The following is a 286168-nucleotide window of genomic DNA, read 5'->3' as shown; positions in this document are numbered from 1 at the left end:
AATTACTAGTGTTACTTGTGTATTATTTGCTCCACCAATTAAAATGAGAAACCATATCTATCTTATTCATAACTATAGCTCTGGTGCCTAGAAAAACATGAGGCACACTGTGGAAACTCAATAAATATCTGAATGAAGGAAGGAACCAACATTAAATAGGCTTTTTCAACAGAAGACTTCTCAGGGCCTTTCACGCATGAATCTGTATTGGAGCTCTTCAAGCAGGAGACGTAGTGTTCAGGCTTTTCCAAACCGAAGTGTTCCCTGGAGCACTGAGTGGAAAATTTTTTTATTGCTTATACTTTTGGAGATACTGCTTTAGGTTTTTTTTTTTTTTTTAAGAGATTGCAAGTTCTAGAAGGAGGAAATATTTTTTGGGGGGGCTGCGTTGGGTCTTCGTTGCCACGTGGGCTTTCTTTAGTTGCGGCGAGAGGGGGCTACTCTTCATTGCGTTGTATGGGCTTCTCATTGCGGTGGCTTAGCTTGTTGCAGAGCACGTGCTCTAGGCACGCGGGCTTCAGTAGTTGTGGCTCTCGGGCTCTAGAGCGCAGGCTCAGTAGTTGTGGCGCACGGGCTTAGTTGCTCCGTGGCATGTGGGATTTTCCCGGACCACGGCTTGAACCCGTGTCCCCTGCATTGGCAGGTGGATTCTTAACCACTGCGCCACCAGGGAAGCCCTGCTTTAGGTTTTATGAATGACTTTATACCTAAATGAATTTTAGATTGTCTGAAAGCTAGTTTAGAGGATTGCAGAGTCAAGATGATCCATGAAGGTATAAATAGAGAAAAGATGTATAGATAATGGGAGTGGGGATGAAAAAGGTATCTGAAGTAGTAGATGGAGACCTTTGCCCAAGGTTGACCCCCAACATCTAGATCATTAGATCTCTCTTAGGATATGTCTTTGAATTAAGAACTTGCTCAGCCCAGATGTACCTAGCGCTGGCCTCACTTGCTTCTACTGAAGCTTTATTTATAAACAGAAAGGTTGGGCTTCCCTGGTGGCGCAGTGGTTGAGAGTCCGCCTGCTGATGCAGGGGACACGGGTTCGTGCCCCGGTCCGGGAAGATCCCACATGCCGCGGAGCGGCTGGGCCCGTGAGCCATGGCCACTGAACCTGCGCCTCTGGAGCCTGTGCTCTGCAACGGGAGAGGCCACAACAGTGAGAGGCCCGCGTACTGCAAAAAAAACCCAACAAAACAAAACAGAAAGATTGCCAACCTGAATAAAAACAAAGTTACACACACACACACAAACACAACTTCAATAAATGTTCCAAATTATATCCTATCAGGTAAATTAGAATGTAACTAGCAAGGATGTTATTTTGCAACTAACAAGGATCCTCGTGCCTACGACACTATGGCTGTTAATTATCTGAATGTCCCAGTCATTGCTTTCTTGCTGCGTCCATGAAGGGCTGAGGTCAAGGCAGATGGGAAAGTACCAGGGAGATGGTTTTGTTCACATTCTATCTTCTGGAGAGAAAATATTGAAACGTCCTTGAAAATGTCTTTCTGAACTTCTTGACTACTTTCATCTGAGTAGCAGACAGATGAACTGGGAGATGAGAAGGGCATGGCGGTGGGGAGGAGGAGAGGAAGCTGTTACCTGGGGGATTAAAATAACACGGTTCATCGTCATCTTGGATGAACTGTAAATGGGTTCAATACTTTAATTTGCTTGGAAAATGGTTTTGTTAACCGCTTCTAAATTGGCTTACTAGTTCAGAGAAGAGAAAATGATCTTTATGGAAATCAGGCCCCAGTTAAACTGTGTACTAGCTGCAGAAGTATTATTATTGAGCTTGAAATGCAGGTACCATAAAATTTTTTCTCTGGAAGGAGTTATAAGTAACTGTTAACGGAGACAACATTTGGAGAGAGGTTCCTCTACGAACTTAGGGTCTGAAACTTAGGTTGGGTGAGGGTTGCATAGAGTGAGATTTTTACCTTTTCTCTAATCTTTCTGTTCAGTTTCTGTGTTTACTATATCTGTGCATTACACTTATTAGTTTTTTTTAAGTGTCAATGCATCAGAAGAATGCATTTCCCTAATCGGGTTACCTCTCTCCATCTTGGTACCTGGGGCTGGGGTAGGAAGAACAGGAAACTGGAAACATGTGAGAAGAATCAGAAAAGGCCAACTTAGAAGCCCTGCAGGAGGAGCTTGTGCCCTGACTCTGTCCTTTGTGGCCTGGCCTCTTGACCCCGGCCCTTTGAGAGAGGGAATGACAGCTGGGCTTACAAAATTTAGGACGAATTTCTTGAATTGGTTCTTTTAACGAATAGACTATGCACTTTGCTGGGAAACAAAGGTATCAAACATTAATTCTTGACCCCTTGGTGTAGTAAATGAGTGCTGAGTCTGAAACTTCCAAATCAAGTTTGAGGAAGAAGGAGAAGTAAGAGAAAGGGGAAAAGTAGGAACAGGAACAGGAGGAGGAGGGGGAAACTTGTTTTAAAAAAATGAAGTGGTCCTAGTGTCCTCAATATCTTTATAGAGATGTAATCCTTCAGACTAGGTGACTTTTCAGGTGCTAGACATTATGTCCCTTATAGCCTCTACCTCTGCCTTCCTGCCTTCCTTCCTTCCTCCCTCCCTCTCTCTCTCCCTCTCTCCCTCTCTCCCTCTCTTCCTTCCTTCCTACCTGTCTTTTAATAAGTGTTTATTGAGCACCTACTAAGTGGGAGGCATTGGTGCAACAGAAGATACAAAGATGAGTAAGACATGGTTCCTATTCTCAAACTGCTCATTAATATTGAATACAATGAGATAAGAGGTTGAATGGAGGGCCAGTGATGTGCTAGGAGAGCAGTTAATTCTGAGTGAATTAACCAGGAAGACTTTACAGTGGTGGTAGCATTTGAACTAAGGACAGAAAGTGTGGCGAGCAGAATTTTAAGATGGATGGTATTACTCCTATGATTATATGGCAAAAGGGAAATTGTCCATATGGGCCTAATCTAATCACACGAGCCTTTAAAGCAAAGGATTTTATCTAGCTGGTGTCAGAAGAGTAATGCAGAGAGATCTGAAGCATGAGGAGGGCTCAACATGCCATTGCTGCTTCGCAGATGGAGAAACCACAGGGGAAGGGATGAGGATGGATTAAAGAAGCTAAAAGAGACTCCTGGCTGACAGACAGCCAGGACCCCAGGACCTCAGTCCTTCAACCATGAGGTAATGAATTCTCCCAAAAGCCTGAATGAACCTGGAAGCAGATTCTTCCCCAGAACCTCCAGATCTGAGCCCACCCTGGCCAACACTTTGATTTTGGCCTTGTGAGACTTTCAGTAGAGACCTCAGTGGAGCCTGCCTGGACTCCTGACCTATAGAACAGTGAGATCATAAATGGATGTTGTTTTAAGCCATTACCTATGTGATACTCATTACACAGCAATAAAAATCTCAAAGAGAAGCATTTTCTATTCAGAGGGAAAAACTCAGAGACTTAGGGGGAGAGCAAGTAGCTTGGAAATGTGGGGTGCCTGAGTGCACAGGCAGTAGCCTGGAAGTCTACAAAGCTGAGTTTGAGTCAGACCAGGAAAGTCATTGAATGTCACGCATGTCGAGGAGTTCGGGCTTTATCTTGAGCACCACATTCTACCTTCCCTTCCCTCCTACCAGCTCCATCATCTCCTGACCAACACGGAAATACTTCTCTTATTTGACTAGTGTCTGGGATGTCCATACAATTTTTTAATGCATCTGTCTTTCTTTTCTCTTCTTTCCTTTCCTGTTTAATATCCACCTGTATCATCCCTGCTCTTCACTCTGGCACTGTTTCCCTTCAGGTAGGAAGACGCCCAGGAGTCCTGCCTGATGATGGCCAGAAGAGGACACAGTTTTACGGCCATAGCCTTGACAATGTCCACCAGCGTCCACCACCAGGCCCTTTTGAAAGGACTGGCTGATGGTGAGAGGGAGTAGAATCTTCTCCAAATGGAAGGAACAGAGTGGATCAGAGCCTGGGTGTCTCATATAGGAAGTAATGGAAGAATTATGGGCAGGGAGGCTCTGCGACTGACCCAAGGATCCTATTAGCCAGAGAAGTGCTGTCTGTTTAGGAAATGGAAGAGGTGAGGTGTGTCCATCAGAGTCCAAGCCGGAAATATAATTTTCCCAGAAGAGACTTTGAAGAAAGGTCATTGACAGATGTGTGGGCAAGGTTAAGGGAACAAAAATGGAGTATAGGAGTGACAGGAAATCATTACCACCTCAACCTCAATGGTCCTAAGGATAAGAAAAAAGTAACCAGTGCCCAATGAGAGCTGGAGCCATGGAGAATGGGCCGCCTGGATGAAACAGTAGTCATGGAGGCATGGAACTATTACCAAAGAATTAGTTTTGAAGCAAGGAAGAGCAGGGAGAAGTATCTAATCTCTCTCTCCTCCCTCTGACCCCCTGAAAGTGCCTCCCCTAGCTGGATCCTATCAGAAACCAGTCAGCAAGGGAGCCCAGGAAGATGTGGTCCAGAGCTGTCATCCTCCTGGGGCACAGAACGGGGCAGAGAAAGGTGGGCAATGGATCTGGGAGAGGGGTGGAAATGAAGAACAGAAAATCATCAACACGTCAGGGAAGCAAGAGGCTCATTGGCCTTGCCACGATGCTGACTTTGCCATGACCCGGGTCACGTATGGCCTCAACATGACTGCTTTTAACCCTGGGACGCTCGCTATGGCTGTACTCCTGCTGGTGGGATCCAGAGGAGGGATGATCTGAAAGGGGAAAGACCCCGTGACAGCCAAGCCCACATGTCGGCCCTCCAGTTCAGGGACCCTCTGAGTGCAGTCACCTCCCATATGAGGAGACAGTTTGGGGGAGTGAACACAGGGGTATCACATGTCATTGTGGGAGCTTCTAGCCCAAGGACATTAGGGGTTTCCCAGAGATTGCAGCCTGAACCATTTAGGGTCTACATACTCAGAGTGGTGGGAAACCATGCTTAGAGCTGTGGGCTGGACTGACCATTTGTGCCAGGGCTATAAAGCTGTGTTTTGGAGGGAGAGGGGCAGCAAAGAGATGGCACAGGGGAAGGATGTGGTTAAGTCTTTCTTTAAGAGCACAGCTTGTTATCTTTTGGGTCAAGAAAATTATAGGGGATTGATACATTTACTAGAACAGCAAGAATCACACTGTTTTAATGTTTTCAGCTTTAAATAAGGACATTCTTCTCCTAAAATATCCTCCTTGGGCTCAGAATGATCCTAGGAAGGTTTCTGACCATCCAGAGACTTTAAAATTAATTCTGATGAAGAGCCACAGTCAGTACTATTAGGACAGATGGAGTCCTTAAGTGACCCAAATCCCACTACACACACTCCGGGCTGCCTTGTCCAGTTTGGACAACCCCCTGCTCCCTCTCAGCATTTGGCTCAGAAAGGTTAAGCATTATCTCAGCATTATCTCAGCAAAGGTTAAGCATTATCTCAGAAAGGTTAAGCATTCCAGCCTGATCCCACAGCTGAGCCAGCCCCCAACAAGCTTCAGGGGAAGCTTCTCCAGCCCTGTGGGACTTTAAGGACCAGGTCCGCGATGGAAGCACCATATGAATGGCCAGGGGAGGCGTGAGGCCCGAGAGAGGACTCACCTTTTAGCTGAGTCCAGTCTCCCCTTCCTCCAGATGATTCTGTGTGACCTGGCCCCCTGGCTCTGGGTCTGGACACCGGGCCCTCTCCCTCAACCTCAAGCAGCTGGTCAGGGCAGTTCTTCCCAGGAACATGGCCTATTTACTCTACCCCGTGGCCCAAATTCCCTCTTGAGCCCAGAGAAAGTCCCCACAGCAGAGGTCTGGACCCAAACTTGCACAATCAGGCCCTCTTCCCTGGGTCCCCAGACAAAGAGGACAGGCCAAGATGGGGTTGGGAGGCCTGGGTCAGCGTGACCAGTGGGGAGGGTGGAAACTGAGCCCGAGACCAAGCTGCCCCATGGTATTTGCCGCCTGCCTGAGGCCACAAGCGAGACACATTTGGAGGCGTCACAGCCTCTGCCGTCCAGACCCCCATGGCTCCCCAGGGACTCCCGGAGCCCATGAGCTTGGCATGAAGCCTTCAGCCAGACTTTGGACCCATTAAGCGCAGGCTGGAAAGATGGGTGGGGGGACTGGGGCTGGGCGGAGTCGGCAGCCACCATCAGATCCTCCCTGGTTTGATGTCCAAAGGTGAACTAAGGGCCAGATGTGACTTCGAGTTTATTAGCTTACAGTGAAGCAAGAGAAAACCACTGTAAGCAAGCGATCCAAAGTTGGGGATCTCTGGGTACCATCAGTACCTCCAGCCTCACTCTGACCTCTGACTCCAGGCCCCAAGACCCCCAGGGCTGAGCACCAGGTGCAGGGGTGCTTTCCCTGTTAACAAGCCAGCTCTCAATTTCCTAGACGTGCTTTGTTAGGTTCCGGTCCCCACCACACACACACACACACACACACACACACACACACACACACACACACACAACACCACACACACCTCACACACACATACACATACCCACATACACACACATACACACACACAACACCACACACACACACCACCGCACACACACACACACACAACACCACACACACCACACACACATACACACACACACATACACATACCCACATACACACACATACACACACACAACACCACACACACACAACACCGCACACACACACACACATCACCACACACACACATACACACACATATATACACACACACACAACACCACACACACACACAACACCGCACACACACACATACACACACACATACACAGACACACAACACCACACATACACAGACACACACACAACACCACACACACACAGCACCGCACACACACACATACACACACACATACACAGACACACAACACCACACATACACAGACACACACACAACACCACACACACACACACACACAACACCACACACACCACACACACACATACACACACATACACACACACACCACCGCACACACCACACACACACATACACACACACATACACACACATACACACATATACACATACACACACAACACCACACACACACATACACACACACAACACCACACACACACAACACCACACACACCACACACACACATACACACACACACAAAACACACACACACACCACCACGCACACACACATACACACACACAACACCACACACACATACACACACATATACACACACACAACACCACACACACATACACATACACACAGACACACACACAACACCACACACAACACCACACACACACAGACACACAACACCACACACACACACAACACCACACACACACACACACACACACACACACACACACACACACACACACACCCTAGCCCAATTACACACCTCACGTGCCATGGCGGTAATCAGTAATGTGACCAATTACTCTCACTGCATGTGCCGGAGGGACCCACCCGTACACCCGCCGCTGAGATACTTTCTTCCAGAGCTGTTTTCCTCCTCTGAGTGGGACTGACATCTGGGTGCTCTCCAGGAATTCCGTGTCCCCTCCGCTCCCGACGACTCCTCTCTCCATCCGCACCACAGGAATCAGGGCCCAAGGCAAGTTAAGGAGGGCAGAGAGCACTTCCAAGATCCTCCAGACAAACCTTGAGTCTGTCTCAGCCGAGCAAGTAGGCGACACAGGGGCCTGCACAGGGTCCGTGGAAAGATTTGGGTTTGTGCTGAGCTGCCTGAGACACATACCCTATGCCGTGGGCTGTGTTCTTGCTACCCTGCTTCTGGGCCCAGAGTGCCATCCTTATCTAGATCTGTCCATCCAAGTCAGTCTTGACCAGCTGATGCCAGGTGGCTTGGTGATATCTGGGTATGCTTGGGGACGACCCAAGTGAGAAAATGTCCCCATTCCTGGGGTAGATGAGAGGGCCAAGGAGCTTGCTGGGGTTCAGCACAGGTGGAAGCTTTGATCTCTCAGCTTAATCAGAAGAATATGTCATAGAGATGTGTCCACCCACAAGGTTGCTCCCTTTTATCCCATCCTTGAGTACTGAAAACTCGGATGATTGACCATAGCACATTGTTTAGGACTTGTATCATTTTGGGTCATTGATTGGCGTGAACATACATTTTTAATGGGGTTGCTTGGTCCCTAACACAGGTTATAGTTTCTGAGAACCCTCTTGTTACCAAGAAAACCTGGCCCCTTCCATTGTTTCCTTCCAGCAGGAAGGCTTTCAAACAATGGAATTCACCGCCTGCCCCCACCCCCTGTAGGGTCTCTGATGAGCTGGTCTTCAGATCCTGCCAGTTCAGCGAAGGTTAGATGGTAGCCGTGACCCTGATGATACTTATATAAAGTCCCCTTCAATACACCCACCCCCAGGATCTGCCACCCCTGTCTCCCTGTGTCCCTGCGAATCACCTGGCAACTGATCAGGCCCTAAGACAGCCCGCCTTCTGGGCAGAAGGTCCTGTGGGTTGTGAAAGTTTAGGTGACCTTTTGCTCACAGGTCTCTTGGGGCCTCCTCTGACTTGCCCACATCACGTCCCACAGATTCCTGATGTGCTGCACGCACTTCAGGGCCCTTGCCACCTACCTTGCAGGGCTTCCCCAGACCACAACTCTCATGCAGCCTCCAGTCTCCAGCCCCTAAGCCTCTAGGGTGGGACTTTCAGGAACAACGTCAACCCCCCAACTCAAGCTCAGCTTGAGGTCTGACCTCAGGTTGGGTGGGGAGAGAGCCTGGACACTCCAAGCCCAGCCCTACTGTGGGACCCACAACTGAGTAAACATTAGTGCTTCTTACGTCTCCCCCACCAACACCGTTTGGTCAGTAGATCACTGTCCCTACCTGTACTTCCCCTCCCCAAACAAAAATATCTGTTTTGCTGACTTCAAAGAAATGCAGAGACATCCCTGACACTGACACTCATCAGAGAAAAATTCTCCTTAGCCAGTCTACACTGGAGTCAGCAGAGGAATCTGAGGGTGTGTGTTTGTGTGTGTGTGTGTGTGTGTGTGTGTGTGTGTGTGTGTGTGTACACGCACGTGCGCCCCTGTGCACGCAAGGAGGGAGGTTTATGAAGGGACCTGTGAGATAGGAGAAACCACAGTGACACTGTGGGAGGGGAGGACAGAGGAAGATCCAGGTGGACAGAGCCTGGGAAAGCAGAGGGTTTGTCTCAGACTTGCAGATGCCAGTGAGGCTCACTGTGCAGAACTGCGTCAACCCATTCGTGCATCCCTCATATGTGCTGAAGGAAATGGACCACCAAAGTAAAACGCCCCCCTGTGGGTTGTGGGAGCCAAGCAGTGGGGACAGAGGTACACAGACAGATCCAGGGCTTACAGATGCAGGCGGCAGTGAAAGGGACTGCACCTTAAATGGATGATAAAGAGAAAATAGGTACAGGATAAGGTAACTCCCAGGACCAGGGCTCAGGAGAATTGTGAGAGAATAATTCACATTCATTTTCCTGGGAATAGCCATGTCATCCTCAGTTCGTCTGGATACCTCCTGTTTAAAACCCAGGGATACAAAAAAGTAAATGTGTGTAATGCTAATAGATATAACGTACCTGCTAAAGGACAGAGACTCTCAGATTGGATTTTTGAGTCAATCTATATTTTGTTCGTAATTCATAATAACACAAAAATGTTGAATGTGAAATGATAGAAAAAGTTGATAGAGCAATATTAGTAACAGCCATAATAATATTAATAATTGTTATCAAAGAGACTTTAAAGCAAGAAAAATATACAAGCATTGTAGGGATAAAGAGAATCATTGCTCAAAGATATTATACCAGGAAGATATAGTAATAACTGAACCTGCATGCATTTAGCCTGCAATATAGTCTTGAAATACTTGAAGCAAAAACGGACAGAATTACAAGGAGAAATGAACACATCCACAATTAGAGTGGGAGATTTCCATTTAGCTTTTGCAGAAACTCAAGTCTTAAGAAGTAAAAGAGTTGAATAAGAACATAAACCGTGAATTGTTACAATAGAACTTATTATCGTCTGGATCCGAAGGCCACGTGTAAAACCTTGCACCCCGAAACTGGAGAACACACATTCTTTTCAAGAACACTTGCAGAATATTCACAAAAGTAGGCCATAAACCGAGTCTCAAAAAAAGACCAAAAACATTTTTTTTACATATTCTGTGACCACAAGGAAGTAAAACAAAAATTCGATTTCAAAAATACAAACAAAATTTTTATTTGGCAAACTTCAAATGCTCTCAGAAATCATTTATAGGCCAAAGAAAAATAATTACAGCTATGAAAAGTATAACTAAATAATAAAAACAGTACGCCTCAAAATTTGTGGGTGCAGTGAAAACACTCTATCGGAAAATGTATAGTTTAAAATATATTGATAATAAAAAAAGACTGAATGTTAATCAGTTACATATTCAATTTAACAAATCAAGAGAATATTCAAAGAAAGTAGAAACATAAAAATAAAAGCAAAATTAAGAAATCCAGAGACAGACAATAATGGACAAACTCAAAAGCTGGTTTCTGAGAAGATTACTGAACTTGACACACTTAAAGAAAAGAAAATAGCAAGATTCATTTAGGAAGAAAAAAGAAAAAAAGAGGTGGCAGAAACAGCCTAATGGCAACTAGAGGCGGTGTAGATACGACAAAAGCCTGAAAGAATAGCACGTCCTTAGGGGAGACAGCTCTCCCTCCCCTCTCCAGCTGGCTACGCAGTGCCCATGTCTTATTTATCTTTGTATCTTCAAAGGCTGGCAGCCTGGCACAAAATAGATATTCAGTGAGTTTGTTACATAAAATCAAATCCTCTTCTTGAGCAGGCAGTCCGTGGCCCCAATATTGGAGCAAACAGAGTCCATGGACAGCTATCCGAGGTCACTATTTGTTCTTGCTGTTAAATAAAGCACCAAAGTTTAGAAACCCCATACTTAAAAAATAATAATAATCAGAGTAAATTAAAGTTACCTTATAATAATATTCTTCTTCCTTACTTGCATGAGACGGGTCTGAATAAGAGTGAAAAGGGTAGAGTTATACCTGGGGTGGGGATGCGGGGGGTTCGTATTCATCACCCAGGGCACCTGGAGGAGATTTTGTCCCACACGTGACCACCGACTAACAAGGCTGTCGAGGGGGGAAGCAGGTTGGAAACCCCTGGTTCATCATGACATCTGTGTCAAAGCTTCTATGTGGTGAAGAAGCCTGGACCTGCCAGGTTTTCACATCAGTCTATGAAATCAAAGGAGGTGGTCTCAGCTTTCACAAACACCCATGCGGGTCAGGAGTAAGATCAAGAATACCACAAGGTTGGAATGTTTCTGGCTGAAAATGGAACACTGCAAGGCTGACAGATGCAGGACACCGAAGTCTAGGATTTCAGAGGTAGTAGAGAGGCCTCCTGACCCCTTCCAAAGACACCCTTTCCAGGCACTGAGGCCTGAACTGTTCCCTTGTGGTTCTAACCGCATCCTGGCTTTGTCCTCTAAGGAGAGGTCACCCTAAGTGTTATCAGCCATTGCTAACCCTGAATTCGAGAATCAGGTGCTTTCCCAACGTGAGGATTTGATGGGGTGGGTTGGGTGGAGTGAGCTGAAGGCATGAGGACATGAGGGCACTGGCTGCCTGAGGGAGAAACAGGGAGTTAAAACCGCATAGTGCAGAGTTCTGCCTGGGCCAGCCCTGAGCACATAGCGAGCTAAAGGGAGAGTTCACGAGAGGGGGCGCGGGGAGGACGGGTAGAAGGGTGGAGGGGAGGAGGAATGTGTTCCGGATGCCCCAGCACAGCTGGAAGCCATGTGGCCTCTCTGGGTCACGGGCCAGGAGAACAAGCAGACCGGCAATCGGGGGAAAGAGGGAGACACACAGAACATCTGGCTCTGCAAATAACAGCTTCCAGGGAAGAGGCTTCACGTGAGCGCGCTGTGGAACCGATGCGAGGATGCAGGGATGCTGGCTGCTATCACTCCATCGGTCCACCCGCCATGACAGCAGCACTCGGGAGTCTTTGAAGGTGAAGCTCTGCCACCTCAAAACAATAATAACAAACATTTGTAAGACACTCTATCAAAAATATGTTCTCTCCTATGAGCCTCACGACAGACTCTGGGAGTATGTATTTAAGACTGTTTTTACTTTGCAAAAGAGGAAACTGAGGCTCAGCAAAGATAAGAAACGGGGGACAGACCTGGGACTTCTCACGTCAGACCCAAGAGGTTTAGTGCCTTTGCTTCTCAAAGTGTGGTCCTTGAACCAACAGCATAGGCCTACCCCGGGAGCTTATTAGAAATAAGAAATTTCAAACCCAGACTTAGTGAATCAGAATCAGCATTTTAACAAGATCCTTACGTGATTCACATTTTAATACTCACGTTAACATTTGAGGCCTACTATGTCCACCATATCAGACCATTCTCACAAACACCTGATGACCCACATGAGTTAGATGTTCTTGGGGAGTCTTGGTATTGTAGAGCTGGAAGGGACTTCTCAAAAGCACCTACACCTACTCCATCATGGTACAGATGGTGACACTGACAAGTTTTCAAAACAAGTCCCTAGCAAAACTAAGGTGAAAATGCAAATCTCTCTTTTGACTCAAAAGGCTTCCGTTATACCTGTCCTCTTCCTATTTCTTTAAGAACTTTCCTATTTGGTGCTTTGATTTGGGGTTCTGTTACAAAAGCAGGCTTTCTTTGCCAATTATGTGCAATTTAGGCTAACAGTAAATGTCATTTCATTTTCTGACACACATTAATAGAGAATGAAAACAATAACAAGAACAGAAGCAATCAATCATGGCCTTTTCTTTGTTTAGCGTGTCCTACTTTTTCAGTGTTTTATACCCATGGTTCAGTCACATGCTAGGCAGCTGTAGAAATCCAGCCCTCTACGAAAGATTGGTTCTGGACCAATCTGGGACAATCATCGAGTTGGCTGCAAATATAAATTAGATGTAGTAACGTGGAGAGATCTACTTAATAATCGTGTGTGGAGAGATATCTATGTATCTATAAGGATACAGGCCACGCTAAAATTGTGTCTGTCCAGCACAAGTGCAGGGCTTTGGCAATTTTCTGGTTAATTTGCTAAGTCAAGAAGGCCAAACCAGATCATTCAGGCCAGTAGTAGCTTTTTGAACCTAAATATTCTGGTTTGGCTGTCTTCATTTATAAAGTTAACCTGGTACTTGCCAAATCACTGCCTCATTCACGCTCTATCAAGGGGAAAGAAACTCTTATGTGAGTGTGAACACACACGTTTTAATATGTGCGTTTCCATGGGACTCAACTTGGGTCATTTGTTCTTTGAGATGAGATATCAACTCAAACCTTCATCCCACAGATGGTGGGAAGTCCAGGGTCCCTCCCAATATCTCTAGGAATGTTTGGGATGGGAAGGGGGCTGGCCCAATGTCCCCCCACCCCACCCTGGCCACCCCAGTCACTTCTGGCTCTAAGTTCATGCTTCTGTGGGATTTTCTCTTTTATATCTTGCCTCCTATGGACATTTCCACTCTCCACCTGCATGGATTCAAGCGTCTAATTCAGTCCGTTTTCCTTGATTTCTCCCAAATATCACTCACCAAAGTCAGTGGATGCAGCCAACTTTCCCTGTGGATGTGGAAGGAACAGAGGGGCTGTTCTCTGCCACATAACAGAATATCTCCTAATGTTGACTACTAGAACTTTGTCCTTAAAAGTCTTCCAGCTGTTCCTTTTCCCCACATTCCTGTCATGGGGAATTGTCTTCTACTTGGGCTCGAGCTTCCTACCATGTTGTGGCTCCTTCCTCATCCGAGTGCCTTCTAAGCTAAACAGCCCTCACCCACAAATTCCTGTTGATTCTCTCTTTGTCTCAGTCCAAGCCTATCCCATTCGAGGAGGACTGCCGTCCAGGACTCAAATGGCCCATCATGATGTTTGTTCAACAAAGGGCCCAAGGATGAATTCTCCCACAGGTGTCAGTGACAGTGGGCCCCTTCCTGACACACCAACGTCTCCTGTTATAGGATAGATAGATGGATGGCAACCATGTGCTAGCGTATGTGTGTGAATGTACGTGCAAGCATGGCTGAGAGAATGTGTATGCGTAAGTGTGCGTATGTGTGACTATGTGTGTGTTTGCACGTGTGGGAAGCAGCCCTAGGAATCAGACCACATGTAAATAGGAAAATGTGTAAAGTGTGTCTCTGGACTCATTCATTAGGTGTTGGACCCGATGCTGGAAAATCCTACGTGTCAGTCCCGTGAGGACACAAGGAGGGGATTCCCCACACCCAAGCTACATCTCCTTGAAAATTATTAATTAACTGGGAAGCAACACAGAGACACAAAGGAAAATAGATAGAGCCATGGGGAATTGGAAAGACAGAAAAAGAATTAGCTGAAACAAGGTCATCTTAGTTCTCAGAGACCTGGACTCCATGTAACTTGCCACAAATGCCAGTGGGAGGGACAAAAATGGGAAGGAGTTTCTACTCCTTAGGCATGGAAGACCCTGGGAAGGGTGAACAAGATAGGCTGTGCAGCCTTTCCTTCCCATGTATCTCTGATGTCACAGGAGCCTGGCCTTCCTGGAGGGAAGAGGAGGGCAAGGATGCCCTCTTGGAGCCCAACCTGATCTGAAAGGCTATGAGATCTGGGGTTTCCAAGCAAAGGGATGTGAGCTTGCCTGCAGCCCCAGAGTTGGAAGGATCGGAGACCCTTGGGATGGGAGGGGGTCAGGGTGGCACAAGCATTTCGCCAGCCCCTTCTCCACTCTGCTTGTATTCCCCAGGCCTTGGAAGCCTCTGGGGGATTGAGGTCACTACACAATATGTTTAATGTCACTGGGAGAGGCTGGTGAGACCAGGACACCCCTGAACACGTGCTGACGCCCTGTTCCATCCTGCGTCTAGGCAGATCCCCTGGGCCTGGGTGTAAAGAGGCCGCTGGAAGTTTGTGCTCTGTTCCTTCTTGCAGGGAGCATTGTCCCGGAGAGACTTCCCCTCCCCTCCCCTCCTCCAGCCCCACAGACTGACCTGGCTCTGACAGCTGAGACCTGGGAGGGCTAGTGTGGACAGGACAGTGCAGAAAGCCTTTCTGAGGACATGACACTCAGGCCAACCTGAAGGATGAGGATGGGGCCAGCTGCTGGGGGAGTGGGGAGCAGGTGGCGGGGGAGTGGAAGTTCTCGGTCCTGAGGCAGGAAAAGAACTTTGACCATTAGGAACTGAAAGAGCCGAGTGCCCGGCCAGTAAGGAGGGCAGAAGATGAAGCTAGGGATATGGGAAAAGTCCAGAATCACTCAGGGCCTGCCTGAGAGGCCGCAGTAACGTTCTGAACACACGTACACACACACAAACACGGGCAGGCTGAAAGGAAAGGCTGTGGGGAAAGTCTGCTATGGTCTGAATGATGATTCTTATGCTTCACGGAGGTTGAAATGGAGGAACCTCAAGCTGGGAGCAGGGAGACCAGTCATGAGGCCACCATAGATTCCAGGTAAGGAGAGGAGGGTAATTTAGAAAAAGCTGGGGAGGTTGTGACAATTGAGAGAAGTGGTGGGATTAGAGGTACGCTTTAGAGGCAGAGTTTGCTGGACCTGATGATGTAATGGGTGTGGAATGTGAGGAGGAATTAAGGACCACAGTCCTTAGCAACTAGGAAGGTGGAGGTGATATAGGCAAGCCTGGTGGGGTAGGTAGCAGTGAGAATCAAGAGTTCTTGTCGGGACAGGCGAATTTCAAAACGTCCGGAGACCTCAAGTAGAAATGCCATGTGGCACCTACCTCTGAAAATCAGACCTCAAAGAGAAGAAAGGGGCCAGTTAGAAATGTGGACTTGCCACCATGTGTGTGGTGTCTACAGCCGTGGAGGCATGGAGAGAAGAGCCCAAGACCAAGTCCAAGGGCACTGGCACTAGAATCTCTTTGAAGCCACCAGCGAGGCAGGAAGAAAACCAGGACAGCACCATGTGGGGAAGCCTGGAGAAGGGAGGGCTTCAGGGTGAGTTAAAGCCGCTGAGAGAGGGGACACCTGAGGCAAGAGTTTGGTGAATTTAATATGAATGGTGGTGGGGCAGAAGCCAGGCTGGGGTGGAGTGAAGCGGGGACGGCCGGGGAGGAAGTAGAAGCAGCGAGTGTCATGCAACCCCCCCCCTTGCCCCTGGTGTGGGTGTGGTAGAGGGATTTTTAGAAGACCCATCCCTGTACGGATGGAAACATTCCAGGAGGAAGCCGGAGAGAGAAGGTGTGAAGGGGAAGGGGGTTGGTCCTCCCTCAGATGCCCCTTCCTCTTCCATTGGAGATGAGGAATCCCCTGCCCTTGGACCCCTCCCGGGGCTGGATGCAGAGGAAATGCCAGGGCCTGGGTGAAGGAAGCCAGGAGGGGAGGGCCTGCCTTGCTCTGGAAATAGAAAACCGATGCTGGTAACTGAGTAACTCCTGGAGATGGGGCAAAGGCCCTGGCAGAGTCTGAAGGAACAAAAATAATCTGTGCCGCTTGGGCGGTGAGGCAGATCGGATGTGGGGGGCGGAGAGGCCTGGTCTGCGGTCCCTCGGCCCCTGGCACCCCTCCCCGGCCTGCAGGGGCGAGCGCCGCTCTTCTTTCTTGCTCTGGCCCGGCCAGGAGCGATGGTTCCCGCAGGCAGAGCATCCTCAGGTGACGCCCACGCACCAGTGCCGAGGCCGGCGGGCTCGGTCCCCTCTTGCCCCACGCACAGCACCGCCTGCTCTGGCCCCCAGATGAGGACACCACCCGGACAGACAGACAAGCAGGGCAGAGCCCCACCGAGCCTCAGCCAGGCAGATGTGGCCTGAGCAGCCCCAACTGCCTGTGGTCAGGGAGGGGTGGAGTCCCACCCCACTTCAGGAAGCGCTTCGAGCCTCCCTCAGCCTCCCTCAGATCTCCCCCCACCCCTACCACACAGCACATCATAGGCTCCTCAGAGGGGATGCCGATCTAACAGCATCTATGAATTGATGGAGTGGTGGGCTGGTTTGGGGTCCTTCTCCCTTTTTGTTTCAGCACCGCTGTCCTCTCTCACTTTGGGGCAAAGGCGCCCCAGTCTCTCTCTGCTTCACCTCCTGCTTCCCAGGCTCACCTCTAAGATCACAGGAAGCAAGAGACACATCTTCTCATCCAGCAGATGGTGCCGGAAGATGCGGGTGAGGCCATGGGGTTGAGGCTCTGCCCTGGGTCCAGCCCCACGCCTGCCCCTCCTCCCCATGGCATGCCATCGCCGAGGAAAGCAGGACTTTGAGGGAAGGAAGGTACCAGGCTCCAGAGTTGGGGGGGGGGGTTGGGCCCCTCTCTCCCGAGGAGGAAAGGAAGGTGAGAATCACTGACCTGAGAAGTTTCCATGAACTCTGGCCATGTGGGAAAAGCGGGGGGAGAGGCCCAAAGGAGCTGGGCAAGGCGCAGGGGAGGGAAGTAACTCCCCTAGTGGTTTCCTTACCGTAAATTCCTCACTGGATCCCGCGGTATAAACAGACACGCTGGGCCTGCCCGAGGAATGAGCACGGCTGGGGACCACGTACCACCAGGACATTAGAGAAGTAGAGGTGTTGGCAGCAAGGGATCCAGTACTTGGACCCCTGGGGGACCGGCCCTGGGAGAGGGGAGACAGTTTGCCCAGGAAGATACCCAGAGGCCGTGCCCATTCTCACTCCTCCTGCCTCCTGGCACAGAAGTGCCCTCTGTTTATAGGCAAACTATGAGTGTGGGTAAGAGCGAAGGGGCCGTGCCTGGTCCTTGGACGCACCAGGCTCTGAACCCACAGCTGCTGACTCAGCCACTTCCCGCTCCCCTCCCAACACCTCCCTCCCAAGCTGATGGGAACAAAGAGGCTGCAAGTTTCCAGTTGTAAAAGTCCGGAGGAGCGATCAAGAACGAAGATCAAGGCTTCGGATTTTCCATGACACTTGTGCAGGGGCGGGGGCACCGAGCCTGCCTGGCGCAGCGCCCATCACCCGTGCCCTGTGGGAAGCAGGAAGCTGCCATCCGGGCCTGGGGCAGTGCCAGCCTCCACATCAGCATGGCGCCCTCTCCTGGGGCTGCCTCGGCAGGAGGCGAGCTCACTGCCCTTGCAGTGTCCGTGCAGTGTCCTGAACTCTGGGGTCCCCCGAGCCCAGCTCTCTGAGATCAGACGGTCTTGGAGGCCAAGAGCTCACCCAGCAGCCCCCCAAACCTGCAGCACTGGGCAGAGAGAGAAGGGGGAGGGGACAAAGGACAGAGGACAGGAGGCGTGGGCTTCAGGCGGGGGAGGGCGTTGAGGGGAATCCGTCTGCAGGAAGTCAAAGGGCAGCTGGGCCTGGCCTCCCCCCACAGTGAGGCCAGTCTCGGTGTCCTCCACCCCCCGTCGTACCCGACTATCTCAGCTTCTGGGGGATCTGCGACACGGAGGGGTCCACCCAGTTAAAACACATGATGGTACATCTATTGAATGGAGTACCCTTCAACTTTTTTAAAAAGTCAGGTACATCCATGCATCCTGACGGGAAGGATGACCAAAGTATAGTAAGTGGAAAAACGATAAGAAGATTCTGATACAATTTTCTTAAAAATACTTAAACCTCAAACCACTGCATTTGGATATGCGTATCTAGATAACTACATATTTTAATGTGCTTAGAAAGAAGGATGTGCTAACGTATGCCTGGGGTCATTTGGATTAGAATTAGAGTAAAAGGAGAGACTTTTGTATTAGAAGTTTTTATACTACGCATGTATAATTTTGAAATGCAAAGGAAAATGATGAGGGTGGGGGAGATGATTCAGAGCAGCCCAAGTGTGTAGACAGAGCTGGGCACACACACAGACATGCCAGGTGCACGCACGCACACACACACCCCACACACACGCACATACACACGTGCTCACACCAAGCACATCTGGCCCACCAAGGAGGGCACACCTGGTCAATCTGGCAGAAACGTGGGCGCACACCTGGCTCAGGCACAACCCCACAGTGCAGGGTTCCCCTGGCATGTGCCTGGCAGGGCCCGAAGCTCCCTCTGGGCATCGATCCCATCCCAGATCAGGCCCCAGCTACTCTTGCTTCCCCAACCTCCAAATGCTCTCCCCTGGGCCTCCGTCATTTCCTGCCAGGTACTCACACAGCAGGACCCTGGGCAGTCAGGAGAGTCAACAAATGCGGGAGGGGAGTCTGTGGCCTGGCCGTGAATGTGGCCTCCCCCTTCTCTGGGGCACTGGGGCACTGGGGCACCCATCTCCCAAACCGGGGTTGTTCCAGGGTTTCTTTTGGATTCTGGTTTGACTAAGAAACCACCTGGGCATCAGCCAGTCCAAATATGACCCTGGTTCTGCCGCTTACTTGTTGGGTGACCCTGGGCTAGTTGTTAAAACCTTCTGAGCCTCAGTTTTCTCATCTGTAAAATGGGAATAATAAGGTTATTGTGAAACTCAAAGAAGATAATATCTAAGAGACTAAACGCTTTGGAAGACAAACAAGGAAATGGCGATCACAGATGTCAGGATCCTGGTTCCCTCCAGGGCAGAGGGATAGGGCTGTGATCAGGGAAGGACACAGGGACCTCTGAGGTGCTGGCAGTACTCTAATTTTTGACCTGGGCTATGGAAACATGGATGTTTAATTTATAATTATTTATTAAACTGTATATATATTTAACATACGTATGTTATGTTTCATAATAAGAAAAAATGCTTTGGAAAGTTTCATGTTCAGCATAAATGTAAAATAATATTAACAAGCATAAATTCCCATTCTCATACCCTCTGAGCAGCGTCCGGGACTCTGAATTTCGCCATGGTCAGGGTTAGCTGGGTGGCAAGGATCAGCTAATAAGCAGGGATTTCAGTTATAAATCTAGACCGGTGTTGTCTTCCTTGCTAGGGGAGGCCTCGAGGGCAGAGGTGCCTAAGGGGTGTGGATCCTATGGGGGAGGCCTTGAAGAAAGTGGTCAATTCTGCCCTCCCTCATGGCTCCTCCCTGCCGCAGAGTGCTGAGAACCACAGGCACGTCTGCCCACCCAGACTTCCTGGCTGGCATAATCCTTGCCCTTGCAAAGCTCCCTGAACCCCAGGCAGCCTCCTTTCTGCACTGGCCACCACCCCATATTCCTCAACAGCACGGTCCCTTCCTTGGTCCTCAGGCCCAGCACTTTCCTGCTCCACTGGCGTCCTACCTTGTGCCCAGAAGCTCTGCCCCCAACTTCCCGGCTTTTCCCGGCCCCACTGCTGGCTCCCCTAGATGGGGAGAACTCTCTACCACCCAAAGCATCCCGGGGCTCCAGAGCCCAGTCCGCACGATGGCATCCCCCCCATACTGGCTCTGACTCCAGTGGAGGGAGCCCTCAGGAGACTTGGCATGGAAGGCAGGCGTCCCCCCACCAACCCGCCCTCCCAGGCCAGAGACCCCATGCTGGGCCCCAGCACCCAACAGCCTTCAGGGCTGAGCCCACCCTGCCATCAGAGGCCACAGGAATTTCCATGGCAGGGAAATTCACTCTCTACCCCCACATCTGATTTGCTCCCTGTCTCTTTCTGACTCGGCTTCTGTTCGACTCTGTGATTTAGTCTGTCTCCCATCCCTGCTTTTCTATGGGCCTCTGTCTCCACAATCCTCCCCAGCCAGCAAAGGGGCAGCAGGAACCTTCCGTCTGCGTGTGGGGCAGCCCGTGGGCTCCTGGTCCTGGCCATCAGCCCGAGCTGCTGCCTGCTCCTCTCCCACCTGGGAAGTAACAGAGGTGAAGACTTCAGAAAAGAGCCTGAGGGCCTCAGTGGCAGAGCCGAGCTGAAAGGGAAGAGGAAGTTGACGAAACTGGGGTGCAGGAAGATGGAACTTCTGTTGTTACAGGGGAACGAAGAGCAACAGGGGCGGTGGGGGCGGGGGCCAGGCTGCCTGAGGTCTTGCGCAATAAGAGCTAAGAAGGGAGTTGAGTTCTGGAGTAACACAGAGTCTTGAGTGACGTAATCTGGGATAGGTTCTGATATTAAGTTTTTTTCACGGTCTAACCTCAAGCCTACCTGCTGCAGAACTAGCTCTTTCTCATCTGTTTTTTCTTGCCTCCACAGAATCCGTGCCGGGCGTACAGTGAAGGCAAGTATGAGAGGTGCTTGTGAGGGGAAGGGAGTCCTTCTCCTCGGCCTGTGAAGCCACCAGGGTGTCCCCTCCCCATCTCCAACCACCTGATAGCTCCCCAGTCCTGGGCACAACCCAGAGACCAAGCTGGAGGAAGCGGCCACTCCAAGCCATTTAGACAATCTTCCTTTCACGAGCTTATTTATTATTCTTTTCCCACCTCTCCACCCCTTCCCCACCAGCTGCTTAAAATATTTTTCAAACAGAAAAATCCAACCACAGCTGGAAACCAACCCTAAAGTTAGTCCAGAACGTGGGAGCTGCCAGGGAAAATTGCCGCAGCTCAGGCGGGGCAGTGAGAGGGAAGGCCTCAGCCACGGAGGCAGTCCCGCTCTGCAGGGGCCTGGGTGGGACAGCAGCAGGAGAGAGGGCCCTCGGGTCCCATCACCATTCCACACATGGTCAGTGAGGACCCACAGTGGCCAGGCCCTCTGCTGGGATCCTGGGGGGACACAAATTAGCTTAAGTAATGAGACCTCTCCCCAAGGAGGTGCAGGCTTCATGAGGAGGTAAGGAGCAGATGCAAACACTTCACTGACAACAAGAGCATACACTTAGAGAATGTTTCCTACATTCGAGGTCCTGGCCTCGACACTTCACATGTATGACTCAATTAAAGTCCTATCAGCCCTGTACGGAAGGTACTTCTGTTCTCTCCATCTAGAACAAAGGAGGAAACTGAGGCACACAGAAATTAAGAAACTCTCATATTAAAAAAAAAGGGAGGACTTCCCTGGTGGTCCAGTGGTTAAGACTCTGCACTCCCAATGCAGGGGGTCTAGGTTCGATCCCTGGTCAGGGAACTAGATCCCTCAGGTCGCAACTAAAGGTCGTGCATGCCGCAACTAAAGTTCCCACGTGCCACAACTAAAGTTCCCACATGCCACAGCTAAAGATTCGGTATACTGCAGTGAAGATCCCGTGTGCTGCAACTAAGATCCGGCCCAGCCAAATAAATAAATAAATATTAAAAAAAAGAAAAAGAAACCATTACCCCACCATACAACCGGTAAAGGCTAGAATCAGAATCTAGGCCCAGGGAGTCCAGAATCCATGCACTCAGCTCTGTAATCTGCTGCCTCTGTACCATAGTGCAAGAGGCAAAGCAAAAACCCCATGAGAGCGTATAAACAAGTTAACATGAAAATTCAGAGATGGCCCCTGGCAGAGGGTCAGAATCAAGGAGGGCTTCATGGAGGAGGTGACGCAAGCACTACTTCTGGAAGGATAGTGAGGATTTTGAGCCTATGCTCAGTGGCAGGGACAGAAGGTATAGAGCCGAGAAAGCTGAGGCAGGAGCAGAGACAAAAACAAGACCCAAGAGGCCCAGCTCCCAACATATGGCCCCCACCACTCAAGAGGCTGGCTTCACCCCTGCCCAGTGCCCAGAGGGAAGAACGCACAGCTGAGCCCAGGCCTGGCCATTGTGGACCATGATCCAGATTCACCCTCCATCTCTGCAGCATCCTGGGTTGCTTCTCACCTCCCTCTGACACCTCCCATGCAACCCTCTCACTCTTCCTGTTTGTACGGGTCCCCCGGCACACCCGTTCACAGGAGCGGGCGAGAGACAAAAGCCACAACACTCTAAAAACTCTTTATAATACAAATGTTTGGCGGCATCTAATTTAGATCAAAATCACCAAGCTGTCTTGGTTGGGATGAATGGCCCAGGAGGTGGCCACACAGCCATGTGGCCCCAAGAACCCAAGAGGTAGGGTGGCAGGTCAGTGGACTGGGCCCTGCTTCCACTTGTCTCTGTGACCTCTTCCAGTCACTGGGCCTCTCTGAGCCTCAGTTCTCCCTCTGGACCTGTTTGGTGTGTTCCCTTTCAGGTATGAAGTTCCCATGAGCACAGAGTACTCAGCCCTCTTCTCCATACCTAAGGACTTGCCAGCTGGGAAGCTGGGAAGCCCAGCTGGGTGGGTTCTCAAGGCTCATCCAAAGATGGTGGCATTGGGCGGTCTCCTGTGGGCCTTCCATGCAAGCTTCTAAGGGCTTGTTGCTAGAGACTCATCATCACGATAATAGCTGATAATAGCTGCCCTTTATTGAATGTTGATAGCCTGACAGGCATTATTCTAAGAGACTCTCATGGATTACCTCGTTTCATCATTTTAACAATATGAGGAAGCTGAGGCCCAGAAAGGGTTAAGGTCGGTACCCAAGGTCACACTCGGGTGTAGAGTTTCCATGGGGAGGGAGGGGGCACCTGGAGGGCAGGGACTATGTCCTGCTCGGCACTGTCTCCCAACCCCGATTCCCCGGAAGGTTGGCCTTGAATGGCATGGGGTTGGGTAGGAAGACAAAGTTGTGAGTTCTAAAGAGCTGCTTACTGTCCAGGAATTTGTGCAAACTACCTCCCCCAGGTCCATGATGTGAAGCCCTTTCCTGGCTCTGGACCAACTCAGCTCCAGCCATAGCCTCCAGCTGCAAGCACCCACCTGCCCCAAGGTGGTCCTTGCCTGGGTACATCCGGATCCCAGGATGGGGAGCTGGCTCCTTCCGGTGCCACCAGGCAGGGCAGGCCAGTGCCGGGTCCGCTGCTGCAGTAAACCAGCTTTGGGTGGGCTCCTTCCCTCGGATCCGGGCTGCCTCCAGAATCCTTCTGCGGAGGAGAACAACCCCAAACCTCTGCGGGTGTTATGGCTGAGCCTCAAGAAGAGAACCAACAGTCTGAGGGCCCCGGCTCCTGGGCCTCTCGCGCCCCCTGGCGGAAGGAATTGAGCAGTGCCAGGCCTGCACTGCGTTCTGAGTCCAACTTTCCCTCCTCTTTGTCGCCTCCATTCATTCACCCTTGACTGCACGTCCGCTGGATGCCAGGCACCTGCCACGAGATGGGGACACAGACCGTGTCCTGTGACTGTGACACTGTCCCTGCCCCGAGGTGCTTGCCATCCATTCACTCAACTCACCCACTCATTCGACAAATATTCATGGAGCTCCTGCTCTCCACCAGGCTCTCCTCTAGGCTCCAGAGACACCAACCCTGCCCACACGGAGTTTACAGTCTAACAGGACGTTCAGCCTGGGTACCAGAGAATTATAATATAGTGGAGAAATCACAGGTGCTAGAGAGGAGTCCAGCAGAGACAGACAGATGTGAGGACAGTGGTGCTGACACCAAGCAGCGCGTGTGTAGGCGCAGCAGGGGATGGGGGTGCAGAGAAGATTTCAGGGTGACCGCTGGGCCGTGTTTGGATGGTTGCGTAGGATCTCTCTGGGAAGAGGAAATGGGGTGTGGAGTGAGGTGGGGCAGGGAGGAAAGAATATCCTGCACAAAGAGGACAGAACGAGCAGACACATGAAGTCCCAGCGTGTTTAGGGAGCTACAAATAGTCTTCTGTGGTCGGAGTGTGTGGTTAGTGGGAAGAGGGCGGCAGGAGAGTGGAAAGGGCCTCGCAGGCTGTGGAAGGGGTTTGGGTCTTTTCCTGCAGCCTCTGAGGAGCCACAGAAGGTTTTAAGAGACAGGATGATACCACCACGTTGGCATTTCAGCAAAGGACCCCTAGACCCATGGACTGTGGAGGAAGGGCTAGAAGAGCAAGCCGTCGAGGCTGGTGTGGTGCTTGTACCCCAGCTGGCGCAGCAGGTCGCTTCACTTCTCTGAGCTGCAGACCCCTCGTCTGTCAAAGGGGCTGATGACGCCCAGCCTGCAGAGCTGTTGAGAGGGCCAGATGAGATACTGTGTAGGACGTGCCTACTCCAGTGCTTGGCACATAATAGACACTCAGTAAATTATCATTTTTGGAAGTCAGAGAGCCTACTATGCAGCCTATGACAATTGCCTAGGCAAAGGATGTAGAGGGCCTGAATCCGATCGCAGACTATGGATGGGGAGGGAGGGAAGACACCAGGAGCTATTTCAGAGGGTTGCCTTTCAGGATGGGGTTGGGTATGGATTTTGCTTCTCTAAACACCTCTTGGAGGTTACCTCTGCCTCCTGGCCTCAGGCTCTCCCTGGAGCTCCACTATTCCTATCACCCCCTGCGTCCTCACTGCCTGCTTTGCGCAGGATGCTTTCTTGTTCAGGGCCGGTCCCTCCTCTGGGCAGAGGCTCCGCTGGCTGAGGCCCTACGCAAGTGCCCAGCGTGGCAGCAGATACGGACAGGAGTTGAACGGCAGTTTCTGATGATAATCAGATGTGCAGCAGCTCAGCCACCAGGTTTGTCCCTGAAGCTGGCACAGGGGTGAGAAACGCAGTGCTGGGGGAGGTCAACCAGGAAGACTGGCTCACTGCTGCCAGTGATGATGATACAATGATGATGACTGGTCTCATCACTATAGAGTTACAATCCAGCAATCCGGGCTTCCCTGGTGGCGCAGTGGTTGAGAGTCCGCCTGCCGATGCTGGGGACACGGGTTCGTGCCCCGGTCCGGGAAGATCCCACATGCCGCGGAGCGGCTGGGCCTGTGAGCCATGGCCGCTGAGCCTGCGCGTCTGGAGCCTGTGCTCTGCAACGGGAGAGGCCACAACAGTGAGAGGCCCGCGTACGGGGAAAAAAAAAAAAATCCAGCAATCCAGCAAGCCCACCTCTGGCCTCCTTGCTCAGGCAGGCTTCCCAAATTCTCCAGCCCAGGCAGCCTTCCTCCCACACCTGCCCCGAGGGTGCCAGCTCCTAACATAATTCCCATTCAGGAGGCGGTCCAGAAGCTCTTGCGTGGAGGGAGATGCTTAGGGGTGCCAGTTCCTGGAGGGGAGGGAGGGCCACTCAGTTTACATTACGTGTGTATAGCACATATGCCGATGTGACTTAGAGTGTGTTCATCTCAGGTCACTGTCAGGGGAGGGACTTTTGGCAGTTATAAGGGTCAAGGCCCCCGCAGCCATCACACAGACCCTGGGGAGAGTTGTTATCAGTGTTCAGGGGTGAGGAATTAGTCTCTTCCATCTGCCAAGTCCCCCTACAAGAGAATCTGGTTCAGGTGTTCCTTTTAAGATGTCATTTTGTTTTGTTTTGTTTTCCCTGTATTCCTGTCCCCCTGTTCCAAGGAGATAACAGCCCTTTGGGTCTCTTTGATTTATGTGGGGTAGAAATTTTCTTACGAGGTTGCTTTAAGTCTACCTCTTAAACTGTCTTCTATCAATGGCTCAGCTCATTAGAGAGATGCTACTGAGGTGCCGTTGAGGAGAGAAAGGAAGATATGGGGATGGCAGGGAGAGATGGAGGCTGCCCCAGGCAGGGAAGGGGCTTCCCTCGGGGGAGCCCACTGGGGGGGCCAGGAGGCTCTGAGACCCCTGCCCTGGCTGGGTCTGGCCCGTGCACTGGGCATGCAGGACCCTGGGCACCAGCTCTGCCAGCCTGAGCAAAGATTCCCAGGCCCCAAGAAAGCAGTACCATCACCCAGATCAGAGGCCCATGGGGTGTTGAACGAGGAGAGAGCGCGACACGGTGGGCTGAGTGCGAGAGGCCCTTCCACCCCTGCTTCCTGGGTTCCTGAGACATCCTGGGGAAGGGAAGGCAGCCTCAGGGACCAAGACCAAATCCCCTGCCAGCCAGTCAGGATGGGGCTCTGAGTGGGATTTAGGTTGGTTTCCATTATTTTTCTACTAGGACATCTTTTGTCCACCTGGGTTTGTGGAAGAAGGTTCATGCCTTCCCTGCAGCCAGCACTCAGAACACTTTATTGGCTCTTCCAGGGTGCACCCCTGAGCCGGGTGAGCATGAGCCCCACAATCACCCTCTTCTACGCCCCTTGGGAAAGGAGCTGAGGAAGACCTTGGCCCGGAGGACCACCATGGTTCATTGCAGCTTCGGTAAAGGGCTAAGACCTTCAGTGGCTTGAGATGGATCGTCAGTTCCTTCCACACACAAGCCCCTGCATCCCAAGGGGTCTCTCCTTCAAGGTGACCTCTCTGGGCAGAGCTCCTGCCTTCCGCTGCTATGAGCCCAGGACACAGTGCAAACCCCCAACCTAGACCGCTACTGTGTATAAGCACCCTCTGTGCCACTTCTCTTCCTAGAACAGGCCTGTAAACTTTCTTTCTGTAGCCAATCTTCCTAGGAAATGGCACAGTAAAGTAAAAAGAGACAGCACTTGGGAGCAGAAAATCCACGATCCAGTTCTGACCTTACCACTATAGCTGGGACAATCAGCTTCCCCGATTGTGTCTCAGTGTAAAATGGAAATAACAGCTGCTTCACACAGATGGAAGCACAAGTGGCAAAATGCTCCATTGCTGGAAGACGTTCTTAAACGCAAGGGACCATCTTCTTCCCCTTCTCCCTCTAGACCTTCCTTTAGAGAACTGGACCTGGAACTTCGGAGGGTGGGATCGATTTCTCTCTTTATCTGAGCAACACATGCACCAGAGCTTTGAACGCTGAGATCTCTGATGTGAGTTCGGATAAACACAGAATCCCTTAAATAAAAAGGGTCGTGTGGCCCTGAAATCTGCCCGTGGCCACGGTGGCTGCAGCAGTGGGCTACGACCTGGCTCTGCCCCTCACTGCCCACACTCTAACTGGTCCCCTGATCTCTTTGGAAAGTATACTGAACAAGGAAATAGAGGATTTGGTTCTGGTCTGGATTTTTTCACTAACTGGGTGTCATTTAACCTCAAGCAAGTTTTCTCCACTGTGGACTTAGTAAAGGGGGCAGAATGAAGACCATGCAGAACACCTCCAACTCTAAGCCCTCGGTTTTCCCACGTGCAGGGCCTTTCAGGACCACAGGCCTCTCAATACCTTGACTGCCCTCAGCCTGTGGGGCCGGGAGTACATAACACACCTGGAGAAATCGAGGAGGCTGGGAGGGCAGGGATCCCCAGTTTGTCCCACTCCACCCTGCCCCCCCCCCACAGAGAGCCCCCCGTGAGCTCACGTCTGCAGTAACCTCACTGCTCATAACTGGGGTGCTGAGACAACCTTGGAAGCCAGGCACAAGAGAGAAGTGATGTGTGTCTCCTTGGAATGTGCTGTCCAATTAAAACGGCCTCCTGGACGGCCATGACAGATGCTGGGACCACTCCCCCCGGCAGTGCGGGCCAGCTTCCAGGTGGAGTCGATCTGCAAGTGTTTATTGAGGGCCTGCTATGCCTCAGGCTTCAAGCTGGGTGCTGGGGGAACAAGGAAGAGCCACACTGGAGGGTACAGTCTATTTGTCCCAGACAGTGGACAGAAAGCCTCAGGGTTCTGCTGGTTACGCCCCCAGACCCCCTTTACAGTCCCCAGCAACATGGGCCCCGCTTTTCCTCACCACAGGCCCAAGCCCTTAGCCTGTTTCTCTTCCTTTATGAAGCATCCACAGCCCTCAATCTTCCCCTGGCCTTCTCTTCCTCTTAAGCTGGTATGAAGCAGGCTGCTGCCTCCTCACCTTCCCTGTGCCTGGGACAGCCTGGACCACCCTCTGCAGTGTCCATCCACAGTGTGGACATTAGGCTCACTGCCTCTTGCCCTTGGCAGGGTTCCAGCAGAGGCCACAAAGTGAGGCAATCCCCATGTGACTAAAGGATGGGCTCATTCCCCAGATTCCCCAGGTGAATTCCCTGTGAGAAGTGGGTCTTCAGACAAGAAAGCTGAACTTGGAAGACAGGCCTCAGACAGGCAAGAGGCCTCCCTCTCTCTAAAGGCATGTGCCCTAAAGGCGGATGTTAGAAGAGGATAGAAACCTAAGTGTGGCCTACATGGTGTTTGGGTAAAGCAGTCAGACTGCCTGTGTTAAAATCCAGGCTTCCCCCTTAACTAGCTCTGCGTCTGTATCTTTTAGGATTGCATCCCACTATGAGAAAGGCACACACACACACACAAAACACAATTTGTCGGGGTGGGGTTGGTTATTTTTCTCATGTGATGAGAAGTCAGAAGAAAGGTAGTACAGAGCCTGAGTGTGGCTCCAAAGGTCATCAGGCACCCAGGCTCTTTTAATCCCTCTACCCAGCCTTCCTTAACATGCACTTCTTGCCTCATGGGCACAAGACAGCTGCCCCATCTCCAACATCAAGTCTAAATTCCAAACAGGAAGAGGAAGATCAAATCACAGGTTGAGTCTCCATCATGTTTAAGAGCTTTCCTGGAAGTCCCACACACCTCATTGGCTCAAACTGTGTCATATGGTAAGTAGGCAGGGAAATGTATTTTTCATTGAGCAAATCGTTGCCTCCAACAAAATCAGATTTGTGTAAACGAGGAATATAAACTGGTATAGAGCTTGCAAGGAGAGAGGTGAAGGTCGATTTCAGGAAGGGGAAGGTACGGGCCGTAGATGGAAAAAGAGGAGCAGTGGTTTCTTGTTGCTTCTGCCAAATATTCTTTTCTTGACCAAACTTTAGTCAGGTTCCTGAACCTTCTCCTAGGCCCATCTGCGCACTTATTGTATAATCCAGTTTTTGCACAAACCCTGCTAAGTCAGCTTAGCAAGAACCCCTCTCAAAATCTGATCACCTTCCATATCTGATTGGATTCCTCATCCTCCATCATCCCCCAGGTAATGTCTGACCACCATGGTGTGTCTTCAGCAATAATCCCGTTAGGTCAGTTTAGCCAGAATTCCCCTCACCGCTGATGTTTTCTCTTAGTAATTTTCCACCCACTGACCGGCACCCTGTTCCTTGACTCTAAATTCCCAGTTACCCTGCTGATTCAGACTTGAACCCAATCTCTCTCCCCCACTGGAAGACCCCATTGGTGCAGCTGTCCCTCCACACCTATCACCATTGCCCACCTTGAACAAAGTCTGCCTTACCGTCTCCAACCAGTGTCATTCAATAATTTTGTCTTTACCATTTCTTACTCTAAAGACTCAGCGGGCTGACTGGGACCAGCAGTTGCACAGGTGCCTAGACAGCAGCAGTGGCATCAGCCTTCTTCACAGGAGAAGGAGGAGAGAGAAGTGGAGATGGCAGAGACCTCGAAGGTCGCCAGCCTCCCACCACGTTGCAGGGCATGCCCCCCATTCACCCAGTTCAGAATCTCTCCTCTCCCCAGCATCGTCTTTATAACTTCACCTGCTTAAAGTCTGCCCTCGCTTGCTTCCTTCTGCTGCAGGCGAAGCGCAACCAGGCAGTCCCTACAAAGAAACCCGTCCTTGAAAAAGTGTCCTCTAACTCCTTATGTGCATGCCTTGTGTGTGTGTGTGTGTGTGTCTAGGGCTGGGGAAGGGGACGCCCTAAAGCAGGATGAGGGCAGGTTCTGTGTCTGATGCACTTTTTACCCTCGGCGTCTCCACACAACCCCTATGCTCAGAGAATAGCTGAGAATGGCTTTGGCTGCCGGCTCTTTCCGTCTTCCTCTTCCTCTGGAAACTTGAGCCTTTCCCAGCATTTCTGGGGGACTCAATCATCTCCACTGCACCAGCCTCAAGCCCCGAGAAGCGCTGCTCCAACCCGAACCCCACCCCCCCCCCAGCTCTCTGCCGCCCTCTCCCGGCGCCGTCAGCAGGGCCGCGAAGAGCGCACGCGCGCGCTCACGCCGGCGTCCCCGGGCCGGCTTGCCATTCTGCGCGTGCGCATCGAGTGCGGGCAGTTCCGAAGACCCAAGAGGAAGGTAAACCTGCTGAAGCGGGCAGGTGGCTGGCGGTCCGGCCCGTGAAGGAGCTGCCGGGAGCTCGTGCCCTGCAGGTCTGGAGCCTTCGGCATTTGCTCCCTCCTGGGCGACTCCGGTGGGCTCGGAGCGCGCTTTTTGCCAAGGGGCGTGACCTGAGCCCGCCTCCTGGGTTTGGGAGTGGAGGGGGGTGGGGAATCTTTGAGGCCTGTTATTAATTTGGTGCCTGTTGATTGCTGGGGAGGTTTTCTCGAGGAGGGCACAGAGTTTGCAAATAGCGGACAGGAAGGGGTGAAGCTGGACCACGTGGGAGCTGGGGTGACCTGAGCCGTGGGGCTGTGAGGAGCTGGCGCCCCGTTTCTCCGGCTGTGTGTGTCAGGAGTCGGAGGGAGGTTAGGGAGCACTGCTACAAAAAGAGCCTGCTAGAAATTGTGCAGGTGTTTGGGATCACATTCAGGACGGCAATTCGGTCATTTTTGTGTTCTCACTTTTCTCACAGAAAGATGCACGGCCACCAACACGCGCTCACTTGCCTCTTTGCATCCTAGGACATGACACAAGTGGCACATCCTGGCCATGGGGTCCCAGCAGTCCGCTTATGCTCACCCCCCTTCTTGCAAGCGGAAGAAGGCAGATGACAGGGAGGATTTGCTGGCTGAACGGGAGCAGGAAGAAGCCATTGCTCAGTTCCCATATGTGGAGTTCACAGGGCGAGATAGCATCACCTGTCTCACGTGCCAGGGGACAGGCTACATTCCAACAGGTGAGAGTCTTTGGTGATCATGGGAAGGATGATTCCCCAAGGAGAATTCCAGGATGCCCAGAGGGCTTCTCCGGTCTCCCAGCCAGAACTTTTCTCCTGGGCGGCAGTACCACGGTCATAGGCCATGCCCTGTGGAGCCAGCTGAGCTGCCTTGATAAACTTGCGCAGGTTCCACAACTTCTCTAGGTTTCCCAGTATTTGAAAGCCTTGCTTTTCTTCACTTGCACTCTTTTGTTCGTTGTTTCCTTGGTTTGGAACGTTTGGCTTGCTCTAGATTGTGGTGACAGGCACATTTCTTTATTGCTGTCGCTCATAAGGCCTGGCGTGCCTTTGTGGGGGAGGAGCAGACACCATCTTGGAAGCTTCTGTTCAAGGAAGCAGGTAGTGAATCATGAACCACCTAAGATCTGAAAAATAAGTCAAGGGGAGGGAGAAAAACACGCACAGGCGTGGAGCCTGGATTGGGTACAGAATCATCTATCACTAAGTTGGCTCTCAAGAAGTCTTAACAGGGTAGATGGAGGGTCACAGAGGTTTAGAGCTGGTAAGAACCTTAGAAACCGTTTATTCCAAAGCCTTCATATTACAGATGAGGACACAGTGGCCTAGAGAGGTAATGACTTCCCCAAGGCTATGCCGTAGCTGAAAGCCATGCAGCAGCTCAAGGCCCTGCAGTAAAGCCAGAACAAGATCCTACATTTCTCAACTTCCACGTCACTGCCGTGGGAGCACTGATAGATATTTTGTAATTTGTAGCACTGTCTACATATTGTTTCTTGTTCATCAGACCCCAAATATAAAACTGGTATCTTAGAAACGTCTAATTCCAGACAATATATTTGTGACAGGCTACTGTGTGTGTGATAGAAAGTACTACAACACGTGGGGTTTATTGTACCGAAATTGTTGTTTGTTTCTTTTCTAGAGCAAGTAAATGAGTTGGTGGCTTTGATCCCACACAGTGATCAGAGATTGCGTCCTCAGAGAACGTGAGTCACCTGCGTCTCTCCTGTTAATGCCTACGGTGGTCCCTAGTCCCTTTTTCTGTGTATGAATGCCAGTTAACTTCTTGAAAATGTTATCTGTTCCTGTAAATTCCCCACTTGCTTTAATACTGTTTGCTCAAGTAAGATGTCTCTGCCCCCATCACAGTCTGGGGAAGGGAACTTGAAGCTAGAAATGTTTTGAGAACAGAGGGCCAAATGAAGGAACTTGAATCAGTAGGAATTGGAGAAGAGGGTGTCCTGGCAGGTGAAGAGATGTTTCTGTCCACACAGTTCCTCTCTTCAGCTTCTCTTCCCAGACGGCAGACAGCATTCAGATGGGTTTGTGAACCCGCTCCACGTACTCTTTCCTGGTTTGTGATTCCTTGCTCTTTTCACTTTCTTGTCCCTCCCCGCCTCATTCCTGCTTTTGCATTTAATCTTGACTGATTGGACCTTGATCTCTGACTGCCTGGGTTGGTCATGTGCTTTGTCGTTTGCAGGAAGCAGTATGTCCTCCTGTCTGTTCTGCTCTGTCTCCTGGCATCTGGTTTGGTGGTTTTCTTCCTGTTTCCACATTCGGTCCTCGTGGATGATGACGGCATCAAAGTGGTGAAAGTCACGTTTAATGAGCAGGACTCCCTTGTAATCCTCGCCATCACGGTAAGATTAAGGCCTCCCTTCCTGGGTGTGCACCTGTGAGTCTTGTAGCCAGGACACTTACACGTGTTTCCTTTCTTGCTCTGATGCAGGCCACCCTGAAAATCAGGAACTCCAACTTCTACTCTGTGGCGGTGACCAGCCTGTCCAGCCAGGTTCAGTACATGAACACCGTGGTTGGGTCATATGTGACAACTAACATCTCCCTCATTCCACCTCGGAGCGAGCATCTGGTATGCCATCCTTTTAGGATCCTGGCCCCGTGGGCCTGAGAAAAGAGTAGGCACTGTGGAATGCTATCACCTCATTACTTTCCTCTTCCTCTCCTCATTTCCACTTGTAGCAACTGGTTGATGAGGAAGACGTGATGAGCTCTGTAATTATGAAAAATTAGGGGAAAAAATCAGCTAGCATTTAAGTGTTACAGGAACAAAAGAATTTGTCGGAGAAAGCGATTTGCCAGCAATCGAGGAGAGGCCGTGTGGTCCATTGGCCTCTCAACAGAGAAGAGGTTGGAAGATCTGTTAGAGGCTCATCGTCTGGATCAGGGACAGTCTTGGGGAAATATTTTGTATGTGATAGAAGAATGCTCTCAGGTCCTTGTGTTGCAGATTGTAGTACTGTTCTTTGTCAAGCCTCCTTAGCCACAGACTGACTCTGGTGTCTTATTTTCAGGTGAATTTTACCGTGAAGGCTGAGATGGGAGGACCATTTTCCTATGTGTAGTAAGGACAGTGTTCTCTACATGTGTGCTTTTTACTGGATGAAAGGGATTCAGAGTTGAGCTCAATTGTTGGGGGCCGGTCCTGCCTTAAGTTCCAGCCTTGGGCCTGTGGGTTCCCTAGTTTTGGGCATCTTGAAGTTTATTTGGAGGATGTGGTATTTTTTTTTTTTTTTTTTTTTTTTTTGCGGTACGCGGGCCTCTCACTGTTGTGGCCTCTCCTGTTGCGGAGCGCAAGCTCCGGACGCGCAGGCTCAGCGGCCATGGCTCACGGGCCGAGCCGCTCCGCGGCATGTGGAATCTTCCCGGACCGGGGCACGAACCCGTGTCCCCTGCATCGGCAGGCAGACTCTCAACCACTGTGCCACCAGGGAAGCCCAGGATGTGGTATTTGATATGTGACTGAAGTGCTCAAATTTCTTAAAGAGAACATTAGGCCACTAGAAACATTTCCAAGCTGCAGCATTTTGTGATGGGTATGAACAAACAAAAAGATGGTGTTGTGGGAGGATGGAAGGACACTTGTGGGGACTCGGAACTAGTGAGCCAGGACAGCACTTAAACCAGAAGGGCGGGTGTGGGGCAGGGGAGGTGCCCAAACGGGGCTGACTGCTCCTCAGTTTGACAGTGTAACTCAGCACTCCTGCTGATTCGCCTTTTTTTAAAAAAACAAAACCAAAAACAACCATTTCTCCGTTTGCTGTTTTGCAGCTTCTTCTGCAGGTTACCCGATATCCTGGTGCACAGCACAGTGGTCTTCATGCGGTACGTTGCTCATTTCCCCGTGTCCAGGGCCTTTGTGTTTGAGCCTGGACCGTCAGGCCACGTGAGCTGGCCACCTTTGCTCAGGAGAGCCCATGGGACCCACAGACCAAAGGGGGGATGCCCAGTACCTTACAGGCACAGACACGGCAGAGCCTTGCTGTCGTTTAGATACAGTGTCCAAATCCCTGTCACAAATCACGAGGGTCACAGTGAACGGTTAGTTGTAGAATTTTCTCCATGAAATGGGGTCGAGTTGTGTGATCCCTTTAGAATCCTGATGGAACTAGTAAAGAAAAGAAAAGCTTTCTCAAGGCGTAAGCCCTGGGCATCTGGCCAGACTTACTCTGTAGCCACACAAATTACCACATTGTCATGGACCGTAATCTCTAGAACCGTGACTGTTAAATTCGCAAGTGACAAGGTTCTGCTGCAGACATTTGAAATAGCAGGGTTAGAGCAGGGTTTCTTAGCCTTGGCACTATTGACATTTTGGGCCAGACAGTTGTTTGTTGCGAGGGGCTGTTCTGTGCCTTGTAGGACGTTTTACAGCCTGGCCTCTACCCACTAGATGCCAGTAACACCACCTCCTCCCCCACTCAGTTGTAACAACCCCAAATGTTCAGACGTTGCCAGAAGTCCCCTGTGGGTTAAAATCGTCCCCGGTTCAGAACCACATATTTAGAGGGTCAGCTCAGGGCACAGTGTCTCTGGGGATGTGGAAAGATCCTCTGACCTCCTGGTTGTGTAACCATGAAGATACGTATCTAGGACCTGTGGATATTACTGCCTGAGCTTGCAAGAAATTACTCGGGCGATGTTTCTTACTTATTTCGTCTCAGAAACAATTAATTCTCGTTGGTTTTCCTTTCCCTAGAACTTCAGTGAAGATTTCCTACATTGGCCACATGACCCAGAGCTCCCTGGAGACACACCACTATGTGGATTGTGGAGCAAATTCCACAGCTGTTTAGAAACTGCTCGTGGTCCTTCCATGGCAGCGCCTGTCAGAAGAGACACAGCATCTGTTTCCGGGGCCTGAGCCCTGTACCTACCCCAGGGGGTAGAACCAGAGGAGAAATTGGTTCTCTCAGTCCCCAGCAGACGTCCTCCTGCCACTAGGGAGGAAAACTCCTCTCTGTAGCGCCATTTACTTTTCTCAGAACCAGCAGGATCACTGCCTCGTGCCTAGCCTATGCCCAGCAAATAGCAGGCACTCAAAGAAGGTCTGAAGAGTTTAACTGAGATCTTTTCAACTGCTCTTGGGCCATCATCAGTTAAAATCGTACCATGGTTCTAGGGTATCAGACGATAGAGTGATCCGGAAATAAGACGGTCGGTGCAGTTGCAGAACTATTTTCGGGGCCTCATCACGGAAGAGGCAGCAGGGAGGGAGCATTTGGATACATTAAAGAAGAAAGCACAGACCATTCAATATGTGAAATTTATTCATCTGCTTCCAAATGCCTAGGAACTTTATTAAAGAAAAAAAAACAACTCTTTTTTTCCTGTAGAAAGTTAAAACTTTTTACCAAGAGTCTGTGGGGTCTGATTTACCCTTCATCCATTGGCTGGAACATGGATTAGAGAATTTGGTAGAAAAGTAAACCCTGCTTTTGATTCATCTGTGTCTCCTCTGATTGTGTGGATGTCTCAGTAGGCACCTCTGGGGGACCGTAGAATAGTTGCTTGTGAAGTGTTATCAGCACACGATGGGAAGGGAAGAGAAGAAGCCCTGCTTGTACTGTCCCCGTGAGCTCCTATCGCAGTCCGTCTACCTCTGATGGTGACAGGTTGGCCTATCGCTGTTGTAGAACAGAGCACTTAATGCCCCCTGGAGGTTGGCCGAGGTAGAGCAGTGATGCCTGAGGATTGAGAAGCTGCTTCCCTGAGGAGGAATAACTTGCTAATTAAGAGGATCTGGTTTGAAGTTGAAAGTTTCTTGAACTGTCTCCACCCTCTCCACCACCCAAAGCGCAGGCTCCAGCCCCACGGAGGCAGGGCATCTAGGGGGAAGCTTGAGTAGTCAGTTTCAGAACTCCGCTGAGGTGGGCTCCAGCTCCTTCTCCAGCACTCGTGCCTCGGGAAACCCTAACAGCAACAGGTGGTGGCACAGGGTCTATTTTCTTTTTTGTCCTCATTCACGTAGCTTGATTTTCAACATCAATGATCTTTGCACTCTGAATCTTCAGGCTAAGGCTAAATTTCATGGTGTTTGGTCGATGCTGACCATGCTTGAGTAACCCAAGAGCTGAGGGTTGAAAGCCGAGTTTCCCTGTTAACCTGGATCCTTTAACGGCCTGTAGTACACGATGGTGATGACTGTTCTGTGTGTAAATGATGGAACACGACTTGTATGGAAGCAGATGTGCACCATTTTTGAGGACATGCCCTGAACACATGAAGATGTACACATTGCTACATTTTTTTGTTTTCCAATTTTCCAAACATCCTCTAGCGTATTTTTCATGTGATTTTGACAAGGTTACTCCTATTGGTACTTCAGTTTTGAATAATTTTTTGTGACCATGTGCCTCAGTAGCATTTCTTGCTTCTCAACGTTATCTTTATTTTTTTATTTTAGAACTTTCAAGTTGATTACTCATTTTTTTTTTAATTGGGGTATAGTTGTTTTACAGTGTTGTATTAGTTTCTGCTGTACAGCGAAGTGGAGTTCCCTGTGCTATACAGCAGGTTCTTATTATCTATTTTATACATATTAGTGTATATATGTCAATCCCAATCTCCCAGTTCATCCCCCCACCCCACCCCCCTGCTTTTCCCCCCTGGTATCCATACATTTGTTCTCTACATCTGTGTTTCTGTTTCTGCCTTGCAAACTGGTTCATCTGTACCATTTTTCTAGATTCCACATATATGCGTTAGTATATGGTATTTGTTTTTCTCTTTCTGACTTACTTCAGTCTCTATGACAGTCTCTAGGTCCATCCACATCTCTTCAAATGACCCAATTTCGTTCCTTTTTATGGCTGAGTAATATTCCATTGTATATATGTACCACATCTTTATCCATTCATCTGCCGATGGTAATTTAGGTTGCTTCCATGACTTGACTATTCTAAATAGTGCTGCAGTGAACTTAGGGTGCATGTGGCATGTGTCCTTTTGAATTATGGTTTTCTCTGGGTATATGCCCAGTACTGGGATTGCTGAGTTGTATGGTAGTTATATTTTTAGTTTTCTAAGGAACCTCCATACTGTTCTCCATAGTGGCTGTATCAATTTACCTTCCCACCAACAGTGCAAGAGGGTTCCCTTTTCTCCACACCCTCTCCAGCATTTATTGTTTGTAGATTTTCTGATGATGCCCATTCTAACCGGTGTGAGGTGACACCTCGTTGTAGTTTTGATGTGCGTTTCTCTAATAATTAGTGATGTTGAGCAGCTTTTCATGTGCCTTTTCTTTGGAGAAACGTCTATTTAGGTCTTCTGCCCATTTTTTGATTGGGTGGTTTTTTTGATATTGAGCTGCATGAGCTGTTTATATATTTTGGAGATTAATCCTTTGTTGATTTGTTTGAAAATATTTTCTCCCATTCTGAGGGTTGTCTTTTTGTTTATAGTTTCCTTTGCTGTGCAAAAGCTTTTAAGTTTCATTAGGTCCCATTTGTTTATTTTTGTTTTTATTTCCATTACTCTAGGAGGTGTGTCAAAAAAGATCTTGCTGTGATTTATGTCAAAGAGTGTTCTTCCTATGTTTTCCTCTAAGAGTTTTGTAGTGTCTGGTCTTACATTTAGGTCTTTAATCCATTTTGAGTTTATTTTTGTGTCTGCTGTTAGGGGGTGTTCTAATTTCATTCTTTTACATGTAGCTGTCCAGTTTTTCCAGTACCACTTATTGAAGAGGCTGTCTTTTCTCCATTGTATATCCTTGCCTCCTTTGTCATACATTAGTTGACCATAGGTGTGTGGGTTTATCTCTGGGCTTTCTATTCTGTTCCATTGATCTATATTTCAGTTTTTGTGCCCATACCATACTGTCTTGATTACTGTAGCTTTGTAGTATAGTCTGAAGTCAGGGAGTCTGATTCCTCCAGCTCCGTTTTTTTTCCTCAAGATTGCTTTGGCTATTCGGGGTCTTTTATGTCTCCAGACATATTTTAAGATTTTTTTGTTCTAGTTCTGTAAAAGAAAAATGCCATTGGTAATTTGATAGGGATTGCATTGAATCTGTAGATTGCTTTGGGTAGTATAGTCATTTTCACAATATTGATTCTTCCAATCCAAGAACATGGTATATCTCTCCATCTATTTGTATCATCTTTAATTTCTTTCATCAGTGTCTTATAGTTTTCTGTATACAGGTCTTTTGTCTCCCTAGGTAGGTTTATTCCTAGGTATTTTATTCTTTTTGTTGCAGTGGTAAATGGGAGTGTTTCCTTAATTTCTCTCTCAGATTTTTCATCATTAGTATATAGGAATGCAAGAGATTTCTGTGCATTTTGTATCCTGCAACTTTAACCAATTCATTGATTAGCTCTAGTAGTTTTCTGGTGGCATCTTTAGGATTCTCTATGTATACTATCATGTCATCTGCAAACAGTGGCAGTTTTACTTCTTTTCCAATTTGTATTCCTTTTATTTCTTTTTCTTCTCTGATTGCTGTGGCTAGGGCTAGGACTTTGAAAACTACGTTGAATAATAGTTGCAAGAGTGGACATCCTTGTCTTGTTCCTGATCTTAGAAGAAATGCTTTCAGTTTTTCACCACTGAGAATGATGTTTGCTGTGGTTTGTCATATATGGCCTTTATTATGTTGAGGTAGGTTCCCTCTATGCCCACTTTCTGGAGAGTTCTTATCATAAATGGTGTTGAATTTAGTCAAAAGCTTTTTCTGCATCTATTGAGATGATCATATGGTTTTTATTCTTCAATTTGTTAATGTGGTGTATCACATTGATTTGTGTATATTGAAGAATCGTTGCATCCCTGGGATAAATCCCACTTGATCGTGGTGTATGATACTGTTAAAGTGTTGTTGGATTCTGTTTGCTAGTATTTTGTTGAGGATTTTTGCATCCATATTCATCAGTGATAGTGGTCTGTAATTTTCTTTTTTTTTGTAGTATCTTTGTCTGGTTTTGGTCAGGGTGATGGTGCCCCCATAGAAGGAGTTTGGGAGTGTTCCTTCCTCTGCAATTTTTTGGAAGAGTTTGAGAAGGATGGGTATTAGCTCTTCTCTAAATGTTTGATAGAATTCACCTATGAAGCCATCTGGTCCTGGACTTTTGTTTGTTGGGAGATTTTTTATCACACTTTAAATTTCATTACTTGTGATTGGTATGTTCATATTTTCTGTTTCTTCCTGGTTCAGTCTTGGAAGGTTATACCTTTTGAAGGATTTGTCCATTTCTTCTAGGTTGTCCATTTTATTGGCATAGGGTTGCTTGTAGTAGTTCCCTTATGATTCTTTGTGTTTCTGCAGTGTCCGTTCTAACTTCCCCTTTTTCATTTCTAATTTTACTGATTTGAGTCCTCTCCCTCTTTTTCTTGATGAGTCTGGCTAATGGTTTCTCAATTTTTAAATTTAATTTTATTTACTTATTTTTTTGAATTTTATTTTATTTTTTATACAGCAGGTTCTTTTTAAATAAATTTATTTATTTATTTTTGTCTGCGTTGGGTCTTCGTTGTTGCACATGGGCTTTCTCTAGTTGCAGTGAATGGGGGCTGCTCTTCATTGCGGTGTGCGGGCGTCTCACTGCGGTGGCTTCTCTTGTTGCGGAACATGGGCTCTAGGCACGTGGGCTTCAGTAGTTGTGGCACACAGGCTCAGTAGTTGTGGTGCACGGGCTTAGTTGCTCCGTGGCATGTGGGATCTTCCCAGACCAGGGCTCGAACCCGTGTCCCCTGCATTGGCAGGCGGATTCTTAACCACTGCACCATCAGGGAAGTCCTATACATCAGGTTCTTATTAGTTTTCTATTTTATACATATTAGTGTAGATATGTCGATCCCAGTCTACTCAAAGAACCAGCTTTTAGTTTTATTGATCTTTGCTAATGTTTTCTATGTTTCTGTTTCATTTATTTCTCCTCTGATCTTTATGATTTCTTTCTTTCTGCTAATTTTGGGTTATGTTTTTTGTTCCTCCTCTAATTCCTTTAGGTGTAAGGTTAGATTGTTTATTTGAGATTTTTCTTGTTTCTTGAGGTAGGATTGTGTTGCTATAAATTTCCCTCTTAGAACTGCTTTTGCTGCATCCCATAGGTTTTGGATCATTGTGTTTTCATTGTCATTTGTCTCTAGGTATCTTTTGATTTCCTCTTTGATTTCTTCAGTGATCTCTTGGTTATTTAGTAACGTATTGTGTAGCCTTTGTGTGTTTTTTACAAATTGATTGTAATTGATTTCTAATCTTAAAGCATTGTGGTCGGAAAAGACGCTTGATATGATTTCAATTTTCTTAAATTTACCAAGACTTGATTTGTGACCCAAGATGTGATCTATCCTGGAGAACGTTCCGTGCGCACTTGAGAAGAAAGTGTAATCTGCTTTTTTGGATGGAATGTCTTATAAATATCAATTAAATCTATCTGGTCTATTGTGTTGTTTAAAGCTTATGTTTCCTTATTAATTTTCTGTCCAGATGATCTGTCCATTGGTATAAGTGAGGTGTTAAAGTCCCCCACTATTATCGTGTTACTGTTGATTTCCTCTTTTATAGCTGTTAGCATTTGCCTTACATATTGAGGTGCTTCTATGTTGGGTGCATATATATTTATAATTGTTATATCTTCTTGGATTGATCCCTTGATCATTATGTAGTGTCCTTCCTTGTCTCTTGTAACATTCTTTATTTTAAAGTCTACTTTATCTGATATGAGTATAGTTATTCCAGCTTTCTTTTGATTTCCATTTGCATGGAATATTTCTTTCCATCCCCTCACTTTCAGTCTGAATGTGTCCCTAGGTCTGAAGTGGGTCTCTTGTAGACAGCATATATGCGGGTCTTGTTTTTGTATCCATTCAGTGAGTCTGTCTTTTGGTTAGAGTGTTTAATCCATTCACATTTAAAGTACTTATTGATATGTATGTTCCTATTACCATTTTCTTAATTGTTTTGGGTTTGTTTTTGTAGGTGCTTTGCTTCTCTTGTGTTTCCCACTTAGAGAATTTCCTTTAGCATTTGTCGTAGAGCTGGTTTGGTGGTGTTGTCTCTTAGCTTTTGCTTGTCTGTAAAGCTTTTGATTTCTCCATCGAATCTGAATGTGATCCTTGCTGGGTAGAGTAATCTTGGTTGTAGGTTCTTCCCTTTCATCACTTTAAATATAATGTGCCACTCCCTTCTGCCTTGCAGAGTTTCTGCTGAGAAATCAGCTTTTAACCTTATGGGAGTTCCCTTATATGTTATTTGTCGTTTTTCCCTTGTTGCTTTTAATAATTTTTCTTTGTCTTTAATTTTTGTCCATTTGATTACTATGTGTCTCGGCAAGTTTCTCCTTGGGTTTATCCTGTATGGGACTCTGTGCTTCCTGGACTTGGGTGGCTATTTCCTTTCCCATGTTAGGGAAATTTTCAACTATAATCTCTTCAAATATTTTCTCAGGTCCTTTCTTTCTCTCTCTCCTTCTGGGACCCCTATAATGTGAATGTTAGTGTGTTTAATGTTGTCCCTGAGATCTCTTAGGCTGTCTTCATTTCTTTTCATTCTTTTTTCTTTATTCTGTTCCGTGACAGTGATTTCCACCATTCTGTCTTCCAGGTCCCTTATCCGTTCTTCTGCCTCAATGATTCTGCTATTGATTTCTTCTAGTGTATTTTTCATTTCAGTTATTGTATTGTTCATCTCTGTTTGTTTGTTCTTTAATTCTTCTAGGTCTTTGTTAAACATTTCTTGCATCTTCTTGATCTTTGCCTCCATTCTTTTTCCGAGGTCCTGGATCATCTTCACTATCATTATTCTGAATTCTTTTTCTGGAAGGTTACCTATCTCCACTTCATTTAGTCGTTTTTCTGGGGTTTTATCTTGTTCCTTCATCTGGGATATAGTCCTCTGCCTTTTCATTTTGCTATCTTTCTGTGATTGTGGTTTTTGTTCTGCAGGCTGCAGGTTTGTAGTTCTTCTTGCTTCTGCTGTCTGCCGTCTGGTGGATGATGCTATCTAAGAGATTTGTGCAAGGTTTCTGATGGGAGCGACTGGTGGTGGGTAGAGCTGGGTGTCGCTCTGGTGGGCAGAGCTCAGTAAAACTTTAATCCACTTGTCTGCTGATGTGTGGGGCTGAGTTCTCTCCCTGTTGGTTGTTTGGCCTGAGGCGACCCAGCACTGGAGCCTACAGGCTCTTCGGTGGAGCTAATGGTGGACTCCAGGAGGGCTCACACCAGTGAGTACTTCCCAGAACTTCTGCCAGTGTCCTTGTCTCCGTGGTGAGCTACAGCCATCCCCCGCCTCGGCAGGAGACCCTCCAACACTAGCAGGTAGGTCTGGTTCAGTCTCCTCTGGGGTCACTGCTCCTTCCCCCCTGGGTCCTGGTGTGCACACTACTTTGTGTGTGCCCTCCTGGAGTGGAGTCTCTTTCCCCCAGTCCTGTCGAAGTCCTGCAGTCAAATCCTGCTGGCCTTCAAGGTCTGAGTCTCTGGGGGTTCCTCCTCCTGTTGCCGGACCCCCAGGTTGGGAAGGCTGACATTGGGCTCAGAACCTTCACTCCATTGGGTGGACTTCTGTGGTATAATTGTTCTCCAGTTTGTGAGTCGCCCACCCAGCAGTTATGGGATTTGGTTTTATCATGATTGCATCCCTCCTGCCATTTCACTGAGACTTCTCCTTTGTCTTTGGATATGGGGTATCTTTTTTGGTGAGTTCCAGTGTCTTCCTGTTGATGATTGTTCAGCAGTTAGTTGTGATTCTGGTGTTCTCACAAGAGGGAGTCAATGTTATCTTTAAATGCAGCTATGGTATTCAAATGAGAGCAGTTAACTTTTGTAAACATACAGCAGTAAGTCTTATCTAATAATGCTACGAACTCTCATACCTGTTTATATTCTCAGCATCCCATACTGCACTGCGGGATGCTCTGCGTAGTTGTATCATGCTCTCTGTTAATTCTTGGACAAATACATAGAATTTGCTCTCGGCAACACCAAAATAGAAAGGGGAAGTGGTTGGCTCTGGTGTCATTGCTATCACCATTGTATCTGTACTGGATTGAGGTTTGGAAGGAGTGTGTTTCTTTTTTAAATTTTATTAAAGTATAGTTGATTTACAATTTGTATTAATTCCTGCTGTGCAGCAGAGTGATTCAGTTATACATATATTGCGTGGGCCAAAAGGTTCATTTGGTTTTTTTCTGTAAGATGGCTCTAGTGGCACTTAGTTGTCTTTAACTTCATCTGAAACAATTTTGTTAGATTGTATGTGACAGCTGTCATGTCAGCATGCATTTAAAAAAAGACATCAAAATTGGTGAATTTTTGTGTAGCCATCTTAACACTGAAGATGGGGGGGAAACCCCAACATTTTAGGCATATTATGCTTTGTTATTTCAAGAAAGGTAAAAACGAAACTAAAACCCCAAAAAAAGATTTGTGCAGTGTATGGAGAAGGTGCTGTGACTGATTGAACACGTCTGAAGTGGTTTGTGAAGTTCCTTCTCGCTGGATGATGCTCCACGGTTGGGTAGATCAGTTGAAGTTGATACGGATCAAATTGAAACAATAATTGAGAACAATCAACTTTATACCATACGGGAGATAGCTGACATACTCAAAATATCCAAATCAAGCGTTGAAAATCATTTGCACCAGCTTGGTTATGCCAATCGCTTTGATGTTTGGGTTCCACATAAGTTAAGCAAAAGAAAAAAAACCTTGTTGACCATACTTCTGCGTGTGATTCTCTATTGAAACCTAATGAAAATGTTCCATTTTTAAAACAAATTGTGGCAGGCGATGAAGAGTGGATACTGTACAGCAATGTGGAACAGAAGAGATCATGGGGCAAGCGAAATGAACCACCACCAACCACACCAAAGGCCGGTCTTCATCCAAAGAAGGTGATGTTGTGTATATGGTGGGATTGGAAGGGAGTCCTCTATTATGAGCTCCTTCCAGAAAACCAAACAATTAATTCCAACAAGTACTGCTCCCAACCGGACCAACTGAAAATGGCATTCGACTAAAAGCATCCAGAATTAGTCAACAGAAAATGCATAATCTTCCATCAGGATAATTCAAGACTGCATGTTTCTTTGATGACCAGGCAAAAACTGTTACAGCTTCGCTGGGAAGTTCTGATTCATCCGCCATATTTACTAGACATTGCACCTTCAGATTTCCATTTATTTCAGTCTTTATAAAATTCTCTTAATGGAAAAAATTTCAATTCCCTGGAAGACTGTAAAAGGCACCTGGAACAGTTCTTTGCTTAAAAAGATAAAAAGTTTTGGGAAGATGGAATTACGAAGTTGCCTGAAAAATGGCAGAAGATAGTGGAACAAAAGGGTGAATACGTTGTTCAATAAAGTTCTTGGTGGAAATGAAAAATGTGTCTTTTATTTTTACTTAAAACACCAAAGGCACTTTTTAGCCCACCCAATATATATTCTTTTTCATATTCTTTTCCATTATGGTTTATTACAGGATGTTGAATATAGTTCCCTGTGCTATACAGTAGGACCTTGTTGTTTATCCATCCTGTATATAACAGTTTGCATCTGCTAACCCCAAACTCCTGATCCTTCCCTCCCCCACCTCCCCTCCCCCTTGGCAACCACAAGTCCGTTCTCTATTTCTGTGAGTCTTTTTTTCTGTTTTGTAGATATGTTCATTTGCATCATATTTTAGACTCCACATATAAATGATATCATATGGTATTTTTCTTTGTCTGACTTACTTAAACTCTAGGTCCATCCATGTTGCTGCAAATAGCATTAGTTTTTCTTTTTTATGGGTGAGTAATATTCCCATATATTCCATGTGAGATATACACACACACACACACACACACATATCACATCTTCTTTATCCATTCATCTGTTGATGGACATTTAGGTTGTTTCCACACCTTGGCTATTGTAAATAGTGCTGCTTTGAACATAGGGGTGCATGTATCTTTTGGAATTATAGTTTTGTCTGGGTGTATGCCCAGGAGTGGGATTGCTGGATCATATGGCAACTCTATTTCTAGGTTTTTGAGAAACCTCCATACTGTTCTCCATAGTGGCTGCACCAATTTACATTCCCACCAACAGCGTAAGAGGGTTCCTTATTCTCCACACCCTCTCCGGGTTTATTATTTGCAGACTTTTTAAAGATGGCCATTCTGACCAGTGTGAGGTGGTACTTCATTGTAGTTCTGATTTGCGTTTCTCTAATAATTAGTGGTGATGATGAGCATATTTTCATGTGTCTACTGGCCATCTGTATGTCTTTTTTGGAGAAATGTATATTTAGGTCTTCTGCCTAATTTTCGATTGGGTTGTTTGTTTTTTTGTTGTTATTTAATTGTATGAGCTGTTTGTATATTTTGGAAATTAAGCCCTTGTCAGGTACATCATTTGCAAATATTTTCTCACAGTCCATAGGCTGTCTTTTCATTTTGTTTCTGGTTTCCTTTGCTGTGCAAAAGCTTATAGGTTTAATTAGGTCCCATTTGTTTATTTTTGCTTTTATTTCTAGTGCCTTGGGAGACTGATCTAAAAACATTGGTACAGTTTATGTCAGAGAATGTTTTGCCTGTGTTCTCTTCCGGAAGTTTTATGGTGTCATGTCTTATGTTTAAGTCTTTAAGTCATTTTGAGTTTATTTTTGTATGTGGTGTGAGGGTGTGTTCTAACTTCATTGATTTGCATATGGCTGTCCAACTTTCCCAACACCACTTGCTGAAGAGACTATCTTTTCACCATTGTATATTCTTGCCTTGTATATTCTTTGTTGAAGATTTACTGACCATAGGTATGTGGTTTATCTCTGGGCTCTCTATTCTGTTCCATTGATCCATATGTCTGTTTTTGTGCTAATAGCACAGTTTTGATTACTGCAGCTTTGCAGTATTGTCTTAAATCCGGGAGGGTTAAGCCTCCTGCTTTGTTCTTTTTCCTCAGGATTGCTTTGGCGATTCTGGACCTTTTATGGTTCCCTATAAAATTTAGGATTATTTGTTCTTGTTTTGTGAAAAATGTCATGGGTCATTTGATAAGGGATCACATTAAATCTATAGATTGCTTTGGGTAGTGTGGCCATTTTAACAATATTAGTTTTTCCAGTCCAAGAGCATGGGATATCTTTCCATTTCTTTGAATCATCTTCAGTTTCCTTTATTAATGTTTTATAGTTTTCAGCATATAAGTCTTTCACCTCCTTGGTGAGGTTTATTCCTAAGTATTTTAATTTTTTTGATGTGATTTTAAGAGAGATTGTTTACATTCCCTTTCTGATATTTCACCGTTAGCGTAAAGAAATGCAACCAATTTCTGTATCTTAATCTTGTAGGCTGCTACCTTGCTGAATTCATTTATCAGTTCTAGTAGTTTTGGTGTGGAGTCTTTAGGGTTTTCTATATATAGTATCATGCCATCTGCATATAATGGCAGTCTTACCTCTTCCCTGCCAATCTGAGTACCTTTTATCTCTTGTCTGATTGCTGTGGCTACGACTTCCAATACTATGTTGAATGAAAGTGGTGAGAGTAGGCATTCTTGTCTTGTGCCAGATTTTAGCAGGAAGGCTTTCGGCTTTTCACCATTGAGTATTATATTGGCTGTGGGTTTGTCATAAATAACTTTTATTATGTTGAGATATGTTCCATCTATACCCACTTTCGTAAGGGTTTTTATCATGAATGGATGTTGAATTTTATTGGATGCTTTTTCTGCATCTTTTGAGATCATCATATGGTTTTTGTCTTTTCTTTTGTTGATGTGGTGTATCATATTCATTTCTGTATTTTGACCCTGTGATGATCCTTGTGACCCTGGGATGAATCTAACTTGGTCATGGTGTATGACCTTTTTTATGTGTTGTTGGATTTGGTTTGCTAATATTTTGCTGAGAATTTTTGCATCTATATTCATCAAAGATATTGGCCTGTAATTTTCGTTTTTGGTAGTGTCTTTGTCTTTGGTATCAGGGTGATGGTGGCTTCATAGAATGTCTTTGGGAGTGTTCCTTTTTCTTCAATCTTTTGGAAGAGTTTGAGAAGGATCAGTATAAACTCTTCTTTGGATATTTGGTAGAATTCACCTGTGAAGCCATATGGTCCTGGACTTTAGTTTGTAGGGAGTTTTTTAAATTACACATTCTAGGGGGCTTCCCTGGTGGCGCAGTGGTTGAGAGTCCGCCTGCCGATGCAGGGGACACGGGTTCGTGTCCCGGTCCGGGAAGATCCCAGATGCCACGGAGCAACTGGGCCCGTGAGCCATGGCCACTGAGCCTGCGCGTCCGGAGCTGGTGCTCTGCAACGGGAGAGGCCACAACAGTGAGAGGCCCGCATACTGAAAAAAAAAAAAAATTACACATTATATTTCACTTCTAGTGATCATTCTGTTCAAGTTATCTATTTCTTCTTTTTTTAAATTTATTAATGTATTTATTTTTGACCGCGTTGGGTCTTCGTTGCTGCGTACAAGCTTTCTCTAGTTTCAGTGAGCAGGGGCTACTCTTCATTGTGGTGCACGGGCTTCTCATTGTGGTGGATTCTCTTGTTGCAAAGCACAGGCTCTAGGCATGTGGGCTTCAGTAGCTGTGGCACATGGGCTCACGGGCTTAGTTGCTCCACGGTATGTGGGGTCTTCCCAGACCAGGGATTGAACCCGTGTCCCCTGCTTTGGCAGGCAGATTCTTAACCACTGAGCCACCAGGGAAGTCCCTCTATTTCTTCTTGCTCCAGTTTTGGTGGGCTGTATTTTTGTAGAAACTTGTCCATTTCTTCCAGGTTATCAAATTTGTTGGCATATAATTGTGCATAGTATTCTCGTGGTTTGTGATATTTCTCTGGTATCAGCTGTGATTTCTCCTCTTTCATTTATTATTTTTTTATTTGGATCTTCTCTCTTTTCTTCTTGGTGAGCCTGGCCAGAGGTTTGTCAATTTTGTTTACCCTTTCAAAGAACTGGCTCTTGGTTTTATTGAATTTTTTTTAATTGTTTTTTTTAAATCTCTATTTTATTTATTTCCTCTCTGATCTTTATTATCTCCTTCCTCCTGCTAATTTTAGGGTTTTTTGTTCTTCTTTTTCTAATTATTTTAGGTGGTGGGTTCGGTTGTTTATTTGAGATTTTTCTTGTTTCTTAAAGAAGACCTGTATCACTATGAACTTCTCTCTAAGAACTGCTTTTGCTGCATTCCATAGATTTCATATGGTTGTGCTTTCATTGTCATTTACCTCAAGGTTTGTTTTTTTTTTTTGCGGTACACGGGCCTCTCACTGTTATGGCCTCTCCCGTTGTGGAGCAACAGGCACCGGACACGCAGGCTCAGCGGCCATGGCTCACGGGCGCAGCCGCTCCGCGGCATGTGGGATCTTCCCGGGCCAGGGCATGAACCCGTGTCACCTGCAGCGGCAGGTGGACTTTCAACCACTGCGCCACCAGGGAAGCCCCCTCAAGGTACTTTTAAATTTCTTCTTTGATTTCATCATTGACCTATTGGTTTTTTAGTAGCATGTTGTTTAGTCCATGTATTGTTTTTTTTTTCTCGTTTCTTTTTCTTTGGTTGATTTCTAGTTTCATGCCATCATTGTCAGAAAAGATGCTTGAAATAATTTCTATCCTCTTAAATTTGTTGAGGCTTGTTGAGACTTGTGCCCTAGTACGTGGCCAATCCTAGAGAGTGTTCCATGTGCACTTGAAAAGAAGAAAGAAGGTGTATTCTGCTTTTTTGGCTGTAATATCTTGAAAATATCAATTAAGTATAACAGTTCTATTGTATCATTTAGGATCTGTGTTGCCTTATTGATCTTCTGTCTCGAAGATCTGTCCATTGATGTGAGTGGGGTGTTAAAATCTCCTACTATTATTGTATTCCATCAATTTCTCCCTTTATGTCTGTTAGTATTTCTTTTATGTATTTGGGTGCTCCTATATTGGGTGCATATATATGGACAAGTGTAATATCCTTTTCTTGTGTTGACCCTTTTATCATTATATAGTATCCTTCTTTATCTTTCTTTATAGCCTTTGTTTTAAAGTCTATTTTGTCTGATGTGAGTATTGCCACCCCCGCTTTCTTGTCATTTCCGTTTGCATGAAATGTCTTTTTCCATCCTCTCACTTTCTTTTTTTTTTAAATAAAGTGGGTTTTTAAAAATTTTTATTTATTTTATTTTTGGCTGTGTTGGGTCTTCGTTGCTGCACGCAGGCTTTTCTCTGCTTGTGGCGAGCAGGGCCTACTCTTCTTTGTGGTGCACGGGCTTCTCATTGCAGTGGCTTCTCTTATTGTGGAACACGGGCTCTAGGCACAAAGGCTTCAGTAGTTGTGGCACACAGGCTTAGTAGCTGTGGCTCGTGGGTTCTAGAGCACAGGCTCAGTAGTTGTGGTGCATGGGCTTAGTTGCTCCACGGCATATGGGATCTTCCCGGACCAGGGCTCGAACCTGTGTCCCCTGCATTGGCAGGTGGATTCTTAACCACTGTGCCACCAGGGAAGCCCCATACCCTCACTTTCAATCTATGTGTGTCCTTTGCCCTAAAGTGGGTCTCTTGTAGGCAGCGTATTGTAGGCTCTTGTCCTTTTTATCCAGTCTGCCACTCTGTGTCTTTTGATTGGAGCATTTAGTCCATTGACATTTAAGGTAATTACTGATAGATATGTTATTTATTGCCATTTTAAACCTTGTTTTCCCGTTGATTTTATATTTCTTCTTTGTCCCTTTCTTTTCTTGTTTTTCCTTTTGTGGTTTGATGATTTTTTTTGTAGTATGCTTGTGTTCTCTTCTTTTTGGTTTTTGTGAATCTATTGTATGTTTTTGATTTTTGGGTACCCTGTTTTTGAAGTATATTAACCCCTTCCTATATCTACTTGCTTTAGACTGGTAGTCATACAGGCTTAAACACACTCTAGGAAAAAAAATCTACATTTTCTTACTGTCCTCCCCCACATTTTACGATTTTGATGTCCTCTTTTACATCTTCACGTTCATCCTTTTGCTGTTCATTGTCGTTACCATCACTTTCACAGAAATTTTTTGTTTTGTCTTTCTTTAAATCTGTGTACTGGCTTATTTACGTGATTTACTTTCCAATTGTGATTTTCTCTTCCCTGTAGATTCTTCTTTTCTATTTAGAGAAGGCCTTTCAATATTTCCTTTAGGATAGGTTTAGTATTGCTGTATTCTTTAAGTTTTTGCCTGTGTGAGAAGTTCTTTATCTCTTCTTCTATTCTAAATGATAATCTTGCTGGGTAGAGTATCCTAGGTTGCAGACTTTTCCCTTTCAGGACTTTGAATATATCTTGCCACTCCTTTCTGGCCTGCAACGTTTCAGTAGAGAAATCAGCTGATAGGCTTAGGGGGGTTACCTTGTAGTTAACTCTTTGTTTTTCTCTTGCTGCCTTTAGAATCCTCTCTTTCACTTTTGCCATTTTAATTATAGTATGTCTTGGTGTAGGTCTGTTTGGGTTCATCTTGTTTGGGATCCTCTGTGCTTCCCGTAACTGGATATCTGTTTCCTTCTCTAGGTTTGGGAAGTTTTCAGCCATAGTTTCTTCAAATACGTTTTCAATTCCCTTTTCTCTTTCTTCTCCTTCTGGGATCCCTATTATGCATAGATTGGCATGCTTTATATTATCCCATAAGTCTCTTATATTGCTTTCATTTTTTAAAATTTGGCTTTCTGTCTGCCGCTCTGATTGGGTGCTTTCCATTATTCTGTCTTCCAGGTCACTTATTTGCTCCTCTGCGTTATTCATTCTGCTCTTCATTGCCTTCAGCTCAGCTTTCCTCTTGGCAAATGAGTTCTCTAATTTTTCTTGGTTCCTTTTTTATAGTTTCTAGTTCCTTTTTACAGTAATCTGCATTTCTGTCAATAGCCCTTCTTAATTCCGTCAGTATTTTCATTATCTCCTTTTTGAACTCTGTGTCTGTTAGACTGACGAGATCTGTTTCACTTGTTCTTTCAGGGGAATTCTCCTCTGATTTTTTAACTGGGAGCAGTTCCTCTGCTTCTTCATTTTACTTATATTTCTGTTGCTTTATGAGTTTAGGAGAAACAATTATCTACCGTGGTCTTGGAGGGCTCTTTATATGGGGGAGCATCCCTGTGTAGCCTGCTTGGGTTTAATATTTTTGGTGCGAGGGCTGTTTTTAGCATGGATGCCTGTCACGTCTGTCCTTAGTGTATGCTGGCCGTTATCCCCTTGATAGGAGGTGTGACTGGCGTTGTGGTGATCAGAGCCTGCACTAGATGTTGAGCGAGGCAGCCGCGCAGGGAGAGATTTCAGCCCTGCTTCCTAAGTTGTGTGGCCCCTGGACTCAGCTGTGATTTCAGCCCCTCCTCTGCACGTGGGCAACCCGCTGGTGGCTGGGGCGTGGGAGCCCACCCAGGCGGCGGCCCACTGAGGTGGTGGCTTGGGTGCGTGCTCCCAGAGCCTGTAGAGGCTGCTATGGTGGCTCCACCCCTCCCTTTGTACACCACTTAATGGTGCTTCACTTCTATGGCGGGCTCGAGCTTCTGCAAACACCCCCAGTTGCGGCTGTACCGCACTCCAGCCCCTTCCGGCTGTCTCCGTGCAGCCAACAGCAGTCCTCTCCCCAGGTCTGTTCTCTAAACCCCGCGTTCCAGCACCCAGCCCCCACCCATACCAGCAGCTGCGCATAGACCGCCTGTGTACGTCTCTCTCTGTTCTGCCCGCCACAAACCAGGTGTGCTCTCCTCCGAGCCTCTGGAGCTCCCTTTCTGTCCTGGCTGATCTCCCCACCAGTGAGGCGGCTTCCCAGGGTGCAGGAACCTCGCCACTCCTTCAGTTCCTTCCCAGGGGAGCAGGTCCTATCCCACTTGCTCTTTTTTTTTTTTTTTCTTTCTTTCATCCTGCCCAGTTACGTGGAGATCCTTCTTGTCCTTTCAGGTGTTTGAGGTCTCCTGCCAGTGATGGGTAGGTATTCTGTGAGCATTTTTCCATTTGTATTTTTTTATGTATTTGTGGGAGGAGGTGAGTTCCACATCCTTCTACTCCACCATCTTGACTGGAGTGCAGGAATGTGTTTCTTGGAGATGAAGCTTCACCAGACATCTTTCTCTGTAGCTTCTGGGTTGGCCTCTGCCGTGACCTCTTTCTTAACTCTCAAAGTACTTACACCATGTCCCCTGGTTGAAATCTCCATTTATTCATTTACTCGTTCCAAAAAAGTATTTATTGAGCACCTGCTATATGCTAAGGATTGCATTTTCTATACGTTTTTGTCCAGAGTCATAGGTAGATGTTTCATATGCCATGATAAGCCTCTGATACTCACTGGATCCCATATATGCCACAATGTACTTCCACCGTCTGTTCTGCAACACTAGTTACCCCAAAGCAGGATCCCTGAGACCTCTGGGTCACCTGTCCTTCTAGGGATTCTAGCCCCAGATGTGAAACTATTAAAAGAATCAGGCTGGGGACTTCCCTGGTGGTCCAGTGGTTGAGACTTCGCCTTCCAATGCAAGGGGTACGGGTTCGATCCCTGGTCAGGGAGCTAAGATCCCACATGCCTCAGGGCCAAAAAACCAAAACGAAACAGAAGCAATTTTGTAACAAATTCAATAAAGACTTTAAAAATGGTCCACATTAAAAAAAAAAAAAAGAATCAGCCTGTTTGTAAAAGTTCTACATGAGTCTAAGGGGTCCTAAGTATTTCTCTGGGCAAAATAATCCTTATTCTTTGCCTTTATAAGTAAGCTTCTTCATCACCTCGAGATTCATTCTGTGCATTCTGTGTTTCTTCTCTTGTTTAGAAGGGGAAACTATTTCGGAAGTTGGTCTGTGATTTACCCAGGATCCAGGGTCCTGAGCAAGTCTTCACTGGAGTCAGACTCCTGGGTTCCACTCAGTCAAAAAGCAAAAGCCCTTGGAGGCAGGACACTTTCGTAGAGACGAGGAAGCTCAAGAAAGGAACAGTAGCCTGACTGAGGCCTATAGCTAGTAAGCCAGGTCTGTCCACTCAGTCCCGCCGGGGTCAGAATGTTATCTGAGAGGTTATTGTGCCTCGAGAGAGACCTTCCGCCTTTCCTGGGGCATCAGGGATCATGGGAATTAGTGGTGAGCCTCTGGCCCAGGTCGGGACAAAGGGGCTACTGTAGTGCAGTACTGTCACCCAGGGTGGTGCGTTTTGATCTGACCACAGATGCAGGGCTTTCTGTCCCGCTGCTTCTCTTCCCTTCTGGTTCATTCATCAGTTACCAGTGCAGCAGTTGCTATTATTTCTAGGTTTGACTGGGTACCCGGGAAATGGGTGGGCTACGAGGGATCAGCTTTATATGCTGATGCAGATGGGACTCCTCTTACCAGGGACTGAGCTGATGCTCACGATCTGTTGAGCTGCTTTGGAATAAGTCGCTCTGACACCACTGTGGGCAGTGAAGTGAGCTAGGGAGCAGGATAGGCGCTGAGTGTGGCTGACAGGTTGGAACGAGACTCCACTATTCAGCTCCGTATGTGGTCTGAGAGGCTTCCATAAGCGTCCGCAGACCTCTCCCCCTTGCCCCCACTAGCTCTCTTGGTATATGGAAGGGTTGTTTATTTAAAATTATGAGATAGCTCTTCTAATTGTGTGTTCTTATGTTTGCGATTCACTCTTTTAGTTTGTCAGGAACTAGCCCCCTCTAGTGGAAAAGGTGAGCACCTCCTCATTTTTGCCCCACATAACACGAGTCTTTGGAAGGCAAGAAGGGACCGGCTGTCCCTCCGTGTGTTGAGAAGACACCCATGGAAGCTTTAGGTGCCAGCCCAGCAAGTGAGGAACGGGGGCCGGGAAAAAGGAATAAGGGGTGGGGCGAGCGTTCAGCACTAACACTTCTGCTTGAACTGAAGTCTGAGGGAAAGATACAGATAAATAGATTGACTGGTGCACTGGGCCTCTGTGGATTCCCTCCCCTGCCCTCCCCCCCGGCACCGTGCACCCCCCCCCCCCCTCGGGGCGTCTCTGGTCTCTCCCGAGTGGCACGACACAGGCCCCACCTCCCCGTCGGAGTTCAGAGAGCATCTTTTCTCTTGCACTAATACGCCTGGAGGTGTGTCTGGGCTTATGCTCAGGAACAAGGCCGCCCCCTCTCGTGTGCCTCCCTTCCCAAACCTCAGTCTCTGTTCCTAGTTCACCCCTGGGTTCCACTTGGTGCCAAAGTTTACGAAAGAGGATTCTGTCCTGCCCACAGACTCCAGGACTAATGACAAATAAATCACAAAGCACAAGCCAATATGTACTTTCCAATAATTTTTTTGTTTTTAATATCAATTGACATTTTAAAAAATACAGAGGTGTTTGACACAGAATAGCACCATTGTGTGGGACACACACAGTTCCTGCGCCCGGCACCCGAAGGGGGGGTTCTCTTGCCTGGGCTGGGGGGCAGTCACTCAGGGGGCGTTTAACTCACACCAGTTAGTTTCCTGCCTCTGCCTTGACCCAAAGGTCTTACAGGAAGACAATAAATAAATAGAACACCGAGATTTTATTTTGCAGTCTGCCCAGTTCAGGTCTCTTAGAGAAGGGAGAAAAGTCCAAACTGTGAGAGGGTGGGATGAATGGACGTCAGGTCAGGTCAGCCATTCAGTGCAGAGTCCTAGAGTGACTGGGATTGGAAAGTACTTGGGTCCTTTGGGTTTGCAATGGATTGTGTTGTTTCTGGGTTCGGGTTTTTACAAGAAGCAGACAGGCCCTATGTCCACACCGAATTCCTGCTCGGGCCCGCCTATGTCCATGGGTGCAATGTCAATGATGGGGAGACGTGAGGTCTTCTGCGACCGGTACTCAATCATAGTCTTGCCCCACTTACCGGTGTGTTTCTAGGGGAGAAAGAGAGGAGAGTCGGCGGATGCCTTACGATCCGGTGCCAGCTGCCCTGGACCCCAAAACCGAACACACGCGGGGGGCCTAGACCTCTCTTGGACTGGCCTCCGCCTCGACGCCAGTCCTCAGCAGCAGGGCCTCCTCCCCCTGCCCTTCTCCTCCCCACTGTCCACAGTGACCCAGCCTGCGAGGGCAGAGGCCCACACACGTCGCATGAGTGTTCCTCCAAGTCACCGGACACGCTGAGCCAAGGGAGGGGAGGGGACAGAACAACACGCCCCTCTCCCTCACCTGTCGCTCTGCGTGGCATCCCCACGTAGCCCGTCAGCGCTCGTGCCCCTTTAGGGCCACGATGCCTGCTGTGGACCAGCCCTCTGCCTGCTGTCGCCCGGGGCCCCAGGCGGCTCATCTCTCTGGCGGCCCAGCCGGCCTGACTCACCGTGCAGCCATCCTTCAGAACCGTATACGTGAACCTGCTGTTGCCCTCGGCCCGGATCTCCACGTCGTTGGAGCCCTGGATGAGCAGGGCCTTCTTGAGGTTGCCAGCGGCCTCGTCCAGGTAGGCAATGCTGTTCTTGCAGTGGTAGGTGATGTTCTGGGAGCCCTCGGTGGACAGCAGGCGCAGGAAGGTCATCTGGACGTTGGCGGTGTTGGCAGCCAGGTTGTCATCTCCATAGCTGAACTGGGAGGGGCAGACAGCAGTGGCGTGAGGCCCGGGCGGGACAGGGCCCTCCGAGCGGGGTTTGCAGGAGCTGAAGGGGGCTGGGGAGGGGTCACTGGGAAGACACGTTTGCTTCCGGGGAGTGGAGCAAGCCTCCGAGGACTCTTCCTCCACCTCGAAGTGGGAAAACATCCCCCTCCTCCTCTTTCCTTCTTCCCCTGAACTCTCCCCCAGCCCCCATCCAGTGAGAATGTGAGCAAGGCGCTAAAGACTGCCGGGGAGAAAGCAGAGGGGGATTCTGATGCGCCGTCCCTGGCCTAGAGCACGCGGGGACTCACGTGGAAGCCACCGTTGATGGTTTCTCCAAACCAGATGTGTTTCTTGTCCTTGCTCTTGCTGTTCCACCAGTTCTTCTTGGGAACGCTGGCCGGGCTGGGGTAGACGCAGGTCTCGCCAGTGTCCATGTTGCAGAAAACCTTCATGGCGTCCAGGGTGCAGCCCTGGTTCGGGTCGATCCAGTAATCTCCTGCAGCGGAGAGGCAACACCCCATCGGGGCTCAGACAGGCACAGACACACGCTCCCGAGAGGGCCAGGCCTGCCTGGGGTGACAGAAAGGCCTATGGGGACACCAGGGGCAGAAGAGCAGGGTGTGAGGGCCACGTGCGGCCAAAGGGAGGGGAGAGGGAGGGATCCGGGTGAGGAGACCCGGATGGGAAGGTCCAGGGCTAAACAGGGGGGCAGGCAAAGGCACAGGAGCAGGGCCTGCCCGGTGGATGGAACTCTACCCTGAAGTCACTTCCACCATGTGGCCATGACCGGACGGGACCAGGGCTGCAGTTTCTCTGCTGTGAAATGGGGGAGCCACCACCAGTGCCAGAACCTTCCAGGCCCAACTCTGCCCCTCCTTCTGAAGGGGGCCGTGCCCAGCGGGGGCGGGGATCCTGCCCTCCGGGCTCACCGCTCTTCCACTCGGGGTGGCAGAGTTTCAGGTCCCGGCAGGTGCGGGCGGGGTTCTTGCGGGATCCCTCGGGGCTGCGGATGCTCTCGATCTGGTTGTTGAGGGACTTGAGCGTGGCATCCACCTCGGCGTCGTGCTGTCTCAGGTTGCCGGCTGCCTCATCGGCCCGCATGTACTGCATGGGGTCGGGGCCCTTCTCTCTCTGGCCTAGGCCAGCAAAGGCTGACATGTCAATGCCAGGGCCAGGGGGACCTGGAGGGCCAGGGGGTCCAGGATTTCCAGGAGGACCCTGCAGCAGGAAACAGAGAAATCAGCCAGGAATTACAGGGAGACGCCCCTCCTGTGTCCATCCCCGCCTGCTAGAATGTACTAGGATGTCTTCTTCCCAGTCCCATGAGGTTGTGTGTGTGTGTGTGTGTGTGTGTGTGTGTGTGTGTGTATGTGTGTGTGTGTCTGTGTGTCTGTGTGCGTGCGCGCGCGCGGAGCAGGCCAAGACCAAGAAAACCATAGAATGCTCCCTGTTTTTTCATTGGCCCCTCTCTTCTATGTCTCATGGACTCTGAACTTCCAGGGAGCTCCCAGGATAAAGGATGCTGTCACATTAGCTGCAGGCTGATGCCCCGAAAGAAGCCCTTCGCATCCGAGAGCTCAAGCCTCCCGGTGCCGGGAGCACCCCAGACGGCAGGAAGGACACTCACAGCAGGGCCGGTTTCGCCTGAACGTCCACGGGGTCCAGGAGGGCCAATGGGGCCGGGGATTCCATTAGCGCCATCTTTGCCAGAGGGACCGACGGGGCCAGGAGGACCCTGCAGGCCGGGAGGGAGAAAGACAGTGAGAAGAGAGCCATCGACAAAGGGAAGGTCCAGGAGAAGCCGGGGCTGGTGAGGCTCATAGCTGCTCTCTTCCCAAGTCTTCCCATTTCTCAGTCATGGAACCCCACGCTGCTCTCCGTGTGGCCAAGAACCGGCAGGACGGCTTCACGGCTCTCTCACTCCCTACAATCCCCTTTGTAAAATCCTATTCCCAGGGAGTCTGTCTGACAGCCGAGAGCTGCGCTCGTGGTCGTCCTATGGCCTCAGGTACTTCTCTGGCCACAGTGTCACCAAGCCAGTCCCACCTCTGCTGCTGAGTGAGGCGCCTGAGCCCGAGGCTTCCCCAGAAGCAGCCACATCTCCCTCCTCACCAGACACCTGACCAGCACCCTGGTCCCACCCCGGAGGAAGGGTTCACTCCGTCTCACTTACTCTGGGGCCAGAAGGGCCGGCAGGACCAGAAGTCCCTTGGTCTCCAGCGGGACCCTGTGCAGCAGGAAGAGGCAAAGGTCAGAGGTCAGCACGGACAGGGCCCCATCTTCCACGTCAGGAGGCCTTCTTGAATACGTATATATACTGGGAGTTGGGGGAGCGCATACACGTCCCGCCCTGTGCCCCTTCCATGTGCTTCTCCCTGCAACCCTGAGGAGGCCCTGCACATTTCTCAGGACGATCCCCAGCCGCCTTAGCAGCATGGGAAACGCCAGTGGGCTCCGTGAAGGGGGACGCCTTGGGGAACCGAGCACAGCCTGCGGCACTCACAGGGGGGCCGGGCAGACCCTGCAGACCAGTGAAGCCACGGTGTCCTTTCAGTCCCCTCTCGCCAGCCTCTCCCGTTTCTCCTTTGTCACCTCGGGGGCCTTGAGGGCCCTGGGAACAAGACACAAAGACACAGGTTTGGTCAGCTCAGGCCAGCCTCACCCGCGCCAAGGGGCCCCAGGTCCCTGCTGCCCCCTGAACCTGCCTGTCGGGGACCCAGCACAGGACGCTCAGATACTCACTGGCATTCCCCGGGCTCCAGCTGGTCCTGAGGGTCCCATGGGGCCTTGTGCACCCTGTGGGGAGAGTGGGGGCAGCGTCAGAGCACAGTCAGGACAGGGACGCGCCCAGGGCCTGCGGTGGGGGAGGGCGGGTGGTGGAACGCTCCCTACCCATGCAGCCACCCTCCTCCACCGTGGCTTTTACTGACTCGAAGATACTCACAGCTTCTCCTCGGTCTCCCTGCTTGCCGACTGGGCCGGCGGGGCCAGGAGAGCCAGGGGGCCCTGGGGCTCCGGGGGCACCCAAGGGACCGGTCTCACCACGATCACCCTGTCAGGAGAGAGGTCTCCGGCTCAGAGAGGAACGTTCCAGAAGAGGCAAGGAGAGACGTGATTCTGACCCCAGCCCTGCCAGGCCAATGGGATGTCCTCCCCGCCCCACCGTACTCACCTTGAGTGAGACCCCGATACCCACCTTGACTCCAGCTGCACCGTCTCTGCCAGGGGGGCCGTCAGCACCAGGGCTTCCCTGCGCAAAGGGAAACACGCCATCAGAGCTGCCCACCGTCCCCGCCTCTGCTTCCCGTCCTCCCTCAGGAGCCCAGGTTTGTGCCCTCCCTCCAGCCAAAGCTTCCTCAGCCAGCTTCCTCCTGCCTCCCCGCCGTGGGCCCAGCTCTTAGTCTCCGTGCCCTCTCTCTCCCATCACCACCCTCCCATCACATCTGGGCGCTTGGGCTCGGCCCATCTGTCACCCCCTTCTCCAGGGCTCCCCTCTCCCTAGAACGGGCTACCCCACAGCGGATCCCACTGCACACCTCGCGTCCAGGTTCACCCGCAGGTCCAGTCAGGCCAGGAGGACCCACGGGGCCAGGGGGACCTCGGTCTCCAGATGCTCCAGGAGCTCCCTGCTTGCCAGGCTCACCCTGGGGGACAGCGACAAGGAGGATGAGTGCGCGCTCCGAGGCCCCTCGGAGCCCTTCTGGGGAGGGCGCTGACCGCGGGTCAGTTCAGACGGTGCGGAGCGGTGGCAGCCTCGGGGTGGCCAGGCCACCGAGAGCACCAGGTGAAGAGCGTCCACCTGAGCCAGGCGGGGCCCAGCTCGCCCGGAGGAAGGGGCGTCCCCACTCACCGATGGGCCGGGCAGGCCGGGGAATCCTCGCTCACCACGCTGCCCCGGCAGACCGACGATGCCCCTCTGACCGGCCAGACCCTGGGGACCTGGAGGACCGTCGGGACCCTAAGGGAGGAGAGGAGGGAGGTGAGAACTTGAGAAGTGACACGGAGCCGCCCCCCGCCCCTCCGTGAGGTGGCAGCTGCCCACTGCAGGGGTCAGGACACTTCTCTCTGCAGCGCCCGCCCCACCCCCGGCAGTCCCACAGTCGTGCTCCCCCCACTCTGGGCTCTGTGAGCCCACGTGCCCTTCACACTTCTGCTCCAGGGACCTTGGCCCTGGGCTCCCCAGCCTGGGGTGGGACTTACAGAAGGACCGTCATCTCCAGGCTCTCCCTTCTCGCCAGGGGGTCCAGAAGGACCTTGGAGGCCAGGGTCACCAGCTCGGCCAGGGGGGCCGCTGTCTCCTCGAGCACCTTTGGGACCATCTTTTCCAGAAGGACCAGGTGGGCCAGGGGGTCCAGGGTTGCCCTAGAAGGAGCAAATGCGGGACGTGAGAACTCATCTCACCCTTCACCATCCTTCCAGGCTGCCAAAGCCACGGTGACCCTCTGGGGGCTTCCTCCACCGTAAGGGCAGCTTGACCCCCACCCCGGGCTACCTCTTCCATCTTCTCTCCCCCGTGAGCTCTGGCTTCAAGCCAGCCTGGCTTCTCCAGCCTCTGCACACTTTCCTTTTTCTGATCGACCTGGACTCCCTCCTGCCTCCTTCCCTGTGGCCTCAGTCCCACCACCGGTCCTCAAGGAACAGCTCCAGCCTCACCCCTGGCCGCTAAGCCTCTGCGCCCGCTCCCTCTGCGCTTGGCAGTGTTGGTGAGCTGGGGGACTTTCCCCAGGAGCAAGATGCAGACATCCTTACAAAGCACAGTGTGCTCAAGAAGTGTGCGTCCACGACGAAAGCAACTGTACCAGCCCTGTCCTGCCCACGGAGCCAGAAGCCCATGGCCAGCAAGAGGGCCCCCCGCCCTGCTCCCAGCTGTCTGCAAGGAGAGCAGGTCCCTGTGGTCAGTTAACTACTGTTCCCAGGAGTGGGGATGGGCACAAAGACGTGTGGGGGACTGGGCCAGACTCTTCGACCCCTGCCTGTGCCTCCCATGCCTGGAGTTAGGGAGGAAACAGCCGGGGGCAGCACTTACATTGGAACCTGGGGGTCCGACGCGGCCTGCAGCTCCGGGGAATCCGGTGGCTCCCTATGTGATGAGAGGAGGACCCTGAGGACCTCAGACCCTCAGGAGGCCCAAGAATCAAATTTGGGGGGCGGGGGTCTCATAGGCTGGTTTGGAAAGGAGCCAGGGGCGCACGGCAGCAAGGGGAGAGCTAGAGAGGGAGAAAGGGCCCCCAGGTCTGGCCACCGCCTCGGGCAGCTGCAGCTTCTCAGCCTCCAGCCCCTGCAGGGGGAGGATGCAGTGGGGCAGTCAGCGCTGTAGGGGCGCCCTCTCTCGGGGGGGGGGGGGGGTGGGTGCGAGAGAAGCCGCTGCCCCTGCAGTGCCCTCCACTTGGCCCAGTGACGGTGGGAATGGGGGCCTCACTCACCGGGGGGCCTTGAGCGCCTCGGGCTCCTTTAGGACCAGTCACACCAGTAGGACCCTGGGGAGGAAGGAGGGAGACGGTGAGGCCCGGTCGCCCCGGGGGAGGGCTGTGGGCTTCTGGGCGCGGGTCCCTTCTGAGCCCCGTGGACTCCTGAGAGCTCGGTTCTCGGAGATGCAGCTTTGTCAGCACTAAAATCCCAGCCTGGAGAGGCTGTCACAGGTGGGCCTGCCACCCCGACCCACGGGAGACTCGTATTCTAGGAGATCTCGGGGAGGGCAGGCCCATCAGGTGTCCTCAGAGCCAGTCCAAGGTCTCCCAGGAGACTGGCCGCTCTGCCCCAGGCCTTCTGTTGCTCAGGGAGACCCAGCGGCTGGTACCCTGTGTCGGCCCCCAGCCACACACCCACACCCACACCCGCGGCTCTGAAGGCCAGCTTAGCTCCTTGAACCTTTACCCCTGAGCACAAATTCCTCCTCCCTGCAGCCTCCCCTCCTGTGGCTGCAGCAGCAGGCTCCAGGGTCTGCTGGGTGGAGGGCCCTAAACACAGGCGGGCAGCCCCAGGCCTCCTAGCCACCTCTGCCTGCCCAGGCCCCTCTCCCGGCACCCAGCACCGCCTACCGTGTGGGATCGGTTTCGGGGGGGAGCTCAGCGTTACCCACCTGAGGCCCGGGAGCTCCAGAGGGGCCCTGAGGACCCGGGGCACCGGCGTCACCTTTCTGGCCAGCCTCTCCTTGCTCGCCTTTGGCACCAGGCTGGCCGTCAGCACCCTGTTCCGGGAAGGAGGAGGCCAGTGAGTGCGGGCAAAACACTCGAGCTTCCTCCAAAGGGGCCAGGGACTGTGTGAGTGTGTGCGTCCACCCTGGGCCTGGACACCGAGTCTCGGGTAGGACTGTCACATCGCTGTGGAGATGTGGACGCAGAGGGGCCACTTCCCTCTTCTTTAAATCCTGTCCTTCCCTCCCCCGCAGGCGGGAAGGTGTCCTTTGGGAATGACTCGAGCTGGCCAGAGTGGAGGGCATGGGAGGGAGGGAGGGAGGGTGGACAGAGATACTCACAGGAGGACCAGCAAATCCAGCGGGCCCGGGGGGTCCAGTCTCTCCACGTTCACCCTGTGAGAGAAGAGGGCCGGGAGGGGTGAGGCTCAGCTGCCGGCCTGCTCTGTTCCCTCCTGTGAGCCCAGAGCCCGCTCTGGCCCAGCCTAGCCTACTGCACAGTAACCCTCAGAGAGAAGGGGGTCGGGAGGCTCTCCGTCCTAAATAAAGGGACCCAGGTCAGGAAGCCTCTCACGGTCGGAGGATCTGGGGACCCGAAGGCCCTCCACCCTGATCACATCATGGGGGGGGAACGTGCCTTCTCCCTTCCTTTCTCATCTCTCCTCCCACCCCCAGGCCCAGAGGGCAGGGTGGGAGCCGTGCCCGGGGGGCCTGCAGGGCCAGGCTCAGGGGCAGATACTCACCGGGGCGCCGCGAGCACCAGCAGTTCCTGAAGGACCAGGAGGTCCAACTTCTCCCTAAAGTGGGTCAGCGGGTGGGGGGGGTGGACAAAAGCCAAGGATGAGGGACGTAGGGTGAGAGGGGGCCCTTCCAGGGCAAAGTGCATCCAGAGAGCCCTGACGGGGGGACGGGGGCTCTGGTCTCCCCTCCGACCCGTGGCATGTTCTCCCCTTGTTGCTTTGGCCATACCTGCACCTACTCGGGGACTTTGCTGAAGACACCCATACCCCCATCCAACTGCTTCCCTCGGTGGTGCACACGGCCATGACTTTGCCTCTAAGAACAAGCCCCCACCCTCCACTCCTTGCAGCCGCTGCAAGGCAGGAGGCCGACAGGTATGGAGCGAGGGGAAGAGACAGCAGTCTTTGGCAGGAGATGAGAAAGAGATTCGATGGGGGAGGTGAGGCAGAGCGAGGAAAGGGATCCACGACTCACCTTCTCACCGTTGGCACCAGCCGGGCCAGGGGGGCCAATGGGGCCAGTCAGACCCTGGGGGAGAGAAGGCGGAGTGAGGGGCAGGGAGAGGCAGCCAGGGACGCGGAGTCTAACAGGGAGCCTGGAGACGCTGCACCCAACGGACCTTGGTGTACCCTCGCGTGGCCCCCAGAGCTCCCTCTCACCCTGGGGCCCCCACTTTTGACAGGGAAGTCCTTGTAGTTGCCCAGCCCACAAAACTGAGATAGGAGCAGAGACCACGCTCACACGCTGCCCCTCTGTCCCCTGAGTGCATGAGGTCCCCTGCATCTGTCCCCATCCCAACCCCAGGGAGCCTGCAACCAGCATCCACTTACCCGTCCACCGTCCTTCCCGGGGGCTCCCTCGGGGCCTTTCTCACCAACATCACCCTGTGGGATAGAGAAAAACGGGCCACCTTAGGGAGCTACTCCAAGATCCCCTTTGCCGGCTCAGTGCCCCCCCTGAATGGGGCTCCAGGCAGAGCTCAGAGCCTGGCCAAGAGGGATTTGCTGCAGTCTCAGGGTGGGTGACGGGGAGTAACAGAAGTGAGACAGAGGGAAGTGTCAGGCAGGATGTCACTCAAGGTCAAACGGAGAGCCTGGGAGGGGTCTCCAAGTTCCTCAAGAGGGTAATGGGGACCCTCACCGCCTGGTGCCGTGGGGAGCGGGAGGGAGTGCGGGGAAGCCCAGCTGTGGCGGAAGCGCGCTCAGCCTGGTACTCACCCTGTCTCCCTTGGGCCCAGCGATGCCAGCTGCTCCTCTCTCACCGGGCATCCCCTGCAGACCTGGAGGGCCCTGAGCCCCAGGGGGGCCACCTGGGCCAGCTGCACCCTGCGGTGGGAGAGGAGTCTGTGGAAGGCAGCACTTCCCCTGGGCCCCCCAGGCCCCAAGCCCCCTTTCCTTCCCTTCCTCCTCTGCCCAGACCCCTTTCTGTCTCATCCTCCATCCCTCCCTCCTTCCATCTTCATCCCCCCTGAGCCCCCTCCCCTTCCAGCCCAGAGGACCCCCGCCAGCAGGACCCGCCTCACTCACTTTGGGACCATCAGTGCCAGGAGTGCCAGGGAGGCCGCGGGGCCCCTGGAGGCCCTGGGACCCTGGAGAGCCACGTTCCCCTGGGAAACCTCGTTCACCCTGTGACAGAGACACCAAGGAGGAGTCAGGCAAGAGAGATGGGGCGGAGGCCCAAAGAGAGAGGAGACCCAGGACGGCTGTGCTGGGATGCGCGGCAGAACCACACGGGAGGGAGCAGGCCCAAGGAGGCCGCGCGGAAACAGTGGACGGGACACTCACCCTGGGACCCACGAGGCCGGGAGCTCCAGCTTCACCAGGAACGCCCTGAAGAACGAAGAAGGATGTGTGAGAGAGCAGAGGCTTTTCTGTCCCAGATCCTCGGCGGAGCTGCCCTCCTGCTGGGGGCTGAGCTCAGACCTGGGCAGCAGGTCCTGGACATTCCCTGGCCTCCTGGGGCTCCTTGTGCCCACTCCTGCCCTTGCCTCCTGGGCATGAGAATAGATCTTCCCACCTAAACAGGCTACAGGTTCAAAGAGCCCCAAACTCACCTGGTCACCTGGTTTTCCACCTTCACCTGGGGGACCAGGCGGGCCAGGAAGTCCCTAGAAGCCAAAGTGACTTGGTTAGGAAAGGAGTGTGTTTGCTGCCACGCCCTGCAGGGAGGCCAGCACAGTGCGAGAGCAGGTGTAGGGGAGGGGGTTCAGGGAAGACTCATCCCTGGGTCCCCCTCAAGGGGGCACTGCTGCTGCCCCAGAGCCCTGCGTGTGGACGGGATCCAGCCGCCTACCTGGAACCCAGATGGCCCAGGAGCACCCTGCTCGCCTCGTTCACCGGCAGGTCCCTGCAGAGGAAGACAAAGGCGAGCTGAGCCAGCCTCCAGAGAATCTGGGAGCCTCATCTAGGCCTACAGGGGCCTGGGGCCGGCCCGCAGGAGGGCAGGCGACACCTTGCCTCACTGCCCAAGCAAGGTGTGCATGCCTCGCTGTCCTCCCACCAGTGACCCGCACCCCTGACAACCCCGATGGGGTCCAGGCTGCCTCCTGGGACGCCCTGCCTCCGCTCAGGCTGGGTCAGGTGTCCTGGATCAGCCCAGATCCACACCTGTCAGCTCCCTTACTCCCCACCTCTACCCACAAAGCTCCTGCCCACGGGCCACCTGGAGAGGCTGGGCAGGTACTTACAGCAGGTCCAGGGGGGCCTGCAGCTCCTGTCTCACCATCTTTGCCAGGGAGACCCTAGAGGGGAGAGAAAGGGGTGAGGTAATGATACACTCTTCTTCAGTTCTACAGATCCCAGGACCAGGCAGGTGTACTCTGTGGCCCAGAGTTTCTAGATGATCCCCTGCCTGAACTCCATTTCCACACCTTCCCTTCCTGTCCTTTCCCGGCCCCCTTCGTTCCCTCGGTCCTTCTCAGCATGGGAGCCTCCTCCATCTCTCTGGGCTGCTGTCAGCGATCAGAAGTCTCCCCGTGCGGACTCCCAGAGCAGCATGGGCTCAGCCGCGGGAATCCACGCGGCCAGCTAGGGGCCCCAGAAGCGTGCCATAGGGCTGCTCTCTCCTTGCAGGGGTCCAGCAAACGCTAACATGGGCAGTGGGGAGGGTACTTACTCTCAGACCAGGAGCACCAGGCAGTCCTTTCTCACCAGCTTTGCCAGGCTCACCCTGGAAGAAAGAGTGCAGGGCCATAAGGTGGAGGGCTGTGGTGGGAGCGGGGGTACGGCCAGCTTGGGAGATTGGGGCTTGAGGTCACTGCCTCGCGGACAGCAAAGGCCAGAGCCAAGTGTCAGCACCTCTCTTGCGCTCAGAGGTGTGAACTGATAGCGCTGCCCCGTGGATCAGCGTCATGGCTGAGATGCCCCAAGGGCTCTAAAGAGCCCTGGGTTTCCCCCGATCACGTTCCCTGCTACGGGGCGTGGAGGTCCAAGCTGCCCAGGGTACCATGGATTCGCTCATCATGGCCCTTGGGATAACTATTTAGGGCCAGCCCCTTCCCCAGGGGCAGGGAGGTAGTAGCACCATATGGAAGGGCAGGTGATTACTTACATTGGCACCTTTGGGGCCAGGGAAACCCATGACACCAGGCTGCCCACGAGTCCCCTGAGGACCTGGAGGTCCAGGGCGACCATCTTCACCAGCGGCTCCCTGAAAGAGAGGACACCATTCTCAGAACACGGACGCTCGACCACATTTGTCCATCCGGTATCTACTAAGTGCTACTACGTAGCAGGCTCAGGGCTGGGCACTGGCCGGACAGACAGCACGTGGGATTGACCGAGTTCGCAAACAGCAGCCCACACAGGCCCCATCGGCAACAAGGCGCTCCTTCGCTTGTAAGTTTTGTCGCTGAAAGTGCACATCATGCTTTGTCTTCCTCCAACAGAAGGCCCACATGCACGAGGGGGTGGCATCTTCAGAACTCACAGCCACCGCACAGGCCACACCTGGCCCTAGTACCTACCATCTGTCCCCCACCCCAATCCTCAAAATTCACGGGCTGCCCCTACCCAACTCCTGTCTCTTTTCCCATCTGCCTCCCGAAGGATTTCCCCAACCCTTCCCAACGACCCCAGATGATGGACTTACAGAAGGACCAACTTTGCCTTGAGGACCAGCATCACCAGGACGACCAGTGAGACCCTTTGTGTAGGAGAGAGAAGAGGATGGGTGTCAGGGCAGCCTCAGGACCGCCCAAACCTGGCAGCACAGGGGCGGAGGGACCAGGTGGGGCAGGGCATGAGGGGTCTGCTCAAAGTCAGAAGCCGAGGACAAAAGCAGCTCTGCTACTTACCCGGGCTCCAGGGAGGCCAGGCTCTCCAGGACGGCCAGGGTCACCATTGGCTCCCTTGGGACCAGCAAGACCACTGGGCCCTCGCTCTCCAGGGGCTCCCTACACAAGAGGAGGCAGGGGCTCAGCAGAAAGCCATGTGACCAGTGATGTGGGGACCCCAGCCCCTGTGCCCCGACTCACCTTGGGACCTGCCAGACCATCCTGACCTGGGAACCCACGGTTGCCAGGAGCACCCTAGGGAGAAGTGGAGAGGAGAGACTGAGTCAGGGTGGCCCCTGACCCAGCCGCGGCTGCAGAGAGCCTCGCCAGACCCCAGGGGGTCCATCCTACGAACCCGCCAACCATAATTTCTGGGGTGCGGTAGCTACGGCCTGCAAGATTCTGAGCGATTAACTTCTTGGGCCTGTCCCCACCTTTCTGGGAAGGAGCTGCAACTATTTCATGCCATCCCCGGGAGGGGGGGTGGAGGGACACAAAGAAGGAGAAGGTTTCCTATCCCCATGGTGGTGGGTGGAGAAAAGAGAAGTAGGACGTCTAGGAGGCCACAGACTCGGCAAAGATCCAGAGCCACAGGGACCGGGCTTGCATCTCCAGGTCACACCCCAATGAGCGTGGGGACTCCTGGCCCACTTACTCTTTCTCCAGGGGGACCAGCGGGCCCAGCACCACCAGGCTCTCCACGGGCCCCTCTTTTGCCTTCTTCACCAGCAGGACCGGGGGCTCCTTGGGGACCAGTAGGGCCCTGAGAACCAGCACAAAAGAGAAACAGGGTGAGTCTTCGCCAGGCCCTGGGGCGAGCACCAGCCTGGTGTGTGGAGGAAGTGGCTGTGACTATTGTTTCAGGGCTGGGGGACCTGGGGAAGTGAGGCCACAAAGGATCAGCGTGGGGGGGTGGGGGAGAGCAGAAGTGCCCCAGGGGGAAGAGAGAGAGTATAAAGTTCAAACTGGTCAAGCTGGTCAGGCCAATGATGGGAGCTGAAGCTGTAACAGCTTCTCAACCTTGTCATATCTCGTCTCCGACACGGCCTGAGACGACCCGGATTAGGGGACAGAGCTCCTGCAGAGGTGGGCAGTGGGCCAGGCGTGGTGGCCAGATACTCACCGGTTCTCCCTTGGGGCCCTGTTCGCCTTTGAAGCCAGCAATACCAGGCTCACCCTTAACAAAGGAGAAAGGCAGGTTCTCACACTCGGTTCTCTCCACGGCCCTGTCCCTACCTCCCGAAACCCTTAAAGGCGCCCCACCAAAGGACATGGTGTGAGCGCAGGAAGGAGGGATGGCGGTTTTGACGCTGGGGCGCTTGGCCTCATCCTGGATCTTACCGTTTGACCTTTCGGGCCCAGAGGACCAGTTGCACCTTGAGGGCCGGGTGGACCACGGGGCCCAGGGAAGCCGGGAGCACCAGCAATGCCAGGGGCACCCTATCAGCATGAGCAGAGAGAGAGGCATCAGGAGAGGGGGCAAGGAGGGACTGACCCCACCGGGAGGAGCCAAGTCCAAGGGCAGCACTCACAGCAGATCCTTTAGCTCCAGGAATTCCATCAGATCCAGGGTTACCCTGAAAAAGGAGACTGTCATTATAAAATAAGCAGCAAAGAGTAAACCCCAGCCATCTCCTAGCCCTCCAGGCCCCAGGTCCAGGGGCTGCAGCAGCAGCTGTCCATTCCAGGCATGGCCCTGCTGGACATTTCAGGGGAAGGATGGGCGATGGAGGGAGACATGTCTGTCGAGATGGGCAGGGGGTGGCAGGCATTCAGCCAGAATGAAGGTTTCATGATTGAGACGCCACTTCCCTCATAGCTAAGCACGGAGTCAAGTGTGCCAAGGCCTCAGGCCCCAGACCCTTCAGGCGGAAGAGAAACTACACTTACAGAGGCACCAGCCGGCCCGGGGGACCCAGGAGTACCAGCTTCACCGCGAGGACCCTGGGCGCCTTCAGGACCTCGAGCACCGGTGGGGCCAGCTTCACCCTGGGAAGAGATAGGGAGGGGTGGAGTGAGGGCAAGTCAGGGGGACAGAGACCTCGTGGGCCAGCAACAGCTCAGGGCAAGCTGTACACACGCACCAAAAAGCTGAGCCCTGCTCCGGAGCACCTGGGTTCCCACGTGGGCCGCCTGGCTGAGCTCGCCGCCCTGATGACTTCCGACCCCACCCATTCTACTCTCCGTCTGCCCCCTATCCGGTGACCACCGACGGCAAGCACACAGTGTCGTGCCACAGCCTGGGCATCGTGCTCGTCCCGTCAGCACCGTTCAGAAAAGCCCAAGCTGGGGGACCCTGCAGCCCAGTGTCGTGGGGATGATGGACAGGTGGCTGAGGCGGCCAGGCACCTCCACCTCCCCTTCCCTTCCTATTTTCTCTTTCACGGAGGCTCTCAAACAGCTCAGCTCGGGGCATCACTGGGCTTGTATCTGGCTGATGTGTGACCCGGGCTCTGGGCCAAGCCTGTCTGCAGGGAGCCAGAAGCGAGCGGGGTCCAGCACCCCAACACTGCTTTTCCCAAAACGGCCTCCGCTTTTACTTTCATTTTTTCCTGAAAGTTACAACTGGCTGCGATCTAGTCTCTCTGGACAGCGGAGTCCCTGGGGAGGACGGATGACCTGGAGGGAGGGCAGAGCCTCCTCAGGTTTCTTCTCAGAACATTCTTGCTTTACTGCTGTAATTATTATTTTCTGAAGGTCAGGCCCCCTCACCTTCCGCTGTCCCTCTTCACAATGGGTCTCCTTCACCCGGCTCCTGGGGCCTCAGACACTGTCTGGTTGCCATGGAAACCCCAGGAGGGAAAAAGCAACCCGATGCCAGTGACCGCATGGAGGTTCCTTATTCATCTCCTGGCGGGCACCAGGAGAGAACTCCCAGGGACACACGCACATTGGAATCCCTCCTGGGCCACAGGGGCCTTTCCCTGAACTGGCTGGCCTCCTACTGGCCTCTGTTAATCCTTGGAAGAACTCTATGAACACGGCTTGGGAGAGCCGAGGCCCCCAAATGAGGCAGCGGCGAGAGGGAAGCGTGGAACCGTCTCTGAGCCCATTTCCCTCCGACTCTCTTCCGGGTCTAAGTCGGCTGAGCTCTGCCTTCTTCCCTTTGGTTCCTGGTCTTCTGCTCCCTCCCAGGTCTCAGGTGTCTCCCCACCTTCTGCTGCCTGGCCCCACTCTGCAGCTGTAACTGTATCTCCAGCTTTTTATCATCCCATCTTACTCTCCCTTCCAGCTGGTGACTCTGCCAAGTGCCTGGCTTTTTCCTCGTTTTCCGTGGAGAGTGGAGGTGGGGAGGGGGTGGGGGACACGCCTCCGCAGGGAAGGGGGCGGGGAAGGGGGTCATCCAGGGGGCAGTCAGCAAGGGCTACGGGGAGAGCGGGCTTCCTGACACAACAGGCAGGACACGCACCTTGGCACCAGGAGCACCGGGGAAGCCAGGACCGCCAGCAGGACCCACGGGACCCTGGAGGAAGCAAGTGGATGGAGAGGTGAATGCTGATTCCGGGCAGACTCTCTCCAGCCTCCAGAGTGAGACCCCCCCCCGCCACACCTCACGTGCCGTCCCACCTTTGTACCAATATTGCCCTACACCCCTGTGGCCGAAAGTCCCTGGGTGAAAACTGTCCCCACTGCCAGTGTCCCCAAGCCTGGCTTCACAAGGCAAAGCAGGTTTCTGACTAAATACATGGTGAGAAGCAGGCGATTTTCACCTCCCTCTCTATCCCTCCTCAAGAAAACTACCGAAAGGGTGGCTGAGAAAAATGACCCGCTGCTTCAAAACTTGTTCAACGTGCTCTTGCAGTAATGAAAAGTTATTTCTCCTCCTTTCCAGTAGAAGCCAGAGCATGGCTTGCGTACCGAGTAAACACTGCAGCTTCACTGGGCTGCTGACTGGGACGCAGGCAGACCTGCCTGGGCTGAAGCGAACTTACCGGAGGCCCTGCGGGGCCGGGTTGGCCATCGTTGCCCCGAGCACCCTGCGAGCGAGAAGGAAGCAGCCACCGTCAGAGGCGCGCACACGTCCAGTCCCTCCCTGCCTCAGCCCAACCCCCATGGTACCCCAGGGCTGGGCACGAGGCTGGCAGGTCATCCAGGGCGGCTGGGAGAACCGGGAGGGCAGCGGGCTTGTTCTCAGCTTAACAAAGCCTGGGTGATTTTCCAGCTATTTCATCATTTCTTTTTTTTTTTTTTTTTTTTTTTTTTTTTGTGGTACGCGGGCCTCTCACTGTTGTGGCCTCTCCCGCTGCGGAGCACAGGCTCCGGACGTGCAGGCTCAGCGGCCATGGCTCACGGGCCCAGCCGCATCGCGGCATGTGGGATCTTCCCGGACCGGGGCACGAACCCGTGTTCCCTGCATTGGCAGGCGGACTCTCAACCACTGCGCCACCAGGGAATCCCTGTTTCATCATTTCTTAAACTTCCGTTTAGACCCCAAGTATCCCTAACTTCAAGGCTGAGTTATCATTTAAAGGTTCGGTGAACTGGGCCAAAGGAGAGCGAAACAGCCAGGCATAGACCCTGACTGAGTGCCTCCTGCCTGTCACAGCAAGAAGCACTCTCCGGACTCGGGTAACCTCCCTGGTTACGGCTCGGTTAACCCCAGGATCTGCGCCCCACCATCCTCCAACCCATAAAACCACCTGCTTCTATGGAAAACAGAGAAGCTGCAGGACATCTGCCAGCAGCCCAGGAAGCAGCTCTGTGATGGGGACGGGACACCGGGCAGAGCCCGAGGACCACATCTGCCCCAGGACTTCCTTCACAGGAAGGCAAGGCTGCCGGCATTTCCTCCGCAGGCCTTGCCCTTTGAGGGTGTTCTCCTGGGTTTATGGTGAGCACCCCTCGTGCCTCTCTCAGGGCCCCTCAAGGCCCAGGGCACCGTCAGGCTAGGTGGAGCTGGGCCTGGCACCTGGTCCTTGGAGGACCTCGGCTGAGCCCCGTCTGCCTGCCTCTGCCTCTCCTTGGAAGCTGAAGAAGGATGGTTTAGGGGGAGCTCCTGTTTTAAAGAAGACTCAACTCTTCCTCCTGGCTATGGTCCATTTCTCCTGAGACTCTCCCCGCTGGCATTAAACAGGGAAGAGAAGACTTAACCGAAGAAAGTGTCACGGGGAACATAAAGCCTCAGCACTGGCCAGAGCCCCTTCTGGACTAGCCTGGCCGCTTCGAGAAGCACCCACCCTCCAGGGGTCAGCCAGAGGAGAGGCCTGGGCTGGCCGTGAGTGAGGGGGAGCTGCAGTGCCGCCCGGGAGGCCAGAGCTGGGCGGGCATCCAGGGCTCCTCCTGCAGCAAGGCTGGGGAGTGGGCACCGTCTGGCCCAAGGTGGGGGGCACGTGACCACAGCAGGCAGAGGCCAACCCAGCCCAGTCCCTGGCCAGGCCTTGAACCCTGACCTGCGCTTGGAACTACGTGACATTGTCAATCTTCTATGCCTAATCCTGTGCACACCCTGCCAGCCTGACTACCGTGGGGACAGGAATCAGTGAGAAGGAGCGAGAAGCAGGGTCTACGGTGCCTGGGAAGGAGGGAAAACAGGGGTGCAGCTCATCTGTGCCCCTCACGGAGTCTGGCCACCATGGCCCCCACAAGCCACGTCTTGACAACCTGCCAAAATCGCAGTGTTTCTCGGCAGGTCCAGCGCTCTCTAATCCCCTCACACAAAGCGACCCGGGGACAAGCCACTTCAACAGCTCTGGCTGACAAATGGGGGTCGAGGCTGCTTGGTATTTCACTGACCTGCTTTTGAGGGAAATTTCTGCCAAAACAGATACATTATCTGGAAAGCAGTAAAACCCAGTGAAGCTGATTTACTTTGGCCGGTCCTGCAAGGACCCGTGAGGAGGGGCCTCAGGGCTCGGGTGGCTGGGTGTGAAATCAACAAGAGAGCATAATCTTTCTTAAACACAGCTTTCATCGCATCACTCGCCTGACCAGGCGCCCACAAGGGCTCTCGATTGCTAAGGGATCAGAGCGAAACACCTGCACCCTCCACCATGGCAAATCCCCGTGCTCTTAACTTCCCCCATTAAGAAGAGGCCACCAGAGTCTGAGGCTGCAAAGTATAGTTTGTCTTAAGCTATTTAACCGTTCGGTGCCTCAGTTTCTTCTCCTCTAAAATGGGGAGGACAATAGAATCTACCTCACAGGATATGAGGGAAGATTGGATGAGACTAAGCATCTCAGGTATTAAACAGAGGGAGTGTGCGTGAAGTGGTGGCCACTGGCATGTCATAGTGTCATCAGCGGTGCACCAATGTCAAGGATGTGAGCTGACCCTGGACTGTTAAGACTTTTCTAGGGCAGCATCTGAGCAACCAGAAAGAACAAAAAGGAGCACAGTACTCTAGCCAACTAAAGTCTGTCCATAAATTGGAACGGGGTTGATGGGGAGCAGGTGGGGCTGTTGAGGGGATTACCTGAATAATCGAGGCAGGTTAAGGATACTCCTGCCCTTACCACCCAGCCCTCCCATGGCCCACGCCCAGTCCCCCGACTGCAGACCCAGCCTGGGAATTTGTGACGGGCACACTGGAGTGAATCCTCATGGGAGGACGATACCCTCTGCACCTCGCAGGCTTGTTTTGAGGGTCAGGCAGAATAACCCTAATGCAAATGCCTTGTAAACTTGAAAGTGCTGGACAAATGGTGGCTCTTGGTCTTGTCAATTGCTCACCGCAGCGCCAGCAGGGCCAGTCCGTCCTCTCTCACCAGGCAGGCCACGGGGACCCTGGAACACACACCAGGACAGCACAAGCATGAGTTGACTCAAGGACACTCTGCACCATCACTTAACCTGCAGGCCCTTCCTGGACACCTGAGGGGAGGGAGCGTGCAGTGCCCAGGAGGCAAAGGTGTGGATGCCCCTGACCTCACCTTCCTGATTCAGGACGCTCCTATCACACCAAAGGTTCTTCTGCCACGGCAGAGCACACAGGTGCGCCTGTGGTTACCTACTGGGAGCCCTGTTCGAGGCACGTCTTGCTTCTTGCAATAGATGTGCTCCCCCAAATGTTGAAAATAAACGAAATTTGTAAAAATTGAAGCACGCCTCAAGTGTGCTAACAGGGCTATTTCAAGGAAATGTTGGTGAAACCTTGACCAAATCATCTACTTGATACATTTTGCCTTTTGCTCATAATCAGATCAATCTAAAAAACTGAGTATCTACTTTGCATAAAGGGAGCCATGGCATTTACGGTGAAGCCACCTGCCAGGCTTTAGAAGGTATCTGAAGAGTGTCTAGAGAGGCCCTCCCGGGGGGAATGCTCATATACTCACCATTGGGCCTGGAGAACCGTTCTCTCCTGGGGAACCACTCTCACCCTGGAAAACAGAGGCAGAGGGTCAGTGACTGGGACCCCAGTGCTAGCCCCCAGACAACTCCCCTGGAAGAAGCTGAAAGCTCTGGTCATCTCAGCTAGCACTGACACCCCCAAACTTTAGTTCTGTGAGGGACAATTCCCAGAGCTTTCCAGAACTGCCGTTCGTACATTAGGACGTAGGACTGGCTGTCCTAACCCAAGCTGTTCAGGTGTCCTAACTCCACTGAGCTCAGTACCATCTCCCCATTGTCCGTCCCCTATCCCCGTGTGCTTCTTGGTCCTTACCTTCACACCTGGAGCACCAGCTTCTCCCTTAGCACCATCTAGACCTGGGTAACCCTACGGGACAAGAGAAGACATTCAATCGCACTTCTGGGGAAGCCAAATAGGAAGATTCATGTCCTCAAAAGCCTTTTTCTCCCTTGGTCAATCCCTTCCTTCCAACACCCTCAACCCATGATACTTACTCTGTGACCTTTGACACCAGGAAGGCCTGGGGTTCCTGGGAAGCCGCGAGCACCCTGCAATCCAAAGAAGAGATTCTCAGGGCACCGAGCAGAACCGGGTCAAGACTGCCCTGGGCTGCTACAGAGCCCTCAGAGCCAGGGAGCAGTGGAAGCCCAGTACTGGGACCATCTTTCAGTCAATCCCAGAATCCCCTTCACTGTGCCTCACCCCTTCTTATGCAAAGTGGGTCTGAACAACTCCCATGTAGGCTCAGAGACATGGTCATCAGCATGAAGGTGTGATGTACGTGGAGACTGCTGGACCTTTAGGAGTGAGCTAACGGAACCGGGTGAGCTGGGCGGGAGGCCACTGCCTTGGCCGCAAGGAGGGAGACTCTGGGAATGATGCTGGAAGCTGGGGAAGGTGGGGCTTTACCTGAGGACCCGGAAGGCCTCTCTCGCCAGGTTTTCCAGCCTTTCCAGCTTCACCCTGAAGGGAGAGAGATGAACCTCAGCTTCCTCAGAAGACACGTTAGCACAGCTGGCATACTCTGGAGCACCGTCTCTCCTCCCAGCCCGCCATGCCTTTGCCCACCTGCTTCCTCATCTCCACCCCGCTCCTTCAGGTCCCAGACTTCCCCGAATGCCTTCCCTGGCTCACCGTGTCTTCTCTCACACAGCTGCCTGTGCCCTGGGCAAGCTCCTCTGTCCCCAACCCCACGGCCTCCAGGCTCCCCTGGTGGGCTCCCTGTCTCCTCTCATAGGCACTGCTGACTGGCCTAGGGCCCCCTAACCTCAGAGACTTTCACTGTCTAATGGGATTCACGAGTGCCAACTCTTGTCTCTTCCCTTCGTTTGCATCCCTTGCAGACATCCTGACTCAGGCTGAGCTTTTCCTAACTCATTTACAATTAAGATAATGTCGGGCTGTTGAGTGTTTCTTTCTTTGTTTTTCCTTCTCTACATCTTTCCCCTTGTGTTTTCCCTCTCCCTTCTCTCACTTCTCTATTTCCCTTCCAGGAGTTAATGATGTTTTAATTAGTTCCCTTCCCAGTGGGTCCAAAGCAGTCCCCAAGGCAATTGCAAGCTAAGTTGCCAGTGGAAATGTGGACAGTAGGCGGAGTCCGAGTCTCCAACAGACCAGCTCTGCCCCTCAGGTTGCCTCTCCCTTGGGTCAAGCCGAGGGTGCCTCTGTATCGCTGCCCAGCACCCCCTCTCTGGGCCCTTTCAAGTGAGGCGGCCACTTGTTTGACTCCTCAGGTGTACTCACATCGTCACCAGGTTTTCCAGGGGGGCCAGAAGGGCCGCGGGGACCCATGGGACCCTACGAACGAAATAGGAGAGTTTAAGAGATGGTTGGAGGGGGAAGACACCCAATCAGTGGACAAAATTTGGGGATTGTAGCTTTTGGAAGCTAGTTCCTCTATAAGGAAAAAATGATGGAAGAACCCTGGGACTTCCCTGGCAGTCCAGTGGTTCAGACTCCATGCTTCCAATGCAGGGGTTGCAGCTTTGCTCCCTGGTCAGGGAACTAAGATCCTGCATGTGGGCAGGCCGCGCAGCTTGGCCAAAATATTCAACCACACTCCAATTAAAAAAAAGATGGAAGAACCCACTTTGTGCTGAGAGAGAGCAGATCATAGTGGGAGGCAGTGGACAGCACAGGCCAGGGGTGACCCAGAAAAAGGACTGAGATGACAGAGTCCTGGGTGGTTCTTGCCACATCTGGCTCTCTGTTCCCCCAGAGCTAAGAGGGGACCTCTGGGTTTCCTTTGAGCCCTCCACCGTGGAAAGTGCTGGGCAGAGCCCGGGAGGCGACAGGATCGGGGTCGGAGCGGTACATCATTGGAAGCTCCCCCCAAGGAGGGCAGGGCCCACGGAGGTACTCACAGCAACGCCGGGTTCCCCAGGTTCACCAGGGTTGCCTTGAAATCCTTGAGGTCCCTAAAAAGTAAGGTGAGGACACCAGGTTGGCCCCCCGCAAACTGACATCAGAGAGCTTGAAAGCATCTGTGTCTCCACCTTCCAAAAGGAAAGGCCCAGTACTTACGGGAGCACCAGCAGGGCCTGGAGGTCCCCGAGGTCCCATGGGGCCCTGCATTGGAACAGAAAATGAGGAGCTTTACTGGAAATGCTTCACCCACAGCCTCCAGGGTGCCACCTCCTCCCAGCCAACAGCCCAGACAAAGGACAAGGAGTTACTCTGTGAGCAGGGGGCCTGCAGTGGCGGCCCCCTCTCATTTCCCACTCCCCTCGCAACAATCTATTTTTATTTATAGGTACCATTTGGACAGAGAAGCTGGCCTTGCTTTCCCCTGGACGGCAGCCATGTTTACTAAAGTCTGAGTTTCATTTAGCCTGTGCCAAGTGGGAGCTGCAGGGCTGAGAGTTCCTGCTGGAAGTCTTGTGGATGCCGGAGAACAGTGGCTGCTGTCTGCATTCTTCAGTTCTCATTCCAAGAGCAATAGCAACTGGCCTTCTGACAGATCAGCCTATATGCCTCTCTCCATCCTCATTCTTCTTAGTCACTCCAGCGCATCATTAAAACTGGCATCCATCGCCGTTAAAACCCAAATGCTTTGGGCTAGCTAAATGGGAGGTTACGTAACTGTTGGGGAAGAGCTGCTCTAAGCAATTACCTGTAAAGTGAGGTTGTCAGAGTCCCTGGCTCTAATAAGGGCCACCTCCTGCCATTTTGGCTGCAAAGAACTGGTGTTTTTTTCTTACCATTGGTCCCTGCATTACTCCCAACTGGGCGCCACCAGCCTTGTCATCAAATCCTCCAGCCATCTGAGCAGCAAAGTTCTGCAAATAAACCCAACAACATGAAAAGCTTGGGAGGCCCTGTGCTTTTCCTACTTGGCTAGGTAAGCTATATCTGGATAGAAAATACTCTATTTAGAGAAATTCTAATTGTTGGAGACTAACCTAGCCTTGATCTGAATTACTAATGATTCCTGAAAAATTGTTTTGGAAATGGGTTATTAGATGACAGTGGCATAGTCATTTTCCTGGGAGATGAAGTGTTATTTGGAAGAGTATCCATTACTTGCATTTCATTTTATAAGTTTTTAAAAAAAATTCTAAAATATTAAATACGTTATTTAACATAAATTGAGAAATATAACTAAAAATATCACTTTTAAAGTTTCTTTTTTTCTTTTCCAAGACTTTAATGCCCAGCAAAAGACTAAAATGAACAGTCTTGAAATATTTTAACAGGGGATGTAGTAGGCATCTATGAGCCATTCAAGTTTAAAAATTTAAATCATAGCAAACATCAAAATGGCAAACCTGCAAAAACTGGGCAATAATATAATTTGTTGATTGGTTTGATTCCAAAAATGACTTTAGCCACACACCTTCGCTCAGTGGGGCTCTTTCATGAGAATAAATAATTGCTTGGAATGTACTTGGCAAAGATGAAGATTCAATGTCTTCCAAGGACAGCGGTCACTCTTCTTCCAGGGAACTACAAGTGCCCAGTCATCCTCTCCCCCAAGCCCCACACCCACTCCCAAGAATCAGCCACACAGTACAGACGCCAGGAAGCCAGGTAACTGAAGACTTGCTTTGCAGAAACCCAGTGAGTGAAAAAAGTCATCCCTTAGCGCCACAGTCTCATGCCTACTATGTGATTCCACTAAATTATAGGCCTGGGGGAGAAGCCCATGGACAGGCTGTGTACACACTGCTGGCAGCCCTGGGAGCCAGCCAGGTGAGTGTGACTAGCAATTTAGAAGCCACGCTTCTGGAGGGACAGACTGAAGGAAGGGGACATAAGGATACTTACTCCACCAAGACCAGGGGGGCCAGGGGGGCCAGGAGGGCCAGGGGGGCCAGGGTTTCCAGGGGTCCCAGGCTCTCCATCTCTGCCACGAGGTCCAGGAGCACCCTTGGCAGAAAGAGAAAAAGGCCCCAATGAGAAGCAGTGTTTATGCAAGAACCATCTGTCTACAGGCTGCCCTTGAGGAGGTAGGTAGTCAGTCATTTGGGGAGGGGGAGCTTAGAGAACCTTGGCAGTCCACAAGGGTCAGACAGCATTGTTTCTCTACTCACTTTTTCACCTTTGTCACCACGATCACCTCTGGGTCCTTGTTCACCTGCAGGTCCCTGAAAATGAAGAAAATATTGAGATGACAGCCAGACCAGGGGCCTGCAGTTCAGTAACTCAAGGAAGACACGGAGGAAGGGGTTTCTCCCTTTCTTACCTGAGGCCCAGGAGGTCCTTTGGGTCCTACAATCTGTGATAGAGAGACCCACAGGACGGCAAGTTAGAGGGAACCTCAAGGACATGACCCAGTTAGAGCAGCAGATGCAACGTGGGAGTATAATGCGTACTTACATCCTTGATGTCTCCAGGTTCTCCTTTCTGTCCCTGAAACACGAAACACTGTCAGGATTGAGCCAAGCAAGCCCACCAAGCCCCGAGCACACAACCTTGCCCAGGAGCCCTTGCATCGAGATGCCCTCTGAAACAGATCCCTGTTGATGTCTAAAGACCACAGGCTGAATGAGCATAGCACTGCTCCTAGAGAAGGAACTATAAAGGCAAAAGAAAGCTCAAAACACAACAAAAATCCTCACCTTTGGTCCTGGTTGCCCTGCAAATGGAAAAAATAGAGAAGGAAAATGTAAGATCCATGAGATGGTTACGTACAACTTCTTGTCACTTAGACACTCTTGAACGGCTCAGACAAAGAAAGGGACACAACCAGGGAAGGAGGCAGCTTCCTGTTACTCCACTGAACCCCTCTGTTGGGGTGTTAGGGTCACTGGGGTCCTGGAGTTGCTGAGGTCCCATGAGGAATGGAGATGACGCAGACTTTGTTATTCGAAAGGCAGTCAGCATGCACAAGAACGGAGCAGGGGTGGTACAAAGAGAAAAGGAAGAATTCAAGATCTAATCAGCCGTCTAGAAAGAAAGCGCCCGAAACTGGGAGGTTCAGTCTCTTCTCCTCCTCACAGGGTAAGAAGCCCCTCTGTAGCCCAAGCGCCACCCCACCCCCCACCAACCTCCTCCACCCCAGAAGAAGAGTTAGGTAGTTAGAAAGGTCTTACATTCAAGCCGGATCTCCGTGAAGCAAGCACAAAAAACAGCAGAGCACAGGAGTTACAGAGGGCATTGGAGCCAGTGCCACCCCGAGTCAATAACCCCTTCCCCCTCTGCAGCAGCGAAGTCGTAAAGGTGATCAACGCTTCACTCACACAGGTCCCCTCAGAAATGATCTGGGAATCTGGACCATCAAAGCAGCTTCCCCAAGCAGCTTTCCAGGGTGGGTGAAGTGTTAAGGAAAGGCAACTGCTCGCTTCCCTCTCAATTGTCTTGTCTACTTGAGCAGGAAGGGAAAAGTGAGGGCCACCCAAGAGGCCTAGATGTGTGTCCCCAGCCACCCTCCAGGGAGATAGGGCATGTGTTCCAGAGCTGAGGAGGGGTCACCTGCACACCCGCCAGCCCTGGTTCCAGCTGGGAGTTAACAACACACCAGGGCGCAGGCACGCGGGGCTCTGTCCCAGCCCCATCTCCGCCCTTCTCCTAGGAACTTGCTTCTTAACTGGCAGTCAACGCCAACAGAGGCAAAACCAAAAGGAAACGGCCACGCGTGGTCCATATTTCAAGAAGGGGGCCTGCCCTCCCTGTCTGCCCGCTGGCCAGCAGAGCTCGCTCCACACTGAAGACCATACGTCTGAGGCCTTCTACAGAGAAGCCAAGGTGTGGGTACCGGAGGAGGAGTTAGTCTGCGGTTTGGCCAGAAGGAGCACTGCATCTCCACGGTGGCGCTAGGGATCTGCAGAGGTGATTCCAGTGAGGATACCTGTGTGGAATCACCTCTGTCCTCCATGTCTCGGAAGCGTAGCGTTTGGGTGAGGAAGGACCCCTCTAGTGTGTCGGGCTCACTCAGTGTCAACCTGCCAGCGAGAAATGGCCTTTCCTTTCAGCCTCAGCTGCTGGGGTCCCATGGATAACCAGCCCCTCTGCTTCGCAGAGATGACTGGCATCTATGGCAGGGCATTTGCTGCCCTCGCAAGTAATTTATTTATGTGGAACAGGAAATAAATAAATTACGACCACTGGCAGTGGTGAGGTCAGTTGAGCAGACGGGGCAGCACTCTCCGAAGGGGGTCTCGGGGCTGAGGCAGTCTTTCATGTCTTCACAGATTATGTCGTCGCAGAGGACAGTCCCAGTGTCACAGACACAGATCCGGCAGGGCTCGGGCTTCCACACATCCTTATCGTTATACCTCTGCCCGTCCTGCACACAGCTGCCAGCCTTCTCTGCACCGGGGGTGGGGCAGGGGAAGCAGACAGCCAAGGGAAGGAGGGGGTGAGGAGTCAGAAGGGAAAAAGAGAAAGAGGTTGCAAGTCAACTCGACATAATTCGAATGCTGAAGGAGGTGGGCTCAGGCCACTCGAACACAGAGAACTTGAAAATGATTTTTCTAAGACATCGTTCATTCTTCCGTGGAGTCAACAAACATTTGGTGTGTGCCTTGCACTCTGCTGTCTATTCACCAGTGGAAATCCTGAGCCAGCAGGGAAGGCGAGGGGGACTGACTATGCCTACTGTCTTCGTGCATCTAGCTAAATACAACTGACAGCTAAAATTTAGAAGGCGTGCAGCAAATTCTACCCACAAAAATTAGACTCTGCAAAGAGCCAGGCTCCCAAAGTGATGTATGGGGGTGGGGTGTGTGTGAGAGGAGGAGCTGTGACAATTAGGATCTTCTTCCATTCTTTAAATCATATCAGGATTAGGACCAATTTGGGGAGGGGCATAGGCCCAGTTAAACAATACACCTGGGACCCAAGGGTATAACAAAATGCCCTGGGGGGGCAAGCAGGGCCAAAGAACCCCGCCCGCTGCCGCTGCCGGTGCTGACCTCCAGCTGCAGCCGTCTCTGGAGAGACCTTGCTTCCATCTGAAGACAGCAGCCCAGCTTGGAGGAAGGGGGTGTGTGGAGGGGGCTTTGAATGCCTGGTCCGGGCTAAGATTAGCCAATCCAGGCCTGGCCTCCTCCAGGAACGCAGCCCAAGAACGGCATGCACTAGTCCCTCTCCACAAGCGGCCTGCCTTCCGGAATTCGCCCTGCAAACGAAGCCTGCGCTGACAAGAGCGCTCCGGAGAGCGCCAAGCGCGGCCGAGCCCGCGCCACGTGCCGGGGAGCGCCCAGTGCTGTTTTTCTCATCAAAATCCCCAAAGCCCTGGCGACTGCGGGGGTTGAATAATAGGAAAGGGCCACAAACCAGGTGGGCGGAGAGAGAAACGGCCCGCCCCGTGCTCTTTAAGGAGACTGAAAGATAAATCTTTCTTTCTGTCTTTTTTTTTTTTTTCCACCCAGCCTTTAGGCGAGATAATCACGGGGAGGGGAGGGGGGGAGAGGGAGCCTAGGGTATATACAGTTGTTGCCGGGGCGCACGCACCGCTATATATAGGTGGAGCTGTAGAAAGCGAGCTGCGGGAGAGCGACTGGAAGAACCCCCCCCCCAAGCCCAAGAGGGGCCGTGAGGGAAGAGAGTAAAGTGCTGGGAGAGCGGGGTGCACCCTGAAGGCGTATCAGATTTCCCTCGGAAGAGTGGCCGGGGATGAGCGGGCGCAGGGGCGGGGCCGCAGCGCTGGGCGTGAGAGCCGTCGGGTGACTCTTTGTGGCTGCGGCTCTGGACACGGCTCGCCCACAGACACTGGGAGGGTGAAAAGTGGGATAAAATGACTGCCCCAGAAAGGAGCCAGCGCCGTAACCGGATCCCCTAGGTGTGGACGGAGGAGCCCAGCGCCACCATAATTGCCGTTCGAAACGGCTGCCGATAGCATCCCGGCGCGCCTGATCGGGTTCCCCTCATTACCGCAGCGCCACATAAGTGATTCTTTGTAGCAGGCCAATTAAAAAGTTACCTCTTTCGGGGAACTGTTTTGCTTCGCAGCCGCTTTGCGCAGGGCTGGAGCCCGGGAGGTGTCCGCGGGCGGGCACAGGGGAGCATTGTGGGAGAGGGGGTCGGGGAGTCCTGGGGAACCCACCGGACCTCGTCTCTCATGAATGCGGCTTTTCTCGAGTGCACACAGAGCCCGATTCACAGGTCTCCGCAAGGAACCAGTTTAAATAAATACGGGCAGCGTTTCAGCCCCATCTGGAAGCCATCGCTGCCAATCTCCCAACGCAAACAAGCCTCACAATGGAGGATTGAGGTCTCTCCCCTGAGCCGAGGGGCACATTCAGAGGCGAGGGCTGTGAAATGCAGATGTGGGTCAAAGACGCCGCAGCCAATAAGTTTCTCAAACTTGTGGAAAGATGGGGAGGAGGGTCGTGCCAGAGTTCTAGGTTTCTGACATTCCTGATGTCCACGCAGACTGCGTCTTTCCCCACGTCACGTCTTTGGGTCCGCTGACCCGGGGTAGGGGGGTACGGAGCCGGGATGCGCCAGGGTGCAAAGTCAGCGGCTCCAAAGCACTCCCCCTGGGGAGGAGGAGGATCGACTGGAAGATCTGGGCCCAAGAAACTGTGGAATTCACTACCTCCTAGGAAGGCTGCGGCGCTGAGACGCTCTGCCACTTAAGTGAGAGCCTCTAATACCAGATGGAGAATTGGGGAGTTATTTTAGAGTCACCTAGCTAATTCCACTGCGAACTGAGGCAGAGGTCGGTCAAGAAGACAGTTTTGTGAGTGTGTACATGCAAATTTAGGACAAATATATAGTCAGTCCGAGCTGGGGCCACTTATAGACGCACCGTATTCCAACAAGTACCCGGGAGCGGGCCTCCAGCTTAGTGCACCATCCGACAGCCTGACCAAAATCTCCTGCCCGGGGCTCCCTGCAGCTGCACCGCGGGCCCCAGTCCCGGTCAACCACCCTAATGCATGGAAAGTCCTTCTGGGTCCGCAGCCTTCTAAACTGTGTCTGCAGATAGCCTAGTGGCAGATGAGATTGCAGACAGCCTCGTCGGCAGACGGACTTTGACTTCCATTACTCCCCCCCCCGCCCCCCGCCAAAAAATTTCCCCTGCGATTGATTTACAATTTGTAACATACAAAGACAGGGCTGGAATCCCAGCCGTCGGAAACGTGCCCAAACACGTGGGAAAAGAAATAACTTCTCTACCTAATACACTTTCCAGGCTTCATTTGTCCTAAATATAATCCCAGACAGTGAGACTTCACCAAAGGAGGCGATGGAAAGGTGCGGTTCGAACCGCCTTTGGACCAGACTGTAAAACTGCCGTCTCTAACTCTATTCGGTTGAAATTGTTATAGCAATCGACCAACCGTGTCTCCTTCCTCTGCTACACACACACACACACACACACACACACACACACACACACACACACGCACGCACACGCACGCGCACACACACACCTGGCAGAGCCTCGGTTATTTCCAGAAACTTTTAGAAAAGTAACTCATTGTAGTACCTGGGCGGGGGTGGGGATGTTAGGGGGGAAGACGGCGGGGAGAGGGCGCTATTTTCCTGGGCGTTTGAAAAGCACGGTCTGGTTGGAATGTTATCGCCTTTCAGATGGCCTCTCCTACGGGAAGTTTCTGTATCCTTCAGAGGCAAGGGGAAAGCCGAGATGCGAAGAGGGCTGCACTTTGCTCCTGGGCCAGCCGTGAGGGGGAGGAAACCCGCGAGAGGCGATGAGGTCGCAGAGTGTCTCTCCGAAGCCCTTCTTTGTGGCCTCGGATTTCAGCCCACCAGTTTCCGAGCATCTCCTTTGTCTAACTTCCCTTTGAAACCCCCGGCACCAACCCCTGGACACTACTGGGCCGTCAACCCCTTGGCGCTCGCTCGCTCCTTTGCTCGCGCTCTTTCTCTCCTACTTCTCCTAAGCTCGATGGGCCGCAACCTGTTTTGCTGAACTCTGAGTGCTTCGGAAAGCCAAGTCGTGTGCGTGTGCGCCTAATTATCAAAGCTGGTGGGAAAGAGCGCGCTTAAAATCTGTGCGCAAACCTCGGACCCGACGCTTTGCTTGTTTAGTATTCCTTTGCAACGCAGGGACCTGCAAATGCCTCCAACCACGACCGGCACGGAGGACGCTCGGACAGAGCCCCTGACTTGCAGAGCTCCACTCGATGAGCTTCTGCGCATCCGCAGGCTCCAGAGCGCGAGAGGGCCAGGCAAGAGGATGCGGCGGGACGGCACAGAAGGGTGGCAGGCAGGGGCTGTGGGCAACTTACGGACATCCTGGCCGTGACACCGAAGGACAGCGGCGACGAGCAGCGTCAGCAGCACCAGCGTCTGGGGAGCCCCGAGGCGGATCATGGCTCACCGCGGGGCCTGGCGGAGCCGGGCCCGGGCGGAGCGCAGCGAGGCGGCAGGAGCACGGCGTAGGTCCGGGTCTCTACCGCGCCCTCATGCAGGAGGCCCCTCGGAGCAGGAGGAGGAGGCAGGAGACCCGGCAGCCCAGCAGCGCTCTGCGTCTTCTCTGCGCCGCGGCGCCCGTTATATGCGCCCGGCTCTACTCGAGGCTGGAGAACTCGCCCAAACCGCGGGCCGCCCCCGGCCCCCCGCGGGGTTGTAACCTGAGACCCCGCCCCCGGAGCCCGCCCGGGCCCAGCCAGAGCCCGCACCTGCCCGGGCCGGACCCCCCTCTCCGCTAGCCCTGCTTCCCGCCTCCCACCCCTAGTGTGCCGAGTGGCCTGATCGGGCGGGGCGCAGAGACGGCCCCTGTACTCCCCTCCACCCGGGGCTGCGGCGCTGCCCTCTCCGACCACAGGCGGGAAGGGGGGCCTCCGGCCCCTCCCCTCGGAGTTCTGCCCGGATTGGAGGGGCGGGGGGTGTTTGCAGAGGCGCAGGCTGCGAGCCCTAGACCGTGGACGGAAAAGACTTGGGAGGGAGGAGGGGAAGCGTAGAAAGGAGCAGCGGGGGAGGGAGAGAGGGGGCATCGCGTTGGGACCTTGGGCGGGAGGCGAGGGGAAGGGCGCAGGGGGAGCCCACGAAGTAACTGGAGCCCTAAATCTTGGAGACTGGCAAGCAGGGCTAAGTTTGGGGGCGTCGTCCCGACCTATCTTCTAGCAGCTTCTCGGGGCACCTGGCCCCTGGGCTCCCACCTGGAGGTTCAGAAGGACAGCCCCCCAACCCCTCCCCCATCCAACTATGCGATGAATGAGCCTCGTCTGGAACCTCAGCAGGCGTTGACCCGAGCCGAGCGCCAGGAAAGGGGCCGGTGTGTTACAGCACAGAGGGGGACCTGTGTGAAGGTGTGGAGGGCGGCGTCCGATCCTGGGGAGGGGGCTCGAGGAGACACAGAGCACCGAGGGAGGCGAGACTAAACCGTGCGCGCGGCCGAGGTGGGGGACTGTGTAGTTCCAGGCTCAAACTCGGTGTCTGCTCTTCCTGGCCGGGGTCCGGGAGTCCCGGGGGGCGGGGCGGGGGCAGTGGGCCCTGCCGGCCGGGATTGAGCAGCTCTGGCCAGGGAGGGAGGAGGCTGCTCCAGCTGGACCGAGTTCTGTGAGCCAGAGGAGAAGCCAGAATTCCCTAGGTGGCCCCCTGGCCCTCACTTCCCACCTCATCTCACCTTCCCCGGTGAGCGCCCTTCTGGCACCTTGGCCCAAATGCCGCCTTGGAGAAGGGCTCAGCTGTGCTCTCTCTTGGCCCCAGGTGTCTCCATTAATACCAGGGAGGAAAAGCCCCCAAGCAGGCCTTCTTCCTCTGGACAGCTTTCTATCCCTGAGGATTGTAAGCCTGCCCCCCCACCAAAGAACTTTAGGCAAAAAGGCAAACTTTAATGCAACTCAGAATTTGGAGTGTGACTTAACCAGAAATCCCCTCCCCAGTGGTGGGGTTTCTGCAGCGCTTTCCTCCTTGAAGCTGAAAGAGCTTAGAAGCTGCTTCTCCACCCAGGCCTCAGTCTTCACAGGAGGCTCTGGGGTTTTCCTCCCTCTCTCCACCCCGCCTTGGGCTTTGAAGCTTCTCAGAGTAGAGCCCTGAATTCCAAGTGTGCAGAGTTTAACTTCAGCGCAAGTGTGCTGGCTCGAGAGTGAAGGAACTTGCATTGTTTAAAGAAATAACCTCCACGCTTTGTCTAGTCTGGATGGAGGTGGGTGAAGGATGAAAGCACTGGTTCCAGCTTCTCCTCTACCTGCCATGGGCCTTCCTTGGCTCTTTTCCCATCCTCCTGTTCAAGACCTTGCCTTAAGCTCTGAGCCTTTCCCCAGCCCCAGCTGGGAGAAGGCCAGTCTCACCCCCTGAGGTGTCTGTCCCATGCCCTGCTTGGAGCCCTGGGTCCTATCTTCTCCACCTGGAAGGTAGAATGACCAAATCTCACACATTATTCAAGACCCCCTGCGTTTACGCCCCTCTGAGAGCCTTCTCTGATATCTCTAGAATGCAATGTCTCCCTGCCTTTCTGAATCCCTCGGGCACTTATAGCCTGTACCCACGACTATATTCTAAGCTACATACTTTTCTGTGTGGTTTTCATTCCCTCCTCCCCCTGTATTCATTGGTCTTATCTTACTAATCAGCCTAGAAGCTCCTTGGGGACAAGCACAGTCACCTGGCACAATTTTAGGACATAGGAGGATTTAAGAAAACCCGTGTGGACTACTACATTTAGATGCAAAATATGATTTATTTTCTGATACAAGCAATACATATTTTCTGATACAAGCAATACAATACAAGCAAATCTAGACATGTATACAACTGACCTCAAATACAAGTGGCCATAAAAGTTCAACCAAAAAAAAAAAAGGGTTGGGGTGAAAACCCTAAAATAGATGCAAAAATTGAAGCCTATTTCCAAGTGATCTGGATCAGTGGACAAAAATTATACCTGTTTCTGTTGGTAAGTTGCTCTTGATTTCATCCTCTAACTCTGTGATTCATCTTTGCAGTGAACTGTGTCTACATGTAAGAGCTCTGGAGTCTTGCCAGTAATAATGGTTCATTTGTGAATACAAAATTTAGTTCTCTACTCCCCATGGCGGGGGGGGAAGTTTTTTCATCAGAGATGAGAATTGACAAACGCAAAATAAAATTTAAATTGACAAAGCCACAATAAACTATGGAAATTATTTAAATTCTAAAGTCAACAAAATACCAGTATTAATATTTTACCCATCCATGAATCCAAACATCTACAATTTAAAAACCCCTAATTTGTGACTCAGACTGGGACTGAACCTATATGTGGGAGGCAAAAAATTCACTGATTTGGAGATTACTTACCCAGCAATCTCGCTATCCAGAACATAGCCAACAAACTGTAAAGAAGGAGAGATAAACCTGTGAGCTGGGGGGAGAAGTAGCGCTCAGAATTCTGGGCAGCCAGAATTTGTGTTCCGTGCTAAACCTTATGCATTTGATGCGTAGCAGAGTCCCTCTTATCCCGTGTCTATTAATTCATAGTTTAGATACTGCATTAACGGATAGTCATCCCGGCGGGATAGTCATCCCTGCAGTCATCCCTGCATTAACGGATAGTCAATTAGAGTCATCTAATTGACCTCACCAATTAGATGCAGAAAAATCGAGGTAAGACAGGAGAGCAGTTGATGAAACACAGGAAGAACAGCAAGAAGGGACAATAAGACAGGAGATAGAAAAGGAACCAATAAAAAACACGGTTGCCTAGGGCCAGTAGGGTAGGGGTCAATAGTCCTAAAGCCCTCAGTAGTTCCAGGGAGTATCCTGGTTTATAGCATTTGCTGCTGTCCCTGTGGTTCATATGATGAACTTAAATGTCCAAAAAAATGTTAACTCAAGTTGAATATGGTCTCTTCGGGGAGACAGGGAAATTTGTATTCCATTTTAGAAAGGTTTCCATTAAACAGAATGAAAGTAAATGTTTGTTCACTTAATGTGGAAAGCCTTATATTCTAGCAGTGCTAAATAGATGTGAAGCACTGCAATGTCTACAACTGTAGAAGTGGAATCAAAGAGCTGCTATTTCCCCCCACTTAGTGGAAGAAAGGCGTCAATGGCGAAGGATGAAGGTCCCACGTGGCCTTCGTTGTTCACTTACATCTCTAAGTACGGCAGGCTTGGTAGAACAGTTAGCAATTAAACAGACACAATCAGTGTATCTACCCCAAATCAGACCAACTCAGTGAGACAGGTGGATTAAACCATTTTGTGTTGCATAAACAAAATAACTATTTCACTATTTTTCTCTCTTTTTTACAGGGATATTAAATTTAGACTTATAGTGGACACAGCCTTATTGGGAAAGATATTTGTAGGTAAACTGTAAAGAAAAGATCGCTTTCTCTCCCTCTACACAAATGCCATTTAAAAATAGTGATAAAGTGAGGAAGGATTCACATTCCAAAGAGGTAAGCCCCAAATATGGCAGGTGGTGAATGCATGCACTTCACACAGCCAGCCACGGTGGAGGGAGAGCCGGGCCAACTCGCTCAGCGACATTCAGCTTCTGTTGGTTGGGCTCAGTTCAGACACCTTTTCAAGATGTGTTTATGTTTTCCTTTGGCATTTTTGGGGCAGAATAACAGGATCAGGACTGTCCAGGGTAGGGTTTCTAGATTCATGGCGTACATTCCATTTCATGGGAGCATAAATGTGTTACTATGTAGGCTCAGCGCAAACAGCGTTAAGAATCCAACTCTGTCTCTTCGGTCCTATCCCAGCGCCATACGCGTTCAGTTTAGCACTCATACAGGACACCCACTTCTGTATGAAATGGAGATACGGTGAGGATTAAGAGACTGTCTTTGAATCTGCAGGGGAAATGAGAAAAAAAGACTGTGAAAAATGCCGCAAGTAAGGTATCCTCCTTCCTCCTAAAAAGCAAACCAAACAAAAACAGAAAGAACAGCATTCTGGAAGCCATACGGCAATCTGGGGAAGGTTTCCTAGGAGAAGTGAGTCTCCAAGGGTGGGTGGGGTTTTGAAATGTGGAGGTATAGTGAGAGGACAGGAGGCACCTATAAGAAAGCAAAGGAGGGTAGATGACCCAGAAGACATGGTAGGGGGCCCAGAGCAGTGTGGAGTCAGCCATGCGGGCCAGTGGGAATAAGACGTAGCAGCAGGGATGAGATAAAGGCCAGACACAGAGGACTCCGTGAGTGCCACTAGTTGTCACTGGGTCTGGCTCAGACCTGTCTTTTTTACTTCTCATTTTTTCCTTTTCTACTTATCTCCTACTAGGTGGGCCTTTGGGGCAAAAGAAAAAGATATCTGGGTTTTCTAAAGGCTTACTTTTTGAAGAAATAGCTGTACTTTTACACGGAAATACCTTCCCATTTCACTTTTTTTTTTAAAAAAAAAAAATCCCTTTCACGCAATATCTTGCATTCTCTTGAAGTACGTGGCTTTCTGGCTTAATGGGACACGTGTGTCTCTCATCAGCTCTTGCCGGTTATGGGGTGAAGGGAAAAATACCATTGCCTCGATGCAGAGATGCTGGAGCACTCTCAGCAGAGGTTACATGTGAAGCAGTCATGGTCGTCCAGCCACATCTGTCTGCAAGAGCCAGGGAGGATTTGCTCTGGGCACTCGTCAGGCAATGGCACAGCATGGTGGCTCCAGGGGACACCCTTCGAGGGACCGACAACCTGCCAGACATGTGAAAGTGGGTGGCTTCTATCTCCTATCTCTCTCCTTCCCTCGAACTCTTTGCATGAATATATAGCCCATACCATACCGTTGTGCCCTCATTCATTCGTTCATTCATTCGTCTATCCCTCAACCATGTAGAAAAATCCTACTTGAGTCTATTCACACATCTTGAGAGCGGGGGCCGTAATTTTTCCATTTACGGTTTTCCCCACAAAGTCTATCTAGCATGGTGCTGTCGCGAAGTAAGTGTTCTAAGTTCTTGCTACCGGAAGAGTGGTCCACAGAATCCACTCAATCGGGTTTGGCATCTTGCAAATGGAAATCTGGCATCCAGATAACTCCTGCGCCCATTAAGGCTGGAGAAGCGCTGGTCTAAATGTTGGTTGGAGGATAGTCATTTGCGGCCCTGACTAGTAGAGCGGGCGTTGTCTTCAGTTCCAGACAGCTGCGATCGTGCGTGCACTGCGTCTGCTGGCGTGGCAAGGAGGGGGCCTGAGTTAAGGCGTGGCAGAAAGGAGAAGTGAGTTGAGGGAGAGGGATGGACAGAGGGTTTGCTGAGGAGGAGACAGATGCAGGACTTTGGAAAGCGTGCTGCGGGGGGTGTGAGCATGTGAACATCTCCTTCTGTGGTAGGTGGGAGGTCACTCTTCTTCCATTTCTCTGATAGGAAGTGGGTCGGTGCCAGGAAGAGATGGACCCATTCTAGAACTTGAGCCCAGAACTCCATGGAGAGAGGGTCGGGGCCGAGCTGGAGTGGAGGCTGATGTCTTACCTCTTTCCCACCAGCCCTGCCACTCAGGGTCGTGACCCGTGAACTCTTCCTGGGTGGGAATTTATCATGGAAAGCTAGGAGCTAGACTGGAGCCCCTGGGCCTAGCAGGGCACATACCCCTGCCTCTCCCCTCTCACCCCTCAAGAAAACCAGGCACCTGGAAACCAAGTTTATTCTACCCCCATGGGTGGGGTGGACCTGCCTTCCAGGAAGTCCTTGAAAAGCTCAAGGGAATGTGTGGTAAGCTTCTGGTGGGTTCCTCTACCAAAAACAACCTCAGGAGGGAGCAGAGGACATATGTGCGCCCTTCCCCAGCCGCAAACCCAGTGAAGGCACCTCGTCTGTCCTGCTGAGAGAGGCACCTGTCTAGGGCCCGACAGGACACCCCCCTGCTCTGCACGCCTGCACCCCACTCCAGCCTGCAGGCCAGGCCCTCTGCTGACACCCACCCACTGCCCCTGACACCGCCCCCCAGACTCCTGGGCTCAAAGCCAGGGACTTCTCTTTGACTGTCTCCCCTCACTCTGTCCCCCTTCCTGCCCATTTCCCTCTCCCATGCCTCAGCTGGCATTCCTTCCACTGCATTGTGTTGAGCACCAACCCAGAAAGATCTGTTTGACATGGATCCTGTCCTTAGGGAGACCACCACCTCAGGGGAGATAGTCACATAAAGAGGCAACCTACGAGGTCAACAGGTTGCAACATAGTGTATCGCGATGTGAGGCAGCTCAGTGCCATGCCGTACGTGGAAGCACTCTGGCCTGGCGTTTAACTGAGAATAGCTCTTCTTCGCACAGCTTTGGGTAGCGAAGGCAGCTTCGTCATATCTGTGCCAACGTGTTACTTCCTAATCGTTAGAATCTCCAGAGATCTGCCATCAACCCCACCTCCACATCCCCAACTGTAAGTTTCTTCCTCGGGCAGCTTAATTAAGACACCACCAGCAAGGCCCCGACGGCGGCTTTGTTCATTGTCACTTGGGGACCCTGCCCGGGAATCCTCAGCCAGTGGTACAGGAGCTCCGTTCTCATGGAAACAAGAGTAACGAATCCCACTTACACCCTAGTTCCCTCCTATGCCAGCCCGTCAAGATGCCTGTCTGGTTTTCTCCTAAAAGTTCTTAGAAAGGTACATGCCCTAACTGTCGCCCTTTCACTGCCCAGGCTAGACAAGGCAACTGCACTTCCCAGCTCTGTCCCCTTGGGCGAGTTACTGGGTTTCTCTGAACTTCATCCATAAAACAGGGATAATAGCCATTTTCTCCTGGGCTCATTGTGAGGATAAATGAAACACAGATGTGGCGCCTCGGCAGCGCACTCCACAGAGGAGGTTCAGAGCCACATTCATTATCTTCCTCCCAGCTTTCCGTGGTCCCCACCCTAAGTATTTACCCTTGCCCCACTTGCCTACCATACCATAAAGAAACAATCTCACTTCTCTGTTTTTAATTTAGTCTAGTCCTGTTAACATTTTTGTCTTACCCGTTATGTTTCCATGAGTTTGGATGACAACTGATAGTATCTAGGTTGATTGTGGAAGATCCTGGGATTTGAGGTGTAGGATTGAAAGTGTTTTCATTGTTTTGAAGTCAGTAACACAAACTCGGGATCCACAAACATTGAGTATTACCTGAAAAGGAAACTTGGCCCTAGGGATACATGGACCCAATACTTGGGCACAACTTCTCCCTAAGAAGGTAGGATAGTGGTTAACCTTCTCAACACCTATCAGTTTAAACAAAAACATAACTGTGGAAAGGCCAAGATTTGGGGGGAAATTGCCCTGTAAGTCTTTTTGATCCAGTTTGATGAGAAGCTCCAGAGGATCTAACTCAAAGATGGGAGAGCGTGGAGCGGGTTCTTCTCAGGTCACAGTAGCACCCATGCTCTACGGTTGACGGGAAGAGGCATTAGGGGCGCCGACTCTGGCAGTCGAAAATCGGCCTGTAATTTACCCTGACCCTCTGTATCTACGGTTCCTCCACATACACAGTTCTGCCTCTGAGGATTCAACAACTGCACATTGTGTAGTCCTGTCATATTTACTATTGAAAAAGTAATAGGTGGGGGGGAGGTTTCGTTATCCCAGAAGCAGTGTGTGCAAGTGAATCCAGCAGTAGGATGTGGTGGCTGGGAGTGAGAAGATGAGAAAACAGCAATTTCATTATCATCCTTACTAGCAAACATTGAACGAACACCTACCTCCATATGTATTGTACTAGAGATAAAAATTGATGCAATATTTTATTTCTTCTCTTGAATGGCTTCTGCATCCTTGCAAATCTCTTGGGCATGGAGCAATGGAAAGAACGCTGGCCTTGGAGTCAGGAAACCTAATTTTTACGCCTACCCATGCGTCTAACTTGCCTCGTGATCTTGATCCAATTGCTTTACTCGGTGAGCCTCAGAGGCTGCATCTGTGAAACGAGGTAGCTGCGTGTGTTTTTACCATGAGAGGCACCAGCTCCGGTTCCTTTTCCTCTATCACTTCACCCTGATTCTAGTTTCACTATCAATGACCCATCAGTTGAATCTGAAAATCAGCCACTGTGAACGTAAGGGATCAACTGGCTGGAGGGTTTAATTTTCCCATCCAGCGTGACTGAGTCAGATGGTACTTCCTCTGCCTTTGGGCTCAGCACCCCTCTCCCAGCTCCACCTGGGTCCATGCTAGTCACCCAAGGAGAAGCAGAGCCGTTACTCAGGCACAGGAGGCAGGCCGCCTCCAGTACTTCCCTTTCCCGAAGACCCAGAAAAAAATACCTTGAGAAGAGAGAATATGTCTAGATTTGTCACCTCTGAGTTGGGCTTGCGAGATGAAGCGCCCATCAGCTGCACCAGTGTATCCTGGTCCATCTTCCAGGCTATGAGGACTGACAACAGCAGATGCTCTGAGAGGCCATCACCTGGGGCCCTGCATTTTCTTGCCTGAATCAGCGGCTGGCCAGAGGTAGGGGAGGCGTTCCCAGTGCCACCTGGTCATCAACCTCTGACAAGCCCATTGAGCTGTCCTGGATAAAACTCCATGAGAATGCTAACTGATGCCCAAGTAGACATCAGTCAGTCAGCTTATGTGATGCTTGCCTGTGGACAAAAGCCTGAGTGCGCTAACCTGAGCAAGCATTAACCAAGCATCTTCCACAAGCCCAGTGCACAGCTGCGATGTGAGGAGTGCAAAAGAAGTGTTTTGTAGTCCTCGCACCAAGAAAGCTTCGACCCACATTTCAAGAGATGACCCACATTTCAAGCTGCTCCAATACAGCTTCAGAGACAAAGAGATGCTCTGAGACCGAACTGCCTAACAGTTCTGTGATGATGGAAACATTCTACCTCTGTGCTGTCCAGGATGGTAGTCACTAACCACATGTGATGACTGAGCACTTGAAAAGTGGCTAATGCAATTGACAAACTGACTTTTTAAGTTTTAATTGGGTTTAATTTTAATTAATTAGCTACATGAGGCTAGTAGCTACCATCTTGGACCACGTGTCACAACCTTGCTACTCAAAGGGTGGCCTGCAAACAAACCAGCAGCATCATATCGCTTGGGAGACCGTTAGACATGCAGAATGTCAGGCTCCACCCCAGACCTACTGAGTCAGAATCTGTATTTTAACAATAGCCCAGGGTCATGTGCTTGCACATGAAGTTGGAGAAGTACTAGTCCAGGGGCGGTGCTTCCCAAACTTGACTGTGTATTCAAATTCCTAATAAGGGGAGCTTTTAATACTCCCAAAGCTCTGGTTGCACCCCAGACAAGTTAAATCCAAATTTCAGGCACCAGCTTTTTTTTTTTTTTTTTTTTTTTTTTTTTTTTTTTTTTTTGCGGTACGCGGCCCTCTCACTGTTGTGGCCTCTCCCGTTGCGGAGCACAGGCTCCGGACGCGCAGGCTCAGTGGCCATGGCTCACGGGCCCAGCCGCTCCGCGGCATGTGGGATCTTCCCAGACCAGGGCACGAACCCGTGTCCCCTGCTTCGGCAGGCGGACTCTCAACCACTGCGCCACCAGGGAAACCCTACCAGTGCTTTTTAAGCCCCCTTCTCATGTGACTCCAGTGTGCTCCCAAGGTTGAGAATGGCTGCTCCTGGGCCACGCAGCCAGCCTGGGTCACGCTCTGATGGATGAGTGTGTGTGAGGGCCAGTGCCTCATCTCTCAGCCTCGAGATTCACTTGTTGGGCCCGGCTGGCTGGGAAGCCAAAGGGAGTTATTCATCCTCAGCAAGTAAAAGAACGGGCTGGGGGCTTCCCTGGTGGCGCAGTGGTTGAGAGTCCGCCTGCCGATGCAGGGGACGCGGGTTCGTGCCCTGATCCGGGAAGATCCCACATGCCGCGGAGCGGCTGGGCCCGTGAGCCATGACCGCTGAGCCTGCGCGTCCGGAGCCTGTGCTCTGCAACGGGAGAGGCCACAACAGCGAGAGGCCCGCGTACCGCAAAAAAAAAAAAAAAAAAAAAAAAAAAAAAGAACGGGCTGGGGCTTATATTTGTTTCCAATGCCTGAGTGAGATGTTCATATGTTTTTGACAAAACACATCCAAATGCCACACCACCAGAGGGTACTGAACGGGCCTGATGACTGGAGGTCTGGGAAGGGCTCGTTCACTTGCTTACTCTGGGACTTGGATCACACTGGCATCCCAGAGCAGCCCCATGAAGGGAGATATTCTTCCCATCCAGGGTGGAGACGGCTGGTTTTTCCAATGCCACTCTCTTCAGCTGTCTTTCCCTGTAGCTCAGGAAATGTCCGAGGGTCACTGGAGCCAAAGAGAAAAGGTGGATTTTCCTGAAGAGCTGGACTCTCTCATCCTGTTGATTCCAACAGGACCTTAAAGGCCCCAGTCACTTTCTAGTGATGAATGACATTTTAGGAGATGAGTCTTCATCTTCCAGCTGGCAAAGACTCGGGAAAAGCATATCTGAAATCAGGCTCTGAGGAAACTGGGTCCCATGAACAGCATGGCTATCCCAAAGGACGGAGCTGCAGCCCCTGTATGGAACGTCAATTTCCAGAGTCTCCCTGAGGAATTTCATCCTTGACTTGGGTAATTTGGAGATGCAAGTGATGCAATGTGGAAATGGGATCCACAACGATATGATCATTTGCCCCTTTGTCTTGACGTGTCCATAGAATTTCTTAAGCTTTCTATCCATAACTCTTCTCCATGTCGACCTTAGAAGATTCTGTTAAGACAAGGGTGACCTCAGAAACAAGGGAACAAGCTATGATGCTTTGCCCATTTGGGGCAAGGGAAGAGTAAGGGCCAACACTGGGAGTGTCCTAGGACAGCCAGAGCAAGGACATCTGCTACTGCCTCCTCCAAATCCACCTCCACCTGCAGGTTACCAAGCATCCTGCAGACATCCAGACATCCTTAGGAGGTTTTGTTAGCCAGCAGGCCCCTGGACGCAAGCCACATCTGAATGAAGCTGTCTCTTTGCTCCGACTGGATGTGAACCTAATTCTAGGGGGAGAATCAGGAAAAGAGGCAGTGGGAGGATTTTCCTTCCCTCCGTGGCTGCGTAGGTAAGTTATGCCCAGTGGGAACAGAGAAAGAAAGCTGGCTAAATGTTATCTCCTCCAACTGTCTTAACTTTATTGCTGTCCCACTGACTTGACAAAGACTCCCTGTCACCCACCTGTACTGTTATCTAGGCTGCACAACTAGCACTTTGCTAAATGCTCCCTAATTCTTCAATGGTACTTCATTACTGAGCCGTAAATCATTAGGGCCCAGCAGGCTACTGGAAGGTCAAATGGTCCAACCCTCTTGACTTAGAGATGGAGAAATGAGACCTAGGGAGCAGAGCTGGGAGCCATAATGTCAAAGGTGGACATTCTGTTCATCATGGATTTTTGGTATTAATTTTTATTTTTAAAATACTCTTTATCTTGATTATTAAGGCTTTTTTTGTGTGTCCTTAAAAGTTTGCACCCAAAGCAAGCGTCTTACGTGCCTCTCACCCTAGGCCTGGCTGGCCCTGGCAGGAAGGGCAGGGACTTGACCAAAGCAGCGCTAGTTTTGACCAGAGGCAAAAGGAGAGCTTGGGCCTTCCAACTACGTCTACCCCCTTCTTCTCTGTCGACTTCAAGTGTGAGGTCTTGTTTCTCCAAATACGTGGAGCGCTTCAACAGGCAGGGAGCTGAACTTGCGGACTCATAACACTCTTGCTTTGTTATTGTCCAGTCAGAGAAGCAATATTTGCACATTTGAGAAACTGCAAAATTATTCCCTAAATAACAGATTGCTATTGATGATAGTATCAGAATAGGGATACTGCAGTGAGGTAACAAGAGATGTAGAAACACGGGCTAAAACGTGGGCCAGTTCCCCGGCCCAACCCTCTCTCACCTGTACCACTTTGGAAGTGAGGAAGCCCCTTCCATCCTTTCCAAACCCAGGCTGACATTCTTCAGAATAGTTTTGTTTCTTTGATAAAGCTTCACCATACCTGTGGTTCTTTTCCTCACCCCACGCTCACGGCATAAAGCACAGCCTTAGGCACGTAAAGCGTGAACAATATGCAACAACTGGGCCCTGATGAAGCACCTCTTCTTTCGTTGTATGGTCACGTGACACGGCGTTCCTCTGCATGGGTGCACGATGGCGCGCCAGTCACAGGTTGATGGACACTCAGTTGCTTCTTTTTGTTTTCTCTCTCCTTCCCCTCCCTGTCCTCTCTCTCTCTCAATCTCTCTTTCTCTCTCCCCTCTAACTTTTTGACTGGGGATAACCCTCTTTTGTTTCTCCAGGGTTCTCCATTGCATAGTCATGTAAAGCACACAGTTTTCTTAGAAAGAGTACATGGTCCCTGCCCAGAATCAGTGCTGCTTGTGAGTCACATCCTCTAGCTATAGGATCAACTGTCCCCCACTCAAAAGAAAGGCTTGGAAACCCAAGTTTATGGAAATCGTGGTTTGGTGGTAAGCTTTTACAGACAACTGTTCCCTAAAAATCTCTGTGAGCGTGGCTGCTGGGAGAGCCCATAAAGAAGGAGAGGAGAGTGCAGTGAGATGCCATCTCACCATGAACCAGGTTGGGTCAGCATTGCATCATCTACAAAGAAAGCAAAGTACTCTTGGTTTTTCTTCTTTCTTTTCTCTTCTTTTTTTTTTAAAGAAAAAATATCATAACTTTACTATTATTTTTAATGGGTAATTCATTCACATGGTTCAAGATTCCAAAGTTGCAAAAAGTGACGTCTCCCTCCCAGTCAGCTACTTCCCCTCCCAGAAGAGACCAACATGACAAGTTCTCAGGTATCCTTCCCCAGAGATTCCAAGCATAGCTCAGCAACTGTTCCCCCCCTCGCATTACAAATGGTAAGTATCATTTTAACACAAATAGTAACATACTCTACACACTGGTCTACATGGGGCTTCATTTTTTTTTTTTTTTTTGTATCTTGAAGATGGTTTCATATCAACACATAAAAATGGCCTCATTATTTTATTGGTTGCTTAGTATTCCACTGTGTGGATAAACCATAATTTATTTAACCAATCCTCTTTTGATGGACATTTGGGCCATTTCTAGTCTTTTGATGAAATAATGCTGCAATAATAGTTGTAAGTATTTTCTCATGGTTTAACATTTTGTCTTTTGAGTTTGCCAATGGTGATTTTTTTGTTTTTTGTTTTGCCATGCAAAAACCTTTTATTTTTTATGGTCAAAATTATTTTATTTTGATTTCTGGCTTAATTCACAGATTTAAAGTTTTCCTCATGGTTTCTTTGAGTTTTCTTCGTAGTTTAATTTTTACATTTAAACATTTCATCCATACGCAATTTATTTCACTTTAAGGGGTGAGGTATAAATCTGACTTTAACTTTTTTCCCTGAGTGTCTGCCCAGTTGTTCCAGGACATTTATTGAGAAGTCTATCTTTCCTGACTGGTGCAAATGCCATCTTTACTATGTTGTCACTTCCAGAGCGTGTTCGTGCCTGTCTCAGTGCTTCCCCTGCTGCCTCACTGGCCTAGGTCCCCGTGCACCAGCACCACAGCCTGTCTTTTCTTTAGGTGCCACTTGGACTTGACTGCCGGTCTCTGGGTTTGCAGACACTGGGGTGGGACGGGATGGGGGTGGGGGAATAGCAAAGAGTTGGCTATTAAGATCAGAAAGGGCTTCGCTGGTGGCACAGTGGTTGAGAGTCCGCCTGCCGATGCAGGGGACGCAGGTTCGTGCCCCGGTCCGGGAGGATCCCATATGCCGCGGAGCGGCTGGGCCCGTGAGCCATGGCCGCTGAGCCTGCGCGTCCGGAGCCTGTGCTCCGCGACGGGAGTGGCCACGACAGTGAGACGCCCGTGTATCGCAAAAAAAAAAGGATCAGAAAGATTCTAAGCGCTCTCCAAAGAACCCCGCATCAAAAATGTCTTTGCTCCCATACCTCCTCTCAAAAGAAAATCAAAAAGAGAACAAAGTTTGTTTCCTCATTAAAAAATCTGGCTATGTGTCCAGCCCGGAGGGAAGCCCTTCTCCCCTGTGCACTGGCTGATCCTCGCAGTGTCTTCCTTGCCAATTTCAGGAGCCCAGGAAGGCCTTTGGTCACCACCTGGCTTCCCTCACAGGTACCCTAGGCCCCAAGCCCAGTTCCTGAAGGTGGAGTGTAAACTGAGCTGGTCCTTATCTTAGAGACATTACAACAGACCCTAAACAAACACATTAACAGCAGCAGCGAAGAAACCTAACTGATGCTGGCCAATAAACAACCCCCCAGGAGAGATTATGCAGAAGAGGCTCCTCCTCCTCTCAAGGCAGAGTTTTTGCACCCTCAGCCTGGGGGCTCCTTTCTGCGGCTCCCCCTCTCCACCCCACCACTGGACTGAAAGCACCTGGGAGGCAGCTGGCTTCTTTCACCTCTCCCCACAATTACCCAGCATGCTCCCCTGCACTCAATAAACAGCCATTGCAAATAAAACAAGTAAGTACATCTCCTTAGAAGGAACAGCTGAGAGTTCCAAGATCTCAAAAGGAAAGTTTTCCTTTGGAGATAGAGATTAGCCTATATAACAGAGGTTTTCAATTTACAGATGTTCCCTGAACCCCTGCGGTGATTTGCAAATGTATACATAGGCCTAGGGGAAGGAGGGTTCTTGGTGTTCGTCAGAGTCCAATACTTAAAGGAAAAAGAATCTAGATATCTATGGATCAGATGATGTCTAGAATTTGCTTCAATAGATTCCAGCTGGAGGCCATGGAGTGGGTGGGGTAGGTGAAGTTATAGGTGAAACAAGATTGGCCATGAGTTGATCATTGCTATTGATGGGTGCTTGCGAGTTTATTATATTATTCTCTCATGAAAGAAATGATGGAGGGAAGGAAGGAAAGAAGGAAGGGAGGGAGGGAGGCGGGGCGGGGTGGGGGAAGGAAACCCTTGCTGCAGACCACATTGAAAGAAACAGACAGCCCACAGTGGGTAGCTGCCATCTCACAGTTCTAGCTTTACTGGAGCATCTGCTGCCCAGTGGTTTCCCTGATTAGTGTTTGGAAGCCTGGAAATATTTGTGGGTGAAGAAGCATGTCCCCTTCGCCCTCACCTCCACCCTCTCTCCTCAGCATCACCGAGAGGGGGGGGGCCAGAGTCCCTGAGGCCATCTTTGTTCATCTGCATCCTCTCTGCTAAGCCTCCAACACCCCAGCATAGGCTTCATGGGATCAGGGAGCCGGTCATCCGAGGCCCTTGGCCCTCCGGGCAGACAGAGCCCCAGTTGCCTGAGCGAGCTTGTGCCGAAGGGGTCCGTGGCCGCTCCGTTTGGATGTGCTTGGAGTAGAAGGCTCACAGATTCCAAGCTCCGCTTCCAAAGCAAACCTCCTCGGCCCAGGTGCTGCTCCTCTCACCCCTCCGACGAGCTCTTCGGGGCTGCCAAGCGGGAGGCTTTGAAAACCAGCTTGTGTCCGAGTTGTGAAAGCACCAATGTTTGCTGTGTTTGCCCAGCAGAGAGGGAACATATTTCCTCCCTTCCAAATGCACGCTCGAAAGATGCTCCACAGGTTTTTCTTCAGACTTTCCACAGGAAACATAAATAAGGAAGAAAAATGACTTTAGGTACTGAGACCTGAAGTGGAATTTCAACCCTGAAGAACTGCTTGTAACAAGTGTTCTCTGTCCTTCAGTGAAGCCGTCCAGAGCCTGGGTCCATGATTCTTCCCTCTGAGCAGCCTTCATAGACCAGGCAAAGGGAGGAACCAGACCAGTTCTCAGGCCTGACGCCTGGCCCAGGGCTTCACCCCCATCTATTGGATGGCTGGTACGTGGGCTCATCAGCTGCTGAGATTCCTTAGCTAAGGTTTTTATCTTTCCATCTTTTGTTAGAGTAGAACAAACGTGGTTGTGTTAGAGTAGAACAAACGTGGGTCCTCCAACCCCAGAGGCCCACAGCCCTGTGAGCCAAATGTTAATCAGAGGGTGACACATGGACATGGCATCCCATGGACCTGAGGACCTCTCTGACTTGGTCTCCATCTTAGAAGGAGAAGGACTTCCCTGGTCCATGGTCTCTGCCCTGAGGAAGCTTATAATCTGCGTGCAAACACAAAGTAAGAGAGGTCATGGCTGTGCACACGTATATGCATCAGTCGATCCAGAGTTTTGAATAATCTAAATGGACTTTTTTTCTGTACAGAGGATGAGAGCACCTCCTATTCATGGGTTATAACTACCAGCTGGCTGCTTCCTCACTGGGTTTTTTTTAATTATGCATTCACAGATCAAATGGGTCCTACAAAACTCCAGACCCAAGAAATACAGGGTTGAAGTCAGTTTGGCTAGTTTTAGTGGACTAGATGCAACACGCTGATTCATTATGAGCTGTGTGTCGAGGGTTTACTAGGGCTGTGGATGGAATGCTTCAAGGCCACCATTGCTGCCTTTTGACATCTGAGAACCTTTCTTCTTGAGATGTTTTCCTCTCCTATAACATTCTATCTTTGGATAGGCTCAGCAAGGCCATTAAGCATCTATAATATTTTTTTAAATTATTATCAATTCATATACATCAACTAAACAAAGCAAGGGACACCACTGGAAGGTGCTTGTAAGAAGATCATGCTTCCAACTAGAACTCGGTTGCCTTTGATGCACCAGATTCAGAGAAAGACACCAGGAACCATTTCTTTTTTGGCTGAAGTTTATTTATCCTGTTTATTTGAAGCCGGAGCCAATAATCCAAGTGGCTTTCAATGGCTCAGAAGGTTTCTCTGCGTTAGATTAATCAGTCCCATCACAGAAAGGTCAGCTGCCCTGTGGACCGGCCTGCTATATTCATGAGTGATGTCCGTTCTGACACCTGGGGTGGGGGGGAGGTATTTCCCTAGTGATGTATGAGAGGAGAGGCATCAGCTGAGATTGGCTTTGAAAGGAGAAGTAGAGGAGGAAAGGGCAGGCAGTGTGCCACCATGGGCGAGAAAGAGTTATCAGGTGGCTCAGAGCGTGGGCTTGGGGGTCACACAGATCTGGGCCCAAAGGGCTAGCCAGGCTCTGCCACTTAGCAGCTCTGCAAGCTGATGTGCTTACACGTTTCTGGACATGTAAAAGTGGCGCCATTCAAGCACCTGCCTTATAAAGTAATTGTGGGGATTAAATAAGGCAGAATGTAGACCCCAACGGACAGCGCTGGGCTCAGTCGACACTCAGCAGACGGAAGCTATTCCAATTATGACAAAAACGAAGAACAAGGGGACAAGTCGAGGATGGGGAGAGGGGACATCGTGGGAGAGGTGCATGAGACAGCAGCCCCTCCCCCAGCCCCATCTCCAGGAGCCTGGGATAATGGATGTTCCAGTCCAGACAGATGGCTCAAATGTTTATTAAGAAACCATCCATAAAAGTTATTGGGAACTTTACACTTGCAGCCTGGTCTCTGCACACTGCCTAGCTGCCACGGCTCTCAACAAGACCTCATCCACTTCCCCGGGCAGCTCGCTCTGCTGCCCCCAGCCCCTCAGTCTCATACCCACCAGCACCCGGCCGGCTGGGCCTGGTTTACAGAGCACCCCACCCCCCATGCCTGGTCTCCTCCCCTCCCTTGGCTCTGTGATTTCTGACTTGCTTTTTCCAAATGTGACCTCAATCTTTGAATGAGGTCGCTCCAAGTGGGGGAGCCGGGGGAGGGTCACCAATATTTCCTAAGTGCAGAGGTCCCTGGGGTGATTTTAGGTGGAACACGGGTAAATATTTTTCGTCTTAATAGTTATACATTTTTGTAATGTATTTATTTTAATGTGCATTGGAGGAAAAGATAGAATATCAATGCCATGATATAGAGTTTTCAGTTCACGTAAACTTGAGTAAAGGAAAAGAGAATGAGAGAGTTGACTTAAGGAAACTATTAAATCAACAGCAGTGCAGGTGGCCCTCAGATCTGACAGATCCATCTGGGAACACTGCATAGGTGAGGGTTGATCTCAACCCTCACCTAAAGCTTCCTAGACATGGACAAGGTTTTGATCTAAACAGGAGGGTCCTACCCTGGGCTGGGCAGACAGAGGGGCTGCTCCATGTCCAAAGAGCTCTGGTGACATGTCACAGCTCCCTGGATGGTGGTTCTGTCTGCCCGCTGTGGTCTGCACACCTGGCCCGACTTGCTATCCTCAAATGCTACTCTCATGGAGTTTCAGTCCAACTGCTCAGAAGCCCTCTGTAAGTCCCCATTGCCTGCAGGATGGAGGCCGACTCCTCAGCCTGGCACTCAAAGCCCTTCTGAATCTGTCTTTCCGGCCTCTGCCCCTGGCCCAGGGCACTCACTGCCCAGGCATCTGGTCTCCTTCCTTTGATCTCCCCTCTGCGAATGTTGCTCTACCGAGGTGAACTGCCCACCCACCTCCAACCCGTCCTCGTCCTTCTCAACCTCCTCCGAGGACCCCAAACCTCCTCCTCCTTGAGGAGGGACAGCTACTACAGCGTAATGCTCACAGGCAGGCTGTGAGTCCTGACCCTGACTCTACTGCTTACCAGCTGTGTGTCCTTGAGTCGGTTACTTTCCCTCTCTGTTACCTAACTGCCTCATCTGTAACGAGTGGGTAATGACAGCAAAATCTACCTCCTCCCAGTTTTGTTGGGAGAACCGAGTGAGATGCTCCTTGCATAGCACCAGTTACACTCTCTTGCCACAGTCTGTATCTCTGTCTCCAACGGCGTCTTGACTCTGGGTCGGGTTAACCCCTGGTCCACTGACCTCCTTTCAGGTTCTCTTTCTCATGTTGGAAAGAGCTCAGGATGGCGCAGGGCCACATCTGAACAGAAGACCTTCCCACAGCAGGGAGGGGAGAGTCTGCTTGCTCTGGGCTTTGAGAGGGATTCAGCCCGGGTCTTTGTAGCTGCTTCTAGAAGCCAGTATGCCTCAGAGGTGTGGGACTATTTCACCATTTTAAGGAATGCTACTGGTCTTTGGATTCTTTGAGGTGAATCCATTTTCAGAGATTTGTGGGCTCACGAGGCACTGTTCGGAAGAACCTGTAGCTGGGACCAGGGCTCAGTCTCGAGGTTAGTTTGTAGCTGGGACAGGGGAGTCCTCTGAGACTGGAATTGGGACCTAATTTGAGACAAGTTCAGGGTTCAGTGTCCAGCCCAGGTCAAAGGGCTGAGTGGGATTGAGTCCATTTGCAGGGTAGAAGTAGTGTCAGGTGTCCATTAATTGAACCTTTGTCTTATATCGAGAATTCTCACCAAGTACCACCATTTTACTCTGGGTCAATTCATTTTCTTGAGGGATTCCTCCATCCTCTGACCCCTCACCTTCCTTGAATTAGTTCTTGCCAAGAGCAGCCTCTTGGCACTTGTTTTCCAGGGAGTAGGCGTTTGACAGACATTTGTTGATTGATCGTGGCTGTCCCGTGATGTGTTTTCTTACCTTCTCTTGATAGTGGGCTCCATGGAGCCTGAGAGCTGCGTTCCTTTTCCTGGGCCTAAGGACCCTTTGGAACCTTGAAGAGCATCTATTCCTGGGCCATCTCATGGCCTTCTCTTCTCTGGACCAAGTTATCTTTAGCCTCCAGGGCTCTTTGTGGAACCGTCTACCTCTTATCCTTCAAATTTGGCCGAATAACTGGAGTCTTCCCAGGAGCGGGCGAGGCCAGTGGAGGTGGAGCACGAAGCGTCCCCAGAGCAGGTGGGTGGAGACAGGACGGTGCCTGGACACGTGCAAGGCCACCTGCGTGCACAGGGGAGAGAGGCCCGCAGCCCACACCCACCCAGGACTCCTCCCAGGCCCTGTGCTGGGCGCCCCCTGCAGGTCCAAGGCCCCTCGGCCCTTGCTCAGGTTGGCTATAGAGACAGTCCCAGAGCCTGGGGCTTAGGACGAATTCTCCAGCAAATGGCCCGTGGCCACCCTGGAGCCGGCCTGGAGGAAGCAGCGCGCCTTCCCTGCCCCGCCCAGGCCTCAGCCTTTTCTGAAAGAAATGCTGTGTTCCCTCAGCCCTCCCCTTCCACCCACAGAGCCCGGGTCCCCAGGCGGCGTTCCAGCGGTCCCTCTGTGAGCAGACTCCGGTGACGCAGGGCTTTGTTAGAAAGCCTCATTAGCAGAGACAGAAAGGCGCGAAGCAGCTCAGAGCGGCATTCCAGGTGTCAGATGAGAGTGGCCACGGGAGGAAAAGGCCAGTAAACCATACTGAGGTCAGCCCGCAGTCGAATGAAAATAATCAACTGCGACCTGGGAGAGGGGTGGGACGCGAACTGGGGCCGTTCAAAGGGGATGCCCCGGGCTCAGGGCGGGAAGGGAAGGCCCTGGGTCCTGGAAGGGCGGCCAGCTTCTCTTGCCTGATCCTAAGGGTCCCAGAGGTGAGGTCTGAACAGCTTCCATTATGTGAACATCTGGAGATGGAGGCTGGGCCTCAGGGGACCCTGAGCCCCCAGTGCCCGGCACTGGCACGTACTCAGCGCCAGCATGCGCTCAACATCCGTTTGATGAATGAATGTATATTTAGTCGGGTCCTCGGGGGGCGGGGCCGGCAACAGCTCAGACCTCTGGTGCGTCAGGCGCTGTGCTAAGCTCTGCCTATCTAGAAGCTCTTAGGAACCCCCCCGCCCAAGTATCACTGGCTCCATTTCAAAGATAAGGGAGTACAGATACCAGAATGTGTTATTTGGGGCTCCCCTGGCTCTTCAGGAACTCACTAGAACGTGACCTCCGGATACTCGAGACGGCTGGACTGAGGACACGTTCCTTCACTCCACAATTAGTCATAAAAAGGCTGAGTGAGCACTGGGGCTGAGGCAGCACTGAAGCTCACTCCTCCTGAAGGGTCGTTAGTGTGAACGCTGGGATGTGGAGTTCCCTGTCCTGGGGGCGGCGAGGGCCTGCCCCTAGTCAGGGACTGGCTCTGCGAGGGCGGGGACGGTGCCAGCCTGGGTGGACTCCGGACCGCTGCCGTGAGCTCTTTGCCTTGTCTGGGCAGGTATGCTCGGGGGCTGTATATTTCTGTCCTTCCCAACAGGGAATGTGTGTGACTTATGAAGCCTTTTAAACCTGATGCTTCCTCATAAAGGAGCTTTGAGGAGACTTCAGGGAACCTAGTTATGAAAGGCCTTCCTTTCTGGGGATCTGGTAGACAAGGCATTGCTGCCCACCTGCCTGCCCTCAAGGGTTGGAAACTGTGCATGCCCCACCCTAGGTCTGGGAGGTGAGGATCGGGGACCCCAGGAAAACTGGACGTGGACTTGTGCCTTGTCCTCCACCCCTCCTCGGGCTTCTTGTCCTCCTCATCCTCTTAGCAGAAACCTGCTCCGAGAAATCCCCGATGCCCTTGATTTCCAAGGCCCGGGCTTCCCTTGGACAAGCCACGTTACCTCATTTGAGCCTCGGTTTTCTCATCTGCAAAGTGAGCATGACAGTACCTCCCTCAGGTTCTTGTAGTCCCATATTGCACCTCTCCCCCGTCCAGAAAGCCCTCTGAGGACTCGCCTCTATGTGTCTCGTGTATTCTTGTCTCTCAGGCGCCTGAAACAGGACACGTAGCGGTGGATGCAAAGTGGCAAGTGATGAGGAATAAATGAAATGTTTTTGAAAAGCTCCAAGCACAGTGACTGGCTTTGGCAGGCAATTAGAAAATCGGGGCTAGATTTGAATTTAAATCTGACTCTCCCCCACAGAGGCAGAACCCAAGACCCTGGCCCAGATTGCAAGATGGGGCCCCAGAGTTTCAACACTCTCCTCCCGGACCCGCTTTGGACTACCAGGACCAGCGGCAGAGGGCTTTTGTCTGTCTCCCTCGCAGGAGCCCCTCCCCCCACACGGACCTCCCGGCGTCTCTGCATCCAGGCAGCAGCTTCCATGGCCCCTCTGGGGAGGTGGGTGTCCCTGTGTCGGCACAGCCAGGCTGGGCCCCTCTCCAGGGAAGGGGGGCTGAGGAGTGTGAAGGACTGGTGTGTGTGACTTTGTTTATTTTCTCTGAAGGCTCCTGCCTGAGCCCTGCTATAAAAATAACCTGCCTGGAAACCTCATCTCTGAAGGGGAGAAAGAAGCTTTTGTACCCAGAGAAGTGGCTCTGATGGCCCCCGTGTACCTTCGTCTCAGCCCCACACATCAAGGAGGAGCTGGCTAAGGTGAGGAGGGTCCAGGGCCCAAGTGAGAGGGGTGCAGGGCAGCTGCCGATGGAGGGCATGGGTGGGGGGAGGGGGAGAGGAGGGGGAGGGGAAGGCAGCTCAGCAGCCTCTCTCCCCCAGCACTGCTGAAGCATCTACCTGCCTGCTTAACCCAGGAAGTTCTGAAAAAGGAGGGAGAGAAAAGGCAGAAAGAAGAAATCAACAAGAGATATGGGCTTCCCTGGTGGCGCAGTGGTTGAGAGTCCGCCTGCCGATGCAGGGGACAGGGGTTCGTGCCCTGGTCCGGGAAGATCCCACATGCCGCAGAGGGGCTGGGCCCGTGAGCCATGGCCACTGAGCCTGCGCGTCCGGAGCCTGTGCTCCGCAACGGGAGAGGCCACAGCAATGAGAGGCCCGCATACCACAAAAAAAAAAAAAAAAAAAAAAAAGAGATAAAGGCACGCTGGATATCAAGAGAGAAACTAAGAGAAAAATCAAGTTCAATGGAGAGGAGGCCTGGGGAGGAGACTGAAGTTAAAGGAGAAAGAAAACAGTGAGCAATGTTCACCCACACAGCTCTGGAGCTCGAGGGATCGGAAGAGACTGCCGCCATGTTTACAGATGTAACTAAGGATTTGGTCCAATTCCTGGGATCCCCACTCTGTGTGCCCCCAACCCCAAGGGAAGGCCGCACAGGGGCAGAGCTGGGCCTTAGGGCCCATTCCTGCTTAGCTGCACCAGCTCCTGCTCTGGTTCAGGCTGGGCGAGGCAGGAAGACAAGCCTGACTGAGGTTTCTCAGGGTATTCCTTCCCCAGAGACAGGTCCAAAGGCAAGAAACGAATCTGCAGGAGTAAAAAGAACACTGGCATTGGGTTCAAGAGGCCCTAGATTCAAGTCCCAGCTCTCCCACTTTTGAGCTAAGTGGTCTTGTACAAACCATTTAAAGTCTTCCAGCCTCGTTCTCTTCTCTGTAAACTAGAAAAATAACAGCTAACCCCCGCCATCCCCAACTGCCACTGGGCACATCCCTAGAAGGGTGTCCAATGGACTCTCTAAGCTGTACGGTACCAGCAAGATGACAAGAGGGGATGACCCATTCGGACACATTTCTCCAGGCACTGGCAACGGGCTGATGCTGGCCTAGACGTCATTAGAGTCTTAGTAACCAGACCACTCGCGCCACCTGAAAGCTGCAGGGGAGGCTCTCTGTTCCGCAGCCGGAAGGTCAAAGAAAGGCCTCCAGCATCAGCCATTTGGAGAAGAGTAGGTTCTAATATTAACCACGTAAGTGAAGTCCTTTGCTGTAAGAAACCTCCCAAAGTTTTTTATCACCCAAACTGGGGATCGATCCACTTAAAATCAGAGGTTGGTAGGACACGTGCCATTGAAGACACCCTTGAAACTTTTGTCTAGGAGGGAAGGTTGATCTCTCCTGAGATAATTTATGGGGCCAGCAGAGGGGACATATTATCTCCCTGGGACTTGGAGCTGGTGTACTTTGAGTGACACAGATCAAAGGGGAGAATAAAGCTGGGGTCCTGGATGCCTTAAAGCAACTTTTGGAGGGAGAAGTTAAAATGTGGAAAGACTATAAAGGAAGCTCTACTTTGGGAACAAAGAGCCATGCAGCACAGCTGTCCAGCAAAGCTAGGAGAGGGCTAGGGAGCTACAGAAGCCCTAATCACAAGCAGACTGTTGGCACTGCAGGGCCTAAAGTGTTCCCAGTGGCCTGAGGCTGAACAGAGTCCTAAGAGAGAAAGAAACAAGGAGTAGGGCGGCAGCGACATGGTTGCTGTGAAATAGAAAGGAATAGGCTTGGTGATGCTGCTGGGACTGAACCCCAAACTGGCCATCAGAAATGCATTTGAAAACTGATTCACGGCATGAGCTCAGGATGCTAATAACAATGATAGTTCATAAAAAATGGTTAGCACTAGGGCTTCCCTGGTGGCGCAGTGGTTGAGAGTCCGCCTGCCAATGCAGGGGACATGGGTTCGTGCCCCGGTCCAGGAAGATCCCACATGCCGCGGAGCGACGGGGCCCGTGAGCCATGGCCGCTGAGCCTGCGTGTCCGGAGCCTGTGCTCCGCAACGGGAGAGGCCACAACGGTGAGGGGCCTGCGTACCAGAAAAAAAAAAAAAAGGTTAGCACTGGGACTTCCCTGGTTGTCCAGTGGTTAAGACCCAGTGCTTCCACTGCAGGGGGCGCAGGTTCAATCCCTGGTTGGTGAACTAAGATCCCACACGCCGCATGGTGCTACTGACAAAGACAAACAAACACACAAACAAAAAAACCTGTGGGTCGGGTGCTACTCTGAACACTTTTCATACCTTATCTAATCCAGCCCCGACAAATGTCCTCTGCAGAGGACATGGTGGTTACTTCCTCAGCATCCGTCACACCCCACCCCCACTATGGAGCAAACTTGCAGTTTGGTAGGGTTGACACCATGCCCAAGTCCAAGGGTAGAACCTGGTAGATCTGAGCCAATCAGGGTAATCCTATCACTCATGCCCGAGCAACTCTTTCAGGTTGATCCAAACGAAGTGTAGAGCAGACGTTGATTTAATGATGAGGAAAGAAAATACTGCTCTTCTCTTTCCTTTTTATGTTAGACTGTGGTATGTGCAGGGGTGAGGCCTGGGACTGCTGGTGGCGATCTTAGGATCATAGGTGAGCCGTCATCATGGTTGAGGATGAACCAACACATCAGCAAAGCAAAGCCAAACCGAGAGGATCACAGAGTACAAGCTGCAGCCCTGATTAGACTATTCCTGAAACTCTTAGGACCTTAGGATTTTCTGTTATGTGAATTAATAAAGTCCATTATTATTTAAGATAGTTGAGTTGGAATTTTTTTTTTGTAACTTGCAAGTATCCAAACTGATGCAGAATATGAGGCCCAGGAAAGTTAAGTAACTTGTTCGAAGTCAAGTAGGATACATAAATGAAGGAGTGAAGGGGCTGGGATTTAAATGAAAGCGATATGAACCCAGAGCCTATGCTCTTCCAACAGCATCAACAAACCACATTGCTCGCCTTCTGACCATAGACCAGCTCTGTGCCTAATCACTTTTCATGTTATTTCGTCGCATCTTCACAACAGCCTTTAGAGGTGGAAACTACCATTATCCCTATTTTTGCAGATGAGGGAACTGAGGTTAAGTAACATGCTCAGCATCACATAGCTCTTAAGCGATCGAGTGTGATTTGAATCCAAGCATCTGTGATGAGGATGCTGGGCCTTCTCTCCAATCTGGTGGCAGAGGCTGCCCGGGAAAGCCCGGGCTGGTCTGCTCCACTCCCTTCGAGGATGAACTGGTTTCTAAATTGTTCGTTATAGGTCGGTCCTGTCTCTCCAAGGAGACTGCACAAAAAGATGAACAACAAAGGGAGTCAGGGGGTCAGTTTTAGCCCAATGTTAGGAAGAACGTTCCTAGAGTTCCAGCAATGGAGTGGGCTGCCTGGGAGGGTCCCAGCTCTCCCCTCCCTAGGCTTCAGTTTCCCCATCTGTACAGAGGTTGGGGCAAGACTAGGTGAGGGCTGAGGTGTCTTCCAGCTCTAACATTCTCAAATTCTGGAATTCCCGGAGGCAGAACTCCAGGCCCCAGGGTCTGGCGGAGAGAACAGAGCCATGGCTGTTTGGCCACCTCCATAGAACAGTGGCACTCATTGAGCTAGCAGTTCCTGAAACAGAAACAGCCGAATGGAGCACGCAGGGGAGATAAATTCATCTGTGGGTCTGGTGAGACTTGCTGGAAAAAAATGCAGTGCTTGAGGGCCATCCAAGGAGAGCCAATTTTCAACTAGTAGGCTGTGGCAGTGCGCTCACACGATAGAAACAGCACCCGGGGCTGCACTCAGCCCTGGCCAGAAGGAAGAGGGTGAACTCAGAGATCACAGTCCCCGCTGACACCACAGGGACCAAGAAGCCCTACTTGGACAGGGCTCCTTACGGTGGGGTCCACTGTCCCTGCAGGCCCGGTGGCGTTGTGTTTGTAATTAGCAAAGGGAGTCCTTTTGGAAATTCACCTTGAATTAAACTGTTGTTGTTTACTAACCCAAAGGTGTTTATTTCAGCAGTAGAGAGAGAGAGACCACCCTCACAGTGTGGTGAGGCCAGAATTAGACTGAGAAGGCCTGGGGTCTCCTTCCCTGTGTGTATTTGGGTTGGACTAGGAGCCGAGAGGTGGACAAGAGGCCATCATAAAGCGTCTGATGGTCTTTCTGGGACATTCCCTCCACCCTTTGCTCTAATGATGACTGATTTTGATGCCGTGACTATTTTCAACGTGCCCGGGCATCTGCAGTCCTACTGACCTTCTTTTCAATGCACTGAAGTAGAGTCAGATAATACTGCACCGTCTAGAGGGGAGAGAACACAGGGTGAGCTGAGGGTCTCTCAGGTAGCACATCATGGCTCTGGGGCCTGAACCTAAGCCCCTCGGCCCCAAAGCCTATACCCCTTATTTCTGGCACACTGCCCTCACTCCACCCCCATTTTGGGGGCCACATAGGACTGACTTTTCCAGGCTGATTTTCCTTTTGCTTAGGGACAATGCAGAGCCCTTGGAGCTGGATTAGAACTTTTACAAATGCCAGGTTTGAAAAGATTGATATTCAAATAAAAGCAATTCAAATGGTATAGTAAGTATAAAGAAGTCCAACAAAGTTTTGGCTTTTACCATGATGACCACCTGTATGCTTAAAAAAAAATTCAAATAGCAGAGATGACATGATTAAATTTTTATTTAGCGACCCTGCCCTACTGGTGTCCAGAGTAGTTTCTAGCCCACCTTTGGACCACCCAGCTCCGAGGACATCCCACCATCACAGGTCCCTGGGCCCCCAGGCTACACGCTGCTCTGAACTGAGAGGAAGTCTCTAGAATTGTCTGTGAACAGGGCAGGAAGATGCCTGTGCCGGAGCAGGATGCCTGACTGCTAAGTAGAGAACAGGGAGACCTGAAGGAGGCGCTCCCTGAGGGGGACCCAGGTAAACAGGAGGAACAAGCCCTGTCTGGGAACACCCTCACGTCCTCCCTGGCAAAGAGGGCAAGGAAACGAGGCCACAGACATGAAGGCTCCTGCAAAGCTGTCAGTCATATTCTTCCCGGCCTTGGGAAATGCAGCCATGACTACCATCGCTACCCTCAGGAAGGAGATGGAGCTCAAATCCGGAAGGGCCAAGGTAACAGTGTGAGAAGAATGGAGTATTAGGAGTGTCCAGCAAGGGGACCAGGAAAGGAGCTGGAGATTTCCCAACTCCCCGCTCCCTAGTGGAGTGGACCCCATCGTCCAGAACTTCCTAGAGCTAGGGCTCCTTCCTGTATTCTCTGGTTCCTTCTAGACGCCGGTCTGGGGAGGAGGAAGCTGAAATGAAGTTCTGGGCTCTCTATCAAGAATCCAGCTGGCACATTTTCCCATCTTCCCTTCTCTTTTTGTTACTTCAGCAGAGGCTGAAGGGGGCTGAAGGGTTATAGGGAGAAGAAGATAGGGGAGCTGTATTAACAAGCGTTTGGAGGAATCCTGAGCCCTTTAGTAGCAAATTAATAAGAATTTGTAAAACTCTTTTAAGTAATATAAAAATAAACAGCTAATAAGTCTTTGATTCTCTGCCTCAAAAGAAGTAAAGCCTGTTTGTTTGGGGAGCAGCGGGCATGCAGTCCCTCTGCTCTGATTCTCCCGGACAGAGTCCCTCCTGCCCACCCCATCTCCTGAGCAGCCCTGCCCCTGGCCACCCACCCTCTTAGGGACCCCTCGGCATGATGGAGGCTGGACGTTCTCTGGCGGAGGGTGGGAGGGACGGGAGACCCCCGGATGTTGGTGAAGCAGCCCAAGGTCCCTGAGGATGGAGATGGAGGAGCCTGTAGAAGTCAGAGCAGTGAACAAAGAGGGCTTTGAACCAGGCCTTGGCAAAAGCTCTGAAGAGCCAGTGCCTTTGGCCCAGCCTTCCTGCTGCCCTCACACTCCCAAGGTCTGACTCAGACAGACTTCTGGCTCTGGCCCTTCTCTCCAAAGGGGATTCCTTAGGTAGCTTTGCACCCCACATGCTGAAGAGTGCTGTGCCCAATTCATCCGAAATGTCACCAGGGATGGGTTCATCCCCTTGATGTCCTTCTCTTTCAAGAGTAAAGACTTTGGAGTCAGACAGTCCTGATTTCAGTGTTAGTTTCTGCCACTTATTGGGCAAGTGACCCTGAGCAATATACAATGTCCCTGAGCCTCAGTTTCCTCGCCTGCAAAATGAGAATAATGATATCACTCACTTCGCTGTTTGGTTTCACAATGCCTGGCACATAGAAAGCACTCAATAGACATTAGTATCATGGTTGTTATTCCGAATACCCACCCCATCCTCCATTCTCTCTTGCTCCATGACCACTACCAGGCTTGACCCTCCAAACTGACGACCCCAGCCCAGCAAATGGGTCCGTCAGATGAGAGCACCTCAGTCTGAGCCTGAGCTAGACTCTCCACGGAGGTGATGGGTATGGGAATGGGGGACGTGTGGGAGAACTTCAGACAGTAGATGTCGGGTGAGGCTGACACTGACCTTAGATGATTGAGAGGACTTACAATGGCCATCCTGCGTCGCTTGCAAAGCACATGACTCATACAAGTAGAGCCCTGAATGGTCAAGAAATTCACTGATTCTTTGGTTTTGAGGGAGTTCAACGGACCTATGAGAAGCTGGCTAAACTCATGAAACCTCTTTCCAGCAAAATATAGACTTCTACATGTTGTGCGTATGACTTTAGTAGGTTTCTCTATGGACTTCAGGGTAGCCTCTATTCATCTCACAGTCAGAGACTGGAGCCCAGAGGGGCTGACTGACTTGCCCGAGGACGGCAGCTTGCAGGCGTCATAGCTGTGACTTGAACCCCGACGTTCAGAGTCCTCTCTCTCCCTTCGTGGGGAGGAATGCCTTCATCCAGTTCTTTGGCTGCGAGTGTGTTCACTTCCCCTGCCGGGTACTCGGGGGATTTGCAGGCCCGCGGTGGGCTCCCCGGGGATCCTGAGGAGGTCGTTCAAGGGTTAACTCAGGTGTGGCCAGGCTTGGGTAAAAGGGATTGAGAGAGGCAAGGCCAGAGCCCAGGCTGGGAGCCAAGAGCCCCCCGCACGTGGTGGTGAAGGGTTAACAGAGCCCAAACGTGGCTCTGTGTGTGTGTGCTCGAGGGCAAGGTGGCGTGTGCAAAGGCGCACGTCTCTCACTCGCGCATGTGGGAGCTACGGACCGCAGGCCAGCCTGGGAGAGAGGTGCCGCAGTGTCCTGGGATGAATGGGTCTCTGTCTTCAAGGCTGTGTGAGTCTCTGTGTGTGCAGGCCCATTAACTCGTCCTCGGCCACATGTGGAAAGGGGAGGAGAGACCTGGAGAAGCCCAAACCACTCAGAGTCCTTCTGATTTTAGAATGAAGTAGAAGCCACAGAAGAAAGACAATTATACTGACCCAAACTCATATATTAATAGAGCATGCACGCGTGTACGCGTGCACACACACACACGCACACACATGCACACACACACACTCTCTGGTGCCCTGGCATAACCTCCTCTTCTCAACCCTACTGTCAACCTCCTTTCACACATTTGGGTACTTTGGGGGAAGGCTCTTTAGCTAATACCCTAAAACAGATTCTAGAGACCTGACCCTATTTGCTTTTGGGGTGGTTTCAGTTTCGTACTGTGTGTGTCTGTCTTCTCCTTGTCTGTGAGTCTAGGTGTGGCTTCTCTCTCCCCTGCCTCACCTGCAGCTCCCGCGATGTGCGCTCGGAACTCCAACTCGGCCAGCGGGCCTCACTTGCACCGTTGTGCCTGTGACGGATGGGCTTGGCCCAAGTCCTGTCCTGAGCCCCATGTTCCTCCTCCCGCTTCGAGTCCTCTCTGGGCCCCTGTGGCCCTTGGCTGTGGTTTGTTTAATGGAGTGACTCCTGTCGGGAGCAACCCAGAGCTCAGGACACAGGGAGACACTTGTCCAAACTTGCTATTTTTTTTCACCAAAACGAGCCAAGCCACAGTGATTGGGCTCAGTGGCCTGGCTGGGAGCCTTCCTCATCCCTCCCACCACTAGCCTGGCCTCCATTCCCCTCACTGGCCCTTGTTACCAGTGGCTTCTGGTTCAGGACTTCTAGTTATCCGTTGGGAGTCCTCCTCAGTAGGAGTCTGGCTTCTTATGTGAGGAGAGAAGGGAGATCTGGGTTCTGTGGAAGTAGCTGAGGCTGAGAGAGATGCCCTGGGGACCAAAGAATAGGCCCACAGAGACCAATGACCATACCATATTTGTCCCTCTCTCCCCAGTGCCTGGCACAGAGTAGGTCCTGAAAGAGTGAGTGAGTGAATGTTGGATGGTTGGATGGATAAGTAGATGTGTAGATGGGTGAATGGGTAGAAAGATAGATAAATAAACGAAGATGCTTAGATCCAAGTAGACATTCTGATAAACCTAATCTGATTTCTTGGTTCAAACATGAGACACAAGGAAGGAGAAACCTAGGTCTAGAAGGTGCAGCCAACTTATTCCTGAATCTAAAGGAAATCTCTTTTCCCAGACTCTTTACAGTGTGTCCTTGAGACCCCCCTGGAGGTCTGGGGTTGGGTGAAACTGGCCTTTTCTCCGTCCTCATGTTTTGCTTCAGGCCTCTTCTTGCAGAGGCTTCTCTGCCCACTAGAAAAGGTGCTCTGCCGCTGGGCAAAGCAGCACTGAGTTAGGGAGGAGATAGATGGGCAGAGATGAGGCTCAGGCTGATGGGGGTACCACGGAACAGGACCCTGGGCACAAAACGTTTCAGGCTGGGGCTAGAGCAGACTGTTATGTGCTTGGACCAGGAGGTGGAGAACATTTCCAGCACCTAACACAGGGGCCTGACATAGTAAGCACTTGTATTTTTTTGAATGAATGAATAAAACATTCCTATGTCTTTTTCTCTCTAGATAACACCCTCAAATCCTTTTCCAAAAGGTATAGAGAATTCTCAAGAGCGCTAGGCCACTAAGGACCTTCCTTTGAGGGTAGAACGAATCAGGGTCAGCAGCCCTGCTGAGGGAAAAAGGGACAGTGGCATCTCTGCCCCCGTCCAAACTCTTCTCACCCCCAGCCCTGCTGCCCACGGTCCCCCCTCCTTCATCCTCCTCCTCCAGCCCCATCACTAGCTATCACGGTGCTGATCCAGAAGCTGGGGGTGCCAGGAGGGAGCAACACAAAGCTGCCGTGTTTACATGAGTGCATGTGTGCTTGCATGAGTGGCCGTGATGAGGGGGCTTGACTGAGGAGACGGGCGGCTCCATACCACCAAGGCCAGCGCCGTGGGGCTTGGAGACCCCATTCAGGGGTCCTGTCCCCAGGCCAGATCCAGTAGCTCTTCTCTGGTGCTGCGATCTTCATGGAAGGAAGTTCTCAGAGCTCCTCAGGGGCTCTTGTTGCTGGGATGTGCTCCTGGAGTTTAATCACTCTTCCCTGCTGTGATTTGTTTTGGGAGAGTCCAAGTAGAGCCTTCCCTTAAAGTAGATGCATGGTCAAAGCCGCCCTCTGAATCAGATCTAGAAAGCCTGGGTTTTAAGGCCGGAGGGGGCTTGCCTCTGGTCTGTGCTGAGCACATTTTCTGAGCAGACACAGAACTGTTGGCTCAGGGCAGGCAAGAAAAGGCCTCGTGCGCCAAGGGGAAACAATTAGGAGTAATTACCATCAAGAGAGGCCCCCAGTGAGGGGTGATGGTGGGAAAGGCCGTCTGTTTAAGAGGAAGCTGAAAGTGGCAGACTGATTTTGGGGAAAAAATCAGACAGAGTGTGGGAGGAAGGGTTGAGTGTGTGCTTTCTTTTCCAGGAAGACAGCAGGACTCCTCCCCCTCGGCCTCTACAGGGGCTCTCTGTCCGGAGGTGGGAGGGGAGAGCAGGAGGGCACTGGGCTCTGCATTCCTGAGATTCTCAAACCAGTCGGAACGGAATGGCAGAGGAAACTTCATACTGAGGGGACAGAGCCCTAGACACAGACAAAAGTGAAAAGATAAAATGGAGCACTGTGGAGCACCCAAAATGTCTCCAAGTGTCCCCCCACGCAATGCCCTTGATCCCTGAGAATCGGTGGGGATGCGCTGGGTCTGCTTGGTGTCTCCCTACTCACCACCCTCCAATCCTCAGCCCTGCCCCTTTAGGGATCAGAACCAGAGGCCTCAAAGGAAAAGTGTTGCTAGTATGGGCTACCTGGAGTTGGGGACAAGAGTGGGGGGCAAAAAGAAGGGCAGTCGGAGAAAGAGCTGTCGAAGGAGGGGTGAGGGAATTCCTTGGTACCCCGCGCTAGAGAAGTCAAGAGGAAATGAACCCCAAAGGAGAGGTCCCCTGACATTCCACTTGACCTTCCAAATTAAGGTGAAGAGACAAGTAAGGGCCTCAATCCTGCTCATGAGGGAACAGAGGGAGGCTTGGCCTTTGCGGACCTCATCGGAGGCTCTCACTGGCTTCATGCTGGTGGAGCCCCATGACCCCTGCGGAGTGAGACGGAGCAGGGCTGGCTGTGTGAGGCCACAGGCTTCAGGGACACAGGCTCTTGGCTTGGAGTCTCTATCACTGACAATCTGTGGGAATTTGGGCCACTTATGCAATCCCTATGCTCCTCATTTTCTCATCTATTTCATACACTTGTAAGGATTAAATGAGGTAACGTATATAAAGATTTGGCACATAAGGCTGGGGCCAGGGCCTCAATAAATGCTTAGTCTTATTATTATTATTGGAAGAAGACAGCTGTAAGTGCTAAGTGGATGATGAATTTGAAGCCAGAGGCCCTGGGGGAGGCTGCCCTCTCAACCACATACGAGGAAGTGAGGACTTGATAGGGTGGAGGCTCTCAGTACGGAAGGGAGGCACTGCTCAGAGATGCTGAATAACTGTAATTCGTTCACTCCTTCGACAATTCTCTCCTTCCGTTGTTCTAGGCACCTGGGATGCAGCAGAAACGGAACATTTTAGCGAGAGACTGACAAAGCAAATGAGTAAATAATATAGTCAGATACGAAATGCTACAGAGAAAACATGAAGGGAGCTAGGGAGTGTGAGAACTGGGGTGTGGGAATGACAGAGGAGGTGAGGTGAGTGAGTGGGGGGGAGAGTGTCTGGGGGAAAGCCCTCCAGCCACAGGAAGCTGCAAGTAGAATGACCCTGAGGCAGGAGCAAGGTGGGTTTGTTAGACAAACACCAAGCAGGCCTGTGCGGCCGAGACCAAGGAGCCGGGGCAGAGTGATGGCGGAAGCTGTTGGAAAGGTGGGGAGCCACCGTGCAGGGCCTCGTGGGCCCGTGTAGGCACAGGTAATTGGCCGGTGGTGGGCTGACCGGAAACGGAGCTCAGGTGTACAAGGAAGCAAACTTTCTTTCCTGGGTTTCAGAAGAGCATCTGATACAAACAATATATATAAAATAGATAAACAACAAGGTCCTACTATCTAGCACAGGGAACTATATATTCAGTATCTTGTAATAAACTATAATGGAAAAGAATCTGAAAAAGAATAAAAAGCGCATCTGGAACACGAATTCCTTAAGGAACGTGAATTCCACCCCCCTTCCCTTTGTAACTTTCTGCGGGGCCCAAGACCAACCCAGCCACCTGGGGGTAGAGGCTGTCTCTGACTCACGATTGGGTGCAGGTCCCCACTGTGATGGAGTCTTCTCCCCATCTGTAGACCCAGGCAATTGTCAGCTATCTTTAACCACATTGGGGAATCAGAAAACAAGAGTGGCTTGAAGGTTTCTCTCCTCACTCCAACCATTTTCAAACGGCTGAAAGACCTTAACTGTGTCAGAAAAATGTTAGAACTCAAGAAATGTCCTGGAGGGACTTCCCTGGTGGCGCAGTGGTTAAGAATCCACCTGCCAATGCAGGGGACACGGGTTCGAGCCCTGGTCCGGGAAGATCCCACATGCCGCGGAGCCACTGAGCCCGTGCGCCACAACTACTGAGCCTGTGCTCTAGAGCCCACGAGCCACAACTACTGAGCCCGCGTGCCACAACTACTGAAGCCCACGCGCCTAGAGCCCGTGCTCCGCAACAACAGAAGCCACCGCAATGAGAAGCCCGCGCACCGCAACGAAGAGTAGCAGCCAAAAACAAATAAATAAATAAATTTATTGGGAAAAAAAAAAAGAATGTCCTGGAGATGACGAGCAGCTCTTCCACCTCAACACAGATAAAACTGTTTCACCAGGATAGTGGAAGATTTATCAGAAGTTGGTGCTTTCTTGTTTTATTCTTTGGAGTGCATGTTTTACAGGTAGACCAGCGGAAGCACTTCCTGGAGGTTAGGTGGTGAGGAGAAAGGGGTGTGGGAGGGGGCAAGGAGACAAGGGATGCTGTTAGGTATCCAGGGTGGGTTGGAAGTCCCGACTGGTGTGTTTGGCTCAGGAGGGCTCTCTGGCTGGCTCCACAGACAGGTCTGGTTTTAAAAAGTGCCAAGGAGCCACAGATTTGCATGTTATTTGCGTTTCAGACTTCAATTCCAGGTATGTGGAATGAAATGAATGAATGAACAGTATTCAGACTCCTGGTTAAGGCGTGGACTCCGGAATCCAGACCACACTGAGGATCCAATCACTGGTCCAGCTTGGATCAGGAGACACAGACACAGACAGAGACAGAACAAGCAGTCAGAGAGACAGAGAGACAGTCAGAGAGACAAACACCATCGAGTCCTTTTTCACCAGGGAGTTTCCAAGTCAAGGCAAGAAAGCAAAATCCACAGAATTTATTTTAAAATAAATCAACTTTTAAAAACTAGGGAGAGAGTCACACATAGATAGTCAGATAAAGGCAACATCATCCATGACTTATCTCCACCTCTGCCCCTCCATCATCTACACCCAGCTTCAAACTGGACCATATGCCTATGGGTCTGCCTTCTTGATAAGGTCCATTGCTTGGTATCTGCCTGGCCTCCTACATGAGTTAGACTCTAAGGTCTTTGAGGATGGGTGGCTTTTATTTCCACCAAATGGTCAAAACCATTTCCACCAGATGGTCAAACCATCTCTTCACTCCACCCTCCAGGGCCCCCAAGCCCAGTGCTTAAACACAGGCTTATTAAACACCTAGTATAAGAGGCTCCCCAGAAGTATTAGATGGGGAAAATGCCCTCTAGGAACTTAGCTCTGGCTAATAGACAAGACACAGCCAGCATGTAAAACAGTCCATTTAAAGGACAAGGCAGACAGAAGGGGACCCACGATCCATACTGGATGTACAACATCACTGGAAATAAAAAAAAAAATAAAGAAAACTGTACATAATAGAAAGGTGTGTGGTTAGGGAAAAAATACTTTGATTAGGCCCCTTGCATAGAGACTGAAACCCCTGAAGGACAAGCCAAACTGCTGAGGAAGGGGCTTGTGTTAAGGGCAGAGTGAGGCATTAGGTTTAGGGTCACAAAGGAGGTGCAGCCTCACTGCAGGCTGATGTGAGTGGACCTTCTACCCCGGACTCCTGCAATGCTGGTTAAGTAAATGTTTAGTCAGTCACCCCTACTCCTCCCTAGCAGGCCAGAGAGAAGCAGCTTGCACTCCTGGCCTGGAAAAAAAGCACCAAATCATTCACCTGCCTTCACTGGCAACACAGGTCTCAGTCCATTCTTGATGTAAAGGACAGATTACAATACATATGCCATGTGGAGTTGTATTATTTTCTAAGCGCTGCAGATGTCCAGATAAGAGATTTTAATGTAATCAGGGAAGGCTTCAAGGAGGTGAGATTTGGGTGTGTGTGCGCTGTGTATTCTTGAAAGCAGTAAGAGTAAATTGGATGAGGGGTGCCCAGCAGGTTGAAGACTCTGGGCTCCTTGTGTGCCTCTCCGCGACAACTTTCCTTTCCCAGCACTAAAGTTCTGCGAAGGAAGGAAGGACAATCTCCAGAAGTCAAGCAGTTGATGGTTACTCCTCAGTTCAGAATGGAGAAACGTCAGCAGCTATGATCTGTTCCATTAGGAAAGACTGACCTGTGCCTTAACTCTAAGATCAAGCCAGTGTTAACACTGGCCTTAAACTTGACTTTGAATCTCTACCTTGCCCAATTTCTATTCCAAGCAGCATTATGACCCTCAATAACATTTCAGAATCTTAGACTTTGACCAGACCCTGGACATCTGGTTCAACCACTCCCAACTGGAATTCTCCCCACCCTCTCCCTGACAGGCCAGAGAGGCAGCCTGCACTAAGGTTTCCTCGAGGTTTATCTTGTAGCTAAAAGTCTCCTAGTTTCCCATTTCTCTCCCACAGGGGATGCATGTCTAAGTACTCTTCTCTTAGTGGTGACCAGCATAACCCCATTTACCCTTACGTTACGTCACTCCCCACCCCCAAAGCTGGGAATAGGAATTATGGGCTCTTAAAAGACAGATACTAGGATTCAGCACAGGTGAAATAAGGCCTGCGCTATTAGGAAAGCTGTTGGGTTGAGCCTTACTTGTCCCTTCCCAAATTTTAGGATGAATTTGAAGCTGTGGACAGATTGCTCCTGGGTAGGGAAATATGGCCACTTTGCCAGGAGCTCAGCATGTAGTCTGAGTCAACAACAGGGCCTGATAGCATTTCACGTCCTTTTCTGACTCTCTTGAGTATGTGAGCTCCCAGGATGCAAGCATCATATTCCACCCTACCTCAACCCCCCTGGCCCATCCAGGTGGAGCAAAGGAGAAGACAAGTGCCGAGTGTCAGTTGTCTCTCTTACTCTGGGTTAAGACATATTTGAGAGCTGGAGGGATGGCACAGGAGAAGGACCAGAAGCTGAAACGTTAAAAACATTGGGGCTCTGAAGTGAACCCTCTCTCTCTACCCACTAGAGCCTTTTATGGGCCACGTAGAAGCAGGTGGCGATGGACAGACTATGGAATATGGCTGCTGGCAGTGCTTTCCCAGGCAACCTGTTTCTATCCCAGAACACTAAAACTTTGGGGCTAATCTTGCTAGGGGCAGTGGGTAGAAGAGGCTAGCACAATTACAAGGGCAAAATAAGAGAGAAGTTGATACCACAGAGAAATATGTAGCACCTCATATACAGAGGAGTCAGTTTACACAGTCTCCAGGCCAGATGAGGGAAAAGCGCTTACATTCAACCCTAAACAGGGCTGCCGGGAGCAACGGTGGGTCCCAGGTGACAAATGGGATGGAACTAGCCTCTGTGCCTCGCACCATGTATCCTCAAATGGGCAGGAATGGTCTGATTTTCTCTGTACAGGGTCCAGGAGTGATTGTTCAGACTGGTTTCTGCTGAAGGCTTCATATCTGGCATCTAGAGCTTATCACCCATCAAGTGTTCCTTTTTTTAGGGGAGGCAGGTAATTATGAGCACTGGACACAGAGGAGAGGGGAAGATCAGAGAAAAGGAAAGCAATAGGCTTTAGTTTAAAGCAGGTTAAACAAGACATTGGTAACATGCCCTTGGCCATGGAATACAGGAACGTCCTAGTTTTCCCCCCTGTCATCAAGGTCCGCCCTTAAATGAAGAAGAAAGTTTCCAGATGCTAGTCCTGCTCTTCTTGGGCAGCTCTCTGGAAAGAATGGCCCCCACTGTGTTAAGTCTACTTGGTTCCCACCCTGGACCACAACCTGTGTCTCAGCCTGGCCCACTCATGCAGGGCATCTCAGGATCACTAACTTCACCTTGTACAAAACTGCACTGGTCAGAAAGTGGGGCCAAATTCAGACAGGCTTAACAATTCCTTGTATATTTTTCAAAGTGCTTTTGTTGCATGTTTCATTTTCTGCTGTACATGGCAATAAATATTTGTTGCTTTGGTCTGTACAAAAAGTCTGTGAGGAAGGTAAGACAGATGTTATCTAAATGGACAAACAATAAATACACAGAAGTATCTTGTTTTGAGTCCCCCAGACAATAGCAAGAGTGCCTGAAAAACTCAGGTCTTTTTGATTCATGGTCCAAAATCTATACCATATTGTCACCTTTCAAGTTGTCACTTAAATACATTAAGTACCAAGAATCAATGTTCAGGAGTCCCACAATGAGCCTGCATGCCATAGCTCTCTAAACGAGAATGTGAAAGTCCCAGGAACTCATATATAGAAAGCTATTTATTTCCTATAGAAAACACCAAAAAAACCCAAAACAAAACAAAACAAAACAAAACAAAACAGGCAAGAAAGAAAGAAGAAAAAAAAAGAAAACAAACAAACAAAAGGTGGTCTTCCCCCTAAAGGCAGGCAGTATGAAAAACGTAGGACATCTAGTTGCTGGAGTGGAAAACAGTAACATTCAGTTAACAATGGAATATTTAAAAAAAATAGTTTTCTTTTCAAATTGTAACCTGTGGTAACACATAGAAAAATGTACTAAACAAGCTTGATATAAAACAGAGTAAAATTTTCAAATAAGCCCAGGGAGAAAGCACAATGTTGGAAAGGATGAGGTACATGGGAAGAGAAGAAAAGATTTCGTACAAAACTACCTATTACAATACAGAAAAAAGTATAAAATGTTCCTATTTTGGAACTTAAGTACAAAATGACACTGGCATTGGATCATTTCACTATCTAGCCTGAGGAGCGCTCAGAGGGTGGGGAGATGCCACATAGAACAAAAGGAATAGCAGTTTTTCATTCTCAGGTTGATCAGTACAAATTCCACCCGTTTTCCAGTTGAAAATCTCGCCTCCCTCTGTAACCTCTACCCCTAAGCCAAATCCATCCAGGAATCAAAATATTCTGTTAGGAAGTCCACAAACACCCTACACATAGGGGCTGGGATCTGTGCGTGCTGGAGCTAAATTTGGAAAATGGTAATAAACCTACAGGCTAAAATGGTGAACACATTCAGCCTTCAAAAAAAAAAACAAAAACATATCCCTGTGAAATATATATATATATTAAATTCTCTGTGGTTAGAAACATATTTAAACTAGCTAGCCACAGACCAAACTAGACCTGCATTCATCCAATGCTGGAATTTTATGCTAAAGACTGAGGTCCTTCTTCTTGGTCAGAAGTAGGTAGCAGTAAAAGTGGTGCCTTGTCGCTCCACTAAACCGCTCCCTGGGTGGGTCTTCCCCATATCATGTGTTGTGAGCACATGCCAGCCTCTGCTTTTAAGGAAAGGACTGCCTGGGACTTTGGGGTCCATCCAGGGCTCACGTGTTGTGCCTCAGGAGAGGAAGAAGCTACAGATGATAAAACAGCCTTGTACAGAAGCAGACGGATTTTACAAAGGGGCATATAAATAGGAAAAGTCCTGGAGGAGGGAATTACGCAGGTGCCCCAAAGTCCAGTTTACAGTCACTTTCCCAGTGACATATCTTGAAAATCCTGTGTTTATGTATGTGTGCGTGTATATGCTGGTGGTTTTCATCCCTACCTTTTTGCCCACGTCCTTTCCTACCTCTTAGTAAGGCCTAACAACAAGAGTTTACATGAAATCAAGAGTCTTTCCAAGCTTCTCTCAGGCCCCTAATTAGAGACTGAGTGAGGCTGGAGCCCTTTGAAAATAAGATGGCAGAACTGAAGAAGTGAAAAGCAGTCTCTCTCTTCAGCTTAGGGATGTCCCTCACCCCTTTCACAGCACCAAAGTTTCTTTGCAAAAATAGTATCTGAGATACAAAAGGAAAGGCAGATGTGCTTGTGAGTGCATCTCTCCAGGGCCTGGTCCAGGATCAAGGACTTTACAAGAACAGAGGGTTGGGAGCAGCTGTTTCCAAGGTCTCTGGCCGTAGACAACAAAGAGCTGGTCTCCCACAAGTCCACGTCTGCTAATTGAGACAGTCTTCACAAGAGCTTTCGATGGAGGATTTCCCAGACCATCCGCTTCCGGAAGTAGGGCATGTGTTGCTGTAGGGACACAGAGACACCCTTATTTTCATTTCTTGTATGCAGACCTAACACTCCTTTCCGTCTTGAGGTTTTCAACTAAAATAATCTCAGCTGAATTTCTGATCTTTCAAATGGCTCCTTCTTTATCACATGTGATTTTTTTCTTTCTATTGCTTTTTTCTATTACTATCTTTATTGCTATTTTCCATTGTTGTAACTTTAGAAGTTTTGTTGGGCATTGCCAGGAGTCCCCAGGGTACACCCAAATGTCTCCAAGAATTTTGAGAACGGTGTCTATCAAGTCCTCTATGTTAAACTTTTAAGAGGATATGAGATCCGAGCTTGAAAACCAAAAACTCACTTTTTACAGGAGATGTTATAGGAACTGCAAGAGTGAGCTCCACCCAAGGGCTATGGTGGAAAAATCTTGTAAAGTCATTGATTTAAACAGAAGTAAAGAGTTAAGTGAAGGACACAGAATAACCCCTAATCTCTAGTCTCAATCCACCTTGGTCTCCGAAGGACCACATGGACAGAAATAAACAATCACAAACTATAAGAAGACTGACCAGCTGCATCAAGTGAGGGGCAGCGGAAGAGGGCAGCATAACAAATTATACTAGATCAAGGTGTGGCCTGTTCCAAAACTTAACTGCTACCCAAATAAAGGGAAACTATAGGAAACTTGCTCTGGTCCCAGTTCTCTGCTTCTCACAGGATTTGAGGTAGGTGGGAGAGATGGGCGGAGAAGAAGGCTCTGCCCACACATCACAATATGTGATATATGGTAACCCAGGATGTGGCCTATCACTACCCTTTTTCTTGTGAGGCGGCACAGGCAGTAACCACCCATGTTATGAGCCACAAGCTGAAGCAGAGCCCCTAAGTGGAGCAAGTGGAGGGAAAAACATCTATCTGGCAGCCTGGAGATGGGGTGGTCATAGAGCTCCCTCCTGAAGGCTTGGCTCACCTGTGTGAAGTTGATTGGTCTGTCTTTGGTAATGCAGTCAGCATATTTGCAGGCAAACATGCCACAGTCGCTTCCATTCATCTGCTGTGGAATTTCCTGAAAGGCCAAAAACAATAAAAAAAGTGACATCTTTCCAAGCTTCCTTCTTTCTTAGATTATAAATAAGAGCCAAAGGATATAAATTTTACAGGTTTCCCTGAATTTTGAAGAGATGACCCTGGTCCCCCACTCAGAACAACAGAGGCTCAGAGAAAAAAATTCAGCATCTCAGTCCAGCCTGTGTATTTCATATTAATCACACAGGAGACTATCTTAGATTTCCATGACACCCAAGGGTGTAAAAGCTGGCCCCTCCCACAAGGGCCAAACAATCTGCAAACATTTCCCACAGATGAAAGTTTAGCAAAATAGCTGGGCATTTATAAAACCTAGTTCTTCATAAGAAACACAATACTAGTTTCCCACAGATAGCTTACTCTACCTTCCCCAAGGAACCAAACGACCAAGCTGAGGTGAGGCTAGACACTAACACAGAAGGTCTCTGGGGACCAAGCAGTAAAATCCTTTTCTTTCTAATACCCTAGTCTCAGGATTTCCATCTCATCAAGGAGAAATGTACCTGGCTTTTCTTGCTGAAGAGTTGCCAGCCATTGGTGTCAAACTCTTTCCTTTTCTTGTCAATGCTTTCTTGCTTCAGGTATTGCCTAAAGGTATTGGGAGAGAATGAGATGAGCTTGGGGAGCAGTGATGACAGCTGCCACTGCAAGAATGGGGTTGACAATCCTTAGGAAGTTTTCTTCTGCGCGTCTAAGGAAACAGTATATACTACTGGGCAGGGAATCTTTGGACTGCTAAGCTTCCTTTGGAGGTCCCACAATTCAGGCCTGCCCTGTCAACCCAAGAGAAGCATGACATCTGCCTTTGATACCCAGGCTCTTTCTACCTACTGTCCGTCCTGAGGAACAAGTTCTGATTCTTCTCCTTGGTTTATATGGGCCTACAGAACTCAATCTAATGGAAGAAAAATGTTTCTCCAGCAATACTGAGGTACTTATTTATTTATAGTCTTGATTCTCCTGTGTGAAAATTCAATCCAAATCAACAATTTGTTGAGTGCATACCTCATATACAGCACTCTTCTTAAGTGTGAACTGCTCACCATTCTGGAACCCAGCCCCCTCCTGGCTGCCAAAATGGTACAGTGAGGAATAGACATTTTGGAAAGAGAAACAGATGGGATATAAAGAGATTTGCATTCTGGTTCCCAGTTGAGCCACTAACTAGTAGGACCTGAGCAAATGTAAGTCACCTCTGTGGGTCTTGGTTTCTTCATCTGAAAATTTAGGAGGTTGGAGTAGATGATTTCTAAGTAGTTTCTATATCTATATGTATATATCCACTCTATATTTAGAGCACTGGGACAGTAATTATCCCCATTAGGGTGTATTTTTGGTATTATATTATTATTAAACTTTACTTACTTAGATGGAAAATACCCATTCTTATTCAAGATAAAGATTTCCTTTATTAATCACTACACTGAAGGGATCAGAGAACTGAGTTCAATAGCTGGAAAAACATAACATATACCCAACATCAAACTCTTTGTCCTCAACTCCCTACTTACAAGAGGATCCTGCAGGCTTCATTGTTTATCCCACCCATGGAGTCGTAATAGGTAATATTCTTCTTTCTAAAGTCTACAACCTGGGAATTAAAAAAAAAAAAAAATCTGTGTTTATGAAGTGAAGAAAACTGGTTTCTCAGCTTTTTCCTTCCCTGGAGTTTGGAACCTCCTGCCAGATTTCCTATGATATCATGACAAGTCTGATGGATGCTTAGCGTTATACCATGCTTAATCTGCAGAGGAGAGAAGAACAGGGGGATTATTTACTCAGAACTGCGATGGGGGCTAATTGACTGGCGGCTCCAGTAATTGCCCTGAAACCTTTTTCTAGTATTCAGGTTCTCCATCTGCACTGTGGGTAACAGTGAAGACAAAACATGCTCTTCAGAGAACGAAAGTTGAGTGAGATAATGTCCATACATTTTCTGAAAGATGGTAAAAGAGTCTAGGTTTTGTTTCTTTACTTGGAGAATTTCCTTTTGGCTTATGCTTTTCAAAGGTAACTCAAAACAGACTGTGAAATACTTTTTATACTTTTATTAATATATTAAGCTCATGTATCCATGTTCTCAGAGTCATAAAAAATATTAAATTACCAAGTATGCAAGACAAGTCATGATTAGGCAGAAAATAACAGTCATAGAATCTGAGTTGGCAGCATCAGTAAGAAGTCACTTTTACTCCCCATGCCTTGCCTTTAGCCTGCTTTGACTTATAACTCCCTTTTTAAATATTTCCAGAAAAGGAAAACTCCACAGCTTTCTTCCAAGACTAAGTATCTCCCACTCTTGACAGGGAGTTCACTGATCTATCCAATTTTTAGACAACTAAATGCTACTTTTTCTGTCAGTCATCTAGTGAAAATGTAGAACTAATATTCACTACTCTCTGTGTATTCTATAATTACATAGATTTCTTTTAAATTTTATCAGCAATAAAAGAGGCACTCACAGCAAGACACCAGTGCACTCCCAGGTGAATGGGCACCAAAAGAATGTCAACAGAAAAGACATCCACTTTCTTGGTCCAACGTTTCACTGCTTGATAACCAGCCGTTTTTAACTTAGTGAAAAAAAAGGTATTAAATGCATGCACGCTTGGCAATCCCTTCTCTTTACTTCGCTCCATCAGCATATTCATGTAGAAATTGATGATCTGTGGGAAGAAAGTATATGTATTAAACTAGATACTCCAGCCTTTCAAAATAGTTGTGTTGTAAGAAGGAAACACAGTTGCTATATTGCACAGCATAGGTTAGTTTCCTAATCAATTCAATTATGACTTCAACACCCAACAGCCTCATGTCCCTGTATCAAATTCTGACTAGAAGGGAGGAAGGTGTTGAGGTGGTTAGAAACAGTGAAAACAGAAAAAGCTGATGTGTGTGTGTGTGTGTGTGTATACACACACACACACACACACACACACACACACACGTGTATATATATGGGTCCGGATACATATGGGAAGATGTTGGTCGGACTTGTAGAAGACTGAAGATCAGGTTAAAAAAACTGGAAAATGAGGAGGAAGGGGTGGTACAAAGTGAGACTCAGAGAAAACGAAAGGAAGGAGTACAAGCAGTTAAATGAGGTACACACTAGCAGTTCCTTTAATCTATCGGGACTGTGCGAGTAATTTAAATAAATCCTGAGCTCAGAGTCTAGTGTTAATAAAGCTAAGATCAGTAGTTCAATCCTTCTATGTAGGTCTCCTGATTCTGCACAAAGATAGAAAATTCTGCTCCATGACTAAGGATTGCATTTTCAGCCTAACAAGCCACCTAGCAGAAGCAAACTGTTTTGGCCTCAAGGAGAATTGAGTGACAGAATAAACCATCAACTATACTGGAAAAACATCTCTAAACTGGTAGTAGCTCAGCAATGTCACCTTTATAGAGGCAGACATGGATACAGTATAACCTACATTACATGAGACCTGAAAGTAGAATGACAAACATGAAGAGTAAAGTTCTCCCCTAGAATCTACATGGTTAGCTGCCTCATTTTTGTTGATTTCATTTATGCCTTCAATATCAAGTACAAGTGAAAGAAATTAAAATGCTTGATACAGGAGATATGTTAATGAAACTATGTGTTCTCTAACAATGACTATGTCGTCCATGGTTCCTTTAAGTCCAGGACTCCTTGGTACCAAAGCTTGAAAGTTACCGTGCCGGAAGTTACTGCACACTTACTTTATGTGGCCAGCTGAGGTCAGGCCAGTGTCTGTCAACTGCAAGGAATGAATGGGCTAACTGATCCAAAGCTTGGAAATATGACTAAGAAAACAGGCACATTTTTCAGAATGCTTTTTGGGGAAAGGGAAAACACCACCGTCCTTTGACAAATATTTACACACTAGAATGCCAGAGCAGTGAGCTACTGCCCAATAGTAGGCAACTACATGCTGGGGAGGCAGCAGGGAACACTGCCAGGAACACACCGGAGCATGGTCTAGACCAGAGAAAGGGCCTATAGATGAGGATGCCTAAGCAGTTGCAGGGAAACCACATTCACCATGAAGCAGAGCTCTGAGGGTGGTGGGAGGGAGAGCCAGGACTGAAGAAAGACACTGTTCTTCCTGCATCTCTGAAGACAGAACAACAGGCCCAGAGGACTCAGGTTGTGGTTAATTCTCTGCTGAGTGATGCCCAACAGGTAACTGGAGCTCAGTTATTTACAATAATGACAATGAATTACACAATTAGGATCACAGATTTCTCCAATCCACGTTTTTAATCTAACCCTGCCCCGGAAGATAATGGTGCTAAAGGATGCTTCTCGGCTTGTGAAGGCAGCCAGGAATGCAGGAGGATCTGCTCAGCAAGCACAGATTTCACAGCTATAATCTACGTCCTCTAGTGAGAGAAAATCAGCAGGAAGGGACTGATTCCTCTAGCATTCTATCCCACAATATTAGCCATGCTATGAGGCTAAATAAACCCTTCAATCCAGGGGGTGAAGTGAACAGGCAGACAACCTGTCAGTCACTGTAAGCCAAACCCTCCAAGGGGGCAGACAAGTTATGTATTACAACAGGCAACAAGGACTTAGGATGGAAGCAGAAGAAATCAGAGAGAGATAAGGATAGCCAAGCACATGAAAGCCACGGAGATATATCTCCCCCAGGTGCCCATCAGAGGGGTATACCACCTTTGGGATCGTTACCCTGAAGTGAAAAGGATGACATAAATGAGTGTCACGCTACACATGACTATCCTATTTTTCAGGAGGAAAGAGTGCCAGAAACCAATTAAGTTTAGCTGGACCTACACAGACTGAGCTCTTTGGCTTCTTATTTCATTTTGTTATTTTGAGAGAGTGGACTTATAAAGCTAAAGACCAAGCCAGCTGAACAGGAACAGAGACCTAGTGATCAGGACACCACACTAAGAATCCCTCTTCCACTGCTTCAGTTCTGCCTCCAACCAAGGTTTCTCCACTGAGAGGGAAATGGCTTCCTCCAAAGTCAGCTCATTAATTAGCTCTATGGAGTGGTCTGGGTTCTTTTTCATTTCTACTGTATCTCAGTAGGAGGGAGTTTAGTGGCTTCAATGTTCCCTCCCATTAACTGAGGACATGTAATCTGACATCTGAAGCAGAATTTAGATCCGAGTTTTTCTCCTCAGTTTTTCAGCTCTTACTCTATACAAATGAGGAAAATTGCCATAGTTCAGCCAAGACACCATCATACCAAAAAAACAAGCTAGGAGTTAGGAGAACAAAAAGAATCCTACACGTCATCTCACAGAGGGCTGAAGATAAAGGAAAAAGAAATGAGAGAAGGGATCACAGTGCTTCAGATGAAAGAGGAGCAGTGATGGTCAGAGCGTTTGCTTGTATTTTGTGAAGACAAGGGTCCCTCCCCTTCCATGGTGAGAGCCTTTCTGCACTCAGGACTCTCTTAGCTTCAGAAGATCTTCAATTCCCTTTGGAATAGGGGGCTAGGAGTAATAAGTCAGCCCTGTGCCTACTGTTTGTCTTGCACTTGTCCCTCTTTTGGGGGCCCACACTTGCCTCTGCTTGCTGCAGCTCCTGGTGCCTGAAGAGTTGCCCTTCCTGCTGCCTTCGCAGCTTTGGCCATGAGTGCCTACTTGTCTATGCAGCCCTGTCTGGGGGTGGAATGGTTGTTTATAGTGTCTTATTCCTTTGTGATTTTATTTGAAGAGCTGCCAGGTTGAAGCTGAAAAAAGCTTCTCTTTAAAAGAAAAGCCTACCATGTTTTCAAACTAAGGACTCAATCCTTTTCCTGTATGCTACCACAATGACATAAATGACTGTTATTTGTATCCTCCTTCTCATGCAGTAAACCAGCCAAACTATTGTTTTTTCATGCATATAGAAGTAAAACATTTCACAAAACAATCCTGACTTTAACCCTTTCCAATTTCACACTTTGAACCCTTATAATTGACTTAGGAAATAAATGTTCTAAAAGTCCTGAGCATGACAGTGTTCCTAAGCAGAGACCCAGATAACTTTCAGGGAGGAAAAAAGCTGTTTTCCTATTTTACCCCTCCAGATTTTCCCCTCTACATACTCATTCTGAATTTTTTTTTTTTAAAGATTTAATTGTATTTATTTTTGGCTGTGTTGGGTTTTCGTTGCTGTGCACAGGCTTTCTCTAGTTGTGGCGAGTGGGGGCTACTCTTCCTTGTGGTGCGTGGGCTACTTGCGGTGGCTTCTCTTGTTGTGGAGCACAGGCTCTAGGCGCGCGGGCTTCAGTTGTTGCAGCACGCGGGCTCAGTAGTTGTGGCACGCAGGCCCTAGAGCTCAGGCTCAGTAGTTGTGGCACACGGGCTTAGTTGCTCTGGGGCATGTGGGATCTTCCTGGACCAGGGCTCGAACCCGTGTCCCCTGCATTGGCAGGCAGATTCTTAGCCACTGCGCCACTGGGGAAGTCTCCCTCATTCTGATTTTTAAATTAGGCTTATCCTTGTCAACCAGAAAACCCGAAAGACTAACCAAGCAACAACCCCTGAATATTATGAGTCAGAAGGTCACTCACTCCTAAAAAGCTCTAATCTAATAATATTATAGAAACCAAGAAGGCAGACTTCAGGTAAGCTCTATGTTACTGCATCCCTCACTGTGTCCAGGATTTTTCTCACATGCAAATTCAAGTAATAAATTATTAGAATTACTGCCAAGGTTTTAGAGAAAGAGAGGCAGGCAACATCTATTTTTATGGAGTCATGACAACTGTAATTATTCTCCCTGTGACCTCACATAAATCCCTGGTTTATCAATAGGACTAGTTCTACTAAGAAACACTTTAAAGAGGTAAACTATAATGACGTGGAATCTTCCCATGAGTCATGTTAGAAACACTATAACTTCCATTCTGGTCATTTTATTCCACATGTTAGAGTGCATACCATATCGTAGACCCCATCATATTCACTTAACTAATTTATCTCATTTTGTCTGATTTTTTTCCCTTCTTACGCAGTTTTTATTTCCTAAGGAAAACCTACTCCCTGTGCTAGGTTTGTCTAGTTGGGCTTAATGTTTGGCAAGATGTTTCCTCTCTTACCAAGCATCACTTAGATTTAACTTCTCCATGGAAACAGTTAATTATTGAGAGAGAGGTATTGAAATCTTCAACAGTAATTATAAATTTGTCTATTTCCCCTTCCAATTTTCTCAGTTTTTACTTCATCTATTTTGAAGTTCTGTTAGGTGTGTACGTATCTAGGTTGTTAATCCTCTTGATGAACTTACCCGTTTACCATTATGAAAAGTCTATCACTGGTAATATGACTTGCTCTGAAATCTACTTGGTGTGATATTAATATAGTTACTTCATCTTTCCTTTGTTTAGTGTTGGCACGGTATATTTTTTCCATCCTTTTACTTTTAACCTATATGTGTCTTCATATTTAAAACAGGTTTCCTGTAGACAGATTTTTTAACCTAATCTGACAATCTCTGCCTTTTAACAGGATGTTTATACTGTCCAATACGGTAGCTACTAGCCAAATGTGACTCTTGAGCACTTGAAATATGACTAATGCAAGTTGTGTTGTAAGTGTAAAATACACACATTTTAAATAGAAGGTAAAATACTCATTAACAATATTTTCAGATTTCTTACATGCCAAAATAACATATTTTGGATATATTGGGTTAAATAAAATGTATTATAAAATAAGCTTTACCTGTTTCTTTTTACTTTTTTTTTAATGTGACTACTAGAAAACTTAAAATTACATAGATGGCTCACATTATATTTCTACTGGGTGTGCTGGGTTAGGTCATTTACATTTAATGTGATTACTGAGATGGCTGGTTTTAAATCCACCATCATGTTCTTCTTTTACTATTTGTCCCATCTGTTCTTTGTATCCTTCCTCTTTCCCTGCCTTCCTTTGGATTGTATCTTTTAATTCCATTTTATCTCCATTACTGGCTTATAACGATATCTCTTTTTGTTTTTGTTTTTAACTGGTTGCTCTAGGATTTATATGTCTTTAACTTATTGTAGTCTACCTTCGTATAACATTATACCACTTCATGTATTGTATAGGAACCTTAAACAAGTATGTACTTCCATTTTTTCCCCTCCTTTGTGTTATGATTGTCATATACTTTACTTCAACATGTTATAAACCCCACAGTATGTTGTTCTACTTTTGACTTGTCAATTGTCTTTCAGAGATATTAAAAACTGAGAGCATTTCCACTGCTCTTCACTCCTTGTGTAGATTGAAACTTTTACCTCATATTTTTCTTCTGCCTGACAAATATCTTTTAACATTTCTTATGGTAGAAGTCTGCTGGTGATGAATTCTTTCAGCATTTGTCTGCCTAAAAAAGTATAGCCTTATTTTTTGAAAGATATATTTGCTGGTATAGAATTTAGGTTGCCAAGCTTTTTTTTTTTCCTCCTTCAGAACTTTAAAGATGTAGCTATATTGTCCTCTGGCCTACATGGTTTCTGACAGATCTTTGTTCCTCTGTACATGATATGTCTCTTTTCCTCTGGTTGCTTTCATTAGTTTTCTCTTTATCAGTGGTCTTTAGCAATTTGATTATTATACATTTCACTATGGTGTTTCTTCTACTTGAGGTATGCTGAATTTCTTGGATCTGTCAGTATATTTCCAGATTTGGAAAATCTTCCACCGTTATTCCTTTAAACATTTTTTTCTGATACCACTTATACCCCACCTTCCCTTCTGGGACTTCAATTACATGCTTAGGCTTGACACTGCCCCAGAGCTCACTAAGCTCTAGTCATCTTTTCTCAGCCTTTTTTCTATTTCATTTGAAATGGTTCCTATTGCTCTATTTTCAAGTTCACTAACTTCCTTCCACAGTGTCTAATATGTTACTCTCATCTCATGTATTTTTCATTTCAGATACTGTATTTTTCATCTCTAGAAGTTCAATTTGGGTCTTTTATATTTTCCATTTTTCTCCTCATAATGTCCACTTTCCTCTACTTTCCTGAACATGTGAATATGTTCATGATATCTGTTTTAATATCTTTCTTGGCTAATCCTATCATTTTTGTCTTTTCTGGGTATTTCTATAGTGACTGTTTTTTCCCTTTGTTATATTTTTCTTCTATTTGCATGCCTGAGAAATTTTAATTGGATGCTAGACATTGTGAATTTCATGTTGTTGGGTTTTGTTGTTACCAGAATTTGCTGTGTTCCTTTAAATATTGTTGGGCTTTGTTCTGTGATATAGTTAAGTTAGTTGGATCAGTTTCAAGCTTTCAAGACTTGTATTTAAGCTTGTTACCTTGGGTTCAGGCGGCCTTTATTCTAGGGTCACTTTGGCCCCACTCTTGAAGCAATGCCCTTTTGAGGACTCTATTCAATGCCCCACAACTTTTCTACTCTAGATGGTTGGGACATGAACTATTCTTGGCACCTGTGTTAGCTCTCAGGCTTGTTCTCATTCCTTCTTCCTGGTGGTTCTTTCTCCAGGCTCTGGTAGTTTCTCCCCATATATGTACAGATCAGTACTCAGCCAAAGATTTGAGAGGGGCCCACTGCACATCTCTGGAGCTTTTTTCTCTTTGTTCAGCAACTTCCCCTCCAGTATTTATCTCACAAACCTTAGCCACTTTGGCCTCCCTGAACTCTGTCTCCTCCACTCACAAGACTGCCAGGCACTGCCAGGCTTTACCAGCTCTCTCCCCTCAACACACCACCCCAGTAAGCTGTGGAAATCATAGGCTCATCCTTTCCATTTCCCTTCTCTCAGGAATCACTGTTATCCAATGTCTGAAAATTCTTGCTTGATGTTTTATCTAGTTTTCTAGTTAAGTTGAAAGAGTAAATCTGATCCATTTTATTCTATCAAGACCAGAAGAAGTCCGATTCATTTACTTGTATGCCTAAATAATTTCCATGTATTTCTAAATTTATCTGATGCTTTATAAAACAACTTTTAGGCCCTCTAAGAAGCAGAATTAGCAGGCCATAAAGAGAAACACAAAGCCTAAAGTAGTCCTCTCCTCAGGATCATTAACCTAAAATCTTAGACTTGGATTCCAGAAGTTATTCAACTCAATCTCCAGGAAATAATAATTTCTAGTACTGACATACACTTAAAAATATTTCCTTTTGTTTAACTGTGACTTTCAATCTACTTTTGCAACTAATTCCTCCTCTCTTTAACCCTGTCTTCCTTCCCTTAATTAGGAATTTCTTTTAATAACTAATCACAGACCTGGTAAAGAAATCCCCGTCTATATGTCATTAGCTTTCCAGCCTCATTTTCTATTCTTTACAAGGCAGCCACTTCCCACATTCCAATGTTGAGAAGTTTCATTTTCTTATAGGAAGGTAAAATGTTAATCCTGTCAATCATTAGTCCTTTGAAGCTGTATAGAATTTAAGTATTCAGCTATACAAAAATCCATTCTTGGGCTTCCCTGGTGGCGCAGTGGTTGAGAGTCCACCTGCCAATGCAGGGGACGCGGATTCGTGCCCGGTCCAGGAGGATCCCACGCAGCTGGGCCCGTGAGCCATGGCCGCTGAGCCTGCGCGTCTGGAGCCTATGCTCCGCAGCGGGAGAGGACGCAACAGTGAGAGGCCCACGTACGACAAAAAAAAAAAAAAAAAAAAAAAATCCATTCTTAAAAACATGTTGGGGGCGGCGGAGTCGAGATGGCATACTAGGGGGACGCGGAATTCATGCCTCCTCACAACTAGGGCACCTACCAGGCACCAGTGGGGGACCACGGACACCTAAGGGGGCGGGAGGAACCCCCAGCAACTGGGTAGGACGTGGGTCATTGGGGGAAGGAAGGGGGAGGAGAGGTGGAGGCGGGATGGGACTGGTGCCCCGAGGGGTGGCTGAGGGAGGAGAAGGGGTAAATCGGGGAACCACTGGGAGGGTAGAGGATCAAAATGGAGTGTGGCCAGGTTTCCGCTGCCCACTTGAACCCCCAGGAACCTGCTGAGATCCCGGGCCTGGTCCTCTGCCCACTGAGGCCCCCTCCAGCCACGTGGGTCCTGAGGGAGTGGGAGGGAGGGAAGGGGGAGCAAAAGTTAAGGCCGGACCTCCAGGACCAGCACCCCTGAGGGGTGACTGGGGGAGGGGAAGAGTTCCTACAGCCAGCGGGACCCACCCACGGTTAGTGGTCCAGGAGCAACAGGAGACCCTGGGCGAGATAGTGGGGGAGGGGCACGAAGGAACGGAGCCATTGCTCACCCTGTCCACTTAGGCACCAGGAAGCCTGTTGGGCTCCTGGGCCTAATCCTCTGCCCTCGGAGCCTCCCTCCTGCAGTGCAGAGCCCAAGCCCCGCCCCTACAACCCCACCCAGGGCCTCGACTCTACACTCGGAGACCCCCTCCAACGAGCTGGGCCTAAACCCCACCCACACACCCTCACTCAGCGCCCTACCTCCAAACTACGGAACTCCACACTCCTGAGGCCCTACTTTGGACATGCTGCCTCTCCTCTTCCCCACAGGTCCTAAGCAGAGGCCACACCCCACACTTAAATGTCACCCACCTAGGCCCTACTCCATGCTCAAATGTCACCCCCCACCCGCCTAGGTCCTGCCCCACTCTAAACACCGTCCCTGCCTAAGTGCCACCCCAGCCTAAACTCCGCCCCATGGCCAAGGTTTTTTTTTTTTTTTCCTTTTTTTCTTTTAGATTGGGGTTCTGTTTTACCTTGTTGATTCATTGTTGTTGATTCTTTTATATTTTTATTTTTACTAATAAATCTTTTATTTTTCTAATTTTATTTTATTCTTTATACTTTGTTAGTGATCTCTCCTTTTGGCTTGTCCTCCACCCCTGCCTTTTCTTCCTTTTTTCTGTTGTGGTTTTATTTTGCCTTGTTGCAGTTGTTTCAATTATACTTTAACTTTTCCTAATATATTTTTTATCTTTCTACTTTTATTTTGTCTTTTATTCTTTGATATTGTACTGCTCCTTTTTTTCTTTCTTCTTTTTTTTTACCGTGCCACAAACCTTGCGGGATCTTGGTTCCCAGGGTGGAGGTTGGGCCCAAGCTCCCGTAGTGGGAGCTCTGAGTCCAAACCACTGGACTAACAGGAACCTCAAACCCCAGGTAATATTAATCAGAGTGAGACCTCCTGGAGGTCCTCATCTCAACACAAAGACCCAGCTCTATCCAACTGCCTGCAAACTCCAGTGCTGGACGTCTCAGGCCAAACAACCAGTAAGACAGGAATACAGCACCAACCATCAAAAAAAAACAAAAAATGAAACAACAAAACAATATGTTAAAAATGAAGGAGCAAGGTAAAACCTACAAGACCAAATAATGAAGAAGAAATAGGCAAACTACCCGAAAAAGAATTCAGAGGAATGATAGTAAAGATAATCCAAAATCTTGGAAACAGAATAGAGAAAATGCAAGAAACATTTAACAAGGATCTAGAAAAACTAAAGAGAAAACAAACAGTGATGAACAACACAATTACTGAAATTAAAAATACTCTAGAAGGAATCAATAACAGAAGAACGGATAAGTGAGCTGGAAGTCAAAATGGTGGAAATAACTGCCAGGGAGCAGAATAAAGAAAAAAGAATGAAAAGAATTGAGGACAGTCTCAGAGACCTCTGGAACAACACTAAACACACCAACATTCGAATTATATGGGTCTCAGAAGAAGAAGAGAAAAAGAAAGGGTCTGAGAAAATATTTGAAGAGAGTACAGTCAAAAACTTCCCTAACATGGGAAAGGAAATAGTGAATCAAGTCCAGGAAACACAGAGAGAACCATATAGGATAAACCGAAAGAGAAACACTCTGAGACACATATTAATCAAACTATCAAAAATTAAATACAAAGAAAAAATATTAAAAGCAGCAAGGAAAAAGCAACAAATAACATACAAGGGAATCCCCATAAGATTAACAGCTGATTTTTCAGCAGAAATTCTGCAAGTCAGAACGGAGTGGCAGGACATATTTAAAGTGATGAAAGGGAAAAACCTACAACCAAGATTACACTACTCAGCAAGGACCTCATTCAGATTCGAGGGAGAAATTAAAACCTTTACAGATAAACAAAAGTTACGAGAATGTTACGAGAATTCAGCACCACCACACCAGCTTTACAACAAATGTGAAAGGAACTTCTCGAGGCAGGAAACACAAGAGAAGGAAAAGACTTATAAAAACAAATGCAAAACAACTAAGAAAACGGTAATAGGAACATACATATCCATAATTACCTTAAATGTAAATGGATTAAATGCTCCAACCAAAAGACATAGACTGGCTGAATGGATACAAAAACAAGACCTGCACATATGCTGTCTACAAGAGACCCACTTCAGACCTAGGGACACATACAGACTGAAAGTGAGGGGGTGGAAAAAGATATTCCATGCAAATGGAAATCAAAAGAAAGCTGGGGCTTCCCTGGTGGCACAGTGGTTGGGAGTCCGCCTGCCAATGAAGGGGACACAGGTTCGTGCCCCGGTCCAGGAAGATCCCACATGCCGCGGAGCGGCTGGGCCCATGAGCCATGGCCACTGAGCCTGCGCGTCCGGAGCCTGTGCTCCGCAACGGGAGAGGCCACAACAGTGAGAGGCCTGCATACTGAACCAAAAAAACAAAAGAAAGCTGGAGTAGCAATTCTCACATCAGACAAAATAGACTTTAAAATAAAGGCTATTACAAGAGACAAAGAAGGACACTACATAATGATCAAGGGATCAATCCAAGAAGATATAACAATTGTAAATATTTCTGCACCAAATATAGGAGCACCTCAATACATAAGGCAAATGCTAACAGCCATAAAATGAGAAATCAACAGTAACACAATAATAGCAGGGGACTTTAACACCCCACTTTCACCAATGGACAGATCATCCAAAATGAAAATAAATAAGAAAACACATCTTTAAATGACACATTAAACAAGATGGACTTAATTGATATTTACAGGACATTCCATCCAAGAACAACAGAATACACTTTCTTCTCAAGTGCTCATGGAACATTCTCCAGGATAGACCATATCTTGGGACAACAAATGTGTTGGGACAACAAAAGCCTTGGTAAATTTAAGAAAATTGAATCGTATCAAGTATCTTTTCTGATCACAATGCTATGAGACTAGATATTAATTACATGAAAAAATTTGTAAAAAATAAAAACACATGGAGGCTAAACAATACACTACTTAATAACCAAGAGATCACTGAAGAAATCAAAGAGGAAATCAAAAAATACCTAGAAACAAATGACAATGAAAACACGATGACCCAAAACCTATGGGATGCAGCAAAAGCAGTTCTAAGAGGGAAGTTTAGAGCAATATAATCCAACCTCAAGAAACAAGAAACATCTCAAATAAACAACCTAACCTCATACCTAAAGCAATTAGAGAACGAAGAACAAAAAAAACCCCAAGGTTAGCAGAAGGACAGAAATCATAAAGATCAGATCAGAAATAAATGAAAAAGAAATGAAGAAAACAATAGCAAAGATCAATAAAACTAAAAGCTGGATCTTTGAGGAGATAAACAAAATTGATAAACCATTAGCCAGACTCATCAAGAAAAAAGGGAGAAGACTCAACTCAACAGAATTAGAAATGAAAAAGGAGAAGTAACAACTGATACTGCAGAAATACAAAGGATCATAAGAGATTACTACAAGCAACTCTATTCCAGTAAAATGGACAACCTGGAAGAAATGGACAAATTCTTAGAAAAGCACAACCTTCCGAGACTGAACCAGAAAGAAACAGAAAACATAAACAGACCAATCACAAGCACTGAAATGGAAATTGTGATTAAAAATCTTCCAGCAAACAAAAGCCCAGGACCAGATGGCTTCACAAGCAAATTCTATCAAACATTTAGAGAAGAGGTAACACCTATCCTTCTAAAACTCTTCCAAAATATAGCAGAGGGAGGAACACTCCCAAACTCATTCTAAAAGGCCACCATCACCCTGATACCAAAACCAGACAAAGATGTCACAAAAAAAGAAAACTACAGGCCAGTATCTCTGATGAACATAGATGCAAAAATCCTCAACAAAATACTAGCAAACAGAATCCAACAGCACATTAAAAGGATCATACACCCTGATCCAGTAGGGTTTATCCCAGGAATGCAAGGATTCTTCAATATATGCAAATCAATCAATGTGATACACCATATTAACAAACTGAAGGAGAAAAACCATATGATCATCTCAATAGATGCAGAAAAAGCTTTTGAGAAAATTCAACACCCATTTATGATAAAAAGCCTCCAGAAAGTAGCACAGAGGGAACCTACCTCACATAATAAAGGCTATCTATGACAAACCCACAGTCAGCATCATTCTCAATGGTGAAAAATTGAAACCATTTCAACTAAGTTCAGGAACAAGACAAGGTTGCCCACTCTCACCACTATTATTCAACATAGTTTTGGAAGTTTTAGCCACAGCAATCAGAGAAGAAAAAGAAATAAAAGGAATCCAAACCAGAAAAGAAGAAATAAAACTGTCACTGTTTGCAGATGACATGATACTATACATAGAGAATCCTAAAGATGCTACCAGAAAACTACTAAAGCTAATCAATGAATTTGGTAAAGTAGCAGGATACAAAATTAATGTACAGAAATCTTTTGCATTCTAATACACTAATGATGAAAAACCTGAAAGAGAAATTAAGGAAACACTCCCATTTACCACTGCAACAAAAAGAATAAAATACCTAGGAATAAACCTACCTAAGGAGATAAAAGACCTGTTTGCAGAAAACTATAAGACACTGATGAAAGAAATTAAAGATGATACAAACAGATGGAGAGATATACTATGTTCTTGGATTGGAAGAATCAACATTGTGAAACTGACTATACCACCCCAAACAATCTACAGATTCAATGCAATACCTATCAAACTACCAATGGCATTTTTCACAGAATTGGAACAAAAAATTGCACCATTTGTATGGAAACGAAAGACCCTGAATAGTCAAAGCAATCTTGAGAAAGAAGAACTGAGCTGGAGGAATCAGTCTCCTGGACTTCAGACTATACTACAAAGCTACAGAAATCAAGGCAGTATGGCACTGGCACAAAAACAGAAATATAGATCAATGGAACAGGATAGAAGCCCAGAGATAAACCCACACACATATGGTTACCTTATCTTTGATAAAGGAGGCAAGAGTATACAATGGAGAAAAGACAGCCTCTTCAATAAGTGGTGCTGGGAAAACTGGACAGATACATGTAAACGAATGAAATTAGAACACTTCCTAACACCATACACAAAAATAAACTCAAAATGAATTAAAGACCTAAATGTAAGGCCAGACACTATAAAACTCTTAGAGGAAAACATAGGCAGAACACTCTATGACATAAATCACAGCAAGATCCTTTTTGACCCACCTCCTAGAGAAATAGAAACAAAAACAAACAAATGGAACCTAATGAAACTTAAAAGCTTTTGCACAGCAAAGGAAACCATAAACAAGACGAAAAGATAACCCTCAGAATGGGAGAAAATATTTGCAAACGAAGCAACTGACAAAGAATTAATCTCCAAAATATACAAGCAGCTCATGCAGCTCAATATCAAAAAAACAAACAACCCAACCCAAAAATGGGCAGAAGAACTAAACAGACATTTCTCCAAAGAAGATATACAGATTGCCAATGAACACATGAAAGGATGCTCAACATCACTAATCATTAGAGAAATGCAAATCAAAACTACAATGAGGTATCACCTCACACTGGTCAGAATGGCCATCATCAAAAACCCTACAAACAATAAATGTTGGAGAGGGTGTGGAGAAAAGGGAACCCTCTTGCCCTGTTGGTGGGAATGTAAATTGATACAGCCACTATGGAGAACAGTATGGAGGTTCCCTAAAAAACTAAAAATAGAATTACCATATGACCCAGCAATCCCACTACTGTGCATATACCCTGAGAAAAGCATAATTCAAAAAGAGTCATGGGGGCTTCCCTAGTGGTGCAGTGGTTAAGAATCCGCCTGCCAATGCAGGGGACATGGGTTCGAGCCCTGGTCTGGGAAGATCCCACATGCCACGGAGCAACTAAGCCCATGCGCCACAACTACTGAGCCTGCGCTCTAGAGACCGCGAGCCACAACTACTGAAGCTCTTGTGCCTAGAGCCCATGCTCTGCAACAAGAGAAGCCACGACAATGAGAAGCCTGCGCACCGCAACAAACAGTAGCCTGCACTCACCACAACTAGAGAAAGCCCGAGCACAGCAACAAAGACCCAATACAGCCAAAAATAAAAACAAATAAATAAAAATATTTTAAAGTAAAAAATAAAAAACAGAGTCATGTACCACAATGTTCATTGCAGCTCTATCTACAATAGCCAGGACATGGAAGCAACCTAAGTGTCCAGGGACAGATGAATGGATAAAGAAGTGGCGCATGTATACAATGGAATATTACTCAGCCATAAAAAGAAACGAAATTGAGTTATTTGTAGTGAGGTGGATGGACTGAGAGTCTGTCATACAGAGTGAAGTAAGTCAGAAAGGGAAAAACAAATACCGTATGCTAACACAGACACATGGAATCTAAGTAACAATGGTTGTGATGAACCTAGGGGCAGGACAGGAATAAAGACACAGACGTAGAGAATGGACTGGAGGACATTCACTTTGTTATACAGCAGAAACTAACACAACACTGTAAAGCAATTATACTCCAATAAAGATGTTAAGAAAAAAAAAAAACATGTTAGAAAGCCTATTGTATGAACAGGCACTGTGGCCTACTCTTGTTTTAGGAAAGAGAGCAGAGAAAGGGTAGCCTAATGGCTTTCTGTACATATCCCAAAGACAGGACTTCTGGATTTTACTTTCCTTATAAACTAAACCTGATCCCTTTCATTTCTAGGACCTTATACTCCTTGTCTATAAAACAGTAGAAATAACGTGTCAACCACCTTCTTTTGGAGAAAATTTTAATGCAGCCTATAAAACTGACATGAGAAATGAAAAGAAAAGAAATGGTTATTAATGAAAATATCTGTTTGCGGGAAGGAGAATAGCATTGAAGAGAGAGCAAATTACTTGCAAAAGATTGAGAGTTCACAATTGAGAAATGGAATTAAGTATTTTAAAATGATTATGAATAATTAAGGATATCTACTAATTCCCCTTCAGAATGGTATTAGCTTCTCAAGGGCAGTAATTCTAAAAGCCTGAGAAATGTGGTACTTTGAAAATGGTGCTTTTTAAAATAGTTAAAATAGTTATTAAAGTACTTATTATAACAGTTCTCATCATCATCATGGACATGTGAATTTGCACCTGCTTTCAAGGTTAACATTATTCTGAACTCAGAAGACAAGTACTCCTTACAAAAGTTATGGGTAGGTGTGGTAGAGATAAAGTAGGCAAGGAATCTTTCCTTTCCCTTGTCTCTTCTAAGTAATGTAATTTCCATGAACTTTGTTTGGTAAAAATCCAGCCTCTGGTGGGCCCAGGGAATGGAAAATATGTCCTGATGAATGCTGCCTCTGTAAGGGAGCTCACTGAGGTAATACCAGAATATATAGCAAGAACTCAGCTCATATCCTACTCATTGCTGCCCCCTAGAAGGTTCTGTATAATTTACAACAAACACGAGCTACAATCCCTATAGAATAACTGACTCTTTCCCATTTAGCAGTGGCAGTCAAGAAATGGTAAAAGACCACAGATTAGTATCTCCAAATCGAAAACACTTAATTGGTGGATACTTATGACTGTTATTGATTTTCATTTTGCCCTTTGATTTCGTGAGCTCTTTTTTTCCCCTGTTATTTGACCCAATGTTCTAATATCACTATTCTGAGCCACAAGAAGCAAGGGATGTTTCCCCTAAAGCAAGACATCAAACCATAATTTCTTTACTATTCTTTGTCAAAGATATTATTCAGGGAGTGATGAACTTCTGAAATTTATATCTTATAAACTCACCAATGGCAAAGACAGTAGGGTTAGTTCAGCTGGCCCCATAGAAAATCAACCTACTGGACAAGACATGGTTCTCAAATCCTATACATCTAATCCTAAAACGGGATCCAATTTAAGATTCTGAGGCAGTATGACATAATAGATAAGACCCAATGCTTGAGTCTGAATCCTGGCTCTGCTACTTACTAGTCATGTAACTTTGCAAGTTTCTTAATCTTTCTATGCCTTGTTTCTTTATTAAATGGAGATGATAAAATTACAGTATCTACCTTCAAGGGTTGTGGTGACTATGACATGAGTAGAACACATAAAACACTTAGAATAAACCATAAACAAGACGAAAGACAACCCTCAGAATGGGAGAAAATATTTGCAAATGAAACAACTGACAAAAGATTAATCTCCAAAATATACAAGCAGCTCATGCAGCTCAATATCAAAAAAACAAACAACCCAATCCAAAAATGGGCAGAAGAACTAAATAGACATTTCTCCAAAGAAGATATACAGATTGCCAACAAACACATGAAAGGATGCTCAACATCATTAATCATTAGAGAAATGCAAATCAAAAGCATAATGAGGTTATCACCTCACACTGGTCAGAATGGCCATCGTCAAAAAAATCTACAAACAATACATGCTGGAGAGAGTGTGGAAAAAAGGGAACCCTCTTGCACTGTTGATGGGAATGTAAAATGATACAGTCACTATGGAGAACAGTATGGAGGTTTCTTAAAAAACTAAAAATAGAACTACCATATGACCCAGCAATCCCACTACTGGGCATATGCCCTGAGAAAACCATAATTCAAAAAGAGACATACCACAACGTTCACTGCAGCACTATTTACAATAGCCAGGACATAGAAGCAACCTAAGTGTCCAATGCATAGAGAAGATGTGGCACATATACACAATGGAATATTACTCAGCCATAAAAAGAAACAAAATTGAGTTATTTGTAGTGATATGGGTGGACCTAGAGTCTGTCATACAGAGTGAAGTAAGTCAGAAAGAGAAAAACAAATCCCGTATGCTAACATATATACATGGAATCTAAAAAAATGGTTCTGATGAACCTAGGGACAGGACAGGAATAAAGATGCAGACGTAGAGAATGAACTTGAGGACACGGGGAGGGGGAAGGGTAAGCTGGAACAAAGTGAGAAAGTAGCACTGACATATACACACTACCAAATGCAAAACAGATAGCTAGTGGGAAGTAGCCGCATAGCACAGGGAGATCAGCTCAATGCTTTGTGACCACCTAGAGGGGTGGGATAGGGAGGGTGGGAGGGAGACGCAAGACGGAGGGGATATGGGGATATATGTTTACATATAGCTGATTCACTTTGTTATACAGCAGAAACTAACACAACACTGTAAAGCAATTATATTCCAATAAAGATGTTTTTTAAAAAAAAGGTATTTGGGGGCTTCCCTGGTGGCGCAGTGGTTGAGAGTCCGCCTGCCGATGCAGGGGACACAGGTTCATGCCCGGGTCCGGGAAGATCCCACATGCCGCGGAGCGGCTGGGCCCGTAAGCCACGGCCACTGAGCCTGTGCGTCCGGAGCCTGTGCTCCGCAACAGGGGGGGCTACAACAGTGAGAGGCCCATGTACCAGAAAAAAAAAAAAAAGGTATTTGAGTTCAAAAAAAATACTGCATAACATGAGGTAAATGCCCAGCAGACGTTGGCCAATATTAGTATTTGGAAGGTTTTAAACATACAAGGCCAGGATACAGGTACCTAGAATATCTAGTGCTTACTATATTGAGCATCTAAAACGTATCCATAGCTATGAAGCTTGAGTACACCCAAGATATCAGGCAGGAATGCTCCTAGTGGGCCTAAGAAAGGAGGCAGGTACTTAGGGAAAAAATCCCAACCCAGCTCTCTTTTGCTGTGAAAGTATCCTTCCTAAGCCTGTAGGCTCCTACAGGTTTAGGAATAGGACAGATCAGTTTAAAGATTCTAATGTTACTAACCTACGTAAAATAATTAGAACTCTCAGGAGCTGAGAGCCATACCCTTTTTTCCTTTTTAACTCAATACATCAAATATTTAATAATGTAACTTCTATTCAGTTTAAAAAATAACACGTATAAATGTAGACTATTTTAGAAAGCTTCCCACTCATAACGTAAATGACCTAAGTAGAGACAGAAAGGGTAGTAGAAATGGATTCCTATATGGAAATCCCAAAGTATTCCTTCATGCTGCAACATGGTCAGCTATTAAATATTTGCTCAAAAGATGTGAACTGCAGGGCAGGTGGTGCCTTAAACAGAGCGAGAATACCAATAAGCGAATGTCCTCTCCCTCAGCATCCAAATCTTCAACACATAAAAAGACACAGACCTACTGGAGAACGGACTTGAGGATATGGGGAGGGCGAAGGGTGAGCTGTGACAAAGCGAGAGAGAGGCATGGACATATATACACTAACAAACGTAAGGTAGATAGCTAGTGGGAAGCAGCCGCATAGAACAGGGATATCAGCTTGGTGCTTTGTGACGGCCTGGAGGGGCGGGATGGGGAGGGTGGGAGGGAGGGAGACGCAAGAGGGAAGAGATATGGGAACATATGTATATGTATAACTGATTCACTTTGTTATAAAGCAGAAACTAACACACCATTGTAAAGCAATTATACCCCAATAAAGATGTCAAAAAAAAAGAGATAAATCAGCAGTTCTCAGACATTAAGGTACATTAAAAAAACACCTGAGATGTTTGTTTAAAATACATCACTCTACCACACTGCCTCAAACTTATTCAGGAGAATGGAGAGGCCTGTGAGAGCTGATTCTGAAGCAGGTCATCCAAGGACCACACTTTGAGAAACAGTGAAATAATACCTTTCGTTTCCACTTGATGTTCACTTACTCTTTGAATATAAAAACGAGTGTGAGATTACCTCATCATTGAGCCAGTTCAGATGGTTTAGAGTTTGAATATCTTTGCGTGTAATGGTCAAGCGGAATGCTTCACTCAGAACTTCATCCTGGTTCCCATTACGAAATACATTCTTTATTTCTTTCTCCATTTCCTAGGGAACCAAGAAGTGTCAGAGATCAAGCATACATGGCCTTAGACATAGCAATCTCTCACCAAGCTCCATGAAATCCCTAGACTTAAATCAACTATTTACTTCTAACATTTTGGTTTCTATTCCTTCCAGTAATCTCCCTGATTACTTCCTTCCATCCTAGCTTGTCCTCCCTTCTCTGTTTCAGTACATTTCAGACCCTTGTTTCATATTATTCCTGAAGTCTGAAATAACCTTTTGCTGTCAAATTTCCTAAGTTCATGAGAAGACCTAATTATATTTTATACCTTTGGTCCAAACAATTTCCTGAGAAATAGAATCTTTCTTAAAGGCAATAAGGAAATAAAGGTAGTGAAGTCTTTTAGAAACATTTTCCTAGAAAAATTTGTTTTACTTTTTTAATGTAAAACTGTGGAATTCAGCACAACTATAATAAATGTGTTACATTCACCAGCTATATGATAGTTTTTCAAACAGAAGAATGAATTAAGAAACAGATTTTTAAATGTATGCAGACTTTTATGTATTTTCCAAATTTTTAGTCTGTGTTTTATTGCTTAAAAAAAAAGGTAAGGCTCAACTTACTATTTGATATCAAAGTACCAGACACATGCATTAAGTAAAAGTGCACATGAAATGAAACACAAATTTATTAAATGCTTTTTTACTGAAGTCACTATAAGTCACCCATAATTCTTTCCTGAATTTTCAATAATCCTTTAAAAATAAAGCCAAGATTGGTATGCAATACAAATGAAAGCAGGAGTATGCAATACAATTTAAATACCAGATTACTTTTATGTTTGAAAGTTGTCCAAAGAATTCTCTCTAAACACAACACTTGCTAGTGTAGGAATTTAGAGTATATAGTTTACCTCTGTGATTTCAGGAAATTCATCTTCGCTCTCCGTTAATTTATGACCTTTTTTTCCTGTTTCTTGGGCGATCGTGACAGGAATCTCCTTTTCAAGAGGCACACGAAGATGCAATTCTACTGAATCATGTACTGAATGTTCTTGTTCCTGCAGTCTCTGAAAAACAGAGCTTCAAAATAAGTGGAATAAAGAAATCTACTATTTGTCTATGTACACTAAGTAGTACTAGCTGAAGAGACCAAGAACATAGACCACTTATCATACAATGCTATGCTACCACACTATCTTGCAGTTACAACTTTGATCCCAAATCCAGGTAACCTTCTAAAATTAGTTTCAACCTGGATGTGCTATTCATTTATTATCTCAAAAATATTGTTTTACCTGGTTTTGAAGCTGTAATGCCAGTGCTTTCTGCTCTTCAATCTGGCGCAATCTTTCCCGTGCTCGAGAATCATAAACACTAGTCCTTGGAAATGAAAAGGAATGTGACACAAATGCAGACCACTCTCTCAGCATCAAGAACATTGCTGACGCACAATGAGCATTAAATATAAAACCCTCAGAGAGAAAGTTTAAAATCCTTATACTAACTTATCACTACATTTACTTTAAGACAAAGTGAAACCACGTGGTGTTACTGAAATTATCCTATTATTTTTTGTTGAAATAATGAAAATTACTAGTTTGTTGCTAAACATGAACAAGTGACTGTTGTGTTCGTAAATGTGGAGTCCTTTTTTAAAAACATGCTTCTAAGATTATGGAAAAAGTGAAGCTTCATTCTAGAAATCCAAAAATGAAACTGAATCCCAAAGAAGAGAATAATACAAGATATCATCGAGGTTTTAGTTCAAATATTGTATTTATGATCCAGAAGAAGAAATATGGGTTTCTTTTTTTCTTAAAAAAAAATCAGCTAGACCGGGGGTTTGGATAACTCAAAGTGAGTCCTTGAAACTAGAGACTAAACTTTCAGTGATTTCGCAAGCTCCAGAACTAAAGATTATTCAATAAATTAATTTTATCAATGTGAAAATAAAGGCACTTGCTTTCCTTTCTATATAATAGCTAACTTTGAAATATTTTTCCAATTCAGTTGAGCTTCAACAATTGTTACAGATTTAATAAACCTGAGCATAGATATGTCCCAACTCCAACAGAACCTTTAAAACCCAATAATTTAAAAGTTATTTTCTATATAGACAAACACAGGAAATTTTTACTGACTAAAAACAGGTAGGGTGATTGGCTAATTGATTTCTTCTAACTGAAAAGAAAGTGACAGAGAGGGAAAAATGATACCAAAAATAATAACTTACAATTCTTTGATCCACAGCTCTGCCTGGAAAAAAGTAGGACTATGGGTGGGAAAAGAAAAATGTGACAAATGAGCAGGAGACGTAAAGGAAAATCAAATATTTTCATCAAGAAAACCAATTATTTAAACAGTTTATAAAAATGCTTTACAACTATGCAATAAATAAAAGGACCTAAATTACATAAAACAATTCTAACTGGGAAGTAAAGGAATACAAATATGAGTCATCTGCACATGTACAGTTAAAAAGATGACCCAACATTCAGCTGAGAAACTAAGTTTAGCATGCTTCTTACTTGGAAGAGAGACCAACACGATGTGAAAGAGTACATCACTTGTCAAGGCAATATATTAAGCTAGAACGTTCCTCTTTCCAAATGGCTCAGATTGACAGATTTATTAATGGTTTAAAAAAATCTTATGGGTTCTTGGACTTCTCGTAGGTCTACTTGAGTAAAAATACATTCAACCACATCACGTTAGATACTGAAAATCCCCCCGCCACAGAACAGCCCATATCAAATGGATAATGAGCCAATGAACCAAAGCGGATAATCAGCAATACAACTCCATTCCAAAGATGAAAGGTTAGTTCTACTCCATGCAGCTCTTGCTGACAACCCAAGTCAATAGTGCTTAGCAGAGTCACAGGTATGCTCTCTGTTCTACAGCCTTTTGCTCTTCTCAGACTTTCTTGTCTCCTTTCTTATCTCCTTGCCCCTAACTGAAGGAGTTCTCATAGAACCAAATTAAAGAAGAGTGAACAGTTTTCCAAAGAAAACTTTCAGATATGTAGAACAAGTAAACAGAGCATCAAATTGGCATTTAAGAGACCAGTATCTCCTGGAGCTGCTCTGTGACCTTGAGCAAGTCACTTCCTTTCCATGGGCCTCAATTTCTGGGTTTGTAAACATGGAGATTAGAGTCCCTTTCAGTTCTTAAATTTCTACAGTCTGCCCTGTAAAGGCAAGAATAAGGGCTCAGACATTATCCCCTTGCTCCTTAGCCTAACTTCTGAGAATTAGTATTCCCAATCATCCTTAGTTCTGGGTTTTGGTGATAAACTTGCTGTTCTATTACCTCCCCACTGTCGGTAGCCTACCTCCTTAACACAGTGGAAAACTGATGTAACAGCCAAGAAAGAAAGTCACAGAGATCAGTGGAAGCACTGTGAGGAACTACTTAGTGTGGGATACTAAAAACAAATGAACGTGAGAATACATTTATTGAACAATATAATGAAGTGACAAGAATCACACAGAATTTCATGGTACCAGATCATGCTATTCAAATTTGTCTGCTCCCCTTATTAGAATATAAACTTGATGAGGATAGGAATTTTTCTCTTTTGTATTTACTACTGTATCCTCTGCACCAAGAATAGTGCCTGACACATAGCAGGCAGTCAGTATTTACTGAATAAATAAATAATGTAAGGGCCGAGCACTTCTCTTTAACGGATCAAGGTATGTGCTGGCGCAGGAAAGCAAAATGCAGAGTAAAAAGCAAAATCTGTTTGCTTTTCAGAGATTATACATTACTTCTCATATAATTGAAGCAATAATAATTACAGCTACTTACTGAGCACCTACTTAGTGCTTTATGTATAAAACCCTCTTTGGGGGGTTTTACATATTAGTTAAGCCTCACAATAATCCTCAAATTAATTAAGACTCAATGAAAAATCTGAAAGTGAAATCAAGAAAACACTCCCATTTACCACTGCAACAAAAAGAATGAAATATCTAGGAATAAACCTACCTAAGGAGACAAAAGACCTGTATGCAGAAAATTATAAGACACTGATGAAAGAAATTAAAGATGATACAAATAGATGGAGAGATATACCATGTTCTTGGATTGGAAGAATCAACATTGTGAAAATGACTCTACTACCCAAAGCAATCTACAGATTCAATGAAATCCCTATCAAACTACCAATGGCATTTTTCACAGAACTAGAACAAAAAATTTCACAATTTGTATGGAAACACAAAAGACCCCGAATAGCCAAAGCAATCTTGAGAACTAAAAACGGAGCTGGAGGAATCAGGCTCCCTGACTTCAGACTATACTACAAAGCTACAGTAATCAAGACAGTATGGTTCTGGCACAAAAACAGAAAGATAGATCAATGGAACAGGATAGAAAGTCCAGAGATAAACCCACGCACATATGGTCACCTTATCTTTGATAAAGGAGGCAGGAATGTACAGTGGAGAAAGGCCAGCCTCTTCAATAAGTGGTGCTGGGAAAACTGGACAGATACATGTAAAAGTATGAGATTAGATCACTCCCTAACACCATATACAAAAATAAGCTCAAAATGGATTAAAGACCTAAATGCAAGGGCAGAAACTATCAAACTCTTAGAGGAAAACATAGGCAGAACACTCTATGACATAAATCACAGCAAGATCCTTTCTGACCCACCTCCCAGAGAAATAGAAATAAAAACAAAAATAAACAAATGGGACCTAATGAAACTTCAAAGCTTTTGCACAGCAAAGGAAACCATAAACAAAACCAAAAGACAAACCTCAGAATGGGAGAAAATATTTGCAAATGAAGCAACTGACAAAGGATTAATCTCCAAAATTTACAAGCAGCTCATGCAGCTCAATATCAAAAAAACAAACAACCCAATCCAAAAATGGGCAGAAGACCTAAATAGACATTTCTCCAAAGAAGATATACAGACTGCCAACAAACACATGAAAGAATGCTCAACATCACTAATCATTAGAGAAATGCAAATCAAAACTACAATGAGATATCATCTCACACCAGTCAGAATGGCCATCATCAAAAAATCTAGAAACAATAAATGCTGGAGAGGGTGTGGAGAAAAGGGAACACTCTTGCACTGCTGGTGGGAATGTGAATTGGTACAGCCACTATGGAGAACAGTATGGAGGTTCCTTAAAAAACTACAAATAGAACTACCATATGACCCAGCAATCCCACTACTGGGCATATACCCTGAGAAAACCATAATTCAAAAAGAGTCATGTACCAAAATGTTCATTGCAGCTCTATTTACAATAGCCAGGAGATGGAAACAACCTAAGTGTCCATCATCGGATGAATGGATAAAGAAGATGTGGCACATATATACAATGCAATATTACTCAGCCATAAAAAGAAACGAAATTGAGCTATTTGTAATGAGGTGGATGGACCTAGAGTCTGTCATACAGAGTGAAGTAAGTCAGAAAGAGAAAGACAAATACCATATGCTGACACATATATATGGAATTTAAGAAAAAAAAAATGTCATGAAGAACCTAGGGGTAAGACAGGAATAAAGACACAGACCTACCAGAGAATGGACTTGAGGATATGGGGAGGAGGAAGGGTAAGCTGTGACAAAGCGAGAGAGTGGCATGGACATATATACACTACCAAACATAAAACAGATAGCTAGTGGGAATCAGCCGCATAGCACAGGGAGATCAGCTCAGTGCTTTGTGACCACCTAGAGGGGTGGGACAGAGAGGGTGGGAGGGAGGGAGACGCAAGAGGGAAGAGATATGGGAACATATGTATATGTATAACTGATTCACTTTGTTATAAAGCAGAAACTAGCACACCATTGTAAAGCAATTATATTCCAAAAAAGATGTAAAAAAAAATAATAAAGACAAAGGAACTTGAGGCAGTGGAAAAAAAATTAAGACTCAATATAGTGTGTAATAAGGAAATATTACTTATACTGTACAGAAAAGGAAATTGAGTTCAAAAGAATAATTTGTTTTGGAAGAGCCAGGATCAGAAACTATGTATGTCCAATTCCAAAGACTATGTTCTTTCTATTATTATAAAGTATCTTCTAATAAACCAAAGTATTAAGCCAAAATGGAGATGATGAGTATTTGGGCTACTCAAGAGAGTATTTCAGGCTTTCTAGGAAATTCATTTATTTAATACAGATTTATTTACTAAGTACCCATGATGTGCTATGTACTATTATGGGCACCAGGTGGTAGTGCAAAGGTACTAGTACCGAACAAAGTACAGAGATAGAAGTACTGGAAGGAAAGACTAATGCTATCAGGAGAAGCCAGAGAAATGTCCTGAGAAAAAATTAACACCTGAGTCAGATTCTGAAAAGCAAAATAAGAGTGTAACAAGTGGACAAGGAGACAAAAGGAATTCCAGGCAGAAGGGGAAGGGTTGGAATGTACAATGGCACGAAGGCATAAAATACATGGCACATTCTGGGAAATAAGGGCAGATCTGCATTGCTGGAACTTAACCGAGCTGGAATGCTGGAAGATTAAGAATAAAGAGCCAATCAATCAACCAAGCCTTGGGAGAGCAGGCTCCAACTTTGATAAACAGCATCATCCAATAAGCCTTACCCAAGACTACTTCTTGTCCATCTCACTCTTCAGTCATCACTAGGAGAAATTCTCCATAAAGGAAAGGCAGACTCAGTAAAGAACTGAAGAACTGAGAGCACCCATTACATGAAATCAACTTTTTCCCAAGAAAGAACACCTATTTTTGCACATACATGTAAAGCACTTTTATAAGTGTTTTATCTGGAAGTTAATCTTCACAACAATTCAATAGTAAGGTATTAATACTCGCATTTTATTGATAAGGAAACTGAGGTTTAGAAGAGTAACTTGTCCACAGTTACATGAAGCCTGGAAAAGGCAAGATCAGAACCCAGGTCTAACTCAAAAAACTAAAAAAGTATAAAGAATAAAGCATCTAAACTATAAAGTCTCCTTGAGAAACTATAACAACGGGAGAATTTTTTAAAATATCTAAAGTTTAGAACATACAGGGGAGCTGCAAAGACATAGAGGAACTGAGATGAGAAAGAACATTTTATTATCCTTAATCCTCTCAATGGAAAACTGATACCATTATTATTCTAGCAATTGAATTGCTAAGGCCAGATATGGCAAAGACATAGCAATCTGAGTAGCAACTTATTGGATTACAGAGGAAGAAGTACTTGGTACCTCTCAGAGGGGTCAAGTTTCATATAGAAGATCACATTTGAATTGAGACTTAAAATTTAAGAAAAAGACTACTGCCAGATAGACAAGTGGAGGGGGGAGAAGGGGAGCATACCAGGCAGAAGGCACACAATGTGAAGGTAAGAAAATACCTATCATCTTATAAGTCAGCGTATAATAAACACATGAAAGAATCCAGTATTTACACATGGTTCCTTCTCTAACCTCCACTGTGTTTCTCCTCAAATGTCACCTTATCAGAAACTTGCCATGACTATCCTAGATAAATAGCACCCCCAGACCCTAGTCTATATATTACCCTGCTTTATTTTTCTTTGCAGCACTTATCACCAACAGGGATGTGTTTATCTGCCTATTTGTTCTCTATCTGTCCCCCATCCCTCCCCTTACACCCCTTACAATTAGAATGTAAACTCCTTGAGAGCAGAAACTTCATTTTGTCCACTGCTGTTATCTGCAATGTCTATACTAGTACCTGGCACCCAACAGACTATCAATAAATACTTGTTAAAGGAAAGAACGCATGATAGGAAGCAAGACTTGTGGAGGAAGGGTGGTGTATACCATACTAGGAGTTTGGGCTTGATTCTATGTTTGATAAGCCACCCTCAAGGGAGTTTAATGAATGATTAGATAAGCATTTTAGAAAGATCACTCTGCAGAATGGAAGACGGACTAAAGAACAAGGTGAAGAATGGATTAGAAAACATGGTGGAAAATGGAATGAAGAACAAAATGGAGGCTGGAGGAAAAGAGATTCATCAGGAAGTTACTGAAATAATTCAAACAACATATAAGAGAGGTCTGAGTTGAGGCCATTTTATATTACTTAGATCTTAGTGAAGAAACGGTGATTAAATAGAGGGAGAACAATGTTAAAAATGTCCTTTAACCAAAGTTTACCTGGGAGTTGGAGTCTGGGAATCTTTCACTTTGAGTAAAATCACAGAGTCTGATCCTAAACAATAAAACACAAGAGCATATCATTATTAACAAAATTCCACATGGCTGTACCTTCTAGATGTCTGTAGTTTAAGTTCCTCTACTTTGTTATATTCTATTTCCATAAACATAACACAGCATAAGGATAAAGGTAAGATGGAAGAGAAAGAGAGGCAGGTCCATTTTCACTGAGCCATAAATAGGGCTTAGTGAAGAGCCTGCCTCACAAATAAAGCAATCACTCTAAAAGAAAGTATATATGCCCTTCATCATCTTGCTGCCTGTGCTTCTTCTTTCTATTCCTGGGAAACAAGAATGTGCCAAGATTTCTCAAAAGTCTTTAGTTCATGAGCTACCACAAGACTGAATAAGGTGAAAGAGGGAAGGGGAAGGAGGAAGGGAAGAGAGAGGAGGGGACAAGAAGAGGAGGGAAGGCAGAAAGAAAGAGAGCAACCGCTATGTGAGAAGTAGCAGACTCTAAAGAGTATAAATTCTATTATTCTACCATCTATTTTCTATTGATAGAGGAAGAAATCATGTCCTTCTAAAGCACTATGATTAGAATCGCATTTAGAATATTTAATAAATGGTACAAGTAATTAAACAGCTCAGTGTAGTATATTTGTTCCAGTTTAGCTGTATCTAAGCATCTGCCATACAATGCATGCTTCTGAAATTAACAGCTTTTAATAATAGTTCTCAGTAAATCACCTCACAAAATTTAAGTTTTCATGAATATGTGTAGCTATATAATGATGTCACCAATAATTTTAATCCCCAAGTGAGAATTTTAAGAAAGTGAGGAATAGATTAAAAAAAAAAATTAAATGACCTGAAGAAGGAGGGGAGAGCCTTAGAGACTGATCTAGCAAAAGATCCCTAATGTCTAACAACTTAACATAAAACTTGTTTTAAGTTACATGCCTATATACATACCATAAATACACACATAACGCATACTTAAAGAAGGGGCAAACTAAGCAAACAAAAAAAAACTACCAGAGCAAAACTTTTAATTAACTGGAATGCTAAGAGACGGAATATTTTGGTTAGCTGAAAGTAAGGTAGGAAACTTTGTTTTCCAAACTTGCCGATGACCATTCCAAAATGGTCAAAAGTAGCCAAAAGGCTACTATACAGGTTTTGTAAGTAGTACTTGTATAAGAACTTTTACTTTAGTTCTTAATTGATGTTCCAAAACTCCTAGAACTTCAGAGTGCTTAATTTTCATTGTAAAGTACTAGAAACAGAGACAGTACTGAAGTAATTGGGCTTAATATACTCTGACACAAGACTACTCAGGAAGTTAATCTTTTAAATAAAATATTATAGGAAATCATTTGCATCTCCATGTAAGAAAAAAGTAAGCTACTTATTATATGCTTCATTTACTCGTGGCACAGCTAACTGAATTAAATGTATGTAAGGTATCTTGTATCTTATATCTTAATTAAGTTACATGTGTATTACCACCTTGCCTATAATTCACATGGATCCAATAAACTGTTAATTGGCTATTAGGATTCAAAATACAGTTATACAACACACCATTTTTACCTTCAGATTGTGTATTTGAAGCTGGTAAGTTATCTGGCTGATGTGAAAGAGAGTGGTGATGTTGGGGTTGATGGAGAGGATCAGAATCTTTGGATCCAAATGCAACAACATCTGGGGTATAAGATGATATGGAAAACACATTGTGGGACAATTGTTCCTGGGCAGTTAAAATGCTGGCCAATCCGGATGATGAAGTATCAGAGCCAATGATCTGGGTTGCACAAGAGTTTCCATTTTTAAACAGTGAGTCTTTCAAAGTATTCTTACTGGAACTAAGACACCGAGACCTAGGAAAAGAAGAATAAAACTTCAATATCAAATAACAAAATGTAGAATTAAATTCATTTGAAGAATGTTTCTGTGACTCACAAGTGTAAAGGAAAGTGTGTGGTGGGTTTGGCTACAGAAAACTGTTTCCCTGTGACCATCTGTAGAAGCTGTCTGTAAATCTCTCGTTCTTCCTCTTGAACTGTCTATAAAAGAAAAAAAAATCTTAAATACATGCAATGAGGCAAATGTTTCCCAAAGTAGTATCTAGACTCCCAGAAGCTCTGTCAAAGCTCTGGCAGCGTCCTCACGATAATTAAGAATTATGGTTCATTAATAATACTCTAGAAAATTATAAAGTATACATAAGAGGAGTTGAGTGAAGCAAATACCAGACAGTATATTTTGGAAAATTATGGGGCATATATGTAAATACAGCATAGAGAAACTACAGGATATGAAAACAGAAGGCCACTTTTGTGTCACTTATAGAGTGCCAGAAATAAAACATTTGAGGACCTCTAAATAGGACTCCAACAAATCCCTTGACTCCTAATACCTGTTAGAAAAACCACGAGGAGGTAACCAGAACAGTCAAGTGGGATATCTTGCTAAAGTTTCCTATTCTATCCAATTTTTAAGAGTGTAAATATTTTCCAGAGATGGTTTTCATTATTTACTTTTCTCTCCCCTCAAGTCCCAATACTGAATTTAGGGAAAAGCACATACTCTACATCTACAACATAATTCACTTATTGACTTAAACACCTACTATGCTCCAGTCACTAAGATACCGCACTGAATAAAATAAAGTCCCTGCCCTTGTGAAGCTTACATTACAGTTGAAAGACTGACAAATAAACTAGTCAAGTAGTATGAAGAAAATGAAAGATAAGAGAATAGAAAGCGATGGAGGAGGAACAGCAAGAACAGGTAAGACCTTTCTAAAAAGGTGATATTTCAATAAAAACCTAAATGAAAGGAAGAAATCAGTCATAGAAATTTATAAACAGTATTCCAGGTAGAGTCAGAGCAAATGCAAAGGCCCTGAGACAGAAATATGCTTGATGTGTTCAAGGAATAGTAAGGTCAGTGTGAATCAGGAGAAGAATAATAAGAAATGAGGTCACTTAGCAGAGAACCAGATTACATAAGGACTTGTAACTATAATCATGGTAAAGTATCTACTCTGCACAGATCCCCTGAAGCAATGGGCTGCATTCATTAAATAACATGCCCCAGCATTTTCAAAATCTTATATAGAGTTTAATACAAGCACCAATCTTCACAAAATAATTTTAATACTTTGTGTCAGTGCTAGCAACATCCTACACTGTGACATTTCAATATGCACATAAGCATTTCATTCAGTTTCAAATGTTTGTTAAAAGCACAGTGAAGGGACTTCCCTGGTGGCGCAATGGTTAAGAATCCGCCTGCCAATGCTGGGGACACAGGTTCAAGCCCTGGTCCGGGAAGACCCCACATGCCGCAGAGCAACTAAGCCTGTTTGCCACAACTACTGAGCCTGCGCTCTAGAGCTCATGAGCCACAACTACTGAGCCCACGTGCCGCAACTACTGAAGCCCACGTGCCTAGAGCCCGTGCTCCGCAACGAGAAGTCACCGCAGTGAGAAGCCTGTGCACTGCAACGAAGAGTAGCCCCCGCGTGCCGCAACTAGAGAAAGCCCGTGCACAGCAACGAAGACCCAACACAGCCAAAAATAAATAAATAATTAATTTTAAAAAGCACAATAAATAAAGCAATTATCTATGCAAAGGTAAAGAGACACTAAATTTTTTCTTCTTGAATCTTTTTTTTTGTACATAGTAAATTTCAATTACATTGTCAGTGTAATGTTACTGATCTAACAAGATACACCTTGTACTGTGCTGCATGACAACTCCTTATGAGAAAGAGCTATCCTTAAATCTGAATAGTTGAGTGATCAGAAAAGGTAGAACTAGTTGAGCATTTGGTGGCAAAATAGACCCAAGAGAAAAAACAAATTTGCAATATTCTATATGAAGAAAATACACACCATTATTTTATCCCTTAGACATTAATATTATATTCAAGATGATGGTGGTCTTCTTTTTTAGTGTTTGTGAAAAGACTGTCTACAGTATTAAAAACCATAATTAAAATAAATGCCTCTTTATTAAAACATAAATTGGCTATTATGAAAATTCTTCAAGTAGATAATATGAAGAATGAAGCATCATTACAGATTATTAGATTGTAAGAGAGATCTTTGCCAACCAACTCCACTGTGATCTATATACAGGAAAGCTGTGTTATCTGGCACTTTAATGACTGGAATTTTGAATACCCCTCCATGTAAATCTTGACTCCACCTTCCCACTACACCAAGTAACCTAATCCACAATACTATGGGGTTAACAGTATGTTGCTTTCAGGGGTGGTAAAATGGAAGGAGGGAAGGGAAACCGTAAGCGGAATACCACACCTGAGTCATGGATATTAACTCAATCATTTTAGTTCATTTTCACTGTCCCAACAAACTACATCTTAAAAAGCTCTGACTGTATTATCATAACATAGGGAGGAAAGTAAAGCAGATAAACTGGTGTAGGAGGTTACTCTGCATACCAAGGGAAAATAAAAAATATGCCCATCACTTAAAGACCTCCAGAGAACACCAAGAATAATGAGATAGAAAGGACCTTTATTTGTGGTACCCTAAACACTTCAACCAAAAGGGGAAACATGAGGTGGGGGGAAGAATAAATCAGGAGCTTGGGATTAACGTACATATACTACTATATATAAGATAGACAACCAACAAGGACCTACTCTATAGCACAGGGAAATCTACTGAATATTCTGTGGTAACCTATATGAGAAAAGAATCTGAAAAAGAATAAATATATGTATATATATAACTGAATCACTCTGCTGTAAACCTGAAACTAACACAACATTGTAAATCAACTATAATCCAATAAAAATTTTTAAAAAAAGACTTAAACCATAAAAAGTTAGAAACATTTCCCTCCTTCCTGATATCACATAGCGAAATGTTTTCTTGAAATAAATTTTTATACTTAGGACTTCCCTGGTGGCGCAGCAGTTAAGAATCTGCTTGCCACTGCAGGGGACATGGATTTGATCTCTGGTCCGGGAGGATCCCACATGCCGCGGAGCAACTAAGCACACATGTTGCAACTACTGAGCCTGCAGCTGCAACTACTGAAGCCCGTGCGCCTAGAGCCCATGCTCTGCAACAAGAGAAGCCACCCCAATGAGAAGCCCACACACTGCAACGAAGAATAGCCCGCGTGCAGCAACAAAGACCCAACGCAGCCAAAAAAAAAAAAAAAAAATTTTTTATACTTATAAATAAAACATGAATAAACCAAGGAGCCATTAAGCAACTCAGCTAATGCAAATTACAAGAAATCTAGATTAACTGAACGCAAAGAGTTGATTTTTTAAAATAATTTAACACACACAAAAGTCCCCCACAAATCTTTTTCCCCAATAAATATATCTTCAAAGAAAAGCCTCTGTCTGAGCCTGAACAACCTCAGTCATTAGACAACATAAAATGAAGAAATAAATCCATATTCCAAATAATTATCTGAACTCCTTCAAATCCCATACTTTCAGTTTAAACTGATTTATGGTTTAAAAAAGAAATTACAGGGCTTCCCTGGTGGTGCAGTGGTTGAGAGTCCACCTGCCGATGCAGGGGACACGGGTTCGTGCCCCGGTCCGGGAAGATCCCACATGCTGTGGAGTGGCTGGGCCCATGAGCCATGGCCGCTGAGCCTGTATGTCCGGAGCCTGTGCTCCACAGTGGGAGAGGCCGCAACAGTGAGAGGCCCGTGTACCGCAAAAAGAAAAAAAAAGAAATTACAGAAAAAAGGTTAAGAAGTTTTCACTGTTCTACATGTTTATTTGGAAGTTACAAGAATTTATGTTTTTTTTTAAATGATGCAAGGCACTTTTCTTTTTGGGGTTTCATTAAACAATAAAACACTGGGTATATTACATTTTATTTAGAACCATTTCGGACAAAGAAAGAACAGTCTAAGCAACTCTCAAAGTAACACATAACAGGGCTTCCCTGGTGGCGCAGTGGTTGAGAATCTGCCTGCTAATGCAGGGGACACGGGTTTGAGCCCTGGTCTGGGAAGATCCCACATGCCGCAGAGCAACTAGGCCCGTGAGCCACAACTACTGAGCCTGTGCGTCTGGAGCCTGTGCTCCGCAACAAGAGAGGCCGCGATAGTGAGAGGCCCGCACACGGCGATGAAGAGTGGCCCCCGCTTGCCACAACTAGAGAAAGCCCTTGCACGGAGAAACGAAGACCCAAGACAGCCAAAAAAATAAATAAACAAACAAATGTGGGGTTTAAAAAAAAAAAAGAATTTTAAAAAAAGGAAAAACTGAAATTATAAAAAAAAAGAACACATAAGATTTGGCTTTACCAAAAGCAAATGCAAGATGCAAGGAGGTAAGTCACCTGAAACTTCAAACATAATCCTTTTTTGGAGCATCTGGTACTATAATGTAAAAAAAAAATTCTTTCTATGTACATAACATTAAACTATTTTCTACTGAGAAAGCAAATTAGGAAATTGAGAGGAAAGGAAGCTATAATTGGATAAAATGTTAAAGGAAGTTGGCTAACGTTATGTTTCAAACCTAATAGAGGACCAAAGAAAGTTTAGTAAGTATAAGGACAATTAGTAAAGTATGTTTTTCTTACAAAAAAAAGAAGAAAACCATCAGTGACATCTATAAGGCAGTCTAACATTTTAAAATGTTGCTCAATATGTAGCAGAGAAGCATGTCTGGAAGCAACATATAATTGAAAAGAAACTACTTGTGTTTTTACTATTTAACATTTCTATTGTCCCTAATATTTTTTTCTTTCCTAAACAGAAATATTTTTTTCTTTCCTAAACTCATCTTCTCTAACAGTGCTAAGAGAACCTTCTGTGATAATGGAAATGATCTCTGTTTGTACTGTCCAATATGGTAGCCACTAGCCATATATGGCTAATGAGTACTTGAAATGTGGCTAGTGTGACTGAGAAACTACACTTTTATTTAATTTGAATTAACTTAAATAGTGCACGTGGCTGGTAGTAACCCTACTGCAGTGGTCCGCAACCTTTTTGGCAACAGGGACCGGTTTCGTGGAAGACAATTTTTCCTTGGAATGGGGGGGGTGGGGGGTGGGGGTGGGGGATGGTTTCGGGATGATTCAAGTGCATTACATTTATTGTGCACTTTATTTCTATTGTTATTACACTGCAATATATAATGAAATAATTATACAAGTCACCATAATACAGAATCAGTGGGAGCCCTGAGCTTGTTTTCACTTGCCACTCACTGATAGGGTTTTGTGAGTCTGCAAGCAATTGATTTATTATGGTCTCTGTTCAGTCAAACCTCTCTGCTAACGATAATCTGTATTTGCAGCCGCTCCCCAGCGCTAGCATCACTGCCTCAGCTCCACCTTAGATCATCAGGCATTAGATTCTCATAAGGAGCGTGCAAACTATATCCCTCACATGCGCAGCTCACGGTAGAGTTCGAGCTCCTCTGAGAATCTAATGCCAATGCTGATCTGGCAGGAGGCGGAGCTCAGGCGGTAATGTGAGCGATGGGGAGTGGCTGTAAATACAGATGAAGCTTCACTTGCTCACCGCCCACGGGCCACTCACCTCCTGCTGCGCAGCCCAGTTCCCAACAGGCCAGGGACCAGTACCAGTCTGTGGCCAGGGTGTTGGGGACCCCTGCCCTATTGGATAGTATCGTTCTTTAATGTTGCCCTTGAACCAGCCATCAGCCAAGTGGTGGTACAGCCACCACCTGCATATTTCCAAATTCTTCTTCCTCATGTATTATCTTCAAACCCTTTGTAAGACTGAACAGCACAGTGGTGACATGTTAATTCCGCAGATAGCTTTATATTCCTGAAGGTGTTAGACAACTCCAGAAGTAAGATTCATACACAATTCTCCTTCTTTAATATAAGCAACAGATGTCTCTTGGAGATCCCAATATTTCCATGGAAAATAACTTTTCCTCCAGCTTATAAGCTCCCATCAATATTTTAGTCCAGGGGGAAAAGTAACATTTTAATCTGGATTATCTGTAATATCCAAGACTAAATATCTAAATAATCTGTTGAGAGTTTCATTTAATAAAGTTTGGTCCAATATTTCGTCTCGTGCATATAACACGGGTTACTCCTTATTTCTACACTACAGGTGACTTGCTTTTCACAGCAGATTATAGACCTAAAAACAACTGAGGCAAAATTCCCTGCATCTCTTGTTCCACAGGACAGGTTCAATCCTTGGCATCTTTTTGACACTGCAGAAGGAAAGATGAACCAGCTTCATGTCCTCCCTTGACCCAGCCTGTGGCCTGGAAGGTGGATTGGAAGGATTAAAGTATTGCGTCAGCCCAAGTCTTCAGGCTGGAAGTGGAGGTGAAAGGAGGAGGGGCTGAGTGGGCCCAAGGACTGGCTGGCTAGTGCGTGAATGGGGGGCTTACAATGAACACATTCTAAAGGGCACTAGTGATGCGAGCAGCAGCCACACAGGGCAGGGACAGGTTTGGGAGGCCTGTACCAGCTGCCATGCTGTTACCGTCTTGGTCCCCACAAGTCTCTCGGTACCCTGCTGGCTGCCTGCACTCTAGCACAAGCACAACCCCCACAGCTCCAGTAACTAAAAAAGAATTATTTATGTATGTAATAACTGATACACAGATCGTACTAAATTCAATGTTTCAAAAGGTACAGTGAAAAATAAATCGCCCTTTCATAACTGTTGCTCAGTTCTTATCACCAAATGCAACTGGTGCCAGTTTCTTGTCTATCCTTCCCCCTGATAATTATGATTTACTAGCTCTGTCATGCTCTGCTTGAATATTTTAGATTCAATACAAATTTAAAACCAAAAAATATACAGAATTTTAAACTAACTATGTAACAAATAATCAAGTTTTGCCACCTAAGAGATCTTCACCGCCAAATTACATTATTATTTAGCACATAATGCTATATTCTTGACTCCACGGTCTGTAAGCGCCAACGGACAGGAACCACATAACCATGCTGTATAACAGAAGTCATACCTTCTAGACTCCTGTAGAAGAACTGGGCTGCAGGCTGGCCATTTATTAGTTGTGTGACCTCTGACCTTTACTTTTCAACTTTGTAAAATGTGGTTATTACCTCATCTCTACCTATTTCACAAGGTTAAAAGAATTCAAAACAATAATACATGTGGAAAGCACACTGGAAACTCTAATGCTATATAAGTATGAGGTCATTATTATTCATTTGTATCTCCAGAGCAACCAGTCCAAAGCTGACTAGATGCACAATAAATATTTAATTGAACAGGTGTAAGCACATCTCCTTATTGTATAAATTATATGTTATATATAAGGAATTGATTTTTTCTTAAGTTTACTGAATGAATATAACATAGTGTCAACACAACATCTTTCTTGTGGAGAAAGTTTATGATCTCAAAGATCTTACTCAAATGAAAGGATGTAAGTTATTTAGCTGGCTTCTTGATTTTTCTTTTATATTGAGGAAAAATTATCCTAGTAAGAAGGGCAGGTATCAAATCCAGCAAGGTTAACAGCTTTGCCACATGAAACTAGAGCTTTAATAAGGGTCCAAAAGAGAACAGAGATAGTTTGATGTATGAGAAGCCACTTAGACAATACTGAAGATTAAGTGTGCTGTCCAACAGGAATAGAAGATGGTAAGAAAAATACTGAAGTCCTGCTAAAATATCTCCTTACTTTCTTTAGAAGAGATGCTGGCACTCAAAAAGAGCAATTAAGAAAGAAAAAAAACACAGAAAGGATTAATGGAATGGTTAATAAACATCTAAGTCAGAGGGAACACATGGATGAATGTAGGGAGAGTCTAACTTTTAGTAGCTTTTGTTGCAGGTTTTCCTTACCTCTTCTGCTGTACTAATGTGTCGCCTCTGAGTTTTCTTGGGGCTCAAAAGATTTCGACGACATGAACCACTCCAAGATGGACTTGGAACAGGCTTAATAGGAAAAGATTTTTCATATGCAGACACATGACAGTGATGGTTTGACTTTCCTGTAAAAGTGTTTGATAATCCACTAAAAAAAAAAAAAAAAGTTTGTAAAAGACAAGAACAGTAAGTAAAAGTCTAACCAGGTGATTATTTTCACTTTTAAGAAATAACAAAAACAAAAAATTAGCAGAATGACAGATGTACCCTGTGAGGGAAATACACAAGAAATGATACATGAGTTGCTGCATTAGGTTCTGCCACTTAGGAGGTCTTAAACTGCCAAACTATGTAATTATCAAACACCTAAAGTTGTATTTCTTAGCTTCGCCATCTATAAGTTCCTTTGGTCAGGAACCATAGACCTGTGTGGTATGACAAAAAGCCTATCAGATTAGACTTCTTCAGAAAACCTGGGTTCTAGGTATGCATCTGGGTTCTAGGTGTGCTAATACGCCCACACTTTCTATTTACTCCCTCCAGTCCCCTCTCCCAGCCTTTTGGAGGGAATTACTTTAAGATTAAATATGCAAAGGTGGATAAAGCTGAAGCTTCTCAACTGTTTTTCAATTGAATTTAAGTTTCCTAAAAGACCAACAGAGGGCTCCCATCCTCCATTAAAAAAAAATAGAAGGCTTTTTATGAGGCTGTATCGCTGTGACTGCTCCTCCTGCCCTCACTATCTACCTCTTCTGAAGGAGAGTTTTGTTTTGTTTCTTTATACCATATATGCCTCAAATAATGGGAAAAATTGGCAAGAAAAATATTTTTGTGGACTCAAAATCCAATTTTATCTCTAAGGTTAGGTTAATAATTTAAAGGTTTTTTCTATGTGCTCTTTTTCAAATATCATTACCCAGCACAGGTACTTGTGCTCAATATAATTAATTTTCTTTCTTTCTGCTGAGGCTGAAGAGTAAAGTACATAGCTGACTAAGCTGAACTTATTGAAATGAACTCTTTAAATCAGTACATGTGGTCTGATCCAAATGAAATCAGACTAGGTCTAAAGAAAATTAAAAAGTACATCTACTCCCTCTGACTCTTCAATCTCTAATGTTTCCTATGTGTGTTAGAGTGGGGAAAGGAGCAAGAACTTGGAATTTCAGAAACACGGTTCTTTTCTTAGGATGGGTAGATGTGGTTAGGAAAAAATGGCAAGGGCAATATAATTTGCTTGGTAAAGATATAATGAATTCCCCACAATGTCTTTTGTATTTATTTTTCCTAGAGTGTGTGTGTGTGTTTAATGCAAAAGATTCTTCTTCCTAAAGAAACAGTAAGAGGGAATTTGCGATGCCAGAAAGCAAGGGTGCTACCAACAACTAACGAGGTTGAGTCAGACACAGACATAAGCCTGAAGGAACTTCCACTAGCCAAAGTTGTGAGAATGTAACCATTCAAAGAATAATGATTATAGTAGTGGATTAAAACACACTGAATCCATGACACTGAAAAAAGAACAGAAAAATTCATTTGAACCACATCAAGTGGCGATTAAAAACAAAAAACTTACTTTGAAAACCGGTAATGCAGAAGAAAGGTCTAATCACATACCCTGCCTTCCCAGTAGGAAAACTATTTCAGGGTGACCAAACAGCCCTAACTAATGAGGTAAAAAGCTCTCCCTTATAGCAGAGTGCCAATTAATTAGTGTAAAAGAAATGATAAAATTAGAAAAATATTACTTCATTAACTAGTAAAATTATTATCAGGTCAAAGGAAGTCAAAAGGTACAAACTTCCAGTGATAAAACAAGTAAGTCATGGGGATGTAATGTACAGCATGGTGACTATAGTTAACAATACCGTATTTCATATTTGAAAGTTACTGAGAAAGTAGATCTTAAAAGTTCTCATCACAAGAAAAAAAATTTTTGTAACCATGTATGGTGATAGATGTTAACTAAACTTATTGTGGTGATCAATATACAAATATTTCATCATTATGCTGCATACCCAAAACTAATATAATGTTATATGTCAATTATACCTCAATTAAAAAATTACTATCAGCTAAGGATTATCAACTGATATTAATAACTCCTAGGCTGATGTGAAACTGGTTGTTCATAAAAGTAACATCATTTAGATTACATTCTAGTCACAAGGGGGAAGAAAACCTAACTGTACAATTAAGGACCAGAGCACTATCACTCTAATCTAGAGGTCAATCCAGCATCACTAATGATAGGACTGTAGGTTTTCTAATATGATGTAACACAGCATCAGCTTTTATTAAAGTCAAAAATCTAGTTTATAAAATATACAAAGGATAGAGGACAAAATCATACTATGGGAAAGCAACTTGTCAAATCCAAAAGGTGGAACATTATGCAGAAAAAAGTCATGTCATTAAAAAAAGGGGCTGCTGTTCAAGATTGTAAGAGACTTAAGGGTGATAAATACCAGATGCGATTTTAAACTGCATACTGCTTTGGACAAACTAGCTGTAAAGGATACTTTGGGGTCAACTAGGAAAACTTAAATATAACTTATTCAGTGTATAAGATAAAATTTACTGAATGAAAAAGAGAAGATGACTGACTGAAGAAGATTACAAAAGAGTATGCACAATATGAACTCATTTTTGGAAAAAATTGTGTGCAAACAGAAAAATATCTGGAAGGATATGTACTAAGACATTACAAAGGTGACCTCTGACTGGTGGGAATATGATGTTTTTATTGTTTATTTGTGCTTATCTGTATTTTCTGATTTTGTACAAAGCATGCGCACTGTTTCTGTAATAACATTAGTTAAAAAAATAACAGCATGGCATTATTGAGGAAAAAAAGCAACTTGCCAAATGATGCATACAGAATATCTTTAATGAAGATAACATATTATACATTTTATAGTATTACACAGCATATATATCATTCTATATCTAAGCAAGAGAAAGTGAAAAGAAACAAGCATAAGAAAAGATCTGGAAGGAAACACATGAAGGGGAAGGGAGTAAGATTGTGAGTAGTGGTCAAGGGATCTTTGGCTTTATTGGCAATGTTTTAACTTTTACAATGTGACTGTGTTAATGAATTCTTATGTAATTTTTAAAAATATTAAGAAGTGGGGAAGACAATCCCTGGGAGTACTCACACATGTTTCCAGAGTCCATGTGCTGATAATCATAAAATAAAATAAAAACCATCTTGTTGGTTTTAATCAGCACCAGAAAGCTTAGCTTTGACTAAGCAGGAAATTGAATCATCCCACATGCCTAAAACCATCACCAGAGTAATATTTAAGAAGTCATAAATACCATATTAAAAAAGAAATATTTACTAATATAATAAAGTACTTGAGGGAAAAGTTTCTAAGCCAAACCTCATCTGCCTTTAATAATCAGTAGAAGTTTGGTGAGGGAATAAGCAAGGCTTATAAGTTAGGCTAAATATGATCAAGTTCTTTATGAGTCTAATTTTACAACAGAAGTAGTTGACTAAGGTGTAAGGTTGCTTTGGTTTAAGTCAGGTCTCCGCTCACACGAGAGCCTACAAAATGTGCTGGTTTCTTTGCTACCGAAGTTGCAGAAATTGATCAATTTTCACTTTAAGGTTCAAAATAGCCATATTGATTCTGAAGGGTCCCAATACACTCATATCCACCAAGATTTCCCTAAAAATTCTCTCCCTCTAATTATAAGATTTGGCTGTCACCAAAATCCAGCACAAGATAAATTAAAAGTTGAAAGTTCAAAATGAATTTGTCCGTATCTCTATGGTTTAAAGTTCAAAAGTGGTGTTTGTTACTTTTTAAAAATGCCAATGTAACAACTATCTTATAGCCATTTTCCCTTATATTGGAGGAAGAGCTTGTGAACTGAGCAGCCAGAATACTTACCTTGAGGTCTTTCGGGTTTCGAGGTAAAGACTTCGGCTGTTTCTTGATTTTTGTAAAGTTGAACCTGATGCTGGAGTGGAATTTCTCCACTGGCCATTTGCACTCTGGCCAAAGGTTCTTAGGTCTCCTGAGCCAAGAAAACTGTCTGAGGAAGGGTTGTCTAAAAGAATAAAAGTTTGAATAAATTAAACAAATACCTATACTTGTTCTCCATATGACTGCAACCATGTCCAACATTGTATTCCAAAGTAATGTGGCATATCACCATGTCTCTAATGGAAGAAAGATCCCGGTGTCAACTGCCAGTAAAGTCTGCAGTAAGGGAACTTCTACAAACTATAATTGATTCAGCCATACTAACCTGAAAATTGATGAAGGAGCTGAATCCTGCCACAGCCATGTGCCTTATCTGCATCAATGTGACTCCGTGGTGTCCACCAAAAGTCAACATTTTACCCCAACTATATCTTGCAAGCACTCCCAGGCCTGGGCCTGAAAGAAGGTAGGCCAGACCAGTAAGAAAGCAGGTGGAGGGCCAAGGAGAATTGTAATTCAAATGAACAACAGTTATTGCTTAATAAGCAGCTGGTGTCACTTTCTTGTTTTAATTACCGTGTTCACGACTCAGGGGCTCTGTCTAAGAGCAGAGATAACCTAATTGCTGCTTATTCTGGCCGGCTTATGGCAGGAATGACCCGTCATTATGCATTTGGTTCTGGTATGATAACCTTCAGTCACTTAATGTTATAATCATCAGACATATCAATACTCGGATGCTTGCTATTGCAATCAGACTAAGCGAGGTTTAATTATTATTTGAATTTTCTGACTTGTGGCTTACAAACTGGGTGTAAATTTGTAAGTTTCAGCTAGGAGTAGAATAATTTTTATAGCCTCCTCTCTCCATCAGCAGGATGGGACAATTTAAAACAACACCTTCAAAATAACTTCAGATGTTAGGCTATGTAACTGAGGAGCACCAGTAGAAAGACAAAAATTTAACTCTCTACTCCCTGAATTTTTGTCTAATGCCAACATCACTTTGAGGATCCTCTTTCAAAGCATATTACTATGGAACTTTGCACAATATTATGTATTTATGTTATTTAAACTATTTAACGTAGCTTTTGATACTCTATCCAAAAAGTTTGGCAGCTGACAAAAGTATCAGTTTTGTATTGTATTGGAATTTTTTTTTAAAGCTGATCAGGATTATCAGAATTTAGGCTAAATAAGATGGAAAAAAAGCAGCAGTCAGGGGTGGTATTAGTACCAGTTGATGCACCAGTGGATGACCTAATTTACTTTCAAAATGAATTACAACCTTTTCCCTTTGTAATCAACAACTATGCTTGACATCTATTACTATTACTGTAAAAATAAGAGACGTGAGGCTAATGAAAATGAGTTTCATTAAAGGACCAGAAAATCATTATCTTTAAGCAAAGTAATAACAGTAGAAATCTTCCTCTCTCATACTTTTTTTTTTGTTAAAATTTGATTAGGGAATGATCTAACTAGAGATGTCTACTTGAGGAATAAGTCTACCAAAAAATGCAAATTTGAGACCAAGGATAAACCAGAGTAGCCCCCTCAGTGGCATCTGACAGAGGTTTGGGCTCTAAAATTCAAGGGAAAAGCACAGGATCAGGCAATCTGTTTCACCAGAATAAGGTGGTTCCATCCCCACTCAATGAAATCACTGAACAGTGCTCTACTGCTGATGGGATCAAGCAAAGCTAGAAAGGGACCAACAGGAGGCTGCACTCATTCTTTTTTAGTTGACAGTTTATCCCAGTATTCTGTCATCATTAAGAAGTCAGATTGCAAATGTCACAAATAAGATTACTTATGTGTACATACACACACATAGAACTATAGGGAAATACACCAAAATTTTAACTTTGGTTGTGTTCCAATGATAGAATGATGGGGATTTTTTCTACTTTTCTCTACAAATTTTCTACAATGACAGGTAGTAATTTTATGGACATAACGAAATTTTATATTTAAAAAAAAGTGTGTCAGGCAATCACTTAGTATGAAAGTAACCATCAGTTGCTCCTGTTAACTTTCAGATTTATTTAGTTATTATGAATACAGGATGCTTTAATTCATCTTACCTACTAAATGCCTATTTGGCAACCTAATTTAACATGTTTTCCAAAGATAAGACATTGACAATGATTCTAAGCTTGAGCAAAATCATTTTTTTTCATCTTAAGCTACTTTTCTTTAAGGTTTAAAATGTTTTAATTTTCTTTTCAATTGTGCCCTTAATAAAATCAAGAGGTCTTCAAGTCTGACCAGCACTAAGTTATTAAAGTGATAATGTTGCATTTTCTCTGCTTTCTAAATTAAAAAAAAATGTTTTTAACAGTCTAATCTTGAGATTAAGAAGCAAATATTTAAAAAGCTTGATACAGAGAGGCAGATCTAGTAAAGTATAAATGGGAAGCTCCAGACTCTAGGTTCTGAAGTTTGCGTTTTTCCTGTGTTTGTTTTCATCTTAGTGGAGGAGAGGATACTAAGGTAGGAGGGGAGACAAAGACCAGTACAGTCAGAATGAGGAGGCTGAGGCAGGTAAACTGGGGACCCACATCTAGTCCAATCAAGAGGTAAGTCTCAAGGTGACTGACCACAGAAATCAATGTGGAAATTATTGGAAAAGAATAGGAGATAAGAGACAATATTCTGCAGGACTTGTAATGAACAAGAATGGGTGTGGCAAAGGAACAAAGTTAAAAAAGTACACAGTAAAAAGATCTGAATTAAAGTCTTTATTATAAGAAAAAAGTATACAGACCCTTGGCATTCACAGATTGAAAGTTCTGATTGTCCGTGAGCAACCTAAAAGGTCTGTGGCATGTCATAAGCTTGCTTGGTCAGGGGCTAAACTTGGCAGAGGCATAAATCTGAATCCTCTGCTTCAGGCTGTATTTTAGAGAATGAATCTAATAGCTCAACAACCCCATTTCAATATGGTTTTATTATTTGCAGTTGGTATTCTCTAGTCATCACCATGTATAAAGTAACTGTTATGAATTTTTTTCTTTTCCTAAAAAAATGGACTTCAAGTGAGAGATAAAAACTCTGGCATAAGATTTTGATATAGGGATCAAATTGTGGCATGAGGACAAACAGAAAAAATATAACCCTCAAGAATCATGTAACTGAGTAGAAAGCCAGCACTCTGGTTAAATACCACCACAGTCAAAAATATAGGGACCTGAGATGATCTCAGAAATATCCTTTGTGAGTATCAAGGGTCCACTGAAATTTAAAAGAAAAAAGCTAAAACAAATTATTTTAAGTCATGTTATTTATAATAGCTGAAAATGGAGAGGGTGAATGGGACCTAAACCATAGACAAAATGAAGGAAATGAAGACACAGGCCCATTATCCTAAAACACAGGCCCCTGGATCCAGTTGTGTTTCTACATTAAAAATTTTGGTGATTTTACAAAGATAACCTGGTATATACTATGTAGCACTTCTAAGTATAACCTGAAGCAGCACCCTGTTATCAAACATACTGATATGTCTACAGTAAAATGTGTAAATATTCATATTTACAGAGATAAATAAAAGACAAAACATTTAAATGTCAGTTAAATGTCAGTTCGTGTAGCTTTTGCCAAGTAATGAATTGAGCTCAGGTCAGGTTTTGATGTCAAATAAATTATGAAAATATTCTTTGGTTTTCAGAGCTTTTTGGATTTTGGAATTGCACATAAAGGACTGTGAATGTGCATATAAATTCCATGGATTATGAGAAATCAACAGAAAAAGGTAAATAAGAAGAATAACAGGTAAGCAGATAGAAAATTTAAAAAATATATATTGGGCAAAAAAAAATCATATTTCGAATCATACAATGTGTACATAGATATATACTCAGATAAAAAAACAGAGAAGACCACAGGGTTAAGTAAGAGTTGAGTTAGCCAGGAGACCTTGATTATAATTTTCTATATATGATTGTTTACTATTAAGCAATTACTTTAAACAAAAACCAAATATTCTGTCCAATGGTAAATCAGCATACAAAATTACAAGCAAACACAGCCTGAGTTCAAATGAAAATATTTTCCACTCAACTGTCCTTCCCCTATGATCAATACTAATAAGCTATCAAGCCATATTTCAGGCTCTCTGCTCATCAGAAAGGCCTTTTCAACAATAATGATGGCAGAGTTAACTTTCTGAAAAAATTAACTGATTTTTCTATACAATTATGCACATACTATGTGGACACCATTTCCCACCCCAGAAGAGGAAATCCAGTGCCCAGGGTAAAGTACCACCCACCTAAATGATATTTAAATATAATATAAATCTAAAAGAGCATCATACTAACGTCTTTTTAGGGGAGGAGATCTCATCTTGCTGACAAAGAATCCTGAGGAAGCCAAATAACAACAATAATTATTATTTGCATTTCATATTTATTATCTCAACTTATCCTTATAAAAATCCCATTGAAACAGGTTCAATGGTATGGCTAATATTCCCATACTTGGGTCAGGTGAGGAGATTAAAGCATGAGGAGTGAAAAGACTTTGGAAGACCACTATAATCTTCCTGGGTCATACTGCCAGGAGACTAACCAATAAAAAACTCTCAAGTTTCCCCAAGACAGAGCCAGATCATTGGAAATCCAAACCTTAGAAAGGGGGCAGATGAAAAGTCAGGCAGGCCAGGGGCTAGGAAAAGCCTAGAGAATGCTGACTTCTGTCATGGATCACAAGTTGAAAAGGCAAGCCCTTGAATATGCAAGCATGGCTGTGGCAGGTGCTAGACAGAAACATGTAGTTAACATTTCCTGCCCTAATGGAGGGACAAGCTTGGGTAGAAATAAATTTTCAGTATTTATGATTTCAAGCAGAATACAAATAGGCTAGCTCTGTGCTTCAAATCAGTATAAGTAACCTTTACACCACATACACATATCTAAAAAAAAAAACCAAAAGCCAAAAACAAAGCTGTATTGTTTTTAACAAGGGCATAATAGACAAGTAGGAGAATGGATTCTAAAAAAAAAATCTCCCTTTAAAAAATATCTGGTTGAGACTAGATCAGTGAAGTATTATAGCAACCATACACAGAGAGCTCATTAAAATGATGTTTTAGTGGAGAAAATACCATTTTGCTTTTGACAATGTTTTCACTTTTAGAGACAGTAAACACAAACAACTTGCTAGGAAGAAGTCTGAAAGGTAGAAATGTCTTGACTCCAAGTAATGTGTCATACCTGAATAATAATTTGGATAAGCTGCACTTCTTGTAGAACAAGTATACGATCGGTCCAAATTTCCTTGCCTGGAAGGTAAAATCTAAACAAAACAAAAGTTTTTTCTTAAACCATATTTTTTACAATAAAACAAAAACTTACACTAGGAAAAATATATAATTAAACAAGATTATGACATATTTCAGAATGCAATATAATTAATTATATATATTATAAATAAATTAAGCTACATACTAGTAAGAAAGGAAAACATGATGAAATGATTAAGGCTTCAAGGGGAAAAATGGGCAAAATATCTGTTATACAACTTAATTCAAAGAATGCTCATTAGAAGGTAATACGTATTTAATATATCCTGTTCTCAAAGCCAGGTGTATCACATATCAAAGCAGCTGAAAAATCAACCTGGTTTTGATTCTCTTGATAACTTTACAGGACAGTTCTTAATCAGAGGTGCTGCTGCACCCCAGTACAAATCTGGAAATGTGTAGATATATATTCAGTTATCAAAATGATTACTGGGGGCAGATGCTACAGGTATTTAGTGCCCAAGGATGCTAAACATTCTGCACACAGCAAAGAATGGTCTCATCCTAATTAGTAATGGCTTCCTACTGAGAAAGACTACTTTATTAACAGTCCTCAAACCTTGGAGATTTTTTAAACTGCAGATTCTGATTCAGCAGGTATGGGGTAAAGCCTGAGATTCTGCTTTTCTAATAAGGTCTCAGGTGATGCTGCTGCTGCTGGTCCCTTGAGAAACTAAGCTTTATAGAACAGAGAAATTTCAGAGCTACTGTATATTTTCATAGTTTCCCCCCATTTAATGCTCAGCAATTTTAAGACACCAGTTTAAAAGAACACTGATCTGTGTATTAGTTAATTGTAATATTCAGAGGAATAATAAAGAGTTTCTAAAAGGTATCATTCTCCAAGGATTTGTACATAGCCTGGCTCTTATTTAACTTTAACGTATCAAACAGAATTCCAAATACTAGCATTACTGATTGTAAAAAGTTTACATATATTCTTGTGCTTTTGAGTGTGGCATTTAAACTCTATCAGATGAAAACTTAAGCCAAAATAATTAATTAAGGAAAGAAAATTATTACTAACCTGATGGTCAGAAAGTGAAAGCTGGTCCTCTGGAAAACCTGTTTGTGACAGGAGATGGGTTTTGAATACGGAGTTGTGGTTCACTAAAGTTACTTCTCCAGCATCCATCCTCATCCTATCAGCAGTATCATCTGGGGAAAGAGTCCGGATTAGTTCAAGTCACATAATTCTTCAATACCTACTTTCCTATGAACCAATCTTTTCACCTAATAAAAATGATTTCCCCCAAACACCTCTACAGTCAAATAAAACTGCTCCTTCATAACTCTTGGCAAGAAATCTCAAAATGTCACTGTCAAAAAAACAAGCCCATGTGCAGAAATTGGTTAATTTGGAATCGAGATCATCTACTAAATAGTTCAAAACTTGTACAAGAATAAAAAGAGCTTAATTCAAAGTTTTAAAAATAATGAAATTTTCCCAAAAGAAAAATTTTTTTATTTTAACTGTAGAAAAAAAAAAATTTCACCATTCAAAGCAAATACTCTTAACCCTGGTTTATTTCCTCTGTTTCAACTCAACAAGGTGCTTTAAAATTTAATCCACTTGAAAATTTTTTATGCAAAAAGCGTAATTTATTCATATAGCTCTTAATAGATATCAGCTCAGTTACTGTATACTGTGGCAGAACTGTACTTTATTACCATTTTTGAGACCTTTGTTACCATAAGAGTTAGAATAGGAACAAGTGAGAGTAAGGGAACTCAGGGATTTATACTGCTATCAGCAATGAGAGAAAAGGGAAACAAATGACCAGGAGAAAGAAGGTAGACTAAACAAAAGGAAAAAACAGTAGAGGGAAGACTAATGTGGACTTAAGAGGAGCCTATGGGATATTATAAGATCGAACTATATAGATTTTTCAACCTATTCCTAAATTGACTATTAGTCTTGACCTTATACTGTTCCCTGTTATAGACATAAAGTACTATGAATAGCAGAAAATGTTCCAATCACAATTAATTCTCAATGCCACTAGCTAAATGAAATTTAAATTTTACCTTAATCAAATTATTTATCACATAGAGGGCAGTATAACAGTACTAAAGAACAAGGACCCTGGAACCAGTCCCTGAGTTTAAATCCTGGCTCTGCCAGTTATAGCTGTGTGATCCTAGGCAAGTTTCTTAACCTCTGTGTCTCAGTTTCTCTGTCAACAAAATGGAGATAATAATAGTACCTACTAGGTACTAAAGTAAGTCCCCTACATACAAACGAGTACCGTTCCGAGGGCACGTCCGTTAAGTCCAATTTGTTTGTAAGTCCAACAAAGTTAGCCTAGGTACCCAACTAACACAATTGGCTATATAGTACTGTACTATAATAGGTTTATAATACTTTTCACACAAATAATACATAAAAAACAAACACAAAAAATAAAGAAAACATTTTTAATCTTACAGTACCTTGAAAAGTACAGTAGTACAGTGCAGTAAAACGGCTGGTGCTTCTTAGCAGTACCACCTACATTACTGCTGCTTTACGCTTGCTTCAAGACATCCTGGGCTTGAAATAAAGACACCGTACTACTGTACTCTACACAGTACTGTAAAGTACACAAAAGCTCAAGGACTTGTAGAGGATGCACACACGTGACGATGTACACCAGACACGTGAACTAACTTACGTGACTGGACATGCAAACGCATGTTCGCATCTTTGAAAAGAAAGTTCACAACTTGAAGGTTTGTGTGTAGGGGACTTACTCTATTAGGTATTTTAAGTACTTAAAAAGCAAGTCCTTGCACACAGAAATGCTTGCTACTGTGTATTTAGCTTTTTCAACACAATGAATGAGAAAATGCTTTAAAACGTTGCTATAAACAATATCCCAACCAAAAGAAAATTGTTTGGTATACTGTATTACATAATTAGGATGAGATCTCCTTTAAAATTATTATTAAGCACAAAGACACAAATATTGAAAATATTATTAAGCACAAAGATGCAAATATTCTTTCACTCCAGCTTATCTAATCAGAGTAACTAAAAGGATTAAACACTACTTCATAGTCAGTCTTACCCATGTCAGGTATTTTCACATCACTGACTTCAGCAAAGATACAAAGTCCTATAAAAGAAGACAGAAAATAGAAATGTTACATTCTGAAACATCTCTTTCATGTCATTACACAACAGGAAGCCACTCAGAAGTGACACTTGTATTCTTAGTGGAGAAAAATAGAACATGGTAAGGCAAGTTGATGGGAAGAGAATGGGAACTAAAACTAGTCTGAGGTAGTTCCAAACATTTCTGCAACCTGTGTAATACTAAAGAGCAATTATGGACTACCCACAGAATCACAGATTACAGCACAAACCAGGTTAGGAAAGCCAACCCTTTGCAGATTAATTTGCATATGATCATAAAGTTAGTGACTGCACTGAAATTACAGCCTAAACATTCTTCCCAATCCATTAATCTTTCTATTACCTCATGCGAAACCATTTTATTTTATTTTATTTTATTTGGACCATTTTTAAAGTCTTTATTGAATTTGTTACAATATTGCTTCTGTTTTATGTTTTGGTTTTTTGGCCTTGAGGCACATGAGATCTTAGCTCCCTGACCAGGGTTCCCCCTGCATTGGAAGGCAAAGTCTTAACCACTGGACCACTAGGGAAGTCCCACTAAATCATTTTATAAACAAGTGACAGATCTTGTGGTAGTCCTGTTAGGACTTCTCTTCCATACGTCTTAGCAGCCAAACAAAAAGTTATCAAGGAACACTTTGCAGTTGTACTAAGTACTTTTTCCCCCATCATTACTCAAACAGTTGCAAACCAAAGTCCCTTTGCCTACATGAAATTATTTTTTTCCTCGATATATCTAATTTGCCCAGAAAAAGAAGTTAAAAGCCTAACTGATGGAACCAGGTTAATAAATGTACCCTTGGACACAGGCTTCTTGGCAGATTTACAATAGGAGGAGACTAGAGATGGTACATATATATAGTCATAATCTTATCACATATTTTTAAAAAGATTGAGCACTTCACCAAATACATAGCACTATCAGGGCTTCAATCTAAGGAAACTGCATGATGATAACAGGAATTCTTTACGGCCCCAATAACGAAGTGCACACATAAAGGAAGGCTGCTCGAGCTTTTCCTGGCATAGGTACAGACTAAGCAGAGTAATCATCTGATTACCTAGTCTTGCCAGGGAGGTTTCCCAAAGAATTTAAGCCCTAGATTTAGGCTTCAAATATATTTCCAAATGCTCAACTTACTAAAAGGTTTCTATCTGGTAGTTCTACACATTATTCTTTCCGCTTCTTTCTTTTTTAATAAAGCCAAATTCCCTGGGTCCCCCATTAAGGGAAAAAAAAAATCCTATCAACCAATAAACTAGCAGTGGCTTTTTCACATTTCACTCTTCCAGGTCATCCCGTAACTGTCATCGCTAGTCTAGTCTTTTTTTTTTTTTTTTTTTAACAAACCTACCCTTTTAATATTTATTTAAAGTTTCTTAACACACCTGTTTGGCTTGGGTGGGGAGGGGTGAGGGGACATTTTTTTCAGGTTTAGTTTTAAAATATTTGCTCATTTTCTACTGTCCAATCATTTCAGCACTTCCAAAGGTTCCCTAGGACACTTTGCCTCTCTTCTCTCCCTGTCCCCCAGCCGCCCCCAGCTCTGGGGGCCCATGGGCCAGGAGTCATCACTAGTCTTTTTTGTTGTGTTAAGAAGAATGCCAATTTAAAAGCCTGGTGCCCATTAGAACAATCCCATGTTAACTTCCTTTGCATTGCTGAGATAGATGTGAAGAGGGAAGCAAGCAAATCAAAGAATGTTAGAGATTACGTCCAGAGTGGTTAAGTGACTTGCCTGAAATCACAAAAGATGGGGCAAAGGGAAGACAAAAATCCAGGCATCCTCACTTCCAAGCAAATGTTCTTTCAATAAACAATACAAAATCACATCCTTTAGCATATCCTTATTCAAGGATTCATACACATTGGCAAGATAAAAGTAATCCCTAGCTAATTCTGGGGAATCCACACTTTTTTTATAATTTTAAGAATTAAAGCCCCACATTTACATTTTAATACAAATACATCCAGCTTCTTCAGTGTGCCACTTCCTTTTTGCCACTTTGCAAATACAATGGGAGAGGAATATTTTACCCCAAGATTCAACATGAAATGTTGGACCTGGAACCTCTGAAACCACCAAATTCTTTCAAGCATAAGAATTTTTTCCCTCTAAGAAGAGCATTCTAGTAACACATTTTCTACTTCACTTTGTTCATTTAATTTATTAAAAGAACATAAGTAGTTACAGGTATTCAGATGAAGTCAGGTAAGTAGCTGAACACAAGATAGTAGGAAATCTGAAAGAAAAAAAAAGATGGCAAAGTCCTGGCAATAACAGAATGTAATGAGTATGGTAAAACATTTATAAGTTTACATACATGCAAAGAGGTGATAATAAAAGTGAATGTTTAGAGCTATGATGAAGTTTTTTGAAAGTATATATTGAGGAGAGGCACTGTACAATTAGCTTTATGCAGGACCAAGATGTAGTAAGAACAATTTATGATATGAGAAGGGTGTGGAAGTGATCATATGAATTATCCTACTACGAACTCTGGGAAATTATGTTTATGAGACAGTTTGTACCATATCATTATGTACTTTTGTTGTTGTTTTTCATATTTTTACAAGGAATCTCTCCAATTAGACTCTAATACTTTAAACACCAAAGATTCACTTTCTTTCATACACAAACATTTACTGTGCACCAATAACATACAGGGGACTGGTGATACAAAGATGAATGAGAACTGGTCCCTGCTGCTGAGAATCTTACTGTCCACGGGAGGAAACCAGATTCATCAACAGATATTACAGCCATAAAATAAAGCTGGTGCAATTGGTAGGAGGTGTAGGAGTCAGCTAAGAAAAGGTGTAGGAGTCAGCTAAGAAAAGGAAAGACTTCCGAAGCAGCAGTCAAGAGTTACGTCATAGCTTGAGGCAGAAAAACCTGTCTTTTAATCCGTTTGCTCCCTCTAGATTTGCCATCCGATGGGTGATACGAAGACCATCTTTGCAGTTGGGATAATTAATTGGAATTAGGTTAAGAGTGAACGAGGCTTCTCAAGATAAAAACAAATGAGGCTTCCAAAATGGGACTAGAGGGAAAAAAGGGAAACTAAATTGGAAGGTTAAGGGATCATGCTTAAAGAGATGCTTAAGGCTTCACGGTAACTGTAATTTCAAATTCAGTGTGATCTATCTTTCAACACGAGTCCTTAACACAAATTATCTTTATAGAGAGTAAAGATTTAGGAGATGATGCGATCTACTCCATCCAAAAACATCCAATTGGAAGAGGGACCCTAAATCAAATAGTTAGTGGCCTATAAAAGGCCTTATATGAATTTCATAAGAATCACCACCACCCCAAATATAAGTGAACCAAACGTGAGGTGAAATGACTTAACAAGGCTGACGTGAAAGTGATAAAGGAGCAAGTTATTGCCAACAAGATAGTGGAAATACTGCAGAGGCACCGATAAACAGAAATCACCAAGCTCAAGAGAAACTGGGCATATATCCAGAGAGATCACGTTAGGGGACCCCAAGAAAGAGACGGTTGAAGGGAATTACCAGAAGGCGATGAGCCAGGTAAGCAAACGGTGGCGGTTAAGGGGATTTTCATAACCTGGGCAGGAGGGTCCGGACGTTTCTCTCTGGTGGTGGCACTAGCGGTATGACATCTCGGGGAGACACCACAGAGTAAAAAGAGTTGGAGAAATGTTTACGTGACACGCAGAAGTAGTCGAGAAATATCTTTCAGGTCTCAAGGAAGGCGGGAGGTGAAGCAGGTATAACAGAAAAGCGGAGCTTCCCGGTGAAAACAGCTTTCCCCTGAGAGAAAACCTGCTCTGGCGGGAAAGCCCCGAAATCCCAACCGGCCTTTTCCTCACACGTAGGGCTGGGTGCTGAGATGGGGCCGGCCGTGACCTTAGGGAGACGGCCTCTCCTCGACCCCGGAGAAAGAGGCCTCAAGGAACGGCCTCGGGAAACCTAACTAACGGCCACCGGCCAGATCGCGGCCGGCAGACAGCAGGGGTGAGGGGAGGTGGTCCCAGGGGGCGGGGCAGAGGAAAAAGCGCCGTCCCCACAGCCGTCCCCGCTTCCGTCCAGCCCAGCCCAGGCTGCCGGGCCCGGGCCCGCACTGCCTCCCGGCCCAAGCTCCCTCCATCCTCACCCCTCCCCCAGCTTCCCGCCGCCACTCACCGAACCGGAACCGGCTGCTATGCGAAGGGGTTTCCGGCCGGGCGCGGAAAGCAAAACCCGGGAACCGCCGCGAACCGGAACCGCCTCCACAACACCGGAAGAGCTGTTCGGTGGCAGCGGAGGAAGGGGGTGGGGTGAGAGGTCAAAGAGCAGAGTCGAGGACCCGCGCAACGCCTGCGCAGTGTGGCGAGGCCTGAGAAGCCAAGGGATCATCTAAGGCTGTGGTTATAAGTTCCTCTTTCAGTTTTGGCTTTTTCTCGTTCTCGTTGTTAAAATACTGTTAGTTTGCCCTTCGTCCTTCGCTTTTCTCTGTTCCCTCGGCCCCCTTACCTGCTGCCTTCTGGTTCCGCTCTGGCGATTTTTGCTTACGCTCTGGTTTCCATGGCAGCTTCTTGCTGTGGCCCTCGATCTGCGAGAACCTGTGGCCACCTTGACAGATGTTGACCTGAGAGGTAAATCTAACTCAGGCTAGATTCATGTTTTATTGAGAATCACAAAACGTTAGTGCTTGTAGAGGTTATTGGCGATCATTCAGTCTGAGTTTCAGAGATGTGAAGTCTTTTCCCAAAGTTATAAAGTACATGGCAGATCTGGGCCTAGTAAACAGGTTTCTTAACTTGCAACCCTATACTCTTTGCACTACATCATGCTTGATTGGCCATTGGGGAAAAGGGGGTGGGGAGCAGCTTGGGATTGGCTTAGGTTGGACTCTAGAAACGTGTAGAAATTTCCAGAACTCTGGGGGAGTTTGAAACACTCCTCCAGGAGGTGTGAGGAAAGCTATCTGGGGTCAAACCCAGATTTCTGCCCTCTGAAGAGCTAAATGGCCATGTTGTTGTTCCTGGGACCGAATTGATTAACCTTTAATCTTTATTTTTAAGAGAAAATAATGAGAAGAAATGTGTTTGTTCATTTAGACTTGTTACCAAGTCCCTCAGCTTGGCGGGCCTCAGGACCCAAGCCCTGTCTAGAAGTCTTGGAGAAATGCTTCTGAGTAAGCACTCTAGACCCAGATGACAGCCACAGTCTGAGGTCAGACTTGGCTGAGCTGGAGGCCCCAGCCATTTAGCTACTCCCAGCTGCTGGAGAAGATGCGTGCTGAGTTCAGGATATCTTGCCCTGTCAAATGTATAAAAGTAGATTATATGTATCACTTCATATGCTGACATTTTATACTGTCAGGTCCTAAGGCCTGTTAGTATTGAACATACCTGGTCCATGTCACTTTTATCCATCTTATTCATTCCACAGATCAGTTGATTTGCATTAAACTCTGTCTCTATTTCTAGGAGACAACCGTGCATAAAGAGGAGTTGCATCTGAAATTTTTCAAGTGTGTGATTCAGTCTCGCCAGTTAGTCAGGACTCCTCAGAGAACAGGTACCAGTGTCTCCTGATCATACTCAAGTGACAGAATGGGTTCTCTTGCAGGGAATCACAGTACAGGATATGAGACTTACTAGTGTAGAGGCAGGCTTTAGCAGTCAACTGACCTTGTTTTTCCATCCCCACTATGATAAAATGTTTATGACTGAGTCTTGTCTTTTTCTTGTACTAGTATCAGGTGAGATTTTGGCCTGATGTGTGGGGATAGGCCCCAGGCAGGTAAGGAGGAATTGGGAGTTGAGGGAGAACAAGATTTATAGCACATGAGCTGGTAGTTGATTTCTCTGTCCTTTGTGAATTATTTCAACCTTTCCAGGTTCATCTGTGGGAATCCTTGTTGCCATTGGAATTGACACTCCAAAACCTATAAGATAAATAGAGTCCCAAAGAAAAATGGCTTTCTCTTCCACCCCAGTCTTAAAGTTTCTAGTTATGTGTTCTGCTTTTACCTCATTTATGTCAAAATAGTAGAACCTTTTGGAGGTAAGATAGTTGTTGATAAGAGTCATCACTTCTCTAATTTGTCACTGGATTTATGTGAAAAATGCCCTGGAAAGCTAACTGAGAGCCTTAGAGAAAGTGAAAGAGAATAAAGAGGACTCCCCTCCCTGAATCCCACCTTGAGGGTGACCTAGAAATGTTGCTTCTCAGCTGAGGAAGCTTCAACTTGCAGCATGCTCATACAAAAGCCACCATCCAAGACAGATGCCTTGAAGAGTCTAGATACTATGGATGATCCAGACTCCGTGGAAGGCATACCTATTTTTAAAAATGGTGAGGCACGTGGTTAAACAAGGGGGAGGAATGTGGAAAGGAGTATTGGAAAGTAAAAAATTTATGAGTAGCATTATAAATTAGGATAGACTTACTGAATTCAAAATATGAGTTAAGACACAGGGGAGAAAGTTGGGGTGTGTGTGTGTGTGTGTGTGTGTGAGACAGAGGGAGAGAGAGAGAGAGAGAAATCTGTAAAATTACAGAAAGAGGGACAGTTCCCTCTATGAAGAATAGCTTGATTTAGTCAATAGTAAGTCATTTGGCTCCCTCATAACTGTAAGCTGCTAATCTGGTTTAACCTATTATTAGGAACCTTGATATATAAAAATGTGAAACTTAAAAAAATAAATTAAGGAGTTATTATATCACAAAGTGATTCCAAATATCATTAAAAAATATTCACCTTCAGAATCCACTTAATAACAAATTTCTCTTTAAGTAGTGTCCAACTCTTAGGCAATTTATATGAAACTTCAGAAACACATTTATGTGTTTCTTCTCAACTTAAATATATCTGTATTGGAGTCAGTTCAGTGCAAACATTTATTGAGTTCCCACTACGTACCCAATAATATGCTAGAAATGATAAGAGAGGTTGTAACATAACCTTGTCATTGTCCCAGTAGTTTACAATTTGGAAATGCCTTAGAGTTTCTTTAGCCCAACTCCTTATATTTCCAGAAGGAATTCAGGTCTAAAAAGGTTTTCCTCAAGAAGTTAACAAATTCATTGGAGTAATTACTCCCAGCACCTATGAAGTATATAGCAATATTTATTCAATAATATTTGAGCACTTACTATTTGAAGTCATTGTACTAGACTCAGTAGGAGATGAGAAAATGAACTAGATGCTTTCCCTCTCCCCCAGGAGCTGACGATCAAGAAGGGAGATAATAAGAGCTTGATAACTTTGGTTCAAAAATGTTGAATTTAAAAAGAGGATGCCTTGGAGATGTAGGAAAGGGAGCTGACTGCTTAGGTAGAGTTTCACTGAGCTCCAGCATGTTAGCAGGGCACCATGATCCAGGATCCAGTCCTAAGCTTTGAAGTGGCATACACTCTGACTTAATTCAGTCCCCTTAGTGTACCCAGGGTTAACCAGACTCACAAGAAAATGGTTTGTATACAAGAATTCCAATTTATTAAGCTGTTGGAAGAATACATATCTATATATGGCAACTGTGTGTGGTCTGTGTCCCTTTAATCAGACATTGCTTTGCCCATGCATAAAAAGCTGCTAGGTAAAGAAATAAGCCCAGCTGGTGGACTTGTCCTACAGTTTCCCGAATTTGTATAGATTATTTCTTATTTGCCCTCTTCTTCCCTGCTTTTCCCATTCTCATTTTGCTCTATACTTAATACTCACCTCAGACCCCCTTTGCTCTGATGACCCATTTGGAACTGCTTCTGTGGTTTGAACTCAGCATTATCCCATGGACAAAATTTTGATGTTCAACTTCTGCCTTTAAGCACTGAGGCCTCAGGTAAGAGCTACATTTAACCCTTCCAACTCTCCCATTAGAGACTGAGAATCAAATATCTTCCCAATTTGCCCCACTGGGGCCTCCATTCCTCCTCTTCCGCCTTTCTCCCTGCCTACTTCCCCTCCTTCATTCCCTCCTCTTCCCTTCCTTTTCTTCCTTCCTCTCTCCCTCCCTCCTTCTCTCCCTCCCTCCTTCTCTCCCTCCTTTTTGTTCCTTCCAAGAAAAGTTGTTTAGCACATATTATGTCAGGCACTGTACTTGGCACTGGGAAAAAAGTAAGGAAAATCAGTACATTGCCTGCCCTCATGAGGTTTATGGTCTTGTGGGAGGAAGACAGTAATCACATGATCACACATGTGGCTAGATAATTAGAATGATGCAAGTACAATGAAGGAAAATAATACCATGTAATCAGAGTGTAAAACAGAGCACCTAACCTGGCCTGAGAAGTCAGAAAGACCCTTTCTTGGGAAGACCTGAGAGATGAGTATGCATTAGCCAGGCAAGGGGGGAAGAGGAGCTTTCTGGAAAAAGGGACAGTAGGCTCTGAGATGAGAAGGAGTTTGGCTCATTGGAGGAGTAGAGAGGCCACTACAACTTGAGTGAGGGGAGGAGTAGCTGGGGAGCCAACTATAAAGATAGTAGAAGAGCCAAATCATGCTATGCCTTCTGGGTCTTACCACTTCTAAGCTGTAAGAACCTGTATTCTTGCTAAAGGAAAATCAGTGGGAGCTCTGCCTCTAACAAGATTGCCTTCATCTCAACCTAGTCACCATTCAACATTGAGCTCCCGATCCCAACCTCCCAGGACCAGCTCCAAGGAACTTGTGTTTTCATGAAGCTAGAATTTTCAGGGCTTTTATAGTGTCAACTAAATTGGAAAGATCATTGAGTGGGAAAATAACCTTAAAGATGCTTTTCTTCCAGTCAAGTATGCAAGGATACCAGTAGACCTGTGGAACCCTTTTTTTCATCTTCCATTGGTTAATAGAAATGATCTTATTTATCCTCTTGGACCACCCTACTCTGAGCCCCCTGTTAAACTGCCTCTCAGTTAACCCAGGGAAATGTGTGTAAGAGCCTGAAGATATATTCCTTGGACTTGCTAAACAGCTAGTCCTTTCACATTATGCTCGATGAGGTAAAGCAGAAGATCTGAAGTAGAAGACTCACTCCCAATATTGTCTTATATAATGATTATTTGTCTTCTCTTCTCTGATATCCCCCCAAACTTTCTTCTTTAAGAAAAGAAAAAGTGTATCTGGTCCAAGCTTGAGTCTTCACACCTCGGCTAAAGACTTTGTTTACCTCTGCCCTTATCAAGACTTGAATGTGGTGCTTCAGCCTGCGGTAGGGGTCATCTTGTTACCTGTAACCTCTTTCTTGAGCTAGCTTTCTCAAGAAGTTGATCCTCATTGGCAGAAATGACTCCATAGGAACCACCCAGGCCTTTGAGACATGCAGATTTATTCTTCAAGTGACTGGTGTTCCTAGACCGCCACAACTTAGAACAATGGTTCTCAAACTTCATTGTGCATCTGAATCACTTGGAGGGCTTGTTAAACCACATTGCTCTGCCTCAGCCCCAGAGTTTGTGATTCAGTAGGTTCCAGGTAGGGCCCAAGAATTTTCATTTCTGACAAGGATCCGGGTGATGCTGAATCTGCTGGACTGGAATCAAGAAGCTTTGTCTTAAGCCAGTGCACTGTGTCAGAAACTCTAATATTTGTTGCTAGTAGAGGCTGTAGGGTCTCCAGGGGTCATCCTATGCCAACTAGAGCTAAAGATGACTCTCCAGCGCAGACAGTGGTTTCATGCTTGTGCCCAGGGTCTGTCCTCAGGGAGCTTACATTCTAGTGGAGGCAAACACAAATAGCATATTAGTCAGGTTAAGGACTAGATGAGATCCAGGGGTTGTGTAGAAGTGAGAGAACCAGATAGATATTTGTTTCAACCCAGAGAGAGACCCATACCTAATTGCTACATATGTTTCACAATATGAACCCACCAAGTCATAGTAACCCATTTACAATTCTGATTCTGGTCCAAAGGAAATCTTGGTGATCCTCGGGTATGATACTCCTAACTTCTTCCTGCCTCAGAACCTTTGCATTTGCTATTCTCCCCATCTGAAAGCTCTCCCTCCAACTGGTAGCATGGTTTTCTCTACTGTTTGTTCAGACTTCTTCCTAGAATGTCATTTCAGCAAGGTTTTTCCAGAACACCCTACTGCAGATAGCACACTTGTTGCTCTGCTTCTTTGCCCTGCTTTATTTTTCTTCAAAGCATTTATCACTAATTGACTAACTTGTTCATTATCTGCTTTCCTCACTATTATTTAAGCTCCATAAGGATAGACAGGGTTTTTTTTCCCAATCCTGGATCCCCTTGTGTCTAGAACAGTGCCTAACATGTAATAGGTGCTCAATATTTGTTGACTGAACACAAGAAACCTATAGTATGCTATTTCCTCTTCTCCTGGGTTAGAGTTACACCTGGATGACTGACATACCTACTTCTCATTCCTAAATGATGGTCCTGGTACACCATCACTAGCATTATCAACATAATCTTTATCTTCTCATACCATCCTAGTGGTAGTGAATGGACTCATGAGTATAGCATACAACATCCTCTTTATTGCCCCTCATCTATACCAGCGTTTAGTAATCATTGTGAAAGAGATCTTCTGTCTTCATGAACTACTCAACTTCCTGGCAGTAATGTCTAATTTTATCCTAGTTTAGAGGGTCCTCTCCAAAGCTCTCTATATGTTTATTTAACTACCATTACTTAACAGGGTTAATGGGCAGAGCATATGAGCCAAGTACTTTAGGATATCTCAGCTGGTTTACTCAAGTGCTCTTCCTATCTAGCTGCTGCAGAATTCTCTTTAAACATCTTCTTGTACTTCTCTCCCCCAGAATGCCTTATTTCATGATAATTATAATTTTTGCCCCTATTATTAGCCTGGACTTCATGCCAATATCCCAAATAGCTGTCTAATACCTAGGAAGCTCTGGGGAGTCTAAGAGGACCTTCCAAATGTCTTCCTGTACTATGAGGATCTATGTAAACAATATGTCTTTCATTGCTTGGTACCAGTGTATGACGTATAAGCTGAGCTGTCGTATAAGGTGGCTCTCCTTTGTGCACATTAGCTTTACCCAATGTGCTGAAAACAAGAAGACCACCAACAGATAGTACAAGGTAGAAGAAATAGTAGACTTTAACCACATGGCCTTCTGGGTCCAACTGACTTTCTTCTTATGGGTTCAAGTCTTTTTTCCCCTCACTCTCTGCCAAGTCCCCTAAAGCCTGAATTCTAGCTACCAACGTCAACAACTGAAGAAAGCTGATTATATTTTGGACAAAGTTCTAGATTTCCAGCAGAACCCTAGCTAATTCCTATCATTGAGTCATTAGAATGGGCATAAGCCCCTCTTGAGAAGCCTATTTGAGAACCCCAGGTTTTTTTCCAGTGCAAACCCAGGACATTTTAGCTTTCTCCTCTGGAAGAGGGGTCCAGGGTGTCTGTCCTTTTTCAGCCCCATTAAACCATACCAGTAATGAAAATAATCTTGTAATAGGGCAAATTCAGCTACTGGCTTAGTCTGGTCGCCTCAAGTTTTTTTTGGGTACCATCTCTTGTTTGCCTAACTTGCTGCTTTGTTTTTTTGACTCCTGGTCCTTAACTCTGCTAAGCTGTGTGCTTTACTCCTGACAATTTCCTTAGGCACCCTAGCTTGTATGACAATGTTTAGACCCCTTTCTCACTCTCTTCTTCCTTAGTCACCATACTATGTTTACCTGTAGGCGTCACATACCAGCACCATGCCCTGAGGGATGCTTCTCAGACTCCCCTATTAGAGGCCCGAGGATTGGATATATACCATAGTTTTTAGAACTTCCCAGATCTCAAACATTCCCTTCTGTCATCATTCCACCATCAAATTATACATCCAAATTTTGATTCATAAGTCAACCATAGCTGACTAAAATGCCCCTTCCAAGTTGTTAAGATTCCTGGGAAACTATATTTGAAATTTAAGTTTTTTGATAAACAGAAAATTATGAAAAAGTGAAATGTATGGTCTTGGAGTTTAAGATTAAAATTAAGGAAAATCCATATAAGGAGCTGTCATGGTTTTATCATGTCATCCATCTCTCTAATACTGGAATATGTATATCCATTGGTGTTCTTTTCTCAAACAGTACTAAATAAACACTGCCAAATTCTTACTATCCAGGTCCCATTTTTTTCTTACTCCATTTTCCCTCAACTAATATATTTATGGCATAAGAATTTGATATAATTGTTAATTGGGTTATTGACTTCTTCAATTATATCCCAGGTCCAATGAAATATAAGCTTCCTATGAACCTTTGATAGCCCCTCTAGATAAGCTTCTTGAGAGCTTATTATACCTCAGTACCTGACACAGTGGCTGGCACATAATGAGTCCTCAATAAATATTTGTTGAATGTATGAATAAATTAATAATGAATAGGGGTTTCTCAAAATTCTTAACAGGAAAACATTTACAGCCATTTCTTAATATGATGTATTTCTTCCATTAGCTACTCTCTATTTTGGGTTGGTTTTTTACTAATTTAGCTCTCAGAGAGTAACGTCTTCAAATTTGGGTATTACACCAGGATGACCACAGGCAAGGCCTAAGTACTTTCTGTGATTCCAACCTCCAACTGACCTGAAAGTTCCCTAGGTGCCTTTTAAGATGATATTTCTTTGAATTGTGCTCATATAGTTTTCTAGGAACTCCTAGGGATGATTGATCCCTGGACAGAAAAAAGGATCTAAAGGATCAAGTATATTGGGATAAGGCTATGAGTGAGTGACATTTCCTTGTCTTTACCTAATTAAGGTAGACCCATTAATGTAGTAATTCATTAAGAACACTTTCAATGAAGATATAGGAGGCGGTAGTGGGTAGAAAGGGGAAGGGGTGGATTGATTTTTAAATTTCAGCCTTTAGATTAATTTTTGGAGTTAAAAACCCCAGAATGTATGGGGAGCTTTTCCAGCCGCTCCTTTTTCAAATTTTAAATACATATTTATTGAGATGTAATTCACATATCATAAAATTCACCCATTTAATATGTATAATTTGGGCTTCTGTCTTCCAGTTTCCCCATGTAAGGCGCTTGGAAGTCATACTCCATGCTAACAGCAAGTAATAGTAAAAAGACTGAAAAACCAACAACTCTTCTTGAATCTGTAAGAGAGGGGAAGACAAAGGGCAAACTGTTGACCCCAAAATTGGAGAGACAAACAGGTGAATACAGTTTATCACAGCTTACTGGAGCAGAGACCCAGGAGTGGAAACCTCGGGAACCAGTGAAGGGGTAGGAAAGCCTGAACTGTAATTGATAAATTGCTGGAGGCTCAGTGCACACAATTCTAGGAGTAAAAAACTATAGGGGGATCCAATCAAAGGGGGACCTCACAATATTGTGAGATTTACTTCCAGGAGTTTGACCAGATTCCCACAGTAAATATCAGAGAAAAATCTCCTTGGGCTTCCAGCAGGGGAAGGAGAAGAGGAACCATTTTGAACTAAACCAGAGTGCTACCAAGTCCAAGGTTGTACTGCCTTACTCATGACAAGCCAGTAAATTGAGAGATGAGTTGTTGGGGCAAGGAATAGCAGCTTTATTTGGAAAGCCAGCAGACTGAGAAGATGGTAGATTAGTGTCCCCAAAAACCATCTTCCCTGAGTTAGAATTCAGGCTTCTTTTATACTAAAAGGGGGGTAAAGTCCTGGTTCCTACATGTGTTCATTTCTTCCTCCCTGCAGCCATTCACAGGTGAACCTGGTCAGAAGGTTTCCTGTAAGGTAAACAAAGTATATTAGCTTAACGTTCATTATATGGGAGGCAGTGTTCTCAGAGATGGACCATTATGTATAATTTAAGCTTATAAGCAGCATCCCGTTAGTGACTGACTTGTAGCAAAAGGAATAGACTACAAAGGTTAAAGTAAAAGAAATAGATCCAATATGGAGTCAGATTTGTTCCTGCCTGTTACAAGAGTACTTTATTCTTCTTAACAAGGCCTGCCTTCAGGAGAAGCTAGTTAACCAGAGCCTAACTTACTGGGGTAAGTTATCAGAGTCTAACTGACCTGAGGAAGGGAAATACCCAACTCCAGCCCACTCTAGCTGTCCTACCCCACCTAAGGGGGGTAGGGAGGAAAAAAATGCAAGAAACACTTGTGAAATTCATAGTCCAGAGGCATAGGCACTGTAAAAGACTGAAATCTAACTGTAGGACTGTAGTATGCTTTCCCTCCCTCCATATTTAAGACCACATCATTAAGGCCTATTTACAGCACTTTCTTTTTTTTTTTTTAACATCTTTATTGGAGTATAATTGCTTTACAATGGTGTGTTAGTTTCTGCTTTATAACAAAGTGAATCAGTTATACATATACATATGTTCCCATATCTCTTCCCTCTTGTGTCTCCCTCCCTCCCACCCTCCCTATCCCACCCCTCCAGGCGGTCACAAAGCACTGAGCTGATATCCCTGTGCCATGCGGCTGCTTCCCACTAGCTATCTACCTTACGTTTGTTAGTGTGTACATGTCCATGACTCTCTCTCGCCCTGTCACAGCTCACCCTTCGCCCTCCCCATATCCTCAAGTCCATTTTCTTTTATCTAGTATGTCATGTCTGGCTGCCAAGAAAAAGTTATAAGGCATATAAAAAGGCAAAAAAACACAATTTGAAGAGACAGAGCAAACATCAGAACCAAACGTGGCAGTGATGTTGGAATTATCAGACCAGAAATTTTGAACACCTATGATTAATGTGCTAAGGGTTCTAATGGATAAAATAGATAGCATGCAAGGACAGACAAGCAATGTAAGCAGAGAGATGGAAATCTTCAGAAATAGTATTATTTAAAACTTGAATTAGTTGCAAATGTATATTGCAAACTCTAGGGCAACCACTAAAAGAAGTGATAAGGTATTACTGATATGCTAAGAAAGGAGAGAAAATAGTCACATAAAATACTGAGGTAAAACTACAAAAGGCAGAAAAAGAGTGGAAGACAAAAATAGGAACAAAGAACAGGACAACAAATAGAAAATGGTAATGAATATGGTAGATATTAATCCAATACTCATTTTGAATGTCAGTGGTCTAAATGTACCAATTAAAAGACAGATTGTCAGAGTTGATCTGAAAACATGAGCCATCTATGTGTTATCTACAAAAAAACCCACTTTAAATATAAAGATATCTATAGATAAAAAGTAAATGGATGGAGAAAAATATCCCATGCTAACACTAATCAAAGAAAGCAGGATAATTTTAATTTTAGACAGAGCAGACTTCAAAGAGTTACCAGGGTTGAAAAAGGGCATTACATAATGATAAAGGGCTCAATTCTCCAAGAAGATATAATAATTCTTAATGTCTATGTGCCTAACACACAGCATCAAACTACATGAGGCAAAAACTGATAGAACTAAAAGGAGAAATAGATGAATTGACTATCAGAAATGGAGACTTCAGCATCTTTCAGGAGTGGACAGACGTAGCATACAGAAAATAAGTACAGACATAGTTAAACTCAATGCCATCAATGAACTGAATATTACTGACATCAACAATTCATCCAAGGATTGGTCCGAGATGGCGGAATAGAGGACATGCACTCACACCCTCTTACGAGACACCAGAATCACAACTAACTGCTGAACAGTTGATAGGAAGACACTGGGACTCACCAAAAAAGATACCCCACATCCAAAGACAAAGGAGAAGCCACAATGAGATGGTAGGAGGAGCACAGTCACAATAAAATCAAATCCCATAACCGCTGGGTGAATGACTCACAAACTGGACAACAATTATACCACAGAAGTCCACCACTGGAGTAAATGTTCTGAGCACAACATCAGGCTTCCCAACCTGGGGGTCTGGCAACAGGAAGAGGAATTCCCAGAGAATCAGACTTTGAAGTCTAGAGGTATTTGATTGCAGGACTTCAACAGGACTGGGGGAAACAGACTCCATTCTTGGAGGGCACACACAAAGTAGTGTGTGCACCAGGACCCAGGGGGAAGGAGCAGTGACCCCCGCAGGAGACTGAACTAGACCTACCTGGTAGGGTTGGGGGGGTCTCCTGCAGAGATGGGGGGTGGGGTGGCTGTGGCTCACCGTGGGGACAGGGACACTGGCAGCAGAATTTCTTGGAAATATTCCTTGGCATGAGCCCTCCTGGATAGCCCCACCAAAAAAGCCTATAGCCTCCAGTGCTGGGTTGCCTCAGGCCAAACAACCAACAGGGAGGGAACTCAGCCCCACCCATTAGCAGACAAGCAGATTAAAGTTCTACTGAGCTTTGCCCACCAGAGCAACACACCACCAGTCCCTCCCATCAGGAAGCTTGCACAAGCCTCTGAGATAGCCTCATCCACCAGCGGGCAGACAGCAGAAGCAAGAACTACAATCCTGCAGCCTATGGAACAAAAACCACATTCACAGAAAGACAGATAAAATGAAAAGGCAGAGGACTATGTACCAGATGAAGGAACAAGATAAAACCCCAGAAAAACAACTAAATGTAGTGGAGATAGGCAACCTTCCAGAAAAAGAATTCAGAATAATGACAGGGAAGATGATCCAGGACCTCGGAAAAAGAATGGAGGCAAAGATCGAGAAGATGCAATAAATGTGTAACAAGGACCTAGAAGAATTAAAGAACAAACACCTAGAAGAATTAAAGAACAAACAAACAGAGATGAACAATACAATAACTGAAATGAAAAATACACTAGAAGGAATCAATAGCAGAATAACTGAGGCAGAAGAACGGATAAGTGACCTGGAAGGCAGAATGGTGGAATTCACTGCCGTGGAACAGAATAAAGAAAAAAAAAGAAAACAGCCAAAGAGACCTCTGGGACAACATTAAACACACCAACATTCGCATCATAGGGGTCCCAGAAGGAGAAGAGAGAGAGAAAGGACCCGAGAAAATATTTGAAGAGCTTATAGTCGAAAACTTCCCTAACATGGGAAGGGAAATAGCCACCCAAGTCCAGGAAGCGCAGAGAGTCCCAGGCAGGATAAACCCAAGGAGAAACACTCTGAGACACATAGTAATCAAATTGACAAAAATTAAAGACAAAAATTATTAAAAGCAACAAGGGAAAAATACAAGGGAACTCCCATAAGGTTAACAGCTGATTTCTCAGCAGAAACTCTACAAGCCAGAAGGCAGTGGCACGATATATTTAAAGTGATGAAAGGGAAGAACCTACAACCAAGATTACTCTACCCGGCAAGGGTCTCATTCAGATTCGACGGAGAAATCAAAAACGTTACAGGCAACCAAAAGCTAACAGAATTCAGCACCACCAAACCATCTCTACGACAAATGCTAAAGGAACTTCTCTAAGTGGTAAACACAAGAGAAGAAAAGGACCTACAAAAACCAACCCAAAACAATTAAGAAAATGGTAATAGGAACATACATATCGATAATTACCTTAAATGTGAATGGATTAAATGCTCCAACCAAAAGACACAGGCTTACTGAATGGATACAAAAACAAGACCTTTATATATGCTGTCTACAAGAGACCCACTGAAGACCTAGGGACCCATACAGACTGAAAGTGAGGGGATAGAAAATGCAAATGGAAATCAAAAGAAATCTGGAGTAATAATTATATCAGATAAAATAGACTTTAAAATAAAGAATGTTACAAGAGACAAGGAAGGCCACTACATAATGATCAAGGGATCAATCCAAGAAGGAGATATACCAATTATAAATATATATGCACCAACATAGGAGCACATCAATACATAAGGCAAATGCTAACAGCTTTAAAAGAGGAAATTGACAGTAACACAATAATAGTGGGAGACTTTAACCAATGGACAGATCATCCAGACAGAAAATTAATAAGGAAACACAAGCTTTAAATGACAAAATAGACCAGATAGATTTAACTGATATTTATAGGACATTCCATCCAAGAACAGCAGATTACAGTTTCTTCTCAAGTGTACACGGAACATTCTCCAGGATAGATCACATCTTGGGTCACAAATCAAGCCTTGGTAAATTTAAGAAAATTGGAATCGTATCAAGCATCTTTTCCGACCACAATGCTATGAGATTAGAAATCAATTACCAGGAAAAAAGCGTAAAAAACAATTCATCCAACAACAGCCAAATATAAATTTTTCTCAGGGTCACATGATTCACCCATACATATTCATTCATACATTCATACATACATGATAACATATTTACCAAGCTAGACCACATTCTGGGCTATAAAAAACATCTTAACTAATTTAAAAGAACAGAAATTATACAATGGCTGGTTTCAGACCACAGTGGAACTAAACTAGAAATCAATAACAGAAAGATAACTGGAAAATCCCCCAATACTTGGAGATTAAACAACATCCTTCTAAATAACGCATGAGTCAAAGAAAAAATCTCAAGGGAATTTAAATATATTTTGAACTAAATGAAAAACACAACTTATTAAAATTTGTTGGATACAGAGAAAGCAGTGCTTAGAGGGAAATTTATAGCCTTGGATATATATATCAGAAAAGAAGATGATCTAAATCTCTTATAGTTCCCTATGTTTCCATCTTGGGAAACTATAGGTGAAGAGTAAATTAAATCCAAAGTAAGCAGGAAAAAAAACCCAAAAGAATTAGAGCAGAAGTCAATAAAATTGAAAACAAGAAATCAACAGAGAAAATTAATGAAACCAAAAGCTGGTTCTTTGAAAAGATCAATAACGTTAATAAATCCCTAGCTAGGGTAACTAAGAAGAAAAGAAAGAGGACACAGATTACTAATACCCAAAATGAAAGCAGGGACATCACTACAGATCCCATGGAAATTAAAAGTATAATACAGGAATACTATGAACAACTCTATGCCTACAAATTTGATAACCTAGATGGAAAAGACCAATCCCTTGAAAGACACAATCTGCCAAAATTCACACAAGGAGAAACAGATGATTTGAATATGCCTATATGTATTAAAGAAATTGAATTAATAATAATCTTCAAAAAAAGAAAGTGCCTTTTATGTACTTATTGGTTATTTGTATATTTTCTTTAGATAAATGTCTATTCAAACCGTTGCCCATTTTTTTAATATCACAATTTTATTTGATATTTCATTGAACAGAATATATTTTTGAAATTAATAGACTTTATTTGTTAGAGAAGTTTTAGGCTTACAGAAAATTGAGCAGATTGCACAGAGAGTTTCCATATATCCTCTCTGTTTTCTCCTCGGTTTCCCCTATTATTAACATCTTGCAGTGGTGTGGCATATTTGTTACAATTGTTGAACCAATATTGATACATTATAATTGATTAAAGTCCATAGTTTACACTAGGGTTTACTCTTTGTGTTGGTACAGTTCTGTAACTTTTGCCAGATACATAATGTCATGTATCCTCCATTAGAGCATCACACAGAATCGTTTCACTGCCCTAAAAATCCCTTGTGTTCTGCCTATCTGTTGCTCCATCTCTACTCCAAGCCCTTGGCAACCATTGATCTTTTCACTGTCTTTATAGTTTCACTTTTTCCAGAATGTCATATAGTTGGAATCATACATACGTAGCCTTTTCAGACTGGCTTATTTCACTAAGTTTGTATTTAAGCTTCCTCCATGTCTTTTCTTGGCTTGACGGGTCATTTTTTTTTTTTAATTGCAATATTCCACAGTATGGATGTACCACAGTTTGATTATCCATTCACCTTTTGAGGGGCATTTTGGTCGCTTCCAGTTTCTGGCACTTATGAAAGCTGCTGTAAACACTCATGTGCAGGTTTTTGTATGGATATAGTTTTCAACTCATTTGTGTAAATATTTAGGAGTGTGATTGCTGGATCATATGGTAATACTATATTTAGCTTTGTAAGAAACTGCAAAACTATCTTTTAAAGTGACTGTACCATTTTGCATTTGCACCAACAAAGAATGAGAGTTCTTTGTTGCTCCACATTCTTGTCAGTATTTGGTATTGTCAGTTTTTTTTTTCATTCTAATAGATTGTAGTGGTGTCTCTGTTTTAATTTGTGGTTCCTAATGATATATGATGTTGAGCATCATTTTATATGCTTATTTGCCATCTTCTGTCTTCTTTGGTGAGGTATCTGTTCAGATCTTTTGTCCATTTTTAAATTCGGTTATCTTTTTATTGTTGGGTTGCCAGAGTTACATATTCTCGATACCTGGTCCTTTATCAGATATATGATTTGCAAATATTTTCTCCCATTCCATGGGTTGTCTTTTCACTTTCTTTTTTTTAAAAATAAATTTATTTATTTGTTTGTTTTTATTTTTGGCTGTGTTGGGTTTTCTTTGCTGCGCGTGGGCTTTCTCTAGTTGCAGAGAGCGGGGGCTACTCTTCGTTGCGGTGTGCGGCCTTCTCATTGCGGTAGCTTCTCTTGTTGTGGAGCACGGGCTCTAGGCGCGCAGGCTTCAGTTGTTGTGGCGCACGGGCTTAGTTGCTCCGCGGCATGTGGGATCTTCCCGGACCAGGGCTCAAACCCATGTCCCCTGCATTGGCAGGCAGATTCTTAACCACTGCGCCACCAGGGAAGCCCCGTCTTTTCACTTTCTTGATGGTATCATTTGCAGTACAAAAGTTAATTTTGTGTAGTCACATGGTTTTATCTCCTAGTCACTTGCATTCTTATTGTTTGTAGAATGTGCAGGTGCAGAGACGAAAGAAAGCAAGAGGAAGGGCAGTAGAAACAGCAAGGAGATGAGAGATGACTGTGGAGAGGCATTGAAACAAGGCATGGGTGGAGCAGTGGAAAGAGTAAAGAGGATCTAAGTAAAGGTTGCACCTCTTGCTGTGGTAGTATTGGACCTATGTTCCCAGAATGGATTCTGTTTGCTTTGTAGCCCAACAGATATGCTTGGTTCACTATCAGAATCCTGCACCCGCTTCTAGTGCAGTCTTCAGAATGAGGCTATCAAGGCAGGGGTCTTGCCTCTTAGTACTCTCATTCCTAGGTAGCTTCTCCGTATTTTCTCTGAGAAAGGTACGTAAATGTAAAAGGAGTTTTTGAGGTCCCTCCATAGAAAATACCAGTGATCAATGTTCCTCAAGGGCAGGGATTCTGTTTCACTTGTCTTTTCATCTCTCAGAACCTAATACAAAACCTGGCACACAGACTTGCAATAAATGTTTGTTCAAAGAGTGATAGAGGTGGGAGACAATGGATAGGGCCAGAGAGGGAGGCTTATTATTGGCTGCGGAGGATGTTTGAATGCAAGGAGTCTCAGGCAGCCCCCGCTCGGAAAAAAAGTGTCTCTGATGACAACAAGGGAAGCAACTAAATAAATTCTGATTCCCACTGTACACAGGAGCTGATGGCTCCCGAGTTAGATGCGGGGACTCCAGAACCCTCTGCGGAGTGAAGAGACTAAGCCGGTGTCACATTTGAGCTGTGTTCTTAGCGGGAGGGGGAAGGGGAGGAGAAAAGCGACCAGGAGGAGGCGGAGCCTCCGGGCCAGCATCAGCTTAGTGGAGGCTGGAAAGGCTCTCCTCTTTTCCCTCCCCTGTTGCCTCCACCTGGCTCCTCCCCGTGTTCGCCAAGCTCCCCTCCCCCCTTCCCCAAGGACAATCTGCAAGGAAGACCGGGCGGAGGAGAGCTAAGACTGTAAGGCAAGAGGGGCCCTTGGGTAAAGAGCGAGGGGGAAAGCTGAGAGCGAGGTGGGAATGAACGTGCTGGGAGGAGGCGGTGGGGAGAACAGAAAGGAGCAGAAGGGAAAAAAAGAGGTGGCATAGCATCAGAAGAAGGAGCTGAGGCGGGGGATGGGTGAAGAATCCTAGCCCCTTCGCTCGGCTTGCACGCACTGCCCCTTTGCCTGGAAATCACGGATGGGTGGGTGGTATTCGGACCTAGTGGCCCTCGGCCGCCCGACTCCTACCCTGGCACTCGTCCAGTTCAAATCAGTGCACCTAGAATGCTGCCACTCCAGTATTTCTCCCTCCCGCGTGCTTATCTCCGCACCTGTGATTTTATATATAGGTTTTAACATATCTGTTTCTACGTGTGTCACTGTTGATCTGTTTATTCATGAATCTGCTTGCATATCTGTGACTGGTGCTTCTATAACATAGAGGTGCAGAAGAAGAATTTGAGCTGTATTTTGCCGGTCCGGACTCCTAACCTTCCCCGTTTATGATGAATTCTCTCCCTCACTGAAGCCTCTGTGGGTGGAAGATCCCTGTATGGGTTTCTGCCAGTGATGAGCTCCCAGAGTGGCTGAGAAGAAAAAAACTCAGGGAAAAAGGGATCAGCATAGTACTCACATGTTTTGTTCTCTTCTTTCCAAAATTTTGCCTTCCTATTTGCAACCACTTAGTCTTTCTTTTTTTTGAGAACTGCAGAAATTTGCACAGGAACACTCTGGTTAAATAGGAGAGTGTTTCTATCTATGTGTGTTTGTATTCCTCTCACTGTTTGTCACTATCTTCTTTCTTAGGTCCTATTTGTATCTGTATGTGTTAGAAGTAAGGGAATATAGAAGTACATCTGTATCCAAGCATATTTTAAAATTTTTCTATATTTGTGTGCATTTCCTGTTGTTTGTCAGTTCACTAGTGCTTTCGATAAGAGTTTATTGAACTCCTGTTCTTATGTGCATAGACTTCTTTAGGCTTTGGTAGGCCGTGGGAGAGTTTAAAAAATGAACATGATCCACCCGCACCCCCCCCCAAGGAGTTTTCAGTCTAGTTGGGGAAATGACTTTAGCAATCATTAGTCCAGGTGTCTGCAAACTTTTTCTGTTAAAGGCCAGATAGTAAATGTTTTAGGCTTTGCAGGCTATCAGGTCTCTGTCACAATAATCTCTTCTGCACAAAAGCAGCCATAGATAATATGCAAAAGAATGTGAGTGGTATGAGCACTGAAATCTGGATTTCATATAATTTTCACATGTCATGGAATTGTTTTTTCCACCACTTAAAATGTAAAGACTTTTCTTAGTTTGCTGCCATACAAAAACATTAGAAGGGCTTGATTTGGCCCATGGGCTGCAGTTTGCTGACTCCTTATCTAGTCCAACCTTTCCAGTAAGTAAGAAGCAATTAAACTATCACATAAAGTAGTAATTAAGTGCTAAGTGAATGATCTGGTTTCAGACAGTATGTGATTAGAGGAGGTCCAGAAAGAAGCCCTCCTTGACCTGTGGTAATCAGTGAGGGCTTAATAGGTTTAACAGGGATGTGACTAGGACGGGCCTTAAATAATGGAGTAGGATATTGATCTGTGGAAAGAACCAGGGTGGCCTTCCGGACAAGTGATGCAGTGTGCACAGGCACAAAAGTGGGGAGGAACAAAGAAATGTTCAGGTGATAACGGAGCAGAGAATTCATGGGAGCAAAGGTTGAAACTCTAGGCAAGAGTTAGATCATGGAAGTTTGAATGCCGACCCAAAAAGTTTGGGTTTATCTGTCAGCACTGATTATATGTAGCATGTCTGTGAATCTGTGTTTGTTAACAGCACTATGTGTGTTTCTGTATGTTTTTCTTCATGAGTGTCTCATTGCATGTATTTTATTGGCATGTGTGTGGATCTGTATGTGGATGTGACCTATGTCTTTATCAGCAGCTACCCTGATTGCCCTGGGTTCACAGCAGAAACATGAGCTGTATTTAAAGGTCATCAGCTCCTGTTGGTGTGAATGAATCCTCCCTCCACCGAGGCCTCAGGGGCCTATGACCTTCCCATGGAGGTTTATTTTGTGTCTCAAATAGAGTGGAGAAGGGAAGCACAAGCAGAGGGAGACCAGCTATTGTAATAAGCAATTCAGGTGGAAAGAGGCAGTGAGGACAGAAAGGAAGAGAAGGATAAGGGAAGATAATAAGAAGGAAGAATAATAGGGTTTGGTAACCGTTTTGATTCTGAGAGTAAAGAGGAGATAAATTTTAAAAATAACAGATTTTAGCCCAGATAACTGGGAGAGTGATGATTCCATTGGCATTTTTATGGACACAAAAGTAGGTCTTTTGTTTTCCTTTGAGAGAGAGAAGCCCTAAAGACAAAAATATGAAGGTGTTCACATGTCACGTGTACATATCTGTGTATATGTGGCAGTGATTTTGTGTTACTCTTCCCATTTGATAGTATTTAGTGTGAGGAACAAGGCCTGAAGATAAAGGATCAAGAGATGCTTAGGAGGCAGAGACCCTGAGAGGGATGGGAAAAGCCAGAGAAAGCCCCTAACCATTCCTGAGCCTGAACCATAATTTTGCCCGAGCTCCACTGTGCCTCTATACCTCAAACTCCTGTTCTAGCTTAGCCCAATTCCATCACACCCGACCCTAATCTTCACCATAACCCACCCTGCCCTTGCTTTTCTGCTTCCACTTTGCTAGTTTTCAGTGCCCCAAGCCTCATCTGATCCCTATCCGCTGCAACAGCCCTTCCCTTCATTAAAAGGGAGGAATCTTTGAGGCTAACTTAACTTTTTCCTTTCTCATTTCTGTTCAGTTACCCACCCTTCTCCTTGACCTTAGCTCATTCTCCAAATAGGCTCCAATTGGGGTGGGAGGGATTAGCGAGTACTTTTGCAGTCTTGGGCTTGATTTCTGTGACATTTCAGCTTGTCACTCTGTGGGGTGTGGCTCTCTTCTGGAGGAAGTCCAAAGATCCCAGGCTGCAAAGCTCAGACTCAGTGCAGCGGGAGAGCCTGACTGAGGTGGCTGTAGCCAGTCTAACAGAGCCATCATCCCCTGAGCTCATAGCACCTTGATCCCGCTGTGTCTTAACTGGCCATTCTCTTGAATTCTAGAGTGGATCATGACCCATGAAGAGCACCATGCAGCCAAAACCCTGGGGGCTGGCAAAGCCATCGCCGTGTTAACCTCCGGTGGCGATGCCCAAGGTAAGGAGGAGGGCCCAGCTTGGGGGGAGACGAAAGCCGTGGCTTGGAGGCTGCCTTGAGTTTCCTCACTTCCCTAGCCTGTAGAACAGAACTATCCTCCTGAAGATCCTCCTGCTGTAGATTCACACTGGAACCTTGGGCTTCCCTAAAACTCTGTCAGGTCTAAGTCCACAAGTGCTTTTGGATTTCATTTGCTCCACTTTTATTTACTTAAGTCTCCATAAATCATCTTTCCAAGTTTCTCTGAAGATTTGGGACCATTTGGTCCTTTGGTACCTAGAAAACTGGTGTTTTCTCAAGCAACATTGGAAAGAAATAGACTAAAGAGATAAAATTGTTGAGGGGGCGGTAGGTGGATTCACTTCAAGTACGTTGGAAATGATGGGGAAAGGAGGAGATTTGGCATTGGTATTTGGTGGGCCCTAGTGAATCTTCAGGTACCAGTTCTGATGTCTGCAGAGCTCCTGCACTGTCCAGGGTTAGGTGCCTCACTCTTACAGCACAGTTCCTTCTACTAGGCACACTTCTGCGTCATTCTGTCATTCTCTGGCCTTTCTTCCCCTTCCATTCCTTTAACCCTTGAACAGATGGAACAGCAGCAGTTAATCAGTACATATCCAAGGGGGTGGGGCAGAAAGCAAAGCCAGAGAGAACCGTCTCTGGGTTGAGTCCAAGAAACCTAGGAGTCAGAAATATCAGGTATATGGAAAGATGAAGTGGCAGATAGGGGATGTGGTGTTTTTTTTCTCAATTTATTATTTATTTATTTTTACTGTTTTCCCCGCTTTGATGTACGTTCTTGTATATCGTAATTTGTGATGTGTTGAAGAGAGGCAGAATTTCTTTGAAAGGGATACTAGGACATGGAGACTGTGATGAGAAAAAGAGAGAAAGAAGGGGATCTCAGCTAGCCTCCCCTTCCCTCTGCTCCACTCTCCCTAGGCTTTCCTAGACTTTGTGTCAAGCACCCACTTTGTATAGTGCCCTGTCCTGTGTGTTGTGGAGAAGTTGATTTCCTTCGGGAACTTTAATGAGGAAAGATATCATACATTACTAGAATTCTTACGTAAGGCACATAAATAAAAATAATCAAGTGTGTCTTAACCAAGTAGAATCCACTTACGTAATGAAATGATAGGCGTTGGTTGGATTAACCAGGGAAAAGTTCATGAAAAAGATAGATTTCAAGAAACTGAACTCTTCATTTAAGTAAAGTGCTTAGAATAGTACATGATGCAATAAATGCATTACTAATTAAATAAAAAGTGAATTGTTGAGCATCTGCTGTGTGCCAAACAGGATGGTAGGCACTAAGGCTACATCAGTGGAAAAGTCACACACCATCTTTGCTCTTATGATCCTTCTTATTAGTATATTAGTTAAGCGAGACTTTAAGTATATTTTAAACTAATGTTTATAACTGTGATATGTATTATGAACAGGAGAACGCTCTAATGAGGAAACAGGAAGGAGGGCACAGAGGCCTGAGTTTAGGAATAGGAGCCAGGTTAGGAATGCAGAGCCCTCCTTGAGGCTGTAGACACTGCTGCCCTGGCTTCTGTTGCTTCTCTCTCCTCTCCTGCAAAGAATCCCATGCCAATAATGAGTTCTTCAACAGGAACTCTGAGTGTTGATCCTAAAGCCTTGGTAGGATGGCCTGTGGAATTGGATTGTCAGGTTAGGGGAAGTGAGAGCCTGCTAAAAACTCCAGATGGAGCACACAGAGTTCTGCATTTATGAAAAAGTAGAGCTTCCTGGAAAGGGAAAGAGGCTAAAAAAAAAAAAAAGGTCTAAGATTTAGTGTGGGTCCAAGAGCAGCAGAGCCCTCTCAGCTTCTGATCCTGAGCAGAGAGACCCTCTTATTCTAGAGATGCCCATCACCCACTTTAAGGGAAGGATCGTCTTCTGTGGAGGCAGGGGCTATTGATAAGCTCATTTCTGGAGGGCCCAACTGGACTGACGCCTATGGGATTCTGTGACAGGCACAGTGTACCCAGGGAAACACCCCACTGTGAATCCCCATAACATCACAGGTGCATGTCAGTAGGGACTGAGAGCGGTAGAGGATGGAATTCTAGGGAGGAAGGAAGCAAAACAGAAAACTCAAAGTAGGGCTGAGAGGTCCCAACTGAGAGAGCAGCTCAAATGCATAAGTGACCTTCCTGGAGATGGGTTTGAGGGGCCCTAGTTCTCATAGGGAAAGGGCACAGAAAGGTTTTTCCCTAGAGGCTGTGGGACACATGGGAAAGTGAGTTTGGGCTCTGTAAGATCAAGAGGGGCCTCAGCTCTGTCATTCCCTGAACTTAGCAAGGCTAGTAACCTCTTAAAGTAGAAGAGTGGCCAGGAATCAGACATCCTGAACTCAGAAACTGGGCTGATTAGATACCAAATCCTAACTCCCTTTCCAGCCCAGAAGTGGTCCAGTCCTCTTAAAACCATGCTACATTTGGCCTTATGAAACCGGCATATTCTGCTGGAGAGGACCGCAGTCATCTACTCTATCCCTCTGTCTCCAGACAGGCAGTCCATTCCAAATGCATGTTTATCCTATTTTTAAAGGTTCATAGGAGGAGGATTCTATTCCCTCTCTGGATTGCTGTTGTAGGATTTACAATTTTTAATTGCATGTCCATCAGAAAGTATAATTCACATCTAACAAACATTTGCTCCTCATGTCCTTTATTTCTTATTTAATGTTCAGTGAGGGTAGAAAGAAACTTTTCAGCAAAAAGGTAGTGACCAAGTCATACATTGTTTCTTCTTCTATCTCATGTCATAGAGGCCCATCACCCCTAGTTCTCCCTAAAGCCTCTTCCCAACAGGCTGTAATTGGAGACTCCAAAGTATGTGCGTCTGATGCTCTCCAGAGCCCCTCCTGGCTGTACCCAGAGTACCCACTGGATGGTGCCTGTAATCTTATCCTTCATCTTGCTTCTAATAAGTCAGACAGCTGCTCATAGAGGGTTATTTAGGGCAACATGGAGCAGCCAAAGACTGGCCTGGGACCAGAAGAGGCCAGTGATGTTAAGTAGGAGAGCCCAAAGAATTCCTGGGGGGGCTTCCCTGGTGGCGCAGTGGTTGGGGGTCCGCCTCCCGATGCAGGGGACACGGGTTCGTGCCCCGGTCCGGGAAGATCCCACATGCCGCGGAGTGGCTGGGCCCGTGAGCCATGGCCACTGAGCCTGCGCGTCCGGAGCCTGTGCTCCGCAGCAGGAGAGGCCACAACAGTGAGAGGCCCGCGAACTGCAAAAAAAAAAAAAAAAAAAAAAAAAAAAAGAATTGCTGGGACTTTCTAGTGTAAGCTGTCTATACAGCCCAGTCTGTGATTTCTAGGGAACTAGGGGTTTGAGACACAGGCACAGAGGCACAAAAGGGGTCCTAAAACTTGATTTCTAGGGAAACACTCAGATATCCAATTCAGAGGCAGGAAGGATGACCTCTGGAGGTTGATACGGTTGAAGTGAGAAGGCAGAGGGAGGAGAAAAGAGAATCTTCTTATGGGATTTCTCTTCTGCCCAATGGATTTGGATATTTCCTGTCCACCATCTGTTGTTTGCTTTACACTTAAAACCTTTTAAGTGATTTGTTTTCCTTAAATGTTTTCTCCCCTACTCTTGCTCACATCCAGAGCAGGAAACAGCATTCCAGCCTATATGTTTCAGAAGGTTTTTTCCTTACTTTTTAAGATTACAGATATATACTCCGGGACTCCAGGTATCCGAAAGAGAATTCCATAGGCCTTGTGAAAGTCTAGAAAATAAATAAACAAACAATAGTTTCGTATCTGTTCTGATCTTTTTGAGTTTATTCATCTTCCCTAAAGCACTGATGGCTTTGTGTTGACTCTAACCTTTTCATACACACAGGCTTTTCCTAAAGCTTCTGAGAAGCCCCCTTCCTTTACAGATTTTTGTTTTGATTCGTTTAAGTCCTTCAATTAGACTTCTAGACTTCATGGGGCTTTGCCTTAGTGATGTCATAAGTAAGTTTTCTTTTTTTTTTTTAACATCTTTATTGGAGTATAATTGCTTTACAATGGTGTGTTAGTTTCTGCTTTATAACAAAGTGAATCAGCTATACATATACATATATCCCCATATCCCCTCCCTCTTGCGTCTCCCTCCCATCCTCCCTATCCCACCCCGCTAGGTCATCACAAAGCACGGAGCTGATCTCCCTGTGCTATGTGGCTGCTTCCCACTAGCTATCTATTTTACGTTTAGTAGTGTATATATGTCCATGCCACTCTCTTCACTTCGTCCCAGCTTACCCTTCCCCCTCCCTGTGTCCTCAAGTCCATTCTCTATGTCTGCGTCTTTATTCCTGTCCTGACCCTAGGTTCTTCAGAACCTTCTTTTTTTCTTTTCTAAGATTCCATATATATGTGTTAGCATACAGTATCTGTTTTTCTCTTTCTGACTTACGTCACTCTGTATGAGGTAAGTTTTGACATCATTGCTCACCAATGACCTCTTGTTGGCAAGCCCAACCTTCTCGTCCTCACCTTAGATCAATTATCAGATGCATTTGGCAATGTTCCCACTTCTTGAAACTGTCTCCTTTGGCTTCCAAGACATTGCTAAGTCCTGGTTCTCCTCTTGCCTTTCTTGCTAGTTAATTTTCATCATGGAACCCCTGTTAGTTTTCATCATGTTAGTTTTAGTTTTAGTTTAGTGTTAGTTAGTGTTAGTGTTAGTTTTCATCATGGAACTCCTCTTTCTCTGCCCATTCCTTCAATGTTGGTTTTCCTCAGGGTTCCATTCCTTGCCCTTTTCCCTTCTAATTTTACATATTTTCTTGAGACAGTCTCTTCCAAGTCCACATCGATGTTCCACAAGAACTTCAAACTCAACAGATCCAAATATAAATATCACCCCCACCCCTACCTTCCCGAACCAAAAGCTGCCTCTGCTCAGTTAACTGCACCACCGTTTTCCCCGTGGCCTAAGCCAGTCACGGGACATCTCCTCCTTCCTCTCCAACACCTTGAAATCTAATCACATGGCCGATTAGATGGAAGTCCTGTTGCTTCTGTTTCCTAGGCACCTCTTGTCCAGTATCTCTGTTTTGTCCTAAATGCCACTCTCCCAGTCTAGGCCCTCATTGTTTTTGTCTAGGCTGCCATCTAACCCTAGTGTCACCTCTTTCATTCTGTCTTTCACATTGCTGCCAGAGTGATCTTTCTGATACCTAAATCTCATCATGTCCCACCGCTCTCAAAGTTCTTCAAAGATTCTCTGTTGCTTGCAAATTTTTTTTAAGGTTACAGACCCCTTTAAGAATCAAGTGAGGGACTTCCCTGGTGGCCAGTGGTTAAGACTCCATACTTCTACTGAAGGGGCTGCAGGTTTGATCCCAGGTCCGGCGGGGAACTAGGATCCCGCATGCCATGCGGTGCAGCCAAAAAAAAAAAAAAAAAAAGAATCAAATGAAAGTTGTGGACCTTCTCCCAAAAGAAATGCCTGTGCCCACAAAGATTTTCATATAGTTTCATGGGGTTCATGGATTCCCTGAAACTATCACCCATGGATCCCCAGTCAAGCCCTGGCCTTCAGAATAAAAGCCAGACTTCCTCGCTGGGCACACAGATGCCTGCCCATCTGTGTAGCTTCATCTCGCCATCATTTTACATTTCATTCTTTAGAATACTGAATTTCCTAAGGTTATTTCTTGACCCTCAACCTTTATTTGTGCTATTCCTCCTGTCTATAACACGCTCCCCAAATTCATCCACCTAGCAAAAAGATTTGAAAGGAAATTATCCTTTAGGCCTCAGGACAAATGCTGTGTTTCCTGTATCACCTTCCCCGGCTTCCTCCTGGCAGCGTAGATGTTCCTTTTCCTTGTCCCCCCTGCACTTTGTACAAATCCCCTCCATATGGATCCAATTTGGAATAACACTATAATTCTTCCCAAGTCTTGAGGACCATTCCTGAGTCCTTTATCTTTGTATCCCCAGACTCTCTATCATTCCGTGATGCATACCCAGTGCCTACATAGTGTCAGGAGCATGAGAGGTATTTAATAAATATTTGTTCAGTAAGTGAATGAACCTTCAATTTAATTTGGAGCTTGTCGCCATGTAATACCAACCTTTGTCAGCCTGCAAGCAAACCAACCCCCCAAACAGACATTCTGGTCTTTTTGATTCTATTCCATTCCAGATAGCTTTGGATAATGCAGTAGTTTGTCATGGATTTTAGTCTGCTGCTGCAGACTTTTCCAGTTACTGACTTCTCTAGTGCTCACTGGTATATGATATTTCCCCAGGCAGGGTTAAGGACCCTATGAATAGATTTTAGATTGAAACAAAAAATGTGTAATGTATACAGGGGTATCTGAGGGAGGGTGATTAAAGTGGTTCACAGGAAGCTGATCCATCGCAGCATCGCCTCCTCACATTACAAGGTAAGACAGGGTTGCCAGGATCAAGACCCAGGAACGTCTCACCAGTGAGGCTGTGCTGAGCACAGTAAGCAGTGGCATCGTTTCTACTGTGGAGGTCTTCACAACCATGTGTTGTGTGTTGAGACAGGTCAGCTCCTCCCCATACTCTTGGGAGAGAGTTCTTGTCATTGAGTAGCTACTAGGAGAAGGATGGTACTCACATGGGAAAAGGAGGAAAGGCTCTCCTCTCTGTTTCATCCCTAATTGTTTCTCCCAGTGGAAACAGAATAATTGGCAGTGTGATTTGTAAGTTCCTCATACACATGTTACACACAGGGTCACAGGAGAAGATCAGTGCGGGAGAAGGAGAGCATAGAGTCTCCACAAATTCTGTCTGCACACTCGGTCACAACCTCTTCTGGTAGTTTGGGAGCCAGAGAATCTCAGTGTGTGGTGCACACTGGAACATACACCAACTCAATGACACTAAAAAGCTGTGTGTGTGTGTGGAGACTGGGGGAATCCGCCGGCCAGTAATTGTTGTGCTCAAGAACAGCTTGTGAATGGTCAGGTCACTGAGCCCAGAGAGCCATGTCTTTGTCCTGAAAAGCCTATACAAGCTGGATACCTAGATTCAATGCAGAAGGCAAGGAAAAGCCTCGTACAGACATTGGGATTAGCATGGAGGTCAGCAGTGTTGGTTGAGACATTTAGGATTTGGATTAAAAGCTGAGCTCGTCCCAGCTCTGTGACCTCGACCTCTTTGAACTTCAGTTTCCAAATCTGTAGAATGGAGGCAACTCCAGAGCTGTGGATAGGATTAAATGAGTTGGCGATCGACAAGCATCTAGCAGCATCTAGCCCCACAATAAGCATTCAGGATTATTATCCCCCAGATTGCCCTGGCAAGGAAAGGTCTTAGGAAAGATGGGGTTTGGGGGGGGAGGGGAGAGGAATGGAGGTAACTTGTGCTATATTAACATTGAATGAAGTAATTCAGCTTTAGTGGTGAGGCCAGAAGAATTGGATGAGAGGATTCTAGATTCAGAGAAAAGCCTTAGAAAAGGACTGTCTCAGATCCTAGAGTCCAGGGCTGCGTTTCTTAGGATAACCTCTCTCTGACACTTTCCTCCTTGCAGGTATGAATGCTGCTGTCAGGGCTGTGGTTCGAGTTGGCATCTATACTGGTGCCCGTGTCTTCTTTGTCCATGAGGTTGGTTCTCTGCTCTGCTCCCCATTATTCTTTCTCTGGTTTCTCCTCCCCCTCCCCACCCTCTTTCCTTACCTCCCAGTTACGTTGCTGTGTCTGGTTAGTCTTGGTTCCCTGTCTTCACAAGTCACCCCTCCCCACTCGGGGCTCCAGTAATGACGGTGGGTCCCAGGGATCTGCAGGCTGGGTCCTCGTGTTGCCTATTTGATTTAAAGTAAGAAGTAGCTCTGTCCTCCCTTTACTTCCCCCAAGAGAAGGTGAAATGCATTAGTATTTCACAGCAAATTCAATACATCCAGAGACAGAGCCCTAGGAGGGACAGAGCCCTAGAGTCCCACTGTGTTTCTGCAGTTTGCCTTACTTTCTGAGGTTCTAAGTCCTCTTTGGTTCCCTCCTCTCCTTTTCCTCTCATCCTTTATCCACTCTTCTTTCCATAAGGTCTGTCTGCCTTTCTTCTCTCAAACGTTATAGTCTCTTATCTTTTCAAGTCACATTTATCTCCCTTTCTCCTTCCAACGTACCCTTCTTTTCTTCCTCCATTTTTGGTTATCAAAACCATCTGTCATCTAGTTCCCCTGGGAGGAAATGGGATGAACCAAAAATAAGAGGAATCAAGATCAAATATTAGGAAGAGCATTCTGATGTTTAGAGAATGAGAGAAACTAGAAGAGGGTATTGAAAAAGCTGACGTCTCCTTCCTTGGACTGTGTTATTCTCAGGAGCACCCAGGCGTCAGTAATGGGAGGCGGAATGGGTGACTTGATTCTCAGAGAACCTCTTCCCAGGGACTTGGTCTTAATCCTGGGGGTTTGGGGGAAGCCTAACAGAGGCTGAATGGGTGTAATGTACCCCACAGGGTTATCAAGGCCTGGTGGATGGTGGAGATAACATCAGGGAAGCCACCTGGGAGAGTGTTTCGATGATGCTTCAGCTGGTATGTTCCAGAGGATTCCTGTCCCGTGTTTGTCCTGTTCTTGTCTCACCCCTACTTGGATTGGGGCTCGTGGTTTCCTGAATTCCCTGCCATGCGGTTTGATAAGAAGGGATTCTGTGACCAGAGAGGGGCTATGTTTGTCCTTTACTCTTTACATTTGAAAACATCACCCTGGTTTCCTGGGGCGGGATGAGGATTGGGGGTGTGATCACAGGACACTTTGATCTTTATAGAAAGGTCAGAGGCAAGACTTGAGGAACTGGCACATAACAGGTCCTACTCACAGGGAAGGTCAGGCCCTGAAAATAACCTCACCAGAGGACTGGAGCCAGAGCCAGAGTAGAGCTGAAGTTTGCCAGTCCTCATGTGATGGCGATGAGGTGACCTGATACCAGACCTTTTAAGGAAGGAAGGAACCGAGAGAGCGTTTTAGAGTTTAAAGAAGAATCTAAGATGATTTCTTAGAAGAATCTAAGAAGAATCTAAGATGAATCTAAGATGTATCCACAGCCCTTTTTGCTACTTTCTCTACGTCATTCTATACTCATCTTCTGATTTACTGAAAAATCTGCACATTACATTTGTATCCTCATTCTTTACCTCAATCCCCTAAAAAAAAATCCATGGGAAGAAATTTAATGAGCAGCACTTTGTGAAGGTTTTATACAGGCAATGGTGCCTTCATAAAGCGGTCTGAGAATGAGCCAGGATTCTCCATCAATACCCCTGAAGTCATGGATGCCAGGAGTTCATATGATTTGTGAAAACCCTAAGTGTACTTTCCTCTCTTGGGGTGTCTACAAGCTCCTGGGGATTTAGGGCTTTCCATATTCAGAGCAGTTTTTCCTGTGAATGCCTGGGTCTTGTGGCTCCTCCCACTAGCACACAGATCCCCAGGCGCAAAGGGGAAAGGATTAGCGGTGCCTTGTCCCTGTTGAAGTCACTGCTGCTGCTTCTTACACGTCTAAGATGGGAAAGATGGAGATTATTTCAGAAGCCTACAGATACGTGTGTATTCCTAATTCTCTTTAGGACAGTCACAGTGACAAAGCCTTCAGTGGAATGGGCCCATCTTAGCAGTCTTCTAAGAAGTGTAGCAGAACATGGGAATGACCCTGTGATACTTCAGCCAGCACCATCTCGCCTTCCTTTAGAAGGGGCCAGAAACAGAACAAAGCAAAACAAAAACCAACTCAGTGAACTACAAGGAGGTTAAAAACAGGGAAAGCTCTGGGTAGGCCCATGCAAACCAAGCTGAAAATTAAGATAAAGTGAACAATCTTGAATGCAGTCAGAGGAGTTAGGCAGGTGAAGTAGAAACGTGTCTGAGGCAATCAAGACTCGCATGTCTTCTATTAATGGCTAAGCTTGTACAGTCACATACCCTCAGACAACAGAGTTAAACGTCAGTATTCGTGACTCCGGAATTTGAAACTCATGTGAACTTCATTCATCCTTTTCATGAAGAATAAAACTTTAAAACCACACACACACGAAAGAAGGGGCCAGTGACTGTTCAGGATGTCAGGGGATTTCCTAGGGAGCCACGTGGTGATGCCAGCCCATCACAGCGTTGGGATAGGGCAATCTTAGCGTGTTGAGCCCAAATTTGGCCGCGTCACCTGGGGAGCTGACTCCCACCTCTTCCCCAAAGGGAGGCACGGTGATTGGAAGCGCCCGGTGCAAGGACTTTCGGGAACGAGAGGGCCGGCTCCGAGCTGCCCACAACCTGGTGAAGCGCGGGATCACCAACCTGTGCGTCATTGGGGGTGACGGCAGCCTCACCGGGGCCGACACCTTCCGCTCTGAGTGGAGTGACTTGTTGAGCGACCTCCAGAAATCAGGTGAGACGTTGCTCTCGTGAGCGTGGTTTCTGCGTATGGGCACACACACCCGCCTTTCCCTCCCATGGAAGAAAATTGTTGCCCAGACACAGAGGGCCGTCTTTGCCCTCTTTTATCTGCCATTGTCAACAGCTGCCATTGGCTGCAGCCCCTTTCCTCTCCAGTCACCTGCTCCCTAGCATGCCAGGGACCTCACCCAGTGCCTCCTGCTTTGCTTCCCCTTGTCAGGTAAGATCACAGCGGAGGAGGCTGCAAAGTCCAGGTACCTGAACATTGTGGGTCTGGTTGGCTCAATTGACAACGACTTTTGCGGCACTGACATGACCATTGGCACTGACTCTGCCCTGCACCGGATCATAGAGATTGTAGATGCCATCACCACTACCGCTCAGAGGTGAGGGCCCAGTGGGAGGAGGCGTGGGAGGGTGGTGCTGGGACAGACCAACCAGCTGGGGACTAGAGAAGATGAAAGTGCTTGAGCTATGGCGACTACAGTGACCAGTTTTCTGGGACCAGAACATTGTTTTTAACTAAAAATTATCCCTAGAGCACTGAATTGCACTGCCCTATAGATGCCATAAGACTTGCCTCTGGCCACTATCTACCCGCTGTCCAAATGTGTCGCTCTGAGGTCTTTAATACCTGTGGGGTCTCCTAAATGATTAACAATGATTTGTCTAAATGATTTGTCTCCAGACTGAGACAAATCCAGGGAGCCCCAAACCTTTCCAACCGTGTCACAGAGATAGTAGTGGCCATTACGCCACTGCTCAGAAGGGCAGGGACTCGGGAAGCAGTGCAGGAGAACGGGAGGGTGGGGCGGGTGACAGTCTCCTGCAGGTTGGTCCTGGAGGATTCAAGGTTAGTGGAGTCCTCCCTCCGATTCTTGTCCCTTCGCTCCTTCCCTTCCCAGGCCCCCTCCTTCCCAGGCACAGAGCCTCAGTACTGTCACCTTTTTCTGTGGTGTTTTCTCAGGCCTGGGACACCCTGTGGCTAAAGTGTTTACCCTGCGTCTTCCAAGTGTCTCAGGAGACCTGCTAGAAAGCCCACGGCGTAAATGCATCTTGCCGAGAGGTTCCTTGGCCTCAGTGTGGGTGGGGGCTTGGTCCTGGCCGTAGGGCCGCTTGGACTGTGCAAGCCCTATGTCTGTCTCTTACAGCCACCAGAGGACGTTTGTGTTAGAAGTGATGGGCCGGCACTGTGGGTAAGATCCCCCACCTTGACTCGTTTATGCCATGGACCAGGCAATAGCCCTTTCCTCTTCCCCGGGGAGTCCAGGGAGGCCTCCCAGTGGTGGCAGATTGGAGGTGTACACACTCCTCTTGGGGTGGCTGCCTTTCCCCGTCTCCACCCAGCCTCCCTTACATCCCACACATGCGCGTGTGAAAAAGCAGACAGCGCTCTGAGATGGGGAGCCGCTGTGGCAGGTGAGCATGGATAGAGGGGCTCTTCAGGGACAGAATCCCGCTGATTAGCGGAACCAGTGGGGCTCTTCCCCTCGCCCCAAGAATGAAACGGGCTCCTCAGACCTTTCAGTGGCTATGGGACTAGGCCTTGTCAGGAACGGGAGAGGCTGTTGGTGGAGCGTAGCTCCTGGCGCGACGCTTCTGGCTCTTGTCTCAGATACCTGGCCCTTGTCACCTCTCTGTCCTGTGGGGCCGACTGGGTGTTTATTCCTGAGTGTCCGCCAGATGATGACTGGGAGGAGCACCTGTGTCGCCGGCTCAGCGAGGTACCGGCCTTATTTCGCCCTTTGAAACCCCTCGCCCTGCTCTGCTGCTGATCCCTTTCCTGTCCAGCAGTTTCATAACACTGACCATTTTTTCCTTTGTTCTTGACCAGACCAGGAACCGTGGTTCTCGTCTCAACATCATCATTGTGGCTGAGGGTGCGATTGACAGAAACGGGAAACCAATCAGCTCAGAAGACATCAAAAATGTTAGTATGAAAGGAGCCAGAGAGGCCTTGACGCCTTACCCATCCTGGCCCCACTGCCTGGTGGTTTCTGAGTCTCCCCTGAGTCCTGCATGTCCCTCCCCAGCTTTCCTGCCCCCTGGTTTCCTCCCACCTAGGAATCATTACAAGATAAGAGGCTAAGTCATCCTTGGTTTATCTAGGTCCCTGCTTGTTTAGGGACCTTGACTTTAGGTCTAGGTCCTTGACTCTGTATCTCTCTCTGCCCCTCCCTTGATCCCTTCAGCTGGTGGTCAAGCGTCTGGGATATGATACCCGGGTCACCGTCTTGGGGCATGTGCAGCGGGGCGGGACACCGTCGGCCTTTGACAGAATCCTGGTAAGTCATGGGGCTCTGGGGTCCTCACCATAGAACCCTCAACCTGCTGTCCTTTCCCGGCAGGACAGTGCTTCACCAGCACAGGGGCTTCAACCGTTGCTCATGCCACCCTGCTACCAGACTCTGGACTGCAGTGGCCCTTGACCCATTCCCATGTGCTCAAGAGTTCTCTTTTGTTGCAGAAAATGTTGGGAAACGATATGTTCCCCTAAGGTCTGATATCTTAGAGCTTTGAGCATGAGTGAAAGTATTAAGATCTAACCTCAGATACTCAGTTTGTACCCTCTTATCCTACTTTCATCAGGAAGGGAATACTATTCAGCCCCAGTAATCCCCTTGATTACTATAGTGGATATGTTTCTCTGGAACCAGGTAGAATCCTTGGGGTTCAGGTGGCAAAAGGATGAAGAGTCATCAAGCTTTAGACAAAATCTGGGTCAGGAGGTAAAGCCCAGTGAGTTCTTGGCCACAGTCCTTAAATGCGGAACTCAACTCGTGATTTGGAAAGGGCCTTGAATGCCCAGGTTCTCTAGGCCAAGACTAGATGGGGAGGCTTGAACCAGACTGTCTTTGCTCCCTGCAGGGCAGCAGGATGGGTGTGGAAGCAGTGATGGCACTCTTGGAGGGGACCCCGGACACCCCAGCCTGTGTGGTGAGCCTCTCTGGTAACCAGGCTGTGCGCCTGCCCCTCATGGAGTGTGTCCAGGTGGTGAGTCTGACCCCAGCCTGCCTTCCTGCCATCCCCAACCCGTCTCTGAGCTAATGGGGAAAGAGAGGAGCTGCCGAGGCTCCCAGGGCGGGGGCAGGTGGAGAGGTGGCGCAGCACAGGGAGAGGCGTGCGGGGAAGGCAGACGATGGGCTTTGTGCAGGAGCTGTCACCGCTCTACCTAAGCCTCAGTTTTCCCATCCTCCAGATGTCGCTAAAGAAGATGCGAAACTCTGCATCCTGCCTAGTAATGAGACCCATGCAGTCTCTCTCCAAACTTATTAAAAGCAGGGGAATACTATTGAGGTCTGGCTGGGTTGCTTATCCCTCTCTCTGATTTCTCCCTTGAACATGTTTCTCTGAACCAATATGAGGTTACTAAGAAACACTCACCTCGAGGGTGAGTATAAGGACTGGAGAGAAGACATGTAAATGGTCTGGAAGATGCTGAGTGCTCAGGAAGTGGTGGCTCTAGTTACGGAGGAATTGTTCCTCTGATACCACAGGGCAGATGCTGCGGCTGGAAGCTCAGGTGTCCGGTTGATTCTCAGGGCTGGCTCTCCGTCTCCTGGCTGCTTCTCTCTGAGACTTAGGAGTCCTAATGACCTACAGCCCAGACAGGCTCCAGCCTTGCCTGGAACCGTATCTCTAAAAGTCCCAAGCTGAAGCTGTGGCTCGCAGAGCAGAAAGCAGTAGTTGGGAAGCACATGGCAGGGATCAGCCTTTCCTCCTAACTGGTTATCTGCAGGATCGTTTTATTTAGTCATTAGTTTAGAGGCTACTCTGAGGCTGGGGCCCTGGGTGTGGAATGGAGGAGGATGCTATCTTATCTGTGTGTACTCCTCCACTCTGCCCATCTTTGAATAAATAGAGCATAGAACCAGCCCTTTTCTTTTGCTGCTCATTACTCAGAAAATTAAGGAAAAACAAAGATACTTCTTCTAAGAAAGTTTGGGGGGCATAGAAAAGGTGGGGTACAGGATGGGCAGGATCCAGTCACAAGCCCAGAGATGAGCAGGGTCTCAGTGTGGGATGGGAATCCAGCGCTGCTAGAGTCTGACTGTTGCTGTGCTTCTCCCTCAGACCAAAGACGTGACCAAGGCCATGGAAGAGAAGAGATTTGATGAAGCCTTGAAGCTGAGAGGCCGGTGAGGAAATGACCAGGAGCTCACTAGCTACAGAAATCAGATACCAGAATGAAGCCCAAAATCGACATAGCTCCAGACCCCACATAGGAGCTTCTGCTTTCTCCTCCTCTTATTGTCTCTGCAGCAGTTTCTTCTGAGAATTAGTTGTGAGATGACCAGGTGGCTCAGTTCAGCCCAGGGATTCTCTCCCTGGCCTTAGCCTTCCATAGTCTGTCATTTCTATATGTGGACCCAGCTAGATCATAAGTTTCTCTAGGCGAGGGGGGAAGAGTGCTCAGGGAGTGTTTGGTGGGTTAGTGGCCTCTTTGCAGCCCCGCCCAAGCCCTGCTCGGCCCCAGTTATGTCCTTAGAGGTTTGCCCTGTGGAACTTCACGCTGGGAGCAAAACTTCAGACCAGATCCCCTTGGCTGCTGGCCTTGGGGAATGGCCTGGAGACACCACCCCTCTCTCCCTCCCTCCCTCTCTCCTCTCCCTCTCTCTCTCTCTCTCTCTCTCTCTCTCTCTCTCTCTCTCTCTCTCACTCTGTACTTTTTTAGGAGCTTCATGAACAACTGGGAGGTATACAAGCTTCTGGCTCATGTCAGACCCCCAGTATCTAAGGTACTGGCAAGTTGCTCTCTTCCCTTATTCTCCCATTATGAAGTGCTACCCTCAATCCACACAACCTACTTCTTTGCCCGCCTGTAATCTTCAGTGCTGAGTCCTAGACCCCACTAAGATAATTTTCTCTCAGTCACCCCAGATATAAGCCCATGTTCTTAGAGTGCCCTGAAGGTCTCTGAGCCAAGACCCACATCCAGTTTAAGGCTGACAAGATAGCATGCAAGGAATGGGAAAGAAGGCTCATGTATTATTTTCTCTGGGCAAATCTGGAATAATCACATCTAAGTGTATTTGAGCCACCTCTTCCATTGGTGTAGTGGTTCTTAATATTTACCATATACCAGAATTATCTGGGTTGCTTATTAAACATGCATATTCCCCCCGCCCCAAGAGGGGATTCAGATGGGGGTAGGGTCAGGAATATGCAGAGTTAACAAGCTCGCTGGGTGGATCTGATAGAGCAGGTGGTCCAAGGATCCCACTTTGGGAAACACTGCTCTGGAGGGTCTCCTATTCATTTTGCAGTGATACCTGGGATCAGGGAGCACAGCTTTATTTATTGATCTGTGATGAAGACTTTTGCTTCCCTCGTATGGGGGAGGGGACAGGCTGTGCTGGCGTTCCCTGGGGGAGGGGTGTGCTGTCAGGACCATAAGGGGCTCAGAGTGTAGCTCCCCTCACTGACCTGTCCCCCCACCCCACTGCTGTCCCCTCTTTCCCCTTTCCCCCTCTGCTTCCTTCTCCAGAGTGGCTCTTACACAGTGGCCGTGATGAACGTGGGGGCCCCGGCCGCAGGCATGAATGCCGCCGTCCGCTCCACCGTGAGAATCGGTCTCATCCAGGGCAACCGAGTGCTGGTTGTACACGACGGCTTCGAGGGCCTGGCCAAGGGTCAGGTACAGGGATACAAGGAAGGAGGGCGCTTACTTTGGGGCCAAGGAGCAGTGGTGCAGAGGATAAGTGTAGTGGCTGACCTGCCTGTTCTCTTACCTTCCCCCATCCCTCACTGCCTTTTTCTCCTCTTGGGGTTCAAGCAGAAGTAGATACAGTAGTCCCCCCTTATCTGCTGGGGGCACATCCCCAGTGGATGCCTGAAACCACTATAGCACCGAACCCCAGGTACAGCTGATCCTGGAACAACTCGGGTTTGAACTGCATGGGCCCACTTACATGCAGAATTTTTTTTTTTTTTGGTGGGGGGGCGGCCATACTGCACGGCTTGTGCGATCTTAGTTCCCTGACCTGAACCTGGCCCCACGGCAGTGAGAGCACCGAGTCCTAACCACTGGACCGCCAGGGAAGTCCCCAGAACTTTTCAGTGGCAAATACTGCAGTACTATATGATCCGGGGTTGGTTGGATCCACGAGTGCAGAGCGGTGGATGTGAGAGCTGACTGTCAAGTTACACGTGTACTTTTGACTGCGCAGAGGGTTGGCACCCGACCCCCATGCTGTTTGGGGTCAGCTGTATACTATGTGTTTTTTCTGTACTAACGGGTGGGTGGCATATACATCGTGGACACACCGGGCAAAGGGATGACCCACGTCTTGGGTGGGATGGTGCAAGATTTCATCACACCACTCAGAACAGCATGCAATTTAAAACCTGTGAATTGTTTATTTCTGGAATTTTCCATTTAATATTTTTGGACTGAGATTGACCACAGGTAACTGAAAGCTTGGCAAGTGGAATCACAGATAAAGGGGGACTACTGTATTTAATTTTAGGGCAGTAGGAACAGGCCGCTGAAATGAACCCTTTGCAAACAACGCGTCTGATTTAATTCTCTGTCCCAGAGTTCAGCACAGGGCCTGGCGTAATCTAAGGCGCTTAAGATTTGTGAACGAGCAGAAAGGGGAGGAAGTTGAGTGAGGTGGGAAAAGCTGGTGCCTGGCGTTCCTCTGTCCGGGCGGGTGGGTGTAGGGGCGGGGTCAGAGCTGAAGGAGTTGTGTCAGGCCACCGTGTGGACCTGTGCAACCTTTCCCTGCAGATCGAGGAGGCTGGCTGGAGCTATGTTGGGGGCTGGACTGGCCAAGGTGGTTCTAAACTTGGAACTAAAAGGTCAGTGCATTACAGGAGCGCCTCCTCGTCTCGTCGCCCTGAAAGGCGGGCCTCGGCACGCGGGCGTCAGTTCATCCAGTCGGGCTCTGCCTGACCAGTGCTGTCTCTGGGTCCGCTCTCCACAAGCTCACAGTTGCCTCATGGGGGCAGACGAGCCAATCCAGACATCTCTTAGCATCTCTGGCAACTCAGAGCCCCAGCGTGTATCCTCGGACGGGGATGAGAAAGTGGGGTAGGGAAGGGGGCACAAGTTAAGAAACTATAAACAAAGTGCCTTCTAACTCTAGCGTTTCTCTCCTTCAATTTTGCTGTCTCTTCCCCAAATTCTATTCCCCTCCCCCTGCCCCAATCAACTAGAACTCTACCCAAGAAGAGCTTCGAACAGATCAGTGCCAACATCACCAAGTTCAACATTCAGGGCCTTGTCATCATCGGGGGCTTTGAGGTGAGTGCCCCCACCCCCGTTCCCCCCCGCCCCCACCTTCCCTCTCCCCTCATTCCCGCCCCCGCTGCTCTCGTCTTCTCAGGCTTACACGGGGGGCCTAGAGCTGATGGAGGGCAGGAAGCAGTATGACGAGCTCTGCATCCCGTTTGTGGTCATCCCTGCCACGGTCTCCAACAACGTGCCCGGCTCGGACTTCAGCGTGGGGACCGACACGGCTCTCAACACCATCTGCATGGTGAGGGCCACCACTGCTTCCCAGCCTCTGGCCAGGACTCTAATCCCTGGACCGAGTCTGGGCCTAGAAAGTGAGCCACTTGTTTTGTACCAACCAAGTCACAGTGTTAGAAGAATGCTTCTTCAAGCCCCGGCATTTACACACACTGCCTTTAACCGTGCATATGGTGTCCATCCTCCACGCCTTGTGAGTCCTGTCACCTAGAAAGGCGTCTGTACTCTGCATATCAAATGATTTTTCCTTTCTGAGGTCCTACAGCCTAGTTCTCCTACTCCGAGCAACAGGAGGGGTAGGGACAGCTTCCTTCCAGGGGAGGAGTTCCACACTGTGCTTAGCAGACGTGCCTGCCGTCCCGGAAGACAAGCACTCAATGAGGCGTAGGGGCCCCGCTGGCCTGGGGAGGATGTCGCTCCAGAGTTCGGTGATGGCAGGGGCCAGCAAAGTGACAAGAATCACACCCCTGACCGTGTCTTTCTATGACCTGTTGTCTTTGCAGACCTGTGACCGCATCAAGCAGTCAGCGGCAGGCACCAAGCGCCGGGTGTTTATCATTGAAACCATGGGTGGCTACTGCGGCTACCTGGCCACCATGGCGGGCCTGGCAGCCGGGGCCGATGCTGCCTATATTTTTGAGGAGCCCTTCACCATTCGAGACCTGCAGGTAGACGGCTACCCAGAGCCCCTCTCCCCGCCCCAGTCTCTCCCCACTGTCCCCATGGCGACCTAAGCTGTGCGAGCCCAAGGCGAGGACAGAGCTGATGTGTGGTCTGTGTGGAGTCCTAGAAGGAGCACCGGGCGGGCATTCTCTGGTGTAACCTCCTGTACGTGGCCGCTGCTCCTGGTGACGGAGCATTTGTTTGAAGGGTGGTATGCAGCTAAGCACTTTACGTGCGTTTTTGCATTTTATTTTCATAACAGACATGCAAGGGAGCTATTATCTCCATATTACAGATCAGAAAGGTTTAGTGAGGTTACAAAACCTTTCTAAACTTTGAGTAGGTGGTTTAACTGACTGAGAAAGTCACACGCCCACCCCCCCACCCCCACCAGATTTCCCCTGCTACCAAACCGGAGTCCTCATTCCATTTTTTGAGGGGATACCTTTATGATCCTCGTTTTCCAAGATCCCCGTTCATTGGAAGGAAAAAGAGCCACAAAGTGGAGGGCCACCGGCTGAGGGAACTCCCTAATCCAAGGGCCCAGCCAACCCCTGCCTGCAGTGGAGGGTGACCTTTTCCCTCCTTCACCCCCAACTCAAAGCCCAATGAAGCGACTGCTTCTGGGTGAATCACTGCTGTACACGGACCCGGACGCAACGTGTTTAGAGACCTACACGGAGAGCAGGGTCAGCCCTCTGAGGGAGGGAGAACTGGAAACCCCTGAAGGAGCCGAAAACTGACAGTTGCCACGCTTTGTCCAACTTTCCCTCTGCCTGTTCTGCCTGTCGCATCTGGAGTCTTAATTTCAGTCTGCACTGACCTTCTGAAAGGGCTTAGGCACGGTTCAGGCCCTGGGCTGTAAATAGCCCTCTTCCTGTCCCTCTCCCTCCTGCAGATGCCTGGAGGGGAAGAAGGGATCTATGAGCCTGCCCAGCCGGATCCACTCTCAGCCGGGCTTTGGATTTTGTTTCATTTTCAGGTGAATGTGGAACATCTGGTACAAAAGATGAAAACAACTGTGAAGAGGGGACTGGTGTTAAGGTACCTCATCCCCGGTTTGCTCCTAAGTGAAGAGAAGCAATAGTCAGGCTTTGGCCCTAGTCAGACTGCATCCGTGGCTGGGACACCCTGAGGAGTCTGGATACAAATGGAGAGCGCCTGGCCGCAGGGGTAGATGGAACCGGGAGGGGCAAAGCTGACCAAGGCAGAAGGCGGGTGGAGGGAGGGGGACAATGCCCGGCACAGGCTTCGGTCTCTCCTGCAGGAATGAGAAGTGTAATGAGAACTATACCACTGACTTCATCTTCAACTTGTACTCTGAGGAGGGGAAGGGCATCTTCGACAGCAGGAAGAATGTGCTCGGCCACATGCAGCAGGTGCGGAAGACACGCCATGCCCGTCACCAGACAGCCATAAATAACCCCCAACAGTCACTGAATCTCCCAGTAGACTCCGACCCGCTGGAGGCTATCGGGGCTGCCACAGAGCGTGGGCCTGCAGGCTTTTACAGTCACAGAATCAGAAATCTTTACCTTGGAAATGGCCTTAGACATTCTGTGGTTCATCCTCTTTATTCAGGGCAGGGTTTCTCAACCTTGGCACTCTTGCCATTTTGAGCTGGAAAATTCTTTGTGGTTGTTCTGTGTGGTGTAGGATTGCTTACTTAGCAGCATCCTGTACTCTTACTCACTAGATGCCAGTAGCACACCCTCCTCACTTGTACGACTGAAAAAATGTCTCTAGACATTACCATATGTCCCCTGGGGGGCCGAATCGTCTCCAGTTGAGAACCACTGGTTCAGATGAAGAAAATGAGGCCACAGAGGAGAACTGCTTTTTTCAGGGCCACTAGTCAAGCTGGAATGAGGTCAAAATGAGCTGGTCCAGTGCTCTCGCCACCATAGCATGCTGCCTTTTGTGGGGAACCTGTGAGATGAGTACAGGCACCTTGCTAGGGTTGGGCTCCATCTCTGGAGTTTCAAGGGGAAAGGAATCCCTTTCTATCACCCACATTCAATCCCCACCCAAGGCAGGCCTCACTCACAGATGATACTAGTGGTCTGAGGCCTACCCCATCCCAAATGTCCCCACAGATGCCTCTTAAGCATTGACCTTTGACCTTTCTATACCCACAGATGAATTCACATTATCTCAGTTTGAATGGGCTTAGCAGCTCCTGCAGGAATGGGGTACTATTGGATAAAGTATGACGACCTATTTTCTGTTTTTCCTTCCTTCCCATTTTCCCACTTCTGCTTTGTTCAGAGAAACTCTGCACCATGTTTTATATTATTCTGAGGTGCTACCAAGAGCATCCAAATTGGGTCACAAGGAACACTTGTGTCATCGATGATGGTGACTGACAGAAGCTGCTAAGCTAATGAGGGGCAGGGAATTGACTGAATGGCCAGTAAGACTAGAAGGAAATGAACAGGGTCATGCAGCTACGGAGCTGGAAGAGGCGACTGTGAGACCAGTCATCCCCTTGTACTGATTAGTTACTCTGAAGTCTGGTGAACGGCCAAATACACCAGGCCAGCTTGCCCTGGCTCCCGGCCCTGCTTCAGGATTTCCTTTCACAGTTAGACTTCCGGATTCCTCTTTCTGGTTATAAACTTTCCTCTGTGTATTCCCATCTCTCTGCCACTTCATTAGAGTCCTTCCCCGTGTAATTTTTATGATTCTTTTTCCAGGGTGGGAGCCCAACTCCATTTGACAGGAATTTTGCCACTAAGATGGGTGCAAAGGCTATGAACTGGATGTCTGGGAAAATCAAAGAGAGTTACCGTAATGGTAGGTGGGGTAAGAGGGTGAGCCCCCTTCCTAGAAGCTGGTTCCCAGTATAGAAGCTGACTGACCATCCCTGTTGCAGGGCGGATCTTTGCCAATACCCCGGACTCGGGCTGTGTTCTGGGGATGCGTAAGAGGGCCCTGGTCTTTCAACCCGTGGCTGAGCTGAAGGAACAGACAGATTTTGAGTGAGTACCTCTCAAAATCTGCGGTGGTTCCCTCCCCGGTAGTTTCGAGATCTACCCTTCCCAAGCTACTCACCTTCTTCAGTCCTTTTCTTTTAGGAGTAACACCTGTAGTCGTACTTACTTCAGATCTGCTGCCCAGGCCCCAAATCCAGCCTCTTCTGCTCAACTTCTTCCCATAGGCTTTGATAGAAGTTGACTGGGGTGCTAGAGATAAATCATCATCTACCTCGTTCCTTGTAGGCACCGCATCCCCAAGGAACAGTGGTGGCTGAAGCTGAGGCCCATCCTCAAAATCCTAGCCAAGTATGAGATTGACTTGGATACCTCAGAGCACGCCCACTTCGAGCACGTCAGTCGGAAGCGGTCCGGAGAAGCTGCCATCTAAACCTCTTTGCAGTGAGAGGAACGGATCGTCTGATCATGGTCAGCTCACCCTGATAGATCCAAGTCCATGCATTCTCAAGTGTTTCAGCTCAGCTCACTTTCAATTAGGTTTCCTTTTATTCTGTAACTGCAGCCATGGTCAGCTCTGGCCAGGGAGCTGGGGCAGGGGGCAAGTAAGCGTAAGCTCCTTGTAGTTAGAATTTATCCTGACTTCCACCCCAGCTTCATGTGTCACACGAGGCTGGGCTCCTCTAGTGCTACTGCTCGATTTCAGTTACTCGGTTAGAATTTTCCTAAAAATAAGCTTTATTTATTTCTTTGTGATAACAAAGTCTTGGTTCCTCTACTACATTTACGACAGTGACAAACCATAACTACACTAATAAATGCCAACTGGTCACTGTGCTTTTGGTTCTCCTGTTATCATCTTCACAAGTGCATTCCTGTCAGCCTCAAGCACCAGATTCTGCCCAGCGGACACCTAGGAAAATGCAGCCCATGCGCTAACCCCATGTACTTCTCTCTGTTGTTGGACATCTCTTGACTCTGTACACAGGGTCCTAAAGCACAGGACACTGTCCTTATCCTCATCCCACAACTAGTCCCTCCTGCATCCTCTGCAGCCAACAGGATGCTCCCGTCTTCCTTAAGCATGAAGTTGTGTTTCACCTCTTGATCATCTACCCATTACCCAGCGTTGCTATTTTCCAGCCATCCCCCAATCTCTACTATTCCTCTGACAATACAGGGTTCTTCCTTCTCAACTTTTCCCCTGTGCTCCTTCCTCGATGAAAGCCAGACACCATCGGTGGGGAGACATGTACATCCTGAATGCCTGGGAAATAGAGACACCCAGTCCTGGACCTAGTTTGGTGGGTTGGTTGAAATACTGATTAGGAAAATTGTCAGTTCTTATTCAGCTCAATTTGTTTTCTGTCCCATACTGCCTCATTAGCAAGTATCCATGTAATACAGTTGGTTCTTAGGATTGGGACTACAGACTGTTCCCCCAGTTGATAGAATGCTTCCCTGTCAATGCCAGGCTTGAGATTAGTCTCCAATAATCAGATCCTGGCTCTTGGCACAAGCGTACGTATTCCTCCCAACCTACACAGTTTCCTCGCTTGCTTGCTGAAGCAGGACGGAAGTTTGAGGTTTTACAAGGGATGGAGGAAAGGATTATCTGTAGTACTTCACTTTTGCTGGCTGTCCAAAGTATAACTGCTATACCCTAAAAACAGTTCTAAAAAATGACCGAGGACTTCCCTGGTGGCGCAGTGGTTAAGAACCCGCCTGCCAATGCAGGGGACATGGGTTCGAGCCCTGGTCCAGGAAGGTACCACATGCCACAGAGCAACTAAGCCCGTGGGCCACAACTACTGAGCCCGCGTGCCACAACTACTAAAGCCCACGCGCCTAGAGCCCGTGCTCCGCAACAAGAGAAGCCACCGCAATGAGAAGCCTGCGCACCGCAATGAAGAGTAGCCCCTGCTCGCCACAACTAGAGAAAGCCCATGTGCAGCAACGAAGACCCAACGCAGCCAAAAATAAATAAAATAAAATAATTTATAAAGCAAACAAAAAATGACCGAGAAGTCTTGTCAGAGCCCAGCATTAAAGCAGCCAAATGCTCTTTGTACAGTTCTTTAAGGGGAAGAAAAATTAGTATCAAGCACTGTTATCACTGATTCTTCAAAACAGCCAATGCAGGTGGTGGTGACAGCCCCATTTCAGAGATGAGGATACTGAGGCTCACGGTAATTAAATAATGTACAGAAAAGTAGGAACAGTAGAAATTGCCAAACTTGCTTTTAGAACTGTTTATTTCTTTTTTTTTTTAAGTGAGCAAAAAACACCAACAGCAAAAGGACAAAAGCGGACGAACTTTTTCAAATTAGCTGTGTCAGCAGTTCATTTTTATTTATAGTTCCCAATCAGTTAAAAAAAAAAGTTTCCCACATTTGCATAAGGTCATCTAGGATCAATAACAACTTGATCTAGTTTAGGAACATGAAAAGGGAGAGTACTGTAGACTAAGTGTTGTTCACTAAAACAGATCTTTTTTGGGTAGGTGGGTCATCTCTGAGGAAGCTCTTATAATGCTCCTCCCCCACTCCTCAACTCTCCACCCCCTCCACCAATGTCTAGTATAGATCAGTAAAAAGTAAAGTTTCCAAAACACCTGAAGACAAAACAAAACAAATTCCAAACTCTTAGCAGAGTGGATGAAGAAGACCAGAGAGAAAAGGCAGCCCAGCCCACGTCCTCCTGTGCTACAGCAAACACCTTTGCCTACGGCGCAGGAAGTGCCTATCAAGCCCACTAGAGCAAACTGGCTGTCAGGAGAAAGAACTGCATTAGAAGAAAAGTTCTGAGGACTTTTAGTTCTTAAGACTGCTTAGAACCTCCTATCCCTTCTACTATATGGAAAGCAGCAAGACCGTCTTTCTAAAATAATATTGCTGAACTACTGTAACCCTTGGGCACACCCATGGAAAAGAAGCAGAGGCTGCCCTTCCCTTCGATGGTGAGAAAGGGGGCCAGTCCCTTCTGAATGCCCCAGGATGATTCTAGGGATATCATCCAGCCCAATTCTGAACCTGCACACCATTTGAGGTTGTAGTATCTTCATTTGGGGGCTGCAATTGTTAGCTGGAATTTTCTTAAACTTCTTCACAGATCAATTAAAATGTTTCTAAGAGGGATTCTTCTGAAAACGTTAATCAGGTCCCCAAAGGAAAACCAAACACATGTTCTATAAATACGCTTCATCTTCCGAGACAAATTTAGTCTCACTGTTGACTTTTTCCCTAAAGGGAGGGTTAGGAAGACCTCTTCCTTTTCAGGGTGCAATATGAAAGGCCAGGTAAGTAAGAAACAGAAACAAAAGTGAGGGACGTTTTTGGTTGCTTGGTTTGGGGAGGGGAGGTGATGTGGAGGTTACTGTTGTGACATGTTGCCTCGAAATAGAAACCACAGAGCAGGAACAACTGCTTTCCCTGTTTTCCAAGACAGAGGCAGTGCTGCAGGGCAAAACCTCACCCAGAGTTGCCTGCCTGACGGTGCACTCGTCTCCTCTGGCCTATTCTACGAGTAACAGGTATTCCTTCAGAGAAGCTGGCAGTGGAAGGCCCTTCACCGCATCCGGCAGATACTGGAGTCCCAGGCTCCGGCGCACAGCATAGCGAGAGAGGGTTTTGAGGGTCCCTGGGGCTGAGCACAGAACAGTCAGTTTTTCACATAGCTGCTGGTCTTTGGCCACTTCTCGTGGCATGGTGCCATTTTTCCTTAATTCAAAGTGTCCCACAGCTCTGTGGAGGAGCTCAAAGCAAGAGTCCTCTTTCTCTGTTCCAAGTCCCCTGACTAGCAGAGCCACCAGGCGGGAGATGGGCGTCTGGCCTTTTAGGTTGATGACTCTGACCTCCGCACCATAATCAAGAAGGATGCTGATGCTCTCAAGATTTCCCTTCATGGCAGCCCAGCTGAGCGGGGTGTCATTGTTGTAATCCAGGGCGTTGACAGAGGCCCCACTCTCCAGGAGGGCGCGCACACACTCGGCATTGTTCTTAAAGGCTGCCCAGTGAAGTGGGGTGTCTCGGTTGCCGTCCAGTGCATTGGGGTTTGCACCATATTCCAACAGGACTTCCACACAACCCTCATCTTTCTCAGCTGCATAGTGGAGGGCTGTTCGGTTATAACCATCCAGGGCATTCACCTGTAAAGGGGGAGCAACTACATTACAGTGTATAGACGACTGAGAGGACGACAGGCTGGCAAAGACACTTGCATGTGTCTATCCATTACCTTTGCTATGTAACGTTCTGAACATGAGGGTCAACAAGCAATTCCCAGGAAGTCATGGTGATCAGGATGGAGCTATGACAGGAGCTGAGGAGCAAATAGGAAAACAACTGTCCCCAGACAACCGACACTATGATGTCCACCGATTAGCTGGCCTGCATTATCTAGGGTTTTGCTTCCACGTTCTTATTTACTATCCACTAGGACCTCTACCACAGGGTAAGGGGAAAGAAAGAGAAGATGAAGTCTAAGTCCTCGTAACTACTCTGAAAGATGTTTATTGGAAAGCGGCTTGCATATACTGGCCAGAGAAAAGGTTTTGGATTATTTTACTTATCCTGACTCACTCTGTATCCCGTGGCTAACGGCAACCAGACTGAAAAATAATGAGGTCAAGATTCTGCCCATGTAGCTCTGCTGTGTTCTTTAACCATCCAGAGAAGCTCAGATTGTTCATCCAAGTCAGCCTCCTGCAAACATATGCTGTGAGGTCACAAGAGAGCCTGGAGGAAAGCATGTGGAGGAAAGAACACAGATCTTCCAGTGCTGGAAGAGCAGCTGGCTTGCTAAAACTCAGCATCACCTATAATTTTTGAAGGCTACAAAGACTTCAGATCCCAGGTTTAAATAGCGAATTATCTTCTCCCATGAAAGGCACTAAAAAAAAAAAAAACCCTGCGATATTTAACTGAGTTCAACCTTCTACTTAGCTAAAAACTGCCCCCCCCACCGCCCCCTGGGGTAGTTTCACTTTTATCATTGACATTAATCACTGGCTTTCACTTCAGGGTCACTCATAAAAGTTATGGGATAGTTAATGACAAGTAGAGAATAACATGGCGGTGTGGAGGTGAGGATGCTGGGGGCTGCAGCAGGCTTACCGACCAGTGTGTCTGGGGCCTGCACACCAGCTTCATGGCATGTCTGATTCAGATGAGTGCCACAGCGTGTGCACCTTGAGGATGCCTCAAAAGCTGTTGAAACTGCTGGTTTATCTATTTAATAGGCACTTACTTAGTAATTACTACATGCCAGTGCTCTAAACAGTTTACAACCTTATGAAGAAGACACCACTATCATCCTCATTTTACAGATGGGGAAACTGAGGCAAAGAAAGGTTAAGTAACTTGTTCAAGGTCACACAGCTGGAAGTGACAGAGCTGGAATTCAAATTTATGAAGTATGGTTCCAGACTCTGTTCTTTTAATCATTCATTATACTATGCTGCTTCTTGCTAATGCCAATAAAAAGTAATCTATGTTTTTTATGTTAAGTACATTCGAAAGAAAATAGGAACAAGATATGCTAAGACAGAAAATAAATCAGTGGGCAGAAAGAACACAAGTAGCTCAGTCCTGGGGAAGGGACTGCCTAGTGATCTATTTTCCAGTGACGGAGGTATTAGAAGTGTACATCCAGTAGCAAGTCTCAAGTGGTTTACGTTGGATCAGGGTTGAGGGGCCTGGATAGTCAACAGGCAATGACAGGATTAAATGGAAATATAAACAACCCTAGAAGGAAGGCTGAGAGATTAAGGGGAGATAAAAATTCCCTCTTCCTGGAGTCATGGACAGTGTAAGAAAGAAAGGCAAAGGAATGAAATACTTCGGATGATTCACCATTACATTTTGTTTTAATATTGGCCATGCCGATGTTACCAGGAGCTAGAAGGTGGGAAGAAATGGGAGAAGAGACAAGAAATTGTGGGAAAGTGTGAAGCTCAAGTTTAGTGCATCACTGATGTGACAGCGTTAGAAACCTTACCTCAGCTCCCTTCTCCAGCAGTAATTCCACACAGTCAGCATCGGACACCATGCAGGCACAGTGCAGGGGCTTCAGCGTGCCGTGGGTACAGTTCACATCTGCTCCCTGTGGGCGGAAGGAAAGTTCGATCGGTGTCTTCAGCTCTCGCTCACCACGCAGGACAAGACTCAGAACAAGGTCTGGGGGGAAAAGGGTCCTGACTCTGTACTGTAAACATACTACCAGCCCCAGTTTCTATTCCTATTCATTAAATGATATTATAATGCCAATATCCAAACCAAGAGAATACACTGAAGATGAACGAAAGGAACTGTCGCTCCCTTAGATCAAGTCATTAAGATTCTCCACAAGCTAGACTGCCAGATGGTCATTTGGACATCACTGAGGACATAACCTTATATGTAAAAGCAGTGGAACCTTATCATCAGGCAGGAAGGTTGGAAAAGCAATCACCTTTCTATGGCTACCATGCTCTGAAAAAGTCAGGAAAGGGAGTCTTTCAGCCTGAAGCCAGGAGAACTGGCATGCTCTTTTGCCACCTGACAGATGACCATCACTAATACTAAGGTCATCTTAATGTTATCTCTTTGTTTATAAACATCTTCAAAGTAGCCTATTATTATCAGCATTCTCTGCCACCTAGCCCCCCACTGGTACTTCTATTTCAAATCTGGTAAAGAAGACGGAGATACCACAGCAGACCAAAGTCACAGAATGACTCAGCAGCAGAGCTAGAATTAGAACGTGACCAAGTTTCTACTGCTGAGTCTTCTGATACCACTTTTGCCGAGAACAAGCTAATGCTGTATGACTTTTTCTTCTCACAGCTGTGCCACACAACTCTGAAGCAGCTACAGGGCTCTAGGCTTTAAATAAGGACTCTAAAGTTGTTAAAAAAGAATGTACAGAAGTAACTATCTGGATGCATTCTCTAGTGACCAAAAAAATTACCCTGTAACTTCTCTTCAACAGGAATAATACACAGAAAAAGGCATCAAAGCCCTTCTAGGATACTAGTCATTCAACAGAATTACTGAATAGTAGTGGTTAGACATCAGATAGTTAAGTTTTCTTAAGTCAAAAATTACCATGCATGTTAGGGGTTGATCTTCTCTGTGGAACTTTAAGTGGTGGCTGTTGGTAAGACAGAAGGCCAGTGATATCTCTCCATGTAATTATTACAAAACACAAGGATTTGAAAGCCGCTTATGCTTTGCTTGCCTCCTTCCTCCCTTAGTACAGCATGTGTTGAAGACTTTGAGCTTGCTGGGTCCCATGTGCACCATATGCAGACGGAGATTTTATAGAGAACAAGGGACTAGGTTTATCTAGAACATAATTCCTGAAGAAAAATATCATAGGCGCAAAGTGAAAGGCAGAAGGGAAGAGAAGCAAAACATAGGCTAAATATATTTTAATGGTCAAGTTAATACATTTTAGAAGACTGTAAAAACTCCCTGTGATCTTGTGCTGAGTCAGAGCTGCAAACCTGTCATCCATTAGGATTCCCCGGGAGCTTTCCCACTTCACCTCCCCAAGGGCTCTCGCATCAACACAGCGCACTCACCCCTCTGATGAGGTCCTCTACATTGTCATGTGGGAAGGAGCGAATGGCAGCGATTGTTCGGATTAAGCGCTCTGAGAGAGAGTATTTGCTCTGAATGCTCTGCATAATATACCACATACTGGAACTCATCAAGGCTCAGAGTACGTTCACATGCTCCAAACTGCCTGAAACAAAGATGTTTTAGGCATACACAGTCTCGCTGAGCACACCTGTCCTTAGTTAGAGGTTCTCTGAGGCCTTCCCACTACTAAAACCAGATTTCAAATAGATCAATGATTCATTCATTAATATCATTTTTTCTTAATCATAAGAAATAGATTATAATAGTTGCTGAAGGAGCTGGGTAAACCTGGATGCAAATGTTCTGACCCTTGAAATCTCAGTTCTACTCTCTGACCTAGCCTAGCACAAGATTTCCCCAAGAGGCTCCAAGCTCCCCATGGAGCTCTGTGTGGTTTAAAAAAGACTAGGCAAGGAAGGGGATTCTTTTAAAGGCTAACGATGCCACAAAGCATTCTTTTCCTCCTCTGAATTATGTGGTCTTTATTATCAGCATCCCCTTTAGGTTACTTGTTACATGTGGCCTTGCAGTATAGTTATGGTCATATTGTCTTTCCATCTAAACTGTAATCAATTGGAAGGCAAGGTCCTTGTCTTCTACTTTTTTGGCCCATATAAGGCCAGCCACAGAGTCTTACAAAAAGTAGGTACTTAATAAATACTGGTTGATTGACTGACTAAAGGGTATGGGAGTGATTGCTACTTGTGAGAAGAGATGGAACAAATACAAATGACAAGGCATCTGTGAAACAGTTTAAAATGTCTTCAGCAAAGAAAAAAATAGGAAGTTTTTGAGGTAATATTCTAAAATAAGGAAGGAACGCCAAAGTATAATTACTCTGGGGTCATCTATATAAAATTAGAAAAAAATTTCAAAGTTCATACCAATGACATATGCTTGCAGTTGTACGAAAACAAGCACATTTAAGAGTGAAAAATGAATTTAAAAATTGGCCATTTGTGACAACTGTGAAGCAGACTTGAGTTCGGCGTTGGAAGAAGAAAATAATGCAATATACATAAATTCAACTATGATAAGTTTCGGCTGTATAAGAGCCATGTATCAGTTGGGGAACATTTAAGATTACAGCAAAGAAGGTGGAGTATTTCTATGAAAAAGCATATATCAAACTGTAGAGAAAGCACGGTATGCTGTACGGCTCTCTAGGTATAACTGTTTAGGAATCCATGTTCTTATCAAACTATAAGCTCCTTGGCGGTAAATACAGTGTTATTTTTAACAGTGCCTCGCACATGGCAGGTTCTCAATAAATATCTGTTGAACCAGTGTAAAGCTTATTACTTTGGATCCTAAAAAAATCCAAGACTTGCAGTAATTAAACATCTTATGCATATGATGACTACTAAGGGAAAAATCCAAAAATTATTTTGGTCATTTCATACTATGTAATTTTTGCCTTTTGTGAAGGACTATCCCCTTATACATTATGCAATATACTATAAACTCTAATAGTTTCCATTTTGCTAATCAGTAGCCATTTATCTGTTTAAAATATATACAGTATTAATTAATGGAATGCAAGTTAAAAATATTCAATTCATAGGTATCAATGATTCAAATTGGGTATTCTCCCCTACTTTATTAAGAATAAGTAAACTTACACACTTGTTTATATGCCTCCCTGAAATTTTCTAGATAGTTTAGACTTGGCATACGTTTTAATCTCTCCAACAGCCACGAAACTCCTCAGAGACAAAGGGTCTGTATCTTACACTTCATTGTTGCAAGGAAAAAGGGGGAAAAGGCATAGCTGCATTTGAGTCAGCGATTTCAAGAACGGGGGCAGAAAACAGAGCGTCCAAAGTGGAAGGCTTACACCGAAGTGGTTCTGTTAACCATTTCCGGGTCATGATAATCTGAAAAAACTACACCCTGCAATCATTTTCGGAGCGCCCTTGGGCTCCAGGCTAAGAACTCCTAACTCAGAATATGACCACTGGTCCTCTGCTGCTGCCGCCTCGAAGCTCGTGCTGAAGAGTGAAACTTCGGGGCACATAGACAACATTCACCGTCAGGGAGGGTCAACGAAATCTAAACTCGACGTATCTCCGGGCAGCAGCCTATGCACGGTTTGACCCCAAGTCTCCCCTTTCCTCTGCTGGTACTGGAAGTCCTCTCTCTCCCGTTTTCTTTCACTTCGGATCCAGAGACAACCCCAAGGTTTTTTTTTTTATTATTATTTTTTATTGCGAAGCTAGAAGCAAAGTAGGAGAGAGGTGACGTTCAAGAGCTCTGGTGCTAGTGAGACCAGGCTTCCGCCCACCCAGGCGGGCCCCCGCCCCACCGCGCCTGCTTGGGGGAGGAGTCGCGGCAGCTTGGTCTCGCCGAATCTAGGGGGGTGATGGACAACTGCACGAAATGCGAAGACATGTGGTGTCACTTTCCGCACGGGCTCCTCAGAGACCGCAGCAATTCCAGCGGGTCTCCCGGGGCCGGTATTGAAACGGGGTCGCGAAATCTGGCAGGGGAGCCCCTGAGGCGGACCAACCCCTGCCCCGATCTCCCCAAGGCCCGGAACGAGGTCCCAGCCTCGAGGGCTGGCGGACCCCGAGCTGGGAGTGGAGGAAGCATTACTGGGCGTGGTGCCCCGGATTAGGGAACCAGGCTGCAGACATTTTTGCAGCGGGGTAACACTCACCGAACTGCAGGGCTGACCTGGGTGGTGAAAGCCGCTGTCAAGACGTGACCCGGAAGCAGAAGTTGCCTCCCGGGGGCCCCTCTGTTTACAGGATAGGTGACTAGAACGGGCGCCTGCGCAGCGACCAGTGTCCGAAGGCGGAAGGCGCCTGCGCAGGCTTGTGACGCCGCCTTGGTCCAACCAAGGCTTAGTTAACCACTTTGCTATCTAGCCCCGCCACAGGGTTTGCGCAGGCGCAATGTAGCGCTGTCGGCTGCTAGCCGGGCGCTGAGTCCGTGGCGGTCGTGGGCAAAGAGCTCACTCCCCGCTGGCTGTTCGACCAACTCCGTGGGGCTGTGCCTGCGTGGAGCAGGCCTGCAATGAGTTCATCCGAGCCCTCCGCTGCCTCCCACTGTCTCCATCTGATACCGGACCTGAACAGCCAATTCCCAGATTATTCCCAAACTCGCGACACCGATGCGGTTCGTTAGGAGAATAAACTGTTAGTAAGAAGTGTCTTTGGCAAATAAAAGAGACTTCCAGCATTTTTCATAACATTGGAACGCATCGATGCACCTCGGAACCCTTCTGGTTATTGTCCACCCTCCCTCAAAGGAAACTATTGATATATCAAAGATAAACAAGCACTCATGAGGAGCACTAGCCCAAATGTTGAGGGCTGAACAAATACGTACATGCTGACATTAACCTTTCCCAACCAGAGAGATGCTGACACCTCCGAGTGATGATTTTTTCCATACAAAGCATAAACATTTCGAAGCCAGCTGCACGTGGTGGTGCACGCGAAGAGTAAAGCAGCCCGCACAGGCAGACTGTTAAGAGACGTGATCTACCCCGCAGCCCGTTTAACCAAGAGTTCCCCAGCACCCCTTCCTCAAAGCTTGCTCTGAGCAACAGAATTTGACCAGTTTGAGAGTAAGGCAGGGCCCAGATAGTTCTTGTATGTCAGCGAGGAAATGGCGAACTGGAAAAGTTCAGTGAGTCTCCTCCCAGCATCGTATAAATTAAGGATGCTTAGTACATTTCCTTATTATTAAGGATTGGGAGACAGATTTGCAAACAGTCAATTGCAGTTAAAGATCACTATTTCAACAACATTTTACTGTACAAAGCTGATGTTGAAGAACAGTTCTACTTCATGGTGAGATCAAGAGAGTGTAGAGAGAGAGAGGGTCTGTGAAGAGGTTTCTTGTGGAGAAATGTGTTTTGTTGAGATCCCGCTCCCTTCCCACTCAGAGGAAGAGGCAGTGCTGGTGCTGCATCCTTCTCAAGCCTAAAGAGGGGACTCTGTGGGACCAGAGAGCTTGGAAATTGTTTCCCATAGTTGTAAAACACAGAGGACTGCACTGACTCTTGCATATAAATAAAAGAAGGCAGTGGCCATAAAACAGAGGTGGCTGCATTGGGATCCACCAGCACACCCAGATTCGGTAGGGATGACAAATGTGAAATGTTTTCCTGGACCCAATGTGGGCCACATAGAGGACAGTCAGCATGAGGTTGCCTTTGGTCTATTCAAAAGACTTGTCTAGAGGTGTAGAGGGACCCAGTGACCAGAAGTTAGAGATGAACGCAGGAATCCTAGAAACCAGAGAGGCTGTTGCAGACAACCACCTGTGTCTGTCTAGGCCAAAGGGACTCAAGTGAGAGGTCTCTGATGATGGGACTCTCCCAAGAACCTCTAAAAGCACCTTACAAGAGAAAGAGTAACCATGTACCAGACCCAGGTAGTACAGACCCATCCTATCAAAACAGAACTGCCCTATCCCCTTGGTTGTCCTGCCTCCTCCCACTTGTACACAGCAGATCAAACAGCAGTTAGCTAGTGGTAAGCTGAGGAGAAACCTGAAGGCAGCAGCCACCAGCCACAGGAGGCAGCCACCAGCCCTCCCTCATGGGGGAGGGGAGGAGAGGGCTTAGACTAGCACCTTAGAATGAAGCCTGAAGTATTTGGTTACCATCTTGGACTAGAAACATTCTAATTACTAAATCAAGACTCTTTTTTTTGACTTAAAATGACTGTTACTTAAAATACTGTCCATTATCAAAGAATAAACCAAAAAGTCAGAGAATCTGCCCAATTTTCCATTCAGGGGCATGAATTATCCCCTCCTAATAAGTATTTTTAAAAGATGATAAAAGCCAAAAAGTAAAGTGGTATTTTGATCATATCCCATGACTCTTCCATTCAACATCCCAACACCATCTCTATATATTTCAGCTTATTTGCGATCTTCATGCTTTGATTACAAGTGATTCCCTGAGTTTGGTTTTTTTTTTTAATATGTTGTGTCTCTCATAAGACTTTTATTTTTTCTTCTCTCCCTTGCTAGTTCTAGTTCTGTTTTGAAGAACTGTTCATGAGATGGTGTTGATTGACAGTACAACTAGTGTTCCTATTTTCAGACCTTGGCATAAACTGGAACTAGAAATCTGATAATAATGTTTTGCTTGTAATGAATGTTGTTATCACTGTTCAACATATATTAGTATCCAGTCTCCGTGGATAGATGCCATAGAACTGTCCCAGGTTACAAATCTGGGTGTCTTTCTTCTTGAGTGCTGCAGCAACCTAACAGTGGTGGGCTTTTGTACAACTCCTTTTTGGAGTGAAAAAACTCCTTTTTTCACCAGTTGGCTCCAAACTGTTTCCTGATTTTGAGCACAGTCCTCTAGAATGACAATTCCTGGAGGAGAGGAATTCTGCCCTGCAACCTCTCTTAAGTGGTAACACGAAACACAAGTTTTCTGGCTTCTGTCTAGAACTCATCAATTACTCTTCTGACTAAAAAGCCTCGTCCTTCTTCAGGGACTGCTTGACTAATGTTGATGAAAAAGTAAGAAGAAGTAAAGTAAGAAGAAGTGATTCCTTCCAAAGAAGCTCTTCCCCCATCACCAAAGAAAATGAAAAGAACCAAAAGGAAGTTTGAGATACCCTAAGAGTGAAGGAAAGCTGTCAAAATTAACAACGTGGAGTGAAAAGATAAGATCCAAGTGTCAGACTGGTTGGGAAAAATATCTTTCTTTCATTAGTATAATGGTGCATTTTCTCTTTCTATTTTGAGTTTCTTTAAGTTTTAGGATTATCACTTGTAGTGTATTCCTTAATTTAGAAACAATGAAATATCCATGAAAACACCATAGGGATCAAGGTTCCAGTTCTGATAGTAGCTCTAGTTACCTTACTTGTCTAAGCAAGTTACGGTTATCTCAGTTTACTGATGACTTTACAACAGGATGAGAGTAGCAACACCTACCCCCAACAGTTAATTTCACAAAACTTAGATCATATTTGTGAAAAGTGGTTTTCTAAACTATATAAATGTTGGTTCTTATCTATGTCATCTATGTATTTGTTCAAGGAGGTTACCAAATGTCTGGGCCTCTCAGTTACACTGCAAGCTAAGGCAGGCATTTAGATTTCCTGCGTTCACCTCTCCCCATAGCACAGTCCCAAACACACAGTAGGTATTGGATAAATGCGAACTGAATTGAACTATGGTGAACTGACTTCTCAAAGACAGGGATAGCAGAATGCCTCTATGTACTGGTTCCTGATATTGAGAAAAAAGTCAGTGGCACATTTACAAGGAAAGTTGAAAGAGGGCTTTGGAAATAGAGCAAAGGAAAAGAAAAAAAAAGTTCAGGGAAATATAATGTAAACCTCATGGAACTTTTTATACACTTAAACCTTGTCCTAGAGAAAGTAGTTCAGTGAAGAAAAGAACAGTATTAATGTGCAGCAGGGATAGTCTCCCAAGACATGTTATCAAGATTAAACAAGCACTTCTTTCAGAATTGCTCAGAGGCAGACATGCTCTCAGTATTCAAACTCTGCTCTCTTTCCCTTTAAATTTCCCCAAGGCTTGGTGAAATTTATGAATCATTGTTTTTTTTTTTGTTAGCTTTTCATCAGTATTTTATTATTTTTTGGACCTACAGGTTACCAGTATTTTCTACTATCAGAATAATTTTGCTAATTTTGAGACTTTATAAAGAAAGACTGTCTGAGGGAGTTTGAAAAACAGCTACAGTAAAAATACAAATAACAATGTTAATGATAATATTTAAATTACATATACATGATACTATATTTTTCAAGATTGTGAGCAGTTATTTCCTAGCAAACCAAGACTGGAGTAGACTAACTCTAGCAGGAGAGTTCTTAAGATTGTTCAGGGGAGGGAAGTTAACAGAGGAAATGCCCACTTGCCTGGTTTCAGTGAGTGGTTCAGACTGATCTGAAGAGTCCTACTAGCAAGGAAATGATTGGATTCTTCGGATCAATTTTAGGGGCTTGAGAAGCAAGCTTTGGTTGATCTCATAATTTTGAGCTCTCCTAGGCCTGTGCTACTTCTAGTAGGAGTATGTCTCCCCCTGGAGGGGAAATAGAGCATTTGTTCCTTCAGGTTTCTTGCTCAGAGTTCAATAATTAGGTTTTTTTCCCTTCCTTCCTTCGTTCATCCATTCATTCAACAAATACTTATTTAATCCTATTATTTTGCTGTTTGTTATGATCCAGCTGAAAATAAGATCAGCACGGTCCCTGTATCCAGGGAAATTATAGGTTAGTGTGAGAAATGAACATTAAAGAGTCACCTGAATGCCTAAATAATCACAATAGTGATAAGTTACATAAAGGAAAACTGTGGAGGATAATATGACCTTTCAAAGAAGACCTCAATCGGACTGGGAGTTCAGGGAAAACTTCCCTGAGACCTGGAAGATACACGTATATAGCCAGATCAAAGGCGTGGAGGAAGTGAAGGGAGTGGGTCTTCAAGCAAATGGAAAAGAGTATTCAAAGACTTCAAGAAGGAAAGAGCTTAGGAAGTTGGAAGAAGAGAAAGAGGTTAGAATAAGGAGGCTGGGGCACAAGTTGAGGCCAGAAAGGTAAGGATGCTCCAGATCAGGCAGTGTCTCGGGGGCCACGTGAAGGATTCGAAACTTTATCCCAAAAGAATAGGAAGCTATCAATAGGTTTTATGCAAGTGACATGATCACAACTGTGTTTTTAAAGGATTACTTTGACTTTCTGTTGAAGAATGGATTATAGAAGGGGCAGAGTAAGGATACCATTAAAAGACTACTTCACTATAATGTAGCTATGCAAGAATGAACAATGGCCAGAAGAAGCCCAGAAAAGAGGCAGCTTAGCACAACCTGAGGGTTTCAGAGACTTTTCAGAGGAGATGATAACTGAACAAAGTCTTGAAAGATTAGAAGGAGTAAATAAGGTAAAGAAAGGGGGGGAGTTTTTTCTCAGGAAAAGAAGTAATAACTTATTTAGACCAGTCATTCTTCTGAAAACAATTAAAATACTGGATAGAATATTTTTTTTTAAATCTCCCTAAAAATACCAAAGGTGGTTTCAAATGGGATTCTTTAAAGACCTATAATCCATTTTATTTTATTTCAAATTGAAGAATAGTTGATTTACAATATTATATGAGTTTCAGGTGTACAACATAGTGATTCAGTATTTTCATAGATTATACTCCATTTAAAGTGATTATAAAATATTGGCTATATTCCCTGTGCTGTACAATATATCCTTGTAGCTTATTTATTTTATGCATAGTAGTTTATGCCTTTTGATCTCTTACTCCTATCTTGTCTCTACCCCCTTCCCTCTCCTCATTGATTTGTTTTCTGTATCTTTGAGTTAAAGACTTACAATCTCAATTCTATTCTAAAACACAGAAGAAAGACAACTTCAAAAATTCTTTAAAGAAATAAATATAACACTGAAACCGGAATCGGATAAAGATTGCACGAAAGGGAACACAATCTCATGTATGAATATCAATGCAAATATCTTAAATAAAACATTAGCAAATGGAATCAAACAGCATGAAATGTCATGACCAAGTGTCAACTGCTTCAGAAATACAAAGATGGTTCAATGTTATAATATACATTAATATACTTAATAATGTTATTATATATAAGAAGAAAAGATCTTGCAATTATCTCCATAGTGCTGGAAAAATATTTCAGAAAATTCAAGATGTATTCCTAGTAAAAATGACTTTCAAAAGAGGAATAAAAGACTATTTTCTTAATGTCGCAAAGTATCTTGCTTACCAACATCTATCTTACTATTTTCATGGGAAAGCAGCTGTGGCATTCCTACTAATATCTAAAACAAAACGAGGCTATCCACTACTACTGTAACATCTAACATGCTGTTGGACGTATTTGCCACAGCATTGTTACAAAGAAAGAATTAAATGTATGAGAATTGTAGATAATCTGATGGCGAGTCTGGAAAATGAAAGTAAGTCAATGGAAAAACTACTGCATACAAAAAGATGATTCAGTAAGGCAGGAGGATATAAAAGCAATTTGCAGAAGTCAGTAGGCTTCATAGAAACAAGGAAGAACCAGTGAGAAGATAACATAGAGAACACCTACATCCCATTTAATAGCAACCATAATCACAAAACTCCTAGGAATAAAGTTAAGAAGAAATATGTAAAAATCTATGAGAAAAATTTTATAATATTACCCAAAGACACAAAAGTGGACTTGAACAAATAAAAGACATACCTTAAGTGAATTTGTAAATTTAATATAATTCCAATAAAAATTTCGACAAGATTTTTGTTTGTTTTTTAGATAGACAAATTGATTCTTATGCTCGTATGGAAAAAATAAACAAGAACTTCCAGGGAAACCCCGAAAAGAAGAGCAATGAGGAGGGGCCAGTCTTACTAGACATTTAAAGTACTATAAAGCCTTCATAATTTAAATGGTGTAGAGTTGGTACATGAATAGGCAGACACTAGTGGAACATAACATAAAGTCAATCCAATACATGAAGAAATTTATTAATGATAAGGACGTTTCAAAATAATGAAAAAATGGACTCAAATAAATGCTGTTGAGACAACTAGGCATCATTCGGAAAAAGATAAACTTGTATCTATAGCTTATACTGCACACCAAGATAAACTCCAAATGGATCAGTTAATTAAACATAACAAAAATGGAAACCATACAAGTTATAGAAAAAAACATGCGTGGATTTCTGTATAGTATTCCCATGGGGGTGGTGGGGAAAGCATTTGCATGATTCAAAATATAGAATCAATAAAAGACTGATAAATTCCATTACATACAAGTTTTTTAAATTACATGGCCCAAATACTGTAAGACCAAAGACAAAGAATTCACTGGACAAAATATTAACAACTCTATCACAGGAAAAAGTTAATCTCCCGAATATATAAAGATCTTCTAGAAATAAAAAGACGTAAGCCCAGTAGAAAAATGAGCACAAGACATGGACAGATAGTTTAAAAAGATTCACGCAAGTGGCCCTTTTATAGTGAAGCACACTCAACTCACTCAAGAAAGAAAAGCAAATTACATTACACTGAGATAGAACTTCTTGCTGTGTTGGCAAAAATCCAGTAGTCTGAGAGAACAATTTGTTGCCAAAGCTCTAGAGAAAGAGATATTGATATGTTACTGGTGGAAGTGTAGAATGATACAGCCCTTAAGGAGGGGAATTTTGTATTTTTTGAATTAATTTTTTATTGGAGTATAGTTGAGTTACAATGTTGTGTTAGTTTCTGCTGTATAGCAAAGTGAATCAGTTCTACATATACATATGTCCACTCTTTTTTTGTTCAAATTCTTTTCCATATAGGTCATTACAGAGTATTGAGTAGAGTTCCCTGTACTATACAGTAGGTCCTTATTAGTTACCTATTTTATAGGGAATTTTGTATTATCTAGCAAAATTACACATAGATGCATTCACCCTTTAACCCAGCAATCACATTTTCTAGAAATCTATACTCAAAGTACACTGCACAAACTTGAAATAATATGTGCACAAGGTTAGTCATTGTGGCATTTTTTTTAACATCTTTATTGGAGTATAATTGCTTCACAATGGTGCGTCAGCTTCCGCTCTACAACAAAGTGAATCAGTTATACGTATATATATATGTCCCCATATCTCTTCCCTCTTGCGTCTCCCTCCCTCCCACCCTCCCTATCCCACCCCTCTAGGTAGTCACAAATCACCCAGCTGATCTCCCTGTGCTATGCAGCTGCTTCCCACTAGCTATCTATTTTACGTTTGGTAGTGTATATATGTACATGCCCCTCTCTCACGTTGTCCCAGCTTACCCTTCCCCCTCCCCGTATCCTCAAGTCCATTCTCTAGTAGGTCTGTGTCTTTATTCCCGTCTTACCCCTGGGTTCTTCATGACCTTTTTTTTTTCTTAGATTCCATATATATGTGTTAGCATACGGTATTTGTTTTTCTCTTTCTGACTTACTTCACTCTGTATGACAGACCCTAGGTCCATCCACCTCACTACAAATAACTCAATAAGATAAAATAGCCCTTTCAAAAAGAAGTTGTCATGTGAGTCAGCCCACAATTCTTTTAGTTGGGCTTCTTTGATCTCCAGTGGAATATGGACACACTTCAAAATTCCCCACCTGTAATCTTTGGGATCCAATTCCCTCAAGCAATTTACTTTAGGACCATGTTTAGGGTCAGGAGATGGGTCTGCCTGGTTCTGAATTTGACACCCTCTAAAAATGTATTAGGTTCAAATCATATTCACTCCTAAGCCATCAAACCCTAGAACAGTACATAGAGATCATTGGGATATGCCAATACCGAAGATAAAAAAAAGTTTGACTGTTAGGTTTTTCATAGTTTACTTGGCAGCTCTGTCTTGTAGTTCGTCCCCACTGATCTAACAGGTAGTTCTATGAGTAAAGGACACCACAGTTACTCTGTGAGGCGTTTCCAATGATGTAGGTTTACAGAAGAAGCCTCATTGGGATAGACCTCAACTAAAGACCATTTTAAACAAACAGAAGATGAAATGTTAAAGGAAGTTCCTCAGGCAGAAAAAAATAGCATGAAAAATTTGGACCAACACAAAGGAATAGAGAGTGCAAAAAATGATAAATACTTGGTAAAATATTTTAAAATATTTTTCTCAAATTTTATCTCTTAAAAAATAAATAATTAAAGTAAAAATAATTAAACTGCATTTGGGATTTTAGCTTATGTAGAAGTAATATGTGTGACAACAAAACCACAAAGAACATAAGGGAGGAAATGAAAGTATGTCTTTGTAAGTTTCTTGCAGTGTGACAAGATAATGGTGTACATTGTAAACTCGAACTGCACTGTCCAATACAGTAGCTGCTCACCATATGTGGCTATTAAAATTTAAATTAGAAAAAAATTAAAAACTCAGTTCCTTAGTCATACTAGCTATACTTCAAGTCTTAAATAGTCATATGTGGCTAGTGGTTACCATACTGGACAATGCAGACACAGAACTCCATCTTCACAGAAAATTCTGTTGGAAAGAACGGCTCTAAAGCAATAAAAACAAAACAAAACAAAGAGAAAAGAGGAGGAAGAACTAAAATGCCAAAAGCCAAGGTAAAAAAAATCATTTTAAAATTCACTTAGTCTAAACAATGGAATGGAAATAAGAAAAAAGAAACAAAGAACAGATGAGACATATAGAAACAAAACAGCAAGATGATAGATGGAAATCCAATCTTATTAATAATTATAATAAGTATAAATGACATCCCAATTAAAGGGTAAAGATGGTCAGGTTAGATAAAAAGTAAGACTCAAGTACATTCTATCTATAGAAAACCTACTTGAAATGTAAAGTCACAGATATGACAAAAGAAAAAAATAGAAAATATGTACCATGCAAACACTTAAAAAAGCTGAAATGGGGCTTCCCTGGTGGCGCAGTGGTTGAGAGTCCGCCTGCCGATGCAGGAGACACGGGTTCGAGCCCTGGTCCGGGAAGATCCCACATGCCGCGGAGCGGCTGGGCCCGTGAACCATGGCCGCTGAGCCTGCGCATCCGGAGCCTGCGATCCACAACGGGAGAGGCCACAGCAGTGAGAGGCCCGCGTACCGCAAAAAAAAAAAAAAAAAAAAAAAAAAAAAAAGAAAAAGAAAGCTGGTGTAGCTATATTAACATCAGTCAAAATTGACTTTAAGGCAAAAAGCATTATTAGAGAACAAAAACACTGCCCAATGAAAACCGTTCAATTCACCAGGAAAATATGACAATTCAAAAATTTAAATTATACTTACAACATAGCACTAGAATATATAAAGCAAAAATTATCAGAACTACAAAAATTTACCAGAAGAATAAATTAATAAACATAGTGGAAGATTATAAAAACCTCTTCTTAGTAATATGTATAGAAAAAAATCACTTAGGATATAAAAATTTTTAATGAACAATTTATAAATTTGTTTTAAATTTTGTACTAATGGATGTCTCTAAACCTTGCATCCAACAAACCCAAAACACATATTCTTCCATGATGCATATACATAACAATTGCAAACAACTTGTCTATTTGAAAAATTTCAACAAATTTCCAAAGGTTGATATTGAACAGGAAGGGTTCTTCAACTACAATGGATTTAAGTTTTAATAACCAAAAGATAATTAGAAAACTCCCACGTTTGGAAAATAAGAAATATTAGTTTATTCAATGAATATTTAATGCATGCATACTATAAGCCAGGCACAGTCTAGACACTTGGGATTACTATATCAGAGAGAAATTTATAATTAAAAGTCTGACTATACCAAATGTTGGAGAGAATGTGGAGTCATGAGAACTTTTACTCTGCTGGTGGAGTGTAACTCATTACAAAACCACTTTTGAAAATAATTTGATACTTTCTAATAGAGCTGAAGCTCATACCTTATGATTCAGCAAGTCCACCTGTATGTATAAACTTTAGAAAAACTCGTTATGTGCACCATAAGATATGTACTAGAACATTAGTAACAATAGTAATATCCTAAAATTTTAAACAACTGAAATGTCCATCAACAGTAGAATACAGCAGTAGAATACAGATAAATACATTGCAGTATATTCATGCAATGGAATACAGTAGAAAAATAAATATAAACAATGCACAGGTATCCCCAAAACACTGATGACTTTTACAAATATAATGTGAAAAAGAAGCAAGACACAAAATGATAAATTGTATGGTTTCATTCATATAAAGTTCAAATGAATGAATTCATTGTGATTCTATCCATATAATGTTCAAAAACAGGCAAAATCACACTACATTTTTAGCACTGTATAAATATGTGATAAACTATAAAGAAAAGCAACACAATTATCATGGCAATCAAGGCCGTGGTTACCCACAGGAGGGAGGGAGTTTTGACTTCAGCATAGCAGTGAGGGACATTGGGGAGGGGAGGAAAGATGATTGCAGTTCTCTGTTTCTTGACCTCGGTAGAGTGATTATTCATTAAATTGTACATGTATGTTATTTACTTTTATATATTTGTCCTATATTTCACAGTTAATGAAGGTCCAAGAAAAGGAAAGAGAAAGAGGGCAGACAGCAGAAGCAAGAAGAACTACAATCCTGCAGCCTGTGGAACCACATTAACAGAAAGATAGACAAGATGAAAAGGCAGAGGGCTATGTACCAGATGAAGGAACAAGATAAAAACCCAGAAAAAAACCTAAATGAAGTGGAGATAGGCAACCTTCCAGAAAAAGAATTCAGAATAATGATAGTGAAGATGATCCAGGACCTCGGAAAAAGAATGGAGGCAAAGATCAAGAAGATGCAAGAAATGTCTAACAAAGAACTAGAAGAATTAAAGAACAAACAAAGAGAGATGAACAATACAATAACTGAAATGAAAACTACACAAGAAGGAATCAATAGCAGAATAACTGAGGCAGAAGAAAGGATAAGTGACCTGGAAGACAGGATGGTGGAATTCACTGCTGCAGAACGATAAAGAAAAAAGAATGAAAAGAAATGAAGACAGCCTAAGACACCTCTGGGACAACATTAAATGCAACAACATTCGCATTACAGGGGTCCCAGAGGGAGAAGAGAGAGAGAAAGGACCAGAGAAAATATTTTAAGAGATTATAGTTGAAAACTTCCCTAACATGGGAAAGGAAATAACCACCCAACTCCAGGAAGCACAGCAAGTCCCACAGGGGATAAACCCAAGGAGAAACACGCCGAGACACATAGTAATCAAATTGGCAAAAATTAAAGACAAAGAAAAATTATTGAAAGCACCAAGGGAAAAACGACAAATAACATACAAGGGAACTCCCATAAGGTTAACAGCTGAGTTCTCAGCAGAAACTCTACAAGCCAGAAGGCAGTGGCATGATATACTTACAGCGATGAAAGGGAAGAACCTACAACGAAGATTACTCTACCTGGCAAGGATCTCATTCAGATTAGATGGAGAAATCAGGAGCTTTACAGACAAGCAAAAGCTAAGAGAATTCAGCACCAACAAACCAGCTCTACAACAAATGCTAAAGGAAATTCTCTAAGTGGGAAACACAAGAGAAGAAAAGGACCTACAAAAACAAACCCAAAACAACTAAGAAAATGGTCATAGGAACATACATATCTATAATTACCTTAAATGTGAATGGATTAACTGCTCCAACCAAAAGACACAGGCTTGCTGAATGGATACAAAAACAAGACCCATATATATGCTGTCTACAGGAGACCCACTGCAGACCTAGGGACACACACAGACTGAAAGAGAGGGGATGGAAAAAGATATTCCATGCAAATGGAAATCAAAAGAAAGCTGGAGTAGCAATACTCATAACAGATAAAGTAGACTTTAAAATAAAGAATGTTACAAGAGACAAGGAAGGACACTACATACTGATCAAGGGATCAATCTAAGAAGAAGGTATAACAATTATAAATATATATGCACCCAACATAGGAACACCTCAATACATAAGGCAACTGCTAACAGCTATAAAAGAGGAAATCGACAGTAACACAATAATAGTGGGGGACTTAAACAACTCACTTACACCAATGGACAGATCATCCAAAATGAAAATAAATAAGGAAACAGAAGCTTTAAAAGACACAATAGACCAGATAGATTTAATTGATATTTATAGGACATTCCATCCAAAAACAGTAGATTACACTTTCTTCTCAAGTGCACATGGAACATCCTCCAGGATAGATCACATCTTGGGTAACAAATCAAGCCTCAGTAAATTTAAGAAAACTGAAATCATATCAAGCATCTTTTCTGACCACAACACTATGAGATTAGAAATGAATTACAGGGAAAAAAATGTAAAAAACAAACACACGGAGGCTAAACAATACGTTACTAAATAACCAAGACATCACTGAAGAAATCAAAGAGGAAATTAAAAAATACCTAGAGACAAATGACAATGAAAACACGATGATCCAAAACCTATGGGATACAGCAAAAGCAGTTCTAAGAGGGAGGTTTATAGCTATATAGAAGCCTACCTCAAGAAACAAGAAAAATCTCAAATAAACAATCTAACCTTACACCTAAAGGAACTAGAGAAAGAAGAACAAACAAAACCCAAAGTTAGCAGAAGGAAAGAAATCATAAAGATCAGAGCAGAAAGAAATGAAACAGAAACAAAGAAAACATAGCAAAGATCCATAAAACCAAAAACTGGTTCTTTGAGAAGATAAACAAAATTGATAAACCATTAGCCAGACTCATCAAGAAAAAGAGGGAGAGGACTCAAATCAATAAAATTAGAAATGAAAAAGGAGAAGTTGCAACAGACACCACAGAAATACAAAGCATCCTAAGAGACTACTACAAGCAACTCTATGCCAATAAAATGGACAACCTGGAAGAAATGGAAAAATTTTTAGAAAGGTATAACCTTCCAAGACTGAACCAGGAAGAAATAGAAAATATGAACAGACCAATCACAAGTAATAAAATTGGAACTGTGATTAAAAATCTTCCAACAAAAAAAAGTCCAGGACCAGGGCTTCCCTGGTGGCGCAGTGGTTGAGAATCTGCCTGCCAATGCAGGGGACACAGGTTAGAGCCCTGGTCTGGGAGGATCCCACATGCCGCAGAGCAACTAGGCCCATGAGCCACAACTACTGAGCCTGCGCGTCTGGAGCCTGTGCTCCACAACAAGAGAGGCCACGATAGTGAGAGGCCTGTGCACTGCGATGAAGAGTGGCACCCGCTTGCCACAACTAGAGAAAGCCCTCGCACAGAAATGAAGACGCAACACAGCAAAAATAAATAAATTAATTAATAAACTCCTACCCCCAACATCAAAAAAAAAAAAAAAGTCCAGGACCAGATGGCTTCACAGGTGAATTCTATCAAACATTTAGAGAAGAGCTAACACCCATTCTTCTCAAACTCTTCCAAAATGTTGCAGAGGAAGGAACACTCCCAAACTCATTCTATAAGGCCACCATCACCCTGATACCAAAACCAGACAAAGATACTACAAAAAAAGAAAATTACAGACCAATATCACTGATGAATATAGACACAAAAATCCTCAACAAAATACTAGCAAACAGAATCCAGCAACACATTGAAAGGATTACACACCATAATCAAGTGGGATTTATCCCAGCGATGCAAGGATTCTTCAATATATGCAAATCAATGAATGTGATATACCATATTAAGAAATTGAAGAATAAAAACCATATGATCATCTCAATAGATGCAGAAAAAGCTTTTGACGAAATTCAATACCCATTTATGATAAAAACTCTCCAGAAAGTGGGCACAGAGGGAACTTACCTCAACATAATAAAGGCCATATATGACAAACCCACAGCAAACATCATTCTCAATGGTGAAAAACTGAAAGAATTTCCTCTAAGATCAGGAACAAGACAAGGAAGTCCACACTCACCACTATTATTCAATATAGTTTTGGAAGTCCTAGCCACGGCAATCAGAGAAGAAAAAGGAATACAAATTGGAAAAGAAGAAGTAAAACTGTCACTCTTGGCAGATGACATGATACTATACATAGAGAATCCTAAAGATGCCACCAGAAAACTTCTAGAGCTAATCAATGAATTTGGTAAAGTTGCAGGATACAGAATTAATGCACAGAAATCTCTTGCATTCCTATACACTAATGATGAAAAATGTTAAAGAGAAATTATGGAAACACTCCCATTTACCAGTGCAACAAAAAGAATAAAATACCTAGGAATAAACCTACCTAGGGCGACAAAAGACTTGTATGCAGAAAACTATAAGACACTGATGAAAGAAATCAAAGATGATACCGACAGATAGAGAGATATACCATGTTATTGGATTGGAAGAATCAATACTGTGAAAATGACTATACTACGCAAAGCAATCTACAGATTCAATGCAATCCCTATCAAATTACCAATGGCATTTTTTAGACAACTAGAACAAAAAAAATCTTAAAATTTGTATGGAGACACAAAAGACCCTGAATAGTCAAAGCAGTCTTGAGGGAAAAAAACGCAGCTGGAGGAATCAGACTCCCTGACTTCAGATGATACTACAAAGCTACAGTAATGGAGACAATATGGTACTGGCACAAAAAACAGAAACATAGATCAGTGGAACAAGATAGAAAGCCCAGAGATAAACCCACACACCTATGGTCAACTAATCTATGAGAAAGGAGGCAAGTATATACAATGGAGAAAAGACAGTCTCTTCAATAAGTGATGCTGGGAAAACTGGACAGCTACATGTAAAAGAATGAAATTAGAACACTCCCTAACACCATACACAAAAATAAACTCAAAATGGATTTGAGACCTAAATGTAAGACCGGACACTATAAAACTCTTAGAGGAAAACATAGGAAGAACACTCTTTGACATAAATCACAGCAAGATCTTTTTTGATCCACCTCCTAGAGTAATGAAAATAAAAAAGAAAAAAAAAACAAATGGGACCTAATGAAACTTAAAAGCTTTTGCACAGCAAAGGAAACCATAAACAAGATGAAAAGACAACCCTCAGATGGGAGAAAATATCTGCAAACAAATCAACGGACAAAGGATTAATCCCCAAAATATATAAACAGCTCATGCAGCTCAATATTAAAAAAAACAAACAACCCAATCAAAAAATGGGCAGAAGACCTAAATAGACATTTCTCCAAAGAAGACATATAGATGGCCAAGAAGCACATGAAACACTGCTCAACATCACTAATTATTAGAGGAATGCAAATCAAAACTACAATGAGGTATCACCTCACACCAGTTAGAATGGGCATCATCAGAAAATCTACAAACAACAAATGCTGGAGAGGGTGTAGAGAAAAGGGAACCCTCTTGCATAGTTGGTGGGAATGTAAATTGATACAGCCACTATGGAGAACAGTATGGAGGTTCCTTAAAAAACTAAAAATTGAATTACCATATGACCCAGCAATCCCACTACTGGGCATATACCCAGAGAAAACCATGATTCAAAAAGACACATGCACCCCAATGTTCATTGCAGCACTGTTTACAATAGCCAGGTCATGGAAGCAACCTAAATGCCCATTGACAGAGGAATGGATAAAGAAGATGTGGTACATATATACAATGGAATATTACTCAGCCATAAAAAGGAACGAAATTGGGTCATTTGTTGAGACGTGGATGGATCTAGAGACTGTCATACAGAGTGAAGTAAGTCAGAAAGAGAAAAACAAATATCATATATTAATGCATATATGTGGAACCGAGAAAAATGGTACAGATGAACTGGTTTGCAGGGCAGAAATTGAGACACAGATGTAGAGAACAAACATATGGACACCAAGGGGGGAAAGCTGCGGGGTGGTGGTGGTGGTGGTGGTGGTGTGGTGAACTGGGCGATTGGGATTGACATGTATACACTGATGTGTATAAAATTGGTGACTAATAAGCACCTGCTGTATAAAAAAATAAATAAAATAAAATTTAAAAAAAGAAAAGAAGCATTATTCATATTTATTTTGTTATGTAGTTATTGAAACTTTTATAAATAAATATATTTTTAAAAAAGAAAAGGAAAGGGAGAAAAAGGTGAGAAAACTTAGAGAACAGCATGAATAAAGGTGAGGAGGCTGGGTGTATGTGCATCTAGAAGGCAAACAGTGAGGCAGAAAGCGGTGGGAAAAAGTGAAGCTGGAAGCTATGGGAAACCTTTGGAATATTTTAAGCTGGGTTGTGAGAAGGCTCAAATGTGAATTTTAAATAGATTCTTCTAAATGCTGTGAGGAGAGGGATTTACAGGGAGGAGGGAGGGGAGGGGCAGAGGAAAGGCTGAAAGTGGAACTGTCCCAATCCTCCAGGCATGAGGTAACCAGGGCCTGAAAGATGGCATTGCCTATAGAAAAGGGAGGAGGGAATGGATTAGAGAAGGGTCTATGGGACCAGAGATTACTGTAAATCTTCCTATTTTGAAAAATACACAATTGCTTCAGGACTCTTTCAGCTTTAGGTCTGTGCTTCCAATGCGGGCAATGGGGTGCCAAAATATCACCGAGCTGGTCTCAAGGGTAAATAAATCTATTTCCTTCCAAGTTAAACTCAGACAAGTAAGACTCTCGCAGTTTTCAAGTCCTCCTGGAAAGGAAAGGCAAGCTCCTTCCTCTCAGGGATCCAGCACTCTCAAGAAGTCCTTTAAGAAATCTTACTTAAATGCTTCATCCTGCCTCTTGTCCTCATAGTGGAATCAGGGTATGATGCTGCCCTCTATCCTCTGTGCTGGTTTGTTTCAGAGTTTAAAATCTATGGAGAATCTCCTTCTAGCTTTTCCTTCTCTCTCACCTCTGCTGATTATTTCCTTTCTTCCCTTAGACTTTAGACTCAAATTATAGCCCTGGTATCATCTCCATGCTCCATCTCCATCTGCATTGAACCTGTCTCCTTAATCATTCTTTATTACGAAAAGAATATCCCCGAAACACTAATAAAAATTCACAAGTATGAAGCAGAGAGGCCTTATGTCCCAGAGATCTCATTACAATTGAAACACCAGTGATTTCAATGTTCTAGTAATGTAAAATTGTGAGCAGTTTATTGTCTTTCACACCTGCAAGTGTCTTGGATGGTACTCATTGTTCTGCGGAGCAGCAAAAGCCACTAATGTCCTTGGTAAGAGGGAATTGATTTTTAATAATACATGAAGTAACTGGAAGGGTGTGTGATATGGTGACAGATGAGCTAGGATGAATAGGAGATTGGGTATGTGACTCAGGATCACCCTCTGAGGGGAACTGAGTCCCAGTTTAATGCATTTTATCTAGGCAATTACCAGTGAAATTGCCCTCTGCTTCTTGGAGAACCAGATAACACTGCTGAGAATAGCAAGTTCTTATTGAAATTGTCCTACAAAGGTTGTTTAAAACTAACCTCAATTCCTGGAATACTGTTTTTCTGATCCAGGTTTGATGTTTAGTTTTTAATTTGATTTTACTATCCTGGAAAAACTGATCTTTATATCTCCTTTGTTATACATTTGATCAATGTGGAGAGTTTTTGTTTGTTTGTTTTGGTTTGCTCATAGAACAGAAGTAGGGAAGGCATAAATAAGCAGAGGACAAAAAGGCCTCAATTTTATTATAGTATAAAGTACCCTGGGCTAACATTACACTAAATTACTAGCCTATCAGCTCAAGAACTCAAAGGGAAGAGAAACCCTAGCTTTACAGCACAGTAACCTTTCTCTTCATAATATCCCTTCTCAGTTAGCTACCAATTTTTTTTTTTTTTTTTTTTTTGCGGTAAGCGGGCCTCTCACTGTTGTAGCCTCTCCCATTGCAGAGCACAGGCTCTGGACACGCAGGCTCAGCGGCCATGGCTCACGGGCCCAGCCGCTCCGCAGCATGTGGGATCCTCCCGGACTGGGGCACGAACCCGTGTCTCCTGCATCGGCAGGTGGACTCTCAACCACTGCGCCACCAGGGAAGCCCAGCTACCAATCTTATAACCAGTAGCAGGGTACTTTTTCTGAGCCTGTCTCCAGTAGAAGAAGAGTATAAATCAGGAGTTCTTCTCTGTGACATACAGGATGGGGATACAGGCTTGGCATCATCCCATTCTTAAACATTTGAGAGGAGAGGAGAGCATGCAGTCCTCTGACCTTGAAGATGGACTAAAACTTGGCCCCATTCTTTGACACTTCGATGGTGATAGTGGTGGAATATGCTGCTGGGGGTTCCAGTGGGTGGCTAGGTGATAACTCTTAATTTCAAAGCTACAAGCACTTTGTTATCTTGCAGGAGGTGGGGACTTCCATGTTTCTTACAGTAAGTATTCCTTTGTACAAGGAAAGCCAGTAAAAGGGCCATTTAACTGTGTGAACATAAGCCACAGATCATCAAAGTAGACGGCTAAAACCAAAGATAACCTGCTCTCTAAGATAAGGCAGACTTGGAGCTCTGCAGGCTATGTGTCCTTAAGGGAGATGTTTCTTTTTCTAGGTATGGATTCAGGCTTCATTCATTCATCTATTCAACATGTATTTATTGAGCATCTCCCAGGTGCCAGGCATTATTCTAGTGCTGGAGATATTGCAGTGAATAAAACCAAACCTCTGTCCTAATGGATCTTACCCCTAGTTGGAGGTGAAAGACAATAAATAAATACATAACTGAATAAACAAACAAGTAAAAATACAGTATCACAGATGTTAATGGCTGTGGAGATGTATAAAGCAAAGTAGAGGGACTAGAGCATTCTAGAGCAAAGGGGATCCTAGTGCCTTAAAACAAAGAAAGCAGGCATTGTGTCTATAAACTGTGAACGTGTAGTTGACCACAGAAGATGGAGCTACTTTCATGTAAGACTTCTTAAAACAGGGGCTTCAGGGTCTTGGTGAAAAAGTTGGAGAAAGGGCCCTCCTCCTCACTTCTGCCTAAGATGCAGCACCTTTGCAGTCCTTTGAAGATGTGGATTACTTTTGGGGGACCCTGTTCATGACATAATCATGAATACTAGTGTAGTTGCGTTGAGTAGAACCATAGTGCACCCTCACAGTGGTTGCTCTACTAGTGCAGCTGACAGTGCCTTGTTGGCCCTTGGAATACCACCTCAAAGCAATGTCTGTGTCTATGGAATGTCTGTGTCTATGGCCAACTGCCCAGCGACACTTGGACTGGAACTAGTCCAGAGTGGTACAGGATAAATGACTACACATGCACTGAAAGGGGAAAAACCTTTGCAAGTGTTGATACAAGAAAAGCTGTTGCAGTGGGCAATGAAGAAAGGGGAAGTAGTGTAGAAACAAGTAAAGCAGGTTTAATTGAAATGACAGGTTATTTTCAGTGGAAGTACAGACTGCATGAGAACTCGGAAGGTCCCCTGGTATTCTTGCTCTGAGTAAAGTTAATATGAGTGAAAAAGAAATGGGGAGGGGTGGCCTTTAGGATTCCTAAAATTAGGTTGAAGGCACAAAGCAAGCAACTGAAAGCCCAGCTCTGGGCTTAAGTGAGGGGTGTGTGTGTGTGTGTGTGTGTGTGTGTGTGTGTGTGTGTGTCTCACCTCATGACTATATCTGTGACAGTAGAGACTCCTGAGTGTGTGAACAGTTGGACCCCCTCTCCAGTCAGAGACTCATATGGATTTCGGATCTTTGCAAATGACCACGCTCATTTCTCTGTACAAGTGTGGAGATGAGCAAAGCAGGTTGGCTGTAACACCAGGCCACCCACCCACTCATGATGAGAAAATTTAGTCTATGTGACAGACAAAATCCACAATAATGTGATTATTCTCAGCCTCTCAGCCTTTCTTACCCTCTTGGAAGGAGACCCCTGTCACTGACATCTGGGGCTCCTGGTACCTGTGCAGATCAGGGAACTGAGGGACAGCATCAAAGGAGCTGAAACAAGGACAAGGAGTTTCTTCTTGCAGAAGAGAAAAGGAATATACTCAAGAAGTAAAGAGGGGGCTTCCTTGGTGGCGCAGTGGTTGAGAGTCCGCCTGCCGATGCAGGGGACACGGGTTCGTGCCCCGGTCCGGGAAGATCCCACATGCCGTGGAGCGGCTAGGCCCGTGAGCCATGGCCGCTGAGCCTGCGCGTCCGGAGCCTGTGCTCCGCAATGGGAGAGGCCACAACAGTGAGAGGCCCGCGTACCGCAAAAAAAAAAAAGAAGTAAAGGGGGTGGGGAAGTGAAGAAGCAAGGGCCAGCCTTGAGAGAAAGTTTGGGGGTGTTGGGGGAGAGGGGAGAGAGAAGGGCAGCAACAGCTATGCTCACATGAGCGAGATGAATAGAGAAGGAGGGAAGAGAAGTTTAAGATGTTTTGCTCTGTGCTAAGAATGTAAATCCCTTTAGAGTTTTTCCAGAGACATAATAAAAATCTCAATTGCTTTTCAGTTCTTTTTTGTTATTAGATGTGTTTCTTTTGAATGTGATATCATGCTGAGATGGGCCACAAGGCAGCTCAGCTTCATAACATTTACATTTGGGGAGTACTGTCTGGGATTGCAGACCTGTGGTGCAGCAGTCAGCTGTTCCTTGATTTTGACCATCATTCTAGATCTGAGTCAAGCGAGCATCTTAATTACAATTGCTGGATTTATAGTGCAAAAAGTACACCAGCTATATAAAATAGACACTGGAGATAAACTAGACACGAGACAGAGGAAAACGGCAGAGACTATTAAGAATCACAATTTTAGTGACAATTTGAAGTTTGGAACTAGGTGTACCTGATGGAGACCTTTATCTATGCAGCATGAGTCTCTTCCCCCCATGAGCTGATGAGATTGGGATGAAGGAATAGAACAGCTAAGGTGATTCCCAGAGGAAAAGATAAAGGCAGAAAGCAGAAGAGGAGTGCATAGGGCTTATTTTTTCTTGCTATGTCCGAATACTCTAGTGATATGGCCAGAGTACCTATCCATTCAGTTTGGGGATGGACCCAATTAACAAACCCCAGGGCCCTGGCTTCCAGAGGGCCCAGCATTGTAACCCAAACAGCTGCCTGAGGCTCTGCTCCACTCTCTGCATCTGTCCCCCTTACTTTTCTGAGACTAGACCTCTCCTATTTCCCCTTGTCTCAATTTCACACAGAATTCCTAAAATTATCTGGTTCTGAATCTGAGGCGCCAATTGTCTCCTTGTATTTTCAAGTCTTGCTACTAGTCCACACCCCCAGATCCCACCTACCCTTGGCTCTCCAATGTCTGACTTGGAACTTGACTGGATCAGCCACACCCCTTGATCTCTGCACTGTTTCCCATGTTCTTTCGTGCTTCTCCAATAATTTCCCCTCCCTCTAGGCTCAGACCCCCTGTACTCTCAGCAGACCTCATGCCAGCATCTCTGGGGAGCATAATGTAATTTATGCTGAAAGCCTTGACATAATGGTATCCGCAACAACAGTGGCAAAGGGCCTTGTATGACGGCATAAACCAGCTCCTACTGTATAGGGGCTATGTTTAATGTAAGGTTAAGGCTAAGATGGGAGGCCCTGTGCTGGGGACAGGGTCAGTTCTTGTAGGTAGAAGGCAGGGGCCTATCTGAAGAGTGAGGGAGCTGGCAAGGTGAAATCATCCTTGTGAAGTGCTGGTCAAGAGATGTGCAGTAACAGACCCAGGCAAAAAATCTGAAAATCATGCCAGTCTTTTCTGACTAAAGCAAAAGTCTCCAGGGAAAGACGAACAGCAGGGTTGAATCCATAAGCCCTGAGACTATGCTTGCTATAAACTTATACTGTGTAAGCTCAGCTGTTTTTGGTGTGTCTTCTCTGTTTCTAGTTTTCCTACAGCTCCTTTTTGGTAAAGTCTTTTCATGAATATCAGCGCACTTTGGCTGTGCTTAGGGAAACCAAGGAAAAGCATTTCTGTCTTCTCCTGAGCTTTAGGAATAACCTGTGGGACACATGGTGAAGGTGAGAGTGATAACTGAGGTGAGAGTCACAAGTCTGTGGAACGGAGGAAGGATGGAATGAGCAAGCAAATAGGATTGAATCATAGAAAATACAATAGGTTTTAAAACTTTCTCCATATATTTGTTTTGGGAAATCAAATTTCTAATGGCTGCATAATACTTTATTATATCAACACTGCCTCTGATTAAACATTTTGCTGTTTAGGATATTTCCCCACTTGTTTCTATTTTAATAGCAGTAAGACAAGGAATAAGCCAAAGAGTTTTTTAGTGCCAGAAAAGTTTCTCTGGGCCAGCCCCACTCCTCACCACTAGAGTATGCAAGCAGGGAAACCTCAAGGTAACACATTTGCTATCCCTGAACCACTAGTATACGAAACACTCACCCATACCTAGCTCTTCCCCATCTTGAAATGATACAGCTTTTCTCTTCCCCAGATTTACTTCTTCTTGGGAACTTCATTTTTGGTTTCTGAACACTTGGCTTCTCCAATTTACTAAGGTCATTATTAGTTAATATGCTGCTGCCTAGGTATTGCTTGCTTTGCAATCTGAAGTCATCTGTAAATGTATTAAACTCAACTTTTCTTCCTCCTCCTCCTTTCCCACTCCGCTCCTCAAAAAGGGAAAGGCATTGTCACAAAGGTTGAGACACCCCATGTATGTCTGTAAATGGGTGATGGGCCTGCTGAGGGGGAATTACCCTTACATAATCCTTCCTCCCCATCCCTTCCACACATTTTCGACAGTTCGCCCTTTCAACTGTGAGCTGATGCAGTGTTATTCAGAGTTAGAAATAATATTACCCAATATTGCCCAGTCCAATCCCCTAACAGATCAGGAAAATGATTTATTCAGGGTCTCTGAACTAATAAATGGAAGAAACAAAACTGAATTCAGGTCTCCTAAAATCCACTACCTGTGAGCTGGAGAGTAATGGATGAGGGAATGGGACGCAGTGGTTCTTGTTAAATTATTCATTCAACAAACGTACTGAGCATTTACTTACTACGCGCCAGGTTCTATTTTGGGTGCTGGGGATTCCGTGCTGGAGGACACGGAGGAGACAAAAATCTCTCTGTTCTTACGGAGCTTTCTTTCTCAAAACTGAAGCGCTTTGCCTCACCGTGCTGGAAGAACCCCCAGTGCCCTGAGTAGAAGCGGTTGGGTCTCATATGGGAGGGAATCCCATCTTTTCTCGGCTCCGGTACTATCTTATCTACAGCGAGGGCTGATTTACTGCAGAAGCAGAAGGGAGTGGCGGAAACCTCCGTAGTGCCCTCCCGCGCCTCTGCACCTCTAAGGCCGGGCGGGGCCGGCTCCAGGTCGCCGTCGCGCACCAGCTCTAGTCTGGGTAATAGGGTCGGCCTCGCTACCCGCTCTGCTTCCCTGCTGGAGGACAGAGAAGTAGGACGCGGCTCTAACATCATCCTCAGGGAAAGGATTTCGGGCGGGTGAAAATCCTTCCAAGGCAGTCGCGCTCACTGTCTACCACCCAGGCTAGGGGAGGGACGATGTCTCCCCGACCTGGGGATTTATGCAGCAAACTGCTCTCTCATGCTTCCCTATTAAACATTGCAGCCACACGCTCTTTCAGCCTCAGCTGAGGCCACTGCAGCGTCCCCTCCCCTCCCGCTCCGCCCGCTAGCTCAGACTCCAGAGCCCCACTGCAGCTTCCCAACCATCCTCCCTTTTCTTCTCCACTTCCTGGTTGCCATGGAGACACACGTCATTTAAGTGCCGTGCGTCGCCTTGGAAACAGAGGAGCATCCGCGGCTCGGCTGGGAGACCCGGCCGTGTCACTTCCAACCACACTCGCGGACGCTGCCCGTTAATGGCCGAGGGGAGTCCCGAGCTCGACCCGCTGCTGGCCTCTGCCTCGACCTGAGCCCCTGTGCGAGCACTTCCGTGACCCAGGCAACCCGCAGGCCCTTGCCGCTCTTGGCGCCCAGAGGGCGGAGCTGACACGGGTGCAATTCAGAAGGCTAGGTAGGGCAGGGCGCTTTCGCCCCGTGGCGAGCCGGAGAGACGCCGGCCCTGGGACTGTAGCGCGATCCTCGTCCCGCAGGCTCTTCCCGGCCTCCCCGATCCCGCCCGCACCCTCCGCCCGAGACTCACCTCACGTCGGCTCCCTGCCTCTCTCGGGAGCCTCCTCTTCCCAGCCCCTCCAGGCACCTCTCCCCCTCCCCGTACCTTCCCTCCACCTCGAGGCCGGGCTGGACCGGACCCGGAGCCGCCACCGCCCGCTTCTGCCATTCAATGGAGGACGGTCTGCTGGAGATCATGACCAAGGACGGCGGCGACATGCCGGCACCTCTGGAGGTGTCCACAGTGCCGGCCGTGGGGGACGTGATCTCCGGGGAGTACAACGGCGGCATGAAGGAGCTGATGGAGCACCTGAAGGCCCAACTGCAGGCCCTGTTTGAGGACGTGAGGGCCATGCGGGGGGCCCTGGATGAGCAGGCCTCGCACATCCAGGTGCTCTCGGACGACGTGTGCGCCAACCAGCGAGCCATCGTCTCCATGTGCCGGATTATGACCACCGCGCCCCGCCAGGGTGGCCTGGGCGTGGTCGGCGGCAAGGGGAGCTTCCCGGGCGCCCCTCAAGAGCCGGAGACCCCTTCGCTTGGGATCGAGGACAGCGGTTTGCTGGGTCGCGATCCTGAGGAGGAGGAGGACGACGATTCAGAAGAGAAGGAGATGCCCAGCTCCGCCACACCCACTAGTCACTGTGAGCGCCCCGAGAGCCCCTGTGCTGGCCTCCTTGGGGGGGACGGGCCACTTGTGGAGCCCCTCGACCTGCCCGACATTACCCTGCTGCAGCTGGAGGGAGAGGCCTCTCTGTGAGGGGACTCCGAGGGGGCACTACTTTCCCGGGCTGGCTTTGGGTTTCCGAGAGCATGACGCGAGAGGACTGAACCGCGCGGTGCAGCATGCTTCACTCCGACCGCTACTCTTGCGGGTCAGGCGGAAGAGACTCCCTGGAGGAAGCATTTATAGGGTGAAGGACTTTGGGAGCATCAGGAATTCTTTCTGCCTGACCAAGCGAGACGTAGCAAACTGCGGAAAGGTGAGGTTGCGGGAGAGGAAGCGCCCATCTCTGGACTCCCATCCAACCCCCTACCCTGCCCTTTCCCCCTCTCCAGCCAACAGGAGAACCCCTGAATTGTGTAAATAAAATTCTGCTTTTTCTATTCTGAAAAAGGACTTATCTAGGACTCTGGCAAATAATCTCTAACGATTTACCTAGAAATTAAGGAGTTGGGGGTATTCTGTTCTGGCAACAGAAAATTTACCCTTCTGATGAAATCCAAGCTATTCAGCATTCTGCAGAAGCCTCTCCCCCTCACAGATCTCTGCGGCTGCTGATTGGTAAAAGAAGCTTGAGGAGGGAACTGCAGCCCTAGGAGTCTGGGTGAATGGGGTTCCAAGGGCCTCTGGGCTGGGAGGAGCTGACTATCAATGTGCATGAAGACATACATAATAGCTCAACCTCTAGGATTTTGCATGCAGAGTGGATCCTGCCTTGTCACTGACTTCATCTGGGATTGCTTTATCCATTCACTGAGGCTTAGAGAACAAAGAGCCCAGTTCACAGGCAGAGACTTGGGGATGCTCAGCAACAGCCCAGATTTAGGGGACACTGAGGGGCTCTTGGGGGCCGCAGCCAAAAACTGTCTCTTTCCTGGCTCTACCTGCTTAACTTCAGTTTCCTTTTCCCGTCAACACCTCCCTGCCCGCTGCCTCTTGGTGCTGCCTCCATAATGTCTTGTGTGCGTTATGTGTGTCGACCTGTGTAGTAGTGTGTGAGCCCTGAGGGGCAGGGCTTGTGGCTCTGGTGTTAGGTTCAGGGGGCTTCAGACCCGTCTGTGAGGCCCAGGCTCTCACGGCGCTTTCCCCTCTCCTCTCCTCTTTCACCCCCACAACCAGGGCATGGAGCATGTGGCTGCCCTGAGGTTCCTAACCGACGTGCTTCCTTCCCACCTCCTCAAGTGGTGACTTTGTGTGCCCTTTCTCCTCCTCCGTGTATCCCTTCTCAGTGCTTTCCTTGGTGTTAACCTTAATAAAGCGGCGTCATCTCCCCTCCTTGCTGACTGGTACTAGGGCGATGTCAGGGTGGGGCTTCTGGACCCACTGCATGGACACAGGCTTAGCGGGAACTACAGGGACCATGCCTTTCCTCCTCTCTTCTTGCCTCTGGTTCCAAGGAGTTGACCGTCCCTGCCGTGATTGGGACATGCGTTGCCAACTCTACCTGCGGTCATTTCCGACCTGGACCTTCACCTCAAGCTGGAGACGGTACGTGTTGAGACTCCCATACTGACAAGGGTTTTTGGTAGCTAGAACTCCAGATGTGCAGGAGACTTCTTTTCAGTGAAGCACCTGGCTCCTGGGAGATGATTTCCAAATCTGAGTCCTGGAACGGTAGGCATGACTTGTTCCATGGGAGGGTTAGGGAAGGGGTATTGTTCAGGAGGGACTGCCCGGAATCTCTGGCAGTAGAGTGACATATCACAAAGGAAACCACAAAAACTGCCTCAGACCTCTTGTGGAGAATGCCCGTAAGGTGTTCCCCCGGGAGCTTAGATTGCCATCAGCTCTAGTCTGCTCCCTTGGGCACTGGAGATTTTCCAAGCTGCTCCGAACAAAATTTGGGAGAAGAATGAGCTGGGGTTCTGTGTGTGTGTGCGCACTTGCACTTGCATATCTGCGTATGTATGTATGTGTGTTATGTATGTGTGTGTGTTCTTGCTGTGTGGTTGTTGCAGAGAGATGGAAAGAGCACTGGCATTGAATCTCAGTTCCAACAGTAAATGAGTGCTTGAGACTTGCTTCCTTGCTTGAGGCTTAGTTTCTGCCTGTGTAAAATGGGGACAAAAATTGTTGAGGAGAAAAATATCTAAGATTCCTGGGAAGTCTCGTGCAAATGTTAGTTTTTTCTTACAGTTCTCTTGGGATAGGCAGTGGTGGTGGTGACTGGCTCCTCTGGGAAAATACAATTACTCAGGGAAGGTTCTAGAAGCTCTTGTTTAATATAATCCTTCCCTATCTAAAACTCTTATCATTCAAGATAGTCAAGGGGATGATGAGATTCCCAAGCTGACATGGACTCTCTTCATAAATGTCATGTAGTTATGGGTCAAAAAGGACTTAAAGTCAGCTCTGTACACATAGGATGACCAGAGGAAGCCTTGAGTTGTGCAGTGGTTGGGGAATATGTGCCAGGGCCCTAGAGAGGGCAGCTAAAGTATATTAGTGGGGAAGTGTCCCTGAGGGCTGGAAGACAGTTTCCTGTTACAGTTCCAGCATTCTGCACCAATAACAACAATGACAGCTATCATTTATTGAGCACTTACTGTGTGCCAGACACTGTGCCCAATTTTATCTCCCAACAACCCTATGAAGCAGGCACTATTATTATTTTCACTTAACAGTTCCAAAAACAGACTCCCAAGGCTTGGTCAAGGTCATACAGCTAGTACTTGGCAGAACCAGGACTTAATCCAGATCTTCTGACTTAAAGAACCCTAGATGGGAACCACTCCGTTAATTGCTCTATTATTTCATCTTCAGAGAAGGAAATCCCTTACTTCCCCAATCAAGAGTCTAAGAGTCCTGAACAGGAAGAAATGCTGGTTTTACTCACTTTTCATCTTCTCAGTGGGAACAAGTAATCGCAGATCAGGTTTTGGTTAGTGAGCCTTCTCAGAGTCTAGTGGGTGATAATTCAATAATGGCACAGAGAAGATGGTCTTCTGAACTTGCTTCTTGAGAGGAAGAAGCTGATGTCCCCAGATATTCCCTGACACAGATCCATTCGTGTGCCTCTTTCCTGTTCCCTGTAGCTCAGATTCCGCAGAGAGTGACATGAATCTCAAGGCAGCTTAGCTCTTTAGCACCTGTAGAAATGTCTGGTTTAGGCTTTTAACCCTTGATGCCAATTCAGTTCCTCTTCCTATGCCTACCACCCTAAATGGTCATCAGTCCTTCAGCCCAGGGCTCCTAGAAGTTCTCCAGCTCTTCCAAGTCCAGATAGATAAAAATCTCCTCAGATAAAGCAATTTTTCAGCTTTCTTTAGTGACCTGCATCAGCATTTCAGAGGGATACAGCACAGGTTTCTCTCCCACCTCCTCCTTTCTCCAGATTCCCCACTCTCCTCTGGCATTTCTCCTTTGTAATGCTTCTGATGAGTGAGTTTCAGGTGAGATTTCTAACCTGGGACTCATGGATGGGGTCACTATGAATTTCAGGGGGCCATAGCCCCTTGAAATTGAATGCAAAATCGTGTACGTATATTCTCTAGAGAGAAGATCTATTGTTTTAACTTAATTCTAAAAGGTAAGAATTAAGTAAAAAGGTAAGAATCACTGAACTAAAAGATGAGACTGTTAAATTCAAAAAATAACAAAGAAGAAATGACCCTGCCTGAACTGATACACCCTTGCCTCCTGGGGCCTCCAGAGTATTTCCTACACTGAAGTGAAATCTTTGCATAAACCTGATTACTTACCACTTATTCAACAAATTCAAATTATACTGATACCCATTAGAATGCACTAAGGATCTTGTCTACCATTATTTCCAAGTCTTCCAGTACTTGGGAGTTTGTCAGAGCACTGCTGATGTGTGGCAGTGAGGTGATGGTTCCCACCCCCTCCCCCCATAGCTTTATGCTGCACTTTATGTCTGAACCCAGCGCAATGCTGCATGTAAGTCATCACAACTCTTTCTGTTTCTGGCACTCCTATCTCTCACTGGGAAATCGCTCAGGGTTAGCTCTAAATCTCAAAATGAAAACATACAACTTCATAGAAATAAGCTACAGCTTTAGCGTGGTACAACTAAAATCTGTTCTAGAGAAATAGTTATTTCTCTAAGAGATGCAAACTGGCCCACAACATAAATATGCAGTTTTTTTGTGGCTTCAGTATCACCAGAGTATGGTCTTTGCTTGATATGTATAATGAAATGGCTCACCTAGAAGTATTCCCAGAACTAAGGGACAGTTCTTCCCCAGATATATTTGAGTCTAATACTCCTTGCAAGACAGAAAACTGCTTGCATCTTTGAAAAGGCAGGTTTTCCTAAGCATCTTTCTCCATTTATATGCCTAGGAATAGAAATTCAGCCAAGATTCTCAGCTACAATAAGAAATGATATATAGAAGTACAAAAGGAATATTTTTAAAAGTTGAGGGATAGTTGATGTACAATACAAAAAGAATATTCTTGAATCTTTAGCTACCATTTCCTCCACCCCCCTCCCCAACCCCACACCTCTAGATTGTCCCCAGAAGGGGAATTCCCTCAAAGAAACACAGCCTTTCTGCTTGGAAGCACTGTGCATATAGAAGGACGTCTGCTCTGTAAGTAATGCTGTAATGGTGCCACCTGGTGAGTAATAGGGACATTGCAAAGGGACCCTCAAGGTAAATTTGTGGTTTTCGATTCAGCAAGCACCACCAAATGCTTACTAAAGGCCTGGCTCTGCCAAATAATGGGTGGCGAGGACAGAAGGGGAACCGAATAAATAGACTGTATTTGAAGGATATAAAAACTAACTGCAATGAACTCCTAAATGGTCTCCCCTGGCCTCTCACTCACCTATAATCCTGAAGATTGATCTTCCTAAACCACAGCTCTGAACATTCATTCTCCTCAGAAATCTGCATCATGTCCCATTACTTCTCAAATTAAGCATAAAATACAGTGGCAGTAGCCAAGCTCCCCCCAGTAAGGCCCTGGCATACTTTTAAATCCATACATTTCATTTCCCAGGTAAATTTTTTAGCCATCATTCCATCAGTTGGAAGCCTATATCATCCAGTCAGCTAGAAACGATTCCCAAGTGTATATCAGCTCTTTTAATCTCTGGATGAGTGGACTGGCTGTGTCCCCCTGGCCCTTGCTACAATTTCTCTTAGCCATTCTTCCCAAATGCAGTCAGGTCCAAATTTCTCCTTCAGAAAAGGGACTTCTGCAGCCTTGGTCACCTGCACCAGCCTCTCATGGGGTGTCCTGCAAGGCTGCTTTTCCCTCCTGTCTCTTATGCTATCTGTAAATAGGAAATCCCCAGAAACAGTATGCAAAAAACCTTTTGATTATGAAATTTGTGCTTTTGTTTCTAGGAATTGGGTTCATAGTTTTCATAAAATTCTTAAAGCCAGAAAAGGTTAACAAACCCTTGAATCAAAATATGCTATTCATCATTCTCTAGAAATGCCCATTTTCCTGCAGCTGATTTCTTGCTCTCTATTATTCTTACTCTGTTCCGTCTCTGCCAGTTGGAATCTTATCAGTTTTTCGAGGTCCTTCTCAAAGGCTACTTCCTCCATGGAACCTTTCCTAATGTGATCTCTTCCTCCCTTAAATATCTAAATCTTCTTGTTTGTAACTCTTTGGGGGACAATTAGTATATTTTCCCTCACTTCTACTACTCTTTATGCTTGTTATTCCCCCTTCCAGATTATGAATATCTTGAGCTGGAACTGCGTTCTCATTTTTATAGTCTCTGAAATATTTATCTTATTTTATTGACTTTAAGGCACTATCAATTGTGTGGCACGTCATTATTTTAGGTACCATTAAGAAAGAAAAAATACTGCCAATTCAACTATCACCATGCTTTCTTATCACGTATTTTAGAAGTTCATTCTTATTTAAAGAGCTTATTTAGACTTATTTAGAGAATGAACTTTTTTATATCACTACAATGCACACAAACATAACTGAAAGTCATTATAGTATTATTATAATTTCTTCATACTGAGTCTGACACCTCTGAATCACTTTTTGACTCAGAGTTGTTGATGCCTGTATTTTTCATGCATTTATATTCTCTGGGCCATTTTGAGTGTTAGTGAAGCAGCATTTCTTGAAAGAGAGGGTGACTATTATCTCTGGGAATTTCTTACAGACCACACCACCTATGCTGAAAGTTTTAAAACGGGGACTTTTTTTGATCTTGCCAGTGAGAGGTCAAGAAAGATGTCAGACAACGACCAGGACTAATATTTCTTCAGAATATTGAAGAAAGCAAATTCAAGCAAATTCTTTTTCTTATCAAACAGTTTATCTCACATTTAGACCCCTGGGTCAGGGAAATTTACCTTATTTCTACCTCAAGTACTTTAAAAAAAAATGTATGGTCTCCTTTTAAGAGGGTTAACAGTGAATAAACATTATGTCATTGCTTATAAATAAAGTAATAGATGGAATGACATGTGCAAGCTTGCATAGTCAATGACAGCATTAGGACTAGAATCCTGTTCGTTTGAAATAAAAATCAGGGATTTTTTGGTTTGTTTTGTTTTTTTCTCATTAAATGGTTCTGCATCTTACTCTGTTATAAGTAATTACAATATACTAAGGGAAGCTTATGGTGGCTTGGATTCTGCTTTGGGAATAAAAAGGGACATTGAAAATTCCTTTTAGAGTAGGTGAATAATTCTTATAAGGATGATGGAAAAAGACATCCAAGAAGAGAACCATGACTGACTCAACCTACCAAGAAGTATTTACCAACTGCTTACCATGTCTCATGGAAGGTGGTAGGCTCTGGGGAAGACTCCAAGAAGTCAGGGTCCCTGTCCTTATGTTGCTCTCAGTCTAATGATGAGGGGATGATATGTTCTTGAACTGGAACACAGCGCTTCTCAAAAGGTTGAAGGGAGGGCTTCACTGGTGGCGCAGTGGTTGAGAGTCCGCCTGCCGATGCGGGGGACGCGGGTTCGTGCCCCGATCCGGGAGGATCACGCATGCCGTGGAGCGGCTGGGCCCGTGGGCCATGGTCGCTGGGCCTGCACGTCCGGAGCCTGTGCTCCGCAGCGGGAGAGGCCACAGCAGTGAGAGGCCTGCGTACAGCAAAAATAAATAAATAAATAAATAAATAAATAAAAAAGATTGAAGGGAATGTTTTCTGTGAGCAATGTTAACTGAATTAAGAGAACTTCAATTTGAAAATGGGAATGGTGTGTGTGTGTGTGTGTCTGTGTGTGTCTGTGTGTGTCTGTGTGTGTGTGGTGTGTTGGGAGTCAGTGGGAGGGTGGGATGACAAGACAAAATGGAGAGGACAACAGTTAAAAAGAATGCTCACAAAATTTTATACCACAGAGGATATCAGATATGACATCAGAAGAAAAGCAGTAGCCGAAGCTGCATCCCATAATTCTCTGGAAAAAGTAAGTAGAAAAGGGTTGGGGGAAAAAAAAAAGTAGTTATGGCCTCTACACCAGTGCACAAAGTACAGGTAATATAAAATAGAACTTGAGTTTTTACACAATGAGGAAAATAAAATGTCACATATATAAAGAAACTTGGTAGGATGGGACTCATGCCTGGACCACGGCAGTGAAAAAAGGTGGAGTACGTTGTTCCAAAGAAACAGAACTGGGTTCTGATGTGCAATTGGAAAGGAATTGCCAGTCATGTGACACACACCACCTGTCTGTGGGGAATTTGCTTCTGGGATAGAAGCAGCTTCTTTGCTCTGATCTACAGAAAGCCTGCCCTGGCCCTCAGTATTTGTAAAAGTCAGAAAGGAAAGGAGGAAGAAAAAGGGCAGGGAGGGAAAGAAGGAAACAAGAAAAGAGACACAAGGAAGTAAGGAGGAGGAATAAAAACAGAAGAAAATGATAGAAGGAAAGTCAGAGTAGTACTTTACATCACGAAGATAGAGTCTTTTATGGGATTTTATAACCTTGAGAGTGGAAACAAGAAAGGAATTATTTAGGTGTGGATAAAGGAGAGGAAAATAATATATCATTGTAAAAATGTGCTAGAGTCTGCCAAAACAGATCAACTCTATTACAGATCCCAGGACGAGTCATGAAATGGCACAAAGCCAAGTTCCAGAAGTGAGGAGAATGTTGATTTAGTGTAGTCTCATCCTTCATAAGGAAGAGGTTGGCAGAGAATAGATTGCAACTCTGGATCTAATTTTGACCAACGAAGATGAAATTGACTAGTGGAATGGGAGTGAAGAAAATCTTGAAAGACAGTAACTATGGTGATTTGGTTCTCCCTGACAGCCAAGGAGATAAAGTGAGATGTGTGTCCAGGATTATGGGAAAATTGACTTCAAATAGATAAAAGATATGATTTTCATAGCCTGAGATTCTATGGAGGAAAAGGCTCAAGGAAGATGTGATTCTGTTAAGGATGAAACTCAGTCAGTGCAAATCCTTTGGAGTCCAATGAAGAGGAGTAGATGCAATGACTACAGGGACCTCTCCAGTGAACTCAGATTTAGAGACGCCAGGCTGAGAGTAGGTATAACTAAGAGAGTAGTCCACACATTTCAACACTTTCAAAAGCATAAACCATATGGCAAAAACTGAGGAATTCAATTACAAAACAATTAAAGATTTATGTTCTATCAACAGCACCAGGGACAAAGTTAATAGGCAGATGGCAGAATGAAGAAAATATTTGTCTAAAACTGACAAGGATGTAATATAATCCTAAAATATACATGGAACTCCTACAAATGAGCATGGAAAGGACAGCAACCCAATAGAAAAAAAGGGTACAAATAATATCAATAGGCAATGTACAGAATAGAAAAAACTAATATGGATATGGAAATTTGATCAAAACCATTATTAATCAAATGCAAATTAAACCAACGATGAGATCAGTTTATAACTATAAAAACAGCAAAAATCAGAAATCTAGACAATTACTAATGTTGTCAGGAATGTGGAAATGTAGAAACTTGCGCTGCTGCAAGACTAGTTTCACCACTTCTGGAAAGCAATCTGGCAAAACTTGGTTACATTAAATAGACTCATACCCTATAGCCCAGCAATTCCTCCCCTAAGAAATATAAAACAAATTCTTTACAAGTCCAGCAGGGGACTAATAGGAGGATGTTCTTTGCAGGGTTACTTGTAGTGGTATGGAGTTGGGGGCAATGTGGGTGTTCATCAATGGAGGAGTGGATAGATGCAACATCGTGAGTGAAGAGTGCACACAGTGGAATAGCAGGTAACAAAGTGAAGCAACAAATTAAATATTAGCATCTGGCAATGTGGATGGAAATGAAAAACAGTGCTCAGTGAAAAAAGTAAGACACGGAATGAGACATGTAACAGTAGCTTTGGAGTACATTTAAAAATAAATGCCTACAAAATGATAACTATTTTCTGAAGACACATTTAAACAGATATATACACACTAGAAAACTGCCTATTTTGGGGGGTGGAGGGAGTGAAGATACAGGGTATAAAGATAGAATAAAGCAATAAATAAAGACATAGAACAAGAGAGCCTTTCCTTGCAGGGACCAATGATGGTGTCTCGTGAACTGAGGATTATGATTAATTCCATCCATTGAGGAACAAAAACTTCAAAACAAAACATAGCAAAACACAAACACAAATATATCAGCGCTTGGACCATGAACAGAATGGCAACTGGAAGAGGAAAAGCAGGAATGAAGAAAATCTTGCAAAAATACTGACAGCGAAATGGGCTTGTCACTCCAAATAAGAAGTACAAAGAACAGGGAAGTCTGATGCTCAGAGCACATGGGTGCCATTTACAGATGGAAGGGAGAAAGTAACATTTTTGGAGGCACTGATGTAGATGTTTGAAATACTTTATCTCATTTAGTCCTTATAATCACATTGCGGTAGATACTGCCTCAGCTAAGACTTTTTTGGTTGCAAGAAACAGAAACCCATCTGTATTAGTTTTGAGGGGGAACAAAGAAGGAGCTTATTATAAGGATGCAAGGTTATCTCATAAAACCCAAGAGCAAGAATGCAGGTGGGCCTCCAAGGCTGACTAAAACCAGGGCAGTCATTATCTTGGGCTCTTTCTTAGAGACATGGTGTTTTATCTCTGCTTCCCTCTCCTCTGACTTCAACCTATTCTCCCTGCTAACTTTGTTTCTTCAGGTACATGGCAGAAGACAATTGCTCCATAGGTTGGGTGTCTGCCTGTTCCAGCCCTGAACTGATTATACCCACTGCATAACAATTCCAAACTCCTGTGAAAGAGGACTTAATCCATAAAGCTTTGCTGCACTGATTGTGCTGATGGTGGAGGGTGGTGTCCCATGGCACTTACTAACTTGATTGCCAGGTTCACCCTTATGGGAGGAGAAAAGGGTTCTTAGGGAAGGGGCTGTGTGCATAGCAGATACTCTCTAAAATCTCTACCGCGACTGATAGGACTGTGCAGTATCTGCCAAATGAATGAATGATTGAATGACAGGAGACTCAGGTTTCTCCAACTTCAAAGTGCATGCTCTTTCTAATACATCATGTAGCCTTCAAATGTTTGCATGTGAGATAACTGTTTCCATTACCTCAGTAAAAGAGAATAGTCTTGTATAAGGGCATACCCAGGAAACAGATGGCACATTCAAATCACAATAATTTGAGGAAGTTTAATAAAGATTTATTTGCAAAGGTGTGGGCATGGTGTAGGGAAATCACAAGGGCAGTGGGCAGTTCCCAGAATCTAGTATTAGAGAGGCTGAGCCTGAAGAGGTAACGGGAGATGGTGGTTCAAACTTAGGAACAGAGAGCTATGTAGAGGGGGTCACATGGCAGGAGTGAGATCTTAGCAAGGGGACTCAAGTGAGTCCACAACCCTCAAAGGGAAACAGAGGATTAAATACCCAACCTCACACTCCTACTTCCCCCTGATATTCTGCCTATGCTACTCACTGGCTGAACCCAATAGAAAGCCAGGGAAGTAAGGGAATCTATTGATGTGGTCCATACAGGTTAGCCTCAAAGCCCAGAGCTGTGTGAAGAAGATAAGGAATTAAACAGAAGAAAGAAACAGCTATCTAGATCGTTAGACTGGAAAATAAAAATAAACACGTGTAGTCAGATTTGAAACCCAAAAATGAGATTTGTAAGGGTGTTCCTAGAGGCTCTAGATATGTTTAATTTTCATGTCCTGGGTAAGCCATATATATTAAACTGATTACTTCAGCTGAAGTCACTAATTATGGTGCCTCAGGGGCTTCCTTGGAGGTCCAGGACTCTGGACACTCCCTCTCCACTCCTATCAGAACAGCTCTGCTTTTATTTGGTTAATACAACAGGATTCTGCTTAAGATTTCATTGAGGAAACAGCGCTATAGCACCACCTATAGTCAGGCAATATGCTAAGGACTCGAACCACAGACTAGTGGGGAAGACAGAAAAGTAAGTAACAGTACAGTGTTAGGAAAACGCACAGGTGATGAAGGGTTAAAGAAAGTCCAGTGAACCCAGAAGGGGCGAGGGATCAAGGAAGGCTTCCCGGAGTCGGTAACTGGAAAGGGAGGCAAGGAAGCTCAGAGGACACTGCCGTTGTCTAAAGAGGGAAGAGGAGCCCAACATTATGCAATTCGCTGAAAGGGGGGCTATCACCTGGAAAGAACCAGGATACAGATCCGCGTACAAGGCTCGGAGCTAGGGTGACTGCACGTGACGGGCAAAGATCTTCGCTCAGTCCAGCCTCCAGCCCTGCTCCGCCCCCATCCCATCCCACCCCACCGACAGCCAAAGGGGCGCGGCATTTCAACAACTGCACTCGGCAGGGGGAACATCCCAAGCCCGAGGTCCGCATCACCAGCTGGGGCGGATGTCTGCAGAGTCTCCCAGAATAGCTGGTGTCTCCCAGACTGGTCTGGTTAGGGCTCTCTTGCCCGGGAGGGCTAGCCAAGGACAAGGCGCTCATTGGTTGCCATAGAGGCGATCCGAGAGGCTGGGGAAGGCTGATTGGCCGCAGGTTCTTAGCGCGGACCACGCCCGCCTCCTCTGCTAGCTGCAATCAGGTCAGGGCCCCGAGGCCTCTTGGGTAGTTTATTGGTGCGGTGCCAAACCGGGCTGGTTAACATGGCGCCGGATTTAGATGGGAGGAAAGCAGGGCCGGGCCACAGCTGAGGTCGGGCTGAGTCGGGATTCTCAGTAGAATTCCTGGGTTTTCTTCCCACATTTTCGGCCCTTCGGCCGGGCTGCGGTAACCCTAGAGCCTGGTCGCGCGGTCTGGTGACCAGTGACTTTGCATCGGGAGATGACGCGCATTTCAGGATGGCTTCTAGTTAATGCATTTACAGGAGTTTTCGCTGTCCCTGTGGGCTCTTGTGCCCCCAGGGACCAAGGCAGAGGCTGCAAGGGATACAGGGCCAGGGCGGTGTATCTCTAGCGCTACAGCCCCACCATGCGTCGGTTCCCTTCTGGCGCTCGTGGCTCCTGTGAGCCGGACCTTGAACCAGAAAGTGCGTGGCCTTGAGAAGACAGTTCTAGGTCACTCAGCCTGGTTTTCCAGCATTCATGGCCATACTTGCCCTTCTCCATCCACGTTGAACGCAACATTTTTATGACGAATCACGCAGTTCCTCTTGCCTGGAGTTACTAGTCCCTGCCAACGCCGCACCCCGCCCCATTTTCTACCTTTTAATTCACTATTCTTTAAGGCTTAGATCTAGTATCACCTCAGTATAAAGCCTGCCCATTCTTCAGGATAGTTATTCTATTACCTCTTAAGGAGTGCAGGCTCAGGAAGTGGTGCCCAGTTAGTATTGCGGCTATGCCATTTGAAATGCGCTGTGATTTTGAGCAAATTACCTAACCTCCTTGAGCCTCAGTTTTGCTTCTCAAAATGGAGGTAGTATTACTTCAAGGGTTTTGTGAGGTTTAGATGTAACGTTGTTAGAACCTAAGTGCTTAATAGTTGTGAATGCTGTTATTATCTGTCATCCCAGTGTACTTTGTATAGGCTTGTTATTAAGTTTGCCCATTGTATAACCATTATTTGTTCTTATCCGCCCTGTTAGAGCTTAAAAGCTGGAACTGTGTTTTGTTTATAGCATCAGCGTAAATAGTGCTGGGAAAATGTTATATTGTTTCTCAGAAAACTTTGTAAAAAGCACCATTTCCTCTCTTTTCGCTTTTTTCCTTTTTTCTTTCCTTCACTTTTTCTTTTTACTCTTAAAGACTCCTTGAGACAGGAATTTTTAAACTTGGAGAGGGAGCTGAGATCCTGAGGCAAGAATAAGCACTTCTTTGTTCTCCATGGTGACCAGGAAAGGCTTAACATTTCCCTTTCCCTTGACTACACTTAGGGCAAGTTTCTTCTTGACTGTTGTCTCCTGATCTCTTTTTTCTCAGCGCATTTACTTTAGAAACTCGCAATTACAAATTCTTTCTCTGCCCCTTTGAAATGTACAGAAATCTCCCTAAAAGCCCCTTGCCAGTTTTAAGACCCAGGGAATGTTTTCTCAAGAGCCATCCCTTTGAAGTGTAATCCTCAAGGAAGATAGCACCCCTGTTTCCTAGTCTCTGTGGGAGGGTAGGAGCCCAACTTTACTGGGTGTCTTGCTCCAAATTGTAAAATACAGCATATAAACTTACTTTTCCTTTGGGTAAGAGCAATTACCACCCACAGGTGGCCTAAGATCTCCCTACTGCAGCTCTTAAAAACTCTCCAGCCACTTGTTTCAGCAGAGTTGAATTCAGTCTCCTACCTCTTGCAGTAGCCTTAAATAAAATCTTTCTTGCCTGCTTAACTTTGCCTTGGTGTAGTCTTTCTTTGATAATGTAAATGTTTAGGTTCTGTGCTTATTGTTTCTTCTTGATTACAGTGTTGTCTCATTTCTTACTTCTTGCTGTCTGAGAAGTGCTTATCACATGTCCTCTATTATCTAGAGATTCACCAATTTGGACTGAAAAGAGTAGAGCTTTGTGGAGTGAAGCTACTGCTTCAATTCACTGCAGGGTAGTTAGTATGTGATGTGCAGGATGTGGAAAGGGCAGTACATCTATTTGAGGGCATCCCAAGTGAGGTGTGTTCATCTTATGGAATTAGCACCAGAAAACAAAGCACAGGCCTATGCCCTTTCCTTTCCTATCTATTATGAAAGGAGCATGAGAAAGATGTAATTTTCAAAAAAAGAGAACAGCTGAGAATATAATGCCCTCTCAAGGGACACTGGCTTTTGTTAAGAAGAGAAGCTAAGCCAGAGAGGAAGGGTTGCAAATAGAAAGCATTCTGCAGTGGTGGAGGTAGTGTGGAGAGGTGTTCCTTAAAGTACGGGGAATTAAGTGGACCCATTTACGACGAGGAGGTAAAGTGGAATAGGACTGAATTGGAATGAAATGAAAGATGGTTGAGAAAAACAGGCAGTAGGGAGAGGGGAGTTAACTAGGAGTATGGGTAACAGGGAAGGAAACTGGTAGCCTAAGAAGCTTGGTAGAAGTACTTATTACTTGGATCTGAAGGGAAATATCAAACAGTCATGTATTTAAGGAAACTAGAGGACTTAGGAAGAAGGGGTTTGACACCTGGCCTCTCCCCCTTCCCCTTCCCCGACACACACAAGCATAAACACACATTGAATGCAGTGTTGATTATTTAATGCCACCACAAATTCTCCCTCATGGCCTAGTGGAGGCAAACAAGATGAAGCTCAGGCTGCTGATCCTTAGTTTTTCTTTTTCTTCTTTTCTCTAACTGACTTTTCTTAATGTCAACACTGCTCCCTAATTCCCTTTTTCTTACTTCTTCCTCTACTGTTTCTCATATAGGAGCAGGGTGGATGAGGGCAGATTCAGGAAGTGAGAGTGGAGTGTGAGAAAGAAAAACAGATTAAAATGATAAGTTGAAAGAGAAAAAAGTTTACCTAAATGTATATGCAGAACTCAGGCTAGGAAGAGCATGTATAGAAAGACAATGAAATGGACTTAAGTGTGCTTATAGATCCTGTTGTGATAACTTAGAAGAAAATCACTCAGGAAAGTCTCAAATTCTCCTGAGGAGGGTCCAAGAGAAAACAGTGCTTAAAGTTACATCAGACAGATGAGCATTAGACATCAATAGGATCTTCCAGGTCTGATGCTATTGCAAAGGAAGCTATGAATGCTCTTTCCTGGAGCCTTTCAGCACTGGAGAGTTACCCAATAGTCAGGGTTGGAGGAGGGATCTTCCCCTCCAGGAGTCTTCCCACTAGACAGACTCTGCCTGGGAAAAGCTGCTCCTCCCAAAGGCCCTCACCATGGCCCCTTTCATTTCTTTATTTCAAAAACTGTAGATGATGGGGTTGCACATGGGGGTGATAATGGCGTAGAGGAGAGAGAAAGGCTTGTCTTTGTCAGGACCATGTGTGGTTCATGTAAGAGAACATGGCTGAGGTGTAGAAAAAGATGACCACAGTCAGATGGGAGGCACAAGTAGAGAAGGTCTTCCCCAGACCAGAGGAGGAGGCTCTGCCCAGAATGGAGGCCAGGATGCGGGCATAAGAGATGACAGTGAGCACCATGGGGCTGAGCAGCACCACAATGGCATCGGCCAAGATGACTCTCAGACTAAACTGGGGGTCTCCATAGAGAGAGCAATCACTACGGGGGCCTCGCAGAAGAAGTTTTCTATGTGGTTGTCTCTGCAGAAGGGATTCTGGAATAACATATACTCAAGAAAGATGCCATTGATCAGCCCAAAGAACCAGGCAGTACTCACCAGCGTCACATGGACCTGCTGGCTCATGATCTGGGCACAGCTAAGTGGGTGGCAGATAGCAACATAATGGTCATAGACCATGAAAGCCAAGAGGATGCACTCAGCCACACCCACACCAAAAACCAGATACATGTGGGTCAAGCACGAAGCAAAGGAGACAACACAGTTCTTGACCACCAGGTGGATCCGCATCAGCATTCCACCAGGTGGAATGGTGGTAGGAACGGAGTAGATATTCAGGAAGGATAGGTGGCCAAAGAACTGCGTGGGGCTGTTGAGCCTGGGATCTGTCCAGGTGATGAAGATGATGAGGCCATTCATGGGCATGGCAGAGGGCTAGGAAGAGGACAAAGAGCAATGCCCGTGTGGAAGGGGAGCTCTGCTCGAAGCCCATGAGGATAAACTCGATCACTGTGCTCCTATTCCCTATATCCACAATCTGAGGCCTGCTTGAAGAGGGAGGACAGCAAAACACAGACAGGATACCTGTGTACAGGTTTTATCCACGTGTATAAAAATAGATTAAGGGCAAAAGGGTGAAAGAGATGGGAATTTCAGTAAACTCCATGTGAGTCGGCAGTGTCATGGGCACTGAAAATACCAGTTCTACTGTAGGCAGGAATAATGGAAACATATTATGAACCAAGAGAGATTCTGTTGTACTTCGTATGAATCAAGAGAGATTCTGTTGTACTTCATATGATTCTGTTGTACTTCGTATGAATCAAGTTGGACCTGAAATATTGTATCCAGTTCTGTGATATCTACTTCAAATGATTATATACCAATGGGATTATGTTCAGAGACAAAAAAGATTGCGAATGATCTAGGAACCACGTGACAAAGAGCAGTATGGAGGTTCCTTAAAAACTACAAACCCAAACAGACACTCACCAAGACATATCATAATTAAAATGGCAAAAGTTAAAGAGAGAATACAAAAGGCAGCAAGAGAAAGACAAAGGGTCATATTACAAGGGAACCCTGAGGCTATCAGTTGACTTTTCTGTAGAAACTTTGCAGGCTAGAAGGGAGGGGCATTATATATTTAAAGTGCTGAAAGAGAAAAACCTGCAACTCAAGACACTCTACCCAGGAAGGTTATCATTAAGAATTGAAGGAAATATAAAGAACTTCTCAGAGAACCAAAAACTAAGAGTTCATCAATACTAAACCAACCTTACAAGAAATGTTAAAGGGTCTTCTCTAAATGGCAAAGTAAAGGCTGCAACAAGAAGTAAGAATCTATAGGAAAGGAAAACCCCCACTAGTAAAGGCAAATATATAGTAAAGGCTGTGGATCAACCACTTAAATAAGCTGGTATGAAGATTAAAAGACAAAAAATATAAAACCAACTATAACTGCAATAAACAGTTAAGGGATAAACACGAAGATGTAAGATATGACATAATAAAACACAAAACGTGGGGGGGGGAGAAAAAATGTAGATCTTTTGGAATGTGTTTGAACTTAAATGATTACCAGTTTAAAACAAGTAGACATAGTTATAGGTCAATATATATGAACCCCATTGTAATCAGAAATCAAAAATATACAACAGATATACAAAAACTAGAGAGAAAGGAACACAAACATACCATTGAAACAAATCATCAAACCACAAGGGAAGAAACTAAAAGGAGAAGAACAGAACAGAGAACTACAAAAACACCTGGAAAACAAGTGCAAAATGGCAATAAGTACACAACTATCAATAATTACTTTAAGTGTCAATTGGACTAAATCCTCCAATCAAAAGACATAGGATGGCTGATTGGATAAGCAAAAAAGGTCTTTCTACCTGCTTCTTAAAAGAGACTCACTTCAGCGCTAAACACACAGACTGAAAGTGAGGGGATGGAAAAGATATTTCATGTGAATGGAAATGACAAGAAAGCTGGGGTAGGAGTACTCACTCATATCAGACAAAATAGACTTTAAAACAAAGTGCTGTTTGGGAATGACAGGTACACTTACTATGTTTAAAATAGATAACCAACAAGGACCCACTGTATAGCACAGGGAACTCTGCTAAATATTCTGTAATAACCTAAATGGGAAAAGAATTTGAAAAAAAATAGATAACATGTATAACTGAATCACTTTGCTGTACACCTGAAACTAACAGAACATTGTTAATTGACTATGCTCCAATATAAAAGTTAAAAAAAACAAAGTGTATAATAAAAGACAAATAAAGGCATTATATAATGATAAAGGGATTAATAGAAGAAGAGGATATAACATTTGTTAACATATATGCACCTAATATAGGGGCACCTAAATATATAAAGTAAATATTAACAGATGTATAGGGAGAGACTAACAATAATACAATAATAGTAGAGGACTTTAACACCCCACTTACATCAATGGACAGACCAACCCAACAGAATATCAATAAGGAATCACTGGCCTTAAATGACACATTACACCAGTTGGACTTAATAGATCTATTATCTGCAGGACATTCCATCGAAAAATAGCAGAATACACACCACAAAACAAGTATCAACAAATTTAAAAGGACAGAAATTACATCAAGTATTTTTTCCAACCACAATGATATGAAACTAGGAATCAATTACAGGAAGAAAAATGAGAAAAGAGCAAACACATGGAGACTAAATAACATGCTACTAAATAATCAATGGGTCAAAAAAGAAATCAAAGAGAAAATGAGAAAATGCCTCAAGACAAATAAAAATAAAAACACAGATTTCCAAAATCTATAGGACATGGCAAAAGCAGTTCTAAGAGAAAAGTTTATAGTGACTATACAGGTCTAAATCAAGAAAGAAAAAAAAGCTCAAATAAAAATCTAAATGTAGGGGCTTCCCTGGTGGCTCAGTGGTTGAGAGTCCGCCTGCCAATGCAGGGGATACGGGTTCGTCCCCTGGTCCGGGAAGATCCCACATGCCACAGAGTGGCTGGGCCTGTGAGCCATGGCCGCTGAGCCTGCATGTCCGGAGCCTGTGCTCCGCAACGGGAGAGGCCACAACAGTGAGAGGCCCACGTACCGAAAAAAAAAAAAAAAATCTAAACGTACATTTAAAAAAATTAGAAAAAGAAGAACAAGTAAACACCAAAATAGGTAGAAAGAGGAAGTAATAAAGGTTGAGTGGGAATAAGTGAAAAAGAGACTTAAAAAAAATCAATGAAACTAAGAGCTGATTTTTTTAAAAGGTAAACAAAATTAGAAAAAAGCGGCCTGTGGGGTCTCCAGGAGCCACAGCTCTCGGGGCAGGTCACAGGCAGAGCTGGAGGCCTCCTTGGCCCTGACAGGCTGCAGCACCCGATGTCAAATGATCCAAAAGTCTCTGGAGTCCTCTGTGTGACCTTCGAGGACCCACCAACCTGAAAACAGAGCAGGATGCAGGTGTTTCGACCGTGGAGGCCATAGTGCCGTGTGGCTGACAGGGTCTTGGTGCTCCTGCCAGGTGTCAGGGCTGTGCCTCTGAGGTGGGAGAGCCGAGTTCAGGACATTGATCCACCAGGGACCTCCCAGCTCAACGTAATATCAAGTGGCAAAAGTTCTTCCAGAGATCTCCATCTCAACGCTAAGACGCAGCTCCACTCAATAACCAGCAATCTACAGTGCTGGACACCCTATGCCAAACAACTAGCAAGACAGGAACACAACCCCACCCATTAGCAGAGAGGCTGCCTAAAATCATACAAAGTTCACAGACATACCAAAACATACCACCGGATGCAGTCCTGGCCACCAGAAAGACAAGATCCAGCCTCATCCACCAGAACACAGGCACTAGTCTCGCCCCTCCACCAGGAAGATGACACAACTCACTGAACCAACCTCAGCCACTGGGGGCAGACACCAAAAACAACAGGAACTATGAACCTGCAGGCTGTGAAAAGGAGACCCCAAACACATTAAGGTAAGCTAAATGAGAAGACAGAGAAACACACAGCAGATGAAGAAGAAAGGTAAAAACCCACCAGACCAAAAAATGAGGAGGAAATACGTAGTCTACCTGAAAAAGAATTCAGAGTAATGATAGTAAAGGTGATACAAAATCTTGGAAATAGAATGGAGAAAATACAAGAAATGTTTAACAAGGACCTAGAAGAACTAAAGAGCAAACAAACAATGATGAACAACACAATAAATGAAATTACAAATTCTCTAGAAGGAATCAATAGCAGAATAACTGAGGCAGAAGAACGGAGAAGTGACCTGGAAGATAAAATAGTGGAAATAACTACTGCAGAGCAGAAAAAAGAATGAAAAGAACTGAGGACAGTCTCAGAGACCTCTGGGACAACATTAAACGCACCAACATTCGAATTATAGGGGTTCCAGAAGAAGAAGAGAAAAAGAAAGGGACTGAGAAAATATTTGAAGAGATTATAGTTGAAAACTTCCTGAATATGGGAAAGGAAATAGTCAATCAAGTCCAGGAAGCACAGAGTGTCCCACAGACGACAAATTCAAGGAGAAACATGGCAAGACACATATTAATCAAACTCAAAAATTAAATACAAAGAAAAAATATTAAAAGCAGCAAGCGAAAAACAACAAATAACATACAAGGGAATCCCCATAAGGTAAAGAGCTGAACTTTCAGCAGAAACTCTGCAAGCCTGAAGGGAGTGGCAAGACATATTTAAAGTCATGAAAGGGAAAAACCTACTACCAAGATTACTCTACCCAGAAAGGATCTCATTCAGATTTGACGGAGAAATTAATACCTTTACAGAGAAGCAAAAGCTAAAAGAATTCAGCACCACCAAACCAGCTTTACAACAAATGCTAAAGGAACTTCTCTGGGAAGGAAACACAAGAGAAGGAAAAGACCTACAATAACAAACCCAAAAGAATTAAGAAAATGGTAATAGGAACATACATATGGATAATTACCTTAAACGTAAATGGATTAAATGCTCCAACCAAAAGAAACACACTGGCTGAATGGATACAAAAACAAGACCCGTATATATGCTGTCTACAAGAGACCCACTTCACACTTAGGGATACATACAGAGTGAAATTCAGGAGATGGAAAAAGATATTCCATGTAAATGGAAATCAAAAGAAAGCTGGAGTAGCAATTCTCATATCAGACAAAGTAGACTTTAAAATAAAGACTATTACAATAGACAAAGAAGGACACTACATAATGATCAAGGGCTCAATCCAAGAAGAAGATAGAACAATTGTAAATATTTATGCACCCAACATAGGTGCACCTCAATACATAAGGCAAATGCTAACAGCCATAAAAGGGGAAATTGACAGTAACACAATCATAGTAGGGGACTTTAACACCCCACTTTCACCAACGGACAGATCATCCAAAATGAAAATAAACAAGGAAACACAAGCTTTAAATGATACATTAAACAAGGTGGATGTAATTGATATTTATAGGACATTACATCCAAAAACAGCAGAATACATTGTCTTCGCTAATGCTCATGGAACATTCTCCAGGATAGATCATATCTTGGGTCACAAATCAAGCCTTGGCAAATTTAAGAAAACTGAAATTGTATCAAGTATGTTTTCCGACCACAATGCTATGAGACTAGATATCAATTACAGGAAAAAAATCTGTAAAAAATAAAAACATATGGAGGCTAAACAATACATAATAACCAAGAGATCACTGAACAAATCAAAGAGGAAATCAAAAAATACCTAGAAACAAATGACAATGAAAACACGATGACCCAAAACCTATGCGATGCAGCAAAAGCAGTTACTTTTAAGAGGGAAGTTTATAACAATACAATCCTACCTCAAGAAACAAGAAACATCTCAAACAAACAACCTAACCTTACATCTAAAGCAATTAGAGAAAGAAAAAAAAAAAACCCAAACTGAGCAGAAGGAAAGAAATCATAAACATCAGACAAGAAATAAAGGAAAAAGAAATGAAGAATAGCAAGGAACAATAAAATGAAAAGCTGGTTCTTTAAGAAGATAAACAAAATTGATAAACCATTAGCCAGACTCATCTAGAAAAAAAGGGACAAGACTCAAATCAATAGAGTTAGAAATGAAAAAGGAGAACAACTGACACTGCAGAAATACAAAGGATCATGAGAAATTACTACAAGTAACTCTATGCCAATAAAATGGACAACCTGGAAGAAATGGACAAGTTCTTAGGAAAGCACAACCTTCCAAGGCTGAACCAGGAAGAAATAGAAAATATAAACAGACCAATCACAAGCACTGAAATCGAGACTGTGATTATAAATCTCCCAACAAACAAAAGCCCAAGACCAGATGGCTTCACAGGCGAATTCTATCAAACATTTAGAGAAGAGGTAACACCTACCCTTCTAAACTCTTCCAAATTATAGCAGAGGGAGGAACACTCCCAAACTCATTCTACGATGCCACCATCACCCTGATACCAAAACCAGACAAAGAAGCCACAAAGAAAGAAACTACAGGCCAATATCACTGATGAACATAGATGCAAAAATCCTCAACAAAATACTAGCAAACAGAATCCAACAGCACATTAAAAGGATCATACACCATGATCAAGTGGGGTTTATCCCAGGAATGCAAGGATTGTTCAATATAGGCAAATCAATCAATGTGATACACCATATTAAAAAAATGAAGGAGAAAAACCATATGATCATCTCAATAGATGCAGAAAAAGCTATCAACAAAATTTAACACCCATTTAAGATAAAAACCCTCCAGAAAGCAGGCATAGAGGGAACTTTCCTCAACATAATAAAGGTCATATATGACAAACCCACAGCCAACATCATTCTCAATGGTGAAAAAGTGAAACCATTTCCTCTAAGATCAGGAACAAGAAAAGGCTGTTCGCTCTCACCACTATTGTTCAACATAGTTTTGGAAGTTTTAGCCACAGCAATCAGAGAAGAAAAAGAAATAAAACGAATACAAATTGGAAAAGAAGAAGTAAAGCTGTCACTGTTTGCAGATGACATGATACTCTACATAGAGAATCCTAAAGATGCTACCAGAAAACTACTAGAGCTAATCAATGAATTTGGTAAAGTTGCAGGATACAAAATTAATGCACAGAAATCTCTTGCATTCCTATACACTAATGATGAAAAATCTGAAAGACAAATAAAGGAAACACTCCCATTTACCAGTGCAACAAAAAGAATACAATACCTAGGAGAAAACCTACCTAAGGAGACAAAAGACCTGTATGCAGAAAAGTATAAGACACTGATGAAAGAAATTAAAGATGATACAAACAGATATAGAGATATACCATGTTCTTGGATTGGAAGAATCAACAATGTGAAAATGACTATACTACCTGAAGCAATCTACAGATTGAGCAATCCCTATCAAACAACCAATGGCATTTTTTCACAGAATTAGAAGAAAAACTTTCACAATTTGTATGTAAACATAAAAGACCTTGAATAGCCAAAGCAATCTTGAGAAAGGAAAACAGAGCTGGAGGAATCAGGCTCCCTGTCTTCAGACTATACTACAAAGCTACAGTAATCAAGAAAGTATGGTACTGGCACAAAAACAGAAATATAGATCAATTGAACAGGATAGAAAGCCCAGAGATAAACCCACGCATATATGGTCACCTTATCTTTGATAAAGGAAGCAAGAATATACAATGGAGAAAAGACAGCATCTTCAATAAGATGCTGGTGCTGGGAGAATTGGACAGCTACATGTAAAAGAATGAAATTAGAACACTCCCTAACTCCATACACAAAAATGAACTCAAAGTGGATTAAAGAACTAAATGTAAGGCCAGACATCATAAAACTTTCATAGGAAAACATAGGCAGAACACTCTATGACATAAATCACAGCAAGATTCTCTTTGACCCACCTCCTAGAGAAATGGAAATTAAAAAATAAACAAATGGGACCTAATGAAACTTAAAAGCATTTGCACAGCAAAGGAAACCATAAAAAAGATGGAAAGAGAACCTTCAGAATAGGAGAAAATATTTGCAAATGAAGCAACTGACAAACGATTAATCTCCAAAATTTACAAGCAGCTCAGTATCAAAAAAAAACAAACAACACAATCCAAAAATGGGCAGAAGACATAAATAGACATTTCTCCAAAAATAAAGATATAGATTGCCAACAAACAAATGAAAGGTTGCTTAACATCAGTAATCATTAGAGAAATGCAAATCAAATGCATAATGAGGTTATCACCTCACACCAGTCAGAATGGCCATCATCAAAAAAATCTACAAACAATAAATGCTGAAGAGGTTGTGGAGAAATGGAACCCTCTTGCACTGTTGGTGTGAATGTAAAATGATACAGTCACTATGGAGAACAGTATGGAGGTTCCTTAAAAAACTAAAATTAGAACTACCATATGACCCAACAATCCCACTACTGGGCATATACCCTGAGAAAACCATAATTCAAAAAGAGTCATGTACCAAAATGTTCACTGCAGCTCTATTTACAATAGCCGGGACATGGAAGCAACCTAAGTGTCCATCAACAGATGAATGGAGAAAGAAGATGTGGCACATATATACAATGAAATATTACTCAGCCATAAAAAGAAACGAAATTGAGTTATTTGTAGTGAGGTGGATAGACCTAGAGTCTGTCATACAGAGTGAAGTAAGTCAGAAAGAGAAAAACAAATACTGTATGCTAAGACATATATATGGAATCTAAGAAAGAAAAAAAAAAAGGTCATGAAGAACCTAGTGGTAAGACGGGCATTAGGACACAGACCTAGTAGAGAATGGACTTGAGGATATGGGGAGGGGGAAGGGTAAGCTGTGACAAAATGAGAGAGTGGCATGGACATATATACACTACCAAACGTAAAATAGATCACTAGTCGGAAGCAGCTGCATTGCACAGGTAGATCAGCTCGGTGGTTTGTGACCACCTAGAGGGGTGGGATAGGGAGGTTGGGAGGGAGGGAGACGCAAGAGGGAAGAGATATGGGAACATATGTATATGTATAACTGATTCACTTTGTTATAAAGCAGAAACTAACACACCATTGTAAAGCAATTATACTCCAATAAAGATGTTAAAAGAAAAAGGTATGGCACATATAAAAAATGGAATATTACTCAGCCATAAAAAGAAATGAAACTGAGTTATTTGTAGTGAGGTGGATGGACCTAGAGACTGTCATATAGAGTGAAGTAAGTCAGAAAGAGAAAAATAACTACTGTATGCTAACACATATATATGGAATATTAAAAAAAAGGTTCTGAAGAACTTAGGGGCAGGACAGGAACGAAGACACAGACATAGAGAATGGACTTGAGGACAAGGGGAGGGGGAAGTGTAAGCTGGGATGAAGTGAGAGAGTGGCATGGGCTTATATATACTACCAAATGTAAAATAGGTAGCTAGTGGGAAGCAGCTGCATAGCACAGGGAAATCAGCTTGGTGCTTTGTGACCACCTAGAGGGGTGGGATAGGGAGAGTGGGAGGGAGATGCAAGAGGGAGGGGATATGGGGACATATATGTATATATAGCTGATTCACTTTGTTATACAGCAGAAACTAA

At 45.6% G+C, this 286168-nt stretch overlaps 7 protein-coding genes, 1 long non-coding RNA gene and 2 other non-coding genes across 30 annotated transcripts; 4 read left to right on the top strand and 6 right to left on the bottom strand.

The window, feature by feature from the left end:
* Window positions 1–10183: 10183 nt before the first annotated feature.
* Window positions 10184–18167, bottom strand: LOC117314263 (uncharacterized). The gene is made up of 2 exons (XR_004528983.2): window positions 17429–18167; window positions 10184–12017 (listed from the first exon to the last, which is right to left on the bottom strand). It is a non-coding gene; the product is annotated as an uncharacterized lncRNA (long non-coding RNA).
* Window positions 18168–21824: 3657 nt separating this feature from the next.
* Window positions 21825–21897, top strand: TRNAG-CCC (transfer RNA glycine (anticodon CCC)). Its single transcript has one exon. It is a non-coding gene; the product is annotated as a tRNA-Gly (tRNA).
* Window positions 21898–30524: 8627 nt separating this feature from the next.
* TMEM106C (transmembrane protein 106C) lies at window positions 30525–36998 on the top strand. 5 transcript variants are annotated; one of them, XM_004327682.4, is made up of 8 exons: window positions 30543–30653; window positions 31125–31339; window positions 32265–32328; window positions 32826–32985; window positions 33075–33215; window positions 33658–33707; window positions 34415–34468; window positions 35343–36998. In XM_004327682.4, exons 2-8 carry the CDS (start codon window positions 31153–31155, stop codon window positions 35437–35439), a joined length of 753 nt encoding a protein of 250 aa, XP_004327730.1. In that variant the 5' UTR covers window positions 30543–30653; window positions 31125–31152; the 3' UTR covers window positions 35440–36998. The 5 variants fall into 5 exon arrangements, with proteins under 5 accessions (XP_073644867.1, XP_073644866.1, XP_019790110.1 ...); XM_073788766.1 differs by lacking the exon at window positions 33658–33707 and having other exon boundaries at window positions 30525–30579; XM_073788765.1 differs by lacking the exon at window positions 33658–33707 and having other exon boundaries at window positions 30526–30579; window positions 31076–31339.
* Window positions 36999–54820: 17822 nt separating this feature from the next.
* Window positions 54821–85754, bottom strand: COL2A1 (collagen type II alpha 1 chain). Its single transcript, XM_073788764.1, has 54 exons — window positions 85177–85754; window positions 81077–81283; window positions 79594–79610; window positions 79352–79384; window positions 79218–79250; window positions 79066–79119; window positions 78800–78901; window positions 77734–77811; window positions 77057–77101; window positions 76897–76950; window positions 76277–76330; window positions 75443–75496; window positions 75028–75081; window positions 74846–74899; window positions 74517–74561; window positions 73912–73965; window positions 71174–71218; window positions 70651–70704; window positions 69132–69230; window positions 68774–68818; window positions 68583–68681; window positions 68365–68418; window positions 67897–68004; window positions 67443–67496; window positions 67263–67361; window positions 67058–67111; window positions 66518–66616; window positions 66083–66136; window positions 65655–65708; window positions 65261–65314; window positions 65022–65075; window positions 64753–64797; window positions 64495–64593; window positions 64186–64293; window positions 63799–63852; window positions 63443–63496; window positions 62971–63024; window positions 62570–62623; window positions 62174–62281; window positions 61518–61571; window positions 61121–61174; window positions 60295–60456; window positions 59945–60052; window positions 59631–59738; window positions 59291–59344; window positions 59039–59146; window positions 58837–58890; window positions 58598–58705; window positions 58268–58321; window positions 57722–57829; window positions 57024–57312; window positions 56403–56590; window positions 55843–56085; window positions 54821–55399 (listed from the first exon to the last, which is right to left on the bottom strand). Exons 1-54 carry the CDS (start codon window positions 85259–85261, stop codon window positions 55253–55255), a joined length of 4464 nt encoding a protein of 1487 aa, XP_073644865.1. The 5' UTR covers window positions 85262–85754; the 3' UTR covers window positions 54821–55252.
* Window positions 85755–123855: 38101 nt separating this feature from the next.
* SENP1 (SUMO specific peptidase 1) lies at window positions 123856–183152 on the bottom strand. 4 transcript variants are annotated; one of them, XM_019934537.3, is made up of 19 exons: window positions 182527–183152; window positions 178933–178980; window positions 176910–177040; window positions 175794–175875; window positions 174900–174941; window positions 170539–170698; window positions 166610–166781; window positions 158735–158838; window positions 158366–158652; window positions 156770–156824; window positions 150871–150909; window positions 149933–150017; window positions 149549–149704; window positions 148542–148673; window positions 129150–129353; window positions 128199–128278; window positions 127191–127275; window positions 126572–126667; window positions 123856–125619 (listed from the first exon to the last, which is right to left on the bottom strand). In XM_019934537.3, the coding sequence occupies exons 1-19, from the start codon at window positions 182576–182578 to the stop codon at window positions 125557–125559; spliced, it is 2073 nt and encodes a 690-aa protein (XP_019790096.1). In that variant the 5' UTR covers window positions 182579–183152; the 3' UTR covers window positions 123856–125556. The 4 variants fall into 4 exon arrangements, 3 of the variants coding, with proteins under 3 accessions (XP_019790096.1, XP_033722743.1, XP_019790097.1); XM_033866852.2 differs by having other exon boundaries at window positions 182582–183152; XM_019934538.3 differs by lacking the exon at window positions 174900–174941.
* Window positions 183153–183341: 189 nt separating this feature from the next.
* On the top strand, window positions 183342–226039 carry PFKM (phosphofructokinase, muscle). Of its 6 annotated transcripts, XM_033866846.2 has the most exons (26): window positions 183345–183611; window positions 184449–184539; window positions 186694–186806; window positions 191955–192103; window positions 203654–203746; window positions 211273–211346; window positions 212200–212277; window positions 213932–214121; window positions 214350–214515; window positions 215281–215325; window positions 215745–215853; window positions 215964–216059; window positions 216322–216414; window positions 216998–217123; window positions 218204–218268; window positions 218805–218868; window positions 219618–219767; window positions 220863–220933; window positions 221291–221378; window positions 221461–221613; window positions 222110–222274; window positions 223252–223313; window positions 223537–223648; window positions 224966–225065; window positions 225145–225250; window positions 225491–226039. In XM_033866846.2, exons 4-26 carry the CDS (start codon window positions 191989–191991, stop codon window positions 225633–225635), a joined length of 2466 nt encoding a protein of 821 aa, XP_033722737.1. In that variant the 5' UTR covers window positions 183345–183611; window positions 184449–184539; window positions 186694–186806; window positions 191955–191988; the 3' UTR covers window positions 225636–226039. The 6 variants fall into 6 exon arrangements, with proteins under 6 accessions (XP_073644859.1, XP_033722737.1, XP_073644860.1 ...); XM_073788758.1 differs by lacking the exon at window positions 212200–212277 and having other exon boundaries at window positions 183342–183611; XM_073788759.1 differs by lacking the exon at window positions 191955–192103.
* A 1400-nt stretch (window positions 226040–227439) lies between these two features.
* ASB8 (ankyrin repeat and SOCS box containing 8) lies at window positions 227440–257562 on the bottom strand. 9 transcript variants are annotated; one of them, XM_019934530.3, is made up of 4 exons: window positions 235487–235632; window positions 232767–232930; window positions 231200–231304; window positions 227440–229349 (listed from the first exon to the last, which is right to left on the bottom strand). In XM_019934530.3, the coding sequence occupies exons 2-4, from the start codon at window positions 232893–232895 to the stop codon at window positions 228717–228719; spliced, it is 867 nt and encodes a 288-aa protein (XP_019790089.1). In that variant the 5' UTR covers window positions 232896–232930; window positions 235487–235632; the 3' UTR covers window positions 227440–228716. The 9 variants fall into 9 exon arrangements, with proteins under 9 accessions (XP_019790089.1, XP_004321211.1, XP_073644862.1 ...); XM_004321163.4 differs by having other exon boundaries at window positions 232767–232926; window positions 235487–235630; XM_073788761.1 differs by lacking the exon at window positions 235487–235632 and adding an exon at window positions 234858–235457.
* Window positions 244185–244313, bottom strand: LOC117314366 (small nucleolar RNA SNORA18). The gene has a single exon (XR_004529113.1). It is a non-coding gene; the product is annotated as a small nucleolar RNA SNORA18 (small nucleolar RNA).
* Window positions 257563–260042: 2480 nt separating the features above from the next.
* Window positions 260043–261555, top strand: CCDC184 (coiled-coil domain containing 184). Its single transcript, XM_073787968.1, has 2 exons — window positions 260043–260188; window positions 260362–261555. The coding sequence occupies exon 2, from the start codon at window positions 260459–260461 to the stop codon at window positions 261044–261046; it is 588 nt and encodes a 195-aa protein (XP_073644069.1). The 5' UTR covers window positions 260043–260188; window positions 260362–260458; the 3' UTR covers window positions 261047–261555.
* Window positions 261556–276151: 14596 nt separating this feature from the next.
* Window positions 276152–280063, bottom strand: OR10AD1 (olfactory receptor family 10 subfamily AD member 1). The gene is given in 5 exon segments (XM_019934076.1): window positions 276152–276311; window positions 276313–276529; window positions 276532–276992; window positions 276994–277107; window positions 280020–280063. Coding segments are annotated over 5 exon segments (996 nt in total).
* Between the last annotated feature and the right edge of the window lie 6105 nt (window positions 280064–286168).

The sequence above is a fragment of the Tursiops truncatus genome, chromosome 11 (genome assembly GCF_011762595.2).
Source record: "Tursiops truncatus isolate mTurTru1 chromosome 11, mTurTru1.mat.Y, whole genome shotgun sequence".
Lineage (NCBI taxonomy): Eukaryota > Metazoa > Chordata > Mammalia > Artiodactyla > Delphinidae > Tursiops > Tursiops truncatus.
The sequence above is the reverse complement of the archived record's forward strand: the minus strand, read 5'-3'. Positions and strand labels throughout refer to the sequence as shown.

Coding starts and splice junctions, on each gene's coding strand:
- TMEM106C (XM_073788766.1), top strand. CDS start 31,153: ATGGGGTCCCAGCAGTCCGCTTATGCTCACCCCCCTTCTTGCAAGCGG. Junction 31,340..32,264: donor GACAGGCTACATTCCAACAG/GTGAGAGTCTTT, acceptor TTTCTTTTCTAG/AGCAAGTAAATGAGTTGGTG. Junction 33,216..34,414: donor CACCTCGGAGCGAGCATCTG/GTATGCCATCCT, acceptor GCTGTTTTGCAG/CTTCTTCTGCAGGTTACCCG.
- COL2A1 (XM_073788764.1), bottom strand. CDS start 85,261: ATGATCCGCCTCGGGGCTCCCCAGACGCTGGTGCTGCTGACGCTGCTC. Junction 64,798..65,021: donor GTGGAAAACCAGGTGACCAG/GTGAGTTTGGGG, acceptor TTCGTTCTTCAG/GGCGTTCCTGGTGAAGCTGG. Junction 61,572..62,173: donor CTGGAGCTCCCGGGCCTCAG/GTGGGTAACGCT, acceptor CTTCCTCCCCAG/GGTCCTACTGGTGTGACTGG.
- SENP1 (XM_019934537.3), bottom strand. CDS start 182,578: ATGAAAATCCCCTTAACCGCCACCGTTTGCTTACCTGGCTCATCGCCT. Junction 177,041..178,932: donor TGTGAAAATACCTGACATGG/GTAAGACTGACT, acceptor CTCTTTCCCCAG/ATGATACTGCTGATAGGATG. Junction 148,674..149,548: donor AATTTCCTGAAATCACAGAG/GTAAACTATATA, acceptor TTGGTTCCCTAG/GAAATGGAGAAAGAAATAAA.
- PFKM (XM_033866846.2), top strand. CDS start 191,989: ATGCTAACAGCAAGTAATAGTAAAAAGACTGAAAAACCAACAACTCTT. Junction 218,269..218,804: donor GCCTTGAAGCTGAGAGGCCG/GTGAGGAAATGA, acceptor GTACTTTTTTAG/GAGCTTCATGAACAACTGGG. Junction 223,314..223,536: donor AAGAGGGGACTGGTGTTAAG/GTACCTCATCCC, acceptor TCTCTCCTGCAG/GAATGAGAAGTGTAATGAGA.
- ASB8 (XM_019934530.3), bottom strand. CDS start 232,895: ATGAGTTCCAGTATGTGGTATATTATGCAGAGCATTCAGAGCAAATAC. Junction 231,305..232,766: donor TAGAGGACCTCATCAGAGGG/GTGAGTGCGCTG, acceptor TTCCGCCCACAG/GGAGCAGATGTGAACTGTAC. Junction 229,350..231,199: donor TGCTGGAGAAGGGAGCTGAG/GTAAGGTTTCTA, acceptor CCCCCTTTACAG/GTGAATGCCCTGGATGGTTA.
- CCDC184 (XM_073787968.1), top strand. CDS start 260,459: ATGGAGGACGGTCTGCTGGAGATCATGACCAAGGACGGCGGCGACATG.